Consider the following 232,937-nt stretch of genomic DNA (forward strand, 5'->3'; position numbering starts at 1 on the left):
AGAACCAATAAAGTGGATATGGATATTCCTGTCATGTCCATTACCAAGGCTGGCAAAGACAACAATGAGAGCGAGGAATCAAGCGAGGCAGATAATGAGGAACTTGAAGTCGATTACACTCGAAATTACTGGGAGGATGAGGACGACATCTACCAAGAATTTGAAGAGTTGGACTTTGACACCTTGCCGGATCGCTCAGACACACAGAGCATTGCCTCAGATGACTCCTTCTATCCCCTCGACAATTCAGTCACCTCTCACATGCGCTGCTCGTTTAGCTCCGACAGTCCAGAGCCCATCTCCTTCTTCAAGGCCTGCTGCAACAACAATGCCGTCATTGTCAAGATCATGATCAGACAAGGAGTGACTGAAGAGGAGGTGAAGGAGACGGACAGAAACAGAAGAGTTGGTATCTGTGCATTTATTAGAATAACGTCTTTGACAAAGTCTCATGAAACTTTTCATTCATAAATAATGTTTTTATGAAGAAATTAATAGCAGTACAAATACAAAACTGTGCTGCTGTCTTTCAACGTCATCAGTATAGTTGTGTTCATAAGTACCTTTGCTTCTGTACATGTAATGTGCCAGTAGGTCTTACCTTGGTCTCGACTTAACATTACAAACAATAACAAAACCATATTAAGGTTGATAAAAAAAAAACATCCAATAAAAGTGCCTGGGTGGGATGATAGTACTTTGACAAACATTTAAGCAAACACACCATTCACTGTGTCAGATTACACACCTCAAGCAATTTTAAATTTAAATAATTTGAAAGTGCAAAACAAAATATTACACACTTGTGATTTTCTTATGACACCCTTTATGCCTCCTTTTTTTATTAGTAGTTGTATATTGAGTAATAGAATGATATCATCATCCTGCTCTATCACTGATATCTGGTTTTTCTGTCAGGTCAGCTGAGCATGGTCCAGCTCTTAAAACCCAGTAGGACACTGAAGGTCAGATCCTAAAGGAGGTTCAGAGCAGTTGGTTAAGCCTTCAGTGACAGATGGGCCAGTGCAGACTACAGTTACCGTGTCACAATGTAGTTTGCTCCCAGGGCCCAACCTTTAAAGGCTTACTATAGAAACTGGCCCTATTCATAGCTTATTAAAGCTAATCAAATAACACTTTAATAATGAACAATATTTGAAACAATTTAGTTACTAATGAATTGGTAAAACCATGAAATAACCATGAAATTTATACCTTTTCATTCTTGATAGATGTGTGACTTTCAGTTTAAATTCTTGCCAATATCTCACCTACAGGTGAGGTGAGGATCTTTTTTTAAACCCGGTCACTGTCTCTCTGTCATTTTTAGAAATCCCACTTCCAGTGAATCACTTCCACTTTACACCACGATTACTTCTTTGGTTTTCTTTGTTGTTTTAGTTGCCAATGCTAGCGCCCACCTGTGAATTTAGAACAACTAATTCACAAACAGATGCTAAATGGTAAGAACCATAGAGGCTGCTATGTTTTCCATATTTAGATGAAAGGGTGGAGTACTAATTTCACATGTTTGCTTAGCAAGCTGCACACACATATTGGCTAATTAGTGCCAAGAACCTGCCTAACTACACAGACACAAACTAGTAGGCGATTCGTACCACACAGTAAGCAATCAAAGATTTATCACATAGTTTTGTGACTTCAGTCAAAGGAGGTGAGGCCCAGCAGGCAGGAATGGTTCCAGCTGCCATTGTTGTTGGTTCATAGTCTATTAATCAAAGTCTGGGTCACAAATCTAACTTCTATTTCCAGTTGGTTAAAAAAAATCTCTTAGTGTACCAGGCTGTTAAAAGGCACACTTACAGCACATTAATGCTTTAAAGTTGGACATTTTATAACATGGTAGTCAATGGGATAGCTCACTTTGGAGACCAGCTGCAGTTGACCACTAAACTGGTCAACTGCAGTTCACCCCAACTGGTCGCAGCAGATGGCCCCGCCCCTCCCTGAGCCTGGTTCTGGTTTCTTGCTGTTAAAAGGGAGTTTTTCCTTCCCACTGTCGCCAAAGTGCTTGCTCATAGGGGTCATATGTTTGTTGGGGTTTTCTCTGTATTTATTATTGTACGATCTACTGTGCAATATAAAGCGCCTTGAGGCGACTGTTGTTGCACAGTTCTTGGCTCTTTTGGCATGTTGTTGTTCTTAACAAAGTTAAGAAAGCTGTGTTTTGTTGTTGATCTGAAGATAAATTTGTAAGGGAAGTTATTTCGGAACATTTCTGCACACTGACCCTATGGCACTGGCTAGGAGATTCTGTATGTCTTTTGAGCTGGAACACACAGAGGAGAGTAGTTCTGGATTAATGTGACAGCAGCGTCCTTAGGGTCACCTTGATTAAGAATGTGGTGTTATGGAAGTGAGTGAGGTGTTGCTATCGAATTACTGAGGCTGACATCATCTCTATCAACAGCTTGCTTTTTTTTTTTTTAACCAAAACTGAGTATTATTCCAGCTGCCCTGTCTTTGAAAAACGATGACCCGATGCCCTTTAGACCTGCTGTCTCTATGGGAAATTCTTCTTGGAATCACAGCACTGTGGAGTCAGCCCACTCACTGTTTGCACTCTTTGTGAAGCACAAAAGACCCAATTATTGGTATATGACTGCAAACTGGTTGTCATCTTTAATATGTGTTGTGTTGGAAGCAGATTGGCCCGAGACTGCAGCAGAAACCTCAAAACCTGTCTCAGTCTTCTTGTGCATCTACCAGCAACGTGCCCAATTCATAAACTTTGGCATTTTCTAACAAAAGCAAACTGAAAATGTGTGCACACTCAAAATGGATAAAGAAAGCAGTGACCAGTGGATTTTGTTTTTCTTTCTTTAAGACATATTTACAAGGAAAAATCACTCATTTTGATTCTAGATCCTTAAACCTTTAAAGAAAAATCACACAAATCTAAACCTCTTTGGGTTTTGTACTGTTAATCAGACAAAAAACAAATTTAAATGAGACCAATAATCAAGGACATGTTTTGTGAATAATCAACACCAAAAATAATAGTTGTAATCTTAGTAGTTTAACTTCATGGCACTGCTATTGTCTTAAAGTTGAATAATTGCCATTACTTGCCTTGAAATCAAGTTCTGGTTGAGCAATAAAAGCATCTTCTAAAGGAAAAATATTTTGGGGATTTTCTATTGAATTGTTGTACTACAAGATTTGGGAAGACTGATGTGCACGAAATGTCTCGTTGTCTTGACTGGACATGAACCTACTATTACATGTGGTGTAACAGTACAGCTAAACTCTATTAGATCATATGATTTGTTTCGTCAGCGTTTGTGGATTTCTCACTTGTAATTGGTGCTGATACGACAGATATTTAACACTGTAAATAAAATGTAATTACATATTGCAAGTGTCTTTTCTATCAAACTAATTTAAAAAAATATTGAAATCAGATCTACAAACTATCTTTTAAACATGCTGTAGAATATCATGTGTTTCACAATGAATGTATGTATGTAATCTACAAAGTTTTCTATAAAATGAAGTAGCACTACAAAGAAAATATCCATTTAGCTGTAAGCTGAGGTAGAAGTTTTCTACCAAGAAATAGGTGTTTTTCCAAAAAAGTCAGTAAGGCTTAAGGTAGGGTTAGGGTTATCAGTTATATGATTTTGACTTCAGCAGCGATGAAGTTGACTGGAATGACTGAAACAGGAATGTACCAATCAGTGATCTGGGATCTTTACAATCAGGAGCATCTTTGACTTTTTAGGTAATCTATCCAGATGAGAGTTATTTGCTTGCCTGGACCTTCAGAAGTGCTATCACAGCCGTCATGGAAGATGGCAGGTGTGCTTTTATCCATTGTGGTTTAATGTATGTTCATTGCAGGAATGCACGCACACACACTGAATAGTATTGACTACACTAACAGTAATGTCATCTACAAACTGAACCTGCAGTGTGCCACTTTGCTGACCAGATACACTAAAAGATTTAACAGCGATGACCTTTTAAAACAAATCTGCTCAAAGCAACTTTGTTTAGTGCAAAAACAGATTGTCTAGCCTGAAACCCTAACCTAGCCAGAATTACCACTCTGTGGTGTTCCCACTCACTGTGACAAAAACCAAACAGAACACCACCCTGTTACTCACATGTAAGCAGGCAGACCAGTAAGATTTATTTTTTTATGGCAATCACCACATTGCGTTTTGTCCTGGAGGTGAATATTTTTATAGAGCCATAAAAAGAGAAGATAACAACAATCTTCACTGTAAATAAGAATAATTGTGTGTGTGTGTGTGTGTGTGTTTTAGGAGCTGAAATAAATCACAGAAAAAGAAAACGTTGGATATCAAGGCCTTTTGTTTCTGTGTTTCAGTCTGGCTTGATTATGGCGTGCTATAACGGCTATGTGGACGTGGTCATCGCTCTTTCTCAATGCCCGTATCTGGATGTTAACTGGCAGGACAACGAGGGGAACACCGCTCTTATAACTGCAGCTCAAGCAGGTAACCCCACCCCCATCTATAAATATTTATATTGTTTATTAACTATGTTCTGATACAGGATGAAGCAATCACATTGTGTGTGTGTGTGTGTAAAAACCCTCCATGGCAATCACATTCTATATGATATCATTTATACATCATATAGAATGTGATGATGTCACAGCTCCAGAGCTGTGTTTTCTCCACAAACACACTTCATTTATGTTACAGATTGCTAATTGTTGATCTGTAATTTTCTTCCAACCTTGCAAATGTTCCATCAACAAATGCAGTAAAACATGCAATTCTGTGAAGCCCAAAGATCCCAGAATACGCTGGAAAGTCTTTCCGATGAAACCTTTTGGTTTAAATTGAAAGACGTGACCACCTATGGCCATCTTACGATGGAAATTTACACTGTGGGTAACTGGATCCCAAAATTCTGGGAGGATGAAAAATCATCTGTGCCACAGATGGAGCAGATAGTTTTTGAAGAACGCTTCTGGACCGTCATGGAAAACAAAGTCCTGTGTGCCCACATCCAACACGAAGCTTTCAAGGTGGCTGATCTGATCAGAAGAGAATGTGAGAGTCGGACGAAACCAGCAAGACACAAAAAGAATGAAAAACCAGCCAAGCTGCGCCAAAGAGCAACTTCTTGTCCGTTCTGAAAAATTCTGAAAAGCACGCTCACGTCCAGAAGGAAGCAAATAAAGTGGCTGAGCTGATTAAGAAAGGGGGCAATCTTTTGTGTATCCGTGTTGGTATGAAGACTGTAATTAAGTTACGTTTCCAGGCTCATTTTTATTTCTTCATGACATCAAGAAGCATCTGAAATGTAGTGGGCAAACTGCACCTTCCAAAGGGCATCACTGTGTATTAGAAGAAATCATCAGGTATCATAAATGTGCTTCGGTTAGCTGACATGGACATGTCATGGACATGACAAAATTTAGTTTCCTCCCTGAGATGCTCTGTAGGGCCTTTTTTACTGCAACATCTTCATTTGCAGCTTTTTTGTGTGTCTAAATGAAAAGCATGAGATCAGGTTAATTTATAAACTTGGGTTATCCATGCAGTATGCATTGATTCATTATCAGAAAAACAAAAGGCAAATTACAAGAAGCTATATTTGGCTTAAACTGTACATAAAGGCACACAAAGTCTGTTTACTTCAGTTTTTGCATCCATCACTGTGTAGTCATGCAGTGATGGACTATGTAAATACAGTCAGCTCCCTTCCACACATTTTAATTATTATTATTTTTTAATATGGAGGTCTGTAAACCCTCAAAAGCCAAATATTTAATTGAAATACTAATCGAAACTGAAGGCATGAGTAGCATCACACGCTGCTTTTATTTAAAATGTTTCTTTTCAGTTTGTTTCCAGGGTAACTTTGCAGATTTCAGCAGCTTTTTCACTTCCATGGCCTGGAAGCGTGTTTGGGATGATTGTCATACTGCAAAATTAAGCTGTTGACAATCAGATACTTTCGCGATAGTACTGTGCAGTGAAACAAAATCTGATCCCAAATTCCTGCGTTCAGAATTGTATCAGTGTTGACAAGATCGTGCTGGTGAGGATCACAGAGCGTCAGACACTCCCTGTTACTCCTCTGTTCACAATGCTGACAGTGATTTGAACCCAAAATTTTAAGTTTGAATTCATCTCTCCATAAAACCTGTTGCTGCTAATTTTCAGTCCAAAGAAAAACTCTTCAGAAAGACGACAGAATTATTGCTTGAGACCACTTTAAACGTGACAAGAACGACTGGTTCCTTAGAAGCAAAACAGAAAGAAATGGGGGGGTGGCTCACGACTTTTGCACAGTTCTATACGGTGGAAGAAAATCTACCGCATAGAAATGAGTCACACTGATTTTAATAGATCCAAATTATGATTTGTGTTGTACAATGGGGTCTGGTGGTTCCCGTTGCGAGAATCACCGTTATTTGCTCACATTAGTCGGTACCATCATAAGTAATTTCATAGTGATGCAGCCACATGTATCAGACATGGCGCCCTGGCCTCTCATCTGCTAACAATGATGAATGGCTCACTGTGGCCAGTGATGAATAGCTGTAGGCTGCTCTTCATTTTCTGCTTCATTAAAAAAGTATTGATCCTGTTTCACACGAAAAATCCTTAGCAGCACCTCAGACGACTCAGGCGACCACCACGAAAGGACTGCACCATCACAAAAGTGCTTCCTGACCCTTTACTAAACTCTAGAATAAGTCTAGACTTAGTCTGGGAATGAAAGCAGTAATGAATTCATGTCCAGCCCAATGCTAAAACTGTATCGTGCTCACATGTCCTTATTCTAGTTTTGCTCATTTAGGAATGTTGCAGCCAACTGCTCCGCATTTCTAAGAAAATATATTAAAAAATCTCATAATTACTACATCCTGATCTTAATGCACACTAAACAGTTTGCTTGATGACTCAGTGCTAACTGATCTGACATAGTTTTTGGCATTATTTAGGGTTTGTAGCACTAGTGTGGTTTCATCCTGCAAAAAAAAAAACTAAGTGAAAGAGGAAGATATGCAAATTAATGAGTCACAACTAAGATTTTTACAAAAAAAAGTTTTACAAAATATGTGTAACACAAATGTGATAGATGTATTTTTAGATTCCACATGGCAACACTTTTCAAAGTGCTGTCTCAAATAAACCTGAAAGAGCCAATTCAGAAGTTAGAATGAGTATCTTTAGTCTTGTTTTTAAATTAAAATGCTTATTTCAGTTTAGCAAGCTAACCAACTATCCTTATCACCAGTGAACACCATAACTGCTTGTATCAAAATTCTCAGTCATACAGCTGATAGGTTTTTCACACTGACCAATTTACATAAAGTTTTCACATAAAATCACGTTATCAGCTAATGCTAGCAACCCTGGTTAGCAAGTTGCATCCATGCACCATATGGGAGCAACACACATGAATAAATAAATGAATAAAATATAATTTTACTCACCAAAACAGGAGCACAAACTTCAACAGCACCACAAAAAGGTCTGATTTAATGACTGGAATTAGCAGAGGTGACGCCCTGCAGGAGCACCTGCCTGTGTTGGCACACCTGTCAGTTATAGCAGGCATGCTGCAAACTTTAAGACCAAACAAAGTCAAAAAAGGTGAATTATAAAAAAGATTCAGGTTCTACACATCTGCTATGGAGGAGGAAACTTGCTCTGGACTGAAGGTGATTTTTCTCTCAGGCAGTAAACGTGCTATTTTCATGGATGACGTTGGGAGTTTCAACACTAGAGTCTATGGGGAACGACTTTTGAAGCCAGACTCAAGTGGCCACTAAAGGAAACACAGTTTTTTTGACATTTTAGAAATGGCTTCATGTTTCAGCCACTGGAAACTGCTACACTGTGTTTTCAGAAAAATGTCATAGAAGTGACGTAGAAAGAAGAAAGAAAGCAATTGCTGGAATATACAAATGCGCTCCTTTCATAACATGTTTTTTCTTGTGCAGGTCATGCCATCATCTCAAACTATCTTCTAAACTACTTTCCTGGTCTGGACATCGAGAGGAGGAACTGTCACGGTTTCACAGCTTTGATGAAGGCTGCCATGCAGGGCCGGGCTGAGTGCGTTAGAGCGATCATGTTGGCAGGTATATAAATGCAATAACGATCATGAAAGCCCCATCACTGAGAGGAAACAAAGAAAACATTTCTAAAAATTATTGTGATTTTCAAAAAAATCCCCCACAAAAATCCATACAGGAGGTGATATCCAGGCTCGGGACTTTGGCAGGAAAATGACACCCAAGGAGTGGGCGCTCTTCACCGGTCGGTATGAAACAGCCCGCCTGATGAGTCGGCTGATGTCCAACCCTTGTCCTGAGCAGTTCTGTGACTCCTTCTCCCTGGAGTGGCCACTGCTGGAGGTTAATACACGTTTCTTAATTATGGGTCAACCGCATTTAAAATATAATCCAATTTTCAAGTTAAATATTTCTTTTTTAAATGAAATATTTGGTCTTCTACAGGAGTTGGTGGCCCAGGCCCAAGAGCCAAAGACCTGTAAGCAGCGTTTGATCAACCTTCTTTCCTGCTGCCCTTATAGATTTTACATCAACAACAAGGTAAAACCTATGGAAGATGGTGTCCTTGAACACATGGTTCGGATCACCACGGGACTGTCCAGTCCGCTTATCGCTACAGCTTGCCACACGGTGTGCCCGAGCAGCCCGCCGTGCATCGGAAAACGTCGTCACGCGGTGCAGGAGATCCTAAAGAGGCAACGTCTGGCGGAGCTGAAGCGCCTGGGCCCAGAGAGGCTAAACAACTACAAGAAACTTTTCCAGAACTCACGGATCCTCCTCATCCCCAGGGAGAAGGATCGGAGGGCCAGTCTCCAGCCTCAGCTGCTAAGCAACATGGCAGCGGCGTCCACAGTGGCCATAAGACGAGCCAGCCTGCTGCCACTCCATATGCTGAGGAGAAGCAGTGTGAGGCCGGGCCTAGTGGTGCCCAAGGTGAGGCTCTGCAAAGCCCCAGCTCCAAGCTACAAACCAGAAAAATTCAGAAGGAACAGTAACCAGAACCAGCTCCAGATACCCAAGTGGGATTATAAGATGAAGAAAATAGAGCGGATGCAGGAGGAGGAGCGGCAACGACTGCTACCCCTAATTAGGAGAAGATGAAGGACCAAAGAAAGCTAAAGGAGACGTGACTTACTGCAGCTTAAAAGCGCTCAGTGTAAATCTTGACATGGCTCTCAAAATGCATATTCTTGCAGAAAAAGACACTTTGTTAATGTAAACCAAACTGCTCATCGTCTTCTTTGTTGGGGTTTCCTGCAATGTTGCCTTTTTTCTACTTGAAACTACTCTTACTTTTTAAGGTGCACTTTGTGCTGGAATGTGGCAGATATGGGAGCACAAGGAAAAATATCATGTACATGTAACATAATATCTGTTATTTCTGTTGGTATGCTGACAACATTCATTGTGTATTATTATGCATTCTATGGAATGTGGCAGAGAGTGTTGAGGTGCTTACTCAAAAAAAGAAAAACATCACACATTACTCATTACTTTTCTTAAAAGTAACCCAGTACTTAATTAGTCATCATAGAAAGTAATCTGTGGACACTACTGGTTACATTACTTACATGTTACTCTATAATAAGTCCTGAAATGCATTGTCACATTAACTATAAACCTGAGGCTACAGTCCCACACGCTGGCACAAATCCCTATCCTGATGAGGGCACAGCGTTAGCTTTAAACACAAAACCTACAACAAAACACAAAAATGAAATCAGGACAAAGAGAATTTAAAGGGATTACAGGGAAAAAAAACCCCTCATCACTGCCTTTGTTACCTATCTAAACCCAGGCTCTATCTGCTGGGCTGGGCTCTTCATCCGCTCAGCTATACCGCTCAGCTAGCTATTCACTAGCTTTGTGTTAGCAATAGCATGCTATCTGTGCAGATGCCTCTGAAGAGCTGATGTTGTGTTAGCAGTATAACACACATGTTTCTGTCCTGAATGCAGTTTGCACTTTGCAGTCTTGTTCTCTCGTGCAATAAAAATAAAAGTTGTAGACCTTTTGTTTTAATATTTCTACTCACTTAACTGAAATCATCTGATTGTAGTGCAAGTGCACATCAGGAAGTCATAATTGATCGTTTTTTTCCTTCTACCTGCCCATTGTTCACATAATTTAAGAACCTTTGTAACTCATGTAATGGCATACTTGTAACTATAATATGATTGCTCAATTTAGTACAATAACATGTGACATTACTGTGTTATTTAAAAATGTAATGGGAATACAGTTACGTGTTACTTTGGGATGGGTTAACGCCCAACACCATAGCCCACCTATAGGCGAAAACCACACACTGCTGACCTTGTTGCTTGGAAACAATCCAGGTTTAACACACCAGCCATTGCTAATGGTTGACCTTCTGAGGACTAAGCCATCATACGTAGGAACCCTAAATCTACCCTAACTCTGTATTTTGGAGAAAGCCAATATAGACTCTTTTTTTATTCTTGGGAATTACAAGCAATATAATAAAACCAAAAATGGCACATTCTGATTTTCTAGGGTTAGTGCTCGTTTAAAGTTGGGGTTGGTGTAGATAACATCATATTTAGAGGATTAAGCACACTGAAAGCTGTAAGATAAGACAGAAGTGACGTAAAATAACAGGAGAGAAGGGTTTGGATGGAGACAAAGAACAGCAACAGGATGAGAGGTGTAAGAGTCGTCTTACAGAAATCATAGAGACACTATGGGTTAGTAAGGGTCTGTTTTGAAGCCTCATGTCTCATATTTCATCTTGGTATTTTGACCGATGAGCGAGGGGTGATTCTGGCTGAGAACCGAGAGACCCTGCATGCTCACATGACAGCAACTTATCAAACAGAACGTTTGGACATCATGTTCTATTCAAGGAGATCAAAACTGAGACTCTAATCTTACCAGGAAAGGGTGTAGATTAAGTTAGCAGTTGGCATAAAGTAAACTGAAGAACTCGGTTAGGTCTGTTAGACCCTTTCTTATCATCTATTTACTCTAAATGTAACATAATATTTTTTTTTTAATTAAAGTTAAAGCACTTCCCCACTGATTTTTCAGTTTTGGAAGCTGTGTCCATCTTTTACAGTCCATAAGCCCCGTTTGCCTTAGAAGAAAAAAGGGTAAAAGCCTTGGAGAAAGGGCACAACGTATTGGAAACTGACATACACATTTATTGGAGAGGAATACCAAGAGGGCGGGAATGGGGCTTTAAAGAGCCGGAAGGTGACAGCCAGTTGGAGGGATTTTAACAGGATGGAGAGAAGAGCGCCGACGCAGCCAAATGATGATTGGTGACTGGCTGTCACAGATGATAGCTGCAGACAAGGACAGCTGAACATTCGGGAGGAAGCCAGCAAGCCATTTTACATCAATGCATAGTACAACAGGAATTTTCATGGAAGTGGAGAGCTTACGAGCAGCACTTGATAGCTGAGCTGAGAAGCCAGCTCACACAGGCTTTGTGAGGGCTTTGTGGAGAATTTGAAAGGCAGCGCCAAAAATAAACAGCTTAGTGCTAGACTGTGACTTGTTGACTTCACAAAAAAACACCATGAGAAACATACACGGTCGTCTCGAACCCTGTGCATGAGATGAACCACGTGTCCAAATTGTTCTGGACAGACATTAAAACATTTTAAACTTGCCAGCTCCATACTCTAAGGTCTGCGTGATGTCAGACTGCACCCATGTGCAGGCAAATGTAGAGAGGATTCACTGTGTGAAAATCATTCCTGCTGCCTCCTGCATCATCTATTGGCCATCTAAACCAGATTATCCGTTATTGAGAACATGTCAGAAAGGGCAACTTCAATTTTTGGCTAATGTTGAGGACGTGTTTACTGTCAGGTACTGTATAGATCCAGTGCTCTGTGAGTACTGGTGATGGTGTGAAAGCCATCCTTAGCTCTTCCAGTGCAATGCTTCAATATTTTGGCTAATTTTGCTCCAGAATGGTCGTAATACAAAAAAACGTTTACATGTGCTTATATATGATACCAATATATGTGTTGTGTTAGTATGAAGAAAAGGCTGAAGGAAAAAAATATCAGATGTGGTATTATAGTGGAATTAGGACGTTGTATGTATAAAATGCAACCTTATTTCTGTGTGGAGTTTGCATGTTCTCCCCGTGTTTGCACGGGTTCTCTCCGGGAACTCTGGCTTCCTCCCACAGTCCAAAGACATGCAGTTAGTGGGGTTAGGTTAATTGGAAACTCTAAATTGCCCATAGGTGTGAATGTGAGCACGAATGGTTGTCTATGTCTATGTGTTACCCTGCGACAGACTGGCGACCTGTCCAGGGTGTAGCCTGCCTCTCGCCCTAATACAGCTGTGATAGGCTCCAGCGCCCCCTGCGACCCTGAAAAGGATAAGCAGAAGCAAATGGATGGATGGATGGATGCAACCTCAGTGGTTTCTACTAGGTCTGAGTTGCCATTGTTTGTAGTTTCCCTAACCCTGCCCTAGAAATATTCAAATATGTGTAGTTATTAGTGTATGCCAGAATTATTATATGTGTTGATTTCCTAGCATTACAATTAAATTATGTCACAGGGTTAAAGGAAAAGCCAACTATAAATATCCTAGTCAGGCGCCTCAGTGTGCCTTGTTATGGATTCCTCGAGTCTCGAAGTCTACTGGAGAGATGGAACAACACTCTTTCCAAAGATATTTCCTCATTTGCTGCTTTGATGATGGTGGAGGGCAGAGCTGGGTTGTGATCAGGTGACTGAAAATGATGTGAATTATTTTGCTTTGGCCTTCACAAGCTTATCAAACCTTTGTTGATGCAGTATTGTTATCCTGGAAGATAATATTCCCGTCAGGGTAGATAGAGCCACAAGACCACCAGATTGCCTCAGTGTTGTGGTTATAGCCTCAGTCACACTAGAGTGATAATTGGATGGAAACCTCCTTGTGACTAGGAAAGATTCAATTGATTGCTTTCTTTTTTCGCTCTCAGCAACCAATTGCAAAAAGTTGTAGTGATCAGATCTACCTCTGGATGGATGGTAGCAACAATAATAGCTGCGCCATGGTCTCTAACCAGTGTAACATAAAGGTGCCTTAATTTTTCCATCCTTTTTATACAGTCTTGTGAAAAAGTTCTTTCCCCCTTCCTGATTTCTTGGGGAGTTTTTTTTTTCCTTTGGAGGAATTTTTATCCAATCTTTGCAAAATTGTTTACATTTAGTCAAATTGGAAACCTTTCAAGCATGAAGCAAGCATGAAAGGAAAAGCATCTCAATTGGATTTAAGTCCAAACTTTGATTATGTCACTCTAAAAAGTTGCTTCTGTTTCTTTCTTTGATTTAGGGATGGAGTTGCTTCTGTACTTTGGATCTTTGTTCATAACCTCAGTGTGTTTGAACTTCAGAGTGAGAACTGATGGTCAGACATTTACCTTCAGGATCTCCTGGTAGAGAGCAGAATTCATGGTTCTGTTAATTAGAGCAAGTTGTCCAGGTCCTGAATCGGCAAAGCACCTCCAGACCATCACACTAGCACCACCGTGTTTGACTCTTGGTATGATGTTCTTGTTATGAAATGCTGGGTTAGTTTTATGCCAGATATAACGGCACAAGGTTCCTCCATTCATGGATGGTTCTCGCCATGGTTCACTGGAGTCCCAAAGCCTTAGAAATGGCTTTGTAACCGTTTCCAGACTGATAGATGGGAATGACTTTGTTTCTTTGGATCGTGGCATGATGTGTTGGTTTTTAAGAGTTTTTGCTTGGGCCATCTTTGTCTAATCATCATCTAAACATGCAAATGTTTTATATTTTAAAAAAGTAAACACTGTGTTCCATTTTCTGCGTTTGAGGAAAGCAGCCACCAAGTCTTTAAGATGAGGACTCAGATATTTTCTACTCTTGGCAAGAGAATCTGAGGACACTCTGTGAACCTACGTTCTGTACAGAGAAGGTCGAATCACACTGACCAAGACATCATGTAAAGTGGACTTTGATTTGATTTATGCCTGTCAGTGGCTGATCTTGAAAATGCACAGGTCCTTGCAGACAAAAAAAACTAAATAAACTATATGTTTAAGTCTGGCAGTGAGCTGTGCAGAGCAGATTTATTACAGTCATGTACTGCTGCGGGGCAGGACAAACTCTGCTAAATATCCCTTTAATATTTAATCCGGGTTACCTGGGTAAGGATGTAAATTGGAGCCAGTAAAACATGAAACACCAAAGGGATGAATGAGCAGAGCACTTTAAAAAAAATGTGCCTGGCATGTTGAAGGAAGGACTGAGCCACAATACTGAACTGTACCGAAAGCTGTTAAAGCCTCTCTCCATGGACCTTTTTAGTCTCTGCCAAAAGTTGGAAGTCATAACGAAAAACAATGATCTTGCTTTGGGGATACATCATTTTGACAGGGACCTGAAACAACACTTGAGAGGGATTTAGAAGCAGCAACATGAGCCTCTCGGACAAAGTGTAGACTCAGAGGACAAGTAAAAGCAAATCTAATAGGTCTGGTGGAGATACTGCAACGTTTCCTTGAATGTTAACACTTTTTCTACCTTGATTTGCTATTGCGCGCGTGTAACAAGTTTTCCTTTTCTTTATCTAACACATCATATTCAACCAGAACATTTAAGCCATATTGAAGGCCTTGTTTGGGAATTTTAATGCCAGTTTTAGGACAGCCAAGGGCTCTAACTGCATCTTTCTCTCTGTAGTTTGTTATTGAACACATACAAATCAACTGAAATACTGACTTTGTGTGTGAAGCTAGCTACCTAGCAAACAACCCATGTGGCTGGAAACTGAAAAGCTCTTTTAATTAGTCTTTGATATCACAGCAGCACTTTTGCAATATTATTTTTTTTTGTATTTGTTGCTACTAGCATGTAATTATTAGACTTGGTCGGATTCCCACACTCGATCATATACTCCGACCACAGAAAGAAACTGTTTGCGTGATACAGAAGCTGTTAGATCAGCTTCCAGAGTCAGTGAAAAACTTACAGGACGTCCAGTTTTTACTTCTTGAGCTTCTCTCTCACTTTGCTCTGCACTCCAACAGTGTAGCCACACTCCCCCCCCCCAGCTCTCACAGATGCTGTGTGTCTGTGGTGTGGTGATCTATCTGCAGAAAGTCATGCAGAACAGGCCTCGGAGACTAAAATGGCCGCCACCATGACCCGTGATGCAGTTTCTCTAATGACCACCAGAGAGCACTCATGACCCTTTACAGGCCAAAATGAAGTCATTGCATAGATGGACCTGCACACAGACCCACACACAGATGCACTGACACAGAGACCACTGCAAAACTCCATTGATTACGCCACATCAACACACCGGTGTGTTGATCTTATCTAAGTAAAAATGGTAGAATTAAAGGTAAATAGCAAAGGCTACAGCCACATTTTGTCCTGTGCCTGAACGATGAGCAACATTTGTGTTAATAGTCTCTACAATGTGCTATACCACACTGGTTAATTCTTCTCCCAGTTTCTATTTGCAGTATCTTTAACACAACATGTGCACTCATCTAGTTTACTAGAGGCAGCAAACTGCTGCTAGTTAGACCCCGCCCCCTTTACTCACAGGGCAGTTTTTGTTCCTAGCTTCCACAAAATGCTGAAAACCTTCCTGTGAGTGAGATCTGGCTCCATGCTGACTGACACATCACATCACTTCAGCAGATTTGTCAGTCACACAGTCATGCTGCCAATTTCCTGTTCAGTGTCACCCCAAAGGTGCTCTGCTGGATTCAGACCAAACCTGCATCTGCAGGACGTTACATGAAGGTAGCATCTCTGTGGTTTCAGGGATTTTGTCTAGGATGGTGAAACACTGAGAAAAAAGCTTTGTTTAAAATAAAACTTGGATACTTTTATTTCCCACAGAACTCTATGATCTTCAAATGTACCCGCCAAAAATAAAAACCCGAATTGGATTTGAACATCCCAATAATTATTTTAAGCACGACAACCTCAAATGTCTCCAACAACTTTTGTTGTCTCATTTAGTGACTTGTTAGCAATAATGCGTCTTGATTATGTGAAAGGTTCAGCACATGAGCGGGATACTTTTATATTATATGATGCAGGTAAAAAGTAAAAGCTCATGTTAACCACAGACCATATTTTAGGCATCTTAGCCAAACCCCCAGGAAGTGACCTGGACATTAATGACTTATTTCAGGGGTTTAGGACTCATTCCTGCAGCACTCTGTATGTCAGTGTTTAACAAAGCATGGTTGGATTCCTTTTTTGCTTCAGTCTGCAGTGGGCTGAGGGACCACTGAATGACTTGTATTCTATTGTTAGTTTCACATAAGAATGCTTTCTGGCAACTAACCATGAGTGTGCACTGTCCCAGGACCAGGAAATATGTAAAAATAGTCCTTCCTTGGAGCTAAATGTGGCTGAAAGAGTTTGAGCATGGGACAAGAGTCTAAGTTTGGATATTTTCATAAGTAGAGAACAAAAACACAAACTATGAAGGACACAAATATCGTATGTGAATGCACATAAGCATTTATGGTGTTGTGCAATAACTTTTGTATACTTATGTAATCCTTGTTAAATGTTAAAGCTCCTGCTCTTTGTGGCATTATTTAAGGGGGATGATCCACAGACTGACACATTTCACTTTGACTCACACATTTCTTGTGAGACTCGCGTCTGTTCTCTCTCTTTTTTAAATTTGAGCCAATCACACATCCGCTTTCCTAACTGCTTATTCACAGTGAGCTGGAGCCTATCCCAGCTGACACAGGGTGACAGGTGGGTACGCACTGGTCAGGTCACCAGTCAAACCACAGCTCGAGGCAGACAAACACACACTCTCAATTCAATAAGTATGGCCAATTTGGAATCACCAGTTAATTGAACACGCACGTCCTTGGACTGTGGGAGGAGGCTGGACCCACACAGGAACAGATGTGTTGGAGAACTCTCAGTATAAGGGATAGGAGACAAGGGATAAAAATGCCTTACAGTCCTGCAAAGTAGGACATCTGGTTGACTTAGCAACTATAGAAATGTGTTTCCTGTGATGTGAACAATGTCTGACTCTAGCGAACAGATTTCCGTCCTGTACTGAAAGAAGGGTGGGTAAAACTCCCTGGAAAGTGGGATGCCAAACAATAAAACCGAAGCTGTTCTGCAGACACAGCACACTGGAAAAAACACAGAATACCTTTTTTCCACTGATGTGGTGCCACGGCTGCTGCTGGTGATGGTACATTGCCAGCTCTGTCAGAGTGCCTCATGCAATCAAGCCTACATTTCAACAGGTTGGAGAGTATGTGGTAAAAAGTTAGGATAATATAATGAGGAAGACAAACATGGGAGAATAGCATAGCATGCTATTGGATCACTGCGGTATTGTGTCCCTTCCTGTTTTTCTGCAGGTTAATCTGTGTAGCTCATTTAATTACAATTAGCCTTTATCTCGACCAGTCGCGGCAGATGGCCCCGCCCCTCCCTGAGCCTGGTTCTGCTGGAGGCTTCTATCATTTTATTTATTTATTTATTTATATCACAGTCTTTACCTGCAATATAAATAAAACTGAATAGAATTGGCGAAAAGACTCCTCAATTTTGCACCAGGAGCACTACTTCAGTCGTAAACAGCTTTGTTTTTGACACCAGAACAAACAAACTCTCAGAATCAGAGGTTCTTTGATGGTTCGTTTATATTTTTTGGAGCAGTTGCAGTCTGTTTGAGGCAATAGAAAGATTCACAATTTCTCTTTTTAAAACACGTTTGGTCTAGCAACAAAAAGGTCACCGACGTTATATCTCCATACAGGTCTCATAGTAAGTTTTCTCTGCCTAAGGATCACAAGGACATACATAACGTTGTCAGTTTCCAGATGCTTACTAACAAAAATACAGCACGTCTGCTTTCCATCCAGTGTGTGTTTGTGGAGGTGGGTGGCGGGCAGCTGCATTACGAGTGGCTTTATCAAGCATCAGAAGATGACCTCTAGGACTTCTAAACAGCAGTGGGTAGGGAGAACCAGGGTCTGTTGTCACCTTTCACAATTTAGCTTTCTTCACTTACAGGAAAAAAAAGAAGAAAGAAAAGAAAAAAGATATTTCAGTTTGACAACAAAATGGGCATGCATTGACGGGTGCATGTTTTGGTATTTGAGACCAAATCATCTAAAAAGCAGAGGTGCACTGGTGACACACTCCGGTGGTTTTATCAATGCAGCACGATGGGTGGAGTCTGAAAACATTTTGTGCACAGACAGAATACAGACGTGTCGGAAATACTTCTCACGGATGTAGCACCTTTGCTAGACTGCCTCAGTGACGACGTGGATCCCTGGGCCCTGGTCTACTCTACTCCACATAGCAACAACATTACTACACAAAGTCGACAATTTTAGTGTGCTGACCAGAAAATTAACTGTGAACAAAATTCCTACATGTAGCTGTTTTTTTGATTTTTTTTAACAAGTCTTTTTTCCATAATGTTGCTGCTATAAGTGACATCCACATCTGCACATAAAAAGTATATATTTATATTTATATAATATATATCCGTACTCTATTAACAGTTGTTGTCTACCATGAAGTTAGAATTGCCAACCATCTCTCAGAAAAGTTTTTTCTTTTTTTGTACTTCAAACATGAATTAATTTACAACACAGAAATCAACTAATTTTGTACAGCTTTGGAGGAAGTGAGGCTCCACAGTCCCTCCGCGATTTTCCTTTTTCTCTTCTCTTTTTTTTTTTTTTTCTTGTTACGATTTTACTCGGGAGTTTCGGTGCAGTTAGACGGTTTTCATCCCAGTAAAACACAGTTTAGAAAAACCAAAGCATTTACAAAGTGGCATCGTTAGAACGGCGAGGATGTTCAGCTGAAAACCTTCAGCTCAACTTGGACCCTTGAATGCACCGTCAACACTCCCCTTTCAGCTGAGGGGAAGTATCCCTCGTTTGGCACGGTTATATACACGATGAACACAGGTCACTTGAAGGAGGGGGGGGGGTGGATAAAAGCAGGGAAATGGTGTGGAGAAGATGTGACGCTAGCTTACAAAATAAATCTAAAAAAAAACCCAAAACACCCTTTCTTTAGCAGTTCTGGCAGCTGTACTAACTGTAGGGCAGTGGAAAGGAGCACCGTGACCTTGCAATTCATATCCAGTGTTTCACATTAGCGACATCCATGATATGAGTTCTGAAAGTCTGTGTGTGTCTGTGTGTGTTCGGGTAAGGGGGTGTACTTGGTGAGGAGGTGAGTCGGAACCAGTGGCAAAAGGCCTGACATGACACAGAAAATAGTGCAATGTACAGTACGCAATGCATCTCCGTAAATGTACAGTGTACATCAAATACTATACAACCAGAATTAAAAAAGTAGAAACACAAAAAAAAGTGTTACAAATGACCAAAAGTCTTTCTTGCCCAGAGAAAACGTCACGCTGAAGCCACAGACAGAAAGAAAAGTTTTGTGTGACAGACGTCCTATGTGTCCTACAGCTCTTGTGCTTCACTTTACTAAAACCCATGGATGCTATACCACATATTTACAGATTCCTCTTGGGATATCTCTGACTCGCTGCAAAACTTCTCATCCTCAAGTCCACCGATCCACGTTTATCTTTCATCGTCCTTCTTCATCGCAAAACCATTTGCCAACTTTTGCTCTCCCGCTTTCCTTCCATGTCCCGACTCTCTTCTCTCTCTCTGGGTTATTCTCCGATTAACATTCTGTATCCAGAGGCCTACAAGAACCGGGCGCTCTTTCTGTCTGGTGAACCTTCTCTACCACTTGTTGATCACAAACGAAACACAGAAAGAAAATGTGTCGGTCAGTTTGGTTGGTGGTGTGCATGCACATGCTTGGCCACTCCTCGATTTGCTTCTGGTCCTCTCCTTCCTCTCCGAGATGTCCCTGAAAGGAGTGAAATGTCTATCAAGCTTTCTCCCCGCGTCTCCTTTCATGCGCTCCATCCTCCCCCTTCATCGTCCTGCTATCTATGATGCTACTCAGGAACTACAGGGGAGGATGGGGAGGGAGGAAGGGAACCTGTCCTTTCATCTTCTTTCACTCCACCTTTAAGCCACCCCCCCTTCACTTCTGGGTTTTCTGTTATCCGTACTCTCCTCCTCCTCCCTCATCTCCCCTTACACCCAGGAGTCTGGTGAGGCTGGGTAGTGGCTGGTCTCGTAGTTGAGCTCGCTGTAGGGCCGTGAGGCTGAGTAGAAGTCTACATAGTTGCCGGTGGACTTGAGGCCCTGCAGGTGCATGTTAAGGTCACCCTGCGGGGGACGCCCTCCAGCATGAACCTGGTTCTCATAGCAGGCCTGATCCTCGTAGTTGCTGCTGTCGGGTGGAGGAGGATTTTGGAAAGGGGGGTAGGGTTCTGATGGCAAGCCTTGAGAAGATACCTAGAAAGAAGGAGAGCACAGTCATTACATATGACCAATCATGATTGGTCCAAGTCACCATGTGAGAGTGAGGGGAGTACTGGGAACCATGAGGTTTCTCATGTGACACTGCACATTGCTATAGAGTCGTCCACCATATTGGATGTGATACAATACAAAGCCTCCAAGCGATTGCTTTGGTTGCTAGCAGATGTCTACTACTAACTACTAGATGAGTGGCAGTAAAATCTAAAAAAGGTGTGACACAAACAGGAAATGGAGATGTTCGCCTTCAAGGTAAAAGTCGTGCCTTACGGTTCACATTTCAAAAGTTGGAACTTTAACCTTAAAGGCAAATTTCCAATTTGTGTTGCAATTTTTACAGTTTCACTCCAGCTCAGAGAGCAGCTGGCCAGTATTTATACACAAGTCCATCACTTCTATTAAAATTACCACCGCAGCAATATGCTTGTGACCAAAGCAACCACGAGGAGCTTTTTTTCCATAGCAACAGGTAGTTGACAGATGGTCATGCATCTGTCTGTAAGCGTGTGTGACTGGGACGCTGTTCACTTGATTCTACATTGTCACTATTATTGTCAATGTCATGTCCAAATTGGCAGATAAGGTAACATCACATGGTTAGTGGTCACATGTCTGCAAAACCTCAATAAAACTGGGTTCTGACACTGCTTCATCAAAGTGGGCGATGGGTAGCGATAAGCTTTTACCGGCAACACCGTCCAACCAAAGACTAGACTGTGAGAATAACTGGAGTTCACAGGTTTATTGCCATAGTGCTTAAACGGCATTCTTCATAGGTTTACAGTGAGCTTTTAGGACTTCATAGTGCCTTTATAGTATCACTATTAAAACCTATACGATTCAGTTTCACTGTGATATTTCCTATTCACCTAGAACTATACAGCAGATCTTTCTCTTAAAGGTGAGATGAGTCATAAAGAATTGAATAAAGCTGGCAGCGCAGCATGGAAACATTAATGCTTTCTAGTCTATCAGATGCTGAGTGTTGTGGGTGTTCAAACGTTTCCTCAGTGAACCCGGAGCATCTTAAACTATTGAGTTCAAATATAATCACTAACCTGCTTTCGGTGTTTTTATTTTTTCCTCTCTCTTTACATCTTATTTTTATTCACACCTGCTTCTTGTAGTGTTAGTAACTCATTTCATGAAGGAAGGAACCTTCTGAGTTTATAGTGGACATGTATAATGGCTAATTTACACTATGAAGCCCTGCTCCCAAAAAATGACATAGATTTACCGCTGTGCCATCTTGTGCCAGTATGGAACGTGATTTCACTGGGTAGGGTGGTTGTTTGCTGATAATAGATAACATAAACTAATGTAAGTCTAAATAGTAACAATAACTCAGTGGAAAAAAAAGTCCTCCACACTGTCTTCATTCATAAAAGCCTTACATTACTTTTCAGTTTCAGTGCAGCTAGCCAAACAATGACAAACAACAGCAACAAACACTTACTGCTAAAGAGACAGAGTGACAGTGGACAGTTTATTGTTGGTTTTTCAACATAAAACTCATTTTTGCAGATAGGGGCAGTTCAAAGTGACCCCCTTAGATTGCTTTTTAGTTTCAGTGCCCTTGTTTTCCACTGAGTTATCAATTGTGTCACTAGTTTGCTAACATAAACTAATGTAAGTCTGTTAGCCGCAACCAACCAACCAACCAACCCAGTGATGATTACGCTAAACATGTTCTAAAAATGTTAAGCCTCACAGTGTTAAACCTATGTTAGTTTTTGAGAGCAGGGCTCCATGATGTAAATTAGCCTTTATATGTGCAGCGTTTCTTGTCCCCTTTAATGCTGGTGTGTCAGCTAGAGGTAACAAGTCACCTTTAGCATGTACATGAAACCTGAGTATGGAATGTGTTTCCTAAAGAAAGGGACTTTTCATACCTGATTATACTTCAGGTCATCGGTTGGGGACACATACGCTCCTCTGTGTAGTGTTGAAGACCCACCAGAGATTTGACCTGCAGACATAGTGAGGATGAGTTCATGCTCTAAATCGTTTACTCAGTTTTTATAATTAAAGTAATCAAATGGGAGTAGGCTGTCAGTGGTATCAGCTGGACACCTGCTGCATTAACATTAATGAAGAGGAAGATGAATGGTGATTAAGGAGAGATTGGATTTTTTTGTTTCCCGTGTAACAACTGCTCTTGGTGTGAACTCTCTCCAAGAATAGACCCCATACAACAATGAAACCCTGGCTAAAACCCAGGATGTTGACAACAAGATTAAAGCTCTGTGCTGATGGTGATGTTGGAAGAAAAAGCCTGCTGATAATGAAAAGTTCCTTATAAGATATGATGGTGCAACAGCCTAAGGCTTTCCAATGGGGAGATTGGTGTTAGAGGCCAGAGGTCAGAACTGACTTAGCTCAATGGACCAGAAAGAAAACACAGACACAGCTTTCAGGTGTGCAAAGTGAGCAGACAGCAGCAGTCAGTGGTCTCAGATGCTAGTTGGGTAGCCATAAAAAGATTGATAAGTGGCTGCTCATGTGAGTCTGCAGCGTCTCTAAGTTTCTTAGTCAAAGCCACCCTTCACTTGACACATTCAATTTTAAAGCACTAACATAGCACGGGTAGAAATACTAGCTTGAGGGCTCATAAAGGGACTTCACTGACCAGTTGGTCATGTCACTGTGGCAACATCCATCTTTTATATACAGCCTATGCATATAAGAAGGTTTATGGTTGGAGTGGCTTAAAATGGAAAGATTCAGTCTAATTTATTGGTGTCTGTTTTTCAGACAATTTTTATAGAGAAATTTGAAGCTGCCTCTTGCTGTCTGTTAGCTAACCAGCTAACTAACTAACCAGCATCTCTAAGACTCTCACACTAACTAGCTACATCTTGATTAAATCTATTTTGAGTCATCTGTGATGTTCTTGCACAATGTCAGCTTTAACACAATAACAACAACCTACTGAACAAAAAAGACATAACAAGTGTGATGTAATGAGCACTGATAGGTGGATTTATCTCTGGGCAAAGCTAAACTACAAAAATGAAAGTGGTTTTAATCTTTTCACCGCCATGATCTCTCTCGGAATAAAAATAAATAATTTCCCATGAAATGATTCCTTTAGTATCTCTAAACGCACACTCCTTTATACTAAAACCATCACCACTGCTGGAAAAAGCTTTATGTGTGTTTGTGACAAATGTGCAGTTTGGAATTCCTACCCGCCATGGCGTCTTTCCGGGATGTGTGCTCGCCCTTGCTGCTATGGTAACTGGCATTGCCAGTTGACTCGTAGTCTGCCTTCCTCTCCTTCAACGCCATCATCTCCCTGGGGGACGCAGGAGCACTCACACACACACACACACACACACACACACACACACACACACACACACACACACACACAACATGTATGTTTAACCTTAGATCAGTCAACACATTATCAATACACATCAGGAAGAAACTACAAAAGGGAGGACAAGTGTTTGCAGCACAGCGGAGTCCTTTCAGAGCAACTTGAACTTGTTCATCACTCTGAGCTCTTGCATTTACCTGCCAATGAAAGCACAGAACTCTGTGGCTTCGCTGTATGCATTACTTGCTCTAACCATCACTCTGGAATGAGTTAAAAACAGGGGTACTGGGAGCAGCTTTGACTGTGGCTCCGTGTGTTTGGACCATTCTCCACAAATCTTTAGCTTTTTGACCAGGCTGTGATTCAAAGAGGTAAATACTGAGTCATCCCTCCTCCCTGTGTCGGCTTTAGTCTATCCCCTCTTTTCTTCTTCTTCTTCTCCTCTTGCTGCCTGACTGCAGGCCACTCCTATATATTCTCACCATTTCAGACTCCCACTGGCTTATTAAGTTCTCTTGTTGTTGGTGACCTGAAAACCTTTTTGTACCCAACAGGCATCCTGAAAGTATCAGAAGAAATATAAACACCCACAGTCCGAACAAAGAGAAGGGGATGATGGGATCAGTGACGGTGACAATAAGTTGGATCTGGTAAGCCATGTCGGCAATTGATTTAGTGCCATATGGTTTTGCTCTGATCTACAAATCACTGACAGCAGCCTCTCACATAGAAGCTGCTGGTTATGACGCCTGTTTGTGTTACTGCCCCTGTTCCTTTGCCTGTTATAATCCATTTAGTATTGATCCAGATGCTCATTATTGCTCTATTGGCACCACAAATCCATCGTAATATCAGCACTTAAACACCCAATCATCGACCTTTATTGAAATGCATTTATTCCTACGGTTTTAAATACAAAGGAACTATTTCCTTTATGTGCATTTGAAAATGAAGAGTGAAATTAAAGAAAGGCTTAGTGGACACTCTGTGACTGCCTGCAAAATTTTAAAAATGTGAAATGAGCTTTTGAATTGCAGTCTTTATCATACTTATTTCTATTTTGCCGGTTTGTTAGCTGAAAGGCTCATAAATCCAGCCCTGGCTATTGTTTTTAAATGTAGATGGCTAATACGTGAAAAATGTTCAAATGCTCTTGCATAAAGTCATTTGAAATTATTTTTGAATTATGCATTAGCTCACAGTTGGCAGCTGTAGCTGCTTGGCTCTGTGAATGACAATAGGACTATATTCTATATATTACAGGGTGGATTTCCATGAAACTTGGCAGTCAAGGTCATCACATAAACCTCACTGACTTTGTGATCACCGTCTCCTCCATCAGCAGGTTCCCACTTTTGGCTTTCTGGGAAATCTTGCGACACCTTTTACACTGATTGCCATTAAATTGGGCATTATATAAGAAACTTCTTAAAGGGTACCTATTATCTTCATTTCCCCTCCTGTAAGAAACCTGTATTGTTCATTTAAGCTCATTAAATGCTAAAATATCATCTCATTTTTCATTTAAAATGTTTTGTCCCTGGCTGTGAGTAAAGGCTGTGCCCAAATTAGACTTGAGGGCAATATACTAAATGCGCATTTCTTGTGAACTGCTTTCACAGTTTTACATAAAAAAGTAATAAGGTGGTTTTGAATCAGCCAATACAAAATATATTTCCCTTTGAAAACAAAAACTCACAGCATCTCGAAACTTTTATTTATTTCTTGACATAATAAGATTTTAAGCCACTGTCTACCCAGCTCTGTTAATGGCATCCAGAATATTAATACAATGGGGAAATGACCCATGTGTACATCTGTGGTGGGAGGGGAAGTACTAAGTTTGAACATGTCCAGCATGTCCAGTCCACTAGGACTAACTCACATCTACACAGTGGATGATAACTGAAACAATTGGTTAAAGGAGATTAAACAGATTTTATAACTGAACACCAATTTAAATGAGATCTTAATGGCTGACTTTGTGATGCCTTTCTCCTCCATAAACAGCTTCACACATTTGGCTTTCTGTCAAATCTTGTGACACTGTTTCAATTGATTGCCATTAAAGCACTGGTACAGACATTTAAAGGCTATATGAGCAATTTAACGCTAAAAGCGCAACATAAATGCATTTGGTGTTATTTTAAAATCATAATCACTGGAAATGGAGGAATTGAGGTTGCAGACATGACATTGAGAGCTGTGAATATTGGCTATGGTGATGATTCCTGCTGACCTGCAGTCCCTTTAATTGCTCTTTGAGGCTGGCTCCAAATGATAGTTAATCCTCATAGACTGCTACATTATAGATGATATAAACATGTTTACAGCTAGATATGAAAAACTGCTTTAGTCATAGCAAATTTCATGCAAAATCTATAGGGTATTTTTTACTAATTGCACTATAAGCCTTAAAGCTGTGTATGAAGCATTTGGCCACTTTGGCAGGTATAGTCTGACGCAGGCAGCTGCAGCCACGAGCTTACTGCGCAGTTTCACCTGCACTAATTAAAGCCATTAAACAGGAGCTCCCAACAAGTGTTTTTGGTGTGCTGCCTTTTATAGTAACAGCTAGTCCACGAAGACTGTGCTCCAGTTGTGGGAAGTGAAATTTTTGTACTTTATTTGTATGATGTGTGTGTCTGAGCGATGCATGTATATTATACCAAACTTCCCAGCACTAATTATGCAACACTGGCCAAAAAAAAAAGGAAAAAAAGAGCCATGAGTGTTTTTGACTCCACTACTATAAACACATCACTAATATATTCATTCTCAAACACATTCACACTTTGTTCTGTGCACTTTAAGCACTTCTTCTGTCAAACTCACACACCGATGGATGAGATGAATTTAGTATCTTGTGAAAGGACACTTTGACAGCTGCCCCAGACAATCTATGCAAACAGCAAACGGGCTTCCATCCGTATTTACCGCTCACATGTTTTCAACCGCAATTCCACCACCCACTTAATTGCTGTCGCATTAATGTGAAAGCTAAGGTAGCACATGCACAGTGAGGAGATGCAAATGCATGTTATTAAGAGCATTATAATTTCTCAATAAACAGTTAGATAAATAAATAAATACGAGGCACTCCCATTTTACATTGTCACAGGATGAACTGTATCGATGAATGCTCTTCAAGGGTTGTGTGTCTTACACAACGTGATCACTGTCAAAGTGTCTCCATCAGCCCAGAAACACGGAGGCCTTGGAGATGCTCATTATTATTAGTCAAACCTTAACTTAACACAAGGGCAGGAAACTTTTTTAGTGCAAGGATTTTCCTTGACAGCGGAGTAATTTACCAGTGGTCACTGTAGTGTGAAGGTTGAAGCACAGTTGAGATATATCGGAGAGCTGCTTGTTTGACTGGACTGTACTGGTGGAAAGAGTGATGAATGGGAAGATGTGAGAGGGGGATGTGTAGGCTCACCTGATCGATTGTTGGGCGAGGTCCGCACAGGAGAGATGGAGGGCGTACGAGAGGAAGAATAAGGTCGCTGTCTGTCTCTCTCTATCGTGGAGGAGGAGCCAACAAAATGGTACTGGGAATAGCCGTCCTGCGGGAGGCCAAAGTGAAAGCAAATGAGGAGGAGAAGATTTGAGGCAGTGTTTAGTTACCTTGCAGTGGTTTTACATGTAATTGCACAGATTCTGGATTTATATACCCAGAGTACAGAGGCTTTACCTTTTTATAGAGGCTGCGCAGGTCTCTGTATTGCCACATGCTGTTCAAGACTTGAGATGCAGCTTTCACCACTTTGGGACTATGTCTGGGAATTCAGCAGAGAGGAAAACAAAAAAACACAACGTAAAGCTCGACCGTCCTCTGCTCTGTTTGGGTAGACGCTGTTTTATAAAAACACCACAGTTCAGAATGAAAATGAAAAAGACACAAAATGGAGAGACTAAACGCGGATGTAAATCAGCATCTCATGCAGCCTTCGAGGAAAACGTCTTCTTCATCTTCTCTGATGTGCCACTTAAATGTTCGTAGGACAAATTGCATAATTGTTTTTCTGATTGATTTATTAGCCAATATTTCATTCTGTTTCCCCCAAGTGACTAATGACTGTGGGTTTAATTGGCTCATATGGCATTATCAGTGCGTAGGAAATGAAACTTTATTTCTTCGAGACATTTTGATAATGTTGTTGTTTTGGAATCTCAGATTGCGGGCTGTGTAATTTCAGCGACGCAAATAGGGAACGCTGGAAAAATGTTCTTTGAGGAACAACACAACTGAACTGGCACCTGTAATTTTATCTAAATGTGAGTCTAATAATAAACACAATACTAATTAGTTTTAGCCTGTTATCTATCATGGAGCATTGAATGCCATGCTAGGATATAGAAATAGACAAAACAGAAAAAGTACACAGCAGGCGTGACATTTTTTCTACGTGACAATAAATAGAAATGTATACGATATGCAGGTAGAACAAAAGTGAGCTAAAAATAAAGCTGAAGTTATGCTACATCATATTATCTGTATCTATATTCACTCGCTTTTATCTGTAATCTTTGTCTGCACTTTAGTCATTCCTCAGTGCCAAAATATAATCATAACACAGCTGAGCTGCTGCTAAAACCAACTTAACAGATGTCAGTAGCTGTCATCTGGGAATTTTAACTAGGAGAACTCCCACTCTTTGAACTTCTGGTTTCCTAGGGACTGCTTTTAAATCATATATCTCATTGCATTAGGGATGTGCCTGACTATTTGACTAGATGTTTAAGCACTGCTTCCTCTGTTAGCTGGCAACAACTGATAAAAATAAGTCCCAAAAGGTTGATTCTGTTCATCTGGACGTAACGTTTTCAGTGGGAGAAACGTTTCGTCACTCATCCAGGTGACTTCTTCAGTCTCAGCTGACTGCAGGTTTCCCCAATCTTATAAACAGTACATTTGCATAATGACTGAAACTAAAAACCACTGGATGAACAATGGGCTGGGAGGTCTGTTTCTTGATCATTAATATGAAAATTCTCATGACCATTGATGAACAACCACTGATCAATGGCCATGAGTACCATTCACAGAGTTGGGGAATGGCTGCAATCACAGCATGGTGAGATGGCGAAAGATGTACCGAAACGCCGACCAGCAGACTTCTTTAGTATTTTGAAAGAGAAAATGAAGAGCTGTATACTATTGTGAAACACAGTCTGCACAGGCCAGTGGCAAGGAATGAAGGTTGCTAATGCTAAAAAATGTAACATTAGCTAAAATGCAAACAAATCTGTGTGAAGGCAATGGTATACACAAAGCAAATGCCACACATTTCAGTGACATTAAAATACCATTTGGTTATTAAAGAAGCCGATTGTTCACACCCATCCCACAGATGCATCATTATGTAGCGCAACTTGTAAAACTACTGATATTTATTTAAATTCTTTCTCTCCAATTAATCTTTCTTAGTTAACTACAATAATAACCTCCACCAAACCATCAACGTGACTATCAGACCCGATTCCTACTAGACTGCTCAAGTAAGTCCTACCATTTATTAATGTTTCAATCATAAATATGATCTATCTTTATCAATGGGCATGCATATCTCCAACCTTCCTTTCAACAATTCTTGAAAGAGTCGTTGTAAAACAGCTAACTGATCATCTGGTGAGTTCCACAGGGTTCTGTGCTGGGACCATTTCTATTTACATTCCATTAGGCAATTATTATTAGCAGGCATAGCATACATTTGTTTCTATGCAGATGATACCCAGCTTAAGATATTTAACAACAGTTCCTTAAAAAGCCTTCAATTCTACTTTTAGGAAGTAGAACCAGAGGTAGAACCTTCAGCTTTCTGGCCCCTCTTTTCTGTAGAACCAGCTCCCAGTTTGCATTACGGAGACAGACACCCTCTCTACTTTTAAGATAAGGCTTAACAGTTTACTATTTGATAAAGATTATAGTTAGGGCTGGATGAAGGTTCTCAGTCATCCAGGTCGTTGTAGTCTGGATGAAGCAATCCTGAATGACTCAGCTACGACTCGGCGACAGCCAGCAGCTTCCAGCAACCACTGCTAAATGGTTTTTCCCCTGGTTTTTCCTGTTTCTATAATTTCCAACATAGCAAACAGCTTTTGAGCATTGTACACAACATTTCATGAGAAACCTCAAAAAGGCAGCAGCTAAACGCAATCTTGACAAGTCTGGCAAATCCGAGGATTTGTAGCTATGGGAAACTTCCACTGCTGGATCTTCAGTTTCACAGATGCTACCTTTAAATCCTTTAAATAGAATGAATACCTTTAAATTAAATAATTTGTATTGCTTTAGTGCACAGTAATGTAATATAACAAACAAAAGCCTCACATAGAGCCAAGTAGTTACTACAGCACAAGCTGCAAGCACTGCAAGATGTGGACTGTAAATATGTTGTAGCAAGTTAAACAAGTTAAAATTATACTCCTTGCTCTTCGCCTCTGTGTTCTCTCTCTTTATAGACTGTCCAATAAAAACAATGTAGGTGTGTGGGTAAACAGACTATGCAGGGAGCGCACAGGCTACAGACTGGCCAAACTTTAGCTGGATCTTATTTTCTGTTGTTTGACTGGTGACTCACAGCACCAAGAAAAACAATCACACAGCCTCTGTTAACCTTCTCTCCTGTCTCAGCTCTGAGCCCCTTCACACCAATACACATCTATATTCCTACTCCTTTCTTATCCTTTTGATCAGTCCACCTGTTTGCGTCTTGTGATTTAAAATGTGATCAGCGTGTAAAAAACTATAAGACGATACAAAGTGTTGCTGCTTCCTCACAACCTTGACTAGTTAGATCATTTCTACTGTTTTTATCGTCACCTCCACATCCTTTTTGTTTACCCCCTCATCAACATGGCATCGTCTCCCCATTCGGCTTACTTGTCTCCCTTGCTGCGGGCGATGCCAATGAGCTTCTCGATGCCGCCAGCGTCCCTCAGGGCTTTGGTGTTCTCCATGTTCTTGGTGATGACCTCATGCAGCGCACAGCAGATAGCCGTGATGGTGTCATCCGACATGGTCTTCCCCACCAACCCGCTGTTGCTGTTGGTGCCACCTCCTCCGCCTCCTCCCCCACCGCTGCTGTTGTTGTTGTTGCTGCCTCCAGGCAAACGGTGCACCAGGTCCCTCATGGCATATTTACCTGTGGTGGGTGAGAGTGACAGGGAGAGTACGGGTGAGGTGAATAATATATGAAGAAGATACAAAAAATGTAGGAATGGGAGCGAAACGCAAACATTTTGTGGAGCTTCTGTATGGAGGTTGTGTGTTCTTTGTGTGCTTGTGTGGATTTTCTCCAGGTACTCTGACTTCCTCCCACAGTCCAAAAACCTGCATTTTAGGTTAACTGATGATTCTAAACTGTCTTTCTCTGTTAGCCCATTATTAGCTGGGATGAGCTCCAGATTCCCAACAATAGGTGTTATGGATGGGTTGGATAATTACCTTTAGAAACGACTTATGCCAAGTCTTGAATTGGTCAAAACTTTACTTTTTATATGCAAGTTTGTAACCAAATAGTTAGCCAGTTACTGCCAGCCATACTGAAGCCTTCTTCCTGCTAAAGCTGGGTTTAAATCCTGCACTTAGTCAGAAGCAGGTATGGGGCCAGCTCTGTCCAGCTTCTAACAATGCAACAAACTTACAGTATTGTTGTGCTGACTTTACAAAGTAAAGACTTTCATACAGGAGGGACAGAAAGCCTATAACTTATTAAGAGGATTCAATTCAATTTGTTGAAGTTGCACAGCTCCTTCAGCTTAACCAATTCCTCCACAACAAGATCAACAATCCTGATGCTCTGCAGTTTCACTAATGCTGAAACTGGTTTCTTTGCTTTGCTGCATCAGAACTGCTTTTGTTTTTGCTATCAAGTTAGAATGCTCAAAGTTTTTGTCTCGACTGTACAAGTCTAACAATTTTCTTATTTCACTGTTTCTGAAATCACCTGTACCTGCTGCATATAAAAAAATCAGCAAGACGATGCCTACTCCTAGGCAAAATACCTACTTTGAGTGCATTCACATGAAGACACAATGGTGTAACGAATGTAAAGTCCATTCTAAAGACTGGTTTTAATAAAGCAGTTAATATTAGGTTTGGTAAAGAAAACCAGACCGTGGTCCAGCGTGCACATTACACAAGTTTGATGTGGAAAAGTGAAACAGTAGAAGACATCTGCATTTAAAAAATAAATGTATTATTAATATTTATTCTGTACTTCTAACATAGGGGCAAGGAGTAGTAATTACTTTTAAATAAACTGATTAAAACATGATTTAAACCCTTATACAATTTATTATTAAGCTGAACACCGTTATTTATCAAACATTATGTAGGAACCTTCAGAATCCCAAAACTTGCAGCAAAGACAGTTTTATTATATTCTACTAAATTTACCCAGTAAATGTGTTGAACTTTAATCATATGCATTATAAGCTAACATTACACAGTAGACTTTTAAATTTAGTGTAATTTCACATTACTTTCATTGTAATTTCTACTATAGTACAGAATGTACTGTTGAAACAGCTGTAAGTCAGTTAAAAAAGCACAGGAAAATAAAAAAGTCACAAATATCAAGATATTTTTCTTCCCTCGTTTCTTTTTTAAAGAAAGAAGCTTCTGAAAGCTGGAGCTCACTACTACAGCCTGGCAGGCCTGCTGTCAGACACTGATGGAAACATGACCACGTGATCTCACACAGACTGACTACATTTCCCATGACACCTGAGCACTGCTGTCAGGAAATCTTGTCCGCTCTGCTCTCTGGCCTCCATTCTGATTGGGTCATCACCCTGGCGGCGGCGGTGGTGGTGGGGGTGTAGTTGCACGTCATGACTCACTGACAGTTTGCATGCAGACTACATGCGTTTGACTGCTGCTGTACATAATATATAAGAAGAAACTGTTACTAATTTACAATAAAACTTTATTTCTACGTCGTGGCAGGAGCGTTGAGGGACGGCTACGTGACCAGCAAGAATAAGCAAAACCTAACTGGACAAATTTGTGGAGCATGAGCAAAGGAAGAACTCTTTACATTTTTATCCACATCCAGATCAATTTCTTCAATACAGCAAAACAAGTGATGATGCAGTGCTGCTCTAGGTGACTGCAGTGATACTAGCTACTTCTGACTGCTGCAGAGAAATGGTCTGAAGCATGATAGGTTGGAAGACATGGATAACTGTGAGCACAAAGCACTACTACTATTTTAAAATACACATTTAGTTTTAAGTGATAATTAAGTGAAAGCAATACAATGGCTCAGGTCAGCTTTGTCTAACTTTTCCTATTTTACAGATCAATAAATCAATTATCTCCAGATAATCGAAGCAATCGACAAATAAACTGGTGTAAGCAATTAATGAAGTTAAGGGTGGGTAAGAACCACATAAACATACTGATTTAGCTACTGCCAGGAAATTGCAGTACTGGAAAGATTCATCAGTCATTTTCACTGCTCAAATTATTGTTAAGAAAAAACACTGAGATCAACAGAGAAAATATGAAAAAGGCTAGACTGTAAAAAGGAGTTTCCTATTGTCACAGAATCATTTTAATTATATTTAACTGTTTTTTTATTTTATGCCTCCATCAGCTGTGGCGACACCTTGGGAAATAAGGCTGCACCTGGAGGTACTGCAGGTATCGCAACTAAATATCACAGCTGGACAGAAACTCCTCAGAACACAGACTACAGATGCTTTTCTGTTCTCCAATTTGACCAGGTAGAAAAAGACTAGAACTAAAGACATTCCCTGTGTATTTATTTTATACTTTATTTATTTTAATTAATTCCTTTAATTCGTTTTGGAGTGGCAATCCTCAATAATCCACACAGTGAAAAGAGAAGAAGAAAGAAGAAAATACTAGAGTAGAAATATCGCTGAACATCTAAAAACAGATCATTAAACCGCAGCAATTCAACAAGGCCAGCTACAAACTTTAAAGTAAAACTAGACAAAGAAAAGAACACCTGTGAGTCAATACATAGGGCACAGAAAACAAATTAAGCCCCCAACAGTTCACTGGTCCCCAGTGATTCAACACTGTATCTACGCCTGTGTCAGTGACTCACTAACTTAGCTCGTTTATTGTGGGAAGTGATTCTCTCATTGCGGGTGAGAGGAGCACCTGCAGACGCAGAAGAGTGAATATTGTTAGTGCTAGTTATTGTACTCACCGCGCTCAGCTGTAAAGTGTGTGGATAAGCTGATGCTGCAGTAAAGTGATAAGCTGTCATGAACTGTGTGACTGTACTGGCACTGGAACGGTTTTAACATTCTGTGTTTCTAAAGTGATTTTTTTTAAATGATCATGATTGATACGGCTATAATTATAAAGATATAAACACACTGGGAAGTGAACGTCTGCATTAGTTGGCTCAAAGCAAACCTCTCACTGCAGATGCTATTAATATCTGCTGCTGACAGCTCTGAGGCCTCAGCTACACGTGTTTACATGATAAACTGCATTAGAAGCACATCACACATCACGGCTGAGGGGTAAGCAATGCGTCCTATCAGAATATACCTGCATGCCCCGTGGCAGCACGGCAGAAAAGCTAACATTACAGCCTGCACACGGACGCTTGCATTCACACAGAGAAACATCACATCGACCATCAGACGCTCAGCATCAGACAGAATAAGTGGAAGGAAACATGTGGTGGTTGCTATGGGGACCAGTAGAAAAGCAGAGTTATTACAGACATCACTCAGTCTCAAAGGGAAAACGTAGCAGTAAACGATCAGTCCAAGAAACACTACCTTCTGCTTACAAAGTAGAAACAAATTTAAAGACTGGTGATGCACTACGTAATATTTTACCAACTTTTTATAGATGCTAAACATGACATTTAAACATGTCTGCAGAAACCAATATCATAAGGATGCACTGAAGCAGGGGAGTAATTCTCTCAGTGCGTGAAGATAACTAGTCTTCAGAGAAATTTATTTTTAATTACTCCCTAATATCCAGAAAAAGACCATAAAGATGTTATTCTTCTCCACTGTCAGAGTGTGTTTTTGCTCTCAAAGGCTTGTTTACCCCCTCATCTTTTTCAGACTGTGTAGATTTCTTTGTATGGACAGGTGGGGGCGAGTGTGGCTACTCACCAATTAGCTCCTTGTTCCTGATGTCCAGAGCCATGTTTCTCAGGGCTGTAGCCACAGCACAAACCACCCTATCATTGTCTATCCTCAGTAACTCCACCAGGATAGGGAGTCCTTTCTCTTTGCGTACCGCAGCTCGGATATAGACGGACCACTGGGCAGGACAGGGAGAGGTGGACAGAGATGTCAGAAGACATTTATTTGTATTACTGTTATCATTTCGGCCAAATCCATTTTAATTTTTCGGAACCACAAATTGCCATATTTGCATAAAAGTGCCAAGCTATCTGCTAATGCTAACAAGCTTGGTTGCTTGCTGTATCCATAAACTGTACACATGTTCTGCACAGACACACATACAGCTAATTAGTGCTAAGAAACAAACTGATAAACAACCTGATAAGTTATATAAAATTACCCATGAATTAAGGCTGCACCTTTCAATGACTTGCTTTTGAAACTCTTAGATGTCCATTGCAGGAACTGCATTTTTTTGAGGCTTCTATGTCGTTGAGGTTGCTGCTTTGCCCTCATTCTTACCGCACAAAGAGAAAACAGGTAAATACGTCAAAAGTGGAAGTCACAGTGTTCCCTTTCGCAAGGTGTAAACGACTTCGTTCTGTTGATGTCAAGAGGCTACATCCTGTTTTCTTTCGTCGTCCTCTCTAAGCAGCTGATGGTATAACTGTGCCCTTTGACACGCTAGCAAACGTGATGTGGGCAGTAACAAAATGTGAAAGCACATGATCAAGACACAGACGCAAGCGTAAACTGGGGATGTGTCTGTGAAGGAGATGACGGATCTAACTCCTTGCCATCAAGGCATGTTATACAACACAAGGTTTTTAGAAGAAACACCAGAGGAGGATCACCAGATCATTAGGAGTCATCCTCTGGAAAGCTTTCATTGCACAGTTATAGGACCAAAATATCGGTCAGATTGGCACATATAGAAAATTTTCTTAAATCCTGGACAAGGTCCTCAGTACTGATTACTCGGATAGAAGGCGCACAAGCATGGGGACAGCATATTCAAACCCAGGATTAGTGAGGCAACAGGTGCTGCACCATCAACTGTGTAATTAACAGCAAATTATACATTACAAATGCTTTTATCTTTGAATTAGTGCTTTAAAAGGCAATTTTCTTTATTAAAAAATGCATTTATTTTTACCAACTGCTGATTTCAGACACTATGTACTGAAACTACTTGTTGCTCTCAGGTAAGAGAAATTTTAAAGGGCTAGTTAAATGATGACATCATCCTTCATCACAAAATCAAAAGAATATCTGAAGTGTTTAAGCTTTTTATATTATTAATTTCAGAATGTTTTTGGCACCTACTGGAATTTGGAGAGCATCTTGCAGATGCCATTTAGTATCTGAATGATTCAGCCACTGCACTGCATTCTTACCTTCCAGCTGCCAGCAGCTAGATTCTGCAGAGCCCCAGCTGCTCCCTCCAGGGTGTCTGGGTTGGAGCACTCAGACAGCAGTGTGAGGTAGGGCTTAACGATGGTGGGGTGCCATAACATCTGGATGCCTTTCGGGGGCTCCGCCAAGTCTGGAAATGGGCCGACGCCGTCCCACTGCGGAAGATGACACATAATTCAGAAAAGAAAAGCATTCAGAATTCTGTGTGAGGTGAGGTTTGACAGCGGTGGAGTGCCAGCACGGTCCCCTCAGGCAATAATGGGAGAGGAGAAGGACGAGATTCACTGTCACGAGCAACTTATGACCACTGGCAATTTTTTTCCCCCTCTCATCGGTGACTGAAATCTCACATCTACTCCTGCTTGGACGATGTTTTTTTTAAAAACACACAGATACTGTATATCAATAATAAATGTGAAAAATCTTTGAGATGCAGGAGAGCTCACAGTAACGCTGCAACATAATTAACGAATGAGTAGCTGCTTCCATATTTTCATACGCAGCACCATTAGTTTTTGAAGCACTACATTTTAAATGCAGATTGGGACCGACTTTTATGAAATCGATTTGGGATTATAGAATCACATATACAGTTTACATGTGGCATGTTATTAAATTACTGGGCATTTCATTTTAAAACTACTAAATAATGCACAATTGCAGATCACTGATTGACTGACGTTAGATACTGAGGCACTGATATAAATACTATAGAAAATGCCAGAGTTTTTCACGTTCCACTGACTGAAACGCTGAAACTAAACAAGGAATAAACACCACACCGCTGTCCTGCCCATAAGTAATCGAGTATCCCATGTTATAAATGCAGCTGTAGCTTGGGCTCATGAATGCCTGGATACCAGCTGTTTCAGTCCATCTCAGGCATGCGCAAGAAATACACATCCCATTGTCACTCACATGCTAACTTATGGTTAGCACGGAAGCTCTTCAGTACAAGTGAAGACACAATGTTAGCCAAAGTAAACTGAGCGACCACTACAACAAGGTTCATTGCAGCAAACCTAATCAGACATTTGAATCAACATCACCTAGCTAAACATGGATATTTTAAAGAAGCTAACAAATTTAAGCGGCTTAAGCTAAAGCTAGCTAGAGTTCAGAGCCAGACAAACAACAGAAGCTACACGAATCATAGAATATAGTTACAGTTATGCTGGTAATTGCTTAATATTTTTGTTTTTCATAACAAAGAATACAATTCTCCCATTCTCCTTGCATTTGTTATAGTCTGTGTTATAATGCTAACACAGCACTGACAATTTGGCCATTTCTCTTTCCCCGTCTTCCATCGCTTCCTTTTGTCATTTCTAGCATCTCCTTATTCCTGTCTCTTCTCCTCTCCTCTTCTCTAATTACCCCATAGTTGATAGAGTTTTTTCCCTCTCCAACAAGCTCCCCAATCGCTCCTTCATGGTAATCATCCACAGCTGCACTGGAGTGGAGAAACACACATTGAGGGGAGAGAGAGAGGGCTGATATATTATTGTTTGGAGAGGTTATGATTTGTCTCTTTACGATCTGATCTCGGGGTTACATTTAAAATCCTTCATCTCCCTGGTTCTGCCTGGTTTGCATGCGAGTTTGCATACGGTTAGCTCAACAAATTGAAGTTAAAGGCCATGGCTCATTGCTACCATTTATAAAAATCTCCTCTCTCTCTTTCTGCCTTTCCTAGAAATGAGAGAGAGAAAAAATAGGAGCACGCAGGGCTAATGAGCAATTCACCCACCGGAAGTGCCAGGATTTCAATCCCTGCAGCTTCACTAGAAGTGGTAAAAGACATCTTCCACTCAACCAGAATGTGATGCTGATTGCTTATTAGCATGACAAGAGGTTAGAGCCTTCTCCAAGGCAGCCGTTTGGTTTCTGCCAACTAGAAGAGCTCTCACATTTTAACTAAACAGAGGATGAAACTCAGATTGAAACAGATGGACAGAGCCTGGAAACTCAGAGACAAACCAGCATCTTTAAATCTGGAAACGGGTAGTAAAGACATAACGTCCTGATGCTGCTAGTTAGCATGATTCCCTACTTGACACTGATACCTGTTTGTCTTAGAATATCAATAGCAATATTTTAACTGAGAGAAGCTGTTATAAATGTATGTTGGTGGTGAATAATACAATATTTATGAACTTTATTGCACCAGGAAATGTAACTCTTAAAATTTAGTCTCTTCTGCGATAGGCCCAGGATACTGTTTTGCTAACCGCTCTCCTATCTGTGCCGACACATTGTTACTTAGGTTTAATTAGTGTGGCATGGACCCCTGTCACAGAATACCCACTGGTACAGTCCAAGCATTAAACAAACCATGAAAGAAATCCTCATAAAGGAAGGCTTTTATGAGGCCATTAAAATTCTATATGTGATATCTGTGTGGAATGAATGGGGGAAGAACAACAGGCAGAGAAAGCGATAAAGTAGCAGGAGGAAACCAAGACTGTAAGATAAACCAATAATCAAAGTGCTAATTAAAAAACACCAGGACAACACAAAGCTCACAGATACAAATCTGATTGTGTTATAGTCCCATCATCAATGATTAGATTTAAACCATTCACAAATAATTTGTTGTTTTTGTTTCACCAGTTCAACTTTAAAGTCCTTTTTGTCACATTTTCTCTTTTTCTGTGTGTTCTGAATTGATCATTTAAACAGACTCTCTATTTAGAAAATCCAAATGTTGCCCCCAAACTGTTGCTCCTACTAACCTAGCATTAGCATCGTCAAATCAAACTGCACTCTACGCAGCAGGCGAATGAATTTGGAATCATCGTAGCTTTTTATTGGTGAAATTAACACTACAGAAGCACAACATAGAAAATCATAACTTCTGACACTAAAGATAACAGCAACTTAAGCTAATGTAACAATCTAGCCATCTGTCACCTCTGCATGGTGGCTGCCATGCTCCGTTTGTTGATGCTTCCTAGAGTTCACGTGACGGGGACTCAAAGTCCTCTCCTCTGCAATGAGGCAGTAATTTGCATGCCTGACTTGGATTTTACAGTTACGTTCCAACACTTCCACTTAACTGAGATAATAAATCAGGTACTTTGTAATGAGAAACCTGCTTACATGTGAACTAATGCGCTTCACCATTTGAATCTGGATGTTTGAACGGGGCCATCGGTTCAAGTGACTCCAGTGCTTGGTTTGTGAAAAGACTTATGCTACTTTTTCAATTAAAAAAAGCACATTAGCATATTCAACCATAGTTGAGATATATATATATATATATATCTCAACTATAGATGAATGTGCTAATATTACATATATATATAAATTACAGTTTCCAAACATAAATAAGTCATGTAAATATTCTCCCCCCCAAGAAAGAAACTCACAGAAATAAACTGTGCACTCTTCTCCCCGTGCTCTCGTTGTAAATGCCAACAGTACTTTTATTTTTTTTTTACAAAACCCAGTTTGCGCTAGTGGAATGCGTTAGTAAATCTGGCTGTTTGTTGGAGGTCGAAGGGACCACATTTAGACAGAAATGGTGGAATGCAAAAACTTTCTGCCTATTTATCTAGTTTTGCAAAGAAGCAGTCAAAGGGATCCCTCAAAAAAGGGTTTTAATAGGTGTAAAATACTTGTGTATTAATCATACTAGCCACTGTGCAGACTTCACCATGTTGATTTCACAGATCAGATGAGCAGCAGCAGAAACTTTTTAGCAGAAGTCAACAGGTAACTGTCACCTTTGATTACTGCAGCTACTTCCTTCTTAAACACACATGGAAGTTTTTAGAAGCACATGTAAATCTCCAGTTTCTCTAGACAAAATTTGCATCATTTGCATCAGTCATCTTCTTGCAGTTTGGAAGAGCTAAGGGTGCGGATGGCTGATTGAAGCATGCAAGAGGCAGGACAGAGAAATATTCTCACATGGGTGCACTACATACTTCAAAGCTTGAGGGTTTAATAATGAGGTTACGATGCACCTTGGGAAAATGGCTTTTTGTTATAAACCAGCTTTTGGAGCCAGCCTTAAATGGTCATGAGAGCTAAATGGTTTTTAGCTCTCCTGGTTGCTGCTCAGTGTGATACCTGTGTATGTTAGCATTATCCCCAGGTTTTTCAGGTCATTCAGGTATATCAGAATACTGTTCAGAGAAAACAGCCACCATGTATTTGTCACCACAGTCATAATCTACCAGACTGTTATATGACAATGAATGCTGACCAGTTTCGCCATTCTTCTGTTCTCACCTGGTCATGTCCCTTCTTTTTCTTCTTCTTCTTGCCCCAACATCCCGAACTCTCTGCGTCCTTCCCTCCAGTATCACATAACAAGCCGTCCAACTCTTCCGACCCCCCCTGCTGGCTGTGAGAGGTCTCCGCAGCCAGACGGTACGACAAGTTCCTCAGGATGCACACACAGTTCTCTACAGTCTGATGGAGGGAGGTAATGAAAGAGAGAGAGCAAAAGAGAAAGACACAGAGGTGAAGGACAGAAAGATGGCCACCACTAAAACATCCCCAGCCAAACTCTGGACCGGACTGTATACACAACAAATAAACTCAGATAGACACACATGCAGCGCACATAATGGAGAGAGACACACACACACACTAATCCTATTGTTGTGAGTGTCTATGCAGTCAGCAGTCACAGTCTTTGATCTTGTGAAGGATTTCTGCGGATTAAAAACTTCACATCTACTTGTGAAGGGCCTCCACTTGACGCACAAACTCACACACAAACACCCACACAGCTAAAAACACTAAAACACCATCAAACACACATGTATCTGTGGCACAGAAACATATACACATGGATGCAAATGTGCTCACATAAAAAACTCTCGCTAGAGATGTTTCTGTGTCACTGACCATCTGGATTGAGTAATACATGGTACACTCTAAAAATGACTAGAAAACAAAGAAACAAAATTAAAGTTTATTTTTAAATCAAAAAGGCTTGAGATCGCTCTCTATTGCTGATGGTGAAATCCCCAAATTACACTAAATTGTCAAAAATATTCACCTATCCATTAAATTCTGGTGAATTCAGGCATTCCAATTACTTTCATGGCCACAAATGTATAAAAGCAGCACTGATGCATGAAGACTTCTTCTACAAACATTTGTGAAAGACTGGGTCGCTCTCAGGAGCTCAGTGAATTCCAGTGTGGTACGCTGGAATGTGGTCCTGTCACATTAACACCCTGGTTAAGAAAGCCCGCCAGCGTCTCTTCTTCCTCAGAAGACTCAGGGACTTCCATCAGCCACTGAAGGTGCTTAAGAACTTTTACTCCTGCACCATCGAGAGCGTCCTGACGGGAAACATCTGCACCTGGCTTGGGAACAGCACCAAGCAGGACAGACGAGATCTGCAAAGAGCAGTTCGCTCGGCCGAACATATCATTTGATCAGAGCTTCCTGACCTGCTGTCCATCTACACCAAGCAATGCAAGACCAAAGCCAGGAAGATCATGATGGACCTCTCCCATCCCAACAATGGATTCTTCTCACTGTTGAGGTCTAGGAAGCGCTTCCACTCCCTTAAGGCCAAAACACAGAGAATGGGGAGGAGCTTCTTCCCCCAGGCTATTCAAGTCCTGAACCAGGTGTAGGACTGGACTCTCTAACACACATCACCGCACGGACTCTGTTTATTTGCACACTTCTTATAATTTCTTTCATAAATTGTTATTTGCACATTTTACTGTAAATTTCTAAGTTAAAATCTGTAAATTTTGTGGTAATCTGTAAATCTGTAAATCTTACTGAGAATTCTTACTGTCATTTAATGGTCAGGCATTGCACAGCAATAAGCATTTCACCACATGTCGTACTGCATATGGTTGCTAGACTTGTAGTCAAGACTGCCTAAACCAAGACCAAGACAATACCAAGACCAGAGGGTATCGAGACCAAGACAAGACCAAGACAGACTGAGTCAAGACCAAGACAAAGTCGAGACGAGACCAAGACCGAGACCAAGACAAAAAAGTCTTTAAACTGCAGCCAGATTCTGCTTCGTTTACGGGTGTCAGGCATATTTATGTGTTTTTGCGATGCACTCGCACAGCCCTCCTCACCCGTTTCTACTGTCCCACAAGACCGAGGGATCCAAGACCAAAGTCCGTCGAGACCAAGACAAGAGCAAGACCACGTAAAAGACCAAGACCAGTCTCGAGACATCCAACTCTAATGGTTGCGTGTGTGACAAATAAAATTTGAATGTGAATTTGATAGGATGCCACTAGTGCAACACGTCCAGTCGTGAAATTTCCTACCTACTAAATATTCCACAGCCTATTGTTAATGGTATTATATTAAAGTGGAAGTAACCTAGTGGATGCTGAGGCACATAGTCGCCAACTTTCAGTTCAGAGTCAGTCACTACAACTTTCACATGGCCTTCACATTAACTCAACAACAGCGCATAGAGAGTGCAGTATTGTTTTCAATTGTCAAATCATTTCCCAACACATTCACACTTATTGCTGAACGTCTTCCCATCTTCTTTTTGTTCCTTCTATATCCAATGAAGTGATTCATCTCTTGCCAATACATATAATTAGTCCACACATTGAGCACAGTCATAGCTCAACTGACCTCAGCCATGATCCTGGCAGATCATCTCATCTAGACGCCAAATGACATTACCTCATTACTTAGCTTTCTATACATCCAATCGGCAAAATTCATGTAGGGTGCATTATTTAAGCATCTTCAACTGATCACAGTTACGGAACATCTGCAAGCCGCTGTGCAACCCACCTCTACCCCTGCTCCTTATTTCATGCTGTATGTGACTTAATATCTGTTGTCATTGATGCTCGCTGTGTTCTGTGTTGCATTTTGCTGTTGCTGTCCAAAAACAGAACAGAGCCACACTGACAGATATGAATTACTGCAGACTGACATAACAGTCTTCCTCTCACTACACTTGACACTGAAAAAAAAAACACAAACATTTTTTAAAAACTTTTAAACTTCAGCTTTTCCAGTCCTGGCTCTCAGTTTCCTGAATCCTGTTGTCGGCATTACATTTAAAAAATGTTTTTTCACAACTATATTGAGTTAAATGTTTAAAAATAGTTCAAACTTCTTTGGACAGTGAGTTATGTTTTATCAGTATTATCCTGGATTTGGGTAGGCACCAATTTTAACAACAACTGAGGTCAGATCTTTGTACTGGTAGATGTTTTTTGGAGTATTTAAACAAATGAATGAATACAGGGTTTAACTGGTTTGCAAATCATTAATTCTTGTGTCAGCTTTTTGGAAACAGCTTGTGTGCTGTGAACGTAGCAACAAAAAACTTTAACCTGTGCATCATTTTTTGCAGTGTATTTGTGGCCTGCAAGCTTTGAATGTGATTGAGAGTGATTATACAGTGATCGCATACAGTCCGTGAGGGAAAAGATTAAACACATTTGCATTTTCCACATGCAGATTTATGCAAATCATAAATAGTACACATGTTTGGAAAGCAAAAGCACCACGTGCATTTGAGTTCTTGATGATATGTGTACAAAACAAGAGGACACAAACAAACACATTTGCATGGCCCTTCCACATCATTCTCTTTCACTGTGTGCAGGTGTGTGTGTGTGTGTGTGTGTGAATGAGCTAGAGGCTATGTGAGTTTGTATGCCTTGCAGATATTTGTGTGCATTTGTGTGTATGTGCATTACCTTGCTGTCAATCTCGCTGCTCCCCAGAGCGGTCTGGATGACATAGAGCAGAGCGTCAGTCAGACCCTCGCACTCCCTCATCCTCCTACGGGCTTCCTCACCTGCAGAGCTCACGTTCCTGTAAAACACAGGAACAGAACGGCTTTTAGATGATTCCACACACCGAATTGCCCATTAGGTTTTGTTTCCCCACAGGTTTTCTGAGTGTGAGCACATGTGCTTGTTGAAACGTATGGAAATGCTTGTCTGTGTGACAGAGAGGAGAGAGGCTGGGTGTAATGTCCTTTAAATGTCAGGCTATTAGAGATAGCTAGGAAATGCTTGTGCCCTCAGTGTCAGTGAGAAATGGCACCAAGACAAAGCTCTGCATTTGATTTTTCTCAGAGAATAACAAATTAATTTAAAAAGGCGTGGTGCTGTTCAGCTGCAATACGACACCTCTAATTCATTTTGTCACACAAATAAACACCAAATGCAGAAATATGAATGGCAATTATGCATTTAATTAAGTTATGTAAACTCTGTTAACGTCTGAATACTCCATTGCCTCTGAATTGGCTATTTATGATAGTGAAGGTTATTACAATGTGTGGTTAATGTGCAGATACAAAACTCAAATATAGTGCACTATTAATGGCTTCACATATGCTTTTTTTTTACTACCGTTTTAAAATAAATGCTTTCAAAGTAGACAAAAAAAACTAATCAGCCAATGGGCCTCCTAAAATATGGAATTAAGACGATTATAATCAGGCATAAATATAACCAACTATTACCAGTATTGCAATTTAAACTCATCTCTAAGTTTTAGACTGTTTAACACACAATCATAGACCACCCTTTCCTTAGAAATTCAAGTGCTCTGCGTATCTTGTTGTGTCCTGACTTTTTCCTGTCCACAAAAATAACATTTAGCTTAAAAGTAGCTGTCAAGTCAGTTCAGAGAAATTAAAACTGATGCTGGGGGCTCTCCAACGATGCACTGAGCATTTCTTTTGCACTGACCTCTTGTCAATCTCAGTATGTTTAAACATCACTGTGCATTTATTCATTAGTTATCATCAAGCTCTGGCTCTTTTTCACATTGACTCTTTTGCCCCGTCTCCCTCCCTGAGCCTGGTTCTGCCTGGATTTATTCCTGTTAAAAGGCAGTTTTTTGTTCCCACTGTCATCAAGTGCTTGTTCATAGGGGGTTGTCTGATTGTTGGGGTTTTCTCTCATGTTATTGTTGGATTTTTACCTTACAAGTTACAACTCTGTTGTTTTCTGCAGCACATGTAGCAGAGTAGCACCACAGCTGAACACAGTAAGTTGTGATTGTTGGAAAGTCAGTCACAATATCTCCTGCCCTACCTTTGGGACGTAAATATAACTCTAACATACTGTGTGTAAACACATGTGTACATTAAGAATTTTGGCCGATATAGACATACACCCCCTAAAAATAAACGTTGCTGGAAATCGATGTAATGGAAAAGGTGTTTCGCCTGCAGTGGGAGGATTAGCAGCCTAACATTTATCAGCTCCTCTCAACAGTAAAATGAATAAGAGAGAAAAAAGTAGAACATAAAACCCTTGATATTTAAAATCACATTTGCAGAAGAAAACAAGCAAATATAGTGTGGAAATTAGATATTATCCAGCAAGAACACATAACTGCATATATCCACCCTCAAAAATACCTCAATCTTAAAGCTGCAGCACTTCCATGAATTATATATTTAACTACAATGGAATTAAATGACCATGTGTAATGAGACAGGGGTCACTCATAGTGAGGAAGCATAGGATTGTTATCTGACCACAGGCTCTGAAGACCATTTTGGGTTTTAGGGCACAATTTTGCTGTTTGGCTCAGCCTCATGGCTTTTGTAAAGCTCATTTTCAGACCCTGCAGGCTGCTCACAAAACAACTCTATGCTACTCTACCCTCTCCAGCCCAGCAGTAAACAGCACATATCCAATGTTAGAGACTTGCTAAGAAGCACAGAGGTGCATTTAGTAAAGAGCCACTCGGGATTTCAGAGGGACAAAAAAAAAAAAAAGAGGTTAAAGAAGTGGGAACAACGGACTTAGACTGACAAACAGTCCTCTACAAAAACATGAACAAATGGAAACATCTACAGAGAAACACTTGTACTGTTGGAGGTGTGGCTGAAGTATTTCTGTACCATAACCAGCCTCAAAAAGCCTAACCAGTAAAAACAAAGGTGCATTCAGTAAGAGAAAATATTTTATTGAGGGTTTACGGGAAGAAAAAAAAAGACCTTAATGGAGTGTCACTGGACTTACAACGACAAAAACAAAACTCAACTGATAAAAATCACAAGCAAATGGTAGAACAGCAAAAGCTCTAACTGTTAGAGTTTCCAAACGGTGTATAAACTGAATGAGGTCCTGTACTGGCAAATGGTTAGATGTCTGATCCCAAGCTACTCGTCACTGCATGCTAATCCACCTGCTAAAAACTGTTAGCAGCTAGCTAACCAAAAGATATTTACCAGAGGAGATAAAAATGTGTTTTAGCAGAATAAATTCAGGGCTCCTGTTAAGTGTTTGAATGGGGAACTGTTTGCTAACACATTATTAGTCTTATGAAATGTTTGATTTGGACAGTGCAGCTTTAACAAGAGGAGATACCATGCAAGGCAAGAACTAGTGTTACTGCTCCATTATTCACTCCTAATACACAAGGCTGTGTTTATAAAAGCTACCAGTTTTCAAAGCTACATGGAATCAGTCTGGATTTTTTTTTAATAGCCAGTCATGGTTGTTTTAATACTCAAGTCTGTTGAGGTCGTGCAGTTCTGAATGTATTAGTGAGAGTTTGAGAGAGAGGCCTGACCTTAAATGTAATGCAAAAAAACCTCCAAACATGTAGCGTTGAAGTGACATGTTTAAGTAATGCAGCTGGCTGTTTAATTCTGACCTCAGCTGAGTGTCTCTCAGTTTTATTAAGTTATGAGCGCATTATATTTTCATTATACTGTCAAATAATTGCTTAAATATTTCAGGTTGTTGACAATCTGTGTGCTAGTCTGAATCTTTCCCTTTTTTTTTTGTCTTGAGCCCAAACACATAGACACACTGACTAAAAGCGCTGTGAGCCACATAGGGCACACGCCGATAAACACCAAAGCAAAGAACACTTAAGAATATTTGTAAACCTCTTTATATACTTCTTTCTTGCAGACATTTCCCACATTTTGGCTACTACCTGTTAATCGATTCAGTTTAATTAACCACACTCAATTACAGATAATTAATCCCTCTGAAGCGTTCCCTTGCAAACCAGAACTACAGATTATCTCTCATTATGATCTTTCGGTGTGAAGAATCTAAATAAGGAGAGAATCACAATGCAGGACAAAGATTACATGTCTATAAAGCAGGTTTTAAAACCGAGAACAATTGATTAACCCACAGCGTGCCGCTACAGCTGAGGGAAAATGTCCATCGATGAAAATGTCGCTCTTTAAAGAGCCTATTTCTTTGTCTTTCTTTAATCTTTAATTCTCTAATCAAATGCAGGTTTACGGCGGATAAAAAACAAAATCTCATTCGATATATGTATTTAGCTTTGCCCTTGTTAGTTCTCTCTTTGACAGCTGGCAGGATGTATCTACAAGTACATGGAGCAATTTAATGTCCAAAACTGCATTATAATCCATCAGTAGTTCTCATTTTGCTCATTTGGGCACAACATAATGGACAATTTAGGTTGTTGCTTTCAGATTTTAAAGGCAAATGTTTTTTGTAACAAAGCAACAAAGCAAAAGAAAGTCCACACAAAATCATTCTAAAGAAGGATTCTGCAAAAAGGCTACATCAAGTCAGTGATTATTACAGGCCTTCAATGTATTCTCTCACCCACACAGATCATTCGTTATATGGACTGCTGGTAGATCAGTTAAAAGCCTGTTGCCTTATTATATAAGACTGCAAGAGTTGGTGCTGCATTTCTTTAGTTTCAGTGAGAAAGGTTCAAATGTCCCCTGATGAGAAGCATTTAAAAGAATCACATTCTTGCCTTCATTCACCCATATTGATACCAGATAGTGACGTAATTTGTCCCAGAAGCGTGGCGGAGGCATGTCTGCAAGTACAGTGAATAAATGGGTTAACTGTCTCTTCATTAGTTGCCGTATTCAATGCACATAATTCACATTCAGCAGTCTGACAGCACAAGTTTTAGCTCTTCCCGTTAGCTGGCTCGACAGCATATGGCGTGAAGCGGCGAGTTAGCAGAGGGAGAAAATGTGCCTGTGTGAAAGTGAGAGACAGTGTGGCTGAGACAGCGTGAGACAGAAGAAGAAAGGCATAAAGGAGGGATAATATGATCGAGAGAGGAGAAACGGAGTAATAGGACGAGATGGAAATGGAGCGAGGGAGGAGAAAGTAACTAAAAGAGGGAGAGAGAGAAAATGAGAATGCGAGGCGGATAATGGGAGATGGAAGAGAGAGAGAGAGAGAGAGAGCAGGTGGCCGGCGATATACCAAACCCGCCATGAAATATTCAATCTTTAATCAGACTCCCAGCATTCCCTAACGAGGCGTGAGAAAGATGAATTAGCCCTTCGAGTTTAGGGAGCTGATCCACACAAAGCTATCTCCTGCAACACACTCACGCCAACCAGAATCAAAAAACACACACACGCACCACTGTATCAGATGTGTGCCTTCTCACACACACACACACACACACACACACACACACACACACACACACACACACACACACCAGCAGCTACGGAAGCCTCCGTAAGTAGCCAGTATGTGTAGCTTATTTTCACTGGGGGCAGGCGAGGAGATATATCGCGGCTGAGATTAATGGCCCACACACCGAGTTAGGCAGAGGGACAGACAGACGCACGCGTCGACAGGAAGCAAGACATGCAAATACAGTAATGGCAGCGTTCCCACTCAGCTCCCGCTGCACCCTGTGCCCCATCCTCCAGAGGAAATGTGTCGAAATAGCCCTCAGTCCAACTGTCAAAAAATTCAACGAATGATGTGAGCTGCTGCATTATTAAAGCAAACTTATTTGTTCTGTTGTATAACGTGCTGCCAGTGTCCAGGGATACGGACAGATGCAGGGTAGATTCAACCAATAAGTACGTATAGACTGTTTTAGGTGGACTTGTCATAATACTGCAAGCTATATTTTCTGTTCTTATTTTGATGTAGAAGGCTGTGATGGATTCAAATGAATAGCACATCAACAAATGTGTCGTAGACTGCTTACATGTCTGCATCAGAAAGATTTATGAGCTCAGAGTCAACCACAGACATTTCATCATGAAGGTTTAGTAATGCTGAAAGCCTCTTGCTGATGCAAAGATTATGAATTAGGCCTTCACTATTATTTTGGATTCTGACCTCTGAAAATGCAAAACCGATCAAGTCTCACATGTGTCTTGTGTAAACTTCTCACATGGTTTCATTTAGGTCACTACTTAAGGCAGAAAGACATCAAATTATCCAATTTTGCACAAAAGCTGAGTATAAGAGAAAAACCTGGTGTTTTTGTACTCTTTCCTTCTTCCTCTGTAGCCTGACATTTGCCTAGAACCTGAAGAAGAAACTGGAACTGCTCCAGCGACGCTCTGTGGAATCATTTGTTTAGATTTGAGTCGCAAATTACATCACCAGCTGCTAATATATCCTCCTTCGTAGTCTGGTTGTACTCAACCCAGTGTTTTTGCCCCATGTGGCAAAACCAGTTTGTTGTTTCCGTCTTCTGCAGAAACAATTTTCTTGGATATTTTACAAAGTATTGTGTTTAGTTGGTGGTTGTTGACCCAAGGTTTCCCAGAAGAACATTACCCAAAGCATCACACTCTCTTGCTCTGCCAGCTTGCATCTTCTCCTCATAATGCATCCTAGTGCCAGGTGTTGTTCAGGTAACAAATAGTGACATACTGTGTGTTATCAGAACCAGCTTTCACATTTTTTGGCAATTTGAGCTTCAGTATATGTCCATACATATATATATGTTGTTCTATTCCTCTTCATATGCAAAGGTTTACTTTTAATCCCACATGCTGGAGTAAAAGACCCAAAACAAAATGATAAAAGCACGTGTCACTACTTCCAGACTGACCTGTAAGACTAGCACCACGTCTCCAGTGAGAAAAAGCAAAGCCACAGCAGCTCTGAAGCCAAACGATGAGTCATCTTAAATGCAGCTAATTCTATCAGTTCTCTCTGTGTATAGGGCGTTAAAAATAACACAGAGCACAATTTAAAAATAACACTGTTTTAACTAACAGAGACTTTTTTAGATGTGCCCGGTAACAGTAGGACTGTGACCAGCACAACATCTACAAAAAGAGACTTCTCCAGTTGTATGTTGGATTCTTGAAATGTGTGAATACTGTTTTTTTCTAAGGAATAGGTAGAGACACCTACCGCAGACAGCCGGTGGCATTGCGGAGGACCTGGGAGGAGTGTAGGTGCAGTTTGCGGTCCTCTTGCGTGTGCGGGGAGGTGTCCCAGCCCGAGTGTGGGATGATCACGGCGTTGGTCAGAACGGCCAGAGCGTCCTGGATGATGGGCATCTTCAGGGCGTCGCATGATGACAAGTTCCACAAAACACCTGAGGATGGCAAGGAGACAGAACGTGAAAAACAAAGAAGAGTTCAGAGAAAAGAAAAGGAAAAACAGGAAGGAGACGGAAAGAAAGGCAGACACAGAAACATCTTCAGGCCAGAAACCACTAAAATATTTAGTAGGTTTTAGTGAGCAGCTTGATCCAGCAAACACTGCAACACAGACAGCTACTGGCTTTACAGCAATCTGACGAGCCAGACACATGTTCTTAAAACTAGCATGACAGACATATCCAGAGCTTGACATGTTACAGGAAGTAAAGCAGGTATGGATAATGAAATTAATGATGGCAGACGACGCCAGCGTTATTGTTCTATGCAGATGTCTGTGTATTCTCCACTGCATTGTCAGTATTCAGACGTGCCCTCAAAAACACTGCAAAATATCCTTCTGCCTTTAGGTAAATATTAAAAGCTTGCACAGAGCGAGTAAAACTGTGGCCTTATAGGTAGGCGTAACTAGATTTACCCGATGAGCTTCGTGGTCATTAGTTATTATTGAAGATGTTGGGGGGACATGTTAGACTGCACTTATTAAAACATCAAATGAGGAATTATTTCATGAAGGTGGCGTTCTAGTCCTTCAGCAGACACTTGTAGAATGAACGCCACGCTGTAGTGAAGCTGCTCTGGTGTCACTCAAACGCCATCAGGAAGCTACCATAATGTTTTGTACTACCCAAAACATGTACATGTACTGTTTTGTAATGCCATGGATCAAATAAAGAAACACTTAAACAATTACTAGTGCAGAGTAACTATCCAATTATCAAGAGTTTTTACTTCCACAGGAGTAAAGTCTGCTACGCTAACGCCTTATAACTAACCTTAAAGTTTAGAGTTTCAAGTCAGCGGTGGGCTGCTGTAATTAATGGTGTACTAAAGGCAGTAAATCACTTAGACAAAATTCCACTGCACATTTCTCCTGTTCTTAATCCTCACCTGAATTGAACATACAGTGACCAGCCAACCACGAAACTGGAGTAACTTTCCTCTATCCTACCAATTAAGGTCCACTCTAGCCAGCTGCCACACACACATATAGTTCGCTGACTCGAGTGACTCACCCACAGAGACACACAAACGCATATAGTGCACATATCAGGCTGAACCTATCAAGAAAAGGACAAAGAGGGTAAGAGGCAAATCACCAGATTTCGACATTAAGCACTCCGATTTCTTGAGAGGTTTCACATACGTATAAGCGCACACTCGTGCACGCAAATTGTGATAACCTTGAAGTACTACAACGTCGTAATTCTTGTTGACCTTCATCTTACAAATTGCCTGCGTTCCAATCTATGTATTCCTGTAATTATATGTTAAAGCATTTGAGAGTGTCCACCCATAGTCATATCTGCACTTATCTAGCACTCTCTTTTATGGTAGTAATTATAGCCGTAGTAGTGGTAAAGCATCCTATCCTCAGATCTGTGTGGGAGTGTGTGTTTGGAATAAGGCGTCCTCTCTTCAGAGCTGTGTTGTTCACTCATGGCTGAGCAGCAACTCTGTAATTACAGCTTCTGTTATCTGTCTTTGTGAGTTTGTATGAATTTGTTCTCGTGTGCGTTTGTGTGCACATGTCTTTGAGTGCCATCTAAGCCCCCTTGACAAATCAGTCTTAACCCTGTCTGCTGTTTGGACCCCGTGTGTTTAAGACGGTGCAGTCCCAGTTTGTGGTCAGAAGGAGTTTCTAAATCATTAGCTTCTGGTTCCATGACAGCAATTAGCTGGGAGTGTCATGTTAGCAAAACGAACTACTTGCCACTTCATTTCATCTCCTTCTCAACAGGCCAAAGGCGGCATGCTGTTTCTTGTTTTCTTCAGTAACCTTGGCATTTAATATAATAATTGCAGCTGACTTTTGCATCTGTGAGTCAGTGAATTTTGGTGTGTTTAACTCTTTAAAGGTGCCATTTGCTTAGCGTATAGATTTTGCTGAATATTAGCTTACCAATAGCAATACTGGCTACAGTAAAAAACACTACATCTCATTAATTCTACTAAAAAAATGCTTTCGTAACACTTCTCATCTTGTTAGCTAACAAAATACGCTGTTATGTCAAAGGACAGCCTAACTAGGGTTTTGTTCAGAGATAATAAAAGATAAACTCTAAAGCTATTAAGGTACTAAAGTCAGAGTAATCATCTCCAAAGTATAACACCTGATTAATCATTATTTTTTCTCTCTTTTTCTATAACTTGATTTCAAATGTGCACAATACATCTACGATATATAAACCATTTTTGGAGCAGACAGCTTTATCAAGCAATGCTCACAGTTAGCGCCTGCTTTTAACATATGACCTGCTAAATGGATAAGGGAAAGTATAGTAGTACAGGAGGAGGGAAGCAAAAACAGGCGGCAAATGCAAACGCTGAGTGAGTTGCATGTGAGGATGGACAATAAGGAAGCAGAAAAGGACTTGTATCAGTGGGCTAGGCAGAGAGACTGAGCTAGAAAGGATGTGCAGCAGGTTAGGGTTATCAAGGGCAGGAGTGGAAGTGTGCTAACAGGTGAGGAGAGTGTGTTAAGAAGATTGAAGGAGCAGGAGGTGCTCATGAGTGTAGAAAATTAGAGCGAGGAGGACAGATGGAGGACAGTAAATCATGATGTCACAGACATATGATGTGCAGGGGATTAGCAAGAAGGAAGTGAAAAGAATGAGGGGTGGGTAGGCAGTTGATCCAGATGCCATACATGTGGAGGTTTGGAGATCTCTATGGGAGAGGGCTGTTGAGTTTTACACCAGTTTCCTTATCAATTTGAGAGTGAGGCCTGAGGAAGAAGTTTTCTAGTACCCATTTTTCAAGAACAAGAAGCAGAGCTGTAGCAGCTACAGAGAGAGAAAATTCACGAGCCATACCATGAAGATATGAGAAAGAGCAGTTGTTCCATTTTCACGTAAATGGCCTCCTTGACTCCCGACTCAAACCAGCGTTCCTCCCTAACCAGGATGTTTATAGTCTCATCACTAAAAGAGTGGCCATTGTGGAGTCTTGGTCTGATGAGGTAGCTCTTCTGCACTGAGCAATCTGCTTAACCAGGTTGTTTGGTTTCCCCGATGTATAATTCACAGCACTCCTCCTGGAGTGCCTAACTGTGTGCAGTATATTACTCTGTGCCAGGGGAAGTGATCCTTGGGGTGGACTAATTTTTTGGCGTAAAGTGGCTTGGGGTTTGAAAGCCACAGAGACACGGTGTTTCAAGAAAATGTAACTCATTTGTTCTCATAATTCTGACACATAAGGCTTCAGCCTACTCCTTTTCAAACAACTGCATGGAATGATTTTATGAAATGTTGGTGAATGTATATGTTTGAAATAAAAATGAACTGAACTGAACTGAACTGAACATAAGGCATCATCAAAATCTTTCATTAGACATACTGTATGAATGAGTATGGTGCCAAGAGAGTAACTGTGGAAGTTATTAGTGGCAGAGAAGTATGTGAAGGTGGTGGGATGTACAAGGATGTACAAGGTCAAGGAGCCTTGTGGACTATGATGTTTGCAGATGACACTGATCTGTAGTGAGGAGATGAAAGAGCCTGGAGAGGTGGAGGTATGCACTGGAGAGAAGAGGAACAAAAGTCAGTTGAAGCGAGACAGAATACATGTTTGTGAATGAGAGGGAGACAAGTAAGAGGGTGGGAAAGGGAACATGGTAGAGACGGTGACAGTAGATGAGTTTAAATACCTGGATTCACCAATCCAAAGAGAGGTGGAGTGTCAGGAGTGATTTATGACAGAAGAAAAGGAGCAAGAGTGAAAGGGAAGCTTTACAGGAGAGACCTTCTATCAGGGGCGGATCTAGAGAAATTTTCTTAGGGTGGCATGAGGGGGGCAAAGAAATCAAATGGGGTGGCAAAATCAAGGCTTTTTTTTTCAAACACATATGCAGGTGGTTACATATGGTTAAAATGATTCAAATGCAGTAAGTATACATGTTTTTCATATAAATATAGTCTATAACTTAAATATTGTCTGTAGCCCACATAATTACACACTTTAGTTACATAAAACCTGTGAGTTTTGATCTTATGTACTGTATAGCCTGTATAATAAATAAACATGTAGCCCAATAAGTATAAAATCCAGAAAGCTACACAACATGGGGCGGTTCATTTACAAACACAAGTCTAACTTAAGTTTCACACTGTTTTTTGTTAGAAAACAATCACATTGTTACAGCTTAAATTATACAAAATGTCAGAAATCTGCACTGTCATGAACAAAAATTTAAACCTAATTTTTCATGATTTGTTGGATTAACCCACTGAGGTCTGAAATACAACCGGACATTTTTGACTCCTTTTCAGTTTACGTTTGTATATCATCCTCAAATTGTTTCATTTTATTTTTTCCCCTTGCCTTGTTTGGTATCATTCTTTTCAGCTCAACTGAATTTAGTGGTTTTTTTCACTGACATACTGCATTAGTATTACTGATCTGAAATCACACAAAGAACTTAAAATCCTAGTAGTGTTTTCTACTTAGTGACAGTGTTTACGTTGCAAATGTGCCTTAGTGACATTCATTAGTGCCCTCACTGACACACAAGACAAAACGACTACACAACAGAACAACTACACAAGACAACACAACACACTAAGTATACACTCCACACTAAACGTCACAAATCTCCCGCATCTAAAAACTCTCTTGCTCTCTCTCTCTCTCACTCGCTCTGTCTCGCTGCCGTTACCGTCACTCCCAAAACTCTCCCCTCTTCCTAAACAACCAAATCCCATGTGTTGACTTTTTTTTTTAATTGGTCGACATGGTGCATTTTTCCACCGATAGGAAAGAGGTGGCTTTCCCCCCCCTTTCTTTACTGTTTTCACGCTTTCCTTAGAAAACGCTTAAAACACACACACACACAAAAACGTGACAACAGTATTTAGAAAAAAGCGTGGCTTATATATATTATCATAACTCTGGATTTACTGGCCTGCAGTAGCGGTTTTTGATACGGGTGGTGGGGGGCGGCATCACGGGCATTGGCAAAAAAAAAAAAAAAAAAAAAAATTGCTCGTACTCATGCTGCCCCGACATCACCCAGCGCATATTGGGAATGTCATAGGCACCGAGCGGTTTTCTATCGCCCATTTGCTGGGAGTAAGGGCGCCCTCCGTTTGCGAGGTGCGCCTGCTGCTTGCGGCACAGGGAGGAGAGGGCGGGGCGGCGGGGGATTCTCTGGCTGGCTGGAGCAGCATCTAATAACCAACTCGCAAAATAAAACAAAATAAAAACAAACCAACAAACACGAAAACACCAGACATTATGACACAGACTTATAATTTGCACCGATGATTTTTAGAATTTCTACGTGCAAGTGCGAGAGCCCTCGGTGCGCCTGCTCGCTGCTGCAGTCAAAGTAAACTTTATTGTCATCTCCGCTACATACAGTACCAGTATATAGAGAGACGAGGCGACGAGGCTCCAGTTACAGCAGTGCAAGTAAACAAACAATATATATAAGAAGAGTAAGAAAATAAATATACACTTTAGGACTCGGGGTAAAGGGATCAATAACAATTTAAAATGTATAATTTAGAGTTTGATGATTTAAAGTCTCACACATAACCCGTCGAAAGGGGAGGGGGCGGCTGCTTCCAAATAGAGCACATTTCATTCATAGTGTTGTAAATCCAAGCCCATTATGTATTTATGTTTTGAATCCTGAGTTGTGTGAAATCGCAGAAATAAACCCTAGACAAAGTGAATCTGTGAACTAAGGTGTAGGTCTATTAGGTTATGTTGTGGTGATCCTCGAGTTGGGGGATGAGTGTTCACACTGGAGTGCAAAATTAAAACCAAGATGGACAAGAAAAGTTCAAAGCCATCAGGTGCTCAGTTTAGAAAGAGGAGGAGAAACGAGCAAAAGTTACAGGTAAGCAGATGTGTCATTGGATAATGGCAGGTCATGTATCCTGAAACAATCAGAATCAGAATCAGAATACTTTATTAATCCCTAAGGAAATAATGTGGGTTACAGTTGCTCCAAGAAGAAATGGTAAAAATACTAAGAGTAACAGACTAAACTCCAGATTTTAATATTAATTAGTCATTGTCAGTTGTTGATTTGTCCTGTTCTCATTGTATGACGAATTATGATGGCTGTTTGGTAGCCGTTTGCATACTATGCATACTCTCTCTCTCTTCATATGTGTGTGCGTGTGTGTGTGCGTGTTTCTCTGGTGAAATTCAGTATGGTTCCGACAACTGTTTTATGTTAATGTACAATCCTTAATTACGTTTTATATGTGTGTGTGTGGGGGGGGGGGAGCAGAGGGAGTGTTCGCCCAGGGCGCCAAACAGGCTAGGACTGCCACTGCTGGCCTGTAATTAAAATGTAAAAACTTTGAAGTCCGAACTTTCAATGTGGGCTGAAATAGACACTCAGCGTGGCTGCAGCTTGTTGCTATGTCAGCTTACATCAGTCATGTGATTTGGAGGTGCAGCGTGTCCGTGGACCACAGAGGGTTAATAACACTCACCTTCATTCCATTTCCAGAGTGTAACATCCAACCACCTGTGTAAAATCCGAAATTCCCATGGTGTTGTTCAAAATGTGCTCTGGCACAATCATAAGTATCGCTTGCTACTGAAAACAAGAAAAAAGCCGGTCCTGCTATGGGCTGAACCATTTGTTAATGGTGGAGGGGGGGAACACTATGCAATATATTCAGTTTTAGCATTTTTATTCACGGTTGACTGTAACTACACTCAAACTGTTAATGCTATCTTATTTTAATAAACAACACTGTCATATGCAAAACTGGGGTGGCACTTGGGGTGGCAAGGGATCATTTTAGGGTGGCACTTGCCACCCCATGCCACCCTTCTAGATCCGCCCCTGCCCATGCCACCCTTCTAGATCCGCCCCTGCCCATGCCACCCTTCTAGATCCGCCCCTGCCCATGCCACCCTTCTAGATCAGCCCCTGCCTTCTATAATGTATACTTGGAGATGGCAGCATGAAAAAAAAAGATAGAAGGCCAAACTGGAGATGGCAAAGTTGAAGATGTTAAGATTTTCATTGGGAGTGACCAGGATTGACTGGAATAGAAATGTATATATTTTAGATGGAAAACTAGGGTTGAATGGTTTGAAGACAATGTTAGAAAGCTAATAGCGAGATGGTTTGGACATGTGCAGAGGAGAAATACTGGATATATTGGACAAAGGATGCTGAATATGGAGCTTGCAGGCAGGCAGGAGAAAAAGAGACTACAGAGAGGATTAATGGGTGCAGTGAAGGAGGTAATGCAGAAGGTTGGTGGGACAGAAGAGGATGCTAGAGATCAGGTGTGATGAAGACAGATGATCTGCTATGGCGACCCCTAAAGGGAGCAGCTAAAAGAAGAAGAAGAATCAGCTAGGCACAAAGGTCTCAGATGTAATTTAAGTCAACAACGCAATGCACCGATTATTTCTCTCTTAGACAGTAATGTTAAGTAGTAGTTGTTTTTTTAATGACACTAAAACTACAAGCAGTCTATATAAGGATAGTTTTGGTTATGTAGATATGTAGATTTCTGATGACACCTTAATATGTTTTTTCTTTAAATTCCACTTGTTGCTAGCAGCATCACTTTGACGAATCAATGTCTTTATATCTCTGGATTCTCATACACACCTTATGAGACAGATATTCGTTACATTGTGACATTTGGGCCACACATACACCCACAGCATTCACACAATACTTGCCACAACCCATGTTAAGCATGCTTCATGACTTCTGGGCAAGATGAGGCCCACACAACACTTGGCAGTGTGGTGACAGAGTTGTGCCAAAAGGCCCAAATGTGTCTGATATGTGGGGAAAGTAGCTCCTACATGCAAGTGTATTCAAAAAATGATGCAAAGAATTAGGACATTTTTCCTGGAAAGTCAAGAGGATTGCAAGAGCTTGTAATTTGCAATTAATCCATGCATACATGCCTAAATTGTTACCAAAATCTTTTAAAGTGTTAGATGTTGTCCATCCCAGTAGCATTTCCTAATCGGTGAACAACACAGTGATGGAAATAGCGAATTAGCACTACATTCTGCAAAATCTAAAAATAATGCATTTAATGTCCTGTGGCTAAACTGTTGGAGCACAGTGTGTAATTCCCCATTGTTATATATCACACATTAGTTATAGCCTGTAAGCTGATGTCATTTTTCATATTTCAAAATTTGATCATATAAGTATCTATTTTCATCTTTTAACTTAATGGTGTCTAAACAACTCTGACAGGTCTGCTCTTCAGTATTAAATTTGGTCTGACGGATTTAACATATGTCTGCAACTTGCAGTGTTCTAATGAAAAACTGTGACTCTCCCACAATGTGAATTTCCATTTTCAATGCATGCTAAATGAGTGAATAAGTAAGAAATAAACACGTTATTGCACATGTCAAAAATGCAATGAATGATGTCATGCTGCAGCTGCAAGACAAAGATGACTTTTCCCCATCCTGAGTAAAGTCAGCTGTTTGCCAGCATCGCTACTCGCTTGTGCAGGGTATGACATCATCTCCCTGAGGTGAAAGGCAGTGGGATTTTATCTTTGATTTGAAACACACACTCTCTCACACAAACACACACACGCAGTCTCGTGCACACATAATATTGCCTCAATGTACACTGGCTCATGTTATTGCTTTGCTTACACACATGGATTCAGGCATGCACAAACACTTGCATCCAAGCTCTTAAAGCCATGCACATGCACGCACACACACACACACACACACACACACACACACACACCCAGTCATGAGTGTGTGACAGATGAAGGAGGTTAATTGCCTCAGCCTTACATCATGAGTGGCAGCAGGAGGTTGTTATGTGGAGGGAGGGGAAATGAATATGTTGGCTATGTCTCTTTGTCTGTGAAGCCATTTCCCATCTTTCATTTGCAGCGTACTTTCATCCCACTGTCATATTTCTCTCTTCTGCAACACGTTCCTTTGTCCCCCACTTGATCTTGCTCTCGTTTCATTTTTTATTCCTCAAGTCTCCCAGTGTATTTCAGTAAGTGCTTGCTTTTTGACACATCCTTGTTGTGGACCACTTTGAATCTGAGACTTCAGAGATTGCCATTCTGTTTGTGTGTCTAGCTTTCCACAGGCATGAAGGTTAGGCTAGTCATCAGACTACAGCTATATTAAAATATGTCTGATTATGACTGTAATTATGGTTCTCGGAAAATTAACACCCACCATAAACCTGACACCCCCAGGCAGGTGGGGGGTTTCTACGATGTCAACTTTCCCCTTCCAGCCATGGTTACGTAAACTTAATGAAACACTGCGATTTATCTGAAATAAATGTGACCCTGAAAGCAGTTCCTTAATGACACAAATGTACTAACCCCGCCCCTCCAAATCTCATTGTCAAGACTGAAATTTGAATGAATTTCACCTGTAAGGACATTGATGTCCTCTTTTTACTCTAGTGCCGCTGAACCTTAACACTGCTGCAGCACAGCAAGAAGATTGTGGGTTCAAATCTGTTTGACGTCTAAGGAGTTTGTTTATGAAGATTCTCCTCTCACTTTTCAACTAAATTTTGTTGCAAAAACATTTTCTATTTAATATTCTATCTAATATTTTCTAGACGTCGTTTAACAGTCTGAGAAGGCAGCTCATCACTTTTCCTTTTAAACCAAATCTCAACGTTGGTGAGGCAACAAAACTATCTTTTGAATGTCTATTCAACAACTATTTTTGGGGGGGTGGGATGCACTCAAAGCCACATTTGAAGCTACTAGTACTTGAATGTTCCCCCATTTAAGGGAAAACTACACACTACATCAGTGCATTCAATTATTAGCCTTAGTTATTGTTTCCTTACGCACAAAAAGAAAAAAAAGAACACACTCCTATTACACAACATTTCATAATCTCAAGCATATGGTTAAACCATCCTGCCCACTGAGCAGTATGGTATATGCTCTATATCTGTTGAAATGCATCACTGCACCTAAACCCATTTATGAGAAAAGTCAAGTGAACACTGTGCAAAGAAATACATAAACCAGCAAAGATGTTTGGTTCTGTCTCACAGGGAAGCTCACCTCTGCTAATGTGCTTTTCTAGCTTTTTTGTCTACTATAGACCTACAATTGCTATAAGTTCCAACAAGAAATCACCTTCAGGAGCTGCTTGCATTCAAGTTACGTACATAACATCTCTAGGGAGCCCACGCTAGTGGTATGACCTTGAGAACAGTAGGGGGGGCTTTGTAGTAAGAGAGACCACCCTCCTCTGACAGACTGTGTACACCACCTGCCTTCTGAGTGGCTCCGCAGAAAGCAGGCGAGTCCTTTGAACAACTGAGGATAAATCAGTTGTCACCTTTACTAATTGCTGAAATTGTGCAGTAGAAACAAAATGTAGATTACAGCTAAGGGAGCCCTCAAGATCACTGGCGACACGCTGAGCCAGCTGTCTTGCAGCTGAAAGTGACCAGGCTCACATTTTTATCCCTTACATGACACAGAAAGGAGATTTCTTAAAGCGGGGTCAACGGCAGCACAAAGAGGCATCGTATGGATTTGACTCGAAAGAATACAGCCTACGTGCAGCTTTTATACCGATCTTGACTGAATAAATTCACTGAATAAAAAGGTTATGAAATATATGTTAGATTGTGCTGATATCAGCAGATTTAATTACAAGGGCTAGTTCAGTGACCTTTTTTTGACTTTATATCAGTATTAGGGGTGTCATGATAACCTTGTATTGATGATATTTAAAGGTGAAATAGCAACACTGTGTGAGTAATATGGTAACAACTGTGTAATGCAGACTCAGTGTGATTGCATTTCTACTCAATTTGTCCAAAAAGGCTACACACACTCAATAAAGTTACGGATGAATTCAACAGATTGTGATTTTGATTCAAGCACAACAATCATGAAAATCTGATATTGTGATAGTTTTAATCTGTTTGGCTTTATATTATTTTACCACCTTTCTTCAGGTGTCATATCCTAAAGTTCTTAGAATAGGAGGAGAGTTGATGTGACCATGTTTGTCAGCGTTGCACACTGCAGCTACTGATACTGGCACGTAATCAGAGCAGAGCTTTGTTGGCCCAGAAGTGACACATTTATAACCTCAAATTAAAATCATAGGTGTCAGTTTTACTCTGTTGTCATAATGATTACTGTTTAATCACTTGGTCTACACTGGCCTATAGCTGTGTGCATTAATGAGCCTCAAAGTGAGTAATTATATTTACACAGTTTGGGTCCTTTAATGACTTTGTCACTGATCACTGGAAACACTGTGGGGAAGCATTTTATATAGTTTATGTCAAGGTCAACCAGAGTGCTTCTGCAATATGGCAGAAACAAAGTAGGAAAGGAAGAAGACTTGTGGTAATATCCCATTCTTCATTAGATTCAATCTTGTTTTAATGAATGGACGTATTATTTACCTGTAATTATGAAAGAGGCTTGATATTTTCTTAACAGAGGAACTGCATTAAAAATCCTTTTAAATGGACTGAAAAGATAATGAGCACCGTAGAACTCAAGGGAAGAAAACTGCTGCATGTTTGCATAATTAACTGTGGATGTGCGGCATCTAAGCTTTGCACACTCATGCACAAAAACATCTTTTTGCATTATTTCCACTGATTTTAATTCTTGTGCAGCTTTATGTTCATCTTTTTATATTTTTTCATGCATTGGCCTATCAGACATCCTTAACTATTAAACTCTGTTAATAATCAAGCATTGTTCTTTAGTCCTCCCTTTTTTCCATCTGAGCCCCTCACTCTATCAAGCTGATGTCCTCTTTGCTCTGCCAAAGCTTGATGAGCACCGTTGCTGGACTGCATCCAGACTGTGGAGCGTTCCCATCAGTAACGACTCTGACAGCTTCCATATCTGCTTCTAACCAGTGTGAAGAGTCCGGACCTGTCGCTTGCAGTGGTGTTTTCTCCCGTGACTGACTAAAAAAAAGAAGTTGTATTGTAATGACAAGTGGAACCACAGCTACTGACAGAACGCAAATCTGTGAAGGGAATAAAGAAGTTAAAGAAAGCACAGCAAGCTGTGAGTCAGAGGGGGCCGATGTCATGTTGTTAGCACTCCTCTGTAGCTCAGATTAACTTGTCATTTTCACCAACATGTTCACAGCAGCAATAAATGGACCTCATGTAGAATTAACATGACTAAAACATAGACAGGTAAAGCCTGGGGTTAATAAAATAACAGTTCTGTATTCTCCACTGAATCCACCATGGCCTGTTATTTCTTCCTGCTTCCCTGTGACTCTTCATATATCCTTTACACTATTTTGATAATTCTTCATAAGTCTAACATTTGTATTCCATCCGTCAATATGTCCATCCATCCATCTTCTGCTGCTTGTCTGGATCCAGGGGCAGCAGTCTTTCCCTTTCAGCAAACCCAGTCCAACTATTCCCTGTCTCGCCTGGGCGCCCAGGGTCAGCTCTGGGTCTTTCTCCCTTCAAGACATGCTTTCAGCACCCCACCTGAGAGGCATCCTAAACAGTTACTCCGCCACCTCCAATTGCTGCTCTCGATGTGGTGGAGAGCTGCTCTACCCGAATGACTGAGCTCCCCAACATATCCACAAGGGAGAGCGCCCAGCCACCTATTGGTGAAGAGTGAGAGCAGGAATGCAGATCCTCCTCTAATTTGGCAGCTTCTCTTTCACACACTCATGAAAATCATTACAAAATGAACATTATGTTGTATTCAGTAAAACCTGAAACTGTTGGAAAGTTGTTACTGAATGTTTACTCAAAGAGGAAGTTGCTGCAGTTCAGAGTCTGTTGTTCATCTCAGCAGCCTATTGGATAAATTTCCATAAACCCCTGTACAGACAGTCATGGTTCATCCATACTGCATGAGAGCACACTTTTCCTCACCATGCCATACAGTTAAACAATATACAAGCAACTCCGCTTGTCCACAGTGGGCAAATTTAACGTACTGGAAACAGAATGGAGCACAACCTCACCTACTTCTGAGGTGCACTGAGAACAACAATAAAATAAAGAACTAAAGATGTTGAACACACAATCATGCATCAGCGGTAATGCTCATATTTGGTGTTTTCAATCTGCTTTATTCCCCCCATATAACCTTTATTAGTTCTAAAGACGGAAGGTAAAAAACGACAGTAGTTACTGAACTGAAAGAGACTGAAGAGCACAGAGCAAAAAGCCTGCTTGTGACTTTTTGTGCCATGAAGCAAGCTGCACACGTGAATGAATGTGTGTGCTTGTGAACCAGCCCTTTGTGCATGTTTGCGTGTCTATGCGAGTCTGTAGCTACCAAGGCAGGCAGCTTGACTTCCCACTGTGATCCTGATTCAAAAAGCTCACCAGAGAGCAAGCAAGAGCCAGAGAGGGCAGGCGATATAGAAAAAGATGGAGAAAATAAAGGGAGACGGAGAAAGGCAAAGAGGACAGGCGAGAGACAGGAGAAAAGAGAGAGACCAATTACCAAGAATCCGAGTGCAGAGGGATAAGAGAGGGAGTGAGAGAGGCTGGCAAACAGGGAGGGAGAGAGAGTTATTTCCTCTGGGTCTTTGAGAGACAGAAGAGAGGAGAGCATGGTCTGTCTGCGTCCGGTCGGTCGTTCAGCTGATTAATTTGTGACAGGAGGGATTTCTGTGCTTCGTGCCTTGAATTGCTTCTCTAATTTATATGGTAATCTTCTTTAAGACTCTAGCAGCATACAAAACCCTTTTATTTCCATCTCTGCTAAGCCTAAAACCTTTTCTAGACTCACTTCACACATATGCATATTCAGAAATTCACACGCGGGTCAAACTCGACACCACGTGGCTGTATGTTGGAGCTGACATGCTTCTTGGTTTGACTTTCCTAATAAGACTTTTCCATTAGTATTCAGAACTGTGGGATATTAGCCCAAATACTTCCTAAACTGTTTGTCTCTCACTAATATCTCACATCAGCCTGATGTGTGAAGTGCTGCTGTAAATAATTTAGAAAGTGGGCAAAGGCTCGGGGCAGCTTTTGTGTGAGGAGACACTTTGCTTTTGGACAGTTTGCAGAGAGGGAAAACAAGTTTTCACAGTTACAGGTAAGCTGGACTGAAACCTCTCCTAATGTCTCCAAGAATTTGTTAGCTGCTTGGAATACTGTTAGAGCTGGGCGATATAAGATTTTTTCATATCACGATATGTTTTTTTCATTTCAGGCGATAACGATATATATCACGATATAAGCCAAATAACTATATTTGTAAGATTTAAATGTGCCGTTGCTCACAAGTAAAATGTGAAATAATCAGCAGCTTGTTTTGATTTAAATATTTATTTCCCATAATAAGTTCAACAGGGCAGATGTACTTAAGGAACATGAGACTTCAGTTTCAGATAAATAAAGGCAAATATTGCAAACTACACAAAAGGTAGCCGCTAAAGCATTTAAGTTTCAATAGAACAAACAAAACAGACCACTAAATTGTCAATTCCACTTAGAAACAAAATAATAATTCTAAAAATAAATCTTAGGTCGTTTTACAGAAGAACAGACAAAATTGACTAACTTTTGTCAATATCAAATAAACTGAGAACTAAAAGGAAATTCTCAATCTCTCCTTGTTGTATAGCTTAGCTTTTCAAACAGTTTTCAAATAAAGATGCTAACAGAACATTCTTTAAATACTAGGTGCACATCCAAGGTGCAACTATATATATATGTATATATATAACTTTAGTCTGACAAAAGCCTACAGGTTGCGGGACAGGAAGACAAGTCTTTCCACTGCTTCAGGCTTTAAAGCGGCCCTGTGGCAAGTCACAATATTACCCCCTGTACTGGTTGCGGCGATGCACAGGTAGCGCTTTGCCAGGCAGCTAACTCTTGGGAAAAAACTCGCTACTCTGTTTTTTGTCAGACTTCAAATAGCCGAAATACCTCCACACTCTCAATCTCTCCGGCACTGGAACCGTCATCTGTGTTGTCTTCAGTAACGTGATCACCCAAGCTCTCGGCTGATTTTTCTTTAGTCGGCACACGCATTTCCTCCATTACCCGGCCGGCACAGCGGCTGGCTGCTTCCCAAACAAATACACATGTGCGGCTTGGCACTTGTGCTGTACGTAACAAGTCACGTGATCTGACGCTGTGGCTGTGATTGGTTCGGCTCTGCGTTACTTAATTTGGATTGGCTGTTCTTTATTTTTTTAAGAGAGGAAGAGAGAGAGATGAGGTCTATCGCAATAGTTTAATTTTTCTATCGAGACAAAGTTATTTCGCAATACATATCGTTATCGTTTTATCGCCCAGCTCTAAATACTGTTATGAAATTGTGTTAGACATCCTCGATAAAATAAGAATGCTGTTAAAAACCTGCTTTCAGATTTGTGAAACAGAAGAAAAAAGGACTTTACTGTATTCCCCCAAATCTAGGTCGAGCCTAAATATCTCACGTGATTGTACCAAATGAAAGATCTACTTGGCACTGTATCATCAAAGCCATCGGCTGAGATTCGTCCACACACTGTGGCTTCTCTTGGTGCTATCAACAATCAGACAGGACAGTAAATACATTGTGGAAAAGAGCCAGAGATTAAACATAACTAATGAGTAGATGCAGAGCGGTAAGAGTGAAGAAGAAACAGTGCATGGGAAGCCCCCAGCAGCCTAGGCTTACTGCAGCATAACTAATGCCTGTTTTCCACTAGTACCTACTCGGCTCGGCTTGACTCAGCAATACTCATTTTATGGGTAAGGTCCTTATAGCAAGGTGGCCTGAAAGCCCTGTGATGTCATTTGGATGCAACACATTCTCCTTTTGGAAACAATATACAAGGTCTTAAATAATCAGGCACCATCTTATTTTAATGACCTTGTAGTACCATATCACCCCATTAGAGCACTTTGCTCTCACACTGCAGGCCTACTTGTTGTTCCTAGAGTATTTAAAAGTAGAATGGGAGGGAGAGCCTTCAGTTTTCAGGCCCCTCTTCTGTGGAACCAGCTTCCAGTTTGGATTCGGGACACAGACACTATCTCTACTTTTAAGATTAGGCTTCAAACTTTCCTTTTTGCTAAAGCAAATAGTTAGGGCTGGACCAGGTGACCCTGAATCCTCCCTTAGTTATGCTGCAATAGGTGTAGGCTGCTGGAGGATTCCCATGATGTATTAAGTATTTCTTCTTCAGTCACCTTTCTCACTCAACATGTGTTAATAGACCTCTCTGCATTGAATCACACTTGTTATAATCTCTGTCTCTCTTCCACAGCATGTCTTTCATCCTGTTTTCCTTCTTTCATCCCAACCGGTCGCAGCAGATGGCCCCGCCCCTCCCTGAGCCTGGTTCTGCCGGAGGTTTCTTCCTGCTAAAAGGGAGTTTTTCTTTCCCACTGTCGCCAAAGTGCTTGCTCATAGGGGGTCATATGATTGTTGGGTTTTTCTCTGTATGTATTATTGTAGGGTCTACCTTACAATATAAAGCGCCTTGAGGTGACTGTTGTTGTGATTTGGCGCTGTGTAAATAAAACTGAATTGAATTGAATCAACGTTCTGCTCTGGATTGTGGTGTCAGCCACCAAGCACAAAAACATCTGCACTTCGTTGTTGGACCACATTGTTGGTTTCTGTGCAGCCATTCACCTCAGGTCTACAAAATGCCAGATTTGATTCTTGTGCAGGAGTCATGACTCATCCAGTGATGTCACTCCCTGGCCAATCAGTGCCATGTAGTCTGTTGATGTCACATTTTCCGCTCAACTCAACTCACTTGGAACCCCGACCGAGCAGGTACTAAAAAGTACCATGTACAACCAGTACCAGCTTTATCAAAAAGGAAAGTTTTCAGCCTAGTCTTAAAAGTAGTCGGGCGTCTGTCCTGAATCCAAACTGGGAGCTGGTTTCAGCGTAGAGGGGCCTGAAAGCTGAAGACTCTGCCTCCCATTGTACTTTAAATTAAGCCAGCAGTCTGACAGCGAAGTGCTCTATTGGGGCGATACGGTACTAGGAGGTCTTAAAATAAAATGTGGCCTGATTATTCAAGACCTTGTATGTCAGGAGAAAAGGCAAGGGCTTAAAGAAATGTTGAGAAAGGTCAACAGTACCACCCTGGAAAGCTCTGAGAATCTCTTAGTGTTAGTTCCAAATACAGGCTGCAGCTTGGAAGGAAGTTCTGATCTGATTTGGTGCAAAGATGCCATTGAACTTTTCTAAAGATTTAGTGTAACACTCTTGTTTGTGAACAACAATTCTGTGAATTGAACAGATATGGATTAGACTTCAGTTTCACACTCTTCCCGTTAATCTAGTCCAAATTTGGCATGGCTAAGTAGTGGTTTCATGTGGTCTAGTACTAGATTAGACAATTACAGGAATCAGACGACAATGAAACGACCCACTTTTGCTGCCAAAATAGCTTTGAACCCATCAGGGCATAGACACATGGGAATGTCCTCTGGTGTCTGGTTCTTTTGGGTCCTCTGGGTCGGAGGACAGTACAACCATGCATTCTATATATGCTCGACCAGACTGGGCTATGTAAGCTTATCAACACCTTGTTTGTCGTGTTCCTCAAGTCAATGCTTAGCATTTTTTCCGTGTGCGAGTGGCACTGTCCTGCTGAGAGGAGGCCGCTGCCAGTGGGAAGGGAACAAAGTTTGTTTAGGTCAGTAAAACTCCATCTGTGGCAAAGATCAACCCGAGGATTCCCAGAGAACTAGATCTTTGTTACTATTTGGTTCATTTGTTAGTGGTATTAATGTCGTCACTGATTTGCTTACACATCCTCACAGACTGACTACGGCAATAAAAGGCATAAATCATAGGACAAATATCCATCTCTTTGCAGCTCCATAGCAAAGATGTTTTCATGAGTACTGGTGCTGGTAAGAGAAATCTATATTTCTCATTTGGCTCATGGACTGGAAACACCCCGCCCCACCCCTGGGAGTTTCTGGCTGTAGATCAGTTTGAAAATTAAGTAACATTCCTTTTCTGGCTCCATCATCTCTCCATCCCTCTCGAGAGGTGTGTGGCCGTCCATGTAAACTCTAATCAGAAAAGAGATTGCCAGGATACAGTAAATGCTGTAAAAAAGAGGCGTTGCTGGTAATCCTTTAATCTATCCAAGTTTACAAATGCTGACCTCCACGTGGATTATAGAACCTCAAATTAGTCCACCCCGAATACGATTTCTATGGAGATATTTGTGTTTACTCACAGAGGATACAATCATGCTGTGGATACAAGTGCAGTACAGATCTTTGCACAGAAGCTCAGTTTGACAAGTCAACAGCACTTGATGAGTACGGGGAAGTAGGCAGGCGGTAAACAATGGTCTCCTCTGTGTGTGTGTGCCTCTGTATTTGTGCTGAAGTGTAAATGGAAACATGCATAATGCGGCATGTTTTGTGTCTTGGACTGCTCTCTGTAAATATAGTCATATCTGTATTGTCCATGTGAAGGAAAATAACGTGTGTGAGGACTATATAGGCACTATAGTACGAAGGAGTACCTGCAGGTAGAAAATCTAAGACTTTTTCTTGAATTACAGTTTTATAGTATTTGGTATATTAGCAACAGGACCTTTATGTCCTTTATGGGCACCCTGACTTCTCTGCAGCTATGCAATGATGCACTGTGTATTCTGACACCTTTCTATGAGAACCAGCATTCACCCTTTCAGTAATTTGAGCATAAGTAGCTCATCTGTTGGATCGGACCACACAGGCCAGCCTTTGCTCAACATGTGAATCTGTGAGCCTTAGCTGCCCATGACTGTGTTGATTAAATTTCAAGCCCTTTCCTCAGGCTGAAATGTCCAGTGCTAGTTGAGGTTCACATAACGTTCTACAAAAATAAGCCTCATTATCTGATAATTTATAGATTTTTGCGCACCGTTTTATTCACTTGGATTCCAAAAAAATGCTTTTTCACAGGGCTGGAGTATTACTGCTGATCTAGTTATACTATCCAAGTACTACATCAGCTGCACTGCAGCCTTAATGCTGCCTTAAATGAGGCACAAGGAAACACATGATAAAGCTCCTCCAGATTCCAATAGGTGCTTTTGTCCAGAAGAAGGATACAAATCTGGTTAGTTCCCAGGAATTATGGTGAGTATTCACTAATGTTGGCAACTTAAAAATACGCTATACGGACAAGTACTGGGCCACTTATAGATTACACCGACAGGAACTGCTCAGCCATTGAAACGCATGTAATAAAGCAGCCAGTTTTTGATCTAAAAGAGGTTTTGGAGCGATCTCGCTCTGTAACTTGTAACTGTTGTCTGGCTTGGTATCTAAGTTGCTATGGTATGGAAGATCTAGGAGGGAAGAGGTTTCACAAATTGACCTGTACTCGATCGTATGGAGCGACCACTTTAATGACCCATTCTTTCATAAATGTTTTAAAAGGCAGGCTGCATGGCTAGGCGTTTGATTTTATACAATGTGACATAAAAAAAAAAGGATTCAAAGATAAAGAGGTGTGGTCCAATACTTTTGTTTAGATAGCGTATGTGCTCGTGTGTTACCTGTGAGCAGCTCTCGGATCTCCACGTCTGTGGTCTTCCGGAGCAGTCGCACTAGAGCAGGTATGCCTCCGCAGTTCTTCAGGGCGATTTTGTTGTCGTCGTTGGCTTTGCCATACACCAGGTTCCTCAGGGCTCCGCAGGCGCTGCGGTGGACGTCAGTCATCCTGTGGTCCAACAAGTCCACCAGCAGCTGGATTCCACCCTGCCGCCGAATCTGAGACCAGAGAGGAGGGATAGATATAAGGTGGTGATTATAATAAAACGAGGGGTGTTTTTATTTAGCCTGAAAGACACTGGAGCATCGTTTACCCCAATCTCCTCACAAAATGTTAACAGGTGAATAGTACTTTTTACCTTGTTAGTACTAAAAGAAACAAACAGGCTATGCTGGTGCTCCTCTCACTGATGCGAGGTTTATTGAAATGCCAGCCACTGCACTTTCTGTCCTATCAGCCCTCCCTGCTTTCCTCTGTCTAGACAAAGAGAAAATGTAGGGCAGACTGGCTCCTCTCCATAAAAACAAAAGCAGTGGAAGAGATTGTGCAGAGATATGGTAGGTGTGCTTGTCTACCAGGACTTTTGTACCGCAGCATTAAGCCTTATTGCACGGCTGTGTTTGAAAATGCCAGAGCCGATCCTGGCTGTTTACAAAATCAGTCACTACATATTTCCAGTAACCTGGGGTGGTTAGGATAATGTAAAGTACTTAATATTGTGTCAAAAAAACTGTGCAATTACAAGTGCATTTTAATAAACCAACACATAACCCCGAATAATACAACCAGCAGCAAAGTGATTGTAGATTTCCCTCTTGTTCTTTTAGATAGAGGGAACAAAAGTATGGAGATCTTTCTTACCAAGGGTGACGTGTAACTTGTCTTTTTGAAGTTATTCAATTGTGTTTTGGTTTTACAGTCATGCAGTGCAAACATTCAAACAACAAAAACCTAAAATGAAAGGCACTAAGAGTATTTGGTAAGAGTACGTGGTTATTATTGTTAGCAACAAAACAGAACAGTTGTGTAATTGAAGTAAACATACATATTAGTATGTATTACTCTACTTTCAAGGACCCTTTGAGACAAGACCAAAGATGAGATGTTTGGTCATAATGCAAAGCGCCACATTTGGCTAAAAACAAACACACAAACACAGAATATCAGCACAAATACCTCATCCCAACTATCAAGCATGGTGGTGTAGGGGTGATGATTTGGGCTTGTTTTGCAGCTGCAGGACCAGGACACGTACCAGTCACTGAGTCAACTATGAACTCCTCTGTATAACAAAGTACTCCAGAGTCAAATTTAGGCCAACTCTGACAGCTAAACTGGGTCTGTCAAGGTTCTGGGTCATTTGACCTGGTATTTGTGGTTTTTGGGCTTTCAGGTGTATGTATTTTCAGTGTATTTAGTCTAGTTCATAGATGCTTTAGAGTCTAACTCCTTCATCAGGGTTCCCATCCTCTTGTGTCGAGCTCATTCACGTGTGTTTTCCCTGTTTACTTATCTCACTTCGTGCTTTATTTTGATAACTGTGCTTTGCTTTTGCTCTGTGATTTAGTTCAGCTGTCTTTATGTTTCCAGTACTTTATAGTTTTCAGTTCCTTTTTGGACTTTTTGTTTCATGCCTTTTTTGTGCATTATCCACCAACAGCCTTAATAAATGGTTCCCTTTTTGTTAATTCCTTCCTGCGTTCTGAGTCTGTGTCCGGATCCACATTCTACAACTCGTGATAGGATCATGCATCAGGACAAAAGAATCTCAGTGTGGAAAAAGCCTGGACCTCAACTTGATTGAACTCCTGGGACCTTAAGAGAGCTGTGCATAAACAGATGTTCATAAATCGTAAGGAACTGAAACGATCTCGTACAGAAGAATGGGACGCAATTACTCGACGATAATGTGAGAGACTGAGAAAGTCATGCAGAAAATGACTGCTAAACATGGTCCTGCAGGGTATCGAATCATGGGGTCCAGAAAGTCCTGTGAAAATTTTCCTTTTCACATGACTGAATGCACTGAAGTACTTGGTTACATTTAGACCCTATAATGTTTTGGTAAGGTTTAGGAAAAAAAAAAAATTAACAAAAACACCCCGTGATTAAAGCACAGGGTGCTACAATAATTCTGCAAGTTGAAAAATGATGCTTAATCGAGTGTTACAATTGAGTGATAGATCAAACTTAGTACTGTCTAAACTCGAGGTTTCACACACAAACACAAAACACATCTTATGTGTAATTTGGGAGATGCCAACAGCTCTGGAATAACAGCAGTATTTGACACCTTGGGAACAGGAACGGGCTGAGATCTCTCTGTCTATTATTTCACCAGTCAGGCATCTTTCTCAAGGGCAAAAACAGCTTGGCCCCTGGGTTGTAGTTTTGGCAGTCCTGCGCTAAATACTACCATACTTCATCAGTCATCTTACACACCCTTGTCTCTCCCTCACTCTATTTTTTAATGCCTGTTGGCTGATTGCTGTTTGAAGAACTTTGTTTGCCCTCGAATCCATTTCCTCCGTGGGGATTAATAAAGTGAACAGAGCTGAACTGAATTGACATTGAGGAGACAGATGAAACTGTTTTCTGCAAGACACTGAGTGGTGATGGCTCCAAAGGACAGGAGGAGCAAGTGTAGGCACGCAGTTATAAGCAAAACTGGGTTAAGTGCTCGTAATGAGGAGTTAATGTCATCTGATGTGGAGCGTGGTGGAGCTCCTGCAGGTGCGCACGACTGGGGCAGAGTTTATTGTGAACAAAGGCATGTCTTCAATCTTCATTTCTTCATGTAATGCATTACACTCAGCAACACCTTCACATATTGCAGTGCAGACACATACTTCATACTGCAGTTCTCTTCATTACTTGCCACAACAAAGAGAACTAGATAATGCCGAGAAAAGCATAAAAGATTCCTATGAAGAAACTGGGCAGATTCACCGCCTTCCAGCTCATCACCATGTGTGATGCTAATCAGGTGTTCTTTATCCTGAATGAAGAACATTGAGAGAAAGCCTTCTTCATCAATTCCAATTAGGGACTAAATAAGTTAACAAATTAACCAGATTTTTCAATGTGTAGATTTTTGTGCTTAAGCCACATAAAACATTTATCATATAAAGTTATTTATTATGTGTCATGATTATGATCTGCGCATTGGTCTCTGGTACCACATAGCTCCACTCCTCCCGCTATGAAAACACACTAGCTAACTCATTCATATTGAAAAGCAAAAAGAGGACTAAGGAGGAAGAAAACAGCAGCTGTAATTCTCATCTTCAGGAGTTCAGCTAAAATTAACCCCCTGCTTGCTTTATCTTTGTTGTTGTGTTAGAGAGCAATGGCACCTGGTACAGTACATACAAATTATACAAGACTTTATTTTTTTTACTCTTGGTTGAACTCACAAGCGCCAACATTAAATTAGTGAGCTCAAAAAAGGCATGTATTTGGATGCAGGTTTACTCCCGAGGAAAAATGAATAAAAAAAAAACGCCGTGCGGGATGCGAGCACAGCCAGACCAGCCCTAAAGCATGATGGGCTTTCAGTTAATTAGATCAATTAGCAAACAGCTGTGGTGGAAAACAGCATCAATAGACATAAATCAGTTACAACAGCAAAATCTCTGTCTAAATACTGGGTAGGCCCCCTTGTGCTGCGAACACAGTGTTATCTGGCTCCACTTTGGACTCTTTGTCATGTTCCTCAAGTCGCTCCTAAGCATCTGCGAACAATGGCGACGGATCCTTTGGGTTTCCGAGCATCAGACCTATTCGGAATGAATAGTTTGATCGTAAGCGTTTACTTTGTTTAGTGTTTTAATCTTCTGGTGTAACAGATGAAGAATATAGGGTGGCCAGAGAGGTCAAACACACTGCGACTTAAGAAAACACCAGCAAACAGAAAAACGCTGGAAAAGCACACAGAACAACTCTCACAGCAGGAGTGTTTTTTTGGGAAACAGTAGCGTGAGGGAATAGCCGTGAAAGTGACTGAAGGTAAAACACGGGAAAGACTGCATTGATTCATGCTTGAAAGAAGCGGAAGATTCTTCTGTGCTGGGAGGGAGAAAAAGATGCAGGTAATGTATGTTTTGATTTGATATTAACCGTGCACTGTTACCTCGTCACTTCCCCAGCTGGTTGCAGTGTGTTTGATCTTTCAGGGCCACCGTAAAAATAGTCAAAAATGATATATATTTGGCTTTAAAGACTCAAAACCTTGTTTTCTCTCATGGTGACCCATGATCAAAGATGATGGTGCTTGGGTGCATTTAGAACAACTCATTTACAAGTGCTAGCATTAAACAGTGACTGTCAGACAATCAGGACACATCAGAGACTTGGGTCTGTCTTAAAAAACTCTAGTGAAAAGCAGGCGTACTTATCTGCTGCTTTGCCGTTTTGTTTTGTTTTCATGCATTCTGCATTCATTTAGTTGTTATTTCTGGGTTGCTTTTAACTGCTTTATTGTTTCATTGATTATCCAGTTTTCACAATTTTATCTAAAATTAGTCACTTCTTATTTTAATTTTTTTTGCAATATATAGTTGTTTTACTTTACTGTGCTCTGTTTAAAATGTTGTGTTGCTGTAGATTGTTTTCAGAAAAAAAGCACTTTGTGGAGGTGCCATGTAAATAAAGACTACTGTTTGTTCCAAAATGTCAATATGTGTAATTTCAGGAAGGCCCGCTGACAAGATAACTGATGCGCTGCAATGCTAGAATGACCACAGGCAGTCTGCTTCAGGAACATTATTGGTGAATCCACACAGAAAGGACTGTGGAGAAGTTGCAGTATTATTTCACCATTTGTCTGTTCCATAAGTATGAAAAACATTTTTAATGCGAGCACACACACGCAGAGTCATAGAGCACCTAGCTCTGAAATTGTACTTGTGGCACAGAAAGCACTGACAAAAAAATGTTCAGCAAACCACAGAATATTACTCAAACTCTACCTTAATGTTCATCTGCACCAGAGGAAACCCTGGGAAAGAATTTCAGTGGGTGTTCTGATTAAACTTACAGAGTAAACGCATGCATGTGTGTGTGTAAGCAACATTATGTTGCAGCGCTATGACGTAGGGGACCCCACGCAGCACATTTAATTTCTCCGTGTGTGAGAATCCTGTCTCTGTGCAGGTTTCCCTCAGTGATTGATACCTCAGATTTGATCTTGTTGTCTCCAAAGCAGAGGTGCTGGAGGTAAGCAGCAGCATTGGATTGGACTGATGGGAACTGATGTTGCAACATCTGGATCACCTCTGGCAGTTCTGGATCCCTCCAGCCAAACTCCCTACAGAGCGACACACAGAGAGAGAAAATATAGTATGCTTTGATGAATGCAGAGATAGAGATGTGTGTGTGGAGCTGAGCCTGTTAGCCTGCCTCCCTACTGTGACCCTGATTTAAAATGCTTACCGGAGAAGGAAGAAAGAAAGACAGAGACAGAAAGAGAAGCATAGTAAGTTGGAATAAATCAAAAGAAAAAAGGGGGGAAAAAACAAAGACACATTAAATAAACAGAGATTTCTGTTCTGTTTCAGTGATCTACAATAACTGTTTATTTAGGGTGACATTATTCAGCACAACATTAAAAACGATGCATGTCACCAGGTGACTGTTTCCAAGTGACAATTTACTACAGGCCTGCCAATTTAGGTTTGGGACATACGCACAGGCTGAATGATTTGACCTTTACCACAACAAGTAAGGCACCTAAATGTCACACATAAATTAAATGCTTACCTTGGTTATGCGAATGAGATCATTAGTGTGTGAATGTAAAATGTAAACTATGTTTAAAGGTAAAATAGAGCACGGGTAAAAGGTGTTCTATTATTTTTGCCAACATATTCTTCACTTTTCCACACATGACTTACAGAGTATTCTGTAGCGTCACAGTCAGACATGTAGGCCTCCTTTGTGGAACATGTGAAAAATCAAAATGCTAAAAAAAAACAAAAAACAAACCTCTACTTAAAACTGTGGAAGCCATCTGCAGTTTCAGGCATCTCCAGGTTTGTGGAATTATTTGATAAATAATTTTCCTGTGAGGTACAGACCACCCAATAAGGCTGTACAGTTCATTGATGCAGCCTGCTAATCAAGCTTGCTAGCATTAGCTAATGATTAAACACTCATCTAAATATCGGAACTGGCTCAAAAGAACCATATAAAACGCTTATATGGCTGTTAATATCAGAATGCTGATAACCAAAACAAAAAATATTCCTGGCGTTTTTATTGATGTCTAGAAATGTACTGTGTAGAAGATACAACTAAAAATGAAGGTTTAGTTGTAAAATAAGTTTCTGATTCTTTTCTTATCAGAGCCAGATCAATAGAGGATTTTAAGACCAATATTGGAATTTCTTGATCTGAAAATGTCAAATATATCAGTCAAATTTTTCTTTTTCTTTTCAGAAACAATCAGAACAGGCTCTACTCTAATATTTCTTATGTGTAGTTGTTTATTTACTCATTCATGCTCTGGCCAAGTCAGCTTGGATCAGCTGGTTGTTGAGTTTATTACGTTCCAAGCACGTGTGTCAAACTATATAACATCAACACTCACAACATGGTAAAAGGCTGTTCCTCTCATCTCTTCTTTAAATTTTCACTTATTGGCTGTTACTGCCAAATTGGACAGAGTGGCCAACAGCAAGTATCGGCCTGCTGATATGCTGATATATATCAGTCGGGCCTTACTTCAATGTCTAGATAAGGAAAGAAGTGCTTTTAAGAAAAAAGATATGAAATGACAAAGAATATACAGCTTGATTTAATAGTTCTAGGTTGCTTTTTTGAAAACATAACCCTATCAAATAAGTCCAAGGACTTGCAGGCTGCGTGCATGTATAAATTTTTAATGTGACTTGCTGTCGTTTTCAGGCAAAGAAGTCATTTTTTAACTCAATGCTTTAATTTGGCTGTAAACAAAGGAGCTACAGAAGCTAGTAACTGCATTTAAAGTCTACGGTTTCTTCCTCCTCTAGAATCCAGGCCCTCACTAACAGCGAAGGCCGGGCACTGTTAGTTGTCTATAAAATCCATCTTAGTGAATAGAGTTGGCAAACTCACTGCAGTGAATGTGGTGCATTTTCTGGCTGCCCATTGTGCTACATCAATATACATTTTATCCTGTGGACTCCAAAAGCACTGCTAAGGTCTAATGAACACAGTCAAACATTTAGAGATATATCATAAAGGAAATACAGGGATACAAAAACAGCAAACTAACAAATGCAAGATGTTACATTTAAGAACTTAGAGAGAATTTAAGAACGCGCCCTCTTTGCTTCTAAAGTAACTTGACGTTCTTCCTTTCATTTTGTGCATCTTCTCTGGGTATAACAAAGAGAAGCAAGTTAAGTCATAAATCAAATAAACATGAACTTCGAAACTGTCCAGTTTTTTTATAGAATGCAAAATAGAAATTCCCAAAGAGCGTCCATTCAGTGCATTGTGGTACGATCCACTATGGCTTCTATTGTGCAATGAGAATACTGAGCAGCTACTGAGCCACTATAAGAGCTTCTTCCTTCTGTGGTGATAAGTCCTTACTTTAATTTCCCCCAGCTACCCTGGCTTTAGCATCCAAGCAGAGGTCTACTAGTGCTCTTGCCTAAAAGGCGTGCTTAAGGCATATACACACACACACACACACACAAACACACACACAAACACAACAAGCTCACTAACCCTACACATACGTGTGAGGGGTGCCTGCACGAAAGTAGAAACACAGATTAACGTGAGAAAGATGTGATGTGAAAGAATAAAGCCGCGGCGAGGGAATCAGAGGACTGGATGGATTATGGAGAGGGAGGCGGGGCTTATCGATGTAGGCCAACAAAAGCATCGCAGTTCCTTGACAGCAGCGGTTTCTTGGGACCAACTAAGGCAGGCGCCGGCTCTTTGTTTGGTGCAAACTTTTACTCCCACAGTGCGATTTAATATTCTTGGGATTTGGGAAGAGGAGCCGATGCTTCCCGGATACTAATTTCCACCATCATCTTTCGCCATATGCTCTGCTGTGTTTCATAGAGTCCACCTGCTGTTTCTTCTTTTAAATCTGCACCTTTCTACTCTTTGATTTGAAGCTTTCTGACAGTCATGAGAAGTTTAAGGCTGCATGCAGACCTACTTTTCTTTGATGTATCTCTTTGTGGATGCGGCAACAACCCGACATCCCCATGGAGATAATTTCAGTTCTGGCTAATCTAATGTAAACACATGTGCACAAACACTTGCAGGTTTACACACACATGCACTTATCGCCGGGTGCCGTAGGTCAGCGCGCAGCTTAGGGCGGCATTAGTCAAGACACACAATCCAGCGCACAGCTAAAGCCGCCGAACGAACACACACGTATACACGCTCATTGACTTGCATGCATGCCCAACCATCAAAGGCAGTGCAGAAGAGCCAGGATTAGAAAGCTTTTGTCTCGAAGTTTCATAATGACCCAATGGGATAAACTCAGTGTTTGAAAAAATGGGGAAAATGGAGAGAGAATCATTTCAAAGGTTATTTGTTTCCCTGCGCTCTTTAAATTCCAACAGTTTTCTCTCTTTCGTTTAAATCGATTGTGTGAATGGCTTTCTGTTTCTTTTATGGCTTCCCTCCACACAGAGAATCCTGCTGTTATTAACATACAGTAGCAATAAATACGATTAAAGATGACATAACCTTGAGTAGGTTAACTGGCTGATAAGAAGCTGAGGGATCTGTTGTGTGTGTATGTTTATGTTTTTATGAGGTGGTGGGACGTCACATTTATGAAGCTTCTAGAATAATCAGTAAAGATCGCTTCTCACATCAGACAGATTAGTTATGTAAACTGATGAAATGGCAAAAAACAATCACATAACTGCAACTGATTACAGAGACGTTAAGAGAGCTGAGATTTAACTATACAAGTACATTTACTGTAAATGTGCTGCACTATAGTTGTTTTACAGGACAACAATGTTATATTTACACTGATCAGACATAATATGATGACCACTGACAGGTGAAGTGAATAACACTGATTATGTCTTCATCTTGGAGCCTGTTAGTTTGATATTTTAGGAAGCAAGTGAACATTTTGAACATTCCCAAGGAACCAAATTGTGAAGGCAAGATTACTGGGTCGAAAGCTGCAGCTCTTGTGGGCTGTTCCCGGTCTGCAGTGATCTATCAAAAACCAAAGAAGGAACAGTGGTGAACCAGCGACAGGGTCATGAATGGACAAGGATCACTGATGCACCTGGGGAGCGAAGGCTGACCCGTGCGGTCCGATCCAACAGACGAGCTACTGAAGCTCAAAATGCTGAAACTTGAACGCTAATTATGATAAAAAGGTGTCAGAATACACAAGACTTAAAGGATCTGTTAGATAGATACCACAGCACATCTACTGTCCATGCCTCGATGGGTCAGGGTGCTCATAATGTTATGCCTGATCAGTGTACTTTAAAACTATAGTTCCTAGATAATAATCCTTAGTAATGTCAAAACAAATTGTGGCAAAACAAACTAACATATAGCTGTTCCTGACCGCGGTGCACCTGTGGATGTATGAGCAGCTATCACTGAATTATTTGAAAACTTAAAAACATGTTCTTCCTCCGGTAAGTTCGGGATTTATAAGGAAAATCCTTTTTATGTAATATCTAACAGGATTTATAGACTATTATCCTTCATTGAAATATGAGATAATAATGTCCTAACAAAATTACCGCTAAGCTAAATCTAAAATTATGAGCATGCTTTGCCACTGTGTGAGCTGACTCAGTTGTGACTCCAGAATCTGGTGCACTTTGTGATGTTAACTGCAAGAGTTGGGTGTTTTAATTGCCTCTAGGTGCTAACTTCCTGACATGCACCCAAATACATTCAATGCTTTTCTCGATGTAGAGCAAACAAGGTTATCCACTCAGCTCATACATTTTAATCATTTTAGTGACAATGAGAGCCGTGGATACCATAATAAGCTACACGAGAGGTCGGTCAGCACTGATGTTTGAAGGACCTAACATACGCACTGGTGAAACAATTTCACTTATATTACTCCATCACAGAGATGTTGCTTCCACATCAGTGGACGAACATAAGCATTACCTGAAGGTAAAAGTGGCACTCTACCACAATAACTCTAAAAAGACTTTTATCATCCTGTGATCTCTTAAATCCACGGTCTTCTTTTAAGTTTCTATCTTACATTATCTCCCTTTCTAAAATCCATGTAGCAAGAATAGGCATGCCACTACTGACACACACAAGTGTGACACAATAAACACTTATCCCTTAAACAAGGGGACAAGGTTCAGTGGGTGTAAGCCTGCAGGCTCAGAAAATGTGACACACACACACACACACACACACACACACACACACACACACACACACACACACACACACACAAAGAAGACACAACTGTGTGAATACATTTTGACATAACAGGAATTGGCCAGAAATGTACATAAATACATAATAAAAAGAAAGGAAAACACGCACACACACACACACACGCACGGACGCACGCCCACACACACACACACACACACACACTCACACACCAGAGCCTAGAATAAGGCCAGAGAGACAAAAGTGGTGCATCCATCAAAGCAGATCAAACTCAACCCAAGGCTAGAGGCGCGATGCTCTGCAGAGTTGTGCACACATACAGTGAAAAACAGCTGTACAATAAATATTCATCTTAGTTTCTCTAGTATAAAACTTTTATGAGACTTAAGTGTATCTTAGTGTCATTTAGTATGAGTTCACAAGCAATGTAAGGGACACTTGATCTGGACTTATTAGTATTATGTTGCAAGAGAAAAATGTAAGGAGCCACTGATAATAAACTATAGTATGAGACACACGATACATATAGAAACACAAACATGCATTTATTCTATATGGGACCATCTCCATGAGTGCAAACTGAAGCCAATGTGAAAGAACTACAATTCATTGAAGGCTTGCTCCAGACATGAGTCAGTCCTCTGAGACAAAATGAGCAAAAATAAATAATAAATGACAGAAAAAGAGCCAATGTTTCCTTTTATAACAATGACACCAAGCAGCAGCCTCCAGGACTAAATAAATGTTGTAACAGCTGTAATTCCTCAAATGACCACCTGAGGCTAAATCTAAAAGCCAGCCAATTCCCATAGACTCCCATGTAAAGAAAGCCCAACTTAACGGCATTAAAAAGAATGTTCCGAATTTCCAAATATAGCTTTGGCCTAAATAGATCATTTGTATCTTCATAAATCCTCCATCTGGATAATAGCAAAGCTTAAAGTTAAGGGTGTGGTTGCTCTGACTGACTCGTGTGCTGATATGGGGAGCTGTAATCGGTAGCCGTCTGCTAGGACTCACTTTCAGTAATTCAAGTCCCTGAACTAGCTTAAAGCACCTTGAAGTGACTGTTGTTGTGATTTGGAGTTATACAAATACAAATGAACTGAACTGGAGCTATCCTCAGTGTTTCAGCTGTTGGAGCCCTTTGGATCAGTTTAATTACAATTATCTGACAAATTATGTGATTTGCTATTTGCTACAATATGTCCAGTTCGTGCTTCAGTTTTGGTATTTTATTAGTCTGTTACTTAGGACTAACTAGCAGACATCCATGTCAAGTTGATGGATGATTGCTTAAGCTTGCTAGTGTTACCTGATAATGATAATTTAGCACTCCTCCCTCCTAGTCAAAAGTGGGAACTCTAGCACAAATAGTGATAATAATAATAATAATAATCATGATGATGATAATAATAAAACATGTTTTTGCTTCAAATGCTTCAAAATGCGGAATGCAAAGTGACTAGATGATGTCACAGTGCCTCTGTCCATCTTTTATTTACAGTCTATAAAGTAACATGGGGTTTTATACAACATCTTTTTAAACTGTATTAAAGTTTGAAGTTATGATTCAACTCTCTAAACTGAACACTACGTCTGACAGATAAAAGGGTTTACTGTGTGATTCACTGTATCAACAGCCATCCAAGAATTCTGAGCAGCAGTTTTGTGAGCGAAATTCAAGTTTGTTTGTTTTTTCCTATTACTTAGCACTAAATTAGTAGGAATGTGTCTATGCAAGTCTCCAAAATGGGAATTTATAAACCAGTGGATGATGTCCTTTTTATAAATAGTCTATGTACTGTATGGGGCATGGGTGTCCTGTACAACATAAAGATGATATAGGATGTTGACATGTCATTAAATGTGCACCGAAAGAAGCCGACACTAAAATACTCAACCTACAGTGGAAGAAAAACTCGAGTCTGGCCCGTCTCCTGTGGGGGTTTTTTCTGCCCCAGAAAGCTGCACTATTATGGTTCATTCATTCACTAACTTTAGCCCAGAGCTGTACAAGTTTTTACTCCCTCTCTCTTTCATTCTGTGTGTGTTTCTTCCGAAAAGAGAACACAAGAGAATATGGTGCTCCCAGTCCCAAACACTGTGTGACAACATCACAGCAGGGTGAGCAAATACTACTGAGCCATCTGTGAACTTCGGGCAAAAGTGTTCATGCAGGGAATGTTTGCACTGTTTTAATGTTAGAGTTAAGAATATAGAACATATTTGGAGATGAATGCTTTTGTGGAAGACACGAAATTCTGCCAGAACTGAAAAGTGAACTGTGTGACTTGAGTTTAAAAGTAGGCTCTTATAAATATGTGGAATTCTGCCTTAGCTTTTACCGATTCTCAAGTATATCAATAAAAAAGATACATAATGAAAGCACTATGCACTGTAATTCAAAATGTTACTGAATAATGAAGAAGCGAAAAGAGTCCTGATTGTCTGGAGCTCTTCCTATAAGGACAGATTTGACCCAGCAGATTCCACAAATCCAAAGATTGGGACGTCCAAAAACTAGTAGCATACATAGTATATAATGCAAAAATTCATCTTCTGCGTAAATGGACCTGCGCCTGCATCTGTGCGCGTGTGCCTGACTCCCGAGAGCCTAACATTTCATTTGGCGACTCAGTGGACTGGGACAAAGTACCGACGAACCATCAATCCCCTCTTTGTTCCTAACCATCCAGGTGGGCTATCTCGCATCAGCACTTGCGTAGGTATGTGCGCAAGTGTGTGTGGCTCTGTGCGTGATCATGTCAACCACAGCCAAAACATTTACACCACAATACGAGATGTCAGGCTGCAGGCAACCCAACAATTAAACTCGGTAAATAAATAAGCTATCTATGAATTATGCATTCAGAAAGCGGGGCGAGGCGCTGTGATGTGAGGGCTGCAGGCAGATGATGCTCCCTGCTATATCGGGCTGAAAGGATTTCCTGTGAGTCAGGATTTTTGAGGAATAGAGTGATTTGAAAGAGTGAACTATGTGATTTGTGTCGGTATGTTTGTGTGTGCACTCCTACTGAGGATTGTCAGCGGGGGAAATGGAGATTCGTCTGATGACTCAACCCCCGAAAGACAAACAGAAATACAGACAGACACAGGGAGCGACAGGTAGGAACCTGCAGAGTAAACTGATAGAAAAGGAATAAAGGAGGAAAAGAAGAAAGAGAATTTGAAACACACTGACAACAGTGCTGATTCACTGCATTAACTTTTCAGCAGGGCATCGCACAACTTCAGGCGGCTGATTAACAGCAAAACATTACAGTGTATTTATAGAAAAAGGGAATTCAACAGCGCAAGCTCCAGTGTTGTGCTGGTTAGCACCAGAGAAAAAACCAGCAACACGTGCGGAGCTGCCCACATCAAATTCAGCTGATGGGTGTAGGTCTTTGCATAGCAACTGATCAAAAATGATTAAACAGAGCAATCAGGGATGATGTTTGTCTCTTTTAATGTCATCTGTTCTTTATGAAAGAGCAAACAACGAAGATGGAATCGTGTACATTAAAACTGTGTCTCACACTACTGTGGTGTGGTAAAAAGAGCCTAAATGCACACCTCTGTGAAAGTTATCATTTGTTTTGGTCTCATCAACCATAGATTATGCCTCTTATTCCTTGGCTTGACTTCATTTTTTTAGGGTTTACCATTAGGTGGGAGTACCAGGTAACAGGTATTCCAAGCAAGCTGAACCGATTTGAAAATGTAAAGTCAAAAGACTACATGACACCAATTGGTCATTTAATGGCGTCACTCAATGAGTCATGACAGCGACTCCTTCACAAAAAAACAAACCAGTCAACGAGGAAATGGTTACTTAAAAACCAGTCAAGTCAAGCCGAGTCAAGCAGTGTAGATCTAATGGAAAAGAGGCATTCGAGCAGTGCCATTCTTGGTGTTTTGATGCTAGACACGAGGCGTGGATCTGACTGTGGAACCAAGTTTAAAGAGGCAATGGCTAAATCTAATGACTCAAAAGTTGTTGGTCCTTAACCTCACCGACGTGCTTTTACCCTGAGGGCCGTCTCCAGGGTTTTGGTCCCAGTGACCCCAAGGATGAGGTATCGTAGCCAAGGATTTTTCCTCTATAATGGTATTGTAAATTGCATTTCGTTAAAGTCTTTGGTGAGAGGCTGTGAGCAGGAATGGATATACTTGTATCCCCCAGGGTTGGCACCTGCACTTGGTGTATCCCCAGTAGTCGAAACAGTGGCTTCCCTGTGCCTTTGGATAAGGAAACGGATCCTGAGGGTCTTGACTGTTGACTGTGCTTACTTGTCCAATGACAGTTCAGAGTGCTCGGCCTAACTAGCAGCCCTGAGTTGGGAGCTTGAATGAGCCATCTGGTTATCCCATTGTCCTACTGGGGGACTTTAATGCTCATGTGCACAATGATAGCCTGACTTGGAGGACTGATTGTGAGGAATGACCTGCCTCACCTGAGCCTAAAAGCTGTTTTGTTGTTGGATTTCTATGCTAACCACTGCTTGCCCATAACGAACACTATGTTCGAACATACGTGGCACCAGGACACCCTAAGCTGCCTATCTGTAGTGGAAGCAGAGTCTGGGGACAAGGGGGATCACGCCATCACTGGGGATAAGGTCACTAATGTAGGGTCACTAACTAGTTAACCCTCTAAAGCCTAACCTGTAGCTGGTGTCAGACAGGTGTTTTGCAGTGTTTTTTTTAAAACATCTGTCACTTCCGAACCTCCTGAAGCATTTGCTTAATTGAAAAAATTCCAACATTCCCGTTTTCAGTGATATTAGGGTCATTACAGTAATCCAGTCACAGCAGTCCTGTGAAGACGAAGGTTGGTTGAGAGAAGACAGAGTGATTTTGATGGAACTCTACAGAAAACAGACATTTTATTGGACATTTGGGTTCTTTTTACCCAAACTTTTAAAAGTTTGACCTAAAACTGACGGGAGCGTCCGTGCTATCATCAGTTTTAATGGAGTAAACTCCTGCAACAGTGTGTGGAAATCAGTGACAGTGGTTGTGGACAGGCAGATGAGGGTGGTGGCTCCCCTCTTTAAGAAGAGGGAACAGAGAGTGTGTTCCAGTATACTTAGGTGGATCACACTTCTCAGCCTCCACAGGAAGGTCTATGCAGTTAGTTGGACAGTGAATTCTAGAGAAACAATGCCGTTTTCATCCTCGCCATGAACTGGATCGGCCACTAATCCTTTTGAGGATATCTGAGCATGTGTGGGAGTTTGACCAACAAGTCTACATGTGGTTTGTGGACTTTGGTCATGGTTTTCAGTTGGCGAGTGCCCACTCTGGGTTGGGAACAAGTTACTGCCCCAAGTATCGTGGGGTTTTGTTCATGAGTGAGGGGAGAGTGGAGCAGGAGATTGACAGATGGACTGGCGCAGCTTCAGCAATGATGTAGACTGCACCAGTCTGTACAGACTGCTGCTCCTGTGACCCTGATAAGTGGGAGAAACTGGATGGATGGATGGATGGATGGATGGATGGATGGATGGATGGATGGATGGATGGATGGATGGAAAAAGACAATAGACACAAGAGTTGGTACAAGAGAGATGTGTACTCTGGAGTAATATGAAAGTGAGAGAAGACAGTGGTGCTGCAAGAATTCAAATCTAGTGATTTGACTCAGTGTGCTCTCAGTGCTCCTGTTTATTTCTAACATGACAGATCCACATTAGAGCTCTCACACTTTAAACTGCATGCACAAAACATTAAAGATTGCTCAGTGTGTTCAGCTCTGACTCTGTCCCGTAGCCTAAAAAAATGAGGTGTGGAAATCGCTTTAGTTTGTCACCAGATTAAAGTGCAACTAATTTTACTGACTGAATAGGTATTCTTTTCTCATCTCATTCCAGACCAGGTTATGTGTTGAGCATAAGTTATGGTGATCTACTCTTGCAACAGAAAAAGCACCTTTGTGACATCAATAACCCTGATTTTAAGGCCAACATACCTCACTAACCCCTTAATCTCACTTTGTGGTAGACTACCACTCAGGACAGTACCATGGTAACCAAAACACTACAATAGTTAGGAGGCATTTGTGTCTATATGATGCATCCATAAAGTTTGGATTCATCTTGACAATCTGGCCTAAAAAGTTATCGGTTCACTCTAAATCCAAGTATGGAAACATCTAGCTTCAAACAAGAAAAACATGGCGAAAGCCAAAACAATAACATCAAGACTTTAAAAGGTATTACAAGGCTATATCTATCCTTTACATATCATTTATGGTTGAAAAGAAGAGTTTTTTTAGTGGCACAAACCCACATTACACATTAAAGCAGTTGCAAGTTAAATCTGTGTGTGCTTGTTTATGTCTGGGTGACATCTTTGTAGTTTCACTATAGGAAAAAAAGTTAGAAGTTGAATTGATGGGAAGGACAACAGAAACTGAGGCAGGGAGAAAATTAGAGAAAAAGTGTGTGTGTAAGTTTGGGTTACGAAGATACTGTTGGTGTGCGTGAGGGTGTGATAGCATGGCTGACTGACTGGCCTACTGAGGCTGGACGAGATGAACGAAAGGTCAGGAGATGTCAGGCAAAGCTGAAAAGCACACATACAAACACACACAGTCCATCTTATCCATGTGACTGAGTATGGATCAGAGATTCTCAGTGTGCAGGAGAGCATGAAATAAAATGAGGCACTTTTAGGATCGGGTCAGATCCTGTCTCTTACAAATCTGTCTTCGTGTTAGCATGAATGTTTCCATAAATTACCAGAAGCCTAAGGGAGTAAGTGCGTTGGAGTACATAAGATGCTGTCTCTACAGTAACATGTCTGGATTTGCCAGATTATGCTGGCGAACGGCTTGAAAAATCAGGTAAATGACAGTTGTTTGAATCTTTTAGAGTATAAAGGTACCTTTAAGCCAGCTGTTGACAGTGGAAATGACCTAGCGTTTCCTCATCTATGTCGCTACAGATAGCATCAGTGCAACAAATTATTTGATCTCTTTTTCATTTTCATGTAAATTCTATTTTCATGCCTTCAAAAATCAAATAGTTTTCATTACTGAAGCTGATTTTGTAGAAGACGAGCCAAGGAAAGTATTAACTCTGAAAATTATGATGAAAAATCTTAATGATGACTTTATACGGTCAGGCGAAAAGGAAACTTTTCACTGGAGTCTATCCAGTATGTGAAAATTAAGTACACCACATGAGTCAGTCATTTGTAGGACCATCTTTAGCACCAATAATTTGAAATCAATGTTTTCTATATGATTTTATTCGTCTCTCTAACCCTAACACCGTAGAAGAGGATTATGGGTATTCGTTTATGGACAATATTTCAATCAGGTTGTAATATGGATTTTGACTGGACCATTGGAACACCTTGATTAGCTGCTGTATTTTGGATCATCGTCCTGTTGTATGACCCAGTTTTAGCTGTCAGAAAGAAGGCCTCGCATTTGACTTTAGAAATCTTTGGGTATACAGTGGAGTTTGTGGTCTAATGGACCGCTGCAAGGTCATCACGTCCTGTGGCTGCAAAACAAGCCAAATTCTTACCCTTCCACCACTGTGCTGTTTGTGTTTGAGGAGTTTGTGTTGATATGGTGCTTGGTGTTGGCCAAACATGCAACGTATATTATGATCAAATTTGACCAATTTGGTCTTGTCTGCCCAAAGGACATTGTTCCAGACGTTGTGTGTTCAGGTGCAAATGAGCCAACCTGATGTGTTTTTGTAAGAGCAGAGGCTTTCTTTGACAGCTGTAATGTTACATCACTGACTACCAATGATTTTAATTCAATTCAATTTTATTTACAACAACAGTTGCCTCAAAGCCATTTGGATTGTAAGGTAAAGACCCTACTGTTAAGAATACAGTTAATATTTGTTCCTTAATGATAACTGATTGGACTACAGTGCCACACACCAACACAATTCTGTATCCTAATGAGGACACACAAGATCTTTGTTTTAATGTTTAATTCTGAAAACAAAGCAGACAAAATAAACAAAAAATTAAAACCAGCCCTAAGAGACTTCAGAGTGATAAGAGTAAACATCTACAGGTAGAAATGATGCTTCAAAGCTACGAGCCTCACCGCTCATCACTGCCTTTGTTACTAGTTAGGCTCTGGCTGCTGGGCTGGGGTTCAGCACACTCTCAGTGTTAACATCACTGTCGGCTCTTTGCTAGCTTTGTGTTAGCATGCTGTCTGTGTTTGCAAAGAGTTAAAAATTCTGTTAGCAGTATAATACAGTTATCCAGTTTTTCCAACCCTCAAAAGTTGTAGACTGGCTTTTTCCTTCTCCCAGCATATAAACTCACATCTGCTGATTGTAGCGTAGCTGACATGTGCAGGAAGAAAAGGGCACGTTTATTTTTTTCTTTTTGTACTCTATTATTATGCCGCTACTATGACTGTTGGATATTTGCCTACCAGCTAGAAAGAAAGAAAGATTCAAGATCTTTTATTTCTCAAGATCTTCTATTGGTCACGTGCATAGTTATACAAGTATAACACGCAGTGACATACAGTTGTCACAAACTGTGCTAAACTGATTCGTGTTTATGACAGTTTGAGTTTGAGTTTTAATGTTTGAAAACCTGAGGCTTCCAAAGTCTCAAACCAAAGAATTGCCATTTAATTTAACATTTAACCTTTTTCAAAATTTATAGTTCTACAGTGCTGTGAAAAAGTAATTGCTCACTAAACCCAAATACCAGCTGTGCCACGCTTGGCAACATGAACTGCAATCAAGTGATCAATAACTGTCAATAAGTTTTTCACATCACTGTGGAAGAATTTTGACCCAGTCTTCTTTGCAGAATTGTTTTATTTCAGCCATACTGGATGGTTTTGGAGCATTTGGAGCATCTCTTTCTCATTCTTGAATCATGAACACTGGGCCAAGTCAGGCCTGCAGTTCTATAGATGTTGTTCTGGGCTCTTTTGGAGGGAATGTGCTCTTTGAGGTAGTTTTGGTAGGCTGGCCACTCCTGGAAAGGGAGTCTTCTCCCTTGTGGATAACGGCTCTTACTGGAGTCCCAAACATCTGGAGATTCTTATGATTGTGGGATGATGCTTTTTTTTTTAAGATCTTTACTACTTTACGTCGACATTTTTTATTGAAATGATTTCTTGATTTAACAGGTCTGGCAGTAATTAGACCTGGAAGTGGCTAATGAAATTAAACTCAGCTTTCCAAAAACGTTTGGTTAATTACAATTAATTCATAATTTAAGGGGGTATATTTTTTATACTGCAAACATACAAGTGTGACAAATATGCAACTTTTTCACAGCACAGTATAAACATTATAAACTGCTGCAAATTTTGAGTTCAGCTTAGAGTGAGATTTGTGTCGGGTTCACTTCATATCCTGTTCAAAACACAATATTTCTGCTACATTGTATGCATTTAGATAAGAAACCTTACTTTTTTGCTTATGTGCAGCCAGTGATGTTTACTGACCCAGTCTTTTCTGTTTTCACTGACAGAAGCCTATGGACCCATGCTTTCAATTCCATTGGTTCACTGGGCCCATTTCATTTTGACATGATTCAACATAACACAATAAAGCTACTAATCTGTTGATTTGTCTCCTCAAACATATACAGTAAATAAAGGCTAGTCTAGCTCAGTGAGCTTAGCTTGTGAATTTGAATCCTTTATAAGTGATTAAACTCTTGTATTGGTTTGGACAATAACACCCTGACTGGCACTGATAAGGAAATCACTGGCATTTCACATTCTGAAGAGTGAGCTAATGTTGTCTGTGTCAGTACTGTTAGCTGATTTTACATATCTGGGTAGTACATTAGTTTATGAAATATGTTCTTAAGTGAAACATAGTGGCACATTATTAAATGGATCGACAGCCATCTTTAAAATGAGATGTGAAAAAACAAAAGTGCTTGGACAACTCACAAAACCACACAGGCTAGCAGGGATATTTATAAGCGCTTGTTGGAAATATTTTTGGCTTTTGGTTTCACTGTGTTCAGGATTAATGGTGGTGCTTCAGTAATTTTCAGGAATAAAGGAAAACTCGTGTATTCAGGGAAACAGATCTGTTTGCATTCCAGAGATGAAAAGATCAGTACCATTAAAACAAAATACAAAAACAGGTGCGAAAACAAACACCGGGCAAGCCACGTGAATACAGTTGACACAAAGTCAGTTCAGAGATGATTCTGACAGACAATGGAGACAAATGAACGGCCGAATAAACTAACAGATAGATAAACTGATGAAGGTATGGATGGAGAGATGAAAAGCCAATGGAGAGAATGAGGAATGTTGACAATGTAAAAGAGGCTCTGATAGCCAAATACCTACAAATTGCACGCAAAGCAATCGATATTTGGTTAGCGACATCATTTTCTTGTCTTTCTATACTCATGTTATGTGATGACGTGATTAAATCCTGATCTGCTCTCCAATTTAGAACCCAAGTAAAAGCGATTCCTGCTTAATGCAGCGCTAAATGGGTGACAATGCAAATATGAAATGTTGTCATGCTGCCATTAACATTAACATCTGTTTCTGATAGTGGTGCCATATAGAGAGGATGGAAAGATTCAGTGAATGAGACAAAGGTAAGATAGATAGACAGAATGTACAATAGTATAAATAAATAGTTGGATTACTTTGTCATTCTTTGCTCGGCTTGATTTTGATTCCACACAAGGAATTCGGGGTCGTACCTATCGAGGGGGGACAGGCAGAGAGAAACAAGAGAGAGGTATATGTCGACTGTCTGGTAACAAATTATTCAATAACTGTTATAATAGTGATAATTAATAGTAATCAATAGAAATCAAAATTGTAGCCAGTAGACTCATCTTTCTCTCTCAACATTTTGTTATCAGGCAATAGAGGATGTGGGCAGGGTGGAGAACATGCACTTGGAGCAGGTGGTTGGGAAATGGCGAGTATGTCAGGTAAAGAGAGGGTCTCCGGACAAAAGAAACAAGGCAAGCCCTTGTCGCTTTCAGAAATTTAGCTATTGGTGGTTGCATAAATACTGTATAACTTAAGGGTTTAAATAATTTTTAGGTCAACTTAGCTGTTGAATGATGTCAGATTCATTAAATACACACAAATTACTTTGTAATCTATTTTAATTCTGTTATATGATTATAAGTGACAGACTTTATCTCAGATAAGCAGGACTGGTTACACAGTAGCTAACGAGTGAGAAAATGACAAGCATTCCGGAGCCTGTTCTGTGTAGGCTGGGTTTATTTAGTTAGATCTAGATGAGACGTTACATATATGCTTTGTATTTTGGCTAACTATGTTAGCTTATGGAAGTGCTACATGCTACATATTTTACTTTTGAAAGCTATTGCTCATGAAAATCAGAAATCCAGTTAGAATATTTCCAACGATTAATCCAAAAAAGGATTTACAATACAGAAATGTCAAACTTCTTAAAAGCATCTTTATTTATTTAGTTAATACTTGGTTTTGGCTCCTTTCCCATGAATTATTTTATCAGTGTGGCGTAGCATGGATGTAAGCTTGTGGCACTGCTGAGGGACTGCTGAAGCTCATGTTGCTTTGGCAGTGGCCTTCTGCTCATCTGTAGCATCTCCATAAAGCTTGTCAACAGATGAAAGAACAATGTGCTCTAAAATCTCCTGGTAGATGGCTATGTTGACTTTGGACTTGATAAAACACAGTGGACCAACCCAACCGTAGCACCAGCAGATGACATGGAATCCCAGATGATCACAGACTGCCGAGACTTCACACTGGACTTCAAACACCACTCTTTCTCCAGACTCTAGGACCTCAGCAGATCTAGAATCCAGTTCTTTTTCTGCATAGCTCTGGTAGATCCTTCCTTGAAGATGTCTTTCCATGTTGGCTCTTGATGCACTGAAACCTGCTGAATTGACTCCTTGTGAAGTTCTTCAAATTTCTTGAATCTTTGAAGCTCTTTTCTTGACAATCCTCTTAAAGCTGCAGGCATCTCTATTGATTGTGCATTGTGCAGCTAGTCCTAACACACTTTTCACTCCCAGTCAACTTTCCATTAATACACTTCAATACAGCACTCTGAACAGCCAGCCTTTTCAGCAATGACCTTCTGCGGTGTACCCTCCAAGTCGAGGTTGTCGATCATTAGAACAACTGTTAAGTCAGCAGTCTCCCCGGTGATCGTAATTGTGTTTACTGAAGTAGAACAAGACATACACAGTATTTATACTGTTTGAATTATATACTCAGCTAGTAGTCTTAGAATTTGAGGTACTGAATTTCTGGTTTTCATGAGCTATAACCTTCAGTGATAGAACTTTAAAGATAAAGGCTTTACCAGTCAAAGTTTGGACACACCTTCTCATTTAATGTTTGTTTTTGTTTTTTTTTTACATTTTCATAACTATTTACAACATCCTCACTGAAAGCATCAAAACTATGAATGAACATATATGGATTTATGTAGTAAACAAAAAAGTGTGGAAGTTTAAAACATGTTTTATATTTTAGATTCTTCAAAATAGCCACCCTTTGCTTTGATAACTGCTTTGCACACTCTTGGCCTTCTCTCGATGCAGCACTCCATCCCTCTCCTTATTGGTCAAATAGCCCTTAAACAGCCTCTTGAAAAAATGATGGTCCAACTAAACGCAAACGGGATGGGATGGCATGTTCCTGCAGGATGCTGTGTTAGCCATGCTGGTTCAGTGTGCCCTCAATTTTGAATAAATCCCCAACAGTGTCACCAGCAAAACACCCCCACACCATCACAACTCCTCCTCCATGCTTCACAGTGGGAACCATGCATGTAGAAACCGTCCGTTCACCTTTTCTGCATCGAACAAAGACACGGCGGGCGGAACCAAAGATCTCCAATTTGGACTCATCAGACCAAAGCACAGATTTCCACTGGTCTAATTGTCCATTCCTTGTTTTTCTTGGCCCAAACAAATCTCTTCTGCTTGTTGCTTTTCCTTAGTAGTGTTTTAAAGGCCTGATTTGCGCAGTCTCCTCTGAACAGTTGATGTAGAGATGTGTCTGCTACTGGAACTCTGTGTGGCATTTATCTGGGTTCTAATCCCAGGTGATGCTAACTTGTGATTTCTGAAGCTGATGACTCGGATGAATTTATCCTCAGCAGCAGAAACAACTCTTGGTCTTTCGTTCCTGTGCCGGTCCACATGTGAGCCAGTTTCGTCGTAGCGCTTGATGGTTTTTGCGACTGAACTTGGACACACATTGAAAGTTTTAGCAATTTTCTGGACTGACTGACCTTCAGTTCTTAATGTAATGATGGACTGTTGTTTCTCTTTACTTAGCTGACAAGGCATTGAAAACCATTTCAGGTGACTACATCTTGAACCTCACTGACAGAAGGCCAAGGGTTTGCAGTGCAAAGCAAAGGGTGGCTACTTTCAAGAATCTACAATATAAGAAATATTTAGAGGTTTTTTTTATCAATTTTTTCTTTGCTACATAATTCCATATATCTTGGTTCATGTGTTTGATGTCATCAGTTATGGATCTACAATGCAGAAAGTAGTAAAAATAAAGAAAAACCATTAATTGAGAAGGTCTGCCCAAACTTTTGACTGGTAGTAAATGTATATATACATACATTTACACAGTATTTAAAAGTTTACCTTATTGAAATAAATTACAAAATAATTTTTTTTTCACAATATTTTTGAGACATCAGTAGATGCATAAACTCCGTGTTCGCAAAACATGTAGGATCAATCCAGCATGTATGACTGTAGCGTGTGTGCACATATAGGCTGTGCTGACCAATGGACCAAACTCCCAGAACCTGGACAGGTTAAATGAATAAGTCTGCTCCTACTCAATATTTACCTCACTGCCAATGAATCCCACACAAAAGGCAAAAAGCAGTAAACCTATGCTCTGGTCTGTGAGAGTTTTTTCTTCTGTATGACAGGGTGTTCTCCAGGACCTATTAAAAACCTTGGACCTATTGTCCTTCATGACTTAGGGGCTGTATTCGGCACTATCCTTCAGTGTTCTAAATACTTCTGCACCTATTAATAGAAAATACTGCTTACTAGAAGCTGCAGTCCCTAGCTGCTTCAAGAAAAATAGTGGGCCTCATTTTGTTTAATCTTCAAGGATCTGAAAGTCTTTATTGTGTTCAGCTGCTGAGCGTGTCAAAGAAAATGTAGAGAAGTCAGACGGTACAAACAAACAGTTTGAGCCTTTTTGAATGGGATTTTTTGACAGTAAGACAGATGTAGCATAACGCTGGACCCTCCCTTTAACAAGCTACTCGTATGACTTTAGATGCCGCTTACATCTCGAGTGTGCATGTCGTGAGCGTAAAGCAAAATGCCATGCATCAAAAGTCCGTCCTTTAAATGTAGCAGTGCAGATGTGTTGAAGGTACACAACGATGATGCCAGAGCTAAAGAGTGACCAAACAAATGACGTGAGTGCAATGTGCACACAGAAATAAACACTTGGACAATGGGTGAATGTAAGAGCAATGACAACAACAACAACAGCAAAGAGAGCTAATGAAACAAAAAGATAGTTTGGAGTTTCTAAATTTCACAATAAGCAATTCAAGAGAAAGTGAGCTCCTCATTAGAGATATCAAATTTGTGGAAAAATAAACATATCTGCTGCTTATACCTGAACTAACATATCCCAAACAGACAGTTCAGCTTTAATTAGGCTACTTCTATTTCTGACAGCTAGTCTGTGCAGCCATTACAAAAAAGAGGCTAAAAAATAAAAGAGAAATCCAAGACAGTATTGGAATAGTATTTCAAACTTCATTTTAACTAGGACAAAAGAGTGATAAAAACAGCTATTACACTCTCTCTTTATGTGTCTCTAACTCTTTTTTTTAATGTGTCACTCTCTCTCAGACATCCACACTCATACAGAGATACGTCCTGGTCTAGAAGACGACTTCATGCAGACTTTCCGCATTAACTGTGTCTACCTGCTGCACAGAACGTGACTGATTGCCACTGACAGAGAGCCACTCCACTCCTAACAGCAACAGCAAACTCTTAAATTAGACCTAGAGGTGTGCGCAGGCATTCGTACAACAGTGTGAACACGCCCCAACACCAGGCAAACTAGAGAGGACAGTGAAAGATGCGGCGTGATGTGTGCCTCATACTAAAGCCCAGATTCAGCCAGTCTTTTTCTGCACTCCACCGTCAAATCCTGACAGTCAATTATGTGCTGAGGTGCTGCAAACTGTGGGTGTCGCCATGTCGCACTTCCAGCTCTGACACCATGTTTGCGGCTTTCAATCAAACTCTTTTCTTCATTAAAAAAAGCTTAATGTTGCTCAGGTTAATGATACTATTGATATTTTCTTTAATAATTCATGTTTCACTTGGTGAATCTGGCCCTCAGTAAGTTTAGTGAAAAGTGGAAAGGGAGCAGAACAAAGGGTCTCATTAATAAGCCAGAGCTGATTCGAAGTGAAAATAGCCGTCTTTTCTCACCTTGGGTCCTTCTGGATGCTGTCCACTGATGGGGATCGGCCCAGCGCCGCCTCAGGGGGGAGGGCGGGGCCCGACTTGCTGTAAGGCGACTCGGTCGACGGACAGAACTGCAGAGTGCGGTACGGATTGGCATAGTCGGCCGCCCCGCCTCCCGTGGCAAAGCTGCCTCTCTGGAAGGTGGCGGTGGCGCTCTGGCTTCCCGTTCGCTGTAAGGGGATTGGGTCGACACCGGGGGAGGGTGGGGCTAAAGTGGAAAGAGGAGCGTAGGGACAGAGCAGATAATTGAGGACCTCTTGGTACAACTGGTTCACCACTGGGATTTGATGTAGACGAGGAGGGCAGGGAGCAGGGGATCGCAACCAAACATGAGCACCAACACAAGGATGTGCAAACACACACACAAGACCAGCACCAATGGCAGAAAGTGACACAGAAAAATAAGTGGAAGGAAAAGAATAAAAAAAGCAAAAGTCATTAAAAAAATAAAGAAAACAAACAGAAATAATGAAGTAGATAAGAAAATCAGATGTGAGAAACACACGTGAAACATGCATGCTCCAGACCTCCCTCCTTCCCTTTAAAGCATAGCCAGATTGCACCAGTCATTAGATCACTATTCTGTCACCATGTCCTGCGGTGCATTCACCCACCAACCACAGCGATATTGGCCACCAGGGGCTAAACGGTCCCCTTTTAGAGACCTACAAAGTCTGTCTGGCTTAGAAGGAAAAGGGTGGTTGCATCCTGTTGGAAACTCAATATTTTACACTTGTTGTTTGTTAAGATCTAGGCACTCAAAATCTACTTACTATGGACACGGCACTGAAACTAGCTCCTAATGTTTAAGAAAGCGTAATCTGCTTGTTGAAAATGAGTTGCACAGCAGCAAGAAAACTATATAAACACACACATACTGGATTCTTAGCTTTCTTTGTCTTTTGTTTAAAAAATATGTTAGTTTTATATTCTTTAGCTTTAGAAGTGCTGGTATAGGATTTTGTTAGCTTTGGAGAGATCCAAGCTAGCTGTTTTCCAACGCGTCAAGAACAGCTTTGAGCTAATTTGAAGCTTATTTGATGCTTGCTGTAGCTTCATATTTATTGTATGGAAGGCAGAGTGGCAAGAAAGACAGTCTGGCTGTTCATACTATTGAATAGATTTGCAGTTTGTCAGACTAGCTCTAATAAATTCCTCATAGCGAGGGTCTGTAGCCTCAGGGCCGTTGCACACTTTATGCAAAAACATCAAAACACTTTAACACAGACCAGCGAAGGCCATTTGCCAAATTTTACACACACTGATGAATTATCTTCTCGTTAAACAGCAGTTTGGGAACCATTTGGGCACGACAGTCATGAGTACACTGGCTTGCCCTGAGGGAGGCGTGCTGGGTCATTTCTTTGTGTGTGTGTGTGCGCAACTTGATAACTACAGGGACCTTGTCAAGCCCTGAGGAAATTCACCTGTGATGTGAAATTTCCAAGTCTGCTCATCATATTGATGCTCTTTGAATTGACCTTGAAACACAGTCAGGCTTCAACAGAAGAAAAAAAACAGGTATCTGAAAAACAGTGTGGCGTTTGGCTGCTGTCGGGACTCGCATTCATACGCGCGCAGCTGGAGATGATGACTGAGCTATTTCGATGCATCAAAGCGGTTTATGCGTGTGTACGGGGAGCCAGCGTGACAGAAGTGACCTGAGATCTTTTAATTAGCAGAGTGAAACTACATTTTGGAAGGAAACTTTGTGGATGACAGTAATTTTTCCTCTTTTTGCTGTGCACATCTCTTTACAGAAACGTTCACAATTGAGACGACCGAACTGGCAGCACAGCATCAACAACATTTTAGGACACGGTTGATTTGCTTTGATTTCAAAGCACCCAAGCTAACGCCCATGGGATTAATTGAGATTAATTTTCAGCCTTGAAACTAATTAGTTAACAGACTGTGACTGAGAGACAAATTGCCATTGAGACCCCAATTGGATTTGCCTACCTGATCTGGGGAAAAAGCGCTGCACGATCAGATGGAACCAGGAAATCTCTTATGTACATCAGCCTTTAATATAACAGCACACCATTACAAAACACCTGCCTTCTGAGAGGCACCAGGCTGTGCCTTTTTCCTCCTCTCTTGGTGAGGATTTTACAAACCTGTTCCTTTATAAAAGATATTTTCTCTCATAGTTACTCACTGATTATTAAATCTAGATGATTCCCTGGGTGATTTACACACCGCAGTTATTTATGGTCGTGGACTTGTTTGAAGACGTTTGGTGGCCGTCTTCGCAGCCACGCTATAATCAAGCCCAAGTGTTACTGCAGGTTCAAATAAGTCATTTACTAATTGCCGGTTGTTACTACAGGCTAAAAAAAAGAAGTCTCAGCTCACAGCGGGTGCTGCAGTTATTCAGCACTACAATTACTCCAAGTTAGAACGCTTGCAAGAGACGCACAGCTGAAATCAAAACATCACAAGCAGTGTGTTATTCTTTTATTTTGGGTCAATCTTGCACTAAATTACTAGATCCTACATTTCCCACAATTCATCTCTTCCACTTACTTTACCTGAATGCTACTGTACATGGCCATTTCTTTCAAACTCTATGGTCAAGTTTGTAACACACACTTCCCATTCACTCTCTATGTAACAAAGCAATGTATTCTGGTAGTGTCACCTTTTGAGAGGTGAGGTCCTCTTTAGTTGGACTTATTTTATAACACAGTGTGTTGTAGGTGAACCACCATGTTGGCTTTATTTTGAAATGTGGGAACTGATTGTCCACATAAGGGTTTCGTCCTGTCAGTGCTTGCACTCTTATAGAAGGAGAGCTCCTGGCAGTCATCTCTTATCCCTGTCTAGTGGCTTGCTCATCAAAGTTGGAGGAGATGCTTCACATGAAAACTCTGTGAAGCATCTCCGTCATCTTCTACAGGCAGACTCCAAACACTGAACTGTCATATTTCCCTTCTCCAGATCTCACCTTGTCCTCTAATGTTAGGTTTGGTGTAGACTCTGTCTTCATAGATGGGGTCGATGTGGTGTTCAGGAGACTGCAGGGGTCGCAGTTCGGAGCCCAGGTGACTGTGCTGGCTACTGTAGGAACCTCTGGACCCTGGAGAACGCAATGCGGTGGAAGTTAGACATAGTGACAGATGGATGGATGTGTAGATTTATAGAAATATTCTCATGGGATAACACTGAATGACAATTTCGACTACGAATGAAAACAAATGATGAAATGCAATAATAGATATGCTTTCATGTACTGGACTGCTTCTGCTCTAGTCATAAATAAAAAGTAGCCATTTACCCATTAGCCTAAAAGCAAAAGAATACACAATAATAAATTAGGGTTACTGTATGCTGGGGGAAAAAAACAAATAAAGCAAACTTATCTCATTTATTATAAAGAACATCTGATACATTTTAAATAACATCTTGACAAACTTTAGTCATTTGTTAACATTTGTTTACAAAGCTACAGGGGGGAAAAAGGCCACAAATGTGGAAAATGTTTTATTCTGCCAAAAGAGAAGCTAAGAAAACCAAGACTAACTAGCTCAGGAAAAAAGTAGAAAATGAGCGACTTGACAAGACTCGATGGCATTTGACAGAAACACACATAGAAAAGTAATCATAAAGGTGTCTTGACCTCTACCTGCCAGGCTACCAGGCCTTTGCAGGGTTGCGTTAGCGTACAGCTCGTGGGAAATCTTGTAGGTATCTGCTCCGATGTGATGCAGCATGCGCTTGGTGGGCGACAGGGTGGCGTAGCTCCCCACCGCAGAGCTAAGCTGGTGTATGGGTGACGAGGAGTGGTTTCCCCCTGGAGAGGCTACCATGGGGAGCGGTGAGGACGAGCCGCCAGCACCTGATGCTACCATGTTGATGGGGGATGAGGTGCTGAGAGAGGAGGAGGACACGGAAACTGTTGGACTTTTTGCGTGAACATATTGTGTTTTGTCTAGAATGAAATTTACATTTGTAAGCATAATAGAAAAGAAAGAGAGCAAACATCAACCCAGATTAAGAGACAAAGATGAATAGTACAGTGTAAAACACAGATGCATCGATAACGGTGCAGCAGACATGCATATCTGAAGATCTAATCTCACACAGAGCTTTGTGTAGCCATCTACTGTTCTAGGCTGTCCTATTTGATTGCACCAAACAGAAGCATTCAGGCCTTTTTCAGACCTCACCTAAATAGTGAAACTTCACCAAACAACAAAAAAGAGAAAAAAGAAGAATAAAATCTGGCAAGCAAAGTGTCTGTAACTACAGCAACAGAGATCCATCATCCATGTATTTCCTTAATTGTTTCTCTACCATCTTAGGGGAGAGGTGTGGTGCACACTAGGCCGGTCGCCATCTGAGGGCTGACACAGACAGACAGGCACCCACTCAAACTCACACCAATTTAGAATCACCAGTTAAACTGACGAGCATGTCTTTGGAAATGGACTGCCAAAGGGTCAAATACAGCTCACTGGAGCAGTTTTTCAAAAATGTGTCCTTATCTAGTGTGAAACTAGATAAGGACACATTATTAACATTTTTCACTGCCATTCCTGGTGTGGTGATGTCAGCGTTAAACTACACAGCAGTCGAAAGTCAGGCTGTCGATGAGCTTTTTTTTTTCCAAGTTCTTTAAAAGACAAAGTAGGCAATTGGGTTTAAAGGTAAATGCATTTAAAGGGAGGTTTTTTTCATGGTTTTATCCACATCAAACTGCACTTTATCCAGCCCATGAACTAACTTTCACACCTCTGCTTTAATCCTTAAAGTCATGTTTATTTGTTCAGTAGCTGCCAAAACTGGTCTTTTCTGAATATTAAACAAGCACTATGAGTCCCTTGTGTATTAAATAGTATTCACTACATGATATTAGTGGAGAATCAATGAGTAAATGAATACTCTGTTCTCTTTAATCATGTTTTATTTACCTTCAAATGCAGGTGAAATGTGATTTTAGTTTTTTTAATCATCAGTATTTTCTAGTGTTATTTTAACCTACATTTATAGCTTGACTGGTAGCAGGCTTCAAAGCTATTACATTACACGTATCATATTGCTAATCCATGGTTATTGGTATATAATATATCATTCTAATAAGGGATTTGCTGCATACATTTCCCCCAAATGTATCATATTTTTTGGAAAGCATCTCTACTTGAATTTAAAATAAAATTCTGTGGGTTTGAACAACATTTGGCTCCACAGCATGAGCTTGTAAGGACTGGCCCACCAACAGTCTGCTACTTCATTAGGGGAGTTGTCTTTTTTTGTACTTTTCAGTAAAGATTTACTGATCATGCGTGGAACGCTGAACCCTTCAATTGATCCATCGAACTTTAAAGACAGGTTGATGTAGCACCTTTATTTGTTTCCATTACAGAAAACATTCTATACAAATCGCGACATTTCTGGATAAAATAAAGTCTGATATCACACTTTTTCTTGTTGCCAAACTAACACGACTTGCAAAAATATTCAGATGTGAAACAGAGGAGAGGTCTTGGTGTGTTCTTTAAACCTGAAATGTGAAGTCGTTGTTTAGTCAATGTCATACGGATAAATAACGATTAAGAGCTCTTGCACACCTCTGGCAGCCTTAGCTGTCGTGCATCATTTTCTGGCACCTTCCCACAATGCACTGCAGTGATTTAAATAATTTTCCATCTCCTCACCGTTTGTCTTTTTTTAATAGCAGTCAGTGAAAACTGGTTATCTGCACCAATTTTTACTCACCAACAGCCACAGACATGCTCTCTACTTTTAAGGTTAGACTTAAAACTTCCCATTTTGATAAGGTTATAGTCAGGCCTGGATCAGGTGACCCTGAAGCATCCGTTAATTATGCTGCTACGTGATTCCCTGTGACACACTGAGCATTATCTCGCTCACCTTTTTTCGTTCCCCGGGTGTTTGTATACCACTGCTGCATGTCATTACATTTTGTCTTCTTTCTCCAACAGTGTCTTGTCTCTGGTGCTCTCTTTTTTCGGTTGTTCAAATGGAGTTTTTCCTTCCACTGCTCAAAGTGTTTGCTCATAGGGGATTGTATGATTGTTGGGGTTTTCTCCTGAATACCATAGCATCTTTACCTTACAGTATAAACATTGTTGGGGAGTAACAGAATACATGTACCGCCGTTACGTATTTAAAATACAAAACATGAGTAACTGTATTCCATTACAGTTACGGTTTAAAAAGGTGATATTCAAAATACAGTTACTTTGTTGAAATAAATGGATTACATGGCAGTCTCTCCCTGTTTCACATATTAGGCTATGCCCTCTCTATTTTTGGTAATTCCACACCACTGGAAACCCAAACAAAACACGCATTAAGAGGCTCTAATGCCTGTGTCTCAATCTCACGGCCCATGTCACCTCTACTTGCGGCCTGCATAATGACGTGAATATGTCTGTGAAGGTTCTCAGTCATCCAGGTCATCGTAGACTAAGGTGTCTTAGTCGATGACGATGACCTGGATGACTGAGAACCTTCACAGACATATTGCCGTACATTTTGGGAGGAACACCCTTCAACTGGTGCGGGAGTATGAAAAGGGAATCAAGAAAACTAGCAGATTATAGGAACCATCTCCGTTTCATCTATAATCCAGTTTTGAGATCCCTTCCCAGACGCCTTAACGCCCACGCACATCCTGGGCCATCTGACCCCAGGAAATCACATGATAGGGTGGGGCCAGGTTTCACAATGAGCTCACCCGAAACCCTGGCTGATTAGGACCCACACCCGCTTTCACACCTTGGCTCATGTGATTAGGTAGAGGATCATCAGGGGGTCCTTTGTCCCTCTTTGGGGGGGAAACTCCCACTAGGTTTAAATCTGGGACTCCCCACCAATTGACCCTTAGAACTGAAGAAGCTTCTTGGATGAGAGGTGAAACGTCTTCAAGCAACTCAAAGAAGTCCAGACGCTTTTCTTTCCAAGCTCCTAGACTATAATGACGTGAAGAAATATTTTTTAAAATTATTGTTCAAAACATTATTTAATATGAGGGCAATAGGCAGAGTGTTACAGGCATAGCCCTAAAGAATGTAGCCTCATGGGCAGTGTAGTGCGTGCTGCAGGAAGAATGGACTGCCATACCCGTTATGTGTCTGTGAGCAACAGAGGGAGAAAAAGGAGAGTCGAAAAGTACGAGTTGTCACCGACCAGAAACGTGAGATGGAAGCATGTAATATAATAATAACCACTGCAGCCAAAAAGAGTGCCTGACGAGCCCAGTTGTAAGTAAGCTATTAAGACTCGACTGTACACTATGTTGGTGTTTTCCTCCGAAACAATAAGTTCAGTTGGAGCAGCCTTTCAACGCCTCTCTCTGTCTCTCGCAAGCAAAGTTGACCCAGACAACAAAGTAAAGCTAGTTTTTGGCTACGAGCCCGACACGAACCCGACGTATTAGCCAGAGGTCCCTTTAATACCGTTCGGAGCCGCGGACCTGTTTTATATACGCACGGAATAGTTTTCTATAGGAGATCGCTGCAAAAAGTGCAGCCTTACCTAATGTCCACCCTGCTGTTACGCATTTATATTAAGACTTAAAAATCTAGTTGGTATTGGTATGGCGAGTAACCTTCAGTAAAAGTAATAAATCACACAGTAATAGTACATTCATTAAGCTGTAAAAAGCTTGACAATATATTAAGTAATCCAAAGTATTCAGAATACGTTACTCTCATTGAGTAACTTACGTTACAAAATACATTTTGGGCCATGTATTCTGTAATCTGTAGTGGAATACATTTTAAAAGTAACCTTCCCAACACTGAGTATAAAACGCAAATGTTGTTGTGATTTGGCAAAAAAAATAAATAAATAAAAAGAAAAAACTTGAATTGAGCTGAACGGTTTATGATTATTACTCCAGCATGTACATGGCTGCTAATTCGGCCCTTTCCCCATTGCAGCAGGCCAGCTAGAACTCGATTTTCCAGTGCAAGTCAGAGCACAGACATGCAAATTCACATATTCTAAATGTCCCTTGCATAAAAGCAGAACTGTACAGCAGAGAGAGCCCCTGCTGCTTGTTTGGCTCGGTCAAACACCTTTCGCGACAAGGAATGAATAAAGCCTACCAACAGTACACAGAGTATTCTGTCATCTGTGTGTCACCATTCCCAGTCCAAGCTGTACAGAGGAAAGACTCTTTCAAGTGCCATAACCTGCTGTGATCATCCACAGTAAGATCATTTACAATTTGGTAAATTAACAGCAGTGAGCATGTTTGTACCTCTGTTGTTGCTTTTGTCAGTTGCTGTGGCAGGATATGTGAATCTGTTAATGTTCATCTTGGTGCCGGTACATTACCTCTGATGATGCACGGTGCAGTGAAAATGTATCTGCCCCATGATTTCTTAGATTTTTTGCATATTTATCACATTTACTTGTTTCAGGTCATAACACAGTTTTTAACATTAGACAAAAATAACCCGAGTAAATACAAAATACTGTTTGTTTTTTTTAATTGATTTAATTTATTCAGGGGGAAAAAAAACTATCCAGTTCTAAATGACCCTGTGTGGAAAACTGACTGTCCCTCCTTGTTAAATTAACACATTTTCTGGAAATCTGAGTTCAATTTCACTGGCCACACTCAGGCCTGATAACTGCTGGACCTGTTCAATCAAGAAATGACTTAAAAAGAAAGTGAAGTAGGTAGATATCAAAAAGCAACACATCATCCCACAATCTAACAAAGCAGCTGAGAAACAAAATTCATTGACATCTGTCACCTTGTAAAGAGTTACAAAACCATTTCTTAGCCTTTGGGACAAACCACAGTGAGAGCCATTATACAAATGAAGAACACTTGAAACATTGGTGAACCTTCCCAGGTCTACCAGAATTACTCCAAGAGCATATTGATGACTCATCTAGGAGGTCACACTAGAGCCCAGAACAACATCTATAGAACTGCAGGCCTCAGTTAAGGTCAGAGTTCATGATTCAACAGTAAGAAGGAGACTGGACAAAAATGGCATTCATGGGAGAGTTCCAAGGAACAAGAACACAAAGGCTCATCCCACATTTGCCAAAAAACTTTGTGATGAGTTTCAAGACTTTTGGGAAAATATTCTGTTGACTAACAAGACAAAAGGTTTGAGTCCTGTTACATGTTACATTGTGTAAAAACAACATCATACCAACAGTCAAACATGGTGGAGGTAGCTACAAAACCTGGACGACTTACTGTAACTGATGGAAATATGAATTCTCCGAATACTTTATCATGGCACTGTATAACACTTAAAGTGTACAGGGCCTATTTTGTGACCATGGGATATTGAGTTTCTCTGTGCCCCTCTACTTTGGGATTTTACTTCTCAGGTAGGTCCCCAAGATGCCCCCACTGCATAACTGGTAGGTTAGTAAGTAAAGTAAGTAAAATTTTATTTACATAGCACCTTTCTAGACCAAAGGTCACAAAGTGCTTCACACAGAAATAACAAGGTGTAAAACAAAAACAGACAAAAAGTTAAGGAAATGCAATTCTAAAATGATGTGTTTTTAGTTGTTTTTAAATAGACTAGTGAGTCTACAGATCTTAAGCTCGGAGGGAGAGAGTTCCACAGTCTGGGGGCCACAGCGGCAAAAGCTCTGTATTCCTTAGTTCTCAGCCTTTGTATGCTGTATAACAAGTAGGCCCTGATCACGTGACCTCAGGGACCTGCTAGGGCTATAGAAGTTCAGTGATGCAGGCTGGTGCTTGTCCATGAAGAGCTCTAAAGGTCAGAACCAGAATCTTAAAATGGACTCTGAATTCAATGGGGAGCCAATGCAGCTGTATTAGCAACGGTGTCACATGTGAGTACTTCAAGGATTTGGTCAGAAGCCTTCAGTTAGTAAAGATATATTCTTCAAATCGATGTATAATTTGTGCATAGTGTCAGACCAACCTGTAGGATTTGGCGAGTCGGCTGGGTGATTGTTTAGGTGAGGACACTCTCTGTAGCGTGGCGTAGCTGGGCATGTCAGCAGAGGCTGATCCCAGGCGCTGCAGCTTGGTAGGAGATCCCACCGCCTGCAGAGGGGAGCTCACACGCTGCAATGCAAGATTTGTACTTCATTAATTGGGAACGTCACTCACATTAAATATTCATCCTCTCTTCTTATTCCTATCATTACTTAAATAGAGATGAACAACCCCCCCACCCCCACCCCGGAGCTGGAAAACCAGAGAGCAGAAACTCTAATCCATGATAACATCCTGATGAAGAGCTCTGGGTTATCAGACCAAACATGAAGTCACGACTGTAAACTTTTACAAGCAAATGAACTTGAAATGCAGCCGTGAGCAACGAGCCGCCAAATGAAGTTCCCTCAGAATTGAATTGGTTGAACAAATATTTCCAATGACTTTCAGCTGCAATTTAAAACACCGTTAATTTGGATGAGCGTGGTCAAGTCGTGATACACTGGAAAAGTGAAGGTAAATCAGTTTAAATGTTCAACAGAGTTACAATAAAGAATTATGAAAAATGAACTAATGAGTGAACAATAGTGTAAATCGCCACCTGTCACAGCTCTTGTTAGTGTAAGTTTGATGTTTTTTTGGTTTTTCCCTGTGCCAGCCAACAACCAGAAGGCTGCACACTTTCTAATAATCACTGTTAAATGAATAAATAAATCGGAATCATGGGTAATTAATCCTAAAGTTAATTAAATTGTTATTTGACTGTTCCTGAAGCAATGAAACGATATTGATAACCTCTAACTACAGTGATGATAGCATATGTATGTATTAATGTCTTTATGCACACGTTCTCTTCCTTAATGGGAATCTGAACAAAGCTTTGCATGGACATCATCACACATGCAGTGATCATGTAACTGCAAATGTTACGTTCTCACATGTCACGTTTAACGTAATGACTTTATAGTTACCAAAATTACAGAAATAAAGTCAACTAAACAGGACTTTGTAGTAACAACTCCTGCAAGAATAACGATAATGTATGTAAAAGAAAGAGCGGGCTCAGTTTGGATACCTTTGCAATAGACACTGACACCATCCACTGAATATGTAAGACACATCCTGCTTCACAGGTTTTTCTCCACAAACATGTTGAGCAACATAAGGTCGAATGTTGAATTTGCTCAGTGGTTCTGAGATTTTAACATTTGTTAACAAAAGCTTTTTCTGTCTCTCTTTTGTGGGTTTGTCAGCGGGATGTGTGAAAAACGGACACGTAATTTGGCAGAGATTTGGTGGCCTTTGCCACAACGATTACCTGAACAATGCTTGCTGACTTTGTGTTGAAAACGTATGAAAATACTACAGCTTGTATCTTTTGAGATCAATGGAAGCAGCTTGAATTTGACTTCAGTATTAGTGCATTAGAAATTATCCAATCGCTACATGAAACCCTTCAATACACTTTGGTTGCAGCGTGTACAGGAGGAGTGGAGAACGCATCCGTCACACAACAACTGAAGCATCATAGTAACACCTTCAGGGATATGTACCTGTGCAGGCAAAGTGGCACACGAGTAATACATGGATGGTCCAGCAGGTGCAGGTCCGCCCTCTGTGGACATGTGGAAAGCGCTGCCAAGGGCCTGCTGGGCAAATGAGTCTCTCTGGGACTGTGAAGGAGAGTCTGTGCCTACTAACTGGGCAGCTGCACGGCTGGATGTCACCTGAAGACAGGTGGAGGGAAGAAACATGAGACAGATGAGGGGAAGAAGGGGTCACACAGAGAGGGAGCAAGGAAGGGGGAGACAGATGTGAATGAAGATGTAAGAGGACAAGAAAGGAGGGTGAAGAAGAGCGCACAGGTTAGGAGGACACGGGGCAGGAGACACGAAGAAGACAGAGGGCTGGAGAAAGGGCATTTGGAGAAGGTAAATCAGAGGAACAAGCACCTGGTTGTAGCTGTGGACTGCCCCTCCGATTTGCCCACTGCGGCCTGGGACTGATTCTCCAAGTGTCAGCCCTTGATTACTATGGTAACCAGCTGCTGCATAGGCATCTTGGTTGTTAAGCTGTAAAGCGCTTTGGGACAGGAGTCCTTGTCCTGATGGGAAAAATGAAAAAGAGTCGAATTAATAAGGGTGATGAGCACTGGCAAAGGATGTGGTCACCGAGCCTGCGCAATGTGCAAATTTTTTAAGGACAAGAATCCTGTTCATTAAATTCATTAAAATGATTTTTAAAGAGAGGGAAAAAGAAGAATCTGGGTTAGCAGTCTGAAGAAAGCTAAAATGATTTACAAGAAATTTTTTGACCAGTGTCAAAAGCCACCTTACAAACAGACAGAGCTTCTGTCAAGCTGCTTTTATGTAACTGTTTTCAAATGACTCTTACTTTCTACAACAGTCAGTCTTTGTGTAAAGACTTCGTCTGTTCGTGGCCTTGAAGGCATTCTGTAACCTACTTTACATCCCACGTGTTATACAATGTATTTCTTTTTTATGGGAGAAAGACTGAACGTGAATACAACAAGCAGGACTGTGTTGGTCTGTAACAGACCTTGAAATGAAGACTAGAGAAAGAAAGAAGCAGACTGAAGGCTGAAATGGGATGAAACAGATTTACTTATTGTCCTGTTTTAAGACATCCACTTGCTTTTTACCCACTATGTTATTCTGGCCTCTCTCCACTCTCTTCCAGTCATGCTCCATGACCCTTAAATCTCACTCTATTCCTGACCTCCATTTAAAACACTCTTTTCCTGCCTCTATCAGTTCCTTTATTGCTCTCGACTACCTGAGTGTCTCTCCCTCTCTCTCTCTCCATTCCATCTGCCTGTATAATTCAGCAGGGAGAGCGACACAAAAGTGTTAGAATGAGGCCAACAATGAAACTTTCACAAACTCACTCAAGGATTCACTGAAATAATCCATTTTCATTTGCTGTGAAAAAGTAAAACTTGTGGCTTCATAAATAAAAAATGAAGTATAGTTAGTGAAAAGTTCTTTTTTTATTTTTGAAAAAAGATTGGTAGCACTCTTAACTACTAGTTGAATATGAAGCTAGTGGGTGGAGTGGGTTAAGGCGGCATTAAGGGAGCATCCAGGTGTAAGGACTGTTTCAACACTCGACGGTGGGTGTGGCAGATGTTCAGCCGGGCATTTTTACTGATGCTACTGTTACAGAGATAACCAGTGTGGTGGTGGTCAACGGGTTTGCCTTTCAAAAGGCAATCATCATCTCAACATACGGAATAATAATCATAGCATTAAGGACTCACAAATGTAAGCACATTCCTGGAAAGGGATTGACGAAACTGTTGGAATGGGTGTAAGGGGGATGTAGAAATAAGTGGGAAAACTTGAGGGCCAAAATATGGTTGCCCCTGAGAAAACAAGAAAGGTCCTCACTTTGATAATTAGAGGAAACAAGAACCCAGCCTAAAGGGACTCACGAGCTAGAATACTCCTCATGTCAGTTGCAAGTCTGGAAAAATGGGAGCATTGCATCAGGAATGGAGTCTGGCGTTAAAAAATAATCAAATATAAGAACCCATCTGCTGCAGCCCCTTTATGGAAATTAGGGAGTAGGCAAAAGAAGGCACAGCAGTGCTGTAGCAATAGTCATTTATGGCAAGGACACAGCACCTTCATTAGCAATTAGCATGAGCCAAGCTATCTGCCTAACTGCCAACAACAAAGTCAGGCAGGTACTTCTTCACTTTCAAGTCAAATGGCAAGCTGCACAAGCACCTACCTCATTCTCTCTGAATAGTTTCATAATGTGATTTGATCGAATAGATGGACGACTGTGATTTTATTGCTGGCATTGCCTTGAAAAGTTTAGCTAAACTTTTCAGCACAAGCAGAACGATTCAAGTTTGCAAGACATCGCTCACTTCTATTAGTCTATCAGCGCCTGTGTAATTAACAACAGAGTGCTGGTTTTAGGGGTTTTTTCCTTCTTTAAGACCAGCACTTTTCCACAGGTCCTGGTCGATTTTTTAAAGATGCCAAGACAGTTTAAGCCCAACTACTTCATAAATGCTGCTTTGGGATGCCAGTTTACTGAACGCTGACTTTTACAGGGTCAGAAAACCGGCAGCTCCAAGTTAACTGAAGTAATAAAAAACTGCTTAAACGTCAGGCTTACTTAACCCTCCGCTGGCTGTGTGAACTAACTGGTAAGAGAATGGAAGTTGCTTTCAGTCTTCAGGGAGAAAAAAAAATAGTGGTTTGACTAGATCCAGCCATCATCATCAACACTAAAACATCATCTCATGACAATGTGCAAAGCATCCACTGCCAACACTCTGGACCCAGATGCTACAGAACAACCCCAAATACTGAACTACAAAATATAATCTTGTGATTGACTAGTGCTTCTTCCCCTCAGCTGTTACAAGGCGAGCTTATTCAGGTATTTGGACACTTTTAGAAATAGTAAATGCTTTAAATGACCTTTAACCTCATAAGATAATAGTCTAGTCTTAACAGCCTTTGAATTGACATGAAAGCCTACATAACAGGTTCTAGATTTACATTTAAAGGGTTGATTCAATCTCTCAAGAGTTTATCCATCATAATTAGAAATATTAAAAAACAAATTTAAGATCTTTTACTTTGTTGTATTTTTTATTAAGGCTCTACAAACACAAAGAATCAGACTGTCAGTAGCATCACACTGATAATTAAATCAATTTTACACATTACCAGTCTTAACACGTCGTTCCACATCATAACACTTTATTTTTTATGATAGCAGCCAATTTGTGAACATAAAAGTTTTAGACCAGTATTTCAAATAATATAGAAATGGAGCAAGTGACGCAAAAAGTCATAATCCTTATTGGCCAAGACATGTTTAGGTGACTGGAACAACATTTAAAATGCATCTACATGGACGCTATTTTTATGTTTCCATGTTTAATTGGAAATGGCACAGCGAGTCAGAAAGAGAGGCAGGGTTAACTAGCTGACAACAGCGTTAGAGCAGAGTTAAATAGGTTAACAGCAGGTTTACGCTATCCTACAGCCAAAGCATAATGACATTAAATGCTTCACTGCTAATTTTACATGCAGCCTCATTAGGGTTTCTAAAGCGTTTGCAGTCTTGTGATTTGCACATGGACCATTTCATTTCCAGTGTAAACATGCAAACATGCGTAGACTGTGACACATAACACAGACTCATGCGGCACGGAGGCATGAAACATAATGACAAAAGCATCTAGAAAGCAGCAGAGAATGTTAAGTGAATAATTTGGGAAGCGGAGGGCGGGAGCTGCTTGTACGACAGCCAAAACCCTCCCATCTCTCTTATTAAAGTGCTGTTTCATTTTTGATGCAACCTTGATTAATTCACTTTGGTGATGATAGCAATAATGTTCCTAATAAACGGCTTTAATTACAGGAATTAAACTCTTTTTTTAGCCAACAAGGTATTTAAAAAATGGTGTCCCGTTGTAGCTGCAGCGTTGCATGCATGTATCAGCAGATATACTAGATTACGTTCCCTTTATTCTAGCAAAATAACTGACCGCACCCATGTTTATTAAATTTTTAGCACTCAGTACTCTCAAAGGAGTTCTTGAGCTGTCCTCTGTCAGCAGTGGCTGTTCCTTTAATCTCCGCTCATGTCACTTTTTTTGCCAGCAGTCTAAGAATCAAACCAAGGACGGCGCACGAGACAAAACCAAGAAACGTTGCTTGTTTGTGATTATTAAAGAAGAGAGAAATCTTAGTGCCGGCGGTCCATAACCACTGCACGGGGCAGATAAAGCCAGCAGCTAACGGCAAAAGGAGTCACTCTGGATAAAAGGGTTGCAAAATAAAGCTCGTCCAAAGTGAAAAGTCACATTAAAGTACAGAGAATGGCTGCAGGCGGAGTAGCTGGTGATTCTGCATTATTTAAAATGTGATATCAAGCTAAGGGTGCTGGCTGAGTTTACTGGGTCGAGGCCTCAGTGTCCAATATGCTCATCTTCCGAGAGTACACACGTATATGCATACACAGGCTTAAAACACACACACACACATTATGAAATGAAGGAATTTGTACTCCAGGCCTGTTTGAGATCAATTCACACACTCTCATGCACAGAAGAGTCAAATGTGTGTGTGCAAAGCCAGGGGATATTTTCCACAGTTTTTCTTTGCCACGTTAGGTGTGTTTCATATGGCTAGTGGAGCCTTTAAGGAAACAAAGGGCCTCATAAATACATTATTACTCATATGGCATGACACTAAAGGCTCCACTCATTCCGTCTGATGTAAGTGAGTGTGTGTAGTAGCAGGAAAGTAATGGGGTCCTGTAAGAAGGTCTCTGCTTGTACATTTTAATATCTATTCAGAGCTGAGTGAACAGACACACGCACACTTGGATCCCTCCTGCCCCCGTGATCTCATGCATGAACACTGAGCACATCTGCATATACCTGCATCTAAGGAGTCGTGCACATTCTGACCTCTTTTCTCTTTTCTGTCACGCATGCAGACCCAAAGAGCTTTTCTTCGTGACCAGACTTCTCGATTGACATATTTTAATATTTCATGAGGTGGTCTATTTTTAGATGCCCATTAGAGGCACGTCGAGTCTGCAACACAAATGAAACTGCATGCACGGTCCCAAATAGCTGCTCGCAACACAGCCGCAAACACCAGCATGAAGCAGCGTGAAGACACTCTGTGTACTCTGCTGCTGTGTCACATTAATCTGCTCAGCAGCTCGAGTAAAAGGCATGGATTCTGCTGCTGCAGTGGGCATGGGTTACAGGTGTGTGTGTGTGTGTAAGCATCTCTTCATTTGTCATATAGGTATTATATTTCCTATGCATGCATGTGCTTGGCTGTGCGCTAAGTAGTGTGTACTTTTAACTAAACGAGATGAAATAAACATGTAAGTGCAACCAGCAAACAGCGCTCATAGGTGTGGTTAGTTTAGTTTTACGAGTGATTTAAAAAAGCTGTTCTGGTTTTCTAAACAAAGACGGAGTCAGTTCATTTCAATATCAAGAGCAAAAAACACAACAGGCTTTTTTTCAACGCTAAATATTGGAGCAGCTAGCAGTAAATCACATGTCACAAATGTTAGTAAATCCGTTTGCGCGCTTGATTTAAATATTCTCCTCGCTATCTGTTGTACCTTGAAAAAGAAGCTCCCGGAAATACATATGCAACAGGGTCAGTCACAAAAATCTCTGAGTTCCCACCTCTTAAATTCAACCTTTTCATTGCGCTCTATTATAGCACAACACGCCAGTAAATTTGGTGCATTTTAAATCACGCTAATAAACTGTGTTTTCTTAACACAAGCAAACAATTATTTGCACGATCAGAATAATTTCCCACGTAATTGGTGATTGATTTCAGAGAGTTACCATTTCTAGACAGCAACTCTAAATCAATGGCAGCTTTTATCATCAGAGCTAGCTAGCAAGTTGAGCTAACATTGAATGAGTTGGCTTAAAGTCTCCGCCTGAAAAAAATTACAATAAAATAATTATGATAGAGGTGTCAAGGCTAGCTATGCAGCTTGCATATTAAAGACATGGACAATGTCAGTATATAAATTTTAAGAATTACATTAAAAATGACTTTTTTGATCCAAATGAGAGCTGTTTGGCTAAAAAAATGCCAGTTTAAAATTTCCCAGATAAACTCAATTCATTTCAATTCAGTTAGCCGCTAACATCCATTAGCATCTATGCAAGTTTCTTAACAGGATTCATATACTACACACTAGACGTGCTAGTTATGATATATATATGTGTGTGTTACTAATGTAACTAGCTAAGTCATGACATATTATTTCCTTTGAAAGTAATCCTAGAAAGAATGTGTTATTCCATTTATAGCAAAACATCATCAGTCTACAATTGTGTCAGTTGTTTTTCTTTACTGATTAAGGCAGCTGGATTTTACAGTGAGAGGCGGAAGTGCATGAATTCTTATAGACGCCATTTTAAATTGTTGAAAAACCCAAATGTTTCATGTTGTAAACATTCAGACTCATCCCATGTGAAGATTATTCAGTAAACTGTAAACTAGTTGTTCAGATATGTCGTTAGAGCAGAAAAAGAATAACATTTGTTCTGTTTTCCTAACACTAAGAAACCAATATGAGTTCATTAATGCTGTATGTTTGACTACATCATTGCTTCTGTTGTTCCTCTACTCACCCTCTTGTTGTCCTCACTGCCTTTATCCTGTCTGTGGCTGACCTGCCATTCTCTCTCTCTCTCTCTTTTGATTAGCCAGTGAGTGACTGGTTGCATAACTGATATTTGACATTTGAAAAATTACCATTCCTATTTGTGTTGTGTCGCAACCGTCTGTGAATGTTAATGCACGATACTGTGCATGCACACCTCTACAACTTTTCCGTGTTTTCCTTCAGCGCTCAGTGTGTGGATATATGTAGCTTTATGTGTCTGTGCTGTATACAGTAGCTGCATGTTGGTGTGTGTGCCTCACCTCTCTGCACTGTGAACAGCAGGCCAGCTGACACCTCAGCAAGGATGGATTAGCATATCAAACTACTGGCAACACTCTGCATGTCTCCTGACAGCTACCGCTCTCGCATGGGGTAGAATATAGAATAACTCCCCAGTATCATCCCTGGGACCAAGTATAGAAGGTGAGAGCGGTCTCACTGAGTGCTCTGACAAACTCCTTTAAACTTCACATTAAAAAGCAGTGCAACCTCTTTTTCTAGCAATTGTTTCTAAGTTATCAAGGAACTTAGCAGATAAAGAGACAAATAAGTCCTTCTATGGACCAAATCAGAGCTAAGAAGAGGATAAATAGAAGTAGCAACTTAAATCTAGTCTTAAAATGAATCCGTTTTCACTTTAACTGCCGATGTTATTCAACTAATGAATGTTCGAAGGCAAAAAAGGTATATTAGTCATACAAGAACAGAAAGGAAACGTGTCATCAACAAAAAATTCAATGAAAGCTGCATTCATCTTTGGCACACTAACATACTATTGCAACAGATTCTGTGGATTAAAACTTTTATGTTTGAAAGAAGCCGTGTTTTGACCGCAGCAGTCACGGTAATGACAGAAAACATGTTTTGCATTTAGGTGAGAACACACTAATCAGCCTGAGTACAGAACATCATGTAACAGGCTTCATTAAAAAGGTTGCTGTTGATTCAAAGGAGGACTAAACATACTGCTGCACCGCCATGCTTCCTCACTATTGGAGGAGGCTGTTCTTGTGAAGCGCACTTTCTTTGTGAACTCAAACACATTCAACAGGTTAATCAACCAATACCTGGAGACTACGGCTCTCTGGGAATAACCATCCTCGCTGGTTTTGATTAGATTTTATCTTTCCTCTTCCAAGATATGCTTCTGTTGCCATCTCAGGAAAGAAAAAGAAGGAAGAATTGTTTCTCGTTCTACTGTCATCATCGCAACATTGATCTTACTGTCTCCTGTAGAAGTGTCCTGTGAGTCCAAGATGCCTGATTCCTGGAGCGATCGGATGCAGGAGTCCACCAGCTCTAGGCCTGTTGTCAGCTCCTCCTCTATGTCCTTCTGTCCATCTACATGTGCAGGAAGAACAGGAGACAAACATGAGCAGAAATTCAAACACTTACACATCATGTGTCTACACTATTTCTTACAGTGAGCAACATGAAGAGCCAGATGCAGACTCCCAATGACTCTCATTGTCTCTGTTTTCTGTCTATTGTGTTTGTAATGGTTCATTTTCAACTCGTCCTTTAACCAGAAACCCACCTTTGACTATAAGCAACTGGATCTTAGACTATAACACAATTCTAGACAAGTTTCAACAAAAAAAATATTCAAAATCATTATCATTTAACTGCAGATTAGTTACCCAAGAAGTGGCTTTACACACTGACACAGAGCAGCATGCAATGGCAATCCATGGGCCAAGGGTAAAGGCCTAACTGATAATCCAGCAACAAATCTTGAGGTCCACCTTGTACTTAGATACCAGCCGTTTGTCTGTCAGAAAGAGGCTGATAACATGCCCAGTGTTTTCAAGTTAAAGTGGGCTGCCAAGGGGGATAAAAGCTTACAAATGAGTCTTAGGAGCAACATTAATCTCTTATCAAGACGGGAGAGAAACGGTAATAGTAGAGGACTTAGTCAGTGGATTTAGGAGGCAGATTTTATTGACTTCAACTGACACAATTCTAGACTGATGATGTTGATGCTGTTGGTGAAGCATTTCCAGGGCTGTCTGAAGCATTCCACTAGATTTACTCTCACCCTCGCTAACAAAAGCTAAAAGTCATTTTTAAACCTGCTTTTTTTCCTCCCCAGAAGTGATGGGTTTTAATAATTCATGAGTGATGATGAGATCAAGAGGTCCGATTGGAGTGAGCAATGGTTTTCTGTAAAATAAATGCTGTCTTTGTGAGGTTGAGTGGTTGAGCTGGCGCACAGCACAGCGGGATGGATGAAGACCGCGGCAGACGTTGAAAACTTTCACTGTGGAGGGTTTAAACCACAAAACCTCCGCGCTTCCTTGTCACCTCTTTGTTGGCGGAGGTCACCGACCCAGCGACTTCACTCATATAATCAATCTACTCTAAACAGGCTATACAACTCAGCGTGACTGACAATGAGGCAGAGAGAAGGAGACCTAAGTGTCACGCATGGGAGGTATTTCTTCAGCTAAAAAATGCTGTCAAAGAAGTTGTCAAGCCTGGAGAGGTGTCTTAATTTGACTTTCAAATTGCCTAAAAGCCCATTGATTCTCATTGTCCTTTATGGAAAGCACATCCCATTGGCACCCCGAACAGGTCAAACTAAATACTGAGAATTATTTGCAAACGCTGCTTTACTCAGTTGTCAGATGGTTTGAGGTGTGGGAGAGAATCTCACCTTTTATTGTTAACTAACCTTTATTGGGGGGTTTAAGACCACCGCAGTACTTTCTAAAGAACTACATCAATATATTGGGCTGGGAGGAGATTACAGTGGATAACAATGTAATAAGCACAACCAGCAAAGCACAGTGCTACAGTACAAACTGTGAATAAGACAGTCACGTATAGGAGCGTTCGAGCTGAAACATTACCTTGGTTATTCCAGCGAAACTTCTCATCTGCTGAACTGCAAGAGACAAACGAGAGAAAGAAAAAAGTGTTAACCTACTGCGAAATGTTGTTCTTTGGTGGAGCACCATCAGGATACTTTTAGATTGACGGTAGTCCATTAAGCCACACATGCCTTAAACTGTGTTTCCCATCCATGTCCAGCGCGTAGGTTTGCGGTAAAAACGGGAATACCACACAAAATGCTGTTTTCTACTGTTTGAACTCTTATTTTTTCACTGAAGGATGAAAACATACAGACTGCAGATTCTTCAGTACCTTGGGAACAGAGACCCTTCTCAAAACCAATAACATACACTCAAAATGCCTTATTATCAAAGTGAAAACAAGGTTGCTTTTGAATTTCTCTTTTTGTGAACTTGTTCGGGGTATTTGTTTATCCCTCTGCAGTGTTATCTTGTCATGGGAATGATTTCAGAAGGGTAAGCACAAAGGGATTGGAGATAAGAAATATTACTAAAAGGGCGGTGAGAAAACATCAGTGCAAATAGGACTAGAGAAGTCTGCCCGTTTTTCTGCACCAGTGAAACACAATGATAAAAAAAATATAAGATTCCATACACATCTGCACTGATTTGGTACGCAGTAGTGCCGACAGATAAAGCACAGAGTACCAATGCTGTTCACAAGTGTCGGCCTTGCTCCTGAAATTCCCTGTGCATTTACTGTGTTTACAGACCGTCTTCAGCTTTGTCTTGGCAGCCAATAACGTATCTTCACACAGACTCTCATTTAGTGTTTCAACACAGCCATAATGTTACATATAACAAACAATGCTGACAGGCCTACGCATTTCTGTTTCAGTTGTCATACAACTGCGTGGTTATAAGTCTCACGCAAACTCATTTCCTCTTCTCTCCTGTTATTTCCCCTCTTGTTCTGTCCTAGCAGGTAGCAGAGAAGTAATATTTGCTCCTTGAATTTCATTACATAGCATGTACACGAGCATGTCAGCTCCTTTTACGCATGTTGATTTGTTTGCTAGTTCAGCGGTCCCCAACCCCCGGGCCTCGGACCGGTACCGGTCCGTGAGTCGTTTGGTACCGGGCCGCGAGAGTTGAGGCTCAGGTGTGAAATGTATGGTTTTCAGGGTTTTTAATCGGTTTTCAGCATTATTTTGTTATTGTTTTTATCGTTAACTCAGTTTTCCTGGGTCTTTTCACGTGTGTTATGAATAAATCTTCTTTTTTTCGGTACCGGCACTAGTTTTATTTTGTTGTATTTATCCGTGACACCTTATTGCTGGTCCGTGAAAATATTGTCGGGCATAAACCGGTCCGTGGCGCAGAAAAGGTTGGGGACCGCTGTGCTAGTTCATTCAGGAAAATTTGATGGCTATGTGATGAAACGTGTCTTTCTGTAAAGGCGGTTCTGCCTGTGATTTTGTGTGGATTGACACCCTGAAACAAACATATGAGAAACTGTATTGCTGTTTTCAGTGTTTACTTGCAGTGGTATTCTTGTTGTGTTGTTCACACACACACACACACACACACACACACACACACACACACACACACACACACACACACACACACACACACACACACACACACTAATTCTATACAGCTTTCGACTGTAGCAACGTCCAATAAATCTTTGAAGACTCCTCTTGTATATTCTCTCTGTAACTCCCCAGCCAGTGATATTTGTCAGAAGACATTAAACCCCAGAGCACATAAATTCCTATTAATCTTACAAATTCAGAAAACCTTCATTGTATTATGATCGCCAAGATGTTCAGTGTAAATCAATATCAACAAGATTTAAACCTTTGTAATCCACACACACTAAATAACTCTGTTGTTTGTGTTAATACGTGACATAACACCAAAATAATAACGTTCAGCTGTGTAAGTAGGCTACAGGCTCAGTAGAGCAAACAAGTGGAGTGACTACACACCATGTACTGTATTAAATACAGTGTTACTGTTTTATTACTCTGAGTAAAAGTATAATTTCCAAGTTGTGTTTCCCCTCAAGTGTTAAAGGCTCTTGATAATTCCGATTTCCTGTATTCTCCTTTGAGGCCTGTTCGCTGAAACAAGCTCGAGGGCTTCAAGCTCTACTTTTGGAAAAGTTCCTTATCCACCTCAGTTCCTGGATGACCAACCACCTGTTGATAAAACTGACATTCCCAAAGGTTACTCTGTGCCTCTAAGTCTGAAAATTAAAATTACTATGATCTCCTTCTTTCAGCTGTTCCCTTTAGGGTACTCCATAGTGGATCATCTGCCTCTAATCCGAACTCTAGTATTCAAACCCTCTACATGAGCTCTTTCACTACATGCACGAAGCTTCTCTGTGATCTCTCTTTGGCGCCTGCCTGGCAGCTCCATATTCCACATCCTTTGTCCAGTACATCCACTGTCCCTCCAGCGCACATGCCCAAGTATGCCAGACTTGTCTCGCTAACCAAACTACTCAACCTTAGTTGTCCCTTTGATATACTCATTTTTAAACCTGCCCTTCCTAATCACTCCTAATGAGGAAGGTAAAACGGTAAAATAATGACACTATAATATAGTGTACACTAACCATATGTAAAAACATACAAAGAGATATCGCTTTTAACAATTTTTTCTTATGAATACGGACTTTCATGTCTTTGTGGTGAAGTTAGAAGCAGTAAGTGATTAATTTAGCTCAAAGGCTGGAAGGAGCCTAAACCAGTTGCCCACTGGCCTCAGCTAATTGCTCAGCAAATAATGTGCTGGTTTTAGTTTTCTTGTTAGCATACAGAATTCAAAGTGGTATCAATCTCCCCATCAAACCTCATACCCTTATAGCCACAGTGTACCCATGAGAATATGGGATAACACACGCCTTCACAAGCTCAGATCATTTCAACCAGGTTTGTTGAGCATGACACTGAGCTCACTGTACTCAGATGGCCTCCACAGTCACCACATTTCAATTCAAGAGCACCTTTGGGACGTGGTGAAATGAGAGAGTTCCATCACAGATGTGCAGCTGACTAATCTGCAGTAACTGGGTGACGCTGTTGAAGCTCATGAAGAGTTAAAGGCAGCCCAACCCGGTACTAGCATGGTGTACCTGATAAAGCGCATGTTCTTACTCACTTCTTCTGCTCATTGAGCTGGGAACCCGAATGGTGTGAAGACCGAAAGGGCACATTTGAACCCAAACCATGACATATTCGTCTTGTGGTGGCTACACCTAACCAGTGAATGAAAACTGAATTTAAAAGTGAAAATGTCAGATAAAACTAATTAAAAACAGAGGATGTTCCACTTGGTAGTTGAACCTTAGATAACAGTGTTGTAGATTATGTTTAAATAGCGTTTGTAGATCTTTTACATTACAGTGTATTTTATTGGCGAGAAAATACTTTTACTTCAAACCGTAATTGGGAATACAGTCTAGCTGCATGGGAACGTAATTTTTAGGAGACAGGCTGGTATTAAATCTTCCCATTGATTACCTGCATTTTCTGTGGGTGTATGTGGTGTATGACGGATTGCGAGAGGGAGCCAAGCGGTATATGTTAATGGGGCCTTTTGTCAGCATAGCAGACTCCTCATCCATCAGACGTTATTATCCCAAAAAAACACAGCCATGCACTTGCACAAACACTCCTCCACAGACACAAGTCTTGGAAGCACCAAAGCACACAAATGCATCACACAAAGCAGGGAAGCAGAGAGAGACTGAAGCCCCATGTCTGGGAGGATGGAGTGTGTTTATATCAGACAAACACCTTTGACGGGGCAGGATGATGAGGATTATTATGACCGGTCTGGGCTCCGACAGGCAGTACTGATGACACAGACTGAGTCAATGTTTTCTTAAGAGTAGAGCAGGCTGGTCCTCACATACTTTTCCACATTTGTTGGTGTCAAAATGATGCCTCACTGCTCTTGAATATGCCTGAGTGGAGATGAATGTGTGTTATTTACCAATGGCCAAGATGTGAGGCAAGTAAAAGTCAATGCAGGCTGAGCGCTCATGTAGACACCTTGCTGGAAACTGAGGGAAGAGGGCAAATGGTGTTAGCTTCAAGTGGTTATATCAACATGGGGCTGAAGCTGGAATATAAAATAGTCCAGAGGGTGTTGGATTTTTGTCAGATCTGGGTGAAATATAGAACTTTGTTCTTCATTATTAGGACAGGAGCAGAGATAAGTAACGAGTAAAACGAAGGAATCAGAATCAAAGCTCACTCTTGTAGTACAATATGCACAATAAGACTAGCATCTAAAAATCCTTAATCTAACGCAGTTGAATATGATCACGAATCAGGATCGAAATGTGATAAATAACACACGGCAGACCAGCCGAACACCCGTCCACACATTAAGGCTTTTCAGCATATACTTTATTCACTCGGTTGCTGTTTCAACACTACTTGGCTTTAGCTTTGCGGCTCCCAGCCACACACACCAACAACAACCCAATCTCAGGACCCAGTACAGATTTTAAAGCCGGCTAGGCGAGATTGTGGATTGCAGGTGAGTCCGCATCCCCGGCAGTGGAACTGCAGACCACGCCCTGCCACATCCCCCCATTGCATCACCGAGGCCAGGGAAGGGTGACACATAGATTATCCGAACCTAAGGCTTTTCCACACACACACAGCCACGCTAGGCTACAGAGATAGCTTTTACTTCTATAGTCATGTGATGAGGAATGTTTTTAACCCCTTCATGCATGAATTATGCCAACCTCAATCAGGATTTTTCTCTTACATATTTTTATTCATCTTTAGGCATGAAAGATTTTTGAACTTCGTTTTTAAACATGTACTTTTCAAAGAGTTTTTTTACATGTCCACTTAGGTGGACAACATCACCTTTGGAGTGGGTGGCAGGGTATGGAGTGACACATCAGTGTCCAATGTATTGGTTTATGTGCAAATATACCATCGACATTGACACAAATACAAGAAAACAGCCTTTGAATAGCTGTCCACTGCAGTGAATACTATTAGTCTTTAAGCCTTTCACGCATAAACTAGTTAAAAAACTAAGTACACCTCATCATTCAGTAGCTCATAGAACCACTTTAACAGCAAAAACAGCATAAATATTGAAGCTTTATCAGTGTCCCGCATCATTGTGCAAGAATTTTGGCCCGCTGTTCTTTACAAAGTTGCTCCAGTTCATTAAGATTAGTGGGCATTCATTTATTCATTTGACTGGGCCATTGCAGCATCTCTTCCATTTCAGCCATTCTGTTGTAGATTTGCTGGCTACTTGAGATCATAGTGCTGTTGCATGACTCAATTTCAGCTGTCAGACAAATGGACTCACATTTGACTCTGGAATACTTTGGTATACAGAGAAGTTCATGGCTGACTCAATGACTGCAGGGCGCCCAGTTCAAGCCCAAATCATCACTCCTCCAGCACCGTGCTGACAGTTGGTAGAGGCGTTTGTGCTGCGTTTATGCTTTGTTTTTCCAAAACAGGAAGTTGTGCATTAGGGCTAAACATCTTCAGTTTGGTCTCATCTGTGCAAAGGACATTGTTGGATATACAAGTCTTGTGGTTTGATTGATGCAGATTTGCAAATTTAATCCATGCTGCCATGTTCTTTGTAGAGAGAAGAGGCTTCCTCTCGGAAATAACTCCAAACAAGCCATACCTGTTCAGTCTTTTTCTAATTGTAATGTCACAAAATGTAACATTTAACATGGTAAATGAGTCTCGATGTACCATTACCTTAACCTGAATATTCCAGCCCATACAAATGCCAAAACATCTGCTTTTATGGAGGTAACCACACGTGTCAATGACCAGTTAATCAGCTGCATTCGATTATCAGTAACTGGCTGCTACTTAGCCTCTTAATTCCTATGGAAACAGTGAGGGTGTATTTAGTGTTTCACAGGAATGTGAAAGACAGCTTTCCTGTGATTTTTTCCTTCACATGACTGTAAATGCTAACATCACAGTGACATTGTTAAGATGTTGATGTGCGACTATAACAGCCCCCTGGAAATCTGCCTGTGGTGTGATTTTAATGGAAAATGACATGGTGCACCTGAGCTGCAACTATCCTTCATCTCTCCCTCTGCAGTTCTTTCTGCTGCTCGCCACCAGCTATATCTAGTCAGTGTTCACTACCTGAAACAGTTCATGTGCCTTCTGGCCCAGGAAACAGAGAGAACTGGTGCTTGTTTCCCATTGAATCTCTATTGTGCATCAATGAAATTTGACAGTATAATTAGTGGAGCAAAAGAAGACTAATTGACAGTGTGATCATCTTACCTGCTGCGGGTCATGTCACTGCATAGTACTTCATCAGTGCTAATGATACAGTGCGTCTGGGTGCATGTGTGAGTGTGGCTTGTTTTCTGTTTCATACAGAGCTTAAATACTACAAACTTAAACATTAGCCTTAGATATATATACTGTGGGTGTAGAAAAAGCACAAGACTATACATGTCAATGAAAAAGCAACAGCAATTTTGCTGCGTGAGCACAAAACACAATGATATTACAGAATCTGACATGAAATGATCTGAAGTTAAGGACAATGTTGTTTACTGCACAAGTGCTCAGCTACAATACCGGATTATCTCAAAATTCCCCCTGGCTATTTTTAGAAGCAAGAACAACTGACCTTGTAAAATTAGGATTATAACATGAGACAAACCTCCCCTCTAGTGTGAAAGTCAAATGCAGAGAGGCTCCATTCTGTTTCCTAGCAAGCCTGGCTAAAACCTGACTAGAAAGATCAGATACACTAATTAGTAAGTAATTACCAGGCCATTTATTTCCAAAACCAGGACAAATACACACTGTTACCTGTCGAGTTAATACTTACTGAGTGTATTGTGGATAGCTGTGGATAGACAACATCTCGAGAGACTCTAGCTACTTTAGACCAGAGACAACCCACTACTCTTTATACTGCCCGTCTTTCAAAAGATCATGGATTTACTCCTTATTTTCTTAAAATGCAACTTAACAAACTCAATTTTAAGTCTGTGAACGTTTACTTTTTGGAAAACTGTTTTAAGGGTGACAGGTAGATTACTAGAACAGAGTTTTGGACTAGTGAGGCCAATGCCCGAGTGATCACTGTTACCTCATAACCAGTGGGCAACAACCCAACTGCTGTTTAAACCTTTTGTTTATGGGAGACAGCCAATTAGAAGAAAGTTGGCTTAAAGTAAAGGTGGCCTTACAAGAAGAGAAGCTAAAACTTTGTGGAAAAAATACAAATATTGATCTGGAAATGAGCAAAAAATTTTTAAGAATTCTAAATGTACTCATGTGAACTAAGAGATGAGATGTTGAGGGTTCCCATTATACTGTATGGAAGCATATTAACAATGCATTCTTCAAAACCAGTACAAAACCACCATAAAATGTCTGAATTTTGAAGGGTTGTAGAAGTTCCAGTTAACTTTAAAATGAGTCTATTAGGCTGTATTCCACAGTACCTGTCACAGCTGCTGCCATTTTAGGCCTATAATGCAAATCTTACAATAAGTGGGAACGTAGGCCCGTGTGTGTCAAAATAAGAGGACAATTTGAGCTATAATTCAAATCAAGCAAATAGCAAGTTAGGTAAAAGCTCTCTATTCCAACACTTGAGCCCAGCTATGACAATTTTAGTTAAAAGCCCCACTTGGAACTTTCGCTTGGATGAAAGAAGAGATGGGAAATGTAACACTCTGTAATTTTAAATAATGATCAACTCTCGTTGTACAATGTGACCTGATATTTTCAGATGCTTTAAAGGATGCATTTTGGCTATTTGGTTCTATTTCTAGATTTAAAAAAAAACAGGTAATGTCATAAATCCACTGCTCTCTAACCACCTAATCTCTCTGACTGACTGGACTGCTGCATTAAGAAAGAACAGAGGACAACTGAGAGAAGCAATATGATACACAAACAGCGAGAGAAAAAATGAAAGAGATACACAGAGAGGCAGAAAATGAAGGGTGTAATATAATACAAAGATCTGAAGAGGAGAGACAGAAGATGATGGACACTGGGAGAGAAAGAGGAGAGAGCTCTGTTAAATCCAATGAGAGGGGCTTAAAAGAGCGAATGCCAAGATAGCAAAGAAAATCCCATCATTTTATCTACCCAATAAACACATTCTAAACCCTGTCCATATAATCCATCTATTTCCATGCGTTCCATATTATCTGTTATCTGACCACAATGCCGGTCCTCTTGTAGACAGAGCAGTTAGATAATAGAGCCACCCATAAAGGAAAGCGAAGGCCTTTTTCACTCTTGGAAACCATCAAACAATAGTGCAGCTTGTGTCAGCGCTGATTTAGATTCAAAAGCTAAAGCCACACTGTGGTTGTTAATTTACTCAGGGCCATTATACAGACATTACTTAAAAAAACTAAAACAACAAAGTGAAAGGCTTTTATAATAAAAACAAAGGGGATGGCTTTTACAAACGTAGATTACTTTTGCATAAATTTCATTCCACATTAATCATGGGTTGTCAGCCGTGAGAGTCGTAGTTACCTTTAACTGCTTTGTTTAAATCTCGTGCAATTTGATTTACAATCTCCACAGCTATGATGCGGCACTTTTCCAAAGCTTATGTTTATTGAAAGAAAGTGAGAATTTGCATCAAAATGTGTCAAAGTTTTCCCTTAATCATCAAGAGAAGAAAAGAGCAGACTTGCTTTGTTATTCCCAAAAACCTCATCGATATTCATTCTCTTTATTCGTCTGGCCATCAGTCACTGCTACTTGACTGTGCTTTACACATAATGATGTATTTTTGGCAGTGATGTGTACTTTTTCTGCCAGAAAAAACACACTGATACTAATATTAATTTGTAGCACAAAATGAGGTAAAAATCATTTCAAACGTTTCAGAATGATGTAAGCGATCAAATGAAGGAGAATAAATTAGTAGTTATCTAAGCTTGTGGTTTATCTCTCTATGCCACAAGTGTACTCCATCTAGTTGTTGGGACATCACAAACAGAAATAACAGAGTCTATTGGACATTACCCAGCTGGCCAGAAACATGATCTTAATAGAGAACAGATTTGCCACCTACTGAACGGGTACATAAATTGTTTGCCAACCAGGTTCACCATATTAAGTTAAATGTGTTTATAGCTTGCTTTCTCTGCCCACAAGAGAACACATATTTAAACAGGAGGTTTTAGTCCTCCCAAGTTAACCAAACTTAATCAAGATGAGAAAAGTGATCACTTTTGTAATGGTCACTTGTTGTTGCCAAATCTATTTCCTCATTTACGCCGGAGGATATTAGAGGTCTGGTGATTTCATCCTTAGACAAAAAGGAAACGTGTACAATGTGGGATGTCTGTTTGCGTGTGTGTGTGTTAGCACTTAGGCCACAAAGTCGGATTTCTTGGCTTCCCTGTCAGAGCATGCGCATTCTTACTGAGAAATCAACTTTTTGCAGTTGCAAATAAAATAACGCTGCTTTCCGGCAGTCCTGCACCAGATTGCAATCGGCAAGGAAAATAACACTAAAACAGGAAGCAGGGCTCTGCGTCTGGCTAAGAGTGATAATATTTTTTAGTGAAATTCTGCTCTTTTTTTAAATGAAAAAAGCACAGCGTGAGATGCCAAACTGGAGCTAGGACAGTGAAGGTGACGGGAGATATCATCTCGTCTGGTTCTGATGTACAGGAATTCGGGCAAGGTAGAGCAGAGCTTCATTTTCCTCCCTTCTGCCATCAATAGGGAAAGAAACACGAGACCCTTTGAAGCGAGTGATTAAAGCACAGCAGGATGAGGAGCAGCTCGCCATTTCTGTTACCCCGTCCACATGCTCCCAACAAATGGTCGGAGAAGGAGGAGGAGGAGGAGGGAGAGAGAAGCAGAAGTCTCCTGTGACCCACTAAATTGGTCAGATTGACTCTCTAGTCTGCCAGTATGGGAGACGGCCATTTTGACTTGGGGCCAAAAGTTAAATGAGAGGCGAGGAGGAAGACATGTTGGTTCTCTGTGTGAGACCAGCCAGTCTTTCCAGAGCACTCTGTGAAATGCCCACAGACAGATAACATCACTATATGTATATGTGTGTGTATTGCTCTTGGCAGATAGCTAATACGCCCGCTAAAACTCTCCAACTATTCCGATCAATTGGGATTTCTCGCAAACAGACGTAGATTGAAATGTTTCTCGACAAACACGATGTCACAAATGCCTGGCTGTGATACATCTCTCTTCTAGTGCTGTAGGGGCATTTGAACCTTCCTTCGAGCAGAATAAAAGTCCTTTACATGACTATAAAGAGCCTGAGAGAGCAGCTCTTCAGTCGCAATCAGTCATCTGTTTCTGCCGAGCACCAAGCAAGCTTCTCCGGATATCAAGGGCCGAAATATTGAGCCTGTCAAGAGCTATAAATAAGTGCGGCTGTCAATAGACAAAACCTCCCTATGGGATAGCTGTTCAGAGGCCATTTATAAAAAAAGACTGCAGAGCCTTTCTCTCTGCAGGAATTGAGGTTTTGTCTTATAATGGACTGAGTACTTCAACTTTGTTACAAATCATTCACGTAACCCGTGCTGGCATGCTCTCTCATCTGCTGGTTATAGAAGCTAAAAGAGGATACTTTAAGGGAAAATGCTTCCCAAGCTGCTGCACTGAAGCACAACGTTTTATTTCCATCATTTCCGCAGGGAATTTGTGTCCCTGATGCTGCTGTCCAGACAAGTTCTCTTTGAAAAACAATACATAACACAACCTTGGTGTCAAAACACTGTGTTTAGCCTGAGTGTTGGAGCTCTATCTGCAGTGCTGTACTGTGTTTTTCTCTCTTTCCAGATTGACAAGGCAAAGCTGTGGCCATCTACTCTTGAGCTAGCTAGGTGTCAGATCAATTTTGCTGGCTCTGGATTTGGCCTGTTGCACACACACACACACACACACACACACACACACACACACACACACACACACACACACACACACACACACACACACACACACACACACACACACACATTTGCTACTGTATATCAGACACCGTGTGCCAGGTCTCCTTATCAGGATCGATCAAGTTCAGCCAAGCCACTTTAATGGATGGCAGACCTCCAAAGCTAAATTAAGGAAAACATCAGTTTGTAGCCAAAATGCCCAGCAATGGGTTCCACGTCTCAGTGTACTGCTGCAGCTCACTCCCCTGTGTGTCAGGCTTTGAAACTATCATGACTCCATTTAAGACATTAAGTTAATTAGGTTTTGCTGTCAGCAGATCATCCCACAGAAGGGTGTAGGAGAGTTCAACCATGTGTTTGCTACACTGTTGTTGATTTTTTTTTTTTTAAATGTATATATATATATAATGTATGTATGCATGTATATATTAGTGTGAAGGAACACAAAAGTAATGAAATTATATAAGTAAAATCAAGTGCAATGCTTTTTAATTAAGTGAAAATGGCTCTGGCTTTATAGCTGGATGCCAAATTCCATTAAAGCTGCTTTTGCAGTCTAAGTAGTGCTAACATCTACTTAGGATTTCTGAAAGCTTTTACAAAGCTAGCCTGTATGCAATCCAATACAATTTTACTACTTCAACAAGTAGTACAAAACCAACACTTGCTTATTAATAGAAACTGTGATATTTTGTTTAAAGGGACCTACTATTCTTTATCAAAGATATAGAGTTAAAACTGTGGATGTTCATGTTAAACACAGACATAATTTTACATATTGTGCTCAATATGTGTGCAAGTAATCACTTTGGGCTAAATGTTCAGGCTTCAAACTGCTCTAAATGGGCTGTCTAGGCATTTATTTCTTTCCACTCTTGGCTCTGTATGACATCAGTGAGAGAGGATATGCCTAATAAGGTCACTTCAGCTGCATGAGCTGTGAGCACAGCTCCTCCCACCCTCCTGCTGTACAGAACAGCCAATCAGAAAAAGGCAGGATTTTTTTTTCTTTCGTATATCATGCAAAGCTACTTTAAAAGTGTTGCAAATTTGGAAATGACTATAATAGTTTCTGTGGGCATTTCCATACACAGCATTAACTCTGTGAGTATGGTTGAACTGTGACCTTTCACTAAGCAACACTTTTTGGTTGCATCTCCTCCTGCTTGAGGCTAACAAAACTGGTAAGATTTTACATAAGTCATAGCAACTGTGTGCACATGCTTAAAAACCTCAGGCTTCTGAAAACAAAAACAAAAAATCAATAACACTGCAATCCAGAAAGGACCAGGAGTAGACTGGAAGCAAAGCTCCTTTTAATTTTATAAGCAACGATTAGCAACTCTCTTCCTCAGCTCCCCTTACTTGTGGTGTTCCCCAGGGATCTATACTGGGGCCAATATTGTTCTCCATTTATATGCTGCCTTTAGGTCTAATTTTTAGAAAATATAACATTTGTTTTCATTCATATGCCGATGATACTCAGATCTATCTTCAACTGAAGGGAAACAGTCCTGCCTCACTAGAACCCTTACTTCAGTGTCTCGGTGATGTTAAATCATGGATGGCCTCTAATTTCCTTAACTTCAATGAGAACAAAACCGAAGTGATAATTTTTGGACCAAGCGGCAATCTCAACACTTCTAATTTTAACCTGCACAGTCTTGAGCCTTTTGTCAAATCGCATGCCAAAAATTTGGAGGTTATATTTGACAGTAATTTCACCTTTGAAAAACAAATTAGCTCAGTTGTACAGCGGTCTTTCTTCAAACTGAGGCTTTTATCTAAGGTGAGATCATTTTTATCTTTTAAAAACTTTGAACGGGCGATTCATGCTTTCATTATATCCCAGCTGGACTACTGTAACTCCTTATGTGCTGGAGTTAGCCAGACCTGCCTGGCAAGCCTGCAGTTGGTCCAGAATGCTGCAGCTCGTCTTCTGACACGTACTAAAAGATGTGAACACATTTCCCCGGTGCTTGCCTCCCTTCATTGGCTCCCTGTCCGCTTCAGAATTAATTTTAAAATTTTATTGTTGACTTACAAAGCCCTGAATGGACAGGCTCCCGGGTATTTGTCTGACCTCTTGCAGACTTATACCCCCCCCCCTTAGATCTTAGATCAAGTGATCTTTTGCTTTTAGCTGTACCAAGGTCGAGGCTGGTTCATAGAGGTGATCGAGCATTTGCAGTCGTAGCGCCTAAGCTGTGGAATAATTTACCCCTACACATCAGACAGGCTCCCACCGTCAATCTTTTTAAATCTTATCTTAAAACGCATTTTTATGTACTGGCTTTTAATACAGCATGAGAGTTATTTGTTAATTCATATTTGGTGTTTGTTTTTAATACTCTAAGTTGTTTTATTAGGTATGTTGTATTCTTGTACAGCACTTTGGTCAACGCTCCTGTTGTAATTAAATGTGCTATATCTCCAAAAGTTGAATCTGTTCATCTGGACGTAGCGTTTTGTGGGAGAAACGTTTCGTCACTCATCCAAGTGACTTCTTCAGTCTCAGCTGACTGCAGGTTTCCCCAAACCTTATAAACAGTACATCTGCATAATGACTGAAACCAGCCCACTGAAGGAACAATGGGCTGTGAGGTAAATGTGCTATATAAATAATTAAACTAAACTAAACTAAACAAATCTTACTCAGGCAAACACCCATGGGAAGGAAACGAGGATATAAACCTTGACTCAATAGGTCTCCAAACAAGCATTAAAAGGAATCAAACACTCAGTTCATCTAAGTAATAATGGGGGGTGATGGGCTCTCCTATATTCTGCTCCTCTTACAGTCCCACCATTGTATGCTAGTGTTTGTACCTTTTCTTCCTGAAGCACACAGACACACAAATACTGACGACAGTGTCTGCTAGAAACGGAGGTGCTGTGTTTACGATGCATTAATGCTTTTTCAGCATTCAGTACACTCAGTTTCTGAGCAGAAAGTAATTCCTGTTGGGATGCTGCAACAACTGCTTTTTAGATGTCACGTCAATGCAAAAATCCTGAAAACATGACATGTTTCTCTATTGTACACCTAAAGTACCAAAACAGCCCAAAAGTACTGGGATATTTTGCATTACATGATAAGGGATGTGATAAACAGCCAAAATTTGGAATGCAAAGAATTTCAGAGAAATTCTGAATGAAAGGAGAAAAATCCCTGAAACACCTGCTGGAGGTTTCTTCCACTGAAAAGGAGTTTTTGCTTTCCACTGTTACCAAGTAGGGTGTAAAACCATACAACACACTTATGACTTTCAATTCCTTTACCAACCCTACTTTATGATACGTACCACTGACAGCAGATTGTCATAGCAACCTAAGCCTTGTGATTGTATTGTATTTGATTTGGGAGAAATGCCCCCTGACTGTGTGGTGACTGGGCAATCTGAGTAAAGCGGAAAGAAGTTTTATGATTTGTTTAACTGTAGGCAATTTGAACAAAAAGAATGTTACAAATCAGGTCACTAAAATGCACTCACCAAAATGAGCTTAATTAACACTTCTCTGATAGAACGCTAAGTGCGATTAGCCTTTATTAATCCATAAACAAAGACCACATTTTGCAGACTGTGTGACTGATTTACAGGCACATAATGCAACTGCAAGCAATACTGATTGAATGCATTATTAAATATATAAAAAATAACATCAAAAGGAAAAAAAGTCTAAAAAAATCAGTATTTTTAAAAAGATATTAGCAGTTTTGCATTACTTTTTTCACTCTGTACAGACACTGTTTTTAAGTTTGCACATTTCAAAACCGCCTGCTTTCAAGTCATCATGAATATGTATTTGGGTGTTTGAGGGCATGTTTGTGTGTCTGTGTGCAAACCTCTCAGTGTGCGTGCATGCATGTGTGTGTTTGTGGACTAAGAAGGTTTTCATTGGAGCTTAACTGTGACAGTCTTAACTGTGATTGCCTCCATTCTGCTGGCAGATCAATACTATAGTCGCAGATGACTGTGCTGTTACTGGGAGCCAGTTAGCACACACACACACACCTCCACCCACAGCCGTGTGTGACAGACAGAGCCTGTCTGTGACGGTGGAGGATATTAGTCTTATTACGAGTGTCTGGGTCTCTGAGTGACTCATGCTAACTCTGTGTGTTTGCAAGGCGGCAGGTTAAAAGGGCTTAACATGAGAATATACTCTCCACCACCACCACCCACCTCCAGCATGTCTTGCCTCCTGGCTCATCTTGTTATTCCCCCCGCCATTTCCTCGCTCCCCCTCCTCTACTACTTTGCATCCAAGCTTGCTCCTTTTTTCCCCTTCTCTGTCCTCTTTACAACCCTTTGACCTCTTTTTTCCGTCTTTACCTTTAAAGCTCCTGTTTCGCTTCAGGAAGCCAGACTCCATTTTCAAGTTTGTGACTGATTCTTCTAGTTCAGATAGGATAAGATAAGATAAGATAAGATGACCTTTATTAGTCCCACAGGTGGGAAATTTGTTTTGTTACAGCAAAGTGCAAAGTTATGTAGCAGAAATTAGAAAACACTGGAAAGCATTAAAATAAAATACAATAAAATAAAATACCATATACAATAGAATAAACTAGAATGGAATAATATATACAATAGAATAAAATGGAATAATATATACAATAGAATAAAATGGAAATACAAATACTATATACAACTGATCTCCAAAAGTTGAATCTGTTCATCTGGACGTAGCGTTTTGTGGGAGAAAAACGCTACTTATAAAGTACTTACAGTACTTATAAACAGTACTGGGTACTGTTTATAAGGTTTGGGGAAACCTGCAGTCAGCTGAGACTGAAGAAGTCACTTGGATGAGTGACGAAACGTTTCTCCCACAAAACGCTACGTCCAGATGAACAGATTCAACTTTTGGAGATTTACTTTCCTGGATGATTGAGAATGCACCAAGACGATATATACAACGGAGTAGGAAAATACAAAAATACAACTTCGTCAGAAGAAGAATTGCACATATAGCAGTCTTATTGCACATGTGTGGGTTTGTGTGTTTGATCAGCTGCAAAAGTCTTTATTGTGGAGTCTGACAGCAGTGGGGAGGAAAGACCTGCGAAATCTCTCCGTCCCACACCGTGGGTGCCGCAGTCTCCCACTGAAGGAGCTGCTCAGTGCTGTCAGAGTCTCCTGCATGGGGTGGGAGATGTTGTCCAACAGGGATGACAGCTTAGCCGCCATTCTCCTGTCACTCACCACCTCCACTGGGTCCAGAGGGCATCCCAGAACAGAGCTGGCCCTTCGGATCAGCCTGTTCAGTCTCTTCCTGTCCCCAGCAGAGATGCTGCCGCCCCAGCAGACCACACCATAGAAGATGGCTGAGGCCACCTGTGCTTATTTGAATAGCCAAGGTGATAATTATGCCTCCCTAAATGACAAACAATAAAAAGTTCAAATACCATGTCCCACTACAGATAGTAAACTCCACTACCACTTTTTAAAAATAGATTTTTCATTTAAATGAGACTTAATGTTTTAGATAAGAGAAAAGTGACAGAGAATGTGTTCTTAGTTTGATTTTACTTATGAGGAAATCACATTGAAATGAACATCTCTGTTACATGACAGACAGGGCCAAAGCAGCACATTAACATTCACCAAACACAACGTAAATCAATTAAGTCAATTAACATAAATATAAAGTGGTCTTAAAATGGAACCCTGTGGGACGCCTTAAATTAGATAAGACTGATTTTTATGAGCTAAGACGAACCTACAGGATAAAAAAATAGTTTAAAGACATGGACACAGTAACAACACAAACTGAATATCAACTATTTGAACTATTTGTCTGATGATTTAAAATTTGGTCAAATTGCACAGCACCGTGGTGTTTCGCATAGTTGCCTCACAGCAAGAATATCGTGAGTTTCCTTCATCTGGTCGGGGCCTGATTACATCATGTTAATGTTGCTAGACATGGTTTTACAAGCTACTGAGTCATGGGGTGTACTTAGTCTTTCACAGGACAGAGTCCTATGAAAACATTTATTCGCACAACTTTTCATGTTTTCAGTGATAAGTCACAGTTAACCCAACATAGCTTGTAACCCAAGACACAGTACTGCAGTTACTGCAAGTAACAAAACAAGATATACCGCTGTAAGAAATCATGTAAGGAATAACTCCTGAGGTCAAGACTTGGGTTAAGTTAAAGTCTGAGAGCCTTTGTTGTGATGCCTATAATAACAAACCTTGTTAAGTCTGTGTTAAGTCCCCATTTCAAGGTTTGTGACTCGATTGCATCATCTTTGCTCCCACCATCAAAGAATGATGTCATTTAAACCTAAACACGGTGTCTTGGGACATTTGCTGACCTGTTATCGTTTGGCATGAATTTAAAGATCATTCAACAATATAATAAAACTGTCCCTTGTAATAAAGCTAAAACATGTCCCTGTTGCCACAGTGTCCAAAATTGTATTGAGTTATAGCTAAATAAAAGCTAATGTTGCATTCAATATGTACAAATTTCACAACCAACTTCAATATTCCTTCCATTTTCCCCCACCGTCTATCCATTCATCACATCCAGAGGGAGAGCCCTCGATAGATCACACCCTGATGACCTTCTCCTTCCTCCCTTTTCTCCTCCCCTTCCCTCTACAGTCACTCCATCAGATCAATATGTAGAGTTCAGCATGGATCACACCAAACGTTAGTGTTTAAAATGTAACCAGCACCACTCCTTCCCATTTCCTCTGCCTCCCAGATCGATAGCAAGAACGCCGAGATGAATTCACCGCCGTCATCATCATGCAGTCAGTCTCGTCCGGATCGATAAAGGTTTGAAAATTAAAATCCTCATCACCTACATCATCATCATCATCATCCAGCCTGTCAACGATATAATTGTCAATATATTACCATATTTCTGAGCGGAAACAAGCATGGACATGAATATAAATCCAGATGGTGTAAAAAGCAGGAGATGAAGTGCTGAATGCACTGACATAATTCAATATCAAAGCTCTCTATTAAAGAAATAAAGAAAGATGTTCACCACTCAGTTTTTACACAGGGATTTTTATTTTAATTCAATGGAAACTTCTAGAGTCATAGCAAACTTTTGAAAATACCAGATGTTTTAGGTGAGCTGTGCTCAGCATTTGGGGAATCTGACTGAAAGGTGGTGGCCTTTAACTAAAACTCTGTCTGAATTTCACTGACAAGATACCCACTCAGTGCAGTGCCCTTTAGAGAACAACATGTAAAGTGATTTCAGATGATGGAATTCATGGGCACGCTCGAGAAAGGAGCCCAAAACTTGGAGTAAAAGGAAGTAATTTCAATATTCACTCTTTGTTTTTTCAAACACAATGGCAAATGCACTGCTGCAAAACCATTTAGCTTTGTTTTTATACCAAACATATTTTGTGTCCTGTGAATGAACAAATATGCAATGTGCTCAGAACAAGCTCAGGTTAGCTCATAACCTTCAGCACAACATACTGGCAAATCTCAGATGTCGTGTGCTATTTAAGCTGCTTCAGTCTGTGTACAGTTGCTGCAAGCCGCTTTGGAACCTGCCTCGCCCAGCTCTTTAATGCTATTCAAGCAATTCCTGACTTGGTCTCATATCGGTAGACTGTGATGCCTGCTCCATTCTGTGAGTGTGTCTACCTGCTGCTTTCCTTTCAGTTTTCCATGTATGAGGAGGTCACAGAACAACTGTACCAGCAAATATAAATGACTGTAGATGGAATCACAATCCTACTTTGACTTAAGTGATCCTGCCAGAACTACAGTTTTACCCAATGAACTTTAGTAACGGTACAGTGCTACTGAACTATAGCTGTGTTGGCTATATTATAAGACTAACACAAAGCTATATTAGCAATAGTGCACGTGTTACATGTTTAAAGTGAATTAGAAAGAAAACCCCGTCAGTCAGTCTGCTCGTGTGTGTGAATGTGTGTTTAAAGCACTTTGGATAATAGCTCCATATAAATGCAGCCATTTTCCATTTATTCTGATCATTATGTAAGAGGTGCAGCAGCCCCTCACAAAAGCCAAATAGCTAGCAATAACATGTAATATAATAATATGTGTTTTAAAAAAAAGAAAGAAAAAAAGAGAATAAAATAAAAAGGAAGTAAATAATAAAATGCCCAACCCAGTTCATCTGTGTGTTAAGTACAACAAAAAATACTGGTTTCAATATTCCCTGGAGGTTTTTGAATGTAATTTGTAACAAGAATACAGTACAGTGGGTGCGAGCTGCTGAAAGCTACCGAGTCTGAGAAGCCTTATTGTGCTATTTGTAAAAATGTCTCTTTTCTCCATATCCTGCACTGATGCAAAGATGACAAGCTCCCCATGAAGCACATTGTGTTTATAATTACAGTTACAGCTGGAACTCCTTGTCACGGCAAAGCTACGTTTACAGCAGAGTCTGAAGATTGGCTCTTTTCCCCTCATCCTTCTGAGTGTGCCACCTTCTTCCCTCTTTATCACTTTTTTTCCTGCTCATCTGTCCCCAAAATCCTTTTAATGCTTCGCAAATCCAACTCCCAATGATCTAAAAGTTCGAAAGCACATAGTTAGGTCTGTAGCTGCAGCAGTGCCTACGGCGTGGTGTGACAATGAAAAAGACATTAACTCTGCTTCTTAAGTACACGCAGCAACTACAGTATACATCTGTTCTGAGTCAGCCTCCGCAAAGTGCAGACTTGCCAATCTGATTCTGAGAATATAATATGTGCACAATCAGCTGCAAATGAATCAGCCTAATTAATAAATGCATGCGACTGTGCTGTGAGGGAAGACTACATATGTCACCCATATGCACATATAGAATTAAATAGCTGGTTGCATACAGCTATTGCTGTTTGGACAGTCTGAATTAATAAATCAGTACACAAGAGTAGGCACAGAAGTGCAGAATTTGAATACAAATTTCCACAACACAGTATGTCCAGTACTGATGAATCATTGATGATTCAAAAATACTACAGGCTACAAATATTTTCTTTAAAAAGGAAAATAAAATATTATTTCATCCTCACATCTGATTGTTTGATAGGAACCATGTTCAGGCAGGCTGACAGAAAAACAGACTGCAGTCACTGACAGGTATAAGCAGAATAACAGCTTGTAGTTCCCCATTTGATTTTCCTTCTTACCTAGCTTAAGCCCAACAATCTAAGCTAAACCAAGCTTACTTACCTTACAGTCATAACCCTCATGCCTCGCATTCTGACCCTCAACACTGTGCTGTTTTAAAACCGGATTCATCTGAATGAATTACACTGTACACTCGTTACAGACATCTCATATACAGGTGAGGCCTGCTTTATTGTCCTTTTGGCTCTAATGTGGACCATAACTTCAAAAAAATCATGTTGTATTGATTAAAATCTGAAAGTAGCGTTTGATGCCATTAACTGAGATCATGGATCAATTTTCCATCTTGCTGGACATTAGGAAAAAAATGCTGTTTTTTCTGCATTTTTAGACATAGAAGCTGTTTCCATCTTTTATATACAGTAAATATCAGAGCACTAAATACTGCCTGGCATCTCAGCCTGCCTCCGCTGTCTCTTTCTGCTTCCTCTTGATGAGATCTTTTGATGTGGAAAAGATGCATTTCTATCACACAGTTAGCATATCAAAGCAAACCAAATAACAGTTTACTCAGTAAATCCATGTTGTGCAACAGCCAGAGGTGACTCCAGGACTTGAAAGTTTACTATGGTAACTAGACTGAGAAAAAAAAATCAAACAGGCACTCTGGGAATTAATTGCCACCTAGCTCCATCCAAGCTTTGCGTAATGGGAAAATGTTTTTTCGGTGATATGATCTGTTCATGATGCGATAAGGCCAGTTTGTTTTAATATTGTTTGTTTGAATTTGCTTTTGACTCTAAATGCACCTCATTTGTTTGATTTTAGTTTGGTTTTACCACAATTTGGTTCCGGTCAGCTCAATTTTCAACACTTCTTGGAGTCACTTAGTCTGACTAATGACCAGAGAAATTCTGCAGCTTTCCAACACTGTAGAGAGCTAATGCATGTCTACTCTTAAAAAGATTTAATAGCTCACTGTAGCTTTAACAAAATCTGATTTGCCAGTAGAACTATTAAGCTGAGGCTGTTTGATGAGAACAACCGTCTATTATAGCTGTTATTTTTGTAGTTTCAGCTTTCAGACTCTTTGGTTCACTTCCTAATGAAACTGTGTGTGTAAGCCTCGCCTTGTTTGACAAGGCTGATATTTACCTCTTAGACTTTCTGTAATGCTCTGTATAGCCGAAGTCCATTCTTCCGATTACCTCAAAGAGGAAAGTCTTTTTCCCTCCTTCGGGTCTATTAGGGACCTTTCCTAGAAAGCAGTTTTTGAATGTAATAAAAACAGGCAGTAGCTCTTAGTGAAGCTTCTCCTCTTTGCAAACATCTCTGTTAGTGGATTTGTGCTGAGGGAGAGAGAGTCACACTGCTGTGAGTCTAAGCTGGCAGAGCCTTGACAGCTTCTGGGTAATGGGCACTCACTGGGCTCGCCAGACAGGTCACATTTTCCCACCAGACGAGTGACAGTGGGTCTCACTGGGTGCTCTGGTTACAGCCAATACTTACACACACACACGCACACACAAAAATGAAAACGCACATATGCGACATATACGCAGCTACCATTTAGCGGCCAAAAAAGCAAGTGGCCGTGCATGTGATTACCTGACAAATGTCGCAAATGAAACAGCCAAAAGCAAGTAGCCTGACATGGGAGGCGGCGATCCATACTGGTGCCACCAGAGAGCAGATATCTGTACCCTCTACTGAGGGTGTTCTCGCTGTCATAGGTCCATTTCGATGATTAGATAGAAGGATGGTGGCCAGGGAACAGTGGGATAAATAGAAAGAGGCTACTCTTGTATCCTAGAGTTTGTCCTACTTTGCTATATTTCAAATTACAAGCTAAAGGATTCTAAGATTATGTAGCTGGGTAAGATACGAGTCAAGCAGCCAGTCCAGTGTTGGTTTTAAAATGCACAAACACTCGGCCCTAAGCTAGTCCAGATCTGGCCGGTGACTTTGTTTTCATTTTGTACAACCAAGCCAAAGTGAAAACCGCTACAGGACACAAAATAATAACGCTGAAATGTACCGCTTGAGCAACAAAGCGCTCAGAAAGACAGCTGACAGCATGTCTGTGTAGGTTCTCAGTCATCCAGGACATGTTAGTCTTGAGGGCTTGAAAAGACAGTAACTGGACTTATTTAGGTTTGTGAAGATATTTCGCCTCCGTCCAGGAGGCTTCCTCAGATCTGAAACAACTGATGGAGAGTCCCACTGAATTAATGGTTAAATACACACCTAAAGAAGTTCAGGCGCCTTCTTTCCAAGCCCTCAAGACAGCTGACAGGCTGAAAAGAGCTGGAAAAGATGATGAGCGAAATGTAGACAGAACTAAAAAAAAAATATGGAAGGACACAAACTGACATCAAAAGCGAAGGTCAGAAGAGAAGAGATGATAAAAGTGAACATGAGGGAAAACATAATAGCAAGAGAAGCTGAAGAACGAGTAGAGCAGCTCTCACTATAGCCAAAAATCTTGGGGAAAAACAGTGACCGAAGCTTTTTAAGTGCTGTGTATTCACTATTGAATATCTGGAACCGGAATCGCACTGAACGCTTCTACTGATTAGTTTTACCTACTCCAACTGTGGTCAAAAGAATTCTCTTTGCACAGACAAAAACACTGTCTTGGTTTGAGTGAAAGAGTAACACACACACACACACACACACACACACACACACACACACAGACACACACACGCACTGTGGATTTGTACTTTTTGAAGCGATAAAGCAGCAGCATGTGTCGCAGCAGACACTGTGACCTGTGGTGACTGATTAAGACCAGAAACAAAGACAGAGCAGTAGAACTCATTAGCACCTCTGAAAGTCTTTATCTTCTGCAACACAACAGGAGCAGATTCCTGAACAACCAGCCCCCTACAGCCATGTGGTCATTCTTAACACTCACTTTGATTTGAAGTTTTCTCTAGCGACTGTCTGCAAACAGAGAACTTCATCATACTGTAGCTTCCTGTTAAACATATCAAAGCCAAACATTCAAAACAAAGAGATTCAGGTGAAAGGAAATCTGGTATGATCTATAAGATTAACAAAGAAATTTGTGACAAAAAAAACTATTATTCTAGCACTAGTTACATTTTTCTTTCATAATGTGTCGTTAACACAGGGCAAGCCCAAGAAAGGCCACGCTGAACACAGCCGCGTCCTCTATTGTTCTGCTGCTTTCTATCTTTCACTGCCATCAGCAAGATGTGTCTGAAAATTCTACACAGCTATTGTATTATCTTTGGTCATATCATATCTACTGTGCCTCAGTCTATAAACTTGTGGTTTATCTGGGTGTAGAAACTAGAGCTGCTGCTGCTTTGGGAAAGACAATAAGACTGTCTGTGATGGATTTGTCCAACAAACTAATAGAGAGAGAGTAGCTCCACACATCTTGATGATATTACAGATTAGCTGGCTTCAGATAGAATTATCCTACAAATAACACATTTTATTTTCCGTATAATTAGTTTTTAAGAGCGCGCGAGAGAGAAAGAAAGAGAGAGAGAGGTAATTGAGTTGATCTTCGCTATTTGGATAATTAAGAGTTGAAAAGATATGACTAATCTAAAATGTCTTAACAACTGTTTCTTTTTAATGCCTCTGATCATGAAGAAATTGTATAGCAGCAGGTTCTTTGTTTTTTTCACACAAGTATCAAATCAAGAATTAAACTTTAGAGTTGTACAGAGTTTGTAAAACTCCAACAAACCTGAGAGTGAATACTTAGTATGACCACTTTTATTCTTCAGCAAAGCTTAAACACTCTCAAGCAAGCTTTCCTGAAATTTCTTTAGGTGGTCTTCAGGAATAGTTCTCCAGGCTTCTTAAAGGAGATCCAAATATCTTCTTTGGATGTTTTTGCCTTTTCTTCTGTTCTCTGTAAAGATGATCCTACACTGCTTTAATAATATTGAGGTCTGAGCTCTGGGGAGGCCAATCCATGACTGACAGTAGAGTCACAGAGTTCCACTGTGTGTTTTTCTATGTAGGTATGCTTTTACTGCATTGGCAGTGTGTTTGAGATCATTATCATGCTGAAAAATAAATACTTAGCCAATCAGATGCTTTCCAAAAAGTACTGCATTGTGAATCAAATCACTTTTCCGCATTTATAATTCAATCAACTTTGACAAGATCCCCCAATGACACTGGCTAAAATATCCAATATCCAAAGAGGAACTTCAGAAGTCCTTCAGAAAGCTATTGCTCAAAACTAGTTAAAAAATACAAGAAAGTCTGGTTTACTGGGAGCAATAAAAATAAATAAATGAGGTGTGACTCAAGATTTCTGCACAGTACTGATCATCTGTACCAAACACTTGTCACACTCTGACGCTAATTTTTATGCTACACAACTGAGAACTGTGGCTAGCTAGCCTGCAACATGCAAAGTAAGAAAAGCTAAGACTGTTGCTAATTATGACTTCTATACTGGGTGCAGTTTTAACAAGACACTGGTTTAGAACACACTGACTGTTAACAGCTACATTTTTTAGCTATAATTAGATATGCTAATTTGCCAAATGAGGCAAGGCAATCTGTGTCATGCTAACGTTAATCTAGCTAAACAAAGAAAAACAAATAGAAGAAAGAAACAAAAAGACAACAAGAACAAACATTATGGATCAAAATGACAAACAATTAACGGCATACGCTGCAACAGTTTGCATTTTTACGTCGTCTGCGCTGCTGATGTTAAATTAAAGTTTGTAGCTTACATACAGTTTTAATATGTTTCACCACAAATGCTACCAAGATGAATTCCTGTCCGTGTATTGTAGCTGCCGATTATATTTTGACCCCTCTGTTCTCTGGGACAAGCAGTGATGAATAAAACTATTTGGAACAGCAGCAATACTAATGTTTCAGAAGTAATTGAACAATAAATCCAACACGCTTTAGGCACTACAAACCTCCAGCATATTGCCGTGCTGGACTTGTGTGTTTTGCCAAACCATTTGTCCATTTAGTAATTACCCCGCAAGTCAAACAAAGTGGATGGCCTATAAAATGGAAGACAGTGTAATCCGGAGGACGCTCTGCCCCTCACTAAATAATAAACCCATCTAATCGAGTTTGCAAGACTGCAGCATTTATACCATCTGCGCACGGCTGTGTGATGAAGTGGAAGACACGTCTTTCCGGACTCTGCACCTTTTCCCATCTCACGTTGCCGAAGTTGCAGATGCGGCCCTGTGACAGCGCCAAAGAGCTATACGTGCATCGGTTAATTAGACTCGTGAATGAGTCAGTTTTAGACCATCTTCCTGCTCTTTGTTGGTCCACCCCTTAAATTGAAATGAGAATTACAATACGGGCAGATGAGTAATTAGTCTGAGCCGGACGGAATCCCCACTCGCTTAACGGAATCAAAGAGAAGAAAAGATGATGGATTGTGCGCGTCTATTTATGTGTGTGTGTGGGAGACGGAGTGAGAAAGAGAAATGAAGACGGAGGCTTTAATCGTGTTCCACTGTCCTGAGAGGAGGGCTAAGTGTATTATATCTATTGTGTCAGCAGTGCAGTTTTCACGTTGGGACCAGTATGGAATGTGTAGAATGTGTTCTTCGGGCTCAGGGCAGATATGAAGCTGCCGTCTAAACTCAATCAGAGGCAGATAATATAACAATGCTTTATGTTTTTCGCCCATGTTATCAAAAAACATATAAATAAATAAAGGAACAAGACGGCCCGCACAGCACAGTGGACTCTGACAGTGGAACATCCTTTAGAAAGACCAAAAATGAATAATGCTGCAAAATGATTTCGTTGTCTCGAGTGCAGTGAAGAATTATTAAAAAATAGCAGGTTTATAAGGGTTACAAAATTCTTCATATTCGAGCATCCATTATAACGCCTTTGAAGGTTAGTCAGGTCACATAATCGCATCGCATCTACATTACCTCTCTTGAAATGATGTGTCAATTTGGCATTAGATTTCTTTCAAATTCAAATCCTTCCAGGGAAATGAGATCGTTTCTCACGCATAACTCTCAGCATCAAGGCACAGCGAGTTGTTAATGTGCAGTTAAAAGCTTCAGGAATGCAACTCGAGCCCGTCAATAAACGTTAAGCCTGCCAGTAAGGTTTTGACAGCACGTGTAGAGTTAGGTTCATTAACGGTCTCCAGTTGCAATCCCAAAGCTTTTTTTTTTTTTTATATATACTTCTCCTTAAAATGACTCTGAACTGAGCAACATGTGTTTTACACCATCACAGCCTAATTGCTCCCTGTCTTTGTCACCTCCCTGTTGTTATTCTGTGCATTGAACAGCTGAAAAAGACTAAGAGGTGACAACGGTGAACATGTGTTCTTTAAATGGGGTCAGCTAAGGGATCGTAATTACTAAACGTGTAAAAACCTGATAGCTCCTCTCGTGTTGTTAAATAACTTGAGCAAACAAAGCTATCATTTCCTATAAAAGGTGTTTAGGAGGCAAAAGGGAAAAAAATGTTTAAACTAAATTTTACTTAGTAGAGCATCAGGAACATTTCCTAGTCAAAATATAGTGCAGTTTAAAACCCGATGAATTTTTTTCACTAATAAATGAGCCGAGCCTAGCCTAGTTGACTGCCTTGAGTTGTGCTGTTTTAAGCTGTACTAATCAATATTTTCATAATACAAACGGGTGAAATGTCCAAGTGTAGTTGGGAAGGGATTGTGAATATAGATCCGCAGTAAATGACCGACAGTGTGCACTCAGCATCTTAGTCTGTTTGGTTTTGATGTCTACGGTTCTGCAGCACCTCAATAAAAGCTGAACCTTTGTCGGTTTGCTGGTCTGAAGCAGTCAGGTGTGTGTTAACACAATGCCAAGGAGGAAAGACATCTGCATTATTGCTACCCATCAATCTGGGAAAAATTACAAAGTCATTTTCATACAAAAAGTTCAAGTCAACTGGAAAACATTCGAGACTGTTGCCAGTCTTCCCAGAAGTGGACGTCACAGCAAGTATACTCCAAGGTCAGACCGTGCAACGCTCCGAGAAAGTGGAAATAAGCCCAAGAGCTACACCTTAGACTCTACAGGCCTTAGTTAGCAAGTTAAATGTTAAAGTTTATGATAGTAAATAAAAAAAAGAGTAAACAAGCATGACCTGTTTGGAGGGGTTGCTGAGTTCTACATGCTACTGAATCACAAGGTACACTTACTTTTACACAGGACTGCTTCTGGAACTGGAAAGTTTTTTTTTTTTTCATTTTACCCTCATAAATAAAAGCTTTGAACTGACAGAGGGTGCACTTTCTTTTTTACCATGACTGTAATTTACAGCCTTAATAGCCCTTAATACAAGTATCAGTTAAATGTGCTAAATACAACAGTGTTTATGAAATATTAGCAACAATGGCTTAGGCTAAGATGCATCGAGATAAAAAGAGTAATATATTAAAGAGCAATTTATAGAGTAAATTATTAATGTTTACTGGCAAGTTAGGTATAAAAAATCCAAATAAATGCTAATGTTTCTTAGTCACTAGCTGAAGTATAATTAGTTATTTTTTAGTTATCATTTTGGCTATAGTCAATATGTAAACACTGATTTTTACTGTCTGTTCTGCTCCTTCTAATGCTGCCTTAAATATGAATGTCAGCTAGAATGTAACTATCTATCTAGGTACAGTATTAATGCTCCCTGCATTATTTAAATGCTATAACCTAATGAGATACAAGCTCACTTAAAGTGAGTTTTAACAAAAAAAAAAAGGAAACTAATTACTGCTGCACTGTGCACACTACTCGACTGCACTATAACAAACCAGGTTCCTGAAACATCACATCAGCACATCTCTGTGTATGTATAAACTGGGTACAAGAAAACAAGCAAAATCGGGTGCAGCGCTGCTCTCTCAGAGTTCGAAAGCAAATCACTAGAGCGCGGTTACCAGCACACCGATGAATTTTGGACACGAATCAAGGAGTGTTTCTCTAATGCGAGCAGCTGTATTGCTAGTCACCTGCGAGAGTACAGCTGACACACACAGGTAGAGTGTACAGAAGATAACCTGACAGGTGTTGGACACACAAACACGCTCACACGCACACACCTGATGCTAGTCATGCTTCCAGTCTCAGAGCCAAGCTTGCATCTCTCCAGCTGACTGGCGACAATCTGTCGTTCGGCTTCCAGCTCCCTGGTCAGACGTTCAAACTGCAGCTCCTAGAAAGAGAAAGAGAGACGGGGAGGGAGAGCAAGAATGTGTCAAAACAATCTGTCTATTTATTTACTGTCACATTTACAGTCATCCTGAGCATTAGTTTGGCTGCGTTCTCGCTGACACATTTTTAATTGTTGTGAAATGGACTCTGCAGTCTGTGATGGGAAAACAGGCCAGATATCGCTGCGTCTGCCAAGTTTCACACTGCCAGATATTCACAGAGAAGAGTTTGACATGTTGCAAAACTGTGACACCAAACTCAAACCATCACAAATGTGACATTTGCTATTGTGCCACTGAGGAAAGTCATGGAACAGCAGAAGGTTTTGGGGGAGAAGAATTCTGCTATTTTTTGACATATAGTGTCAAAAAAAAGTTGTAAGCATTACTCTAATGCTTGGCTCATCTATGCACTGACACCGAATGGATTTATACCCTGCTGGTAGGCATATGCTGGTTGACATTAATGGAGTGGTGGGAAAAAAAGTTGTCAGTCACATCTCCGCAGTTAAAAAACATTCATTTTTCCCCCAATTGTTGTAGAATAACAGACAAGAAGGACAACAGCCCTAGCTGTCCAGCCAGTGTGACGAAGAACTTCAGCTGCAAGAACATCCCTGGGGCAATGCATGTACCATGTTAAAGCTCTGCACATATGTATCTACGAGGAAAATTTTGAACTCCCGCATACTCTAAAAATATGATAATGAGGAAATGGGTCCATTGAGATAAATAGCTGATGACACCAATTCTCCCGTGGAGTGACATTACACCACTGCAGAAGAGACTGCAGCAAAATGATCCAGTCCAAAGAGCCACAAAGAGGATGTGGAAAACATGACGGACATAATTTAGTATGTTTTATGTATTTAATTGGATGGTTTTCTGTCTTTCCAGCAGAACAGGAGGTTCAATGGGTTTTTTTAAAGGCCGTGCTTAATGAGTATTTCCACTGCAATTGCGTCACATTTTGCTTTTACTGTTTTTATTCTGATGCTGCCACAAGTAACACACATACACTTACATACATTCATTTTGTGCAAGCTGGCCTCATAATGTATCGTATCACATATTATATCATCTGAACTGACTAGTAGGTCTTTGGTCATTAGCATGCGAGCCTCTCTTGAAGGGGGACCTATTCAGCTTGCTCGTTTTCATATACAACATAAAAGACAGACGTGGCCACGGTGACCTAAACTCAGTGTTTTGGACTAACACTTAACACCGAGTTGCAGTGTAAGCATTTGGTCACTGCCATGCTGGTTTTTTGAAGCCAGAAGTTACTTTATGTGGATGACAGACTGTAATGCTAATTTGTCAGCTAATGCTAGCTAGCTTGGTTAGCAAGCAGCAACAGACACACATGTCAGCTAATTAGCTAACTGACTAAGAAAATACCAGAATTTCGCTCACCAAAATTGAAGCACAAGCTTTTTGGACGGTCTGTACCACACACCAAGCCATTATACTAGTCAGATAATCTTTTGAAAATGACAGGAGTTTGCTGTTTGCTCAGTTTCAAGTCTGTATTTTTATTTTTGGCTTCTACAACAGTAGCTTTGTATCATTCAGCCTTGAAACCCATTTTATTTTCTTTCTCCTCGCTTAAGGTAAAGTTTCTTTTCATCGGCTTACACCAGGTTTAAACAGCAACTGGGTGGGGTATCTGTCCTGACGTGGTGATATTGGGGACAGCTCCAAATCCAGGAGCAGAAATATTGTTTAATATTTAAAGGACTCTAAAGCGTGAGCCTTGGCTCACAGAGAGTCCAGCATTCTAAGAGTATATATCTCACAAAATAAGGAAAAATGTAATAAATTGTACTTTTCGCTTTCCCTTATTTGACAAGGGATCGCCACAGCAGATACTTTGGTATATCTGATATGGCAGATACTCTTTCTGATGCCTCCTCAACCTCTTTAATGAGAGTAAAAAGAAGAACATCACCACACAAAGTCAAAGCTGGAGCTCTTTAAAACTGTCCAGTAGAGGTGTCAGTAGTATGCTTGTAAACTGGTGTTTTAAAATATTTGGTTATTATGACTTTCAGCATTGAGAACCAGAACACTGCAGTCCTGTGCAGACAGAAAATATCTTGCTAGTTAAGCAGACTTGACAGCCATGGCACGGATCAGGAAGTACATTCTATTAGGGTAATAATTCACTCCCTGGTTTTATAACGCATGGATATTGACTGGTATTAGCAGCAACCAAAATATACAATACAAAGTGTCAAAAAATGAACGTGAGTTATTTTTTATATCTAAACTCAATGTATGTGTTTGGTTTAGGACGCTGGTATCTGTTCAAGGCTTGGATGGCAGCTTTGTGAAACCTATAAGCTCCATTTTAAAAAGTCAAAAAGTTTTCATAAATCACTCATACGTGCCATTTAAGAGCAAATCTTTTCATTTGGGTGGCTCTTGATAGAGACCTTTTCTTAGGCTTAATTTATGCGTGATGAATAACCACTAATTAGCTGATGTGCAAACAAGCAAGCAGCTGATTAGGATATTTGTGTCTGCTGCTGTGATCATTATAGCTGATTAAATAAACGAAATTTACCAATTTGTGCGAAAGAAAAAAACAAAACAAGAAAGATCAAATTGTTTTGCTGAATCACTCAAATCAAGTGGAGAAGGCACATCAGCGGTCAGCCACTGCAGTGCTGGTTTCAAAGGTATGGTTTGGATCTTTAAATGGCTTTCTGACAGTCCTTTGGCTGGTTCGAGATAATAAAAGTGACATAATTACAATATGTCATGCCAGACCACAGGATACAATCAATCACTGTTTCCAAGGCAGTGTTTAAATAAAGACAAGCTATTATGAAAGAAATATGCACTCATCAACAAACAAAGGAAGTGAAGAACGTGATACAAGCGCACATACAGTGCCTGTTTCTCAGATCCTTTAAGGTTTACAAGTTTTCCATCACCATCACATAACCTTAATTCTCTTTTTTTCCCCCCTTTTTTTGGCAGGCTGTGAACCTGGTGGCTGTTGCCTGATGACTAAGACCCTGTGCAGGTAACGACCAACGTTCTGTGTTCTGTGCAAAGGTCGTTGTTTGCAGCCCGACTACAAATGCAGATGAATGCAGCTAATGAAAAGCTTAATCATCATCAGACGATAGCTGATTGTTTTCAGATTGCATTTTGGGAAATGCATTCCTCTTGTGGTTTCCACACTCAGTGTTTGGCTGCACTTAACCAAACTCACTCAAATGTGACTGATCAGCACTCCGACTGTGCAAACTGAAACCTGAAAGCTTCCGGGACCAAAATTCTCAGCCCTGTCAGCAAATCCATCATATTCATATGCAAATATCTGTTTACAGGGATTTTTTCCATCAGTCACCACACAGTACTATAGGAGTACGTGACTCCTTGATTAAATCCACCCATACTTAATTAAATTCAGACAATGCATTTAGTAAAGGCGCACACCTCTTTACATATAGTCTTATAGTTGATGGTGCATGTCAGAGTGGATTGGTCTGTCTCAGGGCTCAAATGTAGTGAAGGTGACAGTGCCCAAGAGTATAGGTTCATCATTCTCAAATGGAAGAACTTCCCAAATCTGGCAGTCAAACTGAGTAATAGCAGAGGATAACTGTTAGTGCAGCACTCCTCCAATCAGGCTTTGAAGGAAGAGTGGCCGGAGGGAAGCCATTCCTCACTAACAGGTACAAGACAGCCCACTGGTGGTTTGTCAAAAGGCAGCTGATTGGGCTCTTGGGCTATAACAAGAAAAATCCTCTGCCCTGATGAAATAAAAATTGAACTGTTCCACCATAGCTCCCATTCCCATGTGTGGAGAGAGCCGGGTAGTTAGAATCACCTTATTAATGTCATCGCTACAGTCGCTCAGTGGTGGTGAGACAGCATCGTGCTGTAGGGATGTTTTTCCTGTGACAGAGACTGTGAGACCCTTCGGAATAAATACAGAATAATCCCGAGTGAAAACCGTTTTCAGAGGGCTCAGGATACCAGGCTAAGCAGAAGGTTTATATTTCAAGAAGACAATGAAACAAAGCACATCACAGAGAAAACACAAGAGTTGCTTTGGATAACACTGTGAAAATCCTGGAGTTTTGCAGGCACAATCCAGACCTGATGCCAGGAGCAGCTCGGGAGACCTGAAAGCGGCCGAGCACCAACACTCTCATTCCAACCCGGCTGAGCTTAAAGGATTCTGCTGAGAAGAATGGCAGAGACCCCTGAAAGAAAGGATCATTCCCAAGAAAACTTGAGGCTGTTATTGCTTCCAAAGGGGCCTTAACCAAGACAAGGGTCTGAATACTTATAAAACCTGCACATCTCAGTCTTAACACACTCCAAAAACCTGTTTTTTTGTTTAGTCATTGTTTAGCACGTGTGTATGATGCCTCAAAAAACATCCATCTTAAGACGAGTGTGAATCATAACAAAACTCAAAAAACAATCCTATAAGGGGGAGGAAAGAAAAATACCACCCTCTAATAAACCCAATAAGTTTCATTTTGCTCACACAATAACTCTGTAAGACAAAAGACCCAGGTGGAGTTCCCAGCCAAATTAAGTTATACAGATTCAGAAAACAAATGCATATCATTACAAGAGAATAAAAACCAGTCTGCACCCAATGCAGTTTAATATTAGCATTACCATTTTTAATGACCTAAAAAAAGCTTGAAAAGAAACATTAATGCTATTTATAATGTGTATTTTATGGCTAAGAGTAGTGATGGAGAACATAGTGCTGGACTGTGGGAGCGTAAATGCCTAAGATGCCTGAGGCAACTCTAGGCTTCCCACCATAATGATACAATTTGATTATAATGAATCATTAATGTAATAACTTAACAAATCAAATTGCAAATTTCACTGTAATTACGCAACATCTTATTATTAATGGCAACTGGCCACACATACAGGCGCACACACCAGTATAGAGAAAAATGTGACACAGACACACACACAGGCATACAATGATAATTAAATACATCTGCAAGGATTCTGCAAGTGAGGACACAAACGTTGCACACATCAGTGGGGACATGCTGCTGTGCCTTTGTGCTGGTATCAAGACAACGCAGGGTTGAAATATTTTGCAGATCGCATCGAATTCTGTTTTTCTTTCTATCAAGTCTTCTTGGAAACTGGCTTGTATGTTTGCGTTGACATGCAACAGCAAAATATCAGCTACAATCGGGTGGCAAATTTAAGGAAGTAAAGTGGGTTTGCAGCCAGATTAGCTTCAGTACATTTTTGCCATTAATTCTCCAAGACTTTGGAAGGCTAGTGGAGATATGGAACTCCATTTTTCCAAAAGATATTTCCTAATTTGTTGTTTTGATGATAGTACGGAGAACCAAAAGCTCCCAAAGCTGTTTAACTGGTTTAAGAGTCGGTGACTGTGAAGTCTCCAGTATATAATTTAATTCAATTTAATTTATTTAAATTTATATAGTGCCAAACCACAACAGCAGTCGCCTCAAGGTGCTTTACATTGTAAGGTAAGGACCCTGCAGTGATACAGAGGAAACCCCAACAATCAAATGACCCGCTATGAGCAAACACTTGGTGACAGTGGGAAGGAAAAACTCCCCTTTAAGAGGAAGAAACCTCCAGCACAACCACGCTCAGGGAGGGGCGGGGCCATCTGGGTGATGAGAGGACAAAAAAACCCCAAAACAAAAATAAAACAAAACAATAAAACAAAAAACAAAACACACACTGTGGAAGAAAGCCAGATAAATAAAAATAATAATTAATCAACATTACACCATTTTAATACCATTCAAACTATTCAGTGAACCCTTGTGCATGGTGGATGGGGTCATGGGATTAATGTTGATCACTATACGTATTTGCAGTGTCCCTTCCCTTCAAGAGGACAAGCAAGATCCAGTAAAATCCCCCAAACACAGCCCCTCCACAAAGCCTTGAATTTTTTTCTCTTAACCTTGTCACCCATGTCCGTGTTCTCCAGTCAAACCAGAAGACATGACAAAGTGCAGCTTCTGAAAGCATTTTGCGAAGCAGAAAGTCTGGATGTTAACATTCACAGTGTGAGAACAGTTCGACATGCAGACGCTTCACTGTTTGCCCACTTTCAACATTTTCACACAGCACTAGGGATACAAATATAGCTGCTCAACAGAACCCGATTAATCAGTCATATTTGAGAGAAAACTAAGAAGCCACACATGCACGTAATTTTAGCCCTTTAGCCTAAAATCAATCATCATAGTATTTGTTGAAGTTTTAGCAAGCAGTCAATCACCCACGAGAAGCACACTGATGCTTTCAGCGTCTGTGATCTCATGATCCCATTGAAGATAAAAAGCTATAGTCTTCTGATGCCAGTGAGCTGCATTTCTTATTTACATCTCAAACACCACTCCACACATGGAAACTGCACGTTTCTCCCTGTGCGATCTGACTTTTTACGCAGCCAAATCAATCTAAACCCCCATAATCAGCTGATGCAACGAAAGGAACAGCAAGAGAGAGAGAAAGAAAAAAACACAACCTACTTTGAGGCAAAGTCTCTGTAGCAGATGAGGAAAAAAGTGTTTTTTGTTGTTTTGCACAGAGCACACACCGGCAGACTAACAGGCTGACTAACCAGCTCCATTGTGAGCTGTGAGAATTCAGATGCAAGTCTTCTCAGAAACAGCCAAACAAAAGCGATCACTCCCTCCTTTTTCTACCCCCCCTCCACTCCTCGCCCCCTCCGATCTCTGCTCCCTCCAATTCAGGGCTGAAGGGCAGACACCTGTTACTGCAGAGCAAGAGGAAGGGACTGTGATGGAATTTAATGCTGGAAAGGAGTACTGGTGAAGGAGTTGCATAAAAAATAAGCAACGCAGACACGTACCTTCACATGGACCATACTTCACAAAGAGACAAAATCACAGAATATCCCGCTTTGCTTTGCTCCTCTCTAGTCGAAAAGCGACAACAGTGCTCCCTCTCCCTCCTCCAAACGCTCATCTGTCCTGGGTCACACCAAGTGATAGAGAGACAAATAGAAAGACATAGAGAGAGAGCGAGAGACCGCAAGTGTCACTTGAGCTGCCTGCACCCCGGCCCCTTGTCTGTCTCTCGCTCGCTCTCTTTGCTTCTATGTCTGTGTCTCTTTTTCTCCCTCCTCCGGGGCCATGAAGCACACACTCACACACATACACACACTGTGTTCACTGAGGCACAAAGGTCCCCATGGCAACGGAGCATTTAGAAGCCCCGTGGCATTATTTATGCAACGTTGCATCACAATGGGCCCTCCCACCGGCCCAGCATGCCAAAAAAGCCCGCTGCTCGCCCGTCACTCTCTGTCTCTGTGACTCTCTCTCTCCCTCTCTTTCTCTCTGAGCAGACCATCTGCACCCCCTCCCTCCCTCATCCACCATCACTGAAAAGCAAGGAGGGATTTTGGGAGGAGGAGAGCAAAGGACGCAAGAGAGCCTGAAGATGGAGAGGAAGTGGGATGGAGGAAGGCACTCACACACACACACACACACACACACACACACACACACACACACACACACACACACACACACACACACACACACACACACACAGTGTTCTGCCTCAGTGAAATCCTATGGGCTGAGATGGAAGTAAGGAATGTATGGGGCCAAAAAAGTGCATTAGGTGTGTTCAAACTCACCCAAACACAAAACCATATGCAGATTACACACGGCTGTAGTACGATGTAGTTATTATCTGTAAAGACCCGATCACATCACCATTTTATAGAAGTGTACAATCAGGTCATTTCAACTGAACCAGCATTTGTCTCAGTGGAATCTAAAGCAGTATGACTGAGCCTTCCTGAACTCTAACATGAGGAAGTGCCAAGCCTCCAGGGAACGGAGAGTCACACTATCCAAACTACACACCGAGGCAGAGTGTAGGTGTCTTTGCTTAAGTGCTTCACGAACAGGGGTGGTTTGCAGCGTGCTCGAAATCTCTTGTTCTTTTAGTGACTGTGCAAGCTTGGTGGCAAAGTGTCAGCGTTATCATATCCCAGAATAAGATACTTGTATTCATACATAACACTCTAACTTCCCTTAGCTGCTAACATGTTAGGGTAGGATTGACACAGGAGAAGTGAAACACTGATGTTCTTTCCTGGTTTCACAAACAGGTGCACTGGCTGCTTTTCACCTCATTCATTTAAAGGTAGACTTCTTCTGTATAGTTATAGCAATAATTATAAACTTTAGCCCAACTAAAATTTGAAATGAGCCATCTTGTCATCAAGTGATATTGTTGCCCTCTGCAGGACTGGACTATTAGGGGCGGTAATAGATAGGCCTAATGGGCGATCGTGGCTCAAGAGTTGGCAGTTCGTCTTGTAATTGGAAGGTTGCCGGTTCGAGCCCCGGCTCGGACAGTCTCGGTCGTTGTGTCCTTGGGCAAAACACTTCACCCGTTGCCGCCTGGTGGTGGTCAGAGGGCCCGGTGGCGCCAGTGTCCAGCAGCCTCGCCTCTGTCAGTGCGCCCCAGGGCAGCTGTGGCTACAATGTAGCTTGCCATCACCAGTGTGTGAATGGGTGGATGACTGAATGTGTAAAGCGCTTTGGGGTCCTTAGGGACTAGTAAAGCGCTATACAAATACAGGCCATTTACCATTTAACGTCATACAAGGCTAACTTATTACAATTAGACTGAAACAGGACTAAACTTAGTTGCATACTAGCAGATTATTAAGACTGTCGATTCTGAATTAAGCTTTGTGGTTGGTGGTGTGGGGCTGGAAGTCCGCACAACTGGTCTTCCAAAATGGAGGTTGCTATCATATTAACTGCATTATGGCTTTCTGTACAGAATAGGTAAGGTCAGTCATATAAACTGCATTTACAGTATACAGTTCTACAGTGGCTGATTACTGCTGGCATGTCTTTGTACAGCTAGTACCATAGACTACAAGTTAACTCGTCACAATGTTAACTTACAGTGAAATGAAATATTGTCAGATAATTATACCCAGGTGAGCATCACATGAAACACACGCATGCATAATCATGTCTTACCCAGAAGCAATCTGACTGGAAACCTGAATCCATGATTTCGCAGCAGGTGTTTCTCTGATTGTTACTTTCCATCGTGCCAAGAAGCCCTGTGAACGTATCTTCAGACTGTTTTAGTTTTGTTTTACGCTCTCGGACTCGCCCACCTCCTCTCTCTGTCCGAACGACACTAAAGCAGTCACTGCAACCCAATAAAAACATTGCGTGCATGCAAAGCTCCAGCGTCCGATCATTTCCTTATTCAAATTTAAACTGGCTCAGTTTACGTGGCTGTTCAGCTTCAGGCAGGTTAAATCACAGAGGTAAGATGAGTGTTTGGGTGAAACAGATGGATCAGTTTGATCAACTCTTTGTTTCAGTGTGAAAGTTAGATAACAGCAAATGATGTGAACACGCCCTGAACATGTGTGTATTTGTTTTTGCAGACTAAAGAAATGTGTCTTAGTAATTGTATCTACACAGTAAATTATATGGCCAGCAACAAAAAAAAAACATTTTTTCCAATCGATTTCCATTTATTTCAGAAAGTACTTATCAAATAGTGAAACATGTTGTGTTACTCTATCACAAAGAACATTAGGCCTAAGCGATACTGCTTCACTGTTCTACATCTAAAGAGTTCAGAGACGCCTTTACAAAGACTGGTGAGAGCGATGCAGAGGCATTTGTAATCACATCAAGAGTGTTTCATTAGACCCTCCTTCCCTCATGAACATAAATGTCTTCTAACTTCAAAACATCAACTGTGAGGGCAGAAAGCTTTGACAGAAAGATGCAGATTAAATGAATCAGCTATTCACTTGCAGATAATGATTCTTTTTGTCTCGTTATGTGCAAACACCAAACATCCTGCTGGGTCAGGACTCCATGGAGGCTCCTGCTAGATGTTGGACACATTACTTTAAGGTGCTGTGTGGCATGGTAGTATCCATTGACAGAAAGTGAATTATGGCCATAAAAAGATGCACGTGATCAGCAAATACATTCGAGATAGGCTGCACTATTTAAAGAATGACTGATCAGTAGAAGGTTGGGTCAGTTGATTCCTGTTGTTAAATGGTTTTGAAATGATATACAGCAGCACTTTTCTACTCTGAGTACTACAAGCCACATTCACTCAATCACAGGGGGGCAAATTCGAGGTTCAGTATCGTCCCCAAGGACACTAGGACATGCGGACCGGAGGAGCCAGGGCTCAAACAACTGACCCTCCCGTTAGTAGGCGACCCACTGCATCTACTGAGCTGCAGCTGCTCCCATTGAAACCATCTCAGCAGGCTAAGATGCCAGCGTCTGTCCTGTTAGGATATTTTTGGTGCGAACCTGACAGTCATCCACCTCAAGATTACATGTGCTGTCTATTCTAAGATTCTTGTCTGCTTAGTTGGAAAGAATAGCTATCTGAGGTACCACAGCCTCTCTGCCAGCTCCAACCAGTCTGGTATTCTCCTCTGACCTTTCTCACCAACAAGCTGTTTCTGTCTGCAGAACTGCCACTCACTGGATGTTTTTTTGTTTTTCACACCATTCTGAGTAAATTGTAGCAACAGCTGTGGTGAAAATCCCAGAAGATCAGATGCTTCAAAAATACCCATAACACCTGGCCTACCACCAACACTCATACCACAGTTAGTTAGCTAGTAAAAACCAGGCTGGATTATAAAATTTGCAAATTTGTTAGAAATGTTCAAAACTAAATATCGGCTGTATAAATGTTTTAAGACCTAAAATTGAATCTCCTAATTACTACTTCTCTTAGTTGTAAAAGTAGTTATAGACTTGGTTTGAACTCTGGGCTTAAAAATGGCCCACAGTTCAAACCAGGTACTCAATTGATGGTTTAATTTCCATCAACTGAGTTATTAATTGTAGTTAATAAGGGAGGAAAATGAGGAAAATTGGACCCCTTTTGGATCTGCTTTTTCTGTGTGTGACAAAGTGGATGAGCAGTTGTAATGCTCTCCATTTGTCCCAGATGTGTTGACCTTTTTTTGCACATTATGCACATTATTCTGTCTCTGTATTTATTTGCTATGATTTGCTATTTATCAAAGTAACATTGCTGCGCTCACTATCCCGGGTTGTTTGTGTAAGCCAGGCGTGTCCAAAGTCCGGTCCATTTTTAATTGACCCTCAAGTAATTTTATAAATAGAATAGAATATGGCCCGCACTTCAACTTTTGCTTGAGTGTATTACACTTCTTAGTTTTAACACCAGGGGGAGCCGCTGTTGATAAAGGCAGTTGCTCTACCAAAAAGGACAATCACAGAAGAAACTTACCCCAAGTTACCAAACATGGCAGAACCAAAGAAGCGAAAGGTAGAAAGTGAGTGCAGAAAATTTCAGACATGGTGGGAGAGTGAATATTTCTTCAAAGGATTAAAGGGGAAGTGTGTCTGTTTGATCTGCACTGAAACTGTGGCAGTTATAAAAGAGTATAATGTACGACGTCATTATGAAACCAAACATCAGGCCTATGCATCCTACACTGGTGCTGAGCGAGAGCAGAAATTAAAGCAAAGGGTAGCTATCCTGCGGGGTCAGCAACAGTATTTTTTTCGTGCTCAAATTGTCCAGGAAAAGGCTCCAATAGCAGCTATGAGGTCGCCCAACTCATCGCAAGACATGGCAAGCCTTTTTCAGATGGAGACCTCATAAAACGCTGCCTCGTTAAAGTCACTGAAATAATGTGCCCGGAAAAAGTGCAGGACTTCAACAACGTCAGCATGTCCAGAAGTACAGTTGTGCAAGGCATTGAAGACTGTCAGCCAACATTAAACTGCAACTGTCTGATAAAGCTGTGCTTTGGATTTTTACTCCATCGCATGCGATGAGAGCACTGATGCCACAGACACCGCACAGCTGCTAATTTTTTTTTTTGCGGGGAGTGGACGAGAGCACGAGCGCTTTAGGTGAGTAAAAAATATATTCCACAGTACCCGTGTGTTAATAAGCATGCATGTGCAGGTACACATGCTTCAAATATCAATAATGCGCATCAATTCTGTCACTACCCTGCTTTTGCGCACCACTTTCTTATATGCGTTTTTCTTGTTTACACACAGAGTACACACCGCTGTGCACAGCGCACGCACACGCAAAGTCAGCTGATCTCATCTGATGCAGATCTGCTCCTTGATCAAGTGACATTTGTCCGGATTTTTGGCACGAGTGGCGTACGATGAGCACCGCGGCTGGATGGCCCGATTTACATACCATACTGATACTCACCAGAATAATTTACTAAAATTATTTGCACTCCTGTTATTAAGTCCAGTTCAGTCTGTTAATGTTGATAACCGTTTCAAACGAACGTTAATAGGTGTGTTGCTAAGCCTAAGAACTTAAATAACAAGCTTGAAATGTACCCGTCCCATTTTCCCCTTTGTTTTTTTCTCTGTGCTGTAAATCTTCTGTCCAAGAAGAAATCTGCTGCTGTTCTGAGAATGAGCTACCAAAGCTTTTTCTGAATAAATCAATAAAGATCCATTTATGGAAAGCTGTGATGAAGGCAGTTTTGTCTTTAATTATATTCAACAATATAACACATTTGACCACTTTTAAATGATTTTTCTAACTTTAATACACTACAGTTAAGGTTATGTACCTAATTTCTAGTAAGTGGCCCAGCCCCTCCTATATTTTTATGTATGTGGCCCTCCGTGAAAAAAGTTTGGACACCCCTGGTGTAAGCATTCTGTTGCCAGCAAATCGAACATTCTGCAAATTAAGGCAAATACTCAGTTACATGTTTCTTTATATTTTATTATGTTACAGATTAAGTCATTTGTTCATACTTACTTTGTTCTTTCTTTTCAGTCTTCATGTAGGTCTGGTGTGGGGAAAGGCCCGCCTAGCAATTCCTCATTTAGGTTGAACCAAGAGGAGGGGTTTCTTTTACCACAGAAATGCTTCCTTTGGTTTGTTTCCAGGTCCGAAGGGATTTGTTGAATCTTTTTTTTTTTGGTAATACATTTAGTTGTGTAAATGTGCTAATTAGGAGTGTGAGGAGGTTTTTGTCATTTTTAGTCAACTATGTAGAGTTTTCGATCACTCAGCTCAAGTGAGTGGTGCTGGCCGGACTAATTGAAGGGCGATTGATGGCCCTATATATAGTCAGTCTCTGCCAGACTCAGATGAGAGAGGAGAGGTGAGCTGTGTTACCAAATCCATGTACTTTCGAGTTTTGTTAATTAAGTTACTTTGGGGGGAAGTTTTGTTTGGAAGTTTCATGCAGGGTGGGGTCCACTGTAAATAAATTGCTCACCTCTGAAAACCCAAAATGTCTCCTGAGTCTGCTTCCCTACCACCTTCGTTGACGTTCGAGTCTGACCACTTCACACTGTGAAAAACGGCATTGTTCTCCATAGACCGTAAATGCAGCTAATGTTACACAATATAATAATAAACACCAAAAACTAATGGAAAACAATACATTTTGAAATTTTGCTAAATTTCCTCCCCTTCATTTGATTCACACTGGCTCTGCTGCTGACCATTCTCCATGGATGTATAACATTTTCTTTATATTTACCACTCAGGCTAAAAGTTGAATATGTACTGTCCATTACGTCATGGTTAAAAACTTTATGTCCACCGAGGCAGCCACGTCTCCTAATGCATGTTTACAGAGGCAGGTCGGTCCATAATTCAAATCATAACGTGCTGGATTTTCAATCAGTTTTCAAGTGCTTTAACATTTATATCTCATACAACTTTCTGATTTCCCAATGGCCCCACCCCACCTGTTTCTAAGTCCCGCCCTTGTACTACTTCGTTTAAAAAAAACAAAAAAAACAACCTGCAAACACGCCTGCTGTCTGGGGAAATAAGTGGCTTATAAAAGGGGCCCAACATTTTTTTTTGCCTTTGGGCAAAGAGGTTAATCCAGCCATGAGCCTCACTGATTGCATGTGTGTCATTTTCCTTCAAACTCAACAAACTAACATAATAGAAACTAACTATTATTAAAGCTTTTGGTCTTATAATCAATAGACTACACAGTCTTAACTTTCTTGAAAAAAAGACACACACACACACACTCTCTGGTGGCAGGAACTCTGAATGTGTGCATGTGTGTGTATGTGAGCGAGTAATCATAGCTTGATAAGCAATTAAGAGAAAAGGACAACAATTAACTATGTCTTAATGAGCAGGTTCCACAATCAAGTGCTTGTCAGCTGATTGCATTACTAAAGATTCAGCTCCAATCTGAGCTTCTTAATGGAGACAGAGGGAGGACGGAAAGAGAGTTAGTGTGCAGCCACTAGCTCATAAGACCACGCTGGCCCCTGAAAACCCTATTAAAGCAATTAGTAAAGTAAGATAAATGACTGTAGGACAGTGGTGGGCTGCATGGGGAGCAAAGTTAGAGTGTGTGTGTCCTAGCTGTAGCTGTCCCTCTCTCTTTCTCTCTCTCCCCAGTGTAAAGCGGTCTAATTGTGCCCCTTGGTGTCCGACTGGCATTTAGATGTTTTAGATGGGGGGGGGTACTGTTCGATGCGAAAATGTCACAGTGGCTGTGTAAGCTAAGCCTGCTGCTGTCTGGAGTTTGTGTTTCAGAATGGACAATTATTAGGTACATCCAGCTGGCAACAAAGTTGTCCTGTAAGTGGAGGGAAAACAGCCAACATGAGAAGGTGGGGGCTGATAAAAAGATTGTGTAGGGCAGCGGTCCCCAACCTTTTTTGCGCCACGGACCGGTTTATGTCCGACAATATTTTCATGGACCAGCCTTTAAGGTGTCGTGGATAAATACAACAAAATAAAACCAGTACTGGTACCAAAAAAAAGAAGATTTATTCAGAACACATGGGAAAAGACCCATGGAAACTGAGTTAACGATAAAAAAAAAAAAGAAATAACGCTAAAAAACATCAATTTCACACCCGAGCCTCAACTCTCGCGGCCTGGTACCAAACGACTCGTGGCCCGGGGGTTGGGGACCGCTGGTTTAGGGAGCCATATAAGTGTGATAAAGAAAAAGGAGAGATTGGGGGGGGGGGATTTAACTCTCCACAGATACTACTTAAGCGTTCATCCCAAACCAGACAGATTTGTCTTGTTGTTTCCCTGTAGCTGGTCTAATTCCTCTCCTTATCCCTGCTTCTCTTTTCAACTGGCTTCAAAGACGTTGGTAGGTACATAAATTATGAGCAACGGTAAAATATTCAGAGTGCTGTGTCTTTGTTGAGCTTACAGTGCTGCTAAATAGGAACGCTACTCAGCTGCCATCAAGGTAAAATTGTTTATTCAAACTGCGGGCCAAATCAAAATCTCAAGGATGTTGAAAGCTCAAGGCCAAGTCATGAGGTAAACATCTAAAGGCTAAGAGTTCTCTCGGGCTTTCTTGACATTGTTGCTTTAATCGCATTGAAACACCTTGTGGCCTTGTTATTTCTGTCTCGTTTATTGCCCGTTGCTGGGAGCTTTGCCAATCAGGCATTTTGTTTCTCCCCTTGAAAAATAAAAAACGCTATCTTCAGGTGCAAAAGAGGACGCATAAGCACCTTTGCCTAATAAAAGCTTGGCTGTTTGAATCCAAAATGGATTCAAAAACAAAACAAAATACAAAGACTTGCATGAGATCACAATGGGTCTCTCTTTTTTAAAATTTTAATCTTCTCTGAACTCATGTAGTCACAACCCACGCATTGTTCCTCTTCAAAAGTCCAATTCTACTCAAGAAAAGTGCAGACCAAGTGTCTTGCCACGCTGGTTTTTAATCAAGGATGTGTTAGTAGTCGACTTATGTGGGCTGGACTCCATGCAGAGCAGAAAGGATTAGTCACGTAAACAATTAGCTGATTAGGGGAGCTCTTCTGGTGAACTGTGTTGTTTGGCTGAAAGGGGAAACATTTGTTGGTTTTACTTTCCCAACTTTTAGGATTTTCTTTTGTTTTACTTTAACATTATAGTTAGTTGTTACTCCCCAGTAATTGAACAGATGCATAGACTGTAACTAAACGATGGAATAGCCACCATGATGTCACCAGTTAGATTGTTAGTCCTCCTTTCTGTTTTTTTGTTGTTTTTGTTCATTTTGGTTTGGTTTGGTTTGGTTTTGGGGTTTAGAAGGGACTATATTTGGATGAAATGCTAAGTTAGCAGTTAGCAAGCTGCATGTATCCAATGCACAGATGCAAACACAGTATTTTTTTTTAATTACTGTCAAGTAACAGACTAATAAAAATAAAAGAAATTCCTTAAAATTAAAGGGACAAAGTGGCAGGCTGTGCTACACAGTCTATAATTTTTTTCAGATTATTTTATTAAAATGTTATAAAAGGGGCACCTGGTCCAGCATGTGACCACAGTGGCTGAGCCAGGGCCCTGTGCTGGGCATCTGTCCCCATCTTTTATTCCCTTCTTCAGACAAAAGTTAAAAAAAAAAAAAATCCAAAATGCCACAAAGAGCACCAACAACGTGGAAAAACCAAAGCATTTTTATTTTTATCCTAAACATGTTTTTTGGGGGTTTATAAAGACTGACTTGACTAAAGTAGTCATTACAGGAAGTGTAGTTTTGGCATTTCTACAATGATCTAATTTTTTCCAGAATGTGCCACTTGGACAAAAGAAGGCATCTGAATATGTGAGTTTCTTTCCTGAGGCAGTGTAAATGCAGAATAGCAAATCAAGTGCACGGAAAATTTACAGTGAGGATACTGCAGCCAACATTCAAGTTGCGCTTCAACTTTTGATCCCAAAACAAACTAGAGGCCAGCCTTTTAAAAATTGATTTATGTTTAAAGCCAACAAAAAATACAGCTTTGGGCCAAGAAAGTATCAGTTAAAAAACAGCAAATTATTCATTGCTGGAACTTTGTGCGCATACATCTTTCTCGGTGACGTCAAAGAAAGAAGCAGCAGCAGCTAGACTTTGATCAGGGATGTTAATATGCACGTTCTATAAATGTATGAATGATAAGCTTTTACTTCAGACAATGTGAGATCAGAGAGAAGACTGAGGGCAACTGGAGACCGCTGTTTTCATTCAGAAGGATTTCTATAGTCTTCCTCTGCAGACAGTTCCCCTTGTGGTCTTCTTCACTTTGGTTTTACCTCACATACAGTGGCTTGCAAAAGTATTCGGCCCCCTTGAACTTTTCCACATTTTGTCACATTACAGCCACAAACATGAATCAATTTTATTGGAATTCCAGGTGAAAGACCAATACAAAGTGGTGTACACGTGAGAAGTGGAACGAAAATCATACATGATTCCAAACATTTTTTACAAATAAATAACTGCAAAGTGGGGTGTGCGTAATTATTCAGCCCCCTGAGTCAATACTTTGTAGAACCACCTTTTGCTGCAATTACAGCTGCCAGTCTTTTAGGGTATGTCTCTACCAGCTTTGCACATCTAGAGACTGAAATTCTTGCCCATTCTTCTGCTACTGACTCAGCCATGGATCAAACCACGTGCCGGGTCCTGACGGAGCTAAGGGGGTAGGCTCAATCACCAGGCGCTTTTCTGATCCCCTCCCCCAGTGTGGGGTCCTCATCTTCCTGTTCCGGGTGGGTGCCTGGTTGTAATCTTCATAGGGGTCTTTTGAATTGACAAAAAAAAATGCAATTTTTTTTGTCACATGGTGTCCCTCCACCCAGAGATCACATGCAATCTGATCTTTTCAGTTCTTATTCGGACTACTTCCATATTTGGTCCTAAATCGGGTACAGCTAAAAAAAGAAAAAAAAAGAAAAAGTGCACCATCACACTGAAGAGTCAAATCAGAATTCATGTGAACTTAACATCGCTCACCTGATGGTCTAGCTTCAAGTGTTACAAGTGTGGAGGGACGCTGACAGATGGGGTTAAAAGTAACCGTCAACAACCGTCAACAACCACCAACATCCGGAAATTTTTGCAGAAATCTGCTTCAGTGAGGTAATTCGTCTCGCACGTCAAAGACACCTGTCTCCAACTCAGTATTTACACATGGCTCCATCGAGAATCAGCAACCATAATTAAAGAACTGTCTCCTTTCTTATCCTCACCGTCATGCCATGTTTTCTGTACGACAGCGTGTTTTGTCTTTGGTATTCTTCATTTTTTGCTTGCAGATGAGTTTAGGTCAAAAAAACCAGAGCAGCAAACCTGATCTGAGCACTGCGATGTGAATACAGCATTTTAGATTTAAATGAGCGTGATTTTACTAGATTAACCACACATCACCACTGACACTTATCAACCTTTAATCTATCAGTAATATTTTATAATATTGATGAACATTTTCAGTACTCAGTAAAGAAATCCACCTGCAATTTTTAAAGTACATTTTCATTTTTCATTAAAAAAAATGAAAATATAATGAATACAGACTTTTTTTATTTTCCTGAATATAAATGTAGAAGAGAAGACAGTCCAAAATATGAGGCAAAATTTTGTAAATACTTTTAATCAATTTAAAGCTGAATCCAACTCTGTAAGCCTGAATTTAAGACTTTTTCAGTTGTATTTCACTGTTGTAGCAAACCTAGAAAAGTGTCTGGACTTCATACTGAAAAAGCTCCGAGAAGCTACTGAAGAAGCTTTTCGGATGAGAGGTGAAACGTCTTCAAGCAACTTAAAGAAGTCCAGACGCTTTTCTTTCCAAGCTCCTTAGACTACGATGAACCTTCACAGACAAACCTAGAAAAATTTAGTCCATGTGCATTTTTCTAGGTAGTAATTTTCAGAGTGCACTCTATGGCACAGTCTGTTTTTTTTTAATGGTAGCTTCATTTTAATAGAGACTGAATCAACCAAACATCAGAAAAAAAACATTACATAAAAATTAATTTGCATATCATTGAGTGAAATAAGTATTTGACCGTGTATAAATCAGCCAGAATTCTGGCTCCTCAAAACCGTCTGTGATCCCATGTGACACAGATTACAATCAATTGCAGATATCCCTTATCTGAGAAAATGACAACTATATTTGCAACATTTCTGTTTCTCTCTATTAAAATGAAACTACCACTAAAATGAGAGACTCTTCATTTCTTTCTAAGTGAGCAAACTAAAAAATTCAGCCGGGGATCAAATAACTATTTCCCCCACTGTCTACAGTAGAGAATATTAAATCAAAATGATCATGCAATGTGGAGAGAAATGCTCTGTGCTCTTTAATGCATGAGCTAAATCCCAGCACATGTTACACTGCTGCATCTAATCAGCATCTACTGCTAGACTTATGCTCATCAAATATCAAGTGTGGTATCTTTTACTTTGCAGTTTCAACCATCTGGCCTTCCCTCTGCATAAAACAGCACACCGCAAGTCACGTCTAAAGTGCCGGCCTGCGTGCGCACACACAAAACCCAAGCCTATCAATCCCTAGTCACAAACTTTCTCTTTCTGTGGCAGGAAGCGCTGAGAAAGTTGGCAAAGACATGAGCTGCCAAATGCAAAAGCCCCTTGGCCATTCATGAGTCCACCCATAATGCACCACTCTGCCTCTGTTCTCACCGTTTTCTACTTTAAGCCAGAGACAGCTAACAGCCACAGGCGAAAAGCGCGCATACGTGCAAAAATACCTTATATGCCTTCAAATGCTCACGAATTAACGGCTCACTAAATTCCTCTTGCAGACAGCGATTATGCAGTCACAGCTTAGCAACTGTGAGCACACACAGCAAGCTCTATGAACTAAAGCAGGGTACATAGAGCTGGAGTAAGAGCGATGCTCTCAAGCTAAACTCTGAAGGGTTTTCTTTGTATGAATAGTGTAAGTAAACAGAATTACAGTGGGCTTATTTGTGTCTATGTTAGCTGCACATGTTTGCTCATCAGGGTACACAGCTTACTTACACTGCTGTTAACTGTGTGTTAACTCCATAGCCAAAAAAAAAAGAAAATCATTGAATTACTTTGTTAGTTTATGAGGTTAACTTGAATTGGATGTCCTCATTGTTTCCTCCGTTTTCTTCCCTTTGAAGGAGCTCTGCTAATCGGTCTAACAGCACGTTACATGTGGTCTGTACCTTTAACAAGAACTGAACTGCTTCTTGACTCTTAAGTCAAGTGGATTAATACTTTTACTGTTAGGAATTTTAATCCACTGAGTTTGGGGGTGAGGTGGAGTGAGCAGGACCAGAGGAGAGGAAAACAATGCACAGGTTCACTGGGTCACAGAAACCTGAGCTCTGAGTCAAAACCAGAACTCTATTGTGTGGATGTACCTGTTTCAACTGCTCGGTAATGCAGACATGGCAGGAATTCAGTGCGTTTAGACATGTAGACATGGTCAAGATGACCTCATAAAGTGCAAACCGAGGACCAGAATGGGGAATAGAGATGATTTTGGAGACTTTGTGCCATACAGGCTGATCTGAGAATTTCAGAAACTGCTTACAGTTTACAGAGAAATGTCTGAAAAAGAAAATATCCAGCGGCTGCTCGCCTGGTGAAATCACCTTGTTGATGCCAGAGGTCGGAGGAGAATTTTCAGACCGCTACGAGGTGAAAAAAATGCAACAATACCTCAAATGTCCACTTGTTACAACCACAGTATGTAAAAAAGAAAAAAAATCTCCGAACTGGATTAAAGCTGGGTGTTTGTAATCTACTTAATAAGCTGTCTAGGTGCTGATGGAAAAATCTTGATTTCTAATTCTAAAGAATTCTTCTTATCAAAAATGAAGCAGCTAATGTTAAAACTGATGGTAGATCTTCCAATAGAATCACCAGAAAGCTCAACTTGGTCCACCATAGGCTGCAGGGGGCGATGTTTTGCAGGAAGTTTATTCAGTATGGATGCACATATGCAACATAACTGCACTGCACAGCAGAAATGAGACTGGTCCTATTTATACTATGATGCTGTGGCCTGGAGTCTTCCTTCAGCTGGAAATAGGACTAGATAGAAGACTTTCTCATGTGCCAACACTTTGCCCAGGGTGGTGGTGACAGTAGTGGGAGGACATACAAATTCCTCTCCTCCCTCCTCAGGCCTTAAATATTCTGCTTTCCCCCTTTCTCCGTGCCCCCTTACATAAGAAGTAAAATAAAATAAATATTTGATCCACTTTGAAACCACTTCTTATGAATATCTAACTCCGCTGCGAACTTTGAAGAGAACTATATTTGGTAACTTAATGAGTTAGCCGGTGCTAAACAAATCTTAATTAATCCTTAATAAACAAATGAAAAGCGTAGCAGCGGGAGGGGGAGGACAGGCCCATTATTATCACAAGGCTGCTATGCAAAAAACACTGATAACAGAACCGGCAGAATTAACGCACTGTAGGGCCGATTGTTTTCAAAAAGCTATTAATCCTCAGGGTTTTTTTTCTCGTGACATTATATCAATCAGATGTGGAGGGAGAGTTTGTGTTTTGAAACTTTGAGCGCGTTAAAAGTGGATTTTGCCAAACACGCAGAAATAACGGGATCAATTAAAAGTACAACGGGGGTAATATTTCAATATTTGTCATAAGGACATGCTTGTGTGTGAAGAGAGGGAAATGGACCGGGTTTAATTAGCCGTACGGAGAAAATAACGGTAGACCTTCAATTACCTGCAGCTTAAACTGTTTTTAATTTGGATTCATACAAGCTGTAGGTCAGACCTGAGAAAATCTGTTTTCTGCTGCGCTGCCAATTAGAGAGAATAATTCCACTGAGCACCATGATACACATTAATTATCCAGTGACTGAGAAGCTGCAGAAACACCACAATTTGCCTAAAAGAAAGAAAATATCGAGTTGGATAACAGTTATAATGCCAGGGTGATGCATTTTCTTTTCATTTATTTTTGTATCCCCTAGAAACGAAGCAGAAATGTAGCCAGGTGAGGAAAATCTGGCTACATTTCTGCTTCTTTTCACTGCTTCTGTTTTTGCATCCTTGAACGCATTGTCATGTTTTCTTCTCTGATGAGGCGGGAAGTGCAACAACATGTGAACTCTGCTGCAGCGATGTAGCGGCTTGTAAAAACACAGCAGGAGGTTATGTTGCCACCGTAATGGAAACGAAGGATATAGCTGTAATATAATACGTTCTCCAGTTCAGGACTAAAGAGAGCAAAAGCATGCAGCCGTGTTCTCTAACAAGAGAAGCTGTTAGCTTCGTTGTGTTTTCATACATGAATGTAATTGTGTGTCAGCTCAGTGAGACTGCCATCTTGGATTTGTCAAGGCAAATGCATTAGAGATCTCGCTCACCTAATGCGAATGATCACAGGGCGAGAAAAAATTTGCATTCTAACAACACCCTGATTCAGTGGGTATTTACTATGACGACATGCGGCCAGCTGCAAAGCATCTGATTTGCATGTGCCGCTGATGTGATGTGGGCTGTCCCTGAGGACTGCTAAAGGAATGAAAACAGCACATTTACATTACCCATCACAGTACACTTCTTTTTATCCAAAGCACAATCATTTGTGCATAACAACCTCATATTTTGAATCCTTTCTTTTTTGCATGACTTTAAACATTATTATTTTGCTCACAAGACAGACAAGAAACATGTAAACTGGACACTTTTGTCAATATCTAATATCTACATTAACATTTTGGAATTACAAGTTTTCTGAAATTGTGTGTTTAAAATGTGAAAATTAAGTATAATTCAATTCAATTCAATTCAATTTTATTTATATAGCGCCAAATCACAACAAAAGTCGCCTCAAGGCGCTTTATATTGTATAATCTCATTCAAAATTTAAAAATATTGTATAATATAATGGCTGTAATCCTACAGCGCAGGATCGCTGAGTGCCGAGTATCATAGTGTGTAAAAAGTCACTCTGCTGACTCAGTAACCTCCTCTGGCATTAAACTGTGTGCTATACAGTATATATGAACACTGACTTGTCCTGGATTTGGTTCCAGGATTTGTCTTTCTTGTTTTAGGATTTGTTGTGAATATATTTGAATTTGGGGCCCTGTCTGGGTTCAATTTACTCCAGTGATTAAAGTTTTGGATTCTCACTTTGATTTAATAATCTCATAGTGACTTTTGTTCCTTTTGACACTGCTGAGTCTTTGCTTTCTGTCTTTACTACATTGGAGGGTTTTTCCTTTGAGTTTCTGTTTTGGGATCTTGTGTTTTTGGGTTATGTCAATTTTATTTCTGTCACAATGTGTTGTTTGAGGAAAATTTTTCTGCAAAAACAAAACTTTTGATTCGGATCCAAAAATGCCTGAATTTTGTATAGTTTTTTTTTTTACAACTTTCTGGGGAATTAAGGCCTTTACGCTTGACGTTGTTTGATTTTGTTGACATATTAGAATCCTGATATACTGTAAGTCATGACCAAACCCATGGCCACACTCTAAAAGTTGGTAACTCTTATGTATCCTTTATTTCTTCATCTAAAATAACACACTTTAGTTTGCAGTAGGTTTATTGATTGGTTCAGATACATTGTTTCTATTTGTAAGTGTGCACATTTAGTTTACTTTTGTATTTACACCAACTCATTTCTTATCTTTGGTTTGATGGTGACTAACGTTTGTTTCTTTTACCGGTTTCTTACCTGCCATGATCCCTGGATGTTGCCAGACAAAAGGTCGGTGCCAGGGTTTAAAGCACTTAAATACACAGAGGGGCTGATTGGACCGCACCACCACTTCCTGCTGAAGGGGGAGAATGACTATTTTCTTTGATTAAAAAAAGCTTTTGTATTTAACTAAATATTTGCGTTTAGGGTTTAATGGTTTTGATTTTCTTCTTTGCTGTTTAGTTTATTAACAAACTGGACTGTACTGCATCATTTTTGTGGTTTATGATTGTGTTTTGTTTAGTTACCCCCTGTTGTGTCATAGTGGTCAGTTATGTTTGGGCAGTTGGTTGGTTTGTCAAGTTCACAGTTCTTTGCCCTCTTTTATGAGCTCAACATCTATTGTTTGTAAATATAATTTTGGGGTTAAATAAATGAAAACCCTCTTTTTCTAATATTTCCTGTGGTTCCTCCTGCTTTTTCAACTCGGTCCATCACAACACCCATAAAGTAACCCTGTGATTTCTTTATAGATAAATACTTCACTGATTGAAAATAAGTGACGTTAGCATAGGATGCATACGATGAAACTATATGTATTTTCAGAGCCAAGTGGTTACAGTATGAGAGATCCTGAGGAAGTTCTAGACCAGCATATTGAATAAGTCTTGTACCTTTAAAGAGAGCATAGTGTAAATCAATCCAATCAATCAATCCCTTGTTAAAAATGCTATCAGTAGAAAAAATATTACGCTTCCCATAGTAGAGTGCTAAGTTTATAAGCTAGCACTGCTACACACTGCACACTGGCACAAACCTTGTGTGGCCTTCTTGCTGTTGTGGATCCATGACTGCTGAATGCACATTCACAACTTGATATTTCAGAACCGACTGGATTGTCAGATGCTACCAAGCTGTAAGCAAAAGACAGCTAATCAATACCCTGAGCTACTTTCACTTGATCTGTCACTCAATAAGACAATATGTCAGCTTTCTCAAATAGGCCATGTCTCACAGTAGAATCAAACTCTTTCAGACTTCACACTGTGCTTTCCCCAGTAGCAGATGTGGTGACAGCAAAGAGATGATGAACGATACAAGGACAAAAGCTGACAGATGTGATAAATACAACGTCGAATGGCTAATCAATCTCACGCGGGGAGAAGGAAACGAAGGAAAAACAGCAGCAGGGATCTCCTGGTGTGAGTCAGCAGAGGCAAAAGAGTTTGATTGGCAGTGTGTAAACGCATGTGTTTGTGGTTTGTTGGGTTTTTTTGCAGACTGCATGTCCGTGTGTGAGAGTGTGGGGGAAGCTTTTTCTCATGCCTGACCCTGTCTTCATTAACCAAACAGGAAGTTTATGCACCCACACTGTTTTAAAAAATACGTGTTTTTTTAGTGCCTGGTAACAAACACTGGCATCGGCCCAAACGTAGTGAAAAATGGCACAATGCAAAAACAAGTTTGAAAGGAAGTGACAAATGACTGGCTTAAGGAATAACGAAACTTCACCGCGGTGCAGTTCGATGAAGAGGAGTGAGTGAGCAACTATTTGTTTGTCTTCACCTTCTTCGGACAGCTGACACGTCCTCCTCTTCTGCCTTTTTCTTTTCACACCTTCTCATCAGAAGGCCATTACCATGCCCTAGATCAGGGGTGCCCAATCCCAGTCCTCGAGAGCTACTGCCCTGCAGCTTTTAGATGCGTCCTTGTTCCAGCACACCTGAATCAAATGAATGGCTCGTTATCAGGCCTTTGCCAGACTTGATGGCATGCCGAATTGGTAATCCAACTATTTGATTCAGCTGTGTTGGAGTAGGGATGCATCTAAAAGCTGCAGGACAGTAGCTCTCGAGGACTGGGATTGGGCACCCCTGCCCTAGATGATGTGGAAGTTTGTGTGTAGGTGTGTGTACACGACCTACGTGTGTGTAACTGTCCGAGTCTACGTGACCTACTTAGATCAGGAATGGATCTCGGAAAATTGTAGTAACTCACAGAAATCACTGAGTGAAAAACATGAACAATCCATTATCTTTGCCTGCTTTCAGCATTTTTAACAGTTATCTTTGGCTTCTTCACATTTCCTCTGTTCAGCTCCATGCAGAGTAAACATCCAAAGTGGACTTACAGTTGAGTTGATATACACTCATAGGCATGAATGTCATGGTAATTTGGGGGCTTTTAATGATTTCTTTGAAGAGTTTTTTTTAAGGATTTTTTTCTAATCCACGCAGTCAAACTTATACATACAGCTTCAATATACTGTACACCAGCGGTCCCCAACCTTTTTTGCACTATGGACCGGTTTATGTCCGACAATATTTTCACGGACCTTTAAGGTGTCGTGGATAAATACAATAAAATAAAAGCAGTACCAAAAAAAAGAAGATTTATTCATAACACACGGGAAAAGACCCAGGGAAACAGAGTTAATGATAAAAACGATTAAAAAAATAACGCTAAAAACCGATAAAAACCCTGAAAACCATTAATTTCACACCCGAGCCTCAACTCTTCAACTCCTCAACTCTCGCGGCCCGGTACCCAGGGCTGGACTGGGACAAAAAATCAGCCCAGGCATTATGACTAGAGACCGGCCCACCAGGTGTTATAGGAAAAGCCATAAAGCCTTTAAATGAAAACAAACTTTGTTGTGACAGTGATGTAACCTATCTTGTTGGTATGTATCTATGATTTCTATACATTTTACATCAGATGACCACTTTGGTTGTAAGATTCAGATAATTATTTGTTAAAAGCTAGACATTTTAAATGAGAATAAGAAAGAAAAGTATATCTTTGTGCCCCCCTTTCCCTGTTAATGCCCTACCTGGCCCCCCTGGCAACACTTTGCTAGACCCGCCCCTGCACAGTTACCAGCTGTCAGCTACATAGAAAAGGATCCTGGTGTTATTTATCTCTCAGAAACAGTTCATAACTTCCCTTCAACTCATTCATGTCACCTAAAAGGTAAACCTGTTTCTCCATCACCTGTTCAGCTCTGATGATTCAGTAAGAACATCTCCTGGTTTCATCTTCATGTTTCCCTCTCACCACATTTCCAAACCGACATCATGACCAGCAGCTTTACAGCTGTGGCTCCAGCAAACATCAGCTGATACTAGAAAGTATTTAAATAAATTATAACAACAGCTGATCAAGCTTAAACCTGCTGCTGTTGTTTAACGCGACATCCGCTGGTTTCCTGTTTCTGGCGCAAAGTGGGCGATAAACAAACAAGAGAGAAAAGCCGATCAGCTGATCATTGATCAGTTTCATGATTGAAGTAGCAACAGGAGAGAGAGGGGAGAGAATGAAAGAAGAGGCAGCTGTGCAGCGTAAAGACACAGAATAACTCCAGCTTTGTGTCTTTTTTTCATTCTAGCTGAAGTATTCAAAAATGAGTCCATTAGATCTTCCAACTTGTGTAAATCTTCAGTTCTTCTTCTTAGATCATCACTGAGTTCCCTGAACTTTTCCATTGTTCCGACTATTTGTTAATCGGTTAATTGGTGCTGGCAAAGAAAAATTAACAGTTGTAGTCAATCATGATCACTAACGAGAAATTAATAGGTCTTGGCCTTTTCAAATTAAAAGAACAGCAACACCTATTAAAATATTTAAACGAGTGTATGTCTATATTTGAGGCTGTATGCATAATTTTGACCCTGCATGGATTAGAAATATCCCAGCATGAATTCAAAGGTGTAAATGAGTCATATAGTGCTTTTTTACTTAGCACTCTACTGCTTTATACAACTTGTTGTATGAACTTGCCATTATGAGCATTATAACTAATAGAGAGGGGTTTTTTTCTTCAACTCTTCTGTTTCTTGTCTCATTCTTTAGGATCCTAACACTCCTGTGTTGATGCATATGCTGTATGTAACATAATGTACTATAAGCTGCAATAATGAGCATCGAATCTGCACCAGTGTGTGTTTTGACAATTCAAAGCAGATTAGAGCTGAAGAATTAACTTTGTTTAGTGTAGTATTTACCCAGCTTTTGTTGCACGATTCCAAATAAATCCAGTGCTGTTGGCCTTTTCAACAGTTGGGGAAACAATAAATCCAAACAATCTGTGTAGAACTTTGTGGCACCGTGCTTCCCTCAAGACATTTCATTTCTTGACTTAGTCAAAATTATGATATAGATATTCACAGGTCTGACCAGTTCTTTGAAACCTGCTTATTAAGGTGGTATCACACTTATCTTTGGTTATGGGTTGGTTGATTACATACAGTGGCCCTGAAAGGTCAAATGCACTGCAAGTTAAGAAAATGGCAGTAAATAGAAAAAGACTGCAAAATCTCACAAAAACCCCCAACAAAAACAAAACAAAACTCACAAACCACAAAGGAAATGTTTTTGGAGAGACAATAACGCAGTAGCTACCAGTAAATGGCTAATAACATCTGTCACTTCTGCATCTGTCCTATCATGTTAATGTCTCCTTAAAAACAACTTGTTTTGTGAATATCTTGGTCCACCTTCATTGTATCTTATGCAACTCTGGTTTTATTTTTTTCTATTTCCTTGTGTTTTATTCAAATTCATTGTCTTTTGTGTTCTTTTGCAGTAATTTTTGCAACCACAAGCTCATGTATTAAAAGCCTGATAATTATAACACAACATCTACACGACTTACCGTTATATATACAACTAAATCAGTACAATTTAAAATGAGCATACCTGAGTTAAGTGTATTCAAAAAAATAAAAAATCATTAAAGTCTTTAGCCTTCATTAATGCATAACCAACACAAAACAAAGTCCAGCTAGAAAGCCCAATCTTGACTGTACTGTAAAAAAATCTGCTTGATGCTTAGTCACACGTAGAATTTCCAACAAAGCTGCTCAGACTTTGACAAAATGTGGGCGAATGATGCGTCCTACTGCATTAGGGTATTTTCAAAAATAATACTGAGCATCTGTAGCCCAAGGCTCTCTCCTAACAGATCAAAATGTGGTGACATATTTGTGACACATTAGCTCAGATGGGCATTCCATCATTTGTGTTTACTGTTTACCGTCGGCTTGTTTCGCCCTGAAAGGATGGGGAATTATCCTCACTACATTCTGGTGATCATATTTCATTAATTGTGACAGCCCTCCATTTACGTCGCACGCACACTCGCACGCACACACACTTGCGAGAACGCTCACACACACATGCGCACACATGGACTTCTAACCTGTTCCTTGACTGAGGCGAGGATGGCGGAGGTGGTTTCAGACTCGGAGCCGTCTCCGTTGGAGGCATTGAGGACGGGGCTCAACATGGTAGCAGCGCTGGCAGTGTCAGACGCCACCTCAGGCACTGGCATACCTCCTGGAAAACAAGGGAACATGCAAGTCTTTTACTATTAGACACTCACATCCCAACATTTAGAGTGGGACATAATTTTTACACTCGGCAGTGGAGGTTGGATGTGGAGCTGTGTAACAAATCCATTTGGAAACAAATCTATTTGGTCACTGACAAAACCTGCTAAAAGACTCTACTGCACCGCTCTTTATTTGCATTTTCTTTCAGACTTTTTCAGATTCAGGTCATAGGTAGCTAGAGCTTATTGTAGCATGCATTTAAAAAAGGGCAGTGATGCATCCAGGACAGGTGCACGGGAGCATAACACATGTAGGCCAGCGAGAACAGGGAGCATACTCTACAGAGATAATGGAGAATCAAATTATGTAGACACACATTTTAAAAAATGTGTGTCTACATACATTGTATGTAGACCTGTATTTTGTTCCTGACAAAGTAAAAACAGAAGATATAGATTTAGTAGCAACAGTAAAGTAGTTGAACATAACATGTCTACTGTAGAACTAATCTGCACAGGTAACACTTCATAATATGCATCCATCCATGTTCTGCCTCTTGTCTGGGTCGCAGGTTCAGCAGTCTAAGCAGAGGTGAGAACACCTTTCTCTTCCTAACCAGCTCCTCCAGCTTTTCTTGGGGTTACACTGAGGTTTTCCCATGTCTTGGGTCTTCCCCAGGGCCAGAACACCTCACCTAAGAGGTGTCGGATGCCTGAGTCACCTCACCTACTCCTTTTGATGTGGATGTGCACCATTCTGAGCTTCTGCTGTATGAACAAGAGAGTCCAGCTACCTTTCAGAGCAAGCTCATTTCCAGTGCATGTATCCACAATCATGTTCTTTTTCGATGCTACACACAGCTCATGGTCCTTGGTGAGAGCAGAAATGTAGACTTATCAGTAAATTAGCAGCTTCACTTTCATCCTTTATTTTAACCATTTGTAGTTATTTTACTGTTAAGAAAAAAAGACAACTCTTTTACTAACTGGTTAATAATTTATTTATAAGCCATCTATGAACAGTAGCTGTAAAGTTGCATCTGGTATTTAAAAAAGTTTGTAACTGCCTCTTAAATAAGGTCTGTACACATATTTGGGGGCTATTTTGGTATCACAAGTCTAACTTCCAGAGTTCCAGCATCAGAGGGACTGGCACACACACACACACACACACACACACACACACACACACACACACACACACACACACACACACACACACACACACACACATAAACACAGTCAAATTCCATGCTTGATGCCATGTGTCATCCTGTATTTGACCAAGCGTAGGAGGACACGGGCTTCACATGTGCCATGTAATCCTGATGCAGCACAGAGCTGGTGTAACGGCTGCATCAGCCAGATTTATACGCTGGGGAAAGGATCAGAATGAGGAATGCGCACACACACACACGCACACACACACGTAAAACTGTGCTGCTGGCATGAGGCAGCACAAGCCTAATGCCGAGGTAAGAAAAGTGGAGCCTGTGAGCTGGGGGGTGAAGGAAAAATGAATGAGAGTGAGGATGACAGCCCGGAGAAGACAGCGGAGAGATGGAGGCGAGGTGAAGAGAAAAGAGGAGGAGGTTGATGGGATATGAAGAAAAGACATGACAAGAGGGGAAAAAAGAGAAGAAAACTATTCTTGCATGCTGCTAGGCAACAATCTCTGGTCACTGAAGGCTGCTAATATGGCTGACCTGGCTTTACGTGTCTTCCATTTTGGAGTGTTTCTTTTGCTCCGTCTCCCAAATTACTGTTTGTAAACCGAAACTTTTCACTTCCACCCACCTTGCTGCTTACGCTTAATCTCTCTCGCTCCTTCTTTCCTTCTCGTGCCTCCCCACTATTGTGTTCTCCTCCCTCACTTCTCTTCACTTGACCTGTTTCAGTGCGTGCTCATCTTTTTCAGCGCATTTCTGCTTTATTAGGCAGCACCCACAGGAGGGTGACAGAAGGAGGATGACCCACAAGGTTGTGGGTTGAATTTGAACCTGCAATGCTACAATGCACCTGAGCTCTCTCAGGCGCACCTTCTCCGAGGATGCACTGTACCTCATAAACATGCTGCTTATCTGGCTCTGTGACACCGCTACATGCTTCACATTCTTCCTGCCAGCTCAATTTTCAGAAATCTGTACTCTCTGAGTCTGCCGGCACAACTGCAAAGCATGAGCTGTACTGTCCATTTAAAAAGAAACTCAACCCTGCCTATTCCGTTGTGTTTTGTGTGCTTTTGCAGCGTTTTTTCTTATTGCTGGTGTTTTCTTAAGTTGCAGTCCCTTTGGCCTCTCAGGGCCACCGTACCATGTTGGTGAAAAATGAAGCCAATGAGGAAAGACTGCATTTCAAGGAAACCCCCCATAAACTTTAATGTCTTTAAGTTATGAGTGTGGTGACTTTCATAGACAGCATAGGCATCTGTAGTTCTCTTATAGGCTTCCCCTCAGCTAATACGAGCCATTGGACTGGACATCTGTATTTTGTGGTGTTGCTAGTTGATACAAGTAACAGCAAGAAGTTTATGCTTATTTATTTTAAGTGACACTCTGTATTCTTAGTATTCTTAGCACAGTCACACAGGACTAGAGACGCCCTGACAGCTTCCGGTTGGTAGGAAAAAATGTGTAGAGGTAGGACCCAGAACTCAGAGGACTCAGAACACAGGTAATAAACTAATAGGTGGTTTTATTAAACTAAAGAAAAAGCACAAAATAACATGAATACAAAAACCAGGAAAATCAAACCTTTGACACAACAAGGACAACACAACAGCTAGCACAGCTGACTGTTGAGACAGGGGAAGCAAAACTGAACATAATACATCTGTGTAGATGTGTGAAAAGCGACTGGACTTCTTTAAGTTTCACCTCTCATCTGAGACGCTTCCTCAGGTCTGAGACCAAACGGTGGACAGTCCCAGGTATTTAACCCTAGTGGGAGGGTCATACACTTCGCTGTTTCATTTGTGTTTGGGAGTTCTGTCCTTGGGATGTTGCTCCCACAGGGGAAATTATTGTGATGTATGGAAAAAAAAAGTAAAAAAGTACAGTCTACATTGAATAAACAACATAGTTTAAAATGATGTACAGTAGTAGTAGTAAGACGCAGCCTCGCTGAGTCTCCTTTTCTCCTTTTGCTTTTGTTGTCTGTAAATGTTTTAGGTATTTTATAATGTGATAATAATATGGTTAAACTGTGTAAAATAATACATACAAAAACAAAAATGTTGTGAATCACATTTAGTGTTTTTTAACCTTCTGAGCAGATATTTGAGATTCCAGTATTTATTTAGTTTGACATAGCAAAGCATCTTTGCTAGCAATGGCTGGTGCTGCTTAGAGAATAAAAGCCGGTGCATAGTGAGGACGTTATACTGTGAGATGGTGCAAAGTTTCTATGTATACAACAGTATACAAAAAAACAAAGAAAATAAAACATAAAAATGATTTTAAGTTAAAGGAGTGTTAAAAAATAAGACCGAGATTGTATAAGAGAGTACTGCAAATTGCTTTAATAAATAATATGTGGACTATAAAAAATCATACTGAAATGTTTGTGTGAAATCTGATGCCTGACACGTGTTGTTCACCTGTCAGAGAAGAAAGAGTTACTGTACACTTGAGATGGGTTGTGTATGATGGAGAGCACTTTGTTCAGTGACAAACCAATGAGTGACATCTGTTTCTTACAGTCTATGGTGGACATATTTTTTCGCCACATTGTGCCTAAACACAGATTATTAACACAGCGAATTTCCTTGTGGGGACAGTATAGCCTGACCCTTGAGTTTAGAAAACTGTAAAAATCTCCCCACTGAATAAAATTATACAATTCTTAAAACAAAATATGACGGAGATGAAACTAGGCCAGCGAATAAAAAAGAAAAGGGCAGAAAAGAAACTAGAACTCCTTTTGGAAGTATCGGAACACAAGAACAAGATCCTGCAGTTTCAGTGACTTGGTAGTTCAACAGAGAAGACAGATAATTCAAGTCACTTCAGTAGAATCACGCTATCAAACATTGTCTTTGATCCACCATCCACTGTATGCCATGCTGAGTCACGCATGCAGTGCTAATACTTGGGAAATAGGCCTTTTTTCACACCAGCAGCATGACTGGTACAAATGAACATTTTAACAGTGAGGCGATGTTCGCTTAACAGAGCCTTTTCAACTACTGGAAATTTCTAGATCTGAGCAATGACCTGCAGCTGTTCTTCATACCGCATTATGACTCTACCGCATATGCCTGTTTATGAGTTGTATCCCATTACTACTGCTGTTAAGCCCATTCATTCATTACCCTACTTAATCTATTTGCTTAGTCTTGATTGCACAGCCATGATGTACTCATCATGTTTGCACATCTCTTACATCATCACCCCACATCTCTGCTTTTTATCGTTGTCTTGCTTAGTGCACATTTCTCTTTTCTCCATGGGGAATACTTCTGAAATGATTTATGCAGGGCATACAAAATGAGTTCAAGTCTGGTTGGGTATTTTTTCTATTAAAAACTAAGAGACTGTTTGAAAATAAATTTGGGAAATACGGTACTGTGGAAAAAACTCTTGAGCCACACCTCATTTCTTTTTATGTTGCTAGGAAAATGGGAAATAGGTGCGGTGATTTATTGAAATGTGCAAACATAAATGGAAATACAGAGTTTCTACAATTCTAAAAAGCTTGAGTCATTATTTGCTACAACTATCATTTATTCTTCATCACAAACTGAACTTTTGCAGGTAGCTTTTTTGTAATTTCAGTAACTTCAGGAATAGTTCTCCAGGCTTCTTGAAGGACATTCAAAGCTCTTAAATTAAGTTTTTTTTTCTTTTGTAAGGTTCTTTGTCAAGATGACTCCTCACTCCTTCAATAAGTTTGAGATCCGGGCTTTGGGGACGCCAATCCATGACTGATGGTGTTCCAGTGTTCGCTTTTTCTATTCAGGTATGCATTGGTACTGCATGGGGGATCAAAATGTGTCACTAATTTTCTGTGTTCATAATTCCATTCATTTTAACACCATCCTCCACACCAGTGGCTGAAATGTTGCCCCAAACTATGACGGATCCCTGTTTCCAGGCAGGGGAAGCAAAACCACCATCGTAAGTGTGTCAGAATTCCTCCATAGATTCAGGACCTGTATGACAAGCTGTTTAAAAAGCCCCAGAAGTCCTACAGACTTTGATGATTCCAGATATTTAATGTACTACTACTAATTTATGCAATGAAGCACTTACCGTATGGACTGAAACTATATTACTAGAAACTAGGATGGTGACAAACATTGTGCGTTCTAGACGTCATAATTTCAGACTTCAGCCTCAGTTCTAAAGACATGACCAACACCCCAGCAACCTAGGTTTAATAGGGAAAGATGCGTATTTCTCAACCAGCTGGAGAATCGTCGCTGGCTTTTGCTGGGTAACACTGGTAGGAATGAACGTTCTACATCAAAGCCTCCTAGTTGTTTTCGTTGTTTGCAAATTGCTGGGGTTGCCTGTAGTTTGCATAGAAGATGAAGATTTGTCTGCAAACACACACCAACCACTAAGTGGGAGTAAAACTCGAAATAGTGCAACATAAACCAAAATGTTGTGCCTTACTGCTGAAACCAACCACTTCACTTCCATGCACTTCACATTCACATTTTCACTACTGCTTAGCCAGTAGTTGGCAAGTGGTTGAAGACCAGTTGGCATCTTCCAGAGAAACTATGTGCTACTGCAGCAATCTACTGGCAACCAAAGCAATCCCATGGAGGGTTTTTTTGTGCAGTACCATATACTTCTTTGTGACCAAGCATGCCAGTGACACCAATGCACATTTTTCTCTGGCGATCGGCCAACTGGTCCCTAGGCCTGTGTGAGTAGAGCTTAGCATTGTCACTGGGACTAGCTCAGCATGGTGGTGTTAGCATTAATCCCTCCCCCTAAAAATCACCATGCATACTAATACATTGCTGCACCAACACTAGAAATTCCTACATTGATGGTGAAGGATGTCCTGATGCTGCACTGTTTTGAGTCTTTCCTTACTTTGGCTTGATTAAGCATTAAAAATTTAACCTGACAGTACATCCAAGCTTGATCAGAGAATTGAAACCAAAAGTGGAGGAGGCCCAATTTGCCTATAGAATAAAACACAAGAGAAGATCTGTTTTTTGATTTTGCAGACAGGGCAGGCAGCCAAATATAGGTCAACTCGACAGACCGTGTCCAAGCCCTCATCACACAACTGACCAGTACAAAGCAGCTTTCCCCAATAACAGCCATCAGAACTAGGTTACAGAGGCCGACAGCCCAGCTAGAGACAAGACTTTGAATATGGATTAAGCCTAAAGGCTTTATTTCACTGAAGTATAATCTTGGATTTTTAGGTCTATATTTCAGCGCTGTAATGCAGGGGTATTTAGGCCTGCATTTCAAAGCGTAATCTCTGATATTGCTGTAACATTGTAAATGCAGCTCACCACACTGATTGACATGTCTGACATGGGGAATATTGGGCTTAATCTTTTGACCCATTAAGCTCATCAGTCGGGTCTGAGACAGGCATGTTTTGGTGAAGACAGAATTCATCAGAGGTGCAGCAAATCAGCTAAACGTCTGTATGGCAAGGTGATTTGTGGGTGTTGCATATTGCACTCACGACTCTATTTCCTCTTGTGTACATATGTGTGTGCATAGTGCACTAAAGCGTGTGTGCATATGTGGGTATTTGTACTTTCTATCTGAGATATGAGTGTTTGATGGGCAGTCCCCCGTTGCCTCATTAAAACTTGCAGCAGTGTTTTGTTTTGTCTTCACCAGTCATCTGTCCCTTTGTCTAGACCCTGCACCCACGACTCTGCTTCCAAATTAACAACACTTAGCAATGCAATTAGTACTGTCTGTGTATCACTTTGTATTTATTTAAACCCACTGTCAACTGTCAATATGTGGCTTTAACTTTTCTGTGCTACCTCTGAGAGTTTTGTGATATATGATTTACTCTTTTGTTGTCTAAAGCAATCTAATGGACAAGTCAAAAGAAATTAAACAGCAATGATAGCAGTACAAGACACATTAAAAACCCCAACCAACACTTATTAAATTAAAATCCTGTCTTGGACATTTGAGCAGTCCCTTTTAGCTTTATAGAGCATTTTGGCATCTTTTAAAACATTGTTTGATTTCACAGTCCTCAGTTTGATGGGTTTGCTCTTATTTTCCTACCTCAGTAGAGACATATACTGTATACTAGGGGTGCAACGATACACAAAATTCACGGTTCGGTTCGATACTTTGGTGTCACGGTTCGATATTTTTTCGATACAAAAAAATGTTCATGCCTTTTTAATTTGTCATTTATTAAAATTATAAATATATATTTTAACTCAAAAGTACAGTTTTTAAATGTAATGTTGCTGAAACAACAAAATAATAAAAAAATTAATAAATCTATCAGATCGAGAAATCACTCATCTTTGGAAAAGAGAGTTTATTACAGAGAAATGGCTCTTTCCAAAATAAAAGCTATACTATACGCTTCTTCTGGGGTATATTCTCAGCAGCATATTAAACATATCAGGTCCCCATAAGGAGAATCATGTGCTAACGGCTGTCTAAATGACTCGGGTAAAGTTTGTAGCATGCATGCTTGTTGTTTTTGTCTGCTTCCACTTGTCTTTGCACTAGGATGATGTCGGCGTAAATGTGCAGTCATATTTGTTGTGTTCCCACTAGTGCTGTCAGCGTTAATCTCGTTAAAATGACACTAACGCCATAACGCGGCAAATCTCCGTTAACGAGTTACAGCGGATCACCCCGTGTGTGGGGCTGGACGGCGTCAACACGTTAACGAGCTAACTGCGCTAACGCACTAGTTCCCACCAATGTAATTGAGCATTGCGTGGCACATCCGACATACTGTTTTACTTTTGTCCATGACGCGCTTCCCATCAGGGTCATGCTTCACATGAAAACCAAGATAGTTCCAAACGCCAGATCTGAAAGAGGGTGGGGGAGGTTCAATTTCGGCTAGCGTTGAGGCAGTTGCCATGTTGCAACGAGCTTAACTTATGTCTCGCTAGCTTGCGCTGCACTCAGTGGATCTGCGCTCGACAGTGCAGCCTAGGCGGAGTATTCGAATGCAGATCCACTGAGCGCTCAACACAGACAGCATCGTCAGAAGAAAAGTTGATAAAATAAATTAAAAATTTTGTATTGTTCGATACATATGCGTACCGAACCGAAAGCACTGTGTCGAACAGTTCAATACCGATACGAGTATCGTTGCACCCCTAATATATATTTACACTCAGTTGGTGGAGAACAGAGTTAATATGTGAGTGAATGTTGGATTTAACAGTACATGAGCATACCGGCTTTATAGAGATCCTCCCACTGTACTATATGAACAACAACATGTCTTTTATCCTGTCTTCCTTCTCTCACCCCAACCGGTCGCAGCAGATGGCCCCGCCCCTCCCTGAGCCTCGATCTGCTGGACGTTTCTTCCTGTTAAAAGGGAGTTTTTCCTCTCGACTGTCGCCAAAGTGCTTGTTCATAGGGGGTCATATGAATGTTGGGTTATTGTCTGTTTATTATTATTGTAGGTAAAGATAGCAGTGTTACATAAAGTCACTAAATCAGAATGGAATGATTTGCAAACCTATATTCCCATATTTTACTCATAACCAAGCATAGATATCATGTCATTTTTTTTAAACTGAAACATTTTACTAGGTGATACATATCAGTTTTTCCAACACATCTGTCACAGCCACCCTCTACATGTCCTCCTTCATGACATTCATGAACCTCCTCTGAAGTCTTTCTCTTTTCCTCCTGGCTGACAGCTCCATCATTGTTCAGTATATCCTCTATGGCTCCTGTGTGCATGTCTGAACCATCTCAGCCACCAACTCTGCCACCTCCAGCTCAGATTCCTGTCTTTTTGTCACTGCAGCTGTCTCAAACCATATGAGCTTGTAAACCTTCCCCTTCATTCTTGCTGCTATCCTTCTGTCATAAATCAGCCCTCACACTCGTCTCCACCCACTCCAACCTGGCTGTCTTACGTACTGTCCTTTGCTTTGGATGATTGACCTCAGGTATTTTGAAATCTTCTACCTTCACAATGTCTACTCTTTGCATATTAACTTTTCCACCCATCCCTCCCCTCCCTGTCATTTACACACATATTCTAGTCTTGCTTCTATTGCCTTTCTTCTGTCCAGTGTATGCCTTCACCTCTCCAGGCACTCTTCCACCTGTTCCCTACTCTCACTACAGATCAAAGTGTCATCTGCAAACATCGAACTCCTGCAGCCTGCCAGGCTGTCCATCACCACTGCAAACAAGAAGGGGCTCAGAGCTGATCCCTGTTATAATTCCACTAGGAGTGACAGATGGACTCAAGATGGGGGTGTGATTGGTAGCTTAAACATCTGGAATTGGGAGCATCCATATTTGGAAAAGCACCCACAGTGCTGAAAGGTTATCCCACCCACCCATGCACATTTTTCCATGCTTAAGTGCTTTCTATCTATCATTCACATGGATAGCAACTAGGGGTTAGTATCTTGCCCAAAGATATTTGGCACTGAGACTGGAGCAACCAGGGCTCAAACCACCCAAGTGATGATGACCTGGACTCCCGACCTCCCGAGCCACAGCCACCCCAGGGTAAATGTGGCCCCTGTCTCAACTTCTTAAAAAAAATCTTCTGCCATCAAATTGGTCCTTTCTAATTTGTTCTACTGTGAATAATTATGGGTTTGAGATTTGCAAGTCCTCAAATTCTGTTTTTATTAACATTTTGCACAGTGTCCCAACTTTTGTTTTTTTTTTAGAAATGCGATTCTGTGTATTAAATCTCCAAACAGCTTCACAAAAAACAAACAAAGAAACAACCCATGGATTATGCTGCAAAAAAAAGAATGCTTTAATCCTGACCATGATCTTTCCCTAGCCTCATTTAAATGTTTAAGTTGCCTAAGGGTAAACATAAATGTGTTAATCATTCTTTACCTGGGGCAGCTACAAGCCTTTTAACAAAGGATGTTTGGGAAATCACAGGTTTGAAGAAAGAGCGAGAGGGAGAGGACTAAACCCAATTTAGCTGCTTCAGTTTCAAGCTCCTCTGAATGACTGACTGTGACTTTTAGGTTGCTGTTAATTGATTAGTACCACCTGTGCTTCCTGTAGGACAAGTCTAAACGTCTGCTAAATAGATAAATAAATAAATAAGACAAGTAGAGTGAGGAGTGAGCACTTATGTTCACCTTAAAAAGCTGCAGCAGCAGCAGCATTTACAGGTCATGCAGATTAGGACTGTGTTCCCAGTTAAAGTCCACATGAACCAGATGGGGAATAAGAAGATGCCTGCACTGAACGTATGGCATGTCAGTACTTCCTCCCACTATACCAGTATCTTGGAAATGGACGCTGCCATCTTGTGCTAGTATCATAATCTGCAACCTGCAAAGAAGTGTGGATGTGAAATTAAGGTCCTGAAGGTTGGATGGCATTTCAGAGATACAGGCCTCTTTCACTGCAGGGACTTTTGAACTGACTGACAGGTAAATATATATGTTACTAATGGCATTAATGGGGTTTTGTTTTATTTAGGTAAACAGCCATTATTAATTTGATTAGTAAAATGTGTTAGCCTAATATTCTGTATGATAGCGTTCATGTCATCTATCCTCACACAGAACATATGGAACTCTAATCAGCCAAAATAAGTGACAGTATCCATGTGGACAGGCCGTGATCATATCACTGATCATTTGACTTTTCACCACAGAGCTGTCGCTGGAAGACAATAGCAGATGGCTTTATGAGCATCATTCAGGGTTAATTACCCACCAACTAAATCTATCTGTGGGAAAAGTGCAGATGCTAATGGGCATTTATATAAAGTGGGTACACAAGCTGACCTACCTACAGCAGTGCTGTAAAATACAGTGTGCATCACTCAGAATATCGCTTAAGGATAGCAGCTCAGATCAGACCATTATGAGGCATTTGGCCACAATAAAAATCCATTATTTAATAAATATGTATTATTAAAAGCATGAATGCAGAAAGCCAGTTACATGACAATAAAAACCCTTGCCAAGCTACTTCAGAGGGCTTCTGCTGTGTTGTTATTTTGCTGCCTGGATGCCTGGCTCGCTGAATATGGATCGCAATTAAGTTCGCTCTGATTGTTTTCATTTCATTTATGTATTTTAAGCACAAATGCTAATGGTGCTCACTGATATTTGTTGGTGTTTGCTAGAAAGTACTCTTGATTATATAATCAGAATTCACCGAGCAAAGTTCCAAGGACAAACGAGAGCTTACAGGAACGTTTTCTTTTTTTCTTTTTTCCTTTTTCGCATCGCACTCATGTTTCACGTGCATGTGGCTAATTACCCAGAAGAAGGTCCAACAGTCAACCAACACACTGTAAATATTAGATTCTAAGGAACAACAGCACTAAGAATCATAGCCTTAAAGCAGTGTGATGGCAGGTGTTGAGAGATGACAGACGTTTGATGATGTCCATTGAGGTTTAACAAAGTTTCGCACACACTAGAGCTAATGATGCTGATTAAACTCGGTGACAGCTCCACATTATTTGCCCATAATGACACAGAATGGGACTATATTTAATGTAAAATAATGGTGTGGAACAGAAATGCAGAAAACTTAATTAAGGGGAATATTGCAGAAAATTTGCAAATACAAGGGGGAAACTGTCTTTGTAGTCAACTTATGGGCTGCCAAAGGAAATTCAATTTCATTTACACTTATAGGAGGCAGTTTCTCATATTTTTTCGAGCACAGACATTATTACTTTTGGAAGGCATGGTGGGTAATCAGGACAGCTCCCTCAGCACCATTACAGCCCACTCTAACCTGATTTCAGACCTCAGAAAATAAAATCTTAAACAAATGGAATAGAACTGGTGTTCAGCATTGTTGAAAAGAAAAAGATCCACCAATCCACCAAGCTTTGGGATATCCCCCCTCATATAAAGGTAACTAATAAGCTACTCCCATGAAAGCAATCAACAAACATCCACACGAGAGGATGGGATTGATGAGGTTGTTATAAGTTCTATTCTATCATGGTCTGATTATGAGAGCAATTTAGACCAACGCTTAAACAAATTATGACAATGTTTATCATATGAAAATCACAACATTTGGGGTCATAAAGCTATTTGTAGCATTGCTGTGCTGCTCAACATTTAGGACCAGCTGTAATCCCAGCACGCAGGAAGCAAGCAGAAAGTAGGATATGATGTGCTAGGGAAAACGAGCAAAGAAATCTTTTTATTTGTAGGTATTAGTGGTCCCCTGAGGATGATTCATTAGAAAAACAGAGCTCCCCTTTGGGAGCTTTGCTGCTACTTGGTTAGAGTCATATAAGAACTAGTTGTACAAAATGAGTGGCTCCCTCAAAGCACTTTTATGCTTCTCAGTGGAAGAAGTCTCTCCTTTTGTTCCACCCTTAGGCCAAATGTTAACTTTATACACAGGAAACAGTATCCCATGACTGAACTGATGTGAAATTTGATGAGCATGCCCTTGTTAGTTGGCTGAAGACATTCCCTGGTGCCACATTGAAGGCAGACTGCATTTTCTGTATGCCCAAAAGCCTCTACAAATTGTCAGTATGTTGTCCTGTCCAAAACTTTCATAAAATATGATGTGAGCTAGTATACATTGCTAGTGGGGTTTTATGCCTTTGAGTTAGGTGATGTGGGTGTGGGCATGTGGGCTTTTTCTACAAACTGTCTAAATTCCTTCATCTTTAATAAAATGATCAATGTGGTTGCTCTACCAGGTGAAACAATTAAGTTTAACATCCAGGCATCCATGAAAACAGAATTTATTAAATTTAATGGAGTTGGAAGTTAGCAGGAAGTTAGCTCGCTAGTTTCGACCTAAACATGATAGACCATCTTCCAGCTGAGAGATTTCTGAAAAAATTTAAAATGTACAGCTCTGCTATCACTTCCAACATAAATGAAGACAGAAAACTAAACAGTAGTGACGTTTGTAGGGTTACTGAAGTTGGACTAGCTGGTATATAATGAGGTGCTACGTGATCGCTAGCGACACAGCTATGTTAGCATAACATAAACACAGTAAAGCTGGAGGATGAACGCTAACTTTTTTCCACTCAACAAAAGTTAATGTGAGGGTTCCCGATGGTTATGGACAAACGCAATCGCACGGCAGGATGCTATAAACGGACCAAACGTCAGTCAGGAGAACAACTGAGATAATCCATCCACAATAGAGGTTAGTCATTAATAAACTGCTTCATGGGCTGAGCTGTAGTTACATCGTAAGCTTTTAAAAACTGAGCTTTAAAATGAATAGTGGAAATAAAAACCGAGAGAGGCCAACAGTGATCACTGCCTTTTTTTAGGGGCTTGTTCAGATTAAATAAAACAATATACAAAAGATGTTAAAAACACAACAGTCTTAATAAATGCAGATTAGTTTGGACCCGGAAGCAGCGTTCATATGACATCACTTAAAGACCGGATATGTATATAGTGCCAAATCACAACAACACTCACCTCAAGCCATTTTATATTGTAAGGTAAAGACCCTACAATAATGGAAAGAAAACCAACAATCAGACATCCTCGTATGAGCAAGCACTTGGAGACAGCGGGAAAGAAAAAAATCCCTTTTAGCAGGAAGCAACTTCCAGCAGAGTCCGACTTGGGGAGGAGCAGCCATGTGCCATGAGTGGTTGGGGAGCCAGAGAAGTGAGCCAGAGATTAATAATAACTAATACAGCAGTAAACACCGCAGCTTTGAGAACACCCAGAAATGCTAACAAGGCTACAACAAAGCAGAGAAAGCAGAGACCGCACCTCCTGTGGTTTAAGAGGTTTTCTGCCCACTGCCCAAGAGCTGAGCAGTGTTACAAAGAAAACCAATTTTTTTCAGTCAGAGGATTTAGCATGTGTATACATACAGAAGAAAGTCTTTCTATAGAACACATGACTCAAGGTAATAAAGACTCACTAATGATTTGGTTGGACTTTACAATTCAATTTGCTTTACAATTGCTTTACAATTCTTTTGCCTTCTGAGTTCTCTTGTTGAAGGCCCCAGTTTATTTGTTCTAAATTTAAACTTCACACGGGCTAAAATAAACATCCAACAGTGGAATTCAATTAGCAGAACTCCTCTGTGATCCAAGTTGACTGTTTTAATTAGAGATGCCAGTGAAGGCGCCAGGGCGCACGCATCCCCAGAGGCTTGCAACCGCCTCTCCTTTTTCATCTCTACCTGTTCACACCAACAGTACATATGGAGTGGCCAAGCCATGGATATGACATCATGAAGTTGGGTTTGCAAATAGTTAAAGATGACTGCATAGCAGACAGAAAGAAAGTTTCATCCCAGTGTCACAGCAATTTATGCATTTCACAGTTGGTTATAATTAATCTATTTCAACCTCCAGGCTTCAGAACTTTTAGTTCCATGGCAAGTTCATAAAGGTCTAAAGCCCCATAAAGACATGACATTCAAAAAAGACGAAGCGATTTGACTATGTCGTTTTGGCCAGCAGTCACACAAAGTAACGGTGGCCTCGACAGAATCTGAGGGTCCTGTTTTTTACATTTTTATTTCTGTTTTGCACAAATCCTTAACAAAATCTGAACTTTATCAACAATCTATCTGTCACAGGATTTCTTGCCTTTACCTCTCTTCAAAATACTGAAGTAAAGGCTAGTGTTCGAGCATTCGGTGGCAATCACAACTGAAAAACTTTATTAGGATGTTGGTCCTTCCAGGTAAACACAGAGAGCTCGAAGTTCAACGTGCTGAAATGCATATATACGCTGGCATTTCACAAACATTCTTTGTCTTTGCTATCTATTATGTTAACTACCATAGCACACACCGATGATGTTAGCATTACAAATCTTGCAGTTACATTAGCAGCTAGCGTGAATGAAACTGTAAGTATGAAAACAGTAAGTTTGGATTCAATAACAGAACACGCATCATTAATGTTAACAATGAAAGACATCTAAAAGTGACTACAGGGCATCCAAGCAGGGCTAAACTTCCAAGAAACAACATCAAAGAAGCTAATCATTCTGCTGCTTATTTTCTCCTCGCATACATAAAAAAAACAACTACTTTTGAATAACTAAGCTGATATTTTCCCACTCTGTATATTAAAGGAAACCAATTGTGTTCATTTCTAAGTTCATGTTGTCATTTTAGGACTTATCCTTGTAGAGTAGCTTTCCAAGCTGACTCTCTTTTGATTGGCTACCTCTCACAAACAGAAGCTTTGAACAGCAGTGAGTTTCAAAGCCCTGCAGCTGAGATGAAACTACCTGCTACCTGCTCAGTGTGAGCAGGCATATGCTCCCATATAGAAAAAGACATACTTATTCCCATGCACACTCTTCTATATACACTCACACTTTAACTCTTTAACCTCTCTCATTATCACTTTTTCTTCAGCTGAGAGCAAGCAATATGCTTAAATAAGAGTTTTCACACACACACCATATGTCACTCTGTGATAGTGACTGTGTCATTACAGCTTAACCTCGGCACATTGAGTCAGTCTGTTGGGGACTGACTCAAGGGAAGGCAGCAAACATCTTGCTGCAACAGCACAAGCCTGATCTGTTTGCAGCAGTAACGTTTTAAGAGTGCACGCTAAATCATCTTCCTTGCTGATGGTGACAGTATAGAGTTAAAGGATGTTCTCGACGGGCTGCACTGTCTCAGTCTTAGATAAGACAGGAAATACACATATCTGGCCGAGGCGGAGTTAAATCCCTGTGACAGCCAGCAGTTGGCTTAAGTTTTTATACGTTCATTGATTAACTGTGATTTTTTTTCTCTTTTTATTACAGCTGTTTCAGTCTTTTGGTCTTTCATTTTCCTGATGGCTTCCAAAATAATCAGGAATCTTTCCATATCCGGATAGAGCAAAAGGCAATAAAAAAAAGACATATTTACAGTAATACTAATATTATCTGGCTGACTCAACACAGCAGTTTAATGAATGACCCCAAATCTGAATTGGCAGGAAAATTGCTGCCTCTGTTCTCCTGGAAGAAGCCTCACAGAAAATATGGAGTTTATTCTAAAGCTGTCCAATAAAGATTTATATCTTCCAAAGGGCAAAATGCCTATGCCTGATGTGATAAATGTCACCCATACTGACACACCTGTAGAATTATCACCTAACATTATAGCACTCTCTCAGCTTGACCAACCTTTATAGCATCTTTCAGCTCATTGTTTCTGGTTTCCAAAGACACAGTTGGTTTCAGTCTCACTGCTCTCATCAGCCTGCCTTTCAGCAGCAGCAGGCATCTGTTTTTCAAAGGAAAAAGCTCTGATGAAACCCTTCACAGCTTGCTCAGCACCAAATGTCAGGCAAAGTTAGCAACAAGATGGTGAACACGGTGCAGAGTTTGGCAGCTAAAGAGCCAGAAAACCAAAGTGGAGCTAAAAAAGGAGTGAACATCGCTGAGAATGAATGCTAATGTTTTCTTCAGTCCAAACAGTTTGGCCAGATTAAATTTATAAGGTGACAATATCTTAATATTGTCTGTGTCTGGCTAACAGTTCATATAAAAAAGTATGGGGTTTAGGAATAATAAAAAGATGAGACATTGAAAATCAACATAATATGAGTATTCAAAAGATTTAAGATCCTTACACTTTAACACATATTGTCATAAAAATAGGGTCACAAATTCATGACCAACCTTTCATGAACTTTGGGCTAAGAAAGAAAAGGAAGTGCCAGGGTTCAACTTCTTTTTGTTTTTATCTTAACCTTACCATTCCTACTAACATAAATATATTATAGCCCATGCATTCTAATTCCCAACTCATCACAAGGACCAATTTTTCCACAAAATTTTATTTATACAGCACCAAATCACAACAACTGTCGCCTCAAGGTGCTTTATATTGTAAGGTAGACCCTACAATAATACATACAGAGAAAAACCCAACAATCATATGACCCCCTATGAGCAAGCACTTTGGTGACAGTGGGAAGGAAAAACTCCCTTTTAACAGGAAGAAACCTCCGGCAGAACCAGGCTCAGGAAGGGGTGCCCATCTCCTATGACTGGTTGGGTTGAGATAGCTTTTCTGACTTTTCTGATTTCATTTTGTGGGTAAAGTTTTGTGGATAAAGTAGAACCAACAAGAATTTGGCAGGTGGGATGGTAGCTGCCTAAGCTGATAGCTCGAAAGGTATAGTCCCTTCTCCCCCATCACAAAGAGCTATTTTTAGAAGACTTGGGTCCTGCTTCCACCTACCTAAACATTGTTGCAGACCATATACGGCCTTTCATAGAAACAATATTCAGCAGGATAATGCGCCTGCCACGAAGCAAAAATGCTTTCAGGAATGATTTGAGGAGCACAACAATGAGTTCGAGGTGTTGATTTTACTTCCATATTCTGCAGATTTCTAACCAATCAAGCACCTGTGGGATGTGCTGGACAAACAAGTTTGATCCATGAAGGCCCCACCAGGCAACTTACAAGACTTAAGGATCTGTTACTAACATCTTGGTGCGGATACCATAAGCCTACCTTCAGGCGTCTAGTCCATACCTGGATGTGACAGGACTGTTTTGGAAGCAAAAGGGGGCCGACACATTATTATGTAGTTGTTTACGGGGTGATTGTAAAAACGCTCTGTAAACCACTAAGTTAAAAATGTAGTACAGTATACTATACAAATGCAGTCTATTTAATGTATGAAATTAGTTATTAATACAACATAAAAAGAGGATATACGGTGGAAGGTGTTTTTGTGCGTCTGTCTGGTTTCTGCACTGCTACATTCACTGCTGTGACCACTTGGCTTTGTATAACACACTGCTGACTGTGTATAGATCGCTTAGGATACCACCCAGAATGAGCAAATGGACTGCACTCTCAAACAGCTAAAAGACTTTCCTTACATTGGTTCCATACATCTGGTCACAAAGCAGCAATAAGGAGTAAGATGTCAGTCATTTTCAGAAGAAACCTGCTGGGTGCAGAGGTCATAACTTTGGAGCAACTGAGAGATGAAAAACTGTAAAAGCGCATTTTCACGTGGGAGTTCCACTGTGATTCTGACGAACAACGCTCAGCACAAAAACAAGTTCAAGCAACCAAGGACTGAGGCTCAGTGAGAGGAGACAGAGACTGCCTCCTTGTATCTGTATGCTTGTAGTGCACACAGTGCTATACTGTAAAACTTTACTTAGAGAGTCGATGCCAGCAGCTGTTCAGCTAAGTATGATAGATTTACAAATAGAGATGTCTCCGTCAGTCCCCTGGAAAATTTTTTATCCCATCTGAACAATTTTATTTGTTTCTTCTTTCTCTGAACATGGAAATAAAGCAGAAATAAATCCCCAAGTCATTTCCTCTCTTCTTATTTTCTCTCAGAATTTCTCTTAATCTCCGAATCTATTGCTTTTCACATACAGCGAGACTGTGTTTCTGTTGTTATACTCGCGGGGACATTCTTTTGCTGAATAGGGTTTGCATAGAGCCAAATTGAAATCAGAAGGCTTTTAAAGATCTTATTAAGTCATAATCCTACACGAGAGTCTGCATTTTTGAAGTAAAGACACCAAAACTGTTCAAAAATTAAGATCACACAGGCCTCATCTTTTACTCATGATCTTGTCAAGTGAAGAAATCTTGAGGAAATCATTTCAAAACTACTTCCATATCAGTGCAAATCTTCTTCACGGGTTTATCCTGGAGGCGTGTGCTGATCCCAGGCTGGAGAGAGTCGAGGCTTATTGACGAAAAGAGTGTAATATTTCAGGAAAGTTCCGCCAAGGTTACCCTGTGAGTGTGAAAACCTGCTTATTTATTAGGAACTTATTTGAGTGATTTGATGCCAAAAGACTGAACGACTGTGAAACCCCCTGCAGTTCATCTAATCATCACTCACTAACTGGACTGCGCTCACTGAAGTGAGAGACAAATCATGTTGCAGAACGGTGAGGCATGACGCATCAGGAGCAGACTGACACTAATGAAATGAGCTTGAAACATCAATCCAGTCAGCAGCACAAGCTTGCAAATGGTCAAAAGTATATTGACAGACCTCCTTACACCATTTAGTTCAAGATCAGCAACAGGACTCGATCCCATCCAGCACCACTGGCGTAAATTGTAACGCTCGCTCTAATCCGAAAAATCAGCTTTGTAATTTTGCTGGTGAAGGTGTCACAGTCGGGGCATGAAAATCACCTTTTAATGTATAATCACAGACAATTTCCTGGCAACTAATACATTTTTTGATTTCCTCACATCTCGTCTCTGAGGTCAGAGGAGAGGTAGGAGGATCAGCCTCGCTCAGCCGTGTTCCACAATCTTGTGAAAGGATAAGTGGTTATGGTCACATCGGCAGATTATCATAATGCGGGGGAAGCGGATGGGGCGGGTTTGGAGGCGGAGGTTGAGGGTGGTGGTGGGAGGCGGGGTCTGAGTGATCAGATTTAGGGGTAATGTCTTGCTGTCGGCACACTGTCCACTTATGCAAAGACAGAAACAATACAAGCTGCTTTTTTATTTTTTCCCCAAATAATATCAAATAAAGGACCATTTTTATTTGCATCAAAAATTCAGCGGTCCTGCTTTATGTGACAAATCTTTTGCCTGAAACCTTAGTTTAGGAGGCAAGTCATAAACTGCTTTATAATGATTGGCTGCCAGTGTTGTCACTGGCAAGGTTACAGGACAGCAGCAGGGATCCACCTCAGGATAGCCTCGCGCAGGAGAGAGTGAGAGACCTGAAACCATGTGGGCAGCAAAGCTGACCTAAACACACACAAACACACAGACACACACACACACACAAATCGCTAATGTGCTCTTATTGACAAACACATACTCGCACAGGGAGTATGCCAGCTTTCCCAGTACGTTCAATAAAATGCTGGAGTTACATTTAGAAATGCAGGCAGCTGTGTTTCCACTGTATTTCACGGTATCAATATACAGTGTGCCTTCATGCTGTGGGTGGTAAATAAGTGGATGTCTCTCCTGTCTCAGCATCTTTCCTCCTGCATGCAGAGCTTCACACATGCAGCCTGGTTATTGTCTGTGGCACACAGAGTGACCCAGCAAACTAAGTCTGGTAACCATCTTTGTGTTTCTGTAACGATCCATCCAATCCAATTGGGGCATTTTTTTCAGCCACACCTTTCTTGTGATATATTTCAAATAGGACAACTGGAGAGGCGAGAATCTGCTTCTTGTTATAGCTGGTGGATAGTGCTATATGAACCAAATACACTCGAGCAATTTTCTAACAACTTTCCTGGTGGAACACTTCTTGCCTAACACTAACTTTTCCCTTAATGCACTTTCAACCAAATCTTCACCTCTGATTTAACGATTACTTTAGAAGAACTTGCTTGTCAGGATCATTTTGCATGTACTGAGCACACTTCTTATTAGTGCTCATGAAGACTTGCTTCTCTTGACTCCAACATCATGTAGTCAGTTGTCTCCCTATAAATTATGCTACTCTAACGAACAGGCAAATGTGGGCAATTCAGAGCTTAAGACATTTAAACTTTTATGTACTCTAATGGTACTCTGCAAGGGCACAGCTTTGAATGTGCTACAGAGCTCAGGGTGTTTTAGCTTGAAAGAAAAAAGAATGAAGAATCACATTAATTTGAGTGGGGATGTTGATCTTTTTGCCAGTTGTGAATACAGGAGGAAAGTGAAAGAAATTTAAAAAACCCACAAAGTTTCCACCTCTTTCTGCAAAGCTTCGCCCCCCAGGCGGTGGCCAAAAACTTAAAAAAGAAGTGAAGCAAACTGTTCACTGAAGGAGCAGCTTCGCATCTTCATAACAAAGTAGCCCTTGTTTAACGCTACATTTCTGTCTCCAAACAACAAGCCAGAGCAACTATAAATACAATCAACACCATGAATTATACATAATTTCCACAGATCCTCAGGGTGAGCTATGTTCATGAGAGGCTCCATCACATGGTGTAATTACAGAGGTTACAACAGTGGTGATAAACATATTGCGAAAACAAATTAAAATTTGTGCTACCCTGTTTGCCACGAAAGAATCCAAGCTGGTGGATGACAAAGCTGCCTGTGAAGGAGAATTCAGAAATGAAAGTTACTGACTGAGAGAGCCTTCAAAGCGAGCAGTGCTGGTCAACTGCAGCGTTTTGTAGAACCTGCCAGAGGCTTGTTACAACTAATCTTCAGAGGGTTTAGTCAGTACTGCAAGGTTATATTTGCAGAGTGGGGTCTACCGATCGTAAAACCACAGGTTCAGTTCCTGGGATGTTTCTCAGGCAACATTCCCAAGACACATCCCAGCAATAAGACAGATAGACTCTACCAAAATATGCCCCAGTAGCTCATCCAAACCTTTAATTCCAGCAAAGGGAAATCTTAAAGCTATGCCTTTCTATGCTTCCAACTCTGTGGGAAAAGTCAGCCCGTTCTCACTCCCGACGCGTAATATACCGACGATTTGTCACATCCCGAGGCGTTCCTATGCTACACGCCGGATTGTGGATGAAATCAAATAGAATGACGCTCCTGCGGTAACACACATTCCAGCCGTGGAACCATAACCTTATCCCTAATCTTAACCACCACTATATAAATGTTTTATATAGTGTTTTCCAAAGTGATTTAAGTAGAATAAATGTACATGTGTAGATCATTCCAAACGGTTCTCATATTTCCTTATTTGTTCCGAACTCGTAATATAGGACGTGTTGGATGGCCGCAAGCGTAATATACCGACCATTTGTCACATAGCGTAAAATGTTACGCTTTGGGAGTGAGAACGTGTTGGAAAGATTTGGTGAAAGTCTTTTCTTTGACAGCATGATGGTGCCACAGTGCACAAAGCAAGCTGCATGAGGTTGGGTTGGAAGAACTCAGCTGGCCTGACCTCAACCCCATAAAACACTTCTGGGAAGAACTAGAATGGACATTGCAAGCCAGACCCTTTGGTCCAACATCCAACATGAATGGGAAAAAATTCTCATCACATTCCAAAATCTTGTAGAAAGCCTTGCCAAAAGAATGGAAGCTACTATAGCTGCAAAGAGGAGACCAGCTTTTTTAAAATACCTGTGGATTTAGAATAGGATGTCATGAATGCTCCTGTAGGTCTGATGTGTAGGTGGCCGAATACTTTTGTTCATATGGTGTATTAATATCTGCAAGTGTCTTACATATTTGTTTCATCTAGTGGCCCTTTACATGCTGTTTTATGCTAAATTTAATTCTCAGAATCTCTTTGGTGAAGTGAGAGAATGCAAATCAACAATATCAACATTCCCGTTTGCACTAGATTAAAGGTAAGCGTATTAAGAGTCAATAGTTAACTCTTGGAAACATAAATGTCTGCACAAAACTACCTGGCCATTGTTGTGATATTTAATGTATAATTCCAGTCCAGAACCAAATAAAGGATTTAATGACTTACTGATCCACAGCCTTCTGCTGCCATTAAAATGACCTATTTCATCTGCCATAATTGTGTAGAAGTGCAGCAACATATCACTTCTGCAAGTACACCATAAATGATCTTTTTTTTAATGATGTCCAAACAAAATATTACTAAATTATATTGTGCCAACATTTAGGCAAGAGAAGACAAGGGGATAAATTATTTACTGTTCCTTTAACTAATATATTTAATGGGTTTTTTGGGGGGGAGATCAAAAATAAATAAATGCATAATTTATCAAAATAGTTAATTTTTAAATAATGGCATGATTTGCTATAATCTGTCATTTAAAAAACAGAAAAAGTAGTTCTTGCATTAAGTGAAAAAGAAGCTTCATTTTTAAGAACTAGTCATTATTCAATCTAACAAAAAAGCCACATCAAACTTTAGTGAAAACCCAAAATTCAGATTTTCTCACCTTAACATTTCTCTTAACAATTATTTTCTTTACCGTTATAACACAATTCAAGTTGACCTTGAAGACCTTGGTGAATGTAAGCCAAATGACCCCACTGCAAAGTTTTATCACACTTCATTCAAAACTTTATCACGTTCACAGAATGACGCCGATGCATGCAAACACTACCAAAAACCTAACTTGCTTGGCGGAGGTAAAAAAGGAAATGAAAAAAATGAAAATGAAAAAGCTCAAACAAGGACACAAGTTGTCTGCTAAAGTTGTGAATTTCTACAGTATGCATTAGCGTTCAAAGCATAAAGCACAATCCACTGCTACCCCTGCACGGTGTCTGCATACATAGAACATACATCTGAGGAAAGATAAGCTGACCATAGAGGAATTCATCCTTGGCAAAAGCATTCAGTACAAAGGCTTCCCATTGCTATTCTCAGCACTGCAAGCATCACCATTACCACCCCGGAGCACTACTAACACACTGGCTAGTTACTATAGTGCCATGCATAATACATCAGCCTGACTTTGAAGGGCTTTTCTCTACAGATATGACATCACTGAAGAAATCGCTTATGGAAGGCAGCATCAAAGTTTCGCGGCCGCCTTCGGCTTCTGCCTCGGACCGTGGCTAAAGCTCAAGCCCAAGCGTGAGAGCGTCGGCATCAAACAGCCGAGATGACGGTTTAATGCGAGTTGGGGCACCTTGTGAAACACTGAAATATCAAGAAGCAAATACCTCTTCAAAAACACTCACAAGTATCATTTTAAGCTGCAAATGTGACCATTCTGGACAATTTTGGAGAGATAAGAATACTTGCTGCTTTCCTAATGGGTCATGCTTTCTGAGCATGACAAATCAAAGTCTTCCGGTTACTTTTATGGGACGCTCTGATGCCTCTTTGGCCCGACAGCGCGGACATATTATGCAATTTGAGGGCAGAGCTATCGAAATCATCTTACATCAGGACCAACACAGCAGATGATGTCTAATGATGAGTCTTCATCCATTCAGCCATCCATTCATATTTGCAGCTGGCCTTATGACCCCCATTAAATTAGCATTAGCGATGGTTTGCCACGGTTATTTTTAGTGCTTGTCACCCACTACAAGAACTGAACCAATTCCGCTTTCTTTTGATTCTTGCTTGCGAGTCTTCATCTAAACATAAAATAACATAAATGGATAGATTCCCTAAGCTGCATGCCCACTTTCACTGGGCTTCGTTTTGGCTTCTTTTCATCATTATCTCCAGCAGAACAGGACATGCTGTTGCATTCCCAGTAGCACTGATACATTTTTAGCAGTTTGTACAAAACAGTGCTGAGCTGCAGATGGGTTTGAATCGCCACAAAGCAACAACACAAAGCCACAACCGGCGCTTCCCCCAAGCATCTGTTTAGCTTTGTGAGCTAAAAAAGAAAAGTGGATGCAGAGGCTTATTTACCCACCTCTCACTACCGAGATGACACACGCGTTTCTGCTTCAGACTGGCCTGTCGTAGTCACTGCAGTGACATGTGTGCCTTCTCAGTACTGGCTAGGATTCCTCTTTTTCCTCTTTAGCGAATGAAAAAATGATGCCACCTCTGCCCTGGAGTGTATACGGTGTGGCCAGTTTCTTCTCTTTCTCTCTTGCAATACTATAAATGGTGGAGAGTGCTGCTGTCTCTCATATTTCATGTGTCACTGGCTCCCACAGTCACAAGTGAAGAATGCTCACCACATATATAAAGCCTCTTCTTGCCTCCCTCTTCGCTCGCTTGCACTACTTCACCCTCCTGATAATCATTCTCCTCGTTCCTCTGCGTGCTCAAAGACCAGGTCTGACTCACCTTTTTTCAAACAGCAAGGACTGCAAGAAAAAGTAAAGCATTTTGAATCAAATTAAGTTTCCCATGATTTTTAAAAGAAAAGAATAATAGCAGTGACCTTATATTTTGTGTTTTAATTTGAATTTGTAAAACGAACACTTGCAGATGCTCAAAAGTCAAGTAGTGCAGCACTGGCATGGAAACCCAAGGCAGCAGTGCTACAATCAAAGGCTGTATTAGAGGGTATGCACATACATAGTTTGCTACCAATCAAAAGTTGGTGGTCATTTAGAAATGCCTTTTACTAGAAGGAAAACCTTCGACACGATTATGAGCAGTGTTGCCAACCAGGGTGGTTTACCATAAGACTTGATAGTGTAACTTGTGGATACTGCCTGAGCAGTGGTGCAAGTGGAGCACAGGCAAGGTTTGTTGTACCTGAGCTTTTTGTCGTTTTAATTTGTAGGGTTCTCATTTTGTTCATTCTGCTATTTTCAGCTACTGACAAACAAAATCTGTTAAAGGTGAGAAGCATGCCGTCTAGCTCTACTCCCATCAGTGACTGAAAAAAGAACAGAGGAAAAGATAAGCTAGTATATGTTGATTGTACCCACTTGACCCTCTAACTTCAATCAACCTTTAAGCTAGCTAAAAATAGGACTGTACTGTTGTTGAGATGCTGAAACAGCCTGCCCACAAGAGGCCTTTTCACATCAGAGGCTATGATAAGGTTGCCTGAATTACCTAAAGGTTTTGTTGAGCTGGCCGTTGATGACATCTTTTGCAGGCGCTCATAGTCGTCAGGTGTACTACTGTATGTGCGCCTGCTGCCTCTCATTCTACAGTTCTACAGGTTGAGTGAATATATGTCACACTGTGCTGATGTCAAAGTTCAGCTGTGTTTAAGTTTGACTGGGGCACCTGTGAGTGCTCCCTGGTCAGCGGGCTTGTGCTCCGGTTTGTTCAACGCAGCGGGAAACCATTATTGTGCGGCACAAGCCATAGAAAAGAATGGGTTTCAGAGTGCAGTGCAGTGTATGCTGCTTCCTATATGAAAGGCAGCAGTCTTAAACCAACTTTAAAGCAAATATATCCATGTTGACTGCTAAAAAAATGGTTTTGGTCATAGCTAATTTCCCCATTCATGAGTATTGTATGGAGGGGGAATTTTTAGATAACGTAACCCATAAAGTTGTTAAAACTAGCAGCTTTGAGTAACAGGAAATTATAGTTGTTTTTGTCTTGATCAGCTTTTGGTTATGGTTGGGGTTGTTTCATGTATCTTGTAATGCGTAGCATGTAATTTAATATTGTACAGTTGTACCTTTCTAGTAGGGAAGGAAGCTAGCAACTTCCCATTGTTAGCTAGCAACTTCCCAGTGTTAGCTAACAACTTCCCAGTGTTAGCTAGCAACTTCCCAGTGTTAGCTAGTAATAGGGTGACCATATTTTGATTTCCAAAAAAGAGGACACTTGGCTCATTCATGAAGAACTTGCTTAAAGAAACATATTTAACATAGTTAAACGATGCCTTCTCTGTGCGGTTAATGAATTGTGAAATAAAAAATGTCATATAGGCTTTTACAAGTGCAAAAAATAACTTAAAAGCCTCTGGAATTAAATAATGGTACAGAAATAATGCCTCATCTGCATAAGAAAAATTACCAGTACTAAGTCGGTACGAGGGAAATTTCTTTTGCAGTTCGTCTGAAAAGACGTACTTGCGCTTTGGGATCTTTTAAACATCATTAGGCGTGTTGCTGCGCGCTGTCTGTCCTGTCTGTGAGCGCAGAACAAACGCTCACAAAGCAGCAGCTCGGGGATCAGGTCACACACATGGGTCCTCTGTCGGACTATAGGAAAACCCGGACATTTTTATCAATCTCTAAAATCCCCCCGGATGCCCCGGACAGAATGTGAAAAGTGGACACGTCCTGGGAAAAGAGGACGGTTGGTCACCCTAGCTAGTAACTTCCCAGCTTTACCCACTCACTGTTTTTTTGTTTGTTTGCTTTGTTTTGGTTTTTTTTGTTAAAGCAGGTGATAGCTAAAGTGCCAAACCCCAGGCTGCAAAACAATCGTATTAGTTGCTATGGCTACATTTTTTATCAAAGATGCTTTAGCTGTGGTGATTTGAAAAACGGAACCAAATCAGAGTCTGCAAGTGTATTAACTCGCATGCGCTGACCACAAAACTCACACTTTTCACAGATTTTCATGCCACATGTGCATTCCACACACACACAGGCACACACATACACGCACAGCTAAAAAGAATTCCATATCTGTGGTGGGGCCATTTTAATAAACAAGAGTGTTATTACTTTGTTGCATCTGATGGGCTTTTCCTAAGGTTTATTATTTAAAAACACTTTACGGTTCAAATCATATTCTGATGTATTACAAGGCTATTGCATTTCATTTCCTTCCACTTACTTTAAATCAACATCTTTCAGTTGTTTGTCCTGGTGTGACGTTGATGAAGACCTAATAGCAAGCTCTTTCCTTTTCAGTGTACCTATTTTTGTACTCTTCTAATAATAATTTCCTGTCCTGATTCACATATTATTTAATGCTTCTGAAGCATTTGTTGTGCTCATAGTTCTCATGGTAGAGTAAGTGCACAAGGGTGTTTTTCAGCCTAATTATAATGGTCATGTGGTGCAAGAAATTCGTATTAATTACATTTTTTCTAAGCTCAGAGTACCCAGATGCCCCCACTGCATCTTGAACACAATAACAGACTCAAACAGTCCTGTGAAAGTTGCTGCTCAATGTAGAGAAAACACTGAATTATCTTTTAACCTCTCCTAAATGGGAAAACAATGTAGCTCTCTTTATTTAACCTCGAGTGAGTGTTTGGCTTCAAAAGTAGGTTTTTATTGGGCTACTTTTTGTCACTGAAATCTGGCAACAGATGTACAAAATTCTGGCAACAGATGTGCTCAAATCTGGCAGCAGATTTAACAGAGCTCAGAGGGTGGACATATGAAATTATCTGCAACATGCTTTAATAATCTGTCAACAAAAGACCACTAAGCTCTAAACCAAGGCTAAGGTTTTAGTTTTTACAATAATATTAAATATCCATTTTATCCAACCAGCTGCTCTGTCGTGGCTTACAAACTATAATCACATCATCTAAACTACCATGATGGTTTAAACTAATAGTGAACCCAAAACATTTTCTATTCTCAGGAGAAATTCCATAATGTTGTAATCTACAACAGAATTACAACCACTTCTATAATCCCAATGCCACTACAGGAGCATCTCCTCAATCTTCTCAAATATCTATCTATTTTCTTCCAGAGATAGACAACCATTCACACCTTTGGTCTATTTAGAATCGCCATTTATCCTAACCCCAAGCATGCCTTTGGACTATGGGAGGCACTCGAGTACCTGCAGAGAACCTACACAGAGAACACGCAAACTCCACACAGAAAGGCCTCACATATGATTTCAACCCAAGGACCATCTTGCTGTGAGGCTACATTGCTATCCACCACACCACCATGCCTCTCAGTGAATCTTTTTGGTTGTAATAACTTAGTTAGCTTTAGGGACGGATCATGACTAAGGGGTTAACATAACGAACATGTGCTTAAAGTTGTAGTGTAACTTGTGGAGATTCTAACCCATCCAAGAATCCATATCTATTTATTCTGGAAGAGGCTATAAAAGCTGAAAGAATCTGATAAGGGTCACTGAGTTTGAGGATATATTCAACTTTGCTTTTACCGCTGCTAGCTGCTGTTAGCTGTTATTAGCCAGTTTTAGTGAAACAGTCTTTGAAGTGGATATAACTTTGTTGGACTCTGATTGCGATGCTTTTTGAATAAACTGTGAGAGTGTAATCAAACTTTTTTAGAGGGAAAATGTGATTTTTAGGATGCTAAGTCCTAACATTAGTTAGCACAATGTTAGCTTATAACCAACTGTTGGTTGTTTAGCTGGTTCTTGTCTGCTGTCTGGACATGGACATGTCTGATCTACTGACGATAAGTAGTTGTGTCAATATTGGGAATAAGAGGCATGTTTATGTAAATGTGTTAGAACCCCGACTTCAGTTCAGTAGATGAGAGGATTGACACGTTCCTGGATACTGTAGGGGATCACAATAGGAGCGGCTTCTAAAATCCTTAAACTTGACATCAAGTGGCCTGTTGCTCTATAACTTAATTTCCTCCTTAACTTCCATCATAATTGTTGCTCACAAGCGAAAGATGGCACAAAAAATATGAGTCTTACAAAACTGCGTAAACGAGACCTGTTGGATCATTTCTTAAGGGAGTACAACTTCATACTCCAACACTGTTTGGACACTGCACTGTTAGTTCTTCGAAACTGAGGCTTTTTGAAGTTAGAGCTGGGGAAATAAATGCAAAAATATATACATATATATATGTATAAATAAAATAAACACAGGGTGTAATAGTGAAAGCAGATAAACATGCGAAATGAAAGACCATGCAAACCTTTCAAGATTTAAAGGAAAACATTTTTAAAAAAAGACAGAGCGAAACCGACTTTGAAGGAGCCCTGCTGTAGAACGAGACGATGGAGACGTGCAAATTTTGAGAGGCCACAAAAACTGTTAAGCTCAAAATTATAGCTGTGTCGAGATGAATGCCTCCTCTGTGAAACATTTCAAAAGGCAATATATTTTGATTAACAAGTTGACTGTAGTAGGTGGAGGGCATACATAGCCATTAAAATAGGTGCCGTGAGTCAGACGACCAGGGTCGGACACAAACATGTGGCTTTAATGTTGTAGTGCACCATGACTCCTTTTGGAAGTAATTCTTTGACAATCAAATGTAATGAGTGTTTATATAAATGTAAGGAAGAGGCCATTGTTGTCTGATTAATGGCTTAACTGTTAAGACAAGTTAATGGTGGATACTGCGTTATTTCCCTGCCCCAAATCAATGGAATTTATTAATTTTGCTCGAAGGCTAAGATAAGTAAGGACACACTGTCTTTTTGTCACTATAGCAGCTGAGAGGAGTACAAATGCGGAATTCCCAGCTCTAACTCACATATTGAAGCACATGGTCTGCAGTATGTTAGCCAGCTGAGCGAAAATCTCGGTGGGAATTGACCCTTAGCCAATAAACTGCAAAGTCTCTTCGTCTCTCAGTCAGACACAATACTTAGTCATTAGTGAGACGCTTAGTTCAACCTGACTAATCCCTATTAGTCAAACTTAAAAGGTCTGAGAAAAAATATTTCCTTGGAGTTGCAGTCAGGAGCTTTCTGGGTAGTAAGGAGCACAATGGGCTTATTTTTTTGTCTAGCACACAGAGTGTCTGATAGCTGATTCACTTCATTTACATCTGTTTCCCAGTTGCAAATGTCCTGTTTATTCTCTGTCTTCAAAGCTGTTTAAAATACTTCAGTCTCTGCTTTGTCCCAGATGTGCCGATGAAAAATCTTTAAAAAGTCTGATCTGTATTCTAATCAGTTTCCAAATTCCCAAAGAGTCGGGGTTAAATATAAACTCGAACGTAAAGGAAAATGTGATGATGGAAAAACATTACTGTTATTAAAATGTGAATTGGATTTTAGCTTTCATAGCCGGCTCATTCACTAAATGGTTGGCTAAGGTGGTCCTCTATTGATTGCTCCTGTGTGCTTCTCTGGCCAGGCTGATCAATGACAACACTCATTTGAGCCAATCCCAAATCCAGAGCACTGCACTAACAGCGTGGGTGTGGCCACGTGAGCCGGAGGGGTAGGGTGGGGTGGGACGACTTTCATGGGCACTGACTGGAAACAGCATTCTCATTATTTGCGCTGCTTGTTTTGCATCTAAACCTCCTATAACAAGACCTTTCCAGATAATTACCTCTCTTAATGTTTCCAGGAAAATAAAAATAATATCCAGAGGGGGGAAAAACACAATTGTATTACAATTTTGTCTTCATTCTGGTTGTTCGGTGTGAGTGTACCAGGCCATTCATTAATGGCAATGACTGATAGATCAGTAAACCTGATGACTCACGTTACCTTCAAGCATAAAAGGTCCTAGTGTTTGCAGACTCATGAGCTCACCCTGTTGTGGGTGTAGAACGTGAGGAAAACCATGAGTGCTGTTGAGATTAATACACACAGACGTGTAAAACCAAACCGTGGCACATTATTTAAAAAAAACTACAAAGCTAACACGAGCCACCTCTACACAGTTAACCTGGTTCACCATCTTAATTTAGCTTGTTAGCGTTGCAGATGAACTGATATCTGCATAATCTGGAGAAATATTTGGAGGTGAAACAATGCTTTGCTGTCCTCATGGTCATTTGTGCCAGATGTCCAAAGGCAACTCCAAGTGGCATCTTTAGCTTAACTACTGGACATAAACTCTAGTTTGATGTGAGAATATGTTCAAACTGTTTATAAGAGGTAAAGTGTGATTTTTAGGATATTCCAGCCTAACATTAGCTGACATAATGTTCACTTGTGTTGTTTAGCCAGCTCATTGTCAGCTGTCTGGAGACAGGACGGTCAGGCCTCTAATCTGCTGACAATAAGTTATATCTGGCGTATGTGGCTGCTCTCTTGTGACATACATAAACATGATGCCATCAGGGGCACTATAATAAACATGGCAGGGCAACATGGCGGCTTTCACAAACCAATACATGCTTTTATGTATTTGTAATGGATTAACTCTTAAGTTTATGAGAATTAGAACCTGTGTATATTTAAGAGTTCTGCTTATTCTGTTAAACAACCACATGCACACACAAAATAAACTCGTTGCACTGTGGAGGGTTGTACATGGACATGCCGAGTGGTCTCAGTGGCACTGGACTCGTGCACTTTGGAAGACCTGTGCAGAGACTGACAACTCGGTGACGACAAAGCGCAGTCAGGTCTTGCACGTTGACATAAGCAACTCTTGCTACAGTTTTTCCTGTAAAGAGTAACCAGTTTTTCTCAGTAATCATGTTTTCAAAACTGCTGAAAGCTGAAACAGTAACTGACAATAATAACATTACATTAACACAATGCAGCTTGACAGCCAAAAACTTATTATGCCAGCCTCCAGGTGCTTGCTTGAAGCAGAGGTGAGGTAAGTTTACTCCTTTCTACTTCACATCCACATTTCAAACTTGTAATCACAAAAACGATGACTCAAGTGACATCCCTTTGGGCAATTTATCAGTCTTTGTGCTTCCCAAGGGCTTCACCGTAGACAGTAGATACATAGCCCTTAAGCAACAATGAACATTTTTTGAAATAGTTCATTGTTTGGGAACAACTGGGAGTAGCAGTAGCAAATATACTGGGAATGCATGTAACAATTGCAAGTCGGCTCACAGAGAAAACACGGTTGCAACAGCAACCTGTGCAATGCTGTTGTGTCTTTGTAACATACTATTTTTAAAAATCGTTTGGGACAAACTGGTGGGCGTCTGACCGTCCATTTAAGCATTGTCGGTCCACCACCTATCCTCTCCAAACAGCTGTGCACTGTATTATCTGAGCTGCTCCAGAACTGTTCATTATGGATGCTCTTGTATGTGAATAAAGTGGCTTTTGCCTATGAGCATAAGCCACAGGTACGAGCCACATATATCAAAAAGACGCCCAATCTTTCTAGAAGGCGATGAGGGTTCAGCTGAAGTGTGGCCCACATATGCAGTTTTCTTTGTGCTACATTTGGCCTTGCCTAACAGTGTTGGGTCAGCCTGCAACTCAACCACGTGTCCGTTTCATAAAGGCCAGATGGGCATTGTGACATTTGAGGTCATGTCTGGCCTACAGAACATTTGCCAATACCGTGCTTGTCATGGTAAAAGTAGCCCAGATTAGGCCCAAATGTATCCACTATCTGGGATTAACTCTGGATACAGAGAAAAACGCTACTACGGCTAGGTTGGAGCTTTTCCAACCTCACTACTTTAAAGAACAGAGTAGATCTATCAACATGGAGGTCCACGCTGCTGCCTCAAATCTTTGGTTTGCAGCTGCCTGAATGGGACGCCGAAGTGCTGAGCAAACCTTTAAGATAAAGAGGAGATTAGTGACTGTCAGGGCGCAGACTGGATGTGAGTACAGTGAATGAAGAGGCATTAAAGCCAGACAAAGCAGGACCCAACTGGCCGGACGCCACTTCCTCTACCGCACGTGTACACACACACAGACACACACACACACACACACTCTTAGAAAACTGCAGGCAAGCAACTGCTGGCAAAGGGTTCGAAATTAATGAGCACTTGGGGCACCAAAATGCCCTTTAAAGTTTAAAAAATGCTTAGGACATAAAAACTGTCAGAAAGAGAACAGATAACACTGCCCTCCATTTTTGAAGAACTCCTTTGCTTTTCATCCTCGGCGCGTTTAATTGGTGGCGTGGTCATTTTTTATTTTATTTTTTTTATGGCATTTAATAGCCACTTAAGGGGATTTTTTTTTCCTTTTCAGCGCATCGAAAGCGTTATCGGTCACAAAATAATCAAGGACACAGCCTGAAGGCACTGACACCGTGCAGTCTGTAACAGACCCCACACAAACCACACTGTCAGCAAAAAATGAAACTAAGCAACGGAGGAGTGGAAGGTGGAGTGGTTGGGACAACCTACAGTGTTTATTCACCAACAAAAGCCATTAGGAGCACAAAAAAAGTAACAATAAGAAAAAAAGGGGGGGCAGGAGCGTCCTCTGTAATAGCACTGATTTAACACGTGAAAAGTCTGTATGCATATATCCTCTGCCACTTCACAGGCGGTGGAGTAAAGCACAGTGAGAACTGCTCTCATCAGGGTGATAAGTGTTGAATGGGTGTTTGACCACAATGTGTCATTTTTTTTAATTATTAATTTTTTTTAGCTTTACAGCTCCAAAAGCTTTGCATGCTTTCTCCCAGCAGCATTAAAGATAGAAAGCTCATTTGTAATTATGTAAGGGCCACTTACTCGTAAGAGTGAGAACAAAGAGCGGCTGTCAGGCTGCAGTCGACGGTCCTCCAACGCCCACCGAGTCAAAAAAACACAACAACACACAAATGCAAAGAAGCGAGGGCATGCAATCTAAATCTAAATTACATGTGGGTAAACACAAGACAAGAGCCGCTTCCTTTGTTGGGACAATAGAGCGGGCATCACTGCCTTTATGTGTGTGAGTGTGCAGTGGAGGGTAAACAGAGGGCAGAAAATGAGCATGCAAGAATTTAAACCCCCCCGAAAAAAAAAGAAATGAAATGGACATTGACTGGAAAGACAAGTTTACTTCTCTTGATTTGTGCAGTCAGAAACCCTGACGCCCGGTTCAAAATCAAGTGATGATGCGTTATTTACTAAATCTTCCATGTAATATAATGTAATAACATTTTTCTGTGATGCAGCAAATTCAAACTAGAACATACTGTAATAATTTCTTTAAATAGGATGACTGTAAATATGGATTATCACTTGTTAGCTGTTGTGCATTTGGTTGGGACTTGAATTAGCACAAAAATGAGCCTGATATCAGACAAGATTCTCAATCTTTTTCTCAGCTAGTTACACAGTGACTCCAGCCTAACCAGGGAGGGGTGGGCATTAGGTTCTCCCTAAACAATCATTAGATGCTAATGTTTCTTTCTGAATACGCCACTGTCCACACTGATGCATCCCATTGTCTTTTGGGGGTTTTTTTCCATGGGGGGAGCAAAGCAGTGGAAAACCAGGTCCTGTTCTTTCATCTGTTGTTCATTAGCCTTGGTGGTGTCAAAAACAAGTGAACACTCATAATTATTGGGTCTCTATATTTAATACCTTTTCAGAGATACATAATGTTAAATTTGATCCTTCTGCTCTAACGGCTATCTTTGGAGTGATACCTCAAAGTCACTCTCTCAAAATACGATTCAATTTCTATTGCCTTTGCTTCACTCATTGCAAAGCGCCTTATACTTTTAGGATGGAAGCAGGAAGCTCCTCCCACACATGAACATTGGCTTGCAGAGCTCATGAGGTTTTTGCATTTGGAAAAGATGAGATATACACTGGCAGGTTCAACTACCAAATTTCTTAAGGCGTGGCAGCCATTCCTGATGTACATGGAAACATTTAAAATGACCACCTTATCTGATACCAAATCTCTATATCACTATCGTAGTAACTGTACACTGAGTGTCCCTTCTCCTCTCTTTCTGTTATCTTTTGGGGTATTGTAAATATTGAACAGCAAAGTACTGTATATTCAAAGTTTTGTATTAACATGCTGTTGTAACTTAAAATAGTTCTTTTATTTTTTTTAAAAACAAAAAAACAAGTGAACACTACCCTGTCATGGTCACAAATTAAGGATGCTTGAAGGCAGGTTCACAATACCATTAATCCCACCTGTGGCGCTCATTGGACGGCGTTTTAGTTCAAATGTATTGGAACTAACTATGAATGAACTAACCAGGTAAGAGCCTTCTGTTCACTGCACTACAGGCTGAACAGAAGTCTTTTCGAATCTCACTGTTAAAACAACATTTCAAAGCCCACAACCATTATGCTAAATATTTTTTAGCATTGTTAAACATATTGCCAAAACGTACATTTCGCACGCAACATAAAACAGCAAAGTCCAGGGGGGCAACTCTCCCACCCACCTACTCACTGTCTCCCTCACACACTCCAAGCTAATTGGGAGTCGCCCCTCGCTGACCTCCCCTCACACACAAAAAGAGTCATCGCCATGACAGCAGAGTCTTGCTCATTATCCCCAACAAGGGTCTGCCTTGTTAGAGCACAAACTGCCACGCCGTACCTGGCTGACATCACAGAAAAACCAGAGTCCATGTTGCCACAGCAACCACAACTCGGCAACCACGATTTGCCGGCGTTTTACTCCGTGGGGGATTGATTGGGTGAGCAATGCAGTGAGAGGTGGATTAGGAGGAGTATTATTGTTTCCCTCGGTGCAGAGGGAAATGCAAGGTCTGAGCTTTGCCAGACACAAAGAGAACGGTGGACTCGCTGAAACAGTGATGATAGCACTGGCCCCAACTTGGCTTAACACAGAGATGAAAGATGCCTCTCATTTATCCATTACTCATTAATTTGCTAATGTGCTGCAGTGATTAAAAAGTAGTGTGATGGCCTTCTGGCTGAGCAGGCTGCGGCTTGCTCCATGTGGTTACTAAATTGAACTAAATGTCATTGTTTAACTGAGCACAAATTCACAGTGATGGTTGCTTTTTCTCTAAAATGTCTTTTCAGTTCACAACCAGATGGGAGCCACAGCAAATATAAGTGCAAAGCAATTTTGCTAGGAGACTTTTGCAGCTGAAACACTCGACCATCAGGTAAAATGAACAAAACTCAAGTGAAATAATGACGCATCTGACAAACAGCCATTACCCTCTTCATGTAGCGACTGTTCTGCTCCTCTCCCCTCTTAAAGCAGAGGAGAAGAGAAAACCACTCAGTACCTAAGACAGGAGAGCAAAGTGCAGCTGTTATTTGCCATCATCCATTAGCGAACCAGTCCAACCCATGAGTGAAAGCTGCAGAGAGAGGATATGGTTGGTAGTCGTTAAGTTACACGCCCAGGCTGTGCTGCAGGTGCTCACACGGTGTCCAAACAGCAAATGTCAACAGCAGCACTGCGAATTTCCATGAGTGTTTCCATTTAGATGCATTCAAAGTTGAGTTCTTCAGCCGCTAATCTGGGTTCTCATCCTTGTAAATACAGGTAAATTCAAAGGAGATGTAGCATTTTTAAGCCTCAGCCTTAACACTTTGGCCAGTGGGATGTTGTGTGTGTTCAAATATTTGAATTAAATAAAAAAAGCTGTAAGCATTAACTTAAATGGGGGCATTGACATACTTAAATTGAAAACCCTAAGAGTGATTCCCAGGCATGAGTGATAGTATAAAAGTCTGGACAGAAGATTTTTTTAGAAATATTTCACTGTCTTGTGAAAGTTCACTGAAATGCATGGGTGTGAATGAGGTTTCTAAGAACTTAATGACTTATCCAGTACTGGAAACTGGTGATAAATACATAATAGATAGATAAATAAGCTGAAGATTTGGAAAAGTTAAGGTAAAGGACTGGCAGAAGAGAAGCCTGCAAATGTTTGTGGATATGAGAATTTAACTGACGAGATGTCATTAAATATCTCTGTAAAGAAGATTAGGTCAGTATTAAAGTGCAGACCAAAAACAACCAAAAAACTACAAAGAGACATATCATTTGTAACATTTTCTTGAAGGATTTTTCAGCCCCTACAGATTCTACAGATCCTACAATAATACATACAGAGAAAAACCAAACAAACCAAACAATCATATGACCCCCTATGAGCGAAGAACTTTAGGGACAGTGGGAAGGAAAAACTCCCTTTTAACAGGAAGGAACCTCCGGCAGAACCAGGCTCAGGGAGGGGCGGGGCCATCTGCCATGACCGGTTGGGGTGAGAGGGGTTTTTATCTCACTGTACATGAATTTCTTTCACTTTCCCCTGAGAACACAAAGTCACAGTGGCAATCGCTGATGTTTGATATATTCAATCGCCAAACTTTGTTAAATAATTCTTCATTTCTTTTCTTTGTTTATCACTTTAGTTTCATTTGTTCTTTAACCAGGTTTTACAAAACACTGCCCGTGGTGTTGGCACCTTGTCCTGCTTCTTGCATCTCCTGCTGTGTTTCTGCTCTAAGTGGTTCACACAATAAAGAGGTTGTTGACCAGGCAACCTATCTCCCCATCTACACACTGATGGTGGGAGGGGGAGCCTGCTGTGTGATATGAATCAGATACTGCCATGATTGGAATACAATGACCTGGCAACACAATCTCTCTCTCTCTTCTCTCTCTCTCTGTCCATGTCTCTCTCTTTTTCAGAACAAGGTTATCAACAGAGATTATCTGATTAGGACAATGGATGTAGATAGTGAAGACTTTACCTACAATTCATATCTCAGTTTTCCCTGTATGCCATTTTTACATCATGGTTATTACTGGAATGATGGCTGTGAAATTAATAGCCAGAGGAAGAGAGCTGCCCTGTGGTATGGACATAATAATGCACAAGTGAGATATTTTACTTTGTTGACAATTAGTCACTATAATAATTACAGTACTATTAATGTCAAGAATCTGCAGAGGACATTAGTATTTTATCTGTGAATCTTACATAGTATCACTATAGAGGCAAGGGAAATGATAATATAGTAATGCTGCTGCAAAAGTAGGTCATACGACGTTTTATTCTACTGAATTATTTGTCAAAACCCTATATGCTATTATATAGTGTATGTATAATATGTCTAATAGAAATTGGAGACATTCTTTTCTCTGTAATTTCATCACTGAAGGGGCAGCTGTGGCTCTGGTGGTAGAGCGGGTCCTCTTCCATTTGGAAGGTCGGTGGATTGATCCCTGACCCCTTCAGCCCACATGCCTAAGCCTTCTTGCACAAGTGCGTGTGAGAAAGCGTTTAGGCAGATGTAGAAAGGCACTATATAAGAACCAGTCCACGTCCCATACTTTATGTTGAGCTTTGGACAAGTCAAATTTTGAATGAACTGCCTCAGAACGCTGTGAGTACTCACACTTTAAAGTGCTGAGTGTCACTGAATAAGGACCAGTCTAATACGTCTATTTAGGTTACACAATGTTTTAACTCAGATCTTGCTTTTGTGATAGTCACCGCCATCTCTATAACAGCATGTAGATTTGCTAATAGCTGGGAACATTACATTTAGGCTCGCACAGATCCCACCGGGGCGAGAGACAGCCTGGTTCACCTGTGCCCGACGGATACAGCCACTTAAAACGGCTGACTGGTCTTTGACAGGCCCATGGCCGATCCTCGGCCTTTCCCCAGCCAGTGCTGAACCTTTCTGTAAAGCATTGATACAGATATTTGTTTGAAGCAAATATTAACTCGAGTTTGTTCAGACTGAACGAGCAAGCCACAAGGCCGAAAGTGACACATACAGGCTGCTGAATATAAAAGAAGAAATATTCTTTAATGGCACTGAAAATGTTTTTATACCAAAAAAACAAAACCTAAATTCAAATGCCCATTGATTATTACTATTAGCTCAAATACGTTTTGTAAAAACAGCATTTTGCACAATCGGAACAAATCTCTGAGGAATACTTACCAAATCATGTTTGGTAAGTATTCAAATCATATTCATAAATCTGTAACTTGAGCTCAGTTAGGGAAATCGTTTGATTCTGAGTCTTGCACAGGAAGCAGTAATTCGTGTGTTGGATTGGTCAGTAAGAGGTTATTAAAAGTTTGTCCACATCACATGTATCATCTACTGAATATAAAAAGTTAATGAAGCCTGTTGAGGCTGCAGTAGCCGAGGACGATAAGAGGCTCGTACTTTTCCGAGCCGTGGCAGAGTGCATCACTTTACAGACTTAACGGCTATGGGGTCACTCGAGCATCCACCATGAATCTTTAGCAATTAGGCAGAGAAATGACAAGGGGGGGGGGGCTAGGTGCGCTGAAGGGGGAGGCGTGGTGTGGCGGAGGTACGCTATTATATCTCAGAGTGGCAGGTGAATGCACTCGGAAGACTTGCAGCTTCCTGTAATGTCGCTCAGCGTGTTCAGGGAATGGAACATTTTGGAAAAAGAAGCTCTTTGATCAGTTAAATGTTGTGTGACGAGAACAGTGGCTGGCAGGTTCACCTGTGAGTGTTAAATCTGGCTTGTAGCAGTCAGTAAACACAAGCTGTTTGTGTGAGCACTCTGCCGGACCAAATGAATACTGGAGACAAGGAGCTGAAACTGTAATCATGCTCATACCAGAGCTGCAACATGATAATGATATCTATAAAGCTTTACGAGGTCACTTCTGGTAAGTCACTGGTTCCAAACCTGGATGTTGGGACCCCCTGAGGGGTCATGAGATCAGTATGAAATGTTGCTAGATGTTTGAAATGGAACTTTTTTATCATCTTGGCTCCCTGCAGCTGGTGACCTGGCCAGGTTGTACTCTTGCAGGAGATGCAAGGTGCAGGACAATTTTTCTACTTTCTGACAGTCAATACATAAGCAATATAATCTTTAGCAAGTCTCTCGTTCTGCAGATGACCTTGCACTCCACCATTACAGACTGCAGCTCTCGATATTAATCCTTGTTCTCTGTAGCTTTGATTAAAAACCACTAAATAACTACTACAGTATGAACTCAGATAAGAACTTCTTAGACACCAGCTGTAGTCTAAGAAGTTGGAAGGTTGGATGGAGTAGGTCAGAGCATAGGGAGGAAGTACTTCACAGCAAGAGAACTTTAAAAATAAAAGTGCTTGAGGTTTCTTCCTGTTAAAAGGGAATTTTTCCTTCCCACTGTTGCCAAGTGTTTGGTCATAGGGGAATCAACTGCTTAATGGGATTTTCTCTTTGTTTTTATAGGGTCTTTACCTTACAATTAAAAGTTCCTTGAGGCAACTGTTGTTGTGATTCGGTGCTGTATAACTAAAACTGAATTGACCCCAATAGTCACTGCAGCTGGCCATTAAAAAATTTCCCCCCAAATGCTGCTTAAACCTCAGTTTTTTAAAAGGTTAATTTAAGGGTTTTGAGTGCGCAGGTGAGGCAGATCATGTTAGATTTGCATAACCCAGCTAGCAGTTTCCCCTCTTTTCCAGTCTTTCAACTATTTGAAGTTTACTAATTATTAGTTGTGGCTTCTGGTTATGGTTAGAAAACTGTTATCATTAGAATGGACTTGTGTATTGGTGGACTGGGCCCACCCAGAGGTAACAGGTCATCAGAAAATGCACTTCTTTTCCAAACCAAAAATGGTTTCCGAACAAAGTTTTTTCCCTTTAAAGTACTTGAGTAGAGAGAGAGTAGAAAAGCACTATATAAGAATCAGTCCATTTACCATGATGATGTAATTGTATTTTTGTCATGTATTTTTTGCCACACCCTTTACGGTCCCTATTTAGAAAAAAGTAACATTATTGCTGTTCTCAAATCATCCAAATGTAACTCAAAGGCGACATAGTAACTCCTCTGGTTTACAGTCATTAACATGTTAACATTACCAGAAACATTGGCTAAATAACTTCACTTGGTACAAGTGCCAACAATGTCAGTCTTTCCATTCGTCCGGTGTCATGATGAATAGTTCACCAACAGGAAACATAACTGTTACTAACTAATGCTGATTTTTTTTCCCTTCACCTTCCTTCTCAATATCTCACTTCCTCATCATGAACCAATGACTGCCAAAATGATAAAAGCCTGCTGACAACAAGTTACATTTCTCTGTCCTATATAATCTGCTCTGCTGGTTAACCCCCTAATGTCCATCACATTAAACTTCTTATTGAGGCTAGCCAGCTTTTCAGTTTCAAGGGGGATCAGTGAGCGGAAGCCCTACAGTCCATAAGAGAAAACACAGGAATTAGCCCTAGATTAGGCATCTTAAACGGCCATGCAGCCCATGGTGGCTGGAGATGTACTGGTAGGCTGTGTGGGGGCTAATTCAGCCGGCAGTGGGAGGCCCCACTTTCTGCCAGGTCATAGAGCAGAAATCCACAGACAACTGACAGGAGCAAACATTATGATGTTAGCTGGTGAAACACACTGATTTATTTTATTTATTTATTTTTTTTGGCAACTTGATGAATGACATTAATTACTCCACAGTTGAGAGCTGGAGAAACAGCCTGGGGCTGATCGAGAAAACACACTGTGGTGGTGGTGGTGGTAGTGGTGCTTTTAGTGATCAACATGGAGCACGCAGGCAGCAAGGTGCTCTTCATCCGTCCACATGCCTCAGTGATGGCTGAGGGAAACTACAATACGGAGCGTCCACAAGCATCGCTCTGCAAAGACAACACAAAGACGGTGCAGCCGGCGCACGATGTGCCGCTGACACCCGTGATAATCACGAGAACATCGCTCATATTTAGGTCAGTCTGAAAGTAGCCTAATACCGTTTTCACATCAGCCAACCCCCTCCCTCCTCCTTCCATCCTCCGACCCCCACACTCCCCGGCCTCGGATGGATGGACGGCGAGTGAAGCTGAAATATAGGGGTTCCATTTTCACTCCACGATCAATGGAAGCGCACCACAGCCCTTTATCGCATCATGCCAAAAGCAAAACAGACACACACACGCGCGCGCGATCCACACCACGCCTCGGAATAAACTGACACAAAAAAAAACCCAGCAAAAAAACATCTGGCACACACTTCGACACACACACATTAATACAACATGCAGCCATATTCCCAGCACGCTGTCATGCTCTAGCAACAAAACAAAAAAAATTCTAGGCATTTGCACAAATGGGAGGTGTGAGACGAGCGGAAAGAGGAAACTGGAATGACATTGCGCCTGCTTACTGTAAAATAAATTCCCTCGGGGAGGATGGAGAGCCTCCTTTTTCCCTCTTGACTCCCCTCCTTTCCGACGTGCGAATTTCCCGAAATTCAGACCATGCAAAACAGGTAGTCAGTCATTCCACCCCTCCGAAGTATTTGGTCCTGCTCGGCGGTAGTGCGAAGGGAGAAGGCACAACCAGCATCCGAGAGAGGAGACAGCCAGCTGTGGGGAGGAAATGAGGAAGGAAGGAAGGAGCGGCCGGGCCGGAGCACTGCGCACAGGAGAGAAGGCAAGGAGAGCGGCAGAGGTGCTCTCTCTCTCTCTCTCTCTCTCTCTCTCTCTCAGTTCACAATACAACATCACCCTATCCTTGCCAGACAGACGGACAGAAGGCTTGGGTACCAGAGTCCGCAGCGACACCCACTGGTGATGAGAGGAACTACAACATGGAGATGATAAGTACCACGGAAAGGCAGCAGCAGCTGGAAGAGACAAGTATGTCTCACTTATGTTACTGCAGGCACTTTTATCTTTTAACAGTATACTTCTCTAGAAAAGGTCACATTTTTTTCTGTTAAATAGGCACGAGATACCGAAGACACTTCATCATTACGCATTTGTGTCTTGATTTAAAGAGTTAGCTATTTTGGCGGTAGAAAACAGCCCTAGAGACTGCCATGCATTTCAGACTGGCTTTTATTTTTCTATGCACTTCTATAAATGTCTTTAAACAATCTATCCACTGGCACCTTGAAGCCTGAAAGTTATTAGTCCAAACAAGCTGCAACTGTAGAAAACTTTAACTGTTTTCATTAAAGTTGCTTAACAGGAATAAAACCAAGTACAAAACATATTTTCCATAACTTAAGAACTTCCAGTGGCAAACAACAAGGTCAATGCTGCCTTGGTTATAGAAAAATTGGAAAGATGATTAAATTATAGATGGTAAAAGCTACAGCACAACAAAGTAAGTGTTTATAAAGTATATTTTGGTTCCCTAAGCTGTAAAATTGTACATTCATATTGTTCAGTTGGTTACACAAATACCATTGTAGGAACAACAAGGAAGCCGAAGTACTACAAGGTCAGATAAGATGGGGCCTGATTATTTAAGACCTTGTATGTGAGGAGCAGGATTTGAATTCAATTCTGGATTTAACAGGAAGCCAATGAAGGGAAGCCAAAACAGGAGAAATATGCTCTCTCTTTCTAGTCCCTGTCAGGACTCTTGCTGCAGCATTTTGGATTAATTGAAGTCTTTTCAGGGAGTTTTTAGGACATCCTGATAATAATGAATTACAGTAGTCCAGCCTAGAAGTAATAAATACATGAACAAGTTTTTCAGCGTCACTCTGAGACAGGATATTTCTAATTTTAGAGATGTTGCACAAAGAAGAAAACAGTCCTACATATTTTTTAAATATGTGCATTGAAGGACATGTCCTGGTCAAAAATGACTCCAAGGTTCCTCACAGCGTTACTGGAGGCCAAGGTAATGCCATCCAGAGTAAGAATCTGGTTAGATACCATATTTCTAAGATTTTCAGGGCCGAGTACAATAACCTGTTTTATCTGGATTTAGAAGCAGAAAATTAGAGGTCATCAGGTCTTTATGTCTTTAAGACATTCCTGCAGTTTAACTAATTGGTGTGTGTTACCTGGCTTCATGGATAGATAGAGCTGCGTGTCATCTGCATAGCAGTGAAAATGTATACTATGTCTTCTAATGATGCTGCCTAGGGGAAGCATGTATAATGTAAACACAATTGGTCCTAGCACTGAACCCTGTGGAACTCCATAATTAACCTCAGCATGTGAAGAGGACTCTCCATTTACATTAACAAATTGGAGTCTATTAGATAGATATGATACAAACCACTGCAGCACAGTACCTGTAATACCTACAACGTGTTCTAATCAATGTAATAGGATCTTATGGTCGACAGTTAGGAACGCTGCACTGAGGTCTAGCAGGACAAGCACAGAGAAGAGTCCACTGTCAGAGGCCATAAGAAGATCATTTGTAACCTTCACTAAAGCTGTTTCTGTGCTGTGATGAGCTCTGAAACCTGACTGAAACTCTTCAAATCATTTTTTTGATATAAAAGGAAGGTTGGAGATTGGCCTAAAATTAGCTAAGACCGCTGTGTCAAGAGATGGCTTTTTAAGTAATGGTTTAACTACTGCCAGCTTGCAGATCTGTGGTACATAGCTGATTAAGTGGGACCATTTAAGAGAAAATAAACTGGCTTTCTAACTGTATTAAAACCACTTGCCCCACATTGTGTAGGTCACAGACCTAATAAATAAAATAATTAATTAATTAACAAATAATACATTTTTAAAAATCCTTCAAAGTTTCAGAGAGAGACTAAAATGGATGGAGTTTCTTTCCATTGTTTTCCATGTTTTCCGTGGTTTGGTCCTTTGACCTAATCATTAACGACAAAGTCTTTTGTGAAAGCATAATAAACCACTATGGCTCCCATGGATTCTGCATGATTGCATCATTTCTAGAATAACCCTTTGTCCATAGTGCTCTTAAAATATATTCTCCTGTATTAGATTTTATACAGCAAGCGTATGTCTCAAATGTAAACTGAGGTGTGTTAATAAGTCAGCTTTAAAATGCCAATAGTTAATACTGAAGGGATCGTTCACTCACAGTATTGGACAACAAGAAGAGAGCATCTCTAAAAGGCAAGTGAATTGCAGAGAGCTGTCTCATATCAATAAGCTCCTCGTTTGCCGGTGCAGTTGATTTGCACGGCTACGTTTTCCTGGGGAGAAGTCTAATTAGCCAAACTTCATACACCTGTGTGAGCTGGAGTGTAAAAACAGAGCGCTGTGATCAGAGGAATATCAAAAACAGCTTTCAGTCAGAGTCAGGAAACATTTTTAATAAGCTGTTTGTTTAAACTGTCTCGACCTGGCTCAGAAACCGTGGTGAAAAAGAGTGAGATGCAGGGAAAAGGTCAAAAAAATACTTGAAATACCTCAAAAACATGAAAGCAACAGAAAACAAAGAAAAAGTCAGATTTATTAGTAGTGAGGATGTGTGAGCGGATGGGTTAATAGTGTGGTGTTGGAGATGCTAAGTGGCACAAACTAAAGAAAGATCCACGTGAGAGAAGAGCTTCACTTGAAAACCCGCTTATTCTAATATTGACTCTTGTTTGGTGTGGTTTGTTGGATTGGATGATTGAAATAAAATGGCATTTAACAAACAGGGCACAGTAGTATGTTGAAGAACCACACATGGCCACAAAAGCCTGGCACCTGCTCCTCACTGGTTACCAGCTTTGTCACACACTGCTGTGGGATGAGATCCCAGTCTTCAATCAGTATTTGTCGCCAATGTCATGACAAGTCAGCCAATGTGGATGTGTTGGTCACTCTAGCATGAACATCACGCCCAAGCTGATTCCACAAGTGTTCAGTGAGGTTGAGGTCTGTGCTAAAGTTTTGTGCTAAACCTTAGCACAAAACCTTAGCATGGCTAGCATCCGCATAGCCTGTGGAATGAAAATGTGTGGCAGCCTGGACAGCAGAAACGCAGAAGTTTTGACTTTTTAAAAACCTTGCTGGCAGCCCGGAGATCCAAAAAAACGAGTAATTGAGTAGAAAAATTCTTGCACTTTTTTTCAGCCAATCGCAGAAATATTGTTTAGCTAGCTTAATTTGGGAGGCTAAAGCTTTTTTTTTCTTCCTCTTTAATTATTTTTCTCTTTCCCCTCACCCTGAAACAGATGGCAGCAAGCCCTCTATCATAAGGTATTTATCTTATAAATCGCCTTGACTGTTGCCAAATGGCACCATATAAATGAAATTCACTTGAACTGAGTGATCTGTATAGGTGCATATGTTAGAAAAAGGCAGCGCATTAATAATATTACAGCAGTAATTAGTGCTATATGACAAACTAATAAAATACTAGAATTTCGCACAAACTTCTTGGTTAGGTTAAACTGCACAATAAACAATGTTATTTTCCACATAATTCCACGATTCCAAAAGGCACCAACACTACAAACATAGCTGAGAGGTTCAGTTCAGTGACTCTGATTCATAAACGTGCAGCCTAAAAGACAATGACCAGCTACAACTGCTGGTGCTGACACACTTGTCAGCCTTATGATGTGCTGGTATACCTCATATGTGCTTTTTTATGAAAAGGAGAAATATCCATCGAAATCAAAATGGCTTTTTGTGTCAGCCGTAAAGTTTTTGAGTGTTTATGGGGATCGACAAACTTTTGAAGCCACTGTCAGTGGTTAAAGACAGCTTAGTTTTGCCGTAGTTTATCAGTTTCAGAGGTTGTAGCTTGGACTGAAGAAATCAAAGAGGCAGAGGAAACTCTTTCTTTTAGCGGTTCATACGAGGCACTGCTTTACTGCCTGAACTTTGGCCTTGACAGGACGTGCTTGGCCCGTCCGTCTTGATCGCTCACACACTCATAGTTTTCAAGCTTAAACCACCAAATCAGTGAACAGTTACAGGTTTAAGGTGAGTGTCCCAGGTGTCTAATTAAACTGAAGAACCTTGCATGTCACCAATTACCTGTTCAGTGAGACAACGAAACGTAGCAGGTGCCTTTCTCGGCCTGTAAGCTACTGGTTAGATAAGGGTGGAAAGCAGAATGGTAAAAACTCTGTGCAATAAAACTGCAGAGAGGTTTCAGCTTCAACTCAGAAATCATCCGACAGCCCAGGCAGCGATGGCACTACATCATCCCGCCCGGTTTCGCTCACCATGAAGCAAAAACTCACATCACAAAAGGCCTCACTGATGCCTCCTTAACATATCTCACCCCACTCTGCATCCCAGCCAGCAGAGACCAACCCCAGCCGCTTTGTTAAATTATCTGTAAAGACTATAATACATGCACAGAGACACATGCCAAATCAGGACAAAGCCTTTCCTAGAGGGAGTTTGAACACAAAAGGAGACTGGAAAAAGTTTGTAACCCAGTTGAATTGAGTGCTGTATATCCCTTCCATCTCTGGGTCTGTCTATATTCGTCTGCCTTTCATTCAGTCTGTCTCTTTATTTTTTTCCTCTGTTCCTCTTTGTCTAGCATTTCTTTGTTCAGTCAACTGTAAGCCATTTCTAAATGCCACAGTCAGCGGCATCAGCAGCAAACGAAATCTCGCACACATTGTTCTCATATGCATCGTTTGCTTCATTGAACAAGAAATGACTTTGGATTTTGAGATTATCTACACGTCACAACCAAAATGTCAGACCACGACACTTGAAGAAGCAGAAGCACAAAATATCACTAAATAGAATCAATTTAATAATGCATTTATGTTGCCACGGTGTTACTTTTCCTGCAATGCACGTTTCCCTTGTAAGTATGTATTTATTCATGTATTTGCTGTATCACCGCAAGTATGCAATCTATTTCTGCACTACACTCCATCTGAGCTATTCTTATCTGTAGCCCAGCCTCTGCTGCTCTAATGAACTGACATCTCCACAGGGATCATTAAAGTTTCATCTGACCTAATCTAAAAATTGAAGTCCCCTTAAGCAAGGCACTTGTCTGCTCCAGTGGAGCTGCTCGGTGTCCATCAGCGGGAGAATGTGCTGGTACTGAGAAGCCTCTCGCAGGTGTCAGGATAAGCATGTAGTATGCGCGTGTAAAGCACGATGCTGAAGGAGGGAGCATACACAGACACACACACACACACACACACACACACAAATACACACAGACTAAATATATGAACCCATGTGACTTGGATTGAAAGCACAGGATGGTGGTAAGACTTGTGATTATGTAGCTGTGCGGTTTTCTGAGAGGCTTTTGAAAATGGCATCCAAAGTGAACACAGAGTGTGTCCAACACACTGACACACAGTCACATTACATGACAGGACACAGATACAAACACAACAATAATAAAAGGATTTAATGTAGCTAAACATTTGTTGCCATAAAGGCCCATTCAGGAACTTACAGATGCACACGTATATGTGTTTTGAAGATTTGATCTACAGACCCCATTTGCATGGCGGTGATACAGACTGCGACCACATTTGATCACAGGCTTTTGCATTTATGTGGTAGTGATGAGCATGTGCATCATCATTATCCTCATAATACCCACAAACTCTCCAGTTATCCACTTTAGGTTGGTTGAAAACTAAACAAGACATTTTTAGACACTTCTTATACCGCACACTTTTTCTTTGCCAAATAGGAATAACACATAGTGGGTTCTCTGTTACATAGTGGAAGACACGTGATGCATTTTAGCTAAATTGTGCTATCAGTATGCAGAGCAGGTAAGCAGAGCTGGTGCTGGTGTAGCAGTGTGCGGGTGTGAGAGTCCGCTGTGTGGGCTTTACTTTTTGTTCCTGTTTGAAGCCATGCTACAAACGTGGCCTCTTCGATCCAAACTCAAATCTCTCAACAACAACTAGCTCAATCTTTTGACTTTGACAACTTACTTTTCCTCTAGCGCCACCTTGAGTCCTTTTTTTTTTAACATTTTGAATGAAATGTCTCAGCAGCTGTTGGATGGATTGCCATGAACCAAGCAACCCCACCCCCTACTCCCACAGGGTAACATTTCAGCTAGCATTTGTCCAATAGCTGGGTTAAGTCCAAATCCCTGCAAAGCTAATGTCGTTCTCATCAGACTCAATTTATAATTTATTTTTGTGTTACTGCCATAGTAACAAATGTCTAAGATAACCATGATCATTATTTTTTTTCTCTGCATGGACTATGCCAAAATTATAAGTTTGAACTTTAGAAAAAGCAAATATATCTTTTGTACTGCACAGTCCAACAGATATATTTGCAATTTAATTTGGAATGAACAAAATTTTTTAAAAAGTGCTATGGAGCAAAATGTGTCTTTCGAAAGGAATTACATCACATGTCAAAAGGGTATGGAGAACTCACAACCATTCCCAAAGGGCTTGCCAAGATGAGACTGTCCTCTAGCTGCCAAGGTGGCCAGCTGGTGTTACCCAGCCAGCCTCTTCACATCTAGTTAGGAAAATGATGACAGCTTTTAGCCTAACTCAAAATCTCTGCCATGGCTGCTGGATGGTACCTTCTGGGAACGGGGAGCAAAAAACACTTTATTTAGACTGGCTGTGGACTATAGTGCGATTGAAACACTGCATGGTCAGTGTCAAGGTTTCACGAGTTCAGTCAGTTATGCACATTTCAAAAACTATTACACATTCTTAACATTAGCTTGTTAGCACTGAGATTTGTGACCTCAATTTTTGATTATATTATATTAATAATAATAATAAATGATGATTTAATAGCCTGTCAGTCCATTTGACAGTTTTCGGTTAGATAACATGTCTTGGATTGAATTACAGAATGCACCTAAAATTTCTAAGCCAACTAGTGCACTGTATTTGATTATAATACAATTTGATGGTGTTATTTTTCACCCAAGCAGGTTTTAATTTAATTCAGTTTTATTTATATAGCCTAGTGCCAAGCTACCTCAAAGTGTGTAAAACCAAAAACCCCAGCAATCAGACGATCCCTTATGAGCAGGATTTGGTGAAAGTGGGAAGGAAAAAATCCCTTTTAAAAGGAAGAGCCCACTGTCAGAGCCAGGCTCAGGGAGGGTCAGCCATCTGTCACAAAGATAAAAGGAGAGGATATTTTATACTGTGTTTCCCCTGTTCTTTCTGAGAACTTACTGCCTTTATCAAAATATCTGATTTATATTATAGACACTGACAGACTCCTTTATATCAGACGCCTTTAATCTCCTCCCTTGCAGCAACACCGAACAGCAGCACACTTATAACTGCACTACATCTTTCCATATATAAAAAAGACAAATAGTGTGTGCAATATGGGTTGACAAGAGTATGTATTCTTTATTGTAGTGTGAAGAAATAAAAGAAAACAAACATATAAATACAATATTCATCTGCAATAATAATGTCTTTTACATGGATCTATTATCTTTTTAAACCTGTTCCAACTTTGTCATTAAAAATTCACAGAAAACTGAGATTCCATAAAACAGTAGAGCTCCTGGTCGCAATTAAAATGTAATAGACAAAACTGGAGAGATGAATGTTTAGATTATTTTTTATCAGCAGAGCTGCTCCTCCTCTGATAAATTCAAGTGCAGGTTCGCAGGTCTGCTCAGATTACAGCCAACCTTGTCTTCTGTAGTGAATAAAACATGCCACTGCTTTCACTGAGGTCTGAATTGTGTCCTTTTCTGCAGAAGCAGCTTGTAAAGAAAATTCTCCCTCTGAAGGTTAACCTCAATGTAAAAATAAAAGAAAGAGGAAGAAGCACGTGGGAGAAGGTCGCATCAGGAGAGGCTGAACTGCATTATGTTATTAAAGATACAGCAAGAAGATAATGAAGGTTTTATTGATCCACTCCAAACTGACACAAATCATACACAGTTGTTGAGATGTGCAAGACAGCAAGCACAGGGACCAGACGTCACTCTTTGTTTCAGGTAACCTGTACAGATTTGGCATTGCAGTTGTTGGGTATGCTTGTTTTTGGAAGGTTTTGGCTCTAGTAGTAGTAGAGCAGTATCCAAGCAGATTACTTACAACAAGAATCAACTACCACAGAGATGTAATGAACCTTTAGACAGGTTCTGTTACATGTGGTGTAAAACTAACACAGAATTCCATAAAAAGAACATCATACCAGCAGTAAAACACGGTGGTGGCAGTGTGATGGTCTGGGGCTGCTTTGTTGTTTCAGGGCCTGGGCGACTCTCCGTAATTGATGGAAACATGAATTTTGCTGTCTACCAGAAAACTCTGAAGGAAAATGTCTGGTCATCAGTTCATGCCCTGAAGCTCAATCACACTTGGGTTATGTAGCAGGACAATGATCTGAAACACACCCATAAGTCCATGGAATGGCTTGAAAAACAAAAAGGTTTTGGAACGGCCTAGTCAAAGTCCAGACTTAAGTCCAATTGAGATGCTTTGACATGACTTTAACTTCCTAGGACCCGCGTCCACATATGTGGACATCACATTTTGGGATGTCTAGACCAAAATACTAAATTTTGCTCTACAAGGGCCCGATATCCACTTACGAGGACATTTTACTGCCACTATTCTGTCGAAATTTTAAACGAATATCCTCATATGTGGATCTCATTTTTCTCAGAAACAAAAATCAGGTAAAAAAAAAAAAAAAAAATCTGGAAATTCTTTGTTTTTACATTCATCAGGTCCCAATATGCCCAAATATCAAAGGGAAATTAAAAATGCATGCAATGGAAGAGTTCAGGTCTGAGGAGGACAGGTCGTTCATTCTTGAAAACACTCCAGTGTGGTGGGCCAAAATTCCTCCACAGTGACATGAAAGACTGAGGGTGGGTTTAGTTATACTTTTTCACATAGGCTAAGGTAGGTTTGGCTTTCTTCCCCTTAGTAATTGAAATATTAATTTAAAAACTTTTGTATTTACTCAGTTTATATTGTCTAATATTAAACTTTCTTTGATGATCTGAAACATACATGTGTGAAAAATATGCAAAAAACTAAGAAATCAAGAAGGTGACAAATACTTTTCCACAGATATGTAGCGATGTACTTTAAGTACTCTTAAGATTATTAAAGGCATGCCACAAGGCACTTTTAGGAGGATGACACTGTTGCATGTCGCATCTCATCCTAATCTAGTCAAACATACAATACAGTTGCTTAGTTCAGATGAGGGATTGTTAAAGGTGCTAGCCCAGAGAAGAGAGCGCTACAGTCTTACATGGTGCTTATGTTCACACCCTTCAGTAAAACCTTTATTAGGCAAACAGCTGTACCATTCTTTCAAATAAAGTTACATAATGGTTGGGATTTTTAAACCTCCCCTTTCTTTTGAGAATTTGTAAACATACTCAGGAATGTCATTTGTAATTGTTTTTTATTATGTGCAGTCGCTGAACACTGTATATACAAAATGTGCATTTGCAGTGTCTATTTGTGAAATTCCCTGCAGGTCCAACATTAAAAGTCCACATGAAAAACCTTGTAGTTGATGTGGTATGAGTTCAGCTTGGCACTATACATTAACAGAGAGAATTTTTAACATGCTCCTCTGAGAATTGTTCCTTGAGCTGGAAGCCCCTGAAGAAAGGTAAAGCGCAGCAGTGCAGACTGTCAGTGAATAAGTGAGCTGAGCCTCTCTTTGCCATCACACAGAAGAAAAAGACCCGCACAGCTTGTGATACTGGTGGGAGTGATTTGATGTCATCTCTTTGCCAGTAATCAGATTCCTTTTCAAAACTTTCCAAATGCGCCCTGCTGAAACCCTCGGCCACATACACAAAGAGCAGAGGGCGTTTCTACGGCAACAAAGTCTAAGCTACTGACATTGGTGTCTGAGTGCCAGAACAAACATCGCACCTGATGCTTTTGTATGATTTTTCATTTGTATTTATTTATTGCCAAATTATACATAAAAGCTGATGTGGCAGGAAATGTATTTGCTCCCCCCAAAGGCAATGAATGGCTCCAATTCACTGGTTATATGTTGTATGCTATATGTTCTGTATTTCCACACAGCCTGTTACTCACTGCTTAAATTACTACAGATTTTAAGAATTCTTTATCTGTTTTATAATGAAAGACTCTTTACTCCCCACTGACACAGTATCAAAGGAATACCTTATGCAAATTTGGCTGATTGTAAGGCATCGCTTCATATTCTCTCTGACAACAGCGCCATCCTGTGGTTTGAACCAAGCATTTCCTACAATTATCTCCTGGCCTTGTCATGTTTAAAGAGCACCTTTCAACAAGAATTACAAAAGTAAAGTTACATCTGACATTAAGCTTACTTCCCATCATGTTCTCTGCACTGAGATCCACTGAATCCAAACTCCATTGTTTGGACTTGTTTTTCATCTTAGTGTGGCAGCACCTGCACAGTGCACATGCATCAATAATCACACACTAGCAAACCTCCTTCTGAAATGATTCATTTAAAAATGGAGAAATATAGCCTGCACTGAAGCATCGTATTTCTCTAAATGTGTTTTCCTAAAGTTCTATGACTCACACGGCATGCTACAAAGCTTCCAAAATGGGGTGCACTGTATTTAAAGACTAATTAAGGCTGACTAATGAGTCAGTGACAAGAAATCCAGGGAACATGTTTCACAGGTAAAATATGTATCTAGCATCTTAAAAAATGTTTTAAAAAAAACAGCAATTTTGATCATTTTATTACACTACACGATCCTAAAATCTTAAAAATTAAATTTATAAAGTCTTACATAATCTGGCCCCTAAGGTGCTCAGTGATCTTGTGGTTCCCCTTAAAAGCTTTGGATTCAGTAACGAATGGAGCACCTAATGGAAACTGCAAGATTGCATTACACAAATCCTCATTTGGACAGATAGCATTTTCTATTTAGGGAATTGGCCTGACACAGGACCCTGACTGGGATCCTTTTTTAAAATTAAACTTCTTGAAAGAGGAATCTCTCATGCAGTCACGAATAATCTCCTGTATCTTGTTTTATGCTACTTCACTATACTGTTTGTCCCCTGTGCTGCCCTATGCTGTATTTATTTTGCAGATTGTAGATCTTATTTAGTTTTGTCTGTATGTGTTTTGAGGACAGGGATTGCAAACTAGATTAACCCCACAACACGTGTCATTTAAATCAGCTTTCTTCCCCATTTTGATGCTCAGATTGAAATTCATCGGGTTTTCTTGTCCACGTTCACATATCTACATGCGATACATATTTACATTAACAAGAAGTTGGACAGGTGTAGCTAATAAAGTGACAAGTGAGTGTATATTTTCAGTATATTTTCTTTCTAGTCTTCACTGTCCAAATTGTAAAAAAAAAAAAAAAAAAAAAAAGTGCTTTATGTCTGGAAATATTTGATAAATAATATAGGCCATTTAGCTTAATAAAAAACAAAAAACTGGACTGCAGCTAACTTTTTTTTTCAATAAGTAAGTAATTATTTCCAAGAATCAATTAATCTTTTTTTTGTCTCAGAAAATATTGTCATTTTTAATCTCGGATATGTAAAAGCCTTTCACAACAAAAAGCTTGAGGCATTCAATGTTGCATGATAAACGAAAGTCATTTCATAAATGTTATTATTCTTTTTTTTTATTAAGAATAAAAAATAAAATAATAATTCAAATAAAAATTTAAAAAAATTATAAAGCACTAACACTGAATTAATTTCGAATTAACCAACATTATAGTGTGTTTATTTTATATGTTAAATAGTGGATATATTTGAGTTAAGTATTTTGGTTGTCATTTTTACGAGGTGACATGAAACACATCATAAGCATCGGTGCTGCTCAGAGCTCTCTCCTCTCATCCTTTTGTGCCCGCTGTCCAATGAGCGATCAGATACGGATTGCCGTCTGCTCATTGGTCGCGAAGGAGGAAGATGCGGCGGCCATGGAGAATAGATTAAGGACTTTTCAAACCGTCCTGCTGGTGTGATTGATATTCGGTGATTTCAAGCCCGGGCAAGTCGCGCTATGTAGCGTAATCTCACTGTGTTGTTACCGAAGGCTCGTTGCTTGGCTTCGGTGGTTTTTTGGACATATATACTTGTAGTTTATTCCTTTGGTTTTGTGTTGTTTGTTCTGTTTGGTCGTTTGATATGATGTCGGGCCCGTTGTGCTGCTTTGAGTGAAGTCACTCCCTCCCTACACAATGTAGCGCCGGGTTCTTCCAACAGATACGTCATCACTAAAGGTAAGGAAATACAAAGAACCGGACTTAACCAGAACGGAATCCTGTCACGTGTTTTTGTGGTAGACGCCGGACTTCACCTGGTTCTTGACTTGAGGTCTTGAAGGCCTGCTTTATGGCCGGGTTACCAAAATACTGAATAGCTGTGCAAATGAATGACACGTAAGATTGTTCAGGCTTAAGACAGAGAACACTGACACACGTGCCTCCCTGCGCAGGTACAGAGATTTAATGGTTGAATTAACTTATTAAAACAATACATATTGTAGCCTTATTGCCTCTTTTCGTGTTATTTGTAAAGTAGCATTATCATAATATCACAAGACCTTTCAAGCAACCCTGCGTTACACAACGTACAAAAGTACACACTGTGGTGTGTGTAGTTGAACCACTGGGAGTAAATGTACAGCTGCTCTTCTTCTAGGTGTTGCTGTGTGAACAATGCGTGAGCGATGTCTGATGTTGAGGCCACATACGCAGACTTCATCGCTTCTGGCAGGACGGGCCGGAGGAACGCCCTGCATGACATCCTGCAGAGTCCCACCGACCCTGAGGGCAGAGAGATGCCCCTCACCCTGTCTCTGTCCCAGCTGCACATTAACGCAGGAGGAGGAGGTAATACGCTGCACTGTACCCCTGTCCAATGTGTTGTATACACTCAGTGGTTGGTGTTTACTAGTTTAAACTGTAATGGAGTTTACAGTTGACTCCATGATTTTACACTGTGTTAACTGTATAGAATGCATTACTTGTATGAATGGCTCGTGATGGACTGGTGATTTGTTTGGGGTGTACCTGGCTCTCACCCCTGGGATTGAAATCAGAATTTAACTGTCTGGTCGCACAAAGTCCTGTATATAAATTCCACTCGGTTTTATTTATATAGGGCCAATTCACAACAAGGTAAAGATGCTACTGTACTAGGGAGAGAACCATAATAATCAAACAATCCTCCATGAGCAAACACTTGGCGACAGTGGGAAGAAAGAAGTTCTTTTAAACAGGAAGAGACCTCTGGCAGAATCAGGTTCAGGGAGAAGCAGCCATCTACCATATAGGCAGGAGTTTGAGATGGTTATCAGAATAATTTTTATTTGGCTTAGTTTGTGCACATAAACAAGGAATTTGACTCTGGTTCACTTTAGTCTCTGTATACAAAAAAGACTTTAAATAGGCAATAGATAAATAGGCATATATACACAAGGAGAATATACATATGAGGACATATTTAAAAAAGTAAGAAAAATAGAAGTTACAGAACATCTTAAGAACTTATACAAACTATAACAAATTTAACACCTTTCAAATTCAACGGAAAGCTGAAAAGTAATGCTGCCTTAACACATCTAAAGCCATGCACCATCCGGAAGAAGTCTGGAGGATCTGAAAAGGTAATGCTTAGTCTTCACTGTGAAAATGAGAGCCAAACTTCTGAGGTGGTCTGTACCAAATAGCAAACCATAATAGTGATCAGAGAAATGCTCCAAAAGGATACAACAAGACACACAGTGAGGACGTCCAGTTTAAGGACTCAGAGCAGTGGACGTGTCCTAGCAGGCAGCGATCAGCTGCAGCTGCCTGTGTTGGGGCACAGTGCCCCTAACTCAGTTATGCAGGTGGATGAGTTATAAAATATGGGAAAACTACACATGGAGAGCAAAGCTGTCTTTGAGTGTACTCACTTTTAGAGTCAACCTCATCTAGTGCCACCTGGAGGAACTGCAGTTTTTACCACTCCCTTGTTGGCTTCATTTTTCAGCTCTGGAGGGTGCTCCTTGCACCGACCTACACTAAAAACTTTAAAATCATTATTTTTGTACTTTAACTAACCCAAACAAAGGTAAAAATGAGCCCTGCTATACTTTCTACCACCAGGAGAAGTAATAATCTTTTGGTTATATAAAGAGGGTGAGGACAAATGAAGTGGTTGTTCCAGATGAAGAACACATCTAGCAGAAGAGATATAAGTTATTGCAAACAGTGGATGTTATTGTGTATTTTACTTTTTTTTTAAAAAGCAACAATTACACAGCTGATGGCATCCAGAAACTTTTTAATGTGGTGTTCTAACCTGCTATTTTTTTTTCTGTAGATGGAGACGACACCGAGGACAGCCAGAGCTCCTCCTCTTCGACTCAGAGGGAGGCGGAGCAGAGGAACAGCTAACCTGCAGCACACTCCAGCCCGCAGACGGAGATTTGCAGGATGGAGTGAGGCTCCCACCATGATGAACCTGTTTGTCCAAAGTGGGCTGGTGGCTGGAGGGTAGTACCGTCACTGCTGATATGCCTTCAAGCAGGGCACAGTCTTCCAAATTCAACTGGAGAAGTGCTGTAATGTGAACACCCAGCGTGACTCTGCTGTGCACTAGAATAACAGATTGATTGCAGGGTGCTTTTCAGAATCGGGGGTAAGCAGAGAGGCCAATTTGTAGCTCTTGTAAAGCTAATTTTATTTTCAGTCTTAGTTACTAAACACTATAGGTTGGGGGACTGAAATAAAGGAAGAAAATAGACGAGGCTCCTTTGTGAGTTTTGTAGTAGTTGAAGCAATTTGTAAGACCACTGACATGTGCTGAAGTAATGGCTCACAGTGGGAGTAGCATGTCTGTAGAAGTAGTGGTGCTAATAGATTGTACTGCCAGTTAATGGCTTTATGCTAACGCTAAGTTGATAATACTGCAGAGGAAAATGGATTGGGCTGAAGTAAACCTGAGAGGACAATGCTGCGGTTTGACTTCTTGTTTATATGCTGAAGAGTGTGTTCACTGTTCTGTACTGTAGAAAGTGGCAGGATGCAATGGAGCAGTAGCCTTGTGGTCTGTTGACACCAATATTACTTAATATTGCACTTTCACTCAGTTTAAATGTCAGTCGCTCAGTGATTAAAGATTGATGATGTACATGTTTAAAAAAATGTTTATACTTTTTTTTTTTTAAACTCTTTTCTAACAATTTCATTATCACGACCTTTGAGGAATGGTTTGACATTTTTGTAAATGCATTTCTTTACTTTCTTGCTAATGAAATGATAAAATGTCTATGTGCTATATAATGCATGTAGCTAGAGTTTGTCTTAATAGCCACCAGGGGGCGATAGATGTGGTTGCAAGATCTCAATCCTATGTCTCTGTGTTGTGTTGTTCATACATGATAATAATATTGTTGGTCCAGGATTAACATAGCAACTGAGCATTCAGTTAGCACTAGCCAAGAAGCTAGTGAATGCTATTAAAAACTGTCACTAGTAAACCAGCACGAGTCATTTGGCAACAGCAAACCTAACTTGATAATACATTTATTATATGGTATTAAATAATAAGGAAAGCACTTGAAAATTTTACCATTTGATCCAAAAGTTGTTTTTTTTCTTGATGTTGTAAAGCTATGACATCACAAGAACATGACTGGTCAGTTGCAATGTTGATCCTAGATGATGCAGGAACAACACCGACACGAGGTTATGGGATACCCCTGTTCCAAGACGATTTCTAGTTCTATTGAAGTCTAAGGGAAAATGACCCCCAGACATGGCCTCTAAAAACTTTCCTGCTGTCTTTATGGGCTCAGCCCCTCATATCAGATCATACCAGATAAAACACTCAGTCAGTTTTGTAAATTATGGTCATTTTAAGTCTCGGAAGGATTATTAGGATCTACTCATTGACTAATAACTTGTTAATCACAAGTTGTTAACCACTGAGTGTTTGCGTTCACATTGACATCCAATCCTCTCTCCTAACCTCCAGTTTCAAAAGACCAAGACGGTGATGACAGAAATGCTCAAAGTAGGAATTCAGACACATATGGGTGATGTTGTCCGGTCTATGGTTAGCGCTGAGGTGGCCTGCAGATGGACATATTAACTAATATGAAGTAAACAAATGAATAAGATAACAGAAACGTCCTTACAGGTTACAATTAAAAGATTAGCATTAGAAAAAATCCACCCAAATCTTGCACCTTTACACAGGTCACTGATAAAACCTGTTGCATTTGAATCACGTTAAAATATAGTATGTAATATTTCATTTGACATTGATGAGCTGTTTTGTCACATAGTGTTGCTTGGATCAGAGCTGTTGGCTTCACATTATAATACACTGGCCCCGCATTACCTTCACTTTTCAGCGTGCAGGGGGATGAGAGGTGACGTGACCTCCAGGGAGTGCGTAACCAACACTATGAGATAATTAAGGATTCTAAAAATCAT

General features: G+C 40.6%; 2 protein-coding genes and 1 long non-coding RNA gene across 11 annotated transcripts; 2 read left to right on the forward strand and 1 right to left on the reverse strand.

Moving 5' to 3' along the window:
• Positions 1 to 7,426: 7,426 nt before the first annotated feature.
• Positions 7,427 to 10,029, forward strand: LOC116317844 (ankyrin repeat domain-containing protein 33B-like). The gene is made up of 4 exons (XM_039602717.1): positions 7,427 to 7,678; positions 7,961 to 8,101; positions 8,214 to 8,377; positions 8,480 to 10,029. The coding sequence occupies exons 2-4, from the start codon at positions 8,047 to 8,049 to the stop codon at positions 9,134 to 9,136; spliced, it is 876 nt and encodes a 291-aa protein (XP_039458651.1). The 5' UTR covers positions 7,427 to 7,678; positions 7,961 to 8,046; the 3' UTR covers positions 9,137 to 10,029.
• Positions 10,030 to 17,675: 7,646 nt separating this feature from the next.
• On the reverse strand, positions 17,676 to 216,163 carry ctnnd2b (catenin (cadherin-associated protein), delta 2b). 9 transcript variants are annotated; one of them, XM_039602849.1, is made up of 25 exons: positions 216,031 to 216,163; positions 173,820 to 173,956; positions 145,037 to 145,149; positions 116,980 to 117,014; positions 115,352 to 115,468; positions 107,866 to 108,017; positions 107,467 to 107,640; positions 105,897 to 106,042; positions 99,623 to 99,867; positions 98,945 to 99,076; positions 95,959 to 96,202; positions 91,138 to 91,194; positions 75,307 to 75,439; positions 70,136 to 70,349; positions 50,409 to 50,595; positions 43,998 to 44,115; positions 40,558 to 40,740; positions 36,300 to 36,473; positions 34,888 to 35,038; positions 30,647 to 30,908; positions 27,455 to 27,539; positions 27,200 to 27,326; positions 23,624 to 23,752; positions 22,325 to 22,401; positions 17,676 to 20,408 (listed from the first exon to the last, which is right to left on the reverse strand). In XM_039602849.1, the coding sequence occupies exons 2-25, from the start codon at positions 173,949 to 173,951 to the stop codon at positions 20,145 to 20,147; spliced, it is 3,651 nt and encodes a 1,216-aa protein (XP_039458783.1). In that variant the 5' UTR covers positions 173,952 to 173,956; positions 216,031 to 216,163; the 3' UTR covers positions 17,676 to 20,144. The 9 variants fall into 9 exon arrangements, with proteins under 9 accessions (XP_039458783.1, XP_039458777.1, XP_039458778.1 ...); XM_039602843.1 differs by having other exon boundaries at positions 27,455 to 27,548; XM_039602844.1 differs by having other exon boundaries at positions 99,617 to 99,867.
• Positions 146,507 to 149,459, forward strand: LOC120434565. The gene is made up of 3 exons (XR_005609177.1): positions 146,507 to 146,591; positions 148,136 to 148,181; positions 149,246 to 149,459. It is a non-coding gene; the product is annotated as an uncharacterized LOC120434565 (long non-coding RNA).
• Positions 216,164 to 232,937: the final 16,774 nt, after the last annotated feature.

The sequence above is a fragment of the Oreochromis aureus genome, linkage group 18 (genome assembly GCF_013358895.1).
Source record: "Oreochromis aureus strain Israel breed Guangdong linkage group 18, ZZ_aureus, whole genome shotgun sequence".
NCBI classification, from domain to species: domain Eukaryota; kingdom Metazoa; phylum Chordata; class Actinopteri; order Cichliformes; family Cichlidae; genus Oreochromis; species Oreochromis aureus.

Excerpts from the sequence above, each read along its gene's own strand:
- LOC116317844 (XM_039602717.1), top strand. The coding sequence starts at position 8,047 with ATGAAGGCTGCCATGCAGGGCCGGGCTGAGTGCGTTAGAGCGATCATG. Across the intron at positions 8,102-8,213 it reads TAGAGCGATCATGTTGGCAG|GAGGTGATATCCAGGCTCGG; the intron begins GTATATAAATGC and ends AAATCCATACAG. Across the intron at positions 8,378-8,479 it reads TGGAGTGGCCACTGCTGGAG|GAGTTGGTGGCCCAGGCCCA; the intron begins GTTAATACACGT and ends GGTCTTCTACAG.
- ctnnd2b (XM_039602842.1), bottom strand. The coding sequence starts at position 173,951 with ATGCCAGTGCCTGAGGTGGCGTCTGACACTGCCAGCGCTGCTACCATG. Across the intron at positions 108,018-115,351 it reads GGACACTTCTACAGGAGACA|GACAAGGACTCCTGTCCCAA; the intron begins GTAAGATCAATG and ends TTTTCCCATCAG. Across the intron at positions 23,753-27,199 it reads CTCGCCCAACAATCGATCAG|TGAGTGCTCCTGCGTCCCCC; the intron begins GTGAGCCTACAC and ends TGTGTGTGTGTG.